Genomic DNA, 288,358 nt, shown 5'->3' with positions numbered 1-288,358 from the left:
GAGTCTGCCATGAAAACATTAGAGGGCATCACCCTTAAGGGTCAGACATGACCTGGTGCTTGCACAGGGGATACCTTTACCTTTACCTAGTAGACCACCGAGGAAGTCGAGAGGGTCAGAGGCAGGCAAAGGCGATCCACCTCTGTTCATCTTTGGCCATGAAAACTCTACAGTTTGGCGGAGATTTGGTGGACTTCTTGCCCCAACTGCAATCCTGGGCTACTTGGGGCCCAGCTGCCATTTCCAACAGTGACAGCGATCAAGATGGACAGGGCATGCTCCAAAGCTTTAATCATTTTTAATCAAGGCAGAGCGTCTGCTTTAAATAGGTGTCCTCCCCCTCCCCTCTTCAGAGTCTGCATCTGTTCTTTCCTGCAGCACATGGCTGTGATATTTTAATGTCTCAGTTATTGCTAGCGCTTACTGGATAGACGTTTCAGGGATGTACACACGAAATGACAAGCACCGGATGATAAGTTGACAGAAAAGCTGTGCAGCGGCCTTTTGTGCTTCAAAGCTCGTTCTCTTTGAAGGTTAGGATATCAAACAGATGTCAGGGGTGCATTTAGCCATTTGCTAATAACTGGAGCTCTACTACTTTTCGGAGCAGTTATTTCCATCTGATGTTCAAAAAAACAAACAACAGTGTGTGTGTGTGTGTGTTTATGTGCTTCTCTTAAAAACAACTGGTGCTCACCAGTTCTGAATATGAATTATGAAGCTTTGGGGTTGCTACACTGTACAGCAAGGGGGAGGCAAATTTGGCTATCTAGATGCCCATAGACTACAATTGCCATTATTCCCTGCCAGGCTGGCATAGGCTCATGGTAATTGTAGTCCATGGTCTCCTGGAGGGCCGCAGTTTGACTACCCTTGGGCTATAGAGAGCAACCCCCGATGAGTTGACACTAAGGGCAAAACTACACATTCAGGCTTTTAATGAGTTAGATTGGGGTTCAATGGACCTAGCTCGGGTACCCTGTAGCCACGGGGAATAGCTTTCCCAATAAATAAATAAAAAACAAAGGACAGACCAAACAGGCTCAGAATAACATTGCGGGGAAGGACAAACTCCTGTCTTCCCCATCCCAGGTTGTTTTCCTACACTGAAAGAGTGCTGAGAAGGAGGGAGATTTTTCTATATTTTTGCTGTTCCCATTGGGGTATTCTGTGGATGGGTAGCTGCAAAAATGGTGGTTTGGGGGGAGGAAGAAGCAGCTCTTTCTCCCCCAGTGGGGCTGTTTTAAGCTTGTTAGGAATCTCCGCTGTGTCTCAAAAGCAGTTGCTGTGAGGCTGTGGGGAACCTGAGTAGAGCCCAGATAATCCATAACCAACTTGTTAAGACGCAAATGTGTTGTTTTCTGCTGTATCTTTCTGCATTCTATTAAATGGGAGAAACTGACTCTATGAAATTGTTCTTAGGGCAACAATGATGGTCTTCAAGACAATTTCCAGAATTATACCAATGTGAAGCCACACATTACCAGAAATAGCCTGTCACGAATCATGATGGGGAACTAATAATATTTAAAGTGACAGGAGCAAGAGGCCGATAACAGAGAGATCTTATCCCGTGTGTATATCAGGGTCTAAATGCAAGAACTGAGGCAGATTAATATTGAATGCAAATAAAAAAGAAATCCTTAACTATTTAACATGCACACACGCACTAGCATTCGGAGAGAAATAAAGATTATAGAATCCAAGATAGAGGAATTATTTTGGGGGCAATAAAAGCATACCACCTGTCCAGCAGAGAAGGGGCAGCAAGGGGCAGACACTTACCCCAGCCTAAGGTCTGGGTGGTCAATCAGTTTTGAAGGCAGGAGACAGGATGACACAACTGGCCAGTGGTGTGATGGGAAGCCTGGATGGATCCAAGGGTCCAGAGAGGCAATTTGGCTTGCCAAGGCAGGGATTCTTAATACCCTGTTTGAGAGGAGATTGTGCTTGAAACTGCCTGTACACAAGGTGGGCTGTCTCTGAGTTGAAACAATAGTGAAGGGCATGTTGGTAGACTGCAAACTTAAATGGACTCCGGGGAATGGTAGAGGACAGGAATGCCTGGAGGATCATTGTCCATGGGGTCGCGATGGGTCGGACACGACTTCGCACCCAACAACAACAACAACATGTCGGTAGACTCAGGTGATGGCTGTGGATGGCCATTAATGGCTATGAATATTATAAGACATTGAGGTACAATGGGAAGGTTCCAGGGGCTTCTTGAGACTAGTTGTTGGGGTGGGGGGAAGAATTTCCGCTGGCAGACCGGCCAAAGTAATTTACATGTGTGAAGACAGAGCTCGGGCAGGAAGCCCTAAAGAGATTCAGATTCTGCCAGCCATTTGATCAGCTATACAATGGGATGGGGGAGAAGGGAATGCAGGATGTGTTGTAAGGTGTCATGTCGGATCAGTGGCTTTGGGTCATGCTAAAAAGGAAGTGGGGTCTGGCCAAGCTTGCATTCTGGCTGACCAGGGAGCATGGTGTCTGGCTTAGTGTAAGCCTACATTGATGAGAGATGCCACTGGTTGTTGGGCACTGTATGCCAGTTCAGCAAAGAGGGGTTCCATCATATGTAACACACAATTCTGCTTTACAACAGCGAAGACAGCAGGCAGCATATTTATTTATTCAGTACAATTTCATCCATGGTGTGCTGGTAAATGTTTAACAACTGGCTCTTTGAATAACATTGTATGCACATATATATGTTCATAAATTTGTTACAGATTGATATAAAGGATGTATAGCACACAATTTTCAAATAATAATACAACATACAATATTCTTTATTAGAAATTCCATAAAGCCAATTGATTTTCACACTATGAGCCCTCTTGTTTTATGCCAGCTTTTCTAATACTAAATAAGGAACCACTCCCTGAAATAAGGAACAACACTGTAAGGAAGAGCAAAATTGTTGCGGACCAGCTTTTGTGGACTACAGACACAGGAAAAATATGCAAGGAGGGAGTGGCTAAAAAGTGCAAGAGGAAGCAGCAGATCAACCAAGTGGAAATGTATCCAATTTATAGTCTGGGAGTTATTGTTCGACATGCAGTTGTTACACTAAAGGGAGCGATAGGCAGACTCCCTATCCAACAATTATTTCCCACTTCTGTTTTTTTAGAAACAAATGCGTTACAATTTATCAAATTTGATAGATGACATATTCATTTATTTTAATTTTGCAAGGGGGTGATCACATTACAACACTGTCTCTAACCATTAAAAAATAGTGGCAATCAATCTTGTTACGCAGCGGCATTGTAACATGAGAAGCTAAGTTTTTTTAAAAAAAAATAAATCACATCCAATATACTTTGGAAAGAAGTGGGGAGGCAATCAGTATGTCTGAGGGAGGGCACCGAATGCTGGAATTAAGGGGCACAAAAAAAAAAAGACAGAAAGGTGCAAGCAGGCACAATTTTGTAAAAAAAACAACAACCTTTTTGGCAAAGGGGAAGAGAGCAAAGCATGATGGGAGGTTGCCTCCTGAATCAGATGCAGAAAACATATGGGGAATGTCAGCCTTGGAAATGAGAGGATGAAAGTGCAAATGCAGAAAGCCAAGAGTCGACTTACAGCATCCAATGGAAATCCAAAATGAGGCTATGTCTCAAATGCTGAAATGGTCTCCGCCTCCTCCCACATTTATGAGGCCAATCAAAACTGTTGTTGCTGCTACTGGTTGAATGAAGAACTATTAGTCTGGAGCACTGAGAGCACCCTGGTTTCAAGGGCTGCCTTTTATCTGCCTCTGCAGAAATGAATTACCTCTGCAGTGGCTCTGAGTTTTAATCTTGGATCAATCACAACAACGTCTACTGAAAAACTAGCAAAGTGCCCACCATTATGACTGTTCATTTCGCTCCCTGATTAATCTTGTTCTTGTAATGTAAGAGCTTTGGTGTTTGGTTTTGTTTTCGTTAGGGGTCCTTGCAGCAGATCAGTGAAGCAGCAAGCTTTTAAAGTACAAGGTTATGGGATGGCATGTGCCTGCTCCTGGGTGTTTCTGTCTTTGTGGGAGCTCCAGGTTTCTCCCCTTTAAGTCTCTCTCCGGCATTATTTGTGTGGGGAGGGAAGTAGAATGAAACAGGCATCAGATTTGGAGTGTGTATGTGTTTTGCTTTCCTTTTCTAAATGAATCTGCAGAACAATCAGATGCAAAGACAGAAAGGGGGTGAAGGAAGGTGCAGGTGGCTCTGATGGGCCCCTCAGAAACCACAGTACTTGAAGGGAGAAAGGTGCAACAGTGATGGTGGGGAGGGGGAGCCCAGAAAGGTAGCAGGGTCCAGAAATCCCTGGAGAACAGAAGCCATTCCCAGGCTTGGCAGGATGAGCACTCTTAGGAATGAGGGGAAGTATGGGCATGTGGTTCCAGGGAAGCCCTGTTTGGAAGAGGGCCTGGAGGGGAATGAGACAGGATGTGGGCCTTGAGAGGAGATTAAAGACCAGGGGGATGTGATGTAAAAGGGAAGCCGTCTCCAGAGGCCAGGAAGGATATAGTCCTAACAACTGGCTTGCAAAATTCCTGGAAATGTAACAGTCATTTCTCATGAGCTGCCATGGCAAAATGAAGATTTGAACCTGGATCTCCCAGATACTGTATCCAATAACACCTTTAAGATAAGGTGACCAGATTTTAACATTGGTAAAGCAGGACACCATTGACTGGGGGATGGGGGGGGGGGTTCTTGATTAAAAATTTGGTCTATATGGAGCAACAAAAAGTTTCATAGAATGCATAGAACGCAAAAATAGTATTGTAATACATATATTTTAATTTCAAGTACAATAAGTACAATTTGCCAGGTACCCCCAGATGTCCCTCCAAAAGTGGGACAATCTAGTCACCTTACTTTAAGACCAACAAAGACTGAATTAAGGTGTGAGCTTTTGTGTGCAGGCACCCTTCCTCAGACAAAATGGAACAAGAATCACGAGAGTACAGATATATAGAAAAGGTAATAATTAGTGGCAAATTAGTAGTTTGCTACTCCAAAAAAATACACCACACTTATTTTTGAACTTGTCTTGGGTTCTGCATCATTCCCAATGGATCCCGTAGCATAGCTGACCCAGGATGTGTTCTTGGGTTTCTAACTCAATTGGGAGGAAGTGTTCAAAGAGCTACATCAAGTGGAAGGTGGTCTGGTACAGCTGTGCCCTCAAAGATGTATGCTTGGAATATGAAGCTTTATCTGTGGGATGAGGATTGGTCCAACTAGTCAGCTATGAGGGGTGGGGGGGACACAAACAGACCTGTCTAAATTGTGGGAAGACTGACTCTGTCCAAATTTCATTATGTGCAAACAGAAAGAACCCCCAAGAATACTCGTACTCCAAGAACGTGATATTAGTTCTCTCAATCATGAAGGAGCTATTTGCCTATAATGAAGCTCAAATTTAGCCACCGAGGAAATAATTTAAAATATCCTTCTGTGTTCAGTGCATTTAATTAGTGTTTACAATTTGGGCCCAGCTCTGCTCCTGTAACTTATGTTGTGTACCGAAAAAGGCCAACAAAGGAGTACCCCAATAAAGACGTCCTGGAATCTCTAAACAGGAAACTTATGAAAGTTGTGCAATGACAGAATCGGGAAGATTTATGTGCTTAATTTACTGCATTGCCTATACAGAGCCAGTAAGCCCCTCCGTTCATGCTGCTGAAGAGCTGTTGGTTACATTTGAAATGTCATGCGCGTTTAGGGGCAGGCAGGTTCATCCTATGCCAGATGGCCCCGCAATGGGGGAGAGGAGGGTGGAAACGTCTCAAGGTTTGAATCCCGAGGCTAATTCTGTTGTCTCACACTGTTCAACAAGACAAGCATTTTGACATTTTAGGCCTCCTTAAAGCTTTTGGAATCTAGGCTTTGCTATACACGTTAGCATAAATTCATTTCCAAAAGGGAAATGGCAGGAAGCATACCAGAAGCTAGCCTGTGTCAGAAGCAGCTGGCACTTGAAATATGAATTAACTTTTTTCCCTCCTTAGCCCTTAGGATTAAGAAAGAGTGTGTGCGTAAATCTCTCAAAAGGTTTCAGCAACTTTTTCAGGGTTTCTTGAAAACATTTTGAGAGAAGAGAAGAAGAGCTGGGTTTTTTTTTTGTACCACACTTTTCACTACCCAAAGGAGTCTCAAAGCAGCTTACAAATACTTTTCCCCCTTCCTCTCCCTGACCATTTACGCACTGGAGGTTTCATGCCAGGCTGCAGGCAGGAGTTTTAGTCGTGGCAGGTTGCCCCACCTCTTCCTGCACCCACATGGGGGAGCATCTGGCCTGGTGCATCCCCAATTTGTGCTCCTGCACGGGCGTGAGAGCAGTGAAGATCCCAGTGCATAACAGTCCCTGAGAGGTAGATGGGATAGCTCTAACAGGACTGCTCTGTGAGAGCAGTGCTAAGAGAACTGTGACTAGCCCAAGGCTGCCCAGCTGGCTGCTTGTGGAGGAGCTGGGGAATCAAACCCAGTTCTCCAGATAAGAAGCCTCCACTCTTAACCACTACCCAATGCTGACCTTTGAATTATCCAGTATGCATCTTGAGCCTTATCTGAGATACAGAACTGAGGTGATTCCATGTTTGAGGGTGGAGAGCATTCTTCTTACACAAGAGACTGATTTTTTCCCCCTGGGTAAGATTATCTCTTAGTGCCAGTGCTTGTCCTCCTGGCACAACAATAATTTATCTTGGACAATTCCAAGTATATGTCCAGTCACAGAGGTCAGGTTATTTCTATCTCCTTCTCACCATTTCTTTTTGGAAAGAAAATAATAATTCATCCACACCATCATCGGCTGGATATGGTTTGAAAGGGCTGGAGAGAGTGAGACTAGTTTTAATAGAGTTTCCAGCTCTGAGTTGGGAAATACCTGAAGGCTTTGGGCATGGAGCTGAGTGTGGGCAGGATATGGGGGAGGGAGGAACCAGTCTGCCTTCTAAATCAGTCATTTTATCTAAGGCAGCTTTTCCCAACTTTTTCTCAACATTGAGAACCCCCTGAAACATTCTTCAGGCTTCAAGTGATGCAATTGTGCAGAATATGGTTGGGAAGCATAGCTGTGTATATGTCTCCTCCCCTTCCCAGGCCCATCACTGGCGATTTAAGGAGGGGTGAATGGGTCACCATGGCCTCATAAATGCTTAACAAATGATAGACAGACAGATGAATTAACTCCCACCCATTTAGGAAACCCTTCCAGGGCCCTCAAGAAACCCCTTGAGAAAGCCTGCTCAAAGGGAGTGGATTTGTTGTTAGTCTAGGGATGAGCTATAATTTCAGGAGATCCCCAGGTTCTACCTGGGGGCGGGCCTTCCTCAGATGTAATGACAATCTGATCTATGCAACAAAAGCTCACAAATAATGAATGGGGGGATCTTTAGGTGTGGGTTCATACATCTATTAGGATAACTAGGTTATTTGTATAGTGAAGTGTGTGTGTCTTCTCTCTCTCTCACTACCAGTGGGCTCATATTATCCATCCATCCATCCATCCTTGTATACCACCCTCCCCAGAGGCTCCTTGGGATGGACTACGGCTCTGCAGTAGAGCTTCTGTTTTGCAGGTAGAAGGCTTGATGTTCACTTCCTAGCAGCTTCAGGTTCAAGTGATATGAAAAACCTCTGCTTGAGACCCTGGAGAGCCACTTCCAGTCAGATCAGTGGTCTATCTCATCTTGCTAGAGCAATCCAGGGTAATGGAGCTTCATGTATTCACGTGCTACAGGTGGACCAGACCCTTAGGCACCTGATTTGAATGATTCCTTTCTCAAAATGTGGAAGAGTCTAAATATACAATAGAATATGCTGATGGCTTTTTTTTCCCTCCAAAGATTTCTTTCTTAAGAATTTCTATAGCTGCTTGGGTTCTAAGAATTACACGAGGAAACACCATTTACAGGGAAAAGCCTTCCGCTTTGGCTTCTTCTGTCCCTCTCAACCCCAGATGCTAATGTTTAAAGGCCTGGAGATCCCAGGAGCAGGCAGGGATATATATATATATATATATATATATTGAGCACCATCTCTTGTCCTAGCCAAAGCATTCCAACCGTTTCTCCTCCAAGTTGTTAATTTGAAATTTGGCTGATCTCCCTGCCCTTTAATTAGTGACTTTAAGCCTGCTCAATAGAGAATTAACCTTAAGCCACTCTCTTCTGAATTCACTCGGAGATAGTTGGATTGCGATGACATGGTGAAATTTTATTCTGGGAAAAGAGGGGATTGAAAAAGTGCTTGTGGGGGATACGGTATCAGAGAAAGGCGGCTGCTGTACAATGGGGGGGAATTATGCTGAACGCACCATGCACAACTGTCAGGACAGAAAATGTTTGCTAGGGAAAGGGATGACTGAGGAAGGAATGTGTGAAGGGTCCCTGCACTTTCTGCAACAGAGGCAGCTTGCATTAATGGATTATCAGAGTTTCCTGTAGAGGATTATAGTTTAAAATTTAGCTATATTAGAAGAATCATAGAAACATAGAGTTGGAAGGGATCTCCAGGGTCATCTAGTCCACCCTCTGTATAACGCAGGAACTCACAACTACCTGTCCACCCACAGTGACCCTAATTTCATGCCCCCCACCAAAAATCTACAGAATCCAGCCAGGAAATCCACCTACCTTCCCACAGTGGCAATTAGCTGGGTATACCTGGTTATGCAAGGAAGGGCCACAAGAGACAAACCCTGGCACATCCTTCCCACCCACCCACTCACAATCGGCCTAAGTTCATCAAATCAGCATTTCTAGTTTCATTTGTGAGCTCGGTGGCCAGCAAATCTCTATCACTCATATCTTAAAAAATAATTAATCCCTTTCCTTTCTTCCGAATGGGGACTCAGCACGACTTACATTGTTCTTCTCTTCTCCATTTTATCCTTACAGTACACATGTGAAGTATATTAGGCTAGGAGATTGAGAATGACTCGCACATGGTTACCATTGAGATTCCAAAGTCCATGGGGATTCGAACCCTGGTGTTCTGGACACTAGTCTGAAAACACCACAAGGGTTCTGTTGCAGCCCAGAAAACACAGTTTTGTTGCGTTCGTAGTACGAAAGTTAAAAACTAGCATGGGAAGGGGCAGGCTCGAAAGCAAATCTCATCACACTGCAATGGAAAAATAGAAAGATTCAGGGAGACTCATCCTTGGGTTGTAAGACTCTATTAAAACACAAAAGCCATCAACAAGTATTCATACATGAATATCTTCCAAAATGGGTTTCTCCTCGCATGTCTCAAGGCTGGACAGTTGGGAGACATGACACCTCTCAGTTAAGCAACCAACTTGCTTTATTTGCAAAAGTTCCTGAGGTTTAGGAACTTCCTTCTCCACACCCTCTGCCCCTGTTCAGTAAGAATGTGCTGCCTTTTCCCAATTATTTGGAAATTATTTTCTATTCTATTCAATCTTATATCCTCTAAATGCAGCCAGAACTGTCCCCCAAATCATAACCATCTGAAAGAGGGTGCCCCCATCTGTCCATTCCAACTGATGGAGAGTTAGAACCTCTAGACGTGGATCCCATGGTCCAATTATTGTGACATTTTGAGGGGGGGTTAGGGAAAAGCCTTCTGGAGCTACCCTGAAAGTTTGGAGGCTGTAACTGGAACCCCCACCCCTCAGGCCCTAGGAAAGTCAAGAATGCCAGAATTCCCATTAAAGCCAATGGCGCCATTGACTTTAATGGGTGCCGAAGCCGAATTGGGCTGGATCAGGCCCCTGGTACACAAGCCTACTTGCGAGTCAGTGATTAGCTGCTCAGTTACCACTCTTATTTTCACAGAACAGAGATGGGTGAGTTCAGAAGGATCTCCATTTATTAGCAAGGAGATACAATGCTGGGAGCCACTTGTTTCAAGATGAAGAGCTCATTCAGTTTACACTTCTAACCGAACTGAGCAGGGGCTCCACACCATAAGAGGAAAGCAAAACATCCAGCTCTCTGAGAAGGGAAGCAGATGGTCCCATTTTAATGCATGCAATAAATTCACCCAGTGCAGTGCTCCCTGTCTCTAGGTGAGGCTTGCATTTCTCCCCAAAATTACAAGTGCACTCCAGGCTACATAGATCAATTCTCCTGGAGGAAACAGCAGCTTCAGTAGGCATATTCCATTGCATATCCCTGCTTATCCCTATGGCTTCCCAAAACACCTTAGGCCAGGGGTAGTCAACCTGTGGCCCTCCAGATGTTCATGGACTACAATTCCCCCTGCCAGCATTTGCTACCCCTGCCTTAGGCAACCTCTATCCCACAACGTCCCAGAATTTCCCACACCAGAGTGGACTGGTTTTCACTACTCAAAGGAGTTTCGAAGCCACTTACAATCACCTTCTCTTTTCCCCACAATAGACATCCTAAGAGGTAGGTGAGGCTGAGAGTCCTGACAACTCCTCTGTGAGAACAGCTCTAACAGGACTGTGACTAACCCAAGGTCACCCAGCTGGCGGTTGGAACCCCTTTCCCCATATATCACCACACACCAACTTATGGTCTCCATGCTGCCCCCTCCTGGCTATTCCTCCAATTTTGGTAGCTTGGCTGGCATCAGCCACAGTCTGTCTTCTCTCTCCTTTCCAACCACATAGTGCCAGAATTCAGAGTCCCAGGAGGCGTTATGAATCCCCATGATCTGCTACAAACTGATCTGAATGCACTGGGTTCCCACTCTTTTCATCGTCATCCATGGGGAAGTCCTATTTGTTTCCACGAATGCTCATTCCGTGAGCCAAGCATAATTGTGCAAGCCAACCCTTCTCCCCCTCGCCTTTTTGAGTGTGCACCGAGCCAGGAACCTGTTCTGTCCAGCACGCTAAATAAATGTTAACTGGTACTTGCAGTACCAATAAATCACAGCGCTGTTTTGACCTGTGACTTGAGAGCTTAATGGGCAATTCGGAGCTTTAAGCCCCGCGCAGCTAATTGTATGCCAATTTTTGTGCTGAGAAACAGGGTGTTTAACTGTTTTCGATACTGTCCGAGTGGTACTGGCCTTCTTTCCCAAAGAGTATTACTTCTGCATTACGCCCATTACTTCTTAAGTGAATCAATGCACGGAATAACGGAGACAACTAACGATTCGTAGGTAGCAATGCAGAATGCAGCACCAAAAGGCATCTGCATTACGAACCATAAAGATTTTATTTTATTTTATTTGTCCAAAGCCATCCCTCCTTATATACTGCGAGATCATTTGTGCCGCATGGGTTTTTAATACACGCATCTACAGCACTCATATTTTAAATGGGATCAGCATTGATGCACTAGTAAAAGTCAAATTACGGCCTGAATTATTTAAAACGGTGACAGGAGGTGAAAACTGCTTAGTAGTTTCCACAGTGTACATAATGCATCATGATCAATAAATACAAGATCTCTTTAATGCGAAGCCTAAATTTATAAGTGCATTAGTAAAAAAAAAAAAGGGATGAAATAGCCCAACACCATGATGCAAGATGCTTAAGAGGAAGAAAATAAAGGATTTTTTTTTCTAAATTAAATGAGAGAATTCAGAATGAAACCTCCCAAAAGGATCCTGGAACTAATTACAAACAAGAGATTCTGACTTGTAAACTCTGTACATTGTTATAAAACAGGCATCAATTTCTTATCCATTAAGTTTGGTTCTCATTTTGGTAGACTTGTTATAGTTTCTCTGGAGATGACCAGTAGTCCTCATTTCATTTCTTTTTATACTTAGCACTATTGGTTCTCTGCTGTTTCAGTGTTGTTTTTGTAGATCCCTTCAAATAGTGATGGAATGCTTTACAGTTTTCACAAACAGATTATAATGTAAGAAGCTAAAAGGAGCCTGCTGGATCAGACCACTGGCCAATCTTTGCTCAGCAGCCCTGGAGGACCAAACAAGCAGAGGCAGAGTTTATCTGCTGCTGCTTCCCCGAACTGGTGTTGAGAGGTTTACTGCCTTTTTATTTTGGTTTACATTTATATACCACCTTCCCTTGCAGCTCAGGGCCATTTACAATGGAAGATTTGTAGTACAATACAAAGAAAGCATCATGAACTTATAACGTTTCTAACAGTAGAACTTATAACATTTTAAGCTGTAGAACCTTTAAAACATTATGACTTTGCAACGGAGTGATTTTTTTAAACTGTACAACTGTAGTTCAGTTCTTCTAGGAGTGTTTTCAGGACTTTGGAAGTTGCTCTGAATCTTTGTTGGATGCAGTTGGTGGTGGGAGGGGCCTCTGGACTCTAGTTGTTGGCCCCAGCTGAAGTCTTGGTGGAAAAGCTCCATTTTACAGGCCCTGGGGAAGTGTTTTAGTTCTGGCAGGGCCCTGATCTCTTCTGGGAGCTCATTCCACCAAATGGGGGCCAGGACTGAAAAAGCCCTGGCTGTGGCTGAGGTGCCCTTCAGTCACCAAAACTCTGCCTCAGCCCCCTGTTATCTCAACTCAGCACATCATTTATAATCTATGCACACTGCTATTTTTTAATGCAGAATTATATTAAAAGTTTGCATTGACTGGCAGGTGGCGACTTCTCCAGCAACGACACAACTCCGTTTTTCTTGGCAAATAACTTGGCCGCAGCCTTTTATTAACAAACAACCCCCCCAACGTAGGGTTGGCCTTATGCAGGTGAAGGGAGACTGACACCCCGGCAGGCATCCGGCTGCACGACTTAATCCACAGCGCTCCATCTCCACGCCTCACTCCCAGCTGGGAGGATGGGATGCCTTCTGCCGCGGAATCCAAGGAAGTGGCCACAAGAGACCCAAAGGGTGTCCACCTCCATTGGTGTCCCCCTGCCGCTTGGCCCCGGGCCCCTGGCCTCCCAGCCGGGTAGGCCGCTCCCAGGTACTGCCGGTCTCTTTAATGAGACCCCCACCTCAGGGAGTCCCGCACGCAGGCGGGCTCCCTGCCAACAGGCTCCCTACCTAGCATAACCGCGGCTGCGACATAACTATTCCAGAAAACAGGGAGAGGAGGGAGGGTATGTGTTCCTGCAGGCGGCCAGGCGCAAAGAGGACGGGTGCACTTGCGTCCGGCCTATTTAAGGCCACACGCCCCGCCCTTCTCCAGCCGCGGGAGCCGCGACGCCACCGGGAGCCGCGACGCCACTGGGAGCCGCGTTGCAAGCCGGGCGCCCCTGCAGCGTCAATGGCAGCCGCGCCAAGCCGCTCTTTATAATGGAAAAATTCTGTTCAGGGAAGCAAACAATAAGTGCACACACAGAAATGAGCATTTTGGAACAGCAGACAAGAGACATCCTAAAATCACTTCTAGTTGCCTTGAGAATGCCCTGGAATACACAGAAAGGTGTTATTTCGGGATTTGTGGAACCCCATTGAGAAACACCATTCATCTTTGAGTTTGCTTGAGCTAAATACTCCCTTTTTTAGGGTAAGTTTAGTGACACCCTTTTGATATGTACTACATCTTTGCCCAATGATCTTTTACTTATTTTAGCAAAGCCCTTTGGGCTTCCTTCACAATTTTTTAGGTGTTTCTGCAGTGGAGGAAACTCCACAGTTGCTACCATGATTGCTGGCTGTCTTTAAGTATTGGAAAGGTTGTCACTTGGAGGATGGCAGGGAGGAGCTCCTGCTGGGAGCAGAGGAATAGAACCTGCAGCCATGGTTTTAAACCATGTGCAGAACAGTATCAGCTAGATATCGGGGGGGGGGGGATTCACAGTCAAAGTAGGTCAGTAGTAGAATCAACTGCCTAAGGAGGTGGTGAGTTCCCCCTCACTGGAGATCCCTAAGCTGCAGCTGGACAGATGTTTATTCTGATATTTAGGGTGATCCCGGATTGAGCAGGGAGATGGACGAGATGGCCTGTATTGCCCCTTCCAACTCTCTGATTCTATTCCCCATTTGTGTTGCTTATGGTAAAACATTAGTGGCAACCCTAGTTTGCTAGTCTGTAGCACAGAGAGATGTATTCAAACATGCTCCACTCTTTTGCCAGGGTGCTGAAGGAAAAACAAAGAGTCCATTGTAGGAGACAAACTTGAGAAGTAGACAGATGAAACTCTCTGTGCTGTTTTCTGGTATCTCAAACACAAACGCAGCACCATAAATTATATGGATACAGCTGCACCGTAAACACTTTGTATCCCCAATACTGAAGTACTAGACATCTAAATAATGAACGTAACCTTTTCACTGTGTGCACTGAGCATGCAAATGCACCGCCTAGCATTATTAAGTACATATTCATTAAAGTCTATAATAAAGATTAGGGATTACGGGCTGCTTCTGGAGCCTGTACAGAGAACTCAGAAATTCAATGAGCTGCTAGATGGAATCATAAACTGGAGAAGAAGAATTGGCTTTTATATCCCGCTTTTGTCTACTTTAAGGAATCTCAAATTGGTCTCCAGATTGGAGATTGGATTAGGTTCAAGGTTCTGGTTATCAGCTTTAAAACTCAATGTATCTATGGGACCATCTCTCCCACTAAGGCTCCCCTCCACCCTATGAGCATTAAGGTCTAGTGACCAAAATCTGCTTATGGTCCCTGGCTCTAAATAAATAAAACTGGCTTCATCCAGGGGCCAGGGCCTTTTTTTATCCTGGCCCCGACCTGGGAAATGCTCACTACCCAGTGAGAGCAGAGCCGTGAAAGACCTTAAGTCATTCCAGAGGGCTTGCAAAACAGCTGTTTTGCTAGCTCAGGCCTACCTGCTAATATCTGCACAAGCAAATTACACTGATCAGTGCATTTACATCCTCCTTTTCCCTTTCCTCAGAATAGAAGGCAGACCAAGCAGGTTGAATTATTCATTCTTTTAAATAATGATAAACTAAATTTTAAACTGGATCGATTTTGCCATTTTAAACTTTGTGCTGTTTTTAACTGTGTGAGCCACAGTTAAAAGCAGCTTAACTATTTCTCTTCTTCTCCCCACAACAAGCACCTTGTGTTGCAGATGGGACTGAGAGAGTTCTGAGAGAACCCTTCCAAGGTCACCCAAAAAGTTCCATGCAGAGGAGTGAGGAAAATCAAACCCAGTTTTCCAGATCAGAGTCTGCTGCTCTTAACCATGCAGCTCTCTAGGTGTGATTCGTCAAGGAAGCAGTAAATGCAACATGAGACAGTCATAGAATTTGATTGGTTTGTTTGTTTTTGGTCTTTGTGGGAAGGCAAAATAAGCTAATACAGACAAAAGGGATGGTTTGTAGTATCTACAATCAAAAAGAGAGAGAAATCTATCCCAAAGCTACGTTTTCAACATTTATATAGAATAAAGACAAGTAAAGTTAAAAAAACCCTCTTATTTCTATGTTCTTTTATTGTAGGATCTAACCAGAAATGTTTCTAGATGTCTCCCGTTTTCAATGGGTAATTTTCCTCAGTGGTTGTTCCTAAACATAAATGCTCCAAATTAGTACCTTTTAACATTGAAAGAAATTATAATGTATAAATAAAGCTATACTCTACCTCTCACTTGTAAGTAAATTGGTACTTCAATACCTCTATTACATCTATTCAATTGTTTAAAGTTATTCAGTTGTTTGAGGAAAATTACCCATTGAAAATGGGAGACATCTAGAAACTGTTCTGGTTGGATCCTACAATAAAACAACATAGAACGAAGATACCTTTTTACTTTATTTTTCTTTATTCTGTATACATTTTGAAAATATTGGCCTTGGGATAGGTTTTTCTCTCTTTTCGATGGAAGGCAAAATAAGGCAGAAACTTTCTACGTAATACTTGCCCACACTATGGAAACCCAAGATAACAATTCACACTGCAAAGTGCTTCTTTGAAAGCACAGAATGCCTCCCCCCCACCCTTTATTTTGATTTCCTCACCGTACGCTCCTTCATATGCCAAGATAGTTGCTTTGAATTAACTTGGTTGAAGAAAATGATTGTCAGCTGATGAGACAGACAGCTTCAGTCATCTAATAGGTCCATAAATAGTCAGCTGACAACCTAAGGACTCATTCCAAGGATGTCAATACCCAAAGCTTGCTGCTGGGTCTTTGATGAACATTTTGAAAGGCTTCATTATTTTTTTATCAACTCTCTTAACATCTGACACAGCTTGTTGTTGTTATTATTATTATTATTATTATTGCAAGCTTGATCTTAGAACATTGGGTTGAAGCCATACAACTTTCTAACCCTATCTGAAATAGCCGTTAGGAGTGGCCTAATGTAATGTGGAGAACTAGGTTAGACTCCCCACTCTAGCACCTGAAGCCTTCTGAGGTAACCCTGGGACAACCACAGTTCTCTCAACAAGGTATCTGTTGTGGGGAGAGAAAGGGAAGATGATTGACAGCTGCTTTGAGACTCCTTCAGGTAAGGATTTACCAATACTTGCTAGGGAATTTTTTTTTATATTTGGTAACAGCAGCCAGACTCTTAGTAGCTTCAAGAAATAGCAAGAGTTACCACTGGATATGTGGTTGGAGAAATGAAGAGAATAAGGCACAATGGCAAAGCTTACTAACTTGATAACCAGAAGACTATCAGAAGAATTTCATGAACGCTGGGACTTCTTAAAAATATGCTGATTTATTGTTTATTAGATTATATTGGATCATTGCTTAAACTTACCTCTCTTTTCTTTTCTTTACTTGTTTATTGGCTTAAAGTAAATAAAATTGGACAAGAGACTCCTTCAGGTAGACAAAATTGGAGTATAAAAACCAATTCTTCTTTAATTCTTCTCGTTATTAAAGCTCCATTCCCACATAGTTTTTTATCATTGCAAATCCTGTATTACCTAGATTTAACTTGTTTTGGTAGTCAAAGGAGATGCTGTCATTCTTTTCTTCCAGAAGGGAAAAAATCTGGTTGGATCCAAGCCACTGTTCAGAATATATGGGGGAGGGGGACCACAATAGTAAAGTTCCGATTCTATGAGGAATTTCCAACCCGAGTAACCCAGGCTAGCCCTATCTTGTCAGATTTCAGAAGTTCAGCAGGGTTGGCCCTGATTAGCATTTGGATGGGAGACCACAAAGGACTCTTGGGATTATGGTGCAGGGGCAGGCAATGGCAAGACACCTCTTAACATCTTCTGCCTTAAAAATCCCATGGGAGCATTATAAACCAGGGGTAGTCAACCTGTGGTCCTCCAGATGTTCATGGACTACCATTCCCATGAGCCCCTGTCAGCGTTTGGAGGACCACAGGTTGATTAACCCTGCTATAAACCACCTGTGACTAGATGGCAAACAAATTCTGTGGGGATTTGTCAGAGAAAAGGCTCATCTAGTTACAGAGCAGAATAGAACAATGGTGAGAGACTACGACTTTAAGGCAGATGTTGTTTACGTAAAGTCCAGAAGAACAGCTGTTAGAATAGGGAACAGAGAAATGTGATATGCATCATGAAGACAAACAAGTTTATTATGGGAATAAATTTTCATGGGCAACATAATATTTGGGAGATGGGGGTGGGGAGGGGACTAAGATGCCAATGTTGACAAGAGATATCAGGAAAACCGCAAAAAAAAATCTTAACGACTGTGACATGGAAACCTGAGCCAGTTTCAGGAAGATGGTATAGATATTTGATTAATAATAATAATAACATGAATGCAATCACTCTTAAAATGCATTTTCTCATGCATCAGAACATGAATGCTGAGCAATGGCCTGGATATCTGTAACACTAGCAGAGCAACAAGCCAGAGCAAGTGTTCTCTGCATGTGACTTTCCTAGGTTTGCTTAAAAGACAACGTGGTGACCAAAGCCACTGGGATTCTGATTCTTAAAATAGACTTTAAGCAGGGGTGACCAAAGTGTTACTCTCCAGATAACCATGGATTACAAATACTGTGAACCCCTGCTGGCATGGTGCTCATAGAGGCTCATGGTAGTTGTAGTCCATAGACATCTGGAGAGCCACACTTTAGCCACCTTGGCTTTAGAAGTTAACAGTTTGCACTCTGAGATGGTAATGCCTCCCTGCTTTCTCCAAAAACCGAAAGAGGAATATTATTACATTGGCTAGTTCTGTTAAGGGAAAGGGCTATTAAGAAAACTAACAATTAGGAAGTTGTTCTTGCTCTACCCTAGGTCTGTTGACGCCAGAGATCAGAGCATGGATTCTCAACGTGACACCTATGGGTGCCAAGGTGCATGTCAAGACCTGTCATGGAGCCTGCCAAAAGTTTTTAGAAAGTGGGAGGGCCAGATGGAGCTTTCCCCAGCAGGTCTTCTGATTGGCAACTGAAAATCTGATTGGCTTATGCCAATTTTTTTTAAAGACTAAAAGAACACTTTACATGGGCAGTAGCTGCCACCCCAGCACAAGGGATCTTGACTGTGTGACAGAAGCTAAACTGTTTTTATATTAGAAAATATTTTTAACAATATACTCATTTAAAAATGGCATCTGGATAAACTGAGCTTCTTCCAGGGATGTTGAATATCTATGAGGGCTATGCACAATGCCTGGTGGTTGGCTCTGTCTCATGTGGCAGCCTCTTTGCAGTTGTGCCCTCCTCCCAACATCCTTGGGTCAGAATTCCAATGGTGCCCTCAGACTCAAAAAGGTTGGGGGCCTGTGGGTTAGAGCATGGAACTCTCTGCCACTCTTGAGGTGAATCTGTCTTTCTTTGTTTATTCCATTGTGGATCCTGCTGAATCCAGATTGATTTGAACTCGGGTCTTCCTCTCCCCCCACCTCCCCATTGAAACAGAAAAGTGTTCTGCACGTGGTTAGGGAAGTTTGGAAGGGGAGGGGGGAGCCAAGCACAGCCGGAGCCTCTTTCTTTTCTTGAGGGGGGGAGAGAGGATTGGAGACAGCAGAGGAGGGAGAAAAAAACCAAAAGGCAAATCTCTACTGACAGAAGTTAGGGCTTTTGGGAACTTCTGCTGAGAGAAATTAGGGGCTTCCCCTTTAAGGCAAGCTTGTCATCTGGGCAGCCTTAGCCAATCAGGGCTTCTCTACCATGGAGTCAGCAACAAATTCAAAGCAGCCATTGCTCTGCATGCTCATGCTTTCTCAATCTGATTCTTCAAATATTGAGGGTTAAAACCACTTCAGGTTATTGCAGGATAAAGGTAGGGTCACTCCGGATCAATCATGCTTGTTGCAGAGGGAAAATTTAAATTGGACAAAATCAAAATGGAAATCGCATTCAGTGTAGATGGCAAGGACTGAATCGACCTGGGATTGGAATAAAAGCAGACTCTACTCTGGTGTTTGTCTTTAGCTCCTTTTAACACAACTCCCATCTCAATTGTTTCCTGCCACACCTCCCGCTTTGTGACCCTTTTCTTTCCCTATGCTCCAATTTCTTCCGATGCATCCTGGTGGTAACCAACAGTGAAAACCTAAGCAGAGGCTCAACCTTCAATGCCCTCAGAATTTCATGGGCTTAGAAGGTATCACTGTGATTCAAACTGCCTGGCAAATCCTCTGAAGGCTGTATCTGAGGAAAACACACACACACTTAACTGTGTTGGACTTAGTCAATACTTTTCTTACGAAGAGTTAGAAGATGCCCTTATGATGCTTTGGTTTCCATAAATGTATTCTCCCCAGACTCATATAACTTTTTAAATGCATGAGTCACACTCCCCTGTGAAGCTAGATTTGTTTCATCTTCTCCTACAAAGGGATCTTCTGTTCTTGTTGGATAATTCATGAATGCAGGAAGGTGAAATTCATAGTGTGTACAATTTAATCAGCCACCTTCCCTCTACCACCGGGAGGTGGTGCATCATGAAACTGTACAGTCTGGCATCCATCATGATGTGTTTTGCTTTCGTTCCTGCTACTCTTCTTGTTCTCGTCGTTGCCATCTTCATTGGTAACATCAAAACAGCATTATGAATCTTGGGATACAAATCTTTGGTAGATATGACACAGTAGGCTTAGTAGCCCTGGCATGTCCAGTGTCAATAGTCAACATGGTCAGGCAACTGTCATGTCCTGGCAGAGAACTCATGGCCAAGCAAAGCCTCTGAAGCCAATGGCCTGTGTTGTCCATAGTGCACCCTTCCTCTTTGCTGCTATCATCCATTGGCTCATATGTATGTAATTTCTCTTCCCACAGCTCCTCTTCCTTCATACTGCCAAGCTCCGCTGTGCTGCTGGACATCTGAGTAGAAAAGTGGAGTGGAGAGTGGAAAGACAGGCATCAGCTCTGCAGAAGGTGGCCGTATTTGGGAAGGGAAGGGCACTGGATCAGAAGGAGGGAAGTGAATCAATCAGAAGTTCCTGGTCACTCTTGGTAAGACTTCAGGCAGGACCAAATCTGTATTATATTGATTTGGATCTAGGCCCCCTTGCTGATATCTGTTGCATCACTTCAGGGCCCTGTTGGAGTGTGAGATCACTCCATATTTCATGGTTGTGAGCCAAATAATACTGGAGTTGGCCCTATTTGTGTGACAATTCCAAACTGTTTACAGTACCTATGATAATTTGGAAAACTCTTAAACTTTGTACATCCATGGTCTTTTTTTCAGGAGAAAGAAGACTTCTTACTTGTCAATTGTGCAGGGCTTCGTAGCAATACTTTTTCAAGCAGTCAACTGGCTGGCCATCACGATGACCCAACTCATAGCTGGCCAGGGAAATCTTCTATTCTTATTCCTATCACAAGCCATGTCAACTGTGAACACTGCAGTATTTCATTTCTAGGGTTATGTGTTATATTTACAATATGTTTCAACATAATGTGACCAGAGGTCAATATGGGACCAAAACCACAAAGATGCAGGTCTAGTAAATCAGTTGGTGAGATGCCTCCAAAATTCTTGGCTCATGGGGAAGTTTTTTTTCACCTTACCACCTGGAGCATTAACTACATAAGGTAAAGGTATCCCCTGTGCAAGCACTGAGTCATGTCTGACCCTTGGGGTGACGCCCTCCAGCGTTTTCATGGCAGACTCAATACGGGGTGGTTTACCAGTGCCTTCCCCAGTCATTACCATTTACCCCCCAGCAGCAAGCTGGGTACTCATTTTACCGACCTCGGAAGGATGGAAGGCTGAGTCAACCTTGAGCCGGCTGCTGGGATTGAACTCCCAGCCTCATGGTCAAACCTTCAGACGGCTGCCTTACCACTCTGTGCCACAAGAGGCTCTTATTAACTACATAGCCACAAGCTAAATGAAGTATAGCACTGCAATGAAGTTAATATTTCTTGAACAAAGCACTACTTTTACCCATGACCAAATACTGGAAATAGCAATCCTATACAGGGATACCTCCTGAGAGAAGACATGGACTGTGCTAGCTGTTTGAGTTGCATTGTAAGGTACTACTAGTATTCCTACTTGAGTCTGAAAAAGGGATTGCTGATTCTCAGAAGTTTATACCTTGAAAATTGTGTTGTTCTTCAAGGGGCTACTGGAATCAAGTCTAGCTATAGCAATGGAAATGTCATGTAAATGAAGTGGCTATGGTATGCCAATAGAAATTCTAGGCTTTTTGCCAGCTTAATTTAGCTAAACTTCATTGCTTTGGCCATATGGTCACAGAGGAGAACTCTAATGTCTTATCTAACCAACATTATTGTGTCCTCCATGTTCAGAAAAGCGATTGTTGCTACAGACTTTTTAAAGTATTTAAGGGACCTACAAACTCAGGACAAGTGGTAATGAATGCCAACTTTATTCTTTTGCTAGACTGAAGAACACAGGTTTCCTCCATAATGAGGTATACTGAAGATTCTACTTGTCTAGCTGTGGGTACCACAGATGAGCCTTTTACAATGTGGCTGGTAAGAAAAAGATGTCCATACATGAAAGTTCTTTTCTTTTCTTTATTTTTGTTTGTGTGCTTCTGATGGCATTGCATGTGACTTAAAAGCACTTTGGCTGTCACTAATTGTGGTTTTTGCCATTGCCAATTTTATGCCCCCTCTGTACCGATTTGGTTTGTGAACAGCCTGATCTTGTCACATTAAATACGAGACTTGGACCCATTGGACATTTGGCTTCCGTCGCTGGAAGACCTGCCAATCAGCAGATAATACACTCACCCACCTGCCGCACCAACTGCGGCCTCCGATGACTCGTGGCCACTTTTGATGCCCCATGAGCTGGGCTGCTCCCCCAGATTGTCATAATGGGAATCCACACACGGTCAGCTATGATACACCAACAAAGGATGACTCATTCATTTGAAAGCAGCTTCTGATTCCAGATTTTTCAGACTCAACAGGCCATCGCTCCTGTTTGCCCATTCCAGTCTTTGGCATCTCATATCACTGTTTGCTATTAGTAGGCTTAGCTGAAATCTCAACAGAAGTGGCAGCTCATGAGAGTCTAATAGACCTCCTCTGTCCTCTGCCCATTTGGGGGACAGTAAACATGGGGAGGCTGTCAAGCACCTGCCCGCCTGTGGGCAGCCCATCAGCCGAATCAGAGCTTGTGGCTTTTCAAGCAACAGCAAAGTCCTGGTTTGGCAAAAATTCATTCTGTGAATCTAGAACAACCCACTTCCTTTAAATCAGGGGTAGTCAACCTGTGGTCCTCCAGATGTCCATGGACTACAATTCCCATGAGCCCCTGCCAGCGTTTGCTGGCAGGGGCTCATGGGAATTGTAGTCCATGGACATCTGGAGGACCACAGGTTGACTACCTCTGCTTTAAATGAATGTATTTCACCGTGACTCACTCCAAATATCCTCCCATATGCAGAGATCTTGCTTGCAAAAAAAAAATTTCTTGGCTTATTCACCAAAATCGCCTTCCTTTATCCTTAGTGGCCTGAATGTCTTGCCAAGTCAGATTGGCTGCATAAAACCATAACGTCATCTGTTGCCATGAAACCTCCATTTTGTAGGGCTTTCTCAGGTGGCTCTGGAACTAGTATCCTTCTGCCGTGCTTCTGGACCATTTGCAGCACAACTGGGGTAGAGCTGAGCCTGAAGTAGGGGTGGGGGGATAATTCTTGTAATAGCAATGCCATTTGTGGTTCTCTGCAGCAGCAGGGAATGGGGAAAACAGGGGAGTGGCAGTGTTATACTGGGGTACAAAGTCACTTCTGGTGAAAACTGGAAGGGGTGTTGACACTGAGGCTGATGTGATACTCAGTTTAAGATTTGACCAAAACTTTATGGTTTAACTACAGAGTTTGGGTAAATCCTAGAATGCCCCTCCAAGGTCATGACACCACTTCCAGTTTTCACCAGACATGTCTCAGCCCTCCAGATCCTCCTGGTGGGTTGCTAACTGATGCTGACAGTCCAAGGCACGATTGGAGACACCCACCTTGACTGTATCCTCATGGTCTACAAGCTATAGCAAGCCTAGAGAGATATGGACCTACTAAAGCCTGGAGGATTTTGGACCCTAGCTTTAAGCAAGCAGTCCAAACATTATCTTTGTGTGTGTGTATGTGTGTATGTGTGTGTGTAGAGCCTCTTGTGGCACAGAGTGGTAAGTGGCAGAAATGCTGTCTGTCCCTGATGCTGGGAGTTCAATCCTAGCAGCCGGCTCAAGGTTGACTCAGCCTTCCATCCTTCCGAGGTCGGTAAAATGAGTACCCAGCTTGCTGGGGGGTAAACAGTAATGACTGGGGAAGGCACTGGCAAACCACCCCGTATTGAGTCTGCCATGAAAACGCTAGAGGGCGTCACCTCAAGGGTCAGACATGACCTGGTGCTTGCACAGGGGATACCTTTACCTTTATGTATGTACGTATAGTTTGTGGGGTTGCAGCTTGACATCTTGCCTATGGCAAGGAATTTGGAGGTAAATCTGGATGCCTCCCTATCAATGGAGGCACAGGAGAAAATGGCTACTTAGGGGAGTAGTTTCTATGGCCTTATAACTTGCCAAAGTCCTTCTCTAGTTGTCACCTTCAAATCTCTAGGATGGCAGTCATAGGTGGGATGCTGTACTTTCCCTTATGTAACCAAGACTGCAAGTAAACCTCTCCTGTTTCCCGAGACTTCCTTTTCTTTCCTTGTTTGCACGTTTTCTGGCAGCAGATTTAATTCCCTTTGCCATGCTTCTCTCTGCTCTCACTGATACAGGGTGCGTGCCCCTCCCCTCTCTCTTTTCAGTACATACCTCATCAATGCTGCAGTAGCTCTCTGCTCCCCTGGCAAGACTATATTCCATTAGGAAAACAGACCCTGTCCACTTTCATATGCAATCTGACAGAGAACAGTGCCGAAGAAACCTTGCGGCTGCATTGCGGAAGACTGTTCATCTGAAGGCAACTTAAATACATTAGAAAAGAGCCACTAATTTCAATATTTATCTGCCTGCTGTAGTATTTAGGAGTGACTCTGGATGACCCCAGCACGGAAATAGCTGAAATATGTTTACTTTTAATTATCCCAGTCATGTGAGCTCTGCTTCTTAAACCATGGCACAAAAGGGCCATCTGATGAAGTAGGAATAAAGACAGTGTATTTGGGTATATCCATAGGAAGGCAATGGCAAACCTTCATACCTTGAAAACCCCGGGGTCTTAGGAGGTCACCATTGTTGGCAAGAGTTAAAATAGGCAAAGAGGTATCAAAACACCAAGCTGCTTAGAAGAATAAAATAGTTTTATTAAGAAGAGAAACAACCCTTGCATAGAAAAGGAGACATCTGGATCCATTCTGTTCTGGAGGCAAGCAGGGCGGAAGTGTGCTCAAAGGAGCAGGAAGACTCCGAAGTAGCCAATCAGAATATAGGGGAGAGTATTTGAAAAAGATCAGGAAATCCCAATTCTAACTATGCTAAATACACATCTTCTCTGAAGCCCCCTGTAGGATATTCTTCATTTGAATCACCCACTAACACATCTTGCATATTCCAACACTCATAAGTCATCTGCGACACAATGGCACACAATTGGATGGATGGATATGATTTGTTTCCCACCACTCCCAGAATGGCTGTCTAATGTCAGGTTACAGTTTTAAAAAACTGCCCTTAAAGTCCCCTGACAATGAAACTACTGAAACTCCAAGCCCCTTCCCCCTCCCATCAGCTCAACAGAACCTGATGCACTTTGAGGGATGTTAATAGGGGCTAGCCTGATGATCTGGCTCTGCTGAGGAGGAGCCCACAGATTTTCTCTGTACCGGCCTCAACCAAATGTCTGTTGTAAGAGCTATGATTTGCAGGCCCTGCAAACTGTACAAGCTTTGACATGGCCTTCAGTTCTTCTGGGAGCTCAATCACCAGGTTGGGTCCAGAACCAAAAACACCCTGGCCCTGGCCAGCCACACTTCTCGCGGGCCAGGAAACACAAACAGATTTGCATCCGCAAAGAGCCCTGTGGGGAGCATAAGGTGACAAGTGGACTCTCAGGTATGTAGAACCCTGACCATGGATGGCCTTGAAGGTCAATACCAGAATCTTGAACTTGATCCAGAACACAACTGACAGCCAACGCAGCTGCCTCAGCACAGGCTGGCTATGGGCCCTCCAAGATGTTCCTGTGAGGATCCTAGTAGCTGTATTCTGAACCAGCTGAATTTGTGGGTCAAGGACAAGGGAAGGCACATGTACAGTGAATAACTGAAATCAAGCCTGGAGGTGACCATTGCTTGGATCAGCATGGCTAGGTGCTCGAAGGACAGATAGGGCCCTAGTAGCCTCGCCTGGCATAGGTGGAAAAATGGCGTACAGGCTACTCTGGTGACTTGCACCTCCATCAATAAGGAAGAATCAAGAATCATCCCCAGATTCCTGGATGCAGGTGAGATCTTAAGTTGCCCCTTGGACAGGCTGGGAAGGCACACTTCCTGATCCAGCCCCTTCCTCCCCAGCTACAGGACCTCCATCTTGGAGGGGGTGAGTTTCAGGTGACTGTACTCAAGGCATCTAGCTATGGCTTCCAAACATCTAGCAAATGTTTCCAAGGGGGGAAGTCCAGGCAGCTGTCCATCAGGAGATAGAGCTCGGTGTCATCTGCATATTGGTGACAGCTCAGCCCAAAGCTTTCAACCAGCTGGGCCAGAGGGTGTGTACAGATATTAAATAGTGGCGGAGAGAAACCTGCCCCCTGTGGAACTCAACAAAGGAGTTAATAATTATTAAATATTATATTATTATTCAAGCACAGTATCTGATCATGGCTTCAAAGACTTCAAAGAGGGCTGACACTTCTTATTCATTATATTTTTGACTTCTAAACATGAGTTCTTCTCTTCCACCTCCGTGACTGAGCAGAGTAGTAGCTCCATAGGCAGCAAGCACCTAGCGCTACTGTAAATCTTGCAGTATCTTCTGTATACCAGATGTGAACTGGCATGATGGCATTTTACTAGGTGAGGAAAGATTCAATTTGTTGCACTGAGCAGGATTTTAATAAGTCTACAGAATGTCATATATTACGATTTACTGTGCCAGTTCAGATTTAATGGGGGATTTCACAGCTCTCTGAGCTGGTGTCAGCAGTGTTCTCAGGATCTATGTGATTCTCCCCCCCCCCCCTTGTTGTTTCAATATTCCTTGACTCTGGCAGGATGGAATATAAGCAGCTACCTTAAAGTGATGGATTTGGGGTAATGTCTAGAAGGCCACTCCTCTGTTCTTTTTTATTTTCTGCTCTTCTTCTGATGCACCAGATAAAACAATGTTTCGGAGGCAAAAATCACACTGGAAAAGGGGAAAGAATTAGATGTTCAGTTTCCCCACAGAGTCTGTATTACACTGATATAACTTTAGATAACACAACTTGCTTGTCTGAATGTTCTCTGATTATCAGCCTCTTCCTGCCCATGCAAAGACTATAGGTTTGGAAAAATATTAGGATACCACCATCCCTTTGTGGTAGACCATTTGCTTTGCATGCAGAAGTTCCCACTCTAACCCCTGGTATCTCTAGTCAAAAGGAGCATTTCTGCTTGAGCTCTCGGAGACCTGCTGCCGATAATAATGCTGGATGTTTGCGACGTCATGCAAAACGCCAAAAATATGGCGTTTGCAAAAGGTAAGACTCCCACTTCTTTAATCAGGTGCGGAATGGCCCTCAATGTTTTCATTTCAAACACTGACGAGAATATAAATCAATGCTGTTGTAATGACCGAAACATCCAAACAGCTGTGATTGCTTTGTGTCAAATAATGTCTTTTTTGCTTTGCTTATATGTTTTTAATGCTTTTGATATTGTGCAAGACCACACAGGTACTTACAAACAAAAGAGATGGAGAGCAAGGATCAAACTCCTAATCAAGACATGGTGGGGTGAAAATAGAGACGCCAGCCTCCATGTGGGACCTGGGGATTCCCCAAAATTCCAGACTACAGGGATCAGATCTCTAGAGGAAATGGATATTTTGGAGGGGAGATTCAATGGCATTGTACTTGACCGAGATCCCTGTTCTCCCCAGACTCCAATCCCAAATCTCCAGGAATTTCCCAATCAGGATCTGGCTCCCCCTCCCCCAGATTACCCTGCCTATGGCCAGAGGAAATCTTGCAACCATAGGTGAAAATAAAATTGCCTATGTAGGAATAGAAAAGGTTCTAATAGATCCAGTCAGATGTTTCAGGAAGCAAAGAAAGATGGAGGCAAAGTTGTATAGCTTCAGAAGGAAGGTTCCCTAATGTAGGTGCCAGGGTTAATAGCCATGGGTAGTCCTGCAATTCATGACTTTCTCTGATACTTCAATTAAAAACTATAATTGGCAATAAATCCCATATTTTAAGTACATGCTGCATGAATTATTTTCTTTTTTTTTTTGTCAATTCTGAGTCTACCACGATGTAATTATGGCACTGTATCATCGAAAGAGGAAGGGGGAAAGAAAAGATTTCATTTTTTTCTTCCTTTTCCACGCCATTCATATTATAGATTTCTATCCTGTTTCTCCCTTGGACACCATTATAAACTTTTAAAAGGCCTAGTCTCTTAATCTTTCCTCATAGAGGAAATGCTCTAACCTTCTGATCACTTTGCTGCCTTTTTCTGCTCCTTTTCCCACTCAACGATATCGCTGCCCGCTGCTTATGCTGCCTCAGAATCTAGAACAGGGGTAGTCAAACTGCGGCCCTCCAGATGTCCATGGACTACAATTCCCAGAAGCCCCTGCCAGCAAATGCTGGCAGGGGCTTCTGGGAATTGTAGTCCATGGACATCTGGCGGGCCGCAGTTTGACTACCCCTGATCTAGAAAGTCAAAAAGACACATTGCAACCTCCTTGAAGCGGTACGCCAGAATGGGAGAGAAATCCCCACTTCCCATCCCATGCTCATTTAGTAAAAATTCTGAGGATTTCTGCACTGGTGGCCTTAGGGGAAAACATTAATATTAAACCAAAATCTCTATCTGCTAAGGATCACGTGGGATGGCAGTCTTCCTGAAAACATCATTGGACAGAGGAATTTACCTAGCTTGTGAAAATTTTGCAAGAATAGTAACTACTACTTACTCAGGGCCCCAGTTACTATTTGTATGGATTGACTGAGACCTTTTTAACGGAGAGTTGAAATAAATAGGTTATTTACCCGGAGAAGGATACCCCTACTAGACTGTGGCCCAAAGATATGCCCCACCTATCTAAAATTTTTTAGAGTGACATGGATCTCTTCTCATTCATGGGGGCGGGGGGGTGGGAGAGAGAGAGAGCAGGTACTTTCCCAGGCTAAGGATTCACTGGTTCCAGAAAACCCTGGATCATTTCAGTGACATTCTGTTTTCTGGCATAATGTCACTTCTTCGCCATTCATACAAGATAATGGGAGTTCGAATAGTTCAGCTGCCAATAACATAATGTTGTAGGGCACTGAGTACAGGAAATGCTAACATTTGGAGCATACGATGCAAATCTGTTTCTAATATCAATATTACAGATAGGAGAGGAAGTCAGCCATGCAATCTATCTATCTTATTGTGACTGCAATGGCTTACAGTGCAATATATGCATGCATTGGAAAGTGCCTTTGTGTAATAGTATGGGCATATTAAGCAACAGAACAGGAAAGAACAGGGAAGGAGAGACAAGCTAGATAGAGATATTTCGCTCCGAAGGTACAGAACAAAGTGGTACCCTCTCTGTTCAGAGGAAAGACAAATGTTTATGAAAAAAATTACAATCTAATTACTTTTTGAATTATTTAGAAATAGCACAGAGATGGAAACTGCTACAGCTTCCTGTGTATGGATAATGCATTATGATCAATAAGGGAATGTGATCCTTATAGTAGAACCAAAAAGATTAGCAATATAGTAATACATTATTTAAGAGGCCCAAGAAGGGTTGATTTGATTTGCTATCCAAATGTTTCAGCATGCCTGCGCCTATGAAGTCAGAGTCTATAAATATCAGAAAGGTAGTTACCTTGATGCAGTGTATTTTTAGCAACCGTGACCCAAAGATTCAAGCACCATCAGAGCAAGTCTTTGGTTTTTAGGACCACCACCACCATCAGTCCTGAATCCCATGAAGTTCAAAATCAATCGGTCCGTTATGAGACTTTCCATTGCTTATGATGCTCCTGTTTGGTGTAGTGGTTAGGAGTGTGGACTTCTAATCTGGCATGCTGGGTTCGATTCTGCGCTCCCCCACATGCAGCCAGCTGGGTGACCTTGGGCTCGCCATGGCACTGATAAAACTGTTCTGACCGAGCAGTGATATCAGGGCTCTCTCAGCCTCACCCACCCCACAGGGTGTCTGTTGTGGGGAGAGGAATGGGAAGGTGACTGTAAGCCGCTTTGAGCCTCCTTTGGGTAGGGAAAAGCGGCATATAAGAACCAACTCTTCTTCTTCTTTTATTATGTTGATTCCCCATTTCCCTACAGTTACTTCCTGACACAAGTAAAAGCAATGAGATGTATGTTGAGCCATACCTGGCCTTCATGTTGGCACAGGTAGCATTCATCAGACAAAGCAGCAAAGGCCTGTAGCCCCTAAGGGTCTATGTTCAAAAATTAAGTTCTTACTTCTGCTCAGTGAAACTGGCTGGAAATTGGCTCTAGCTTTTCATAAAAGTAATTGCACTTTTAGATTTTATATGTGTACTTTCCCTTTGTATGAATCAAGCCTTGATTATTGTTGGGACAGTTTACTCACGCACCACATTTTACCCACAAAAATCACACTTTTTTGACATTTATCAATAAATCAACAATATGTTCTTAGTCATATTGATAACGTAAGTGTGCAACTCATGTGGATGGGGAAGTGGAGCGGGTTGTTGGATGAGTGCACAAATGAACATGTGTGTGCCAAGCATGACACATCCAGTGGAGCCCATGCTTAACAGAGGAGGATGTATAAAGCTCATCTGTTATTTTTGCCCCTGTATGCTATTTCACCTGTGTGGGAGTAGTTGGAAAGGGAAAGGAGCATAGTATATATAGCCTGATCTTGTCAGATCTCTGAAGCTAAGCAGAGTCAATACTTGGGAGGCCACCAAGGAAGACTCTGCAGAGGAAGGCAATGAGAAAACACCTCTGCTTCTCACATGTGTCATAAATCACTTGCAACAGGTTGGTACTTGCGTACTTACATACAATACTAGTGAAGTGTGACCCTTTATTGAACACTATTTTCTCTTGTGGAAGGAAGCCAACGGCTATAATCATGTCTCACTAAAAATCAATGAGAGTTTTCAATTCAATTACTATAAGCATTTGATGGTTCCATTTTTTCCTGCGTATTGCAAAGCCCCGCCCCCCCCAAAAAAGCTTAAGCACAAGTATATTGCCCTTCCTTTTGAGTAGACCAGGCTATCTAGAGTTTTCCCTTGTTACCAGGTTTTGAAACCAGTCAGAAAATATTGTATTAACTTCTATCCTCCTCAGTGCTGTGAAGAGAGGTTAACAAAATGACCTAAACTTTCTTTAAAAGGGTCTCCTTTTTCAAGCACTGCCTGTTAGAAGCTAACCCAGTTCCACGTTGTGATCCGCCCTTACCAAATGGAGATTCTTTCCCGAAAGATGTAACTTTGAAAACGTCAAAGAACAATTCTCTTCATGAGAAATTGCCAGACGTTCAAATCCTGAAGAAAAATGGTGCCCTCCCCCCTTGAAAATGGGTCAAATAGAAACAAATAGACTTGTCAGAGTTTTTTTTTCCCTTTAAATATTAACTTTCTTATTCAAAGTCCAGCAGAATGTGTAGATTACCTTTGCCGCGTAAATGGCTAGAATTTATTCCCTCGAAGTGCTGCTTAGCAATAGGTAATGGAACAATGGCCATAGAGGGGGCAGTTACTTAAATAAAGATGGCAGCTGAGAGGGTGGGACAGTGCTCAACAGACTATAGCAGTGGTCCCCAATCCCCGGTCAGGGGACCGGTACCAGTCCGTGGATTAGTACCGGGCCGCAGCTCCTCTTCGTCCTCCTCCCTGGCTGCTGCCTTGGGGACTGCCCTGCCACTCTGCCACCAGCTCACCTTTGGTGCTCTCCAGCGGCCGCCATGGTTGGGGCTCCCCCTTGGCCTGGCACTGCGCAGCTGCTGCTGGCAGCGCCCCCCAGCGGGCGGCGGGAAGTCAGGGGCGCCGGCGGGAAAGCAAGTGGAGCAGGGGCTCAGGCGGCAGTGGTGTCCCTCCGCAAAAGACTATCCCCCCCATGGGCCTCAATAAAATTGTCAAGCGTTGACTGGTCCCCGATGATAAAAAGGTTGGGGACCACTAGACTATAGCACATTTCCCTCTCCATATGTTCTTATCCCTGGCTGCTGGCTGCTTGCTCACCCCTGGGACACGCGATAGAGGGTGGCAAATCTACTTTCCTGGATTTACAACATCAAGCTTTAAAAATGGCTGCTTCGCAAAACAGCCTCCGAATGTTGTCGACATCATTTGGAGGGGGCTCAATACGTCGACAACATTAGGGGGTTGTGACGTGAAAAATTCCTTGTGCGGAAATTGTACAAGAAATACGCAGGTATCATGGGGTCGGATCTACTGATAAGGGGTTTCTATGAATGGAACAGGATTTTAGTGGCTTATATGAATTGCCGCCAGTGGGGGATGGAGGGTGTACTTGATAATAATGATAATAATAATAGCTGGGAATGGAGAGACATGCCATAAATGAATTTGACATGACTATGTGACCCACAAGTGATGTAGACACACAAGACTTTCGGTGTTTTGACTTTCTGACTCTTGGGGGAAAACACTATGGTAGAATTAGCTTTAACCATAGAGTTTTGCCCCCAAACCAGACTGTCATCTCTGTCATTCCCAAAATTCCCATGTCACTTCCAGGTCATGTAGGGACATCACACTATTTTTGCTCTTAACTGGAGGGGGGAGAGATGCAGCCTGAAAGCAGGAACCCCCACCTTGACTAGGGAGCCTGGCAGTGCTAGCTGCACCCGAAATTACTCCCTGTAGTGCTGTTCCTGGGGGACAGGGGATCCAAGAGAACACCATGAGGGGCAAATTGTGGGGGCTGCAGTGTAAGGAGAAATTTGTGAAAAATACTCCATCTTTCTGTTAATGGATGGTCTGATGGATCCACACTCACACACCCTTTTATGTTTCCCTCAATGATTTTGACTATGAGGCAAATAATATGAGGTAAATACAATGAGATGTATTGTATCGGTGAGGTGACACTTTTGAAAATCGTATCATCAGTTATAAGAAGTGTGCCAAGGGTCAGGAGTGTGGGGACATGAGGAGCCCCTGGAAAATGGGAGAAAATGCAACAGTCCCTTATATTGTATATCTGATTTTGCACTGTTTCACATTTCCAAACATTCTTCAAAGACAGTCCCTCTCCAAGTGGCAATGTCAAAACATGACTTTGAGTCATTCAACCAGTTTCTATGGCAGCTGTCATGTCATTAGAATACCATCATCCTACACAAACTCCCATTCCCACTGATGAGTACCACTTTCCTATAACCAGAACCTGTTAGGCATGTCACTAGGCCTACAATGCTTCCGGGGATTTCTCCATGGTAAAACAGCTGAGAAAAGCTGAAGTAACCCAATCTTGTTGGATCTCAGAAGCTTAAGCAGAGTTAATAATTCCTCACCCACAAAAGAAGACTCCGAAGAGGAAGGCAATGGGATGCCACATTTGTTTTACACTTACCTAAAAAGCCCCTACATAGTGCTGCCATAAGCTGTGACTTGACAGTGCTTTGCATATGCACATTGACTTGAAGGAGGGCATTTTAGGCTCAAGGAAGACACGCACACATTTCCATTGGCTTAAACAAGGCCACGGCTTTGTTAATACTCCACAGGAGCGGTGACACAGCAAGGGAGAGGGAGCCTGACTTGCAGAAGACCACAAGAACCCGGACCTCAGTAGTGTCCTGGAGCCCATCCGGATTCCCGCTGGGAACACAGGTCTCCTTGCTGCTGGGATCCTGCCCACAGGAAGAGCCAGGGGCACCCTGAGGCCCACCGGGGTCCCCCACCAGGAACATGGTTCCCCTTGTCACTGGATTCCCACCATAGGGAAGTGTCCACTTCCCTTGACACTGCCCCAGGCCACCAGGCACTGTAAGCCCTGGAGTGCCAAGGAGAGGCACCCACCTCCTTCTTGGTCCCACCCCAGGCAACCTGGTACTGCGAGCCCCAAGCTTCCCCAGCTGGGTCGGCTCTGCTCGCAGATCTGCCACCATGTAGGGAGGTCCCCAACCTGGGGAGTCCGATGCACAGACTAACCTCCCCCCAAACAGGCTCGATCCCATGCCAAAACCTCCAGCTGTGACGAAATGCAATATAAAGACATCATCCAGTGGCCATACAGACATAAGCTTAACAGCCAACAAAACTGGGTGGATGGAAGGGAAGCTGCTTGGGCGGCAAACCTGGCGCAAGAGTCAGGGCTACGCCACGTGGTGCTATTTAAGGCGCCCTGAGCCCATACCCAGGTGCCAATGGGGTGAGCGTGATGCTCTCACCCAGTGCCCGCCCTTCCTGCCGCCATGGAACCTCCCCCCCCCCCCTGCGTCTTTCTGCCACCCGCTCCTCTGCCGCGTCACTGGTGGCTGCAGCTAAATCTTCACTGCTTTCTGTGCTTTCATCAGTGATAGACTGACATTCCAATATTTATAAATGTGCAAATGAGCCGTTTTCAACATGCTATCACTTACTATGCTGTTTTTTTCTCCGCAGTATCTTTGGAAACTCCTGTTAATTAGGGCGAATGTCAATTTAAGAACCCAACTCAAATGGAGGGCATCACTTTCTTAACCTTAGCGCTTAATTTATGTGTTTCACCCACCCCATCTCCTCCCCCCCCCCCTCCCATTTTTGGACACTTCGGAGTTTTCTGTTTTACATTTATTATTCACACCGAGAAGTCATCGCTAAATCTATGGCTGAGACCAAATTTCAAGTGTGATGGATAAAATCAATTAAGTATTCTCACCAGAGATAATAGATTCCCAGGTCCCTGGCTGCCTCAAGGCTGCAACCTCTGCTGAAAATAGAAAGTGGTGAGAAATGGAAGGCAGCCTACAGTTTACCTTTAAGGCACTCGGAAATACTGCATAACAACAAAAAAAAAGCCTGCTTTTCTTGCACGTAGGTCAACCTTGGAAGATAGCTTATGAAAGGGAAGGTTAAACGAGCAAAGAATGGATGGATCTAGTCTGATCAATATGGAAATTAGAAGTGCATAATTCTTATGCCTTGTGGAAGGAGCTCCCTAGTTTTTTTTTCTCTCTCCCTTCTTTACTAGAAAAAGAAGAGTAGATTATAGAAGAGCACCTTTTGATACCATAAGAGTCTCAAAATGGCTGACAATTGCCTTGCCTTCTTCAACCCAAGCACCTTCTTAAGGTCAGCGGGGCGGAGAGAGTTCTGAGAGAACTGTGACTAGCCCTAAGTCACCCAACAGGCCTCAGAGGAGAAGCAGGGAATAAAATCTGGTTCTCCAGATTATAGTCCTCTATTGTTAACCACCACACTACACTGACTCTCCGTGGCTATCACTCTGTCCAAATCACCTTGTGATGCTGTGAATATCCTGAACCAGGACCTTACTGTTGTGGTTAAGGGGCTGAGACTGAATGCTGATAAGACAGAGGGTATGCTGGTCAGGAGTTCTGAAGTCATAAAGAACACCGCAATCCCCACTTTCAGTAAGGTACAGTTGACCTTTCTGTTAAACAGCATGGAGTTATACTGGACCCAACATTACTACTGGAGAAGGAAGCCAATATAGCCTGGGGGGTATTTTAACCATTTCACCTAGCTCAGCAGCTAGCTGTTTGCATTGATTCAGCCAATCTGTCCACTTGAGTCCATCCCATGCTTAACTCAAAGCTAGACTACAGTCATGTACTCTGTGTGAGTCTTCCCTTGAAGTATCTTGAAACTGGTGCAAAAAGTGAGAACATGATTTCTAAAGGGCACCAAGCAGAGCATGCATGCCACATCATGCAGACCATTGGCTATTCAGCTGAATTAAGGCTTGCCAGCTCTGGGTTGGGAAATATCTAAAGATATTGTGGGTGGAGCCAGGCGTTGATGGGATTTGGGGCAGGGAGAAAGTATAATGCTATGGTATCCACCCTCCAAAGCAACCTTTTTCTTCGGGGGGACTGATCTCTTTAGTCTGGAAATGAGCTGTAAGACTGGAGACTGATATCCCTAGCCTAATTCGTAGTACTGCCTATTACCCACAAGGTCCTTCATGGCCTGGGATTCCCCTCGTCCCATTATGTTCCACACAGTAAAAGAACCTTTTAAAGCTTTCTCCGTGCAAGTTGGTAAGAGTCCTTTTCTATGATGGTGCGCACCTTGTGTAACGGCATGTTCCCCACAGTACTAGACATAATGTGCAAAACAGAAATGTTCATTCTTGTAATGGAATTTATCTGTAGTCAGACTATGCCAGCCTATACAGTTACTGTTTGGTGGTTATTCAGTTATACGTTTCTAATCACATTGCATTGTTTCTTATATATTGTATAGTGCATGTTCACGCTGTTGCTCACTTTTATTTTTCTTGTACTTCCATTGCATTATCCCCCCAATGCCCTATGCTTTATGACTGCCCCACACCTCCCTCTCTCTCTCTCTCTCTCTCTCCCCCCCCCTCTCTGAAACTCAAGGCAGATTACAAAATACACAGAGAGGCAGGCTATAAATAAACATGACCATCATTTGTGGTTTTCTGATTTTACTTTCCATCCTTTTAAAACAGTATTTCCATAGTTAGGCCAGATTACATAGTCTCAAGCCATCTGATATACCCACAGCTGGCTACGAAGGAAGATATGGGTGTACCACTTTGGGTGATCAAAGGATGGTGGGAGACAGAAAGAAGGTATGACTTAGGCTTTTCCTCCCCAATGTCTCTCTGAAGTGGTACCAGTGAGATGGTTACAAAACAGACCTGGCAAAGCAGACCGGACTGATTGACTTAGCATACATGTTGCTGCTTTTGTCTCTGAAGGGACCCAGATACAACAAAAATATATAATCAAGTACAATAAAAGGAAAATGTGCAACAAAGTCCCACTCCCAGAAATTTGGAGGATGGGCTGTATATGATCGTATCCCCACCTTTTCTACCTTCCCAATCTCTGCTGTCCCACAGTTCTGCTCCCTAAACTCTCAGAATTTCCCAAGGCAGGGTTGGCAATCCTAGAAAGTCTTGCTGATCAACTCATTCTGGCCTCTGGCCATGCTTCCTGGACCCAGAAACTGGAAACAAAAGCACAGCTTAGATCTAACAGTGGGGGCAGCTGTCCTCTGAAAGTGACCTCCGTGTTCCCTATTCACTTACCAGGAACATTCTAGTGGACTACTGCCTTAAGCTGCATAGAGGCCAAAGCGATCCCTTGATCCCACCTCCTAGCTCTGGTATTCAGAAATCTCTGTTGCTTCTGAAATATGGAAGGGGCCTTTTGTGGCTCATAGCTCCTGACGGGGCCTATCCAAACTTTTAAATCCCTTTGGGAAGTCTTCATTGGTGTTAGGCATCAGTACCTCCACTGACAGTGAATTCCACCATTTAATTACGGTTTTGAGTTCTTCCGCCCAGGGGGCTGCCAGTTTTGTGGAAAAGAATTCTTACAATCTTGCAACTAAGCTCAAGAGGTCATACACCTTTAAAGAGCATGAAGTTGGGGTGAGGGGGGAGGTTTCCTCACAATCCCTGTTTCATGGAGACCCTTTAAAGCAGGGGTAGTCAAACTGCGGCCCTCCAGATGTCCGAGGACTACAATTCCCAGGAACCCCTGCCAGCGAATGCTGGCAGGGGCTCCTGGGAATTGTAGCCCACGGACATCTGGAGGGCCGCAGTTTGACTACCCCTGCTTTAAAGTCATAGTGATTGAATGAATAGGCCAGTGGTTCTCAACCTTCCTAATGCCACAAGCCTTTAATACAGTTCCTCATGTTGTGGTGACCCCCCAACCATAAAATTATGCAAGAGTTCATTCACAGAAATTAAACCGAAACTGACCAATGGCGTGAAGATCCAGTGTCCATGATTGTGTATACATTGTATATAAATTGGCGGGAGCCTTCAGGAGAAGCGGCAGCAGTGGTGGTGCCCCCCCCCCAGTCAAGCTGCTCGCTCTGCCATGACCCCAGTGAAAGGGTCATTTGACCCCCAAAGGGGTCCCGACCCCCAGGTTGAGAACCACTGGAGTAGGCAAATGGACAGTCCAGAGATACTAATATTCAAAAGAGACATAGGCTTCCTTTTGCTAGAGGAGTCAGGCATCAGTAGAACTATTTCAGACTCTGCATTAAGAGTTTTCCTGACTCCCCCCCCCTCTCTCTCTCTCTCTCCCTCTCTGTTCTGATGCCAGTTGGGAACTGCGGGCTTGCAGGTTTGTTCTTTTATTGCCTCACTAGCTTTTTGGCAGCTCCTTAAAATGATTAATGCCGCTTTGTTTAAAACGTTGCCTTTGGGCTTGTCACATTTTAATCAACGTTAGGTTAAAGACATTTCATTTGCGCTGGGCACTAACACCTACAGTTTTAATCCTTGGACCAATGTTGCACAGAGTTTAAATTAGTTACCACAAAGACCTCATGGGCACTGGGATCGCAGAGAGAGAGAGATCCTTCAAATATTCCATTGTCCTTAAGCTTGTTCAGCTGTCCCAACCATCTAATCCCTCCTCCCAAATCCTGAGTGATTTTGATTACTCGCTTATGCACCTGTTTGATCTCGGCAAGGTCTTTATGTGCTAATCAAAGCACCACATAATTTGCTAGATGAGGCTTCCATAGATTGCCAGAATAACCTCCATGATTTATGTTTTGTGCTCTCTGGCTCTCCTAGTGTTCTACAGCTTTCTCCTGCACAGATGGTTGCATTATGTGTAGCTGCCATAAGATCTCCCTCCTAGTCTGCATCTCCAACATTAATCCTGATGTTTGCTTTTGGTTTCTAGCCTCATTGCTTCAATTTGGCCAGCCTGGAGCTGCTGGGTGTCTTTTCCCTGCCCATAATCTGGTTTAAATGTCCTCTCCTAGTTTATTTACAGGACGTTTGTATGCCTGAGAACGATCATATCACCAACTAGCGCCAATAGACAATCATTATCACTTTAGGCCTTCTACCAAAAGAAGAATGATAAGAGGGCATCGAACTTTCCAGCTTTATGCTTATCATGCTTCCCAGTAATATTTTGTGGATGGCAATCTCAGCAGGGGATAAGGTTGCCAAATGCCAGGAGGGCCCTGGACATCTCTCAGAATTACAATTGATCTCCAGATTACAGATAATCAGTTTTTCTGGAGGAAAAAACAGGTTTGGAAGGAAGACTCTGTGTCATCATACCCTGCAAAGGTACCAACTCTCCTAAAACATTGCCTTTCCCAAACTCAGCCCCCAAATATCCTGTTATTTCCAAACCCAGTTTTGACCACTCTAGCTAGAGGGTATATTCATTCTGTTCCATGTACATGGATTTGTCTCCGACAGGTCCTGTCAGACCAACCTGGTTTCCTTTTTTGACCAAGTGACAGGTTTGCTGGATCGTGGAAATTCGGTTGATGTCATTTACTTGGATTTTAGTAAAGCTTTTGACAAGGTTCCCCATGATGTTCTGATGGATAAGTTGAAGGACTGCAATCTGGATTTTCAGATCGTTAGGTGGATAGGGAATTGGTTAGAGAACCGCACTCAAAGAGTTGTTGTCAATGGTGTTTCATCAGACTGGAGGGAGGTGAGTAGCGGGGTACCTCAGGGCTCATGGCTCGGTCCGGTACTTTTAAACATATTTATTAATGATCTAGATGAGGGGGTGGAGGGACCCAAGTTTGCAGATGACACCAAATTGGGAGGACTGACAAATACTCCAGAAGATAGAGACAGAGTTCAACGAGATCTGAACACAATGGAAAAATGGGCAAATGAGAACAAGATGCAATTTAATAAAGATAAATGCAAAGTTCTGCATCTGGGTCAGAAAAATGAAAAGCATGCCTACTGGATGGGGGATATGCTTCTAGGTAACACTTTGTGTGAACGGGACCTTGGGGTACTTGTGGGTTGTAAACTAAACATGAGCAGGCAGTGTGAAGCAGCAGTAAAAAAGGTGAATGCCATTTTGGGCTGTATCAACAGGGGCATCACATCAAAATCACAAGATGTCATAGTCCCATTGTATACGGCACTGGTCAGACCACACCTGGAGTACTGTGTGCAGTTCTGGAGGCCTCACTTCAAGAAGGATGTAGATAAAATTGAAAGGGTACAGAGGAGAGCGACGAGCCCTCTTTAAGCCCTCTTTGGAGGAGGGCAGGATGCTGTTCCCATTGGCTGCAGAGGAAAGGACACGCAGTAATGGGTTTAAACTATGAATACAATGATATAGGCTAGATATCAGGGAAAACATTTTCACAGTCAGAGTAGTTCAGCAGTGGAATAGGCTGCCTAAGGAGGTGGTGTGCTCCCCCTCACTGGCAGTCTTCCAGCAAAGGTTGGATATACACTTTTCTTGGATGCTTTAGGATGCTTTGGGCTGATCCTGTGTTGAGCAGGAGGTTGGACTAGATGGCTTGTATGGCCCCTTCCAACTCTATGATTCTATGATTCTACATCCTGAAAATATCAGTTTTCCTAATCAAAAACAGGATAGGTTTCTGGGACTTGGATCATCAAAAGAGTGGTTTGGGATGTATGAGCCATGTCTAATGCAAGCTCAAAGAATTGAAGAGGGCTTGGTAGACTTGCAGCAGTGTTCAGATTTGATGGAACGCTCCCTGTAGAAGAAGAGGAGGAAGAGGTGTTTTTTATATCCTGCTTTTCACTGCTCGAACAAGTCTCTGAGTGGCTTATAATCACATTGGGTTCTCCTCTTGACCTGCTGCCATCATCTCGTCCCAGCGTTATTGTCTTTTCCGGGTACTCTTGTCTTCTCATAATGTGACCAAAGTATGAGCCTAAATTTAGTCATTTTCAGTGTCTATGAAGAGTTCAGTCTTGATTTGATGTCAAACCCACTTATTTGTCTTTTCAGTGGCTCGCAGTATCTATAAAACTCTCCTCCAATACCACATTTCAAAGGAATCAATTTTCTGCCTCTCACCTTCTCATAGTCAAACTTTCGTACCCATACATAGTAATGGAGAACATTATGCACATACAGGGTCAGAAGTGGTTTACCATTGCCTTCTTCTGTATAGTACTAGCCAGGGTTAGGTGAAATGGCACCGCTGATGTGACACTCCTGTAGCAACAGTTCCTTCAATGTCACCTTCCACTGTTGCTGTTACCCAATAGTTTTCCTTTGAGGATTCCTCCACCTCATCACCATTAAAACTGTCTGCTCTCTTCTGCTGATGTAGTCATTCATCTTTGAAAGGGGTAAATGCATCTTAGCCTGGTGTCTCAGCTGTGACCATTCTGCCTTGAGTGTTTCTGCTAGGAGTTTAGCTTCTTGACAGAGTCTAGTGATGGGCATGAACCAAATCATGACCTTAAATCCATCTTCTAAATCAGGCTTTCTTGACAGTCCTGGAAGGGTTTCCAAAATGGGTAGGAATTAATTATTTTAAACATATGCTTTAAAACTTGTTAACATTTATCAAGTGATATGATCATATAGGGTAGTGTCAACCCACCCACTCCTTTCAAAATGGCTAATAATGGGCCTGCAGGTGGGTGGGAAGGGGAGGGGCTTAAGGTGGGCTGTACACAGCTATGCTTCCCAACCATATTATGCATGCTTGTGCCACTTTTGTGGTTTCTCAAACCCTGAAAATGTTTCAGGGGTTTCTCAATAGTAACAAAGTTGACAAAGTCTGTTCTAAATGGAGAGAAGCAAAACAGACCAGCCGGAGTCTGTTTGACCAGCATGAGTCTTTGTTTCAAGGCTTCTGGGTCATTTGTGTTTTAGGAATCCCCTGAACTCTCAAACCAACCTGGAATTTTCCAGTTTGTACCCATCCCTAGTTTAGGCCTCTAACAGTATTGCTCTCAGTTTTGTTGACACTGTTACCATGTTAAGATGTAAGTCTACATCTATATTTTCCAGAATTAGAGATAATAACTTGCTGCCAGGAACTTTAAACATCATAGGAAAAGAAGTAGTCCTGTCTTTTTTATAAACTACTTCCTCTGATCTTCTTGAATTATTTATTTATTTTTAGCCTTTCGAAGTCAGTTGGATGGTCTGGAAAATACAATGTTTTAGGATTAAGTAAACTTAAGTAGCCCTTGGTCCCTGACTCTATATTCCTGAAGAGGGTGGCTAGTGTTCACAAGTTAATGGAAAGATATTGAAAGAAGTAAGATGAGCCTTATCCCCTCCTCTCGTTCTTAAATTGAATGATTTCAGTTAATTCAAGTAGAAACTGCAATGGTGTCATGTTTGCCCAGAAAACATAGTCTTTGACTTGGTGCAAAATATGTGTTTATCCTAAATTAAGAAAGTTAACCCAACAAGTTTCTTGTTGGAACTGAGGTACAACAGAACAAATACACCGTATAACTGTTTTCACCGTACCCCCTTCTCATGATAACCCAAGAGTTGTGGTAGATCTTCAAAGGGAACAGACCAAGGAGATAGCAAGGTGCTCAAGGTTGGCACTGTGTTACAGAAACAGGGAAGATAGATTGGGGGGGAGGGGTAAAAGGGAAATGGAAGGGAAGGAAGTGGGCTGCAATAAACTGGATCTACACATCAAACTAGATCAACAAATCAAGCAGAGTCAAAACAAGTGGCAGAAGCACAGCATTCTCACAAACAGCTAATGAATTAGCTGGAGTTTTATTTATTTACTAGGAATAAAGCCCATTGTAGTAAAAATACAATGGGTGCTAGCAGTGAGTAGAAAGAGAGAGGGGTGGTAGATTTGCCACAGCGGCAGCGGTGCGTTGTATGGGAGAGATCTCAGAGACAGAGGGAGGAAGAGGCAAGGGCAGGGAGAGTCAAGGCAGCTTACTGGTGAGAGTGGCCATTGTGGATTGCGGGCAGCGGCTGAGTGGAGTCATTGTAGTGGCGGTGGGCAACAAGAGGAGGTGAGATGGGAGGCCGAGGGTCTCCTGTGGTGGCTCGTTGGCGGACTCCTAATGTCACAGGCGAAGGTCGAGGGCGGGCGGAGGCTCTTGGGCAGGCAGTTTGGGTTGGCAGCCATTTTGGAGGGAGGGTCGCTCCGTTGGTGGGGAATGTTTGCAGCGATGTTCGGGCACGCTCCGCAGCTCGTTGGCAGATTCTTCGGCTCTGGCTCCCCATGTCACCGGTGAAGTGCCAGGATTGGCGGTGGCTCATTGTCGGCTTGTCCGTGTTGGTTGCCATTTTGGAGGGTGCAGCGGTCATTTGGCGGCTCGGGGACAGCCTCCCCGTGTTTGCGGCGACGTGGGAGGGTGGTGGGTGGCTCATCGGCGTGCTCTTCAGGTCCGCGCTGATGTTGGAAGTGTGTCCGGAGCGGCGGCGAGCGCGGATTGAGGCGGCGAGGCAGGAGTGAGGAAGGTAGTCAGGGAAGGGCACTTGCTGGGCGGCGGGGAAGCGATTTTCCCCAAGCCCAGGGAAGTGGGGCAAGCCTCCTTCCTGGCAGCCATCCGGGCAGGATGGCGGCTTGGGAGGACTGGAGTGTGTGGCGTGGCGTTTGGGAGACGGGCCAAGTGTCCAATAGGACACTTGGCCCTGGAGTGCCACTCGGAGGAGCGAATCAGGAGCCGCTTTGCGGCTCCTGATTCGCTCCTCCAATTTTTTATCCCGGACAGAGCCCGCCCTAGCTCCTCCCCACCAGCCCTTACTCTTTTATTTAATCCGCTCCGCAAAGCGGATTAAAGATTATCAGACTTTATTATGCTATGTGAATAATGGCGATTTGGTTACTGTTAGAACTGTCACCGTAAGTAAGCTCTGATGTGATTGCACTCTCCAGCGCCATGCATTAATTGATTTCAACTTTGGTTTGATATGACTGGTTGGTCCTTAGATACCTCATCTGATTCATACAAAACTATGCTATAATGTGCAGTCAAACGTTTGGTAAATCATTTTTACAGTTTCTGATTCTTAATGAAGCAATATCTGCAGAAAAGCAAAGGTTCAATTGTATAAAGATTAAGTTTCCCAGCTACTATGGAAGTACAAAGTCAGTTTTCCTCAGGGTACAGAAAGCCTGAAGTATTGTCAAGAATCCCTGAAAAATTGCTGTTGCATTTGAATTGATTTCATAAACACAGTGTTCTAATTAGTGCAAATGATCTGTCATAAAAGTTTTATAGGACTCTAAGTGAAAAATAGAAGAAGGTAATGTTCTTGCCTGAGAAATCGGAGACTCCATTCTGGAATGCTAAAAGTATACTGATTATAAACTTGATTAAGCATTATGCCTTGTACCAACGTTCAGCACTTCGTGGGGGGAAAAAATCAGTAGCAACAAGAAACCGTGTAATCTAATTTAGGCTTTCTGTGTATTATATTAGAACATGAACTTCTCTCTGAAATACAGTGCTGCTAAGAAAGCCAAAGTAATGTTGATCTAGCAGTCTTTTCACTTTTGGAGGAGAACTCAGGGTCAGAGGGAGCAACTGCGTGGGAAATCTGTTTTAGAATCTCCCATAGCTTTTTTAAAAGGGGAAATTTGCAGTCCCCTATGGTTGGTTTAAAAACGGTGAATAGCTACAGCATGCACCATCATCAGCAGAAAGAACAAATTGCACACGGCCAGCACTCTTGAACAAAATTCAGAAATAAATCCAAACCATTGAGGTGTCCTATTCCAAGCTGGTAACAAGAACTTAAGTTGGGTTTCGTCTATGCAGGTCCCTTGACCCAAACACAGCCTTCTTGGGTGGTCCATCCTTCCTGTTTCACCAGAACAGTTGGTTGGATCCAACTCTTGATGCCCCACACATTTAAAATTGAAAGAGAAATTCACATGAGAATTTCTGAACTATCCCTAATAAAGGTTTGTACTGTGAATTCATTTAAGATGTAATGCTATAGCATACAGCAATTTTTTGTATTATATTTTATTCTGAATTTTCTACCACCTTATATGTTTACAATTTTTATCTGTCCAAAATGCCTTACAGAATAAACTAACAAACCAACTACTCTGCATTCAGAAACTACCATCTCCACACCAGACCTATAAAATTTTGCAGGGGCATCAGGGACAATCTCAAATGGAGATGCAATATCAAGCTAATGCTATATACTTCTGAAAATGTTCACTTGAGAAGGGTCAGTGAACAGATGTTTCTTCTTATTGCAAAGAATCTTCTGCTATTGAGTCTTAAAGGGCCTCAGTGACTTAACAAAGAGAAAGTTCTATTGAACTTTTAAACGGATGTACATTATTACACATTGGCTTTTTAGAACAATTTAAAAAACTCTACAAATCAAATATATTATTCATATATCCATTAAAGAAGAACAAATAATGCTTGCTATACATTTGCAAGATGGGTACAGCTGATATAGCAAGTCTCTTATTCTGAATTCTTTAAGGGTGGTATGCTTGAAGCCAAAATCATGAAGTAGCCACTGTAAATTAGAAGTTATTCTTGTCAGACGTACAAGCAATCCAAACCACTACAAATAGCCTCAATTTCTTAATTGTGCCCTTTCCCCACAATAAAGGTAAAGGTAAAGGTTTCCCCTGTGCAAGCACCAGGTCATGTCTGACCCTTGGGGTGACGCCCTCTAGTGTTTTCATGGCAGACTCAATACGGGGTGGTTTGCCAGTGCCTTCCCCAGTCATTACCATTTACCCCCCAGCAAGCTGGGTACTCATTTTACCGACCTCGGAAGGATGGAAGGCTGAGTCAACCTTGAGCCGACTGCTGGGATTGAACTCTCAACCTCATGGGCAGACAGCTTCAGACAGCATTTCTGCTGCCTTACCACTCTGCGCCACAAGAGACCCTTATTATCTACATTTGTAAGATTATCTACATTTGTAAGAGATTCTGAAATGTTTTCAAAGTGTAAGTCTATGCATTAAGCAGAAAGGTGGATCCAAAATTCCTCCAGTCAGAGGAGACTCCCTCCGAAAGAAGAACTGCTAAAGATGTAGGACTTTTTCTTAGGTTGGAGGACGGCATTCACCATAGGGTGAATCCACACCATCCACACCAACCTACTGGATTGAATCTAACCAGCTTTTTCACCCAGACCTTCTCAGTTACCCAAGTTTATTTTGGGCTATGTGCATCCCATGATCCTCAAGACAATCTTTTTTTTAAATTGTCCTCCAGCTGTACAATTCATTGGATCCAAAGCAATTTGTCTGAGACAGCAGCTCTCTAACCTTCAGCAGAAGCTTTTCCAAGCAATACTACATGAGATCCTTTTTTAAGAAGATGGCAGGGAACGAACCTGTCCTTGTGTAGGGATTCCAGGAAATTAGGACTGATCGGATGCATTTTTCTCCAGTTGCTATGCTACAGGGATAGCCATACAGGATTTGCAATTCTCCTCAAATACTATTTTCTTAAAATATCTGGGAGATAAGTCATTGTGCTCAGGGTCTGAGAAAACTCTTATTAGAATGGTTTTAGTAATTACCCAGAAGGATCCTAATTTAGTAATTACCAAGAAGAAACCTGTTTTATTGCTGTCAACTACAGTTCTCTGCATGTTTCTTTGATGTCCTTGTGTTCTGGCAGTGGAGCCTAGTGATGGATAACCATGTCCTGTTCAGAGAACTGAACTACGTGGCACGAGTTCACTTCCTTTCATTGCCATGATCCTTTGAGATTGTTATTTTCCATTGTACTTCCCCACTCCTTTTCTTTTTTTTTACTGTAGTATCCAGACAACCAATATTCTCTCCCAGGTTTGTGTGGCCTCCAGCACCAGAGCTAGTGTAAGGATTTGAGGGGTTTTAATAGAGCACAACTGGTGCTCTTACTTGTGCTCCACAAGTAACTGCAGGGGCCACATCCCAGGGATAGCACACACATTGGAAGTAACTGACAGCTTCACTTTGCTGAAAGCATTTCTTGATTTTTGGTGTGATGTACAAGGACAAAACCCCAATATCTACCGCAGGCTTTCTCAACCAGGGTCTTGTGAAACCTGGGGTTCCTTCACAGCCCTGGAAGGGTTTCCTGAATGGGTGGGAGTTAATGAAATTTTTATACATTTTTAAACTATGTTAAATATTTATTGGGTGATATGACCATAAAAGATCATGTAAGGGGGAGGGGGTAATATTCTACATATCTGATAAAATATTCCAGAAGGCTCAAAAAGAAGGACTGGAGCATCTCTGTTTTCTCTAATTAATTTATTCAAGAGCAGAAACTCATTTGTGATTTCTGCCAGGAGTGTGCGTTCAGATACAGGTACATTAACAACAACAACAACAACAAAATTAGATATATTTCAAGATCCCAAAAGTGATTTGGGTGTTTAAAAAACAGCTATGTCACAAATGCAGTGCCATTGCCTCAAAAAATAGCCCCCAGACTATCTGATGCCTCCAGATAGATTCTCCATTTAATAAAATGGTCCCCATAGGGTATAATGGAGCCAGAAAAAAAATGGTAATCCCCCCAAAAAATCTCAAATCCTAATACTATACCAGCATTGGGATGTTCTCACATTAGGAAATATTAGGAAATGTCAAATATTTTTCAATATACCCACATCCCCAAAACTTTGTTTTCATACCCCTAATTTCCACATGACCTGTTCTGGTACTATGTTTTTCTGAATGGTAAGATTAGATTATGTTGCTCTTTGAATGAACTCCAAGTCCTTCTGAGCTGAGCTTTTTAATTTACAACAAGTGTAGCCTTTTGATTTATTTTGATTAGGGCAATAATATTTGGCAGTGGCACACCATCATCATTGTAGCGGTAAACAGTTACTTCAAAATACACTGTGGGTGGCATAAGGCCCACATAAAGGAAGGCTGTTCTGCATTCTTATTCCGATAATTATAAACTGGCTAATTTTAAATGTTTTTAACAGCTGGATGAGGAGAAAGTGAGGAATGGCCTTGCTTCTTGTATGAGCATATCTTTTGATCCAACCCTAGAACATTCATGATGTTTTAAACTGAGATACGTTAAGCTACATCTGTGGTTCTCAACCTTCCTAATGCCGTGACCCTTTAATACAGTTCTTCATGTTGTGGTGACCCCCAACCATAAAATTATGCAAGTGTTCTTTCACAGAAATTAAACTGAAACTGACCAATGGTGTAAAGATCCGTTGTTCATGATTTTATATAAATTGTTTTTTTTCCCGTGGTTGCTCAGTTCAGTTTTGCATCTTGTCCCACCATGCTGATCTTGCTTTTTTCCACTGCTCCAGGAAGACAAACTCTATCTCGATCTACCCTGCAAGGCTATTCTGTGGATGGTGCCCCCCCCCCCGGCCAAGCTGCTTGCCCTGCTGCGACCCCTGTGAAAGGATCATTCGACCCACAAAGGGGTCTTGACCCCCACGTTGAGAACCACTGAGCTAGATATTATGGAGTAACAAGCAGATGCCTTGTGTTCAGTGTTACCTAGAAGTTTTAGAATAATATCTGGTTAGGCAATGGGATGAAATTAATTCAAAAGAATTTTTGGCTAAACATCTTCCTGATTGAAAGAGGCTTCCTTGGAAGGTGGAAGGTCCTCCTTCTTTGGAAGTTTTTAAGCAGAGGGCAGATAGCCACCTCACAGAAATGCTAATTCTGGGAATGTAGACAGATTGTAAGTGGGTGGACAGAAGGGATTGTATAGGTGCTTGACTCTTGTGGCCATTTCCTGTGTTGAGCAGGGAGTTGGACTAGATGACTCTGGAGATTCCTTCCAACTCTGTGATTCTATGATTCTGTCTCTACATGATGCCATTCATGCTGGATGTTAAATGGCCCTCTGGAAGTTTGAAATGGCCTAAGGCAGAAACAAAGGTTTTGGAGAACTTGAATGATTATCTCAAACTTTGCTGTTAGGATGCAGAAGAGTTGCCAGCACGACAATATATAACCCTGGAAATGGTATGTATTTTTCCCCCTGCCCGTTCTGTACTAGGAGTTCCTTCCCATTCTTAACTAAGTAAATTAAATAAATATAATGAAACTGATATCATCAGATTCTGAAGCTGATCTTGCCAGCTGCTACCATCTTATTGAGTCATACATCATCTGGAGGATAGTGTAGCTGTGGTGATGAATTACACTGATACATCATTAAAGCAATTGCATTCATTTGATGTATTAGTCAATAACAAGGGGAAGGCAAACACTTTGAAAACTCACAGTCTAAGTCCTTATCTAGGATTAAGAACGTCCACCAATGGGCCGCATAGTGGGAGGAACATTGCTAGGAAACATCTAAATCACAGGACATTGTAGTCTGCTGCTCTGCTCTTGTGTCCCTATCAACTATGCAGAGTCGAGCAGTACAACCCAAATATTCAAGAAACCTCCCCCCCCCAACTATCACATAAACCTCCATTTTTGCTTCTCCCCCTCTGTGTTTCAGGAACCTCAACAATCTCAGTCATAGTTTTTAAAGACTTCTGCCCATTTTAACTCATTTTTAATGGGTGATTTCTAATTTTAATGGTAGTTTCAGATCTGGAAGTTTTACTGAGTGGGTGGGTGCTATGACGTTGCTTTTTATGCTGATGAGTTTTATTGTTCCCTTTGCAATTGCTTATGTTAACTTTTTTCTAGAATTGCCCTTGTTGTAATTGTAACAAACCATAATCTGCATAATGCCTTTTATTTTGCCACCAACCAGAACAGGTAGGAAGGAGAAAAGGAGGACGGAAAAGGGAAATGGATATGCAAGCTTTCCAGGAAGGGAAGTAAACAACAGTCGGGGAGGAAGGAAATGAGGTGTTCCCACCAGTCTTTGTTGGACACCCCCCCCCATTTTATACAAAGGCCTGTATAGTGAAATGAACTTATTTAGTCTTGAGGTAGCTCTAGCATATCAGTTATCAGCTATCTTTTCTATAAATCAAAAGCTCAAGAGTCATTGGCAGTCTTCACAAATAGTTATCCCTTCTACTATTTGGTTGCTCTTTCCAGGCTTCAAAGAACCCTTTAAGATACAGCACCCAGAACTGTAAGCAATATTCCAGATGTGGCTATACTATACATCTGTACAAAGACATCACAGTGTCTGAAAATATGAATTCTATGCCTCTTGGAAAAACCCTTACATGCTGCATGAGGAGGTCTTGACATCATGCCCAAAAAGTCTGCTTAGCATCTGCTTTCCTCACTCTGGTCTGATGAAGTGTTCTAGGGAATAGTGTAGTGGTTAGGAGTGCAGACTTCTACTCCTGTGAGCTGGGTTTAATTCCGCACTTCCCCACATGCAGTCATCTGGGTGACCTTGGGCTCGCCATGGCACTGATAAAGCTGTTCTGACTGAGCATTGATATCTGAGCTCTCTCAGCCTCACCCACCTCACAGGGTGTCTGTTGTGGGGAGAGGAAAGGGAAGGCAACTGTAAGCCGCTTTGAGCCTCTTTCGGTTAGAGAAAAACGGCATATAAGAACCAACTCCTCCTCTTCTTTTTACAACAGTCACCATTTTGTTGTCAATTCCATTAGCATAGAATTTGCCCTTTTTACTTCTGCCACATTTAGAGTTGACATTTGGACTATGCTATCCATCATGATACCAAGATTAATCCTGGCCAGTCACCATCATCCCCCCCCCTCAATTGTCCACCGCCTTCCCCTTACTCAAATTGAAGTTGATTTGATGTGTTTTCATCCACTCTCTCACCCAGTTTAGAGAGATCCTTCCAGAGTTCTTCACAATCTACTTAGCCACACCATCTCCCACAGTGTGGTGTCATCTGCAAATTTACCCCCTGTTCCATATAATTGATGAACACATTAAAATTTACTGGTCCCCAAACCAACCCCTGTGGAATCCCACAGCTTACTTGTATCCATGGCAATTATTGTCCGTTTTCTCCTATTCACTGCTTCCAGTCACGGAAATGGTTTCCAGGCCACCAAAATTTTCTTATCACACAACTACTGAGTTACCTCAGAGGACTTTAGTGAGGGACGTGACTGAAATGGTGAAGCAAAAAAAAGATCAAGAGAAGAATACACATTTACTCAAAGGATGGACATTTGGGTGATTACCTCAGATAATGACAAGATGCGATCTTTTTTAGAGACTGTATTTATCTTTTAAATATTTTTGTTTTATATTCCAAGCTGTAAAATCCAATCCAAACATTAATGGGGGAAACCCCAAGGATTAATCCAGCTGCTTTCCCACCGATATTGTGTGACAAATTTCTTCTCTAGTTTTCACCCATCTCTGATTTCTACCAAGTTGCCAAGTTTCTGAACGTTTGGCAGAAAATAAGGATACAAATCAATTCTGTGGTGATTCCAGGCAGACTATTTTCCATCATGTTCACGTCTCTGAGTCTCACACTAGAAGTTATGAATAAAATTAAATTTAAACTGTTCATTTGGCTTCTGTTGAGTAAATTGAAAAATGAGTTACAGGTGGACTATTATAAATGTCAAAAATAAAAAAAACCCTAAATTACAGGATTTTCCACCCTTCTGTTTACCAGCTACAATGGCTCTCCGTGTTATATTTTTCCCCTTCACAATTCTAAAGACCACAGAAATAACTATTACTGTCTAGAGCTGAGAGTTTTAACTGTTGGTATGTAAATGGATTGATTGAGCACTGTGACCTTATTAAAGCAAACTGTTTCCTCTCAATACTTGACTCTCAGGGCGCGTTTCAAATGGGGAGTGACAAGCAGCGACACTAAAATTATTATTCTTGTAAAGGTCTGGAAAACAGCGACATACCTATTTGTTCAGATGAAGAGACACTCCTCTCAAGATTTCTTTAGAAAGTTTATGTAACCCATTAGAGCAGGGAAGGGAGACCATAACACTCATAAAGCACAAATAAAGGTGCCTAAGGTGGGGGTCCCATAGACCGATTATGCACTGGGAACTTTACTGCCCCAGCTCCTGTGCAGGAGCACAAATCGGGGCTGGATGAGGTGCACCAGGCCAAATGCTCCCCCATGTGGCTGCAGGAAGAGGTAGAGCAACCTGCCACGACTAAAACTCCAGCCTGCAGCCCAGCATGAAACCGTCAGTGCATAAACAGTCATAATGAAAATAACTGGTGGCAAAAAATTGAGAAGGGGTCAACCCTAGCTATCACTACAGCATCTAAAAAGAGCAAGAGTCCAGTAGTACCTTATGAGCTTTCGTCCTGAGACACTGTTCACATTTAGCAGTGATTCGCAAAAACTCATGCCCTGCCACAAATTATGTTAGTCTTTAAGGATCTACTACAGTCTTCTTCTTTTCTGCTGCTATAGACAGACTGACAGGACTACCCACCTTGATCTATCAGTGCTGCAGTCAGAAGTAGACATGACAGGACACACAGGTCTGCTGCCAACATTGGTAGCCAGATGTCATGTATTTCTCTACCCTTGCTCCATATTATTGGCTGCAGTACAAGGGGGTGGGGGAATTCACAATGATGCCAAGACAGGAAAAAGAACTTGGTACTTGCCATCTGGGGCAGTAGTCCCACACCATGTTCTTTATTACACCTAGTTAGAGTTGTCAACATTCCTGGAGATTTGGGGCAGAATCTGGGGAGGGTGGAATTTGGGAGGTCAACATAGATGTGATCCCATAGCCTACCCCCTGAAACTAGCATTTCTTCCAAGGGAACTGATCTCTGTAGATTAGTTGGAATTCCCAGAGAACCCCAGCATGAATCTTCTGGTTATTAGCCCTATTGCTAACTGGTCAATATTTCACTGGCATGGATGGTTGTCTTCCCTCTTCTGGCCAGTTGTCATGTGTAAGTTTTCAATTTCCCCCCACATAATAGAGGGAATAGGAGGGAAGTTGAAGGTTTTTTTAAAAAAATCTATCTAGAGCCTTCCAAGATGATGCAATTTACTTCCTTGTTTCCTTCAGACTTTGGCAATACCAATTTAATTTGCATTTTCAGCACAAGTTTCTCTCTGCCTCAAAAGTGATCTTGGACCAAACAGAGAGGAAGAAGTGGTGCAATGTGGGTGCAAGAATTCCTGAGGCTGAGGTAAACTTTGGTGAGCTATTTCATGAATGTCATTTGGGTCTACCCAAGGATACCATTGTAGTTTGTGGGTGTAGAGATAAGTTTGGGAGTAGGGAATAAACACAACAGTGTTCAAGTGGTTTTTTGGGGGATGTTTGCATATTCTAGATTTAACTGTGTCATTTTATGCTTATCCATATTTAAAGAAGGGGATCTGTAACTTTGGAATGAATATAGCAACTGATTAAAAAAAAACAGAGTGACCTTTAACATCTGCTTGATCTGACAGACACAAGCCAAGAATTTTTTTTTTCATGGCATAGAAAAAGCACAGTCACAAGCTAATATTACACTGCAATTAAATGCACAAAAGCAGAAAGTGAGAAAGGTTCCCTGCCTTATAAATATTGATGCTATTTAATTGTATATAAGATTAGCAACTTCATATGCATATCAAGGCCAAGTCAATGCATTGGCTAGAGATTTCATTTCTCCTGAAAAGATATACTGCCCTCCTTTAAATGGTGCTACGCCAACATGCCAAAAAATGTTTTGTAAAAGCATTTGTGTCTATTTAATGGTAATTTTCTATTTCTACATTTGGTTTTGATATGAGAAAAGGACAGAAATGGAAAAAAATGTCCAATAGAAAATAATTTTCCTGCAGTCTCACACAACTATGGTCATTCATATATATTTGCAGCTGTCTCCTGGATTTTGTACAAGAGTCCACCTCAGAACAAGCCTTCCTAAGTTAGCTTCAGACATCACTTTGTACTATGCATTGACAGCATACAGCTCACACAGTGGCATGATTAGCCTGATCTAGAATTGCCAGGCCTGGAAGTGATATCACACCTCTCCAAGGATTGCCGTGAAAATCTCTTGCAAAGCCATAGACTTGTCCAGGGACCCCTAGAGAAGCCTGATGTCACCTCTGGGTTTTCTTAAACGGAGTATGGGCTTGGCATCCCTAGGCTGAGTCACTAGAAGTTAGCAGAACTTAGAAGTTATTAAAGACTAGGTGTTAAACTATGTACCAGTCAGCTCTACTCGAGCCAAGATCTACAGACAATTCATTTTCCAAATAATTAACATGTAGTCTTAAACAGAGTAGCCCTCTTCTAACACTGTTACGTCAACGGATTGTTAAAGTTGTCGTTTCTTGGAAATTATTTCCTCCCTGAAGATTCTTTCATTGAAAGGGATGCATGGAATGATCACAGTGCACGGAGCTCTTCCTTATCACAACACACCAGCTCAGTTTGTAGAGCTCAGCTAGCTGCTGGGGTGTCCACTGCACTAAGGAAAGAACTTCAGTCAAGTCTCAATACACAGTCCACAGAACAGGAATGACGAAAGGCCATTGAGATAAAGATAACCCAGTCCCAACATGTCAAAGCTATTACTGTAAGCTGTTACTCTATAACATACATTCATTCTTTGAAAAAACCTAGCCGAGACTTACCTTGGCCAAACATTGACATGGCAGAGGGCTTGTTGGGAGGGAGAGGCGACCATCCAGAGGCCCTCTAGTGTGCGCTCTGCCTCAATACAGTGCACCCAGTGTCAAGGGCAGGAATGGACCCGTAGTCTCACCCTCTTCATCAGGGAGCTGCTGCTTACCTCCCACCTACCCTATGTTATTCTATGCAGTATTGTTCAGGGTTTTGAGGTGGATGTTTTGTTCAATAATTGTCACAGCTGGGGGTTTGCATGGGATGGAGCCTGTTAGCAGGGAGTCCGGTGTGCAATCACACTCCCTGGGCTTTGGAGCCTCCCTATGAAGCCGTGTGCAGATGAGCATGGGGGGTTAGCTGGGCTGGCCAATTGCAGTCTTTCTCAACTTTTCCACCATTGAGAAACCCCTGAAATATTTTTTTCAGGGTTAGAGACCTCCCAGATGTGGCACAATTGTGCAGAATACGGTTGGAAATCATAGCTATGTCCGTCCAACCCAGGGCCCCTCCCCTTCCCCGGGGCCCCTCCCCTTCCCATCCCCTTCTGGCCCATCATTGGCCTTTTTAGGAGGGGGTTCACATGACAAAATATGGTCATATCATTTGATACATTTTGAATAAATGTTTAAAAAAAATAATTAACTCCCACCCATTCAGGAAACTCTTCCATGTATCTGCAGGATCACCTGTTGCACTATGCCCCCCACAGGGCCTTGCGCTCTGTGGGTTCCAACTATTGGTCATCCCCGGCCCCAAGGAGGCTTGCCTGGCCTTTTCAGTCCCGGCCCCTACCTGGTGGATTGAGCCCCCGGAGAAGCTATGAGCCTTACGGGAGCTTCTGGCTTTCTGCAGGGTCTGCAAAATGGAGGAGTATTCCACCATGTTCTATCTGTGGTGGTCAGGTGTTCCCTGGTCCCCAATGGGGGGTAGATGGGGGGTTGGTTGCCGCCATGTTTGGTGGGTTGTATTTTTTAATTATTGGTTTTTAGGTAATTTTAGGGTATTGTATTTGTCTTTTTACATTGTAACCCGCCACGAGCTGGCTTTGCCAAGAATGGCGGGCAATAAATCAATAATAATAATAATAATAATAATAATAATAATAATAATAATAATAATAATAATAATAATAATAATAATAATAATAATAATAATAATAATAATAATAATAATAAACAACTATCAAGAATCCCCAGGGTTTCCTTAAACCCTGGTTGAGAAAGCCTGGTCTATCATATCAACAACAAACATAAATCCAGTGGCACCTTAAAGACCTGCCCCCCCCCCAGTATTGTGAATAAGTGCTCATTTCCTCAGATACTATGGGGGGAAAGTAAATTATTTACTTCATACCTATCACAGTAAAAGTTCGCCAGAGGTGGGCACAGAGCCTGGAGATAAGAGATTTAGATGTAGATCAGTTACTAATAGCTGTTCACTTTACAAAAATTGGCATACTATGCTTTCATTTATTGCACATAACTTTTTGATAGTTGCAGGCAGAGGAGAGGGCACACTGAGACATCGAAGGAAATTGCGGTGTTTTCTATAGAAGGAACTGTTCTTCAGTTTAATGAGAACTTCATATGCCTCCCTCAGTAGGCTTCTTTCTGTTTAACTCTAAACATTACCTAGCTAGCAGGTGTGAGCCTAACAGCAGATGGGTACTGGACACATTTTGAATCAACTGTAAAGTAGCTGTCACTTTTAATATGTGGCATTATAAAGGAAGGCACTGTGTGCAACAACTTGGTTTATTTCACAGGACATGATGCTATTGCAGGGTCCCTTTCTCTAGCAACACTGGGGTAAACAGCCATTATCTCCTGGTCACTTTGGACACTTCTCATCCTTACAGCCCATCATGGCTTGATTGCTGTGTGTATCTAACTGTGGACTGCAAAAACCGCCGTTTGGTAGGTAGCAGAACAATGTAGAGTAGCTAGGCTATGGAGTTTGGTTTGAAAGATAAGAAGAAAACTCAGTCAGGCCCAAAACCAAATGGATGGAGTGTACTTCTCTTTCCAGAATGAACTTGTCAACCTGTTCAGAGTGATTTACCATGGGCCTCATAAATCAATGACATCACAAAGGAGCTTGCAGTCAACCTTTGCTTGATAAACCTTCAGTAGAATTTTGTCTTGTTTACAATATGCTAGGATCAGATTGTGGGAGATAAGGCAGCGTGGAATTAGCCTAGTCTTGTCAGATCTTGGACGCTTGGTTCTCAGAAAGGAGACCTCTTTGGAGGAAGGCAATGGCAAACCAACGCTGCTTCTCACTTGCCTTGAAAGCCTCTTGCTGGGCCACCATCTTGTCTGCAACTTGACCTCTCTTTAGATTTGCATAGGATCAAACTATGCAAGGAAATCATGTTCAAACATTTAACCCTTAAGTAACCTTTCCCACATCAATCTAGGGTTGCCAGGTCTCCCCTGGAAACCAGTGGGAACAATAGGAATGGGAGGGATGCCCAGGCAACATCACTGGCAATGTGGCAACATCATTTCTCATATGGATTGGAAGTGATGTCATAATGTTGTGATGTTATGGTGACAGTCTGGTATTTGAGCAAAACCCTATGATTAAAATGACTTCTGCCATAGAGTTTTTGCCCAAATACCAGAGCATCATTGAGACATTGTCTGAGCCTCACTGTTGCTCTGGGTAACTCCTCCCCCCAATCACAGGCCAGCTGAACAGTGCTGGAAGGGGGCCTGGGATGGAATATTCCTCACATCCTATGTATGTGTGTGGGGGGGGGGGGCTAGCAACCCTATATCAACCTGTCCTCTGCACATTTGTAACAACAAAGCATTACAAAAGATTCTGAGACTTGCTCTGAAGAGCACACTCAGTCTGTGTAGGGACCTGGCCATTTCTGCTCACTACCGACTTGTTTGAACTGTAACTTTTACAACTGGCACTTTCCCCTTATCTACATCACCCCCCACAAACACACTTTTTTTGAGCAGTTATCAGCAGCTCTGGGGGCAGTTTAGATGAGGGGAAAATGACATAACAGGAGAGTTAACCCTCCCTAGAAGTGAAACTGACTAAGCTGAAGCTTTTGTACTTTGGTCACATTATGAGACAGGAGTCACTGGAGAAGACTATAATGCCAGGGAAAGTTAAAAGGCAGCAAGAAAAGAGGAGGACCCACGCGAGATGGACTGACTCCATCAAGGAAGGCACAGCCCTCCTTTTGCAAGACTGTCAACAAGAGGACATTTGGGAAGTCATCAATTCATGGGGCTACCATAAATCTGAAGTGACTTGAGGACACTCAACACGCATACAAAACTCCTTCCCGCAGTGCTGCTGCTTCAATCAGATCCAGAGCCTACAATGGCTTTATGCCAAAAATGAAAAGCTCTGGGAATTTATTTTGACATTAAATGTTGTTTGGCCCTTATTTACTGGGGGACACATCAGAGAAAGATGAAGCAGGAGAAATATCTGAGAGCCTGAGATAGCAAGGGACCTTAATACGAGCAAATGCTGGTACTCCTGCGTAAGCTTTGGGATTTGGATGGCATTTCTTTTTAACAGGTAGCAAATATGATTTGTATTGCCTAGCAACAAGGCAGGACCCTGAGTTCACTTTCTCCTTCTTTCTTTAACTACAATGCTGGTTTCTGCTTCTTTGTGCATCGAACACATCCGCAGCAAGAAAGTCTCAGATATATCCAAAGGATTCATTTCCCCCTTGTCAGTTTTGCCGGCATTCCTGAAAGCAAAAGGACCACTTGACTCACCTTTGAATGTCACTTCTGCTATCATTCACTGCTCGAAAAATGAGGGTCTGTTGACTAGCAAGAGCGTATTTGGGGCTGGAAGAAAATGGGACACACCAATGGTTGGCTTGAACATGATCACAGGTTTATTACCTCCCCACTGGAGGGTTGGAACAGCATGAGAGAGGGAGCCTGACCCAGCAGTCAGTTGACTGCAAGAACCCAGGACTCCAGAGGTGCCCTGGTGGCATGCCCTAGTTCCCAATGGTGGCATCCTACCACTAAGGGAAACTACCTATGTGGAGGCACGGAGGTCCTAAATCCCCGGAACTCCAATATGCAGACTGGACTCCCTGCCAACAAGCTCCATCTCATGCCAAAAATTGTATCTGTGATTAATGTTTTAACTCTAAACTTCAAACTCAAGCAACACAAAGACTGTTTCTACATAGGAGGCTTTGCACCAGGTTGCAGGCTGGAGTTGGAGCCAGGGCAGTTGCCCTGCCTCTTCCTACTCCCACACAGGGGAGCATTTGGCCTGGTGCACCTCCTGAATTTGTGCTCCCTCACAGGAGCTGAGGCAGCAAAGTCCCCAGTGCAGAAACAGTCAATCAGATCTTGTTTTATCTAACTGAACATCGTGGCTGGGAGGGAAGCTGTTCACCCATCCATGTGGCATAGGTACTGTGGGACCTGCCTCACCATCTAATAGTATGCACATCCCAACATGCAACACTCACAGTGCAAGGGCTGATTGGATTGTTGCGTCCGCCTCCCACACACTCTACTTCAACAACCAGCGGCCCTGGAAAGTCTTGGCCGCTCAATATCATTATCTAAGAAAATAAATTCATATTGAGAAATATGCCCATTTCTTCTTCCACCCCTGAATATATTTATATTGCTTTATAGGGACCTTTATCCTGACCTGGATAGTTCAGGGTAGCCTGATCTTGTCAGATCTCAGAAGTTAAGCAGAGTTGGCCCTAGATAGTAATTGTTTTATGGGAGACCACCCAGGAAATTCAAGGCTGTGACACAGAAGCAGGGAAGGTATACCACCTCTGAACTTCTCTGGCATTAAAAACCCCACAGGGTCACCAAGCAGTGACTTGACGGCAAAAAGAGTACCATTACATCAACTTTTCAAATATTTTTCAAGATCACCTACCACTTGAAAGGTTCTGAAATTAAACAGCAATTAAGCAGGTCGCTTTTTATTGCTCCGGCTGGCCGTATTGATGTCCTTTTAAGTGGCCGGTTGTTGGCTTTGATACTTATTAATGTACTGAGAGAACCTTGGGCTCTGGGATGACTTGCAAATGAAAATTTCTCTGACCTCCTAAGCCAGCTTTAAAAAAAAAATCAATACTCAAATCTATTGCAAACCCTGTAAAAAGATTTGCTCTCATAGAACGCCATGGTGTACTTTTGACCCTAGATGATCTCGAGAAGAAAGGCCAGGTTTCCCATACATCGGAAAGAAGAGAAAAGGAATAAACTTTGAACCAAGGGACCAAGCCCTATGACGATAGGTTGAGGGACTTGGAAATGTTCAGCCTGGAGAAAAGGAGGTTGAGAGGGGACATGATAACCCTCTTTAAGTATTTGAAAGGTTGTCATTTGGAGGAGGGCAGGATGCTGTTTCTGTTGGCTGCAGAGGAAAGGACGTGCAGTAATGGGTTTAAACTACAACGATATAGGCTACATATCAGGAAAAAAAATTCACAGAGTAGTTCAGCAGTGGAATAGGCTGCCTAAGGAGGTGGTGAGCTCCCCCTCACTGGCAGTCTTCAAGCAAAGGTTGGATACACACTTTTCTTGGATGCTTTAGGATGCTTAGGGCTGATCCTGCATTGAGCAGGGGGTTGGACGAGATGGCCTGTATGGCCCCTTCCAACTCTATGATTCTAACTGGTTGAGGATGGCAAGCCTGATACTCAGGGACAACTTGCTACAAGACAAGTCCAAAGAAAATGACAACAGAACTCCACTGGTTGTCATGGGCCACTCACAACTCAAGCCAGGTCAACATATTATTAGTGACCTACAACATACCTTGAATAGTGACAATTCTTTCACACAGGCATTGGGGTGGGAGAAGACCTTTTATTGCTTACAGACAGCCTGATAACCTAAAACCACTTTTCACTCACTATTATAAACCACTTAACAGTAACTGACTGTTGTGGGCATTTGACTGTGTGGCAAAGTTCAAAGCTGTCCAAGCGGAACTCACTTTGGCACAGAGCGAACTCATCCTGTCATGACCTCTGAAGGTTCCAAAGACTGGCAAGACATCAGGGACTAACATGACCAGGCCATGGCCACGCAGTCCAGAATACCCACAAGCCCAGTTGGCTCCAGCCACAAAAGCCTTTGACAACTTACTTAACAGTAACACGGACTGTTGTACTAAGGCCTGCAACAAACCAAGATGCCTATTTTGCTCTCATATAGATCCTAGCGATACCATCAGTGGCCCTAGTAGCATTAGTCACACCATCTCAGGTTCACATTCTTGCTTATCTTCTAATGTGACATGTGCCGTTGTGTGTCAGCAATGCCCTTCCACCCTCAACACTGGACAAACTGGCCAGGCCCTTTAACAAAGAATGAATGGACATAAGTCTGACATTAGAAACCAGAACTACTTTTGGAACATTCTAACTTTCGAGGACTTTCAGTTACTGACCTAAATATCAGTTCTCTTACAAAGAAATTTCAAAGTGAGGTTAGAGAGATTGCTGAATCGCAAGCAGTAATGAAGCTCAAGGCAATACACCCAACTGGACTTAACCGAGATCTAGGCTTCCTGTCTCATTATCAATACTGATTTCAGAAGGTAAGCAGGGTCAGCCCTAGTTAGTAATCAAATGGAAGTCTGGGGACTCGGGAAGTCCGGTTCACAATGCAGAGGCAGGCAGTGGCAAATCACCTCTGGATAGCTCGTGCCTTGAAAACCCAACAGAAGGCTTTCTCAACCAGGGTTTCATAAAACCCTGGGGTTTCTTGATGGCCCTGGAAGGGTTTCCTGAATGGGTGGGAATTAATTAATTTTGTATATACTTTTAAAATTTATCAGAGATTGGACCTTCTTGGGGCCACAGGAGAACAATTGGATGATAAGACTATTTATGGTCATGTTGACCCATGCTCCCTTCTCAATATGGGCCTGGATGGGGTGGGAAGGGGAGCTATGCTTCTCAACCATATTCTGCATGAGTGCATCCGTCCTGGAGTTTTTCAAAGCCTGAAGAATATTTCGAGTTCTCAATGGGAAAAAAGTTGATAAAGGTTGTCCTACAGGGTTACTACCAGTCAGGTGTGACTTGATTAAGGTGACCAGATTGTCCCACTTTTGGAGGGACATCTGTGGGCACCTGGCAAATTGTACTTACGTTGAAATTTATATATATATAACAATACTATTTTATGCATTCTATGTGTTCTATGAAACTTTTTGTTGCTCCATATAGACCAAATTATTAATCAAGAACTCCCCCCCCCGGTCAATGGTGTCCCGCTTTACCAACGTTAAAATCTGGTCACCTACTTTCCTCCACCACCAGACTGCCAAGTAAAAATGATGTGTAAAAGCCGCCTCATACTTTTCTCCCCCCCCTCATCAAAATTTAATACAAAAATTGAATTCTGTCAAAGATCTCAGAGTCATTATTGCCTTTTATAGCTCCTGGATTGGCTATGGATCAACTCGTATCCAATTTTGTTTTGCATTGCCCTTTCTCCTTTTCCAACTAAATCTTCCCCCCAAAAAATCTCTATGCACAGGTCATGATAGAATACATCTGAGTGAAAGATTAGGTCGCTTCTCGCAACACTTGATGTTTATCATGTGAAGTGCATATATACGGCACACAAAATCCTTTCCCAATCGCTTCTGCACCCACAGGCAAAATGAAAGAGACCTGTTATTAAGGAACCTTGTATTTTATAAGCAAACTGCCTATCAACCAACGAGCATGACAAAAAAATGAATAATTAAAGTGTGTTAAGACGATAAAAACTGCAATTCCACCAACAGGCAAAAAGAAATCTTCAATTATTAACAGGGATTATTATTCATTCTTCCCCAAATCCCTTAAAGGGAAAGGAACACTTCCAGTCATCCTTTGTGAAAGGAGTGCAGAGCAGTGATACCTAATGTACACGTAGACAATGACACTGAGAGATCATATAGTATACACGAATTATGGAACATTATCTCACCAGGTAACTGTTATGTATAAGTGTCTAATGATTTCTCATTTGGAGACACTACAGAGTTTTGATGAGGACAATGCAATTTAGAAGTGGGAGCAGATGGGTGGGTGGGGAAAAGAGGAAGAAGTCAAATACACCAAAGATTAACTATTTAGGTTGGCAGCCTAATAGCTGAGCCAGGGTTGCTCTCATCAGAGCTTGGAAGCTAAGTGGAGTTGGTCACAGTCAGTACTTTGTTGGGAGATCACCAAGAAGAATGGAGGTTTCCCATGGAAACTTTGCATGCAGAGGAAGGTCATAATAACTCCCTTCTATTAATCTCTTGCATCCATAGAATCCTAACAGACTTGGAAGGGGCCACACAGACCATCTAGTCCAACCCCCTGCTCAATGCGGGATCAGCCTAAAGCCGGGATTCCCAACCAGGGGTCCACAAAAGCTCTGAAGGGGGACCGTGGGAATTTCATGAGATGGAGTTGTCAAGCCTACCAGAATTCAACCAGAGGACTGAAGCAGTCTATTTTCCATTTCTATCTGTTCTTAAACTGTATCGCAGATAACTTTAATATTTCATGCCTCCATGGGCCTGCATGGGAGGAAATCTTTTCTTTTGGGCTTAATAATGTTTTCCTGCATACTCAGGTATCCCCCTGAGTATGCAAGAATCCCTACTTTGTCTGGAGATCACCAGGGCCTGCTGCTTTTATGATTGGTGCCAGTCTCAAAGGATGCTTTGTTAGTTCAAGGACTACACAGGAAAGGGCCCTCCCAATGTAATATTTTGGGTCGTTTCAACTTCTCATTTTTTTGCTCTCTGCTATGATTGAAGATCTTCAGCCTCTTTCTCCCTCTCTAGCTCTGCTTGCAGCTATATTTGATTCCTTCATTGTTAACTGGGGGGCACTTTTAAGAAAATCAATATGGGTTCCTGTGGGACAACATCCAGAGATTCTAATATCTTCAAGTCTTCTTAGCTTAACAGACTGCTTATCTCAGCAATTAAAAATTCTGGACAGTTCTTAAGATTAAAAAAAAAACACCATAGAGGAGCTCATTAAAATTAATGGGCACAGAGTGTTTATTTATCTGTCAAGAAGGGAGCATAAAATGGGGATATTTTCTGGGCTCTGGACTAATATGAGAAAGCTGAAGATACTGACATGTCATATCTCTTGAGTCTACTAAAGGATTAGGCCACTGGAATATGTAAAAGATATTACTACTCTGACCCTCGACCGTCTTTTAGCAGTTTTGGAATATAGTGGAGGTCCCAGGATCCCCCCCTCCAATTACATCAGCTGTGTTGGTTCTGCCCCTGGTAGCAGAATAAGAAGAAGAAGAGTTGGTTCTTATATGCCGCTTTTCCCTACCCGAAGGAGGGTCAAAGCGGCTTACAGTCGCCTTCCCATTCCTCTCCCCACAACAGACACCCTGTGGGGTGGGTGAGGCTGAGAGAGCACTGATATCACTGCCCGGTCAGAACAGCTTTATCAAGGCTGTGGTGAGCCCAAGGTCACCCAGCTGGCTGCATATGGGGGAGCGCAGAATCGAACCTGGCATGCCAGATTAGAAGTCCGCACTCCTAACCACTACACCAAACTGGCTCTCTACTTGTCTAAGCATATCTTTCACAGATGGGCATGAAATTACTGCCAACAAGTTTCTATATCAAATTCGACCTCTCTGCTCACTGGCACAGGACATCAAATTGAATCTGATTCTGAATGTTTCACTACCCACATATTGATGATTGAATGCATATTGAAGAGATGGAAGAAGAGAAGAGCTGGGGGGTTGGGGGCTGTACTCTGCTTTTTACTACCTGAAGTAGTCTCAAAGCATCTTACTCTTCCTCTCCCCACAACAGATACCCCGTGAGGTAAGTAAGGCTGAGAAAGTTCTGAGAAAACTGTGACTGGCCCAAGGCCACCCAGCTGGCTGCACGTTGAGGCAGAGTGGGGAATCAAGCCCAGTTTTCCAGATTGGAGGCTGTTGCTCTTAACCATGCTGCCAATGGAGGTATACACCACTTTTCTCCCCAAGTGAAGTCAGCTTTCAGTGTAGTTCTTCTCTCATTCTTACTGTCCTCACAACAGGGTAGGTCAGGCTAAGAATGTGTGACTGGCTCAAGATCACTGCGTGAACTTGCCTGATAGAGTGGGCATTTGTACCTAGGTCTCCCAGATCCTAGTCCAACATTCTACCCATGATATTACTCTCCAGATGTTCGTGGACTACAGGGCTCGTGGAAATTGTTGTCCATGAACATCTGGAATGCCACAATTTGGCCACCCCTGCATACTGTATTTATGTCAATATTCTTTCCTTGACTCTGTTTCAAAATGCTCCAATCATTTTCCATTGTTTTTCAATTTATGCCTTTAGCACAGGATTGCCTGTATATTTTAAATTTAGACAAAGAAATAAATAACATATTCTCATTGTTTATAATGTACCGGACTGTGGGAGTTCAAGGGTAGTTATTTGAAGAAGCCGTGTAATTATTCCCAGCCCTGAAGATGCTGGCTGCACGACTGATTCCTGAATGATAGCGAAAGATAAAGGACGTTTGACTGTCATTTGAATAATTGGATTGGGACAGTGCAAACCAGAAAACCAACTATTTAGAAAGGAAAGGATAATTCCAGATTACAAGTTTCAACTTGGGGATTTCATTAGTTGAAATTCAGAAGAAAGAATAAAAGGTTTAAAAGGTTAACATGATCAAAACTCATTAAATAGCCTGAAACCGAAGGAAAAAAGAATAAGAAAATTACCAGATAATTTGCTAACTTCAAAAAAGTGCCTGGCAGTGTACAGACTGTTTCAATGTCATACTTGAATGCAAGTGGAACTGTTCCTCAAGAACCTCGCAATAAGAGCTTTTTTAAATGATCGTATTATGGCATGCTCTCGTACCAATCAAATGGTGAGTGTTGATGACATTTCTGTAATATTATATAATATATGAAAAGTATCTACCCATGTAGTGAGAGAAAAATAACTCAAGCAAAGCCTGTTCCAGACTCAAATCAGTTAAAGATGTTTTAATAACTGGGTACACTTTGGGTCAATCATCTCACATTCTGCATAAGTAAGGAAGCCCCTACAGCAGGGGTAGTCAACCTGTGGTCCTCCAGATGTCCATGGACTATAATTCCCATGAGCCCATGAGCAAATGCTGGCAGGGGCTCATGGGAATTGTGGTCCATGGACATCTGGAGGACCACAGGTTGACTACCCCTGCCCTACAGGGCAACAAAGGAAACTCCAGTGAGCAGAGTTATGGTGCACCTGCCAATTAGCCCAACAACAGTTTGAGGTAGATGGCAGACAGGCCAATGGATCAGAGGCTTGAACAAGGGTGATCACAGCTGCCGCTCACGGTATACTTAGCTAATTTGTTTACAGTGAAGTCTGCAAGCATTCCTAACTGGAGAGGCATAACTAGACTTCCCCTAGTTGGAACTCCATTTCCATTCTAATCAACTGGAGGGAAATATTGGATCAACTCCCCAGTTCAGGAAGAAGGAGAAGGAGAAGGAGAAGGAGAAGGAGAGTTGGCTTTTATACCCCACTTTTCACTGGCCAAAGAAGTCTCAAAGCAGCTAACAATTGCCTTCCCTTCTTCTCCCCACAACAGACACCTTGTGAGGTCGGTGAGGCTGAGAGAGCTCTGACATTACTGCTCAGTCAGAACAGCTTTACTAGTGCTGTGGTGAGCCCAAGGTCACCAGCTGGCCACCTGTGGAAGAGTGGGGAATCAAAACTGGCTCACCAGATTAGAAGTTGCCACTCTTAACCACTACACCACACTGAAGAGGAGCTCTTCTTTCCTGTTCTGTCATTTCCTGAGATGTGGTGCTGCTCCCTCCCTCCTCTTGAATATACTTGGCTAGAGAAAACTTATAGATGTCCACTAGTTCGCTCAAGACAGGCCAATAACTGGTTCAGGGAAAGGGCCAGAGGAAGAGAATCTAGCAGAAGAATGTTTCTGCCACCTGAATGAAACCTGGGCTGAGCTTCACTTTCCCCTGATTCAGGACCAGCCTGGGACTTTTGGCTGTGCATGGCAGATTTTTCTCTTATTTATGTTCACCTACTTGGAATCTCTGGGATGACGTGGAATTGATGTATGCAGATAAGTGGATAAAAGAAAACCTCAATAAGATAACATGAGAAAAAGCACCAACCTCCCATCCCCCACACAAGACATGCCTGTTCCTCTGCTCCAAGGCTCACTAAGGATGTACATGTCAAAAAATTACTGGAGTGCCAGGAAGGGCATAATTGTCCGTTTTGCTAAAGTCAGGAGTATTCTTATCATATCGGAAAGTCAAGTTAGAGAAGAAATCCGCTTTAATCAATGTCAGATGTCTGCCCATTATTGCCTGTAATTAATAATTATGTCCCTTCTTAAATTGGAAAATTGGATTAAAATAATCTTTGAAGGTACTGCACTGCCTCTCTCCCCACTTCCTTGTAATAGAAGCAGGGAGGGTTATAGAAGAGGGGAAGGGACCACCCAGCTGCTCCAGGGCACATCAGCCCTTTAAAGGCCCTTTAAGAAGTAAAGGATCCATACATTCAATGGTCTACTACCCATTAAAAATAATGGCCAGGGGCTAGTGCTTGCAACTTACCAGTATGAATACACTGGATAAGGCATTTTCAGTGTGCTTTAAAGGTAGAGTTTTCTGTTCTGCAAAGAAGAACCCAGCAGCAAAAGCACACTGAAAGTGCATTGTCCAACATGTGTGGAATGAGGGTCGCACTCACTCGTTTTGGCAGGCAGACTCCAGCACAGACAGACTATGTAGCAACTCCATTCATTCATTCATTCATTCATTCATTCATTCATTCATTCATTCATTCATTCATTCATTCATTCATTCATTCAATATACCACTCTTCCCTGTGAAGGGGGCTTGGAGTGGTTTACAAATAAAATAAATATAGAAAAAAATGAATACCCTTCCCCCCATCTTCTAGATACCCTCTGCTGGGCGAATCAGGCTGGAGGAGCTAAAAACGGGTGGGGAAAGGGGACTGGCCTATATGGCCCAGTCCAACACTATGGTTCTATGACAATTCCAGATCTCTCATATATTTTGGGAACACTTTCACACCATCATTTATTCTGCAAATGGCAACTTAGTCTGCAGCAGCAGTGGGGTGGGGAGCATTGGGGTACACAGAATTATTGGGAATTGTGTAGAAGCCCTAGTTTCCATGGGTGGTTGGCTTTGCAGCTCTACCAAGATTAGACTAGGTTGGGCATTATTAGGATTGGATACACACAATAAAGGAGGAAAAATGCAATGCAAAATGCAATGCATAACGTACATGCAGACAGCTGGGTGATCTTGGTCAATCACAGTTCTCTCAGGGTTCTCTTGGATTCATTGACTTCACAGGGTGTCTATTGTGGGGAGAGGAAGAGTAAATTCACTACCCACTTCTTTGGGTAGTAAAAATTACAGTATAGAAACCAACTCTTCTTCTTCATTGTTAGGATAAAATAGAAGTAGTGAAGACCCTAAAGCCCATTGAAGAAGAGGGGGGGGGGGGGGTAACAAAATAGGATCAATCTTAGCAAAAATACATTACTTTAAAAATGAAAGCAGATATTTTTAGAGAGCTGAATTCTGTGCCTAGTGTGACTTTCTGCTGTCTCCCCTATACTGCTATGGAATTATTGCATTAAAACAGCCTTGCCTGTGGCCAATGGATTCATATTATCTTATTTCCAGTATCTTCTGTGGAGCAGTACTGATTTCTATTAAGTAGTATTAGCAGCTAGTTGCAAAAATTCAGTTTATTTACTACGGAAGTCTCAAGGCAGTGGCTTCTTGTCAAGAGGGGACCTTTTGATTCATGGGAACCAGGAAAGACTGTTCATACTGCTATTGAAAGCTTGCTTTCCTGTTGTTACAAACTGTAAATCCAGCTGTGATCTCATTGAAAGGGCTTGCAGCCATCAAAGCAATCACTAAAACATTTCTTAAATTGAATATATTCTGTGTTTGAAATGTCATCTAAGTTCCCTGTAGGTTGCCGCTTTGTATTGCTAACAGCCAGGGGGACACAGGGTGGATGTGAATGGCATGTTAAATGGAAAAGTTAAAAACTGATTAAGTAATGCTGGGGTTCCTGACATGCCAAAGCTTGGTGCTGAGTTTTATAACTGAATGTCCCTTAATAATGCAATAAAGAGCGAGAGAGAGAAACAGAGAGAGAGAGAGAGAGAGAGAGAGAGAGAGAGAGAGAGAGAGAGAGAGAAGGAGTCGGGGGTTCCAGTGTATATAGCAGAATTTAATATAGATTTTTATTGAATATGCCTTAGGGGCAATAATGGATAGTGAAGGACATGATTTTGTAGAATCATAGATTTGTAAGGAATCTCCAGGGTCATCTAGTCCAACCCCCTGCACAATGCAGTAACTCACAACCATCTCCAAATGACACATCTTTGGAAATTTTTAAACAGAGGCTAGATAGCCATGTGACAGAGAGGCTGATTCTGTGAAGACTCAAGGGGGTGGCAAGTTACAGTAGATGAGCGATTGGGATGTGAGTGCCCTGCATAGTGCAGGGGGTTGGACTAGATGACCCATGAGGTCCCTTCCACCTCTATGATTCTACCTGCATGCCCACACTGACCCCAATTTCATGCCCAAGTGATTCCCCCACCAAAAATCTCCAGAATTTAGCCTGGACTGAATGTATACAACCAGCTAATATGTTCTTCAAAAAAATACAAACAGAACAAAAAGAAAAAACAAAACTGAACATTACTTAGTTATGCAATTTTAAAATATCAGGAATATATACCACATCAAGAAATGTCATGTGAAGAGCTTTCCTACATTATTGATAGATTACAGCTTTACGTCATTGATGGTCCAAGATATGCTCTGTTGATATGGCCCACCAGATGTACACCGGCCCATTCCCCCTCAGTGTAAAAACACAGGCCCATTCCGCACAAGGTTAATGTAGCAGGAGTGTGGCAAATTGCAATCAGTACTAATATGCAGTTATGCACGACGTCGTACACAATCTGCCACACTCCTGAAACAGTCCCGCTAAAAGCGCTTAATTGTAGCACTTCCAGGGAAATCCCAACAAGTGGATTCACCCTCTGGAAAGTGCTACACTCTTGCAAACAATCTGCAACAGTTTTGAAAAAGTTCTGTGCGTTACCATTGTTGTGGTTTCAGCAAAGTCCCTCCCCCTGGCTCTCTCCTCTGAACTTCCGGCGAAGTGATTGCCATTTTCTTTCCTCGGAGCGAGCGGAGAGCAACGAACCGGTGAGCCTTCATTCACCCAATGAGGCTTCTCTGGCTGCAGTCCCTCCACAGAGATGCTTTAAAGCTCCCCTCAAGTCACCAAGCACAACACAGCCCCGTTTGCAAGTTCCCTTTATTTTCGCCGAAAATCGCACCCGTGCACGGGGGGGGGGGGGGGTTCACTTGGGGGAGCATGGCAATGATGAATCGGCAGCTCACACACCAGCTGCCAGCTAGATGGGTCTCTACATTAGGAGGAAGCAAGGAATCAAGGAATCAAGGCATATTTGTTGCAACGTGTGTTTTTCTTTTTTTAAAAAAGACCTGTCCTTAAAGGCAAAGGGGCTTTTTGGGAGCATGGTAACAACCGCCCATTGGCTGCTCGTTCGATTGATGGCCAGGGGCGGGACAAAGCATGGGAAAAATCACTTCCTTTCTAGCAATGTTTGCCGAGACCGGAAACCTGTGGGAAACGATTGAAACGCAACTGGATTCCACTACAAAGGCAGGAATGCGTTACGCCGAATTCCACTATTTAAAATTCCATTTTTTTCTTTCCGAAAGCAATTTACCACATTGAACTTCGTGCAGAATGAGCCACACAATTCCCTCATGTCATTTTCTTATTCTAGGACAGGGGTAGTCAAACTGCGGCCCTCCAGATGTCCATGGACTACAGTTCCCATTTGCTGGCAGGGGCTCCTGGGAATTGTAGTCCATGGACATCTGGAGGGCCGCAGTTTGACTACCCCTGTTCTAGGACAACCACCCAGCAGTGGAGGATACCCAACAGAGACATGAGTGAACCTTGTGATTTCCCGCCCTTTTTCCTGCCTCAGTGCCTGAAAGCAGGTTATAGAGATATGCTTTTCATTTTCAACAGTACCCAGATAGATGAGTTCATCGTTCTCCTAACTATAGTAATGAGCAAGAGGCCTACGATATGGAAACTCTTTAATATTCTTCTTCTTGCCTCATGTCCCTGGTAATTCATTTATCTTCTGACTATATTATTATTCCTCACCACTGCACATGTCAGCCATTTACCTTATAACAATTAAAATACGAGGGTTGACACCCACTATTAAGTTTTAACATATTATCTCTCTCAAGCATAAATTCCATGTTATTACTCAGATATTTTTATTAGCAATGTCTTACTTCCAACTTTTCTGCCTCAATCATTCCTCTTTCCTTTCTTGTTGTAATCCCTGCACAGCTTCCAAATAGATATTATTTTGCATTTCTCTTCCCTGCTGCTCTTAACCTGAAAAATAACTGCTTCGATTTTGCCTGTGCGCATTGGAGCCCTAATTCTTCTGGGTTCTCTTCAGTTTCCTCACTCTGAATTTTGCTTCAGAATGTGATTCTCAATGTTTATCCCTCTATCCAAAAAAATTAGGGTTATGCATTATATGCTATTGTGTATATAAATGACATGTATATATACAAGTGACACATCAAATCATACCTGATGTGCAGACAGTGCTACAAAACCAATGGCAAACATCATAGAACTGAAATGCCTCACAGAAATATAAATGAATGCAGAAAATATATATATTCTTAAAATTTCCTTTCTGCTTCCGAACACACAATATACTGCTGGAACCCAGCTGTGATTCTTGCTTTATTTATTCACTTGTATTTGTTATGATACCCCAGTGCAGAAAACTCACAGGTGCGGACAGCCGTTTAACAGAGATATCTTCCCTGGCAGAGAACTAGAATAGAGTCAGGAGTCGGCCTGTGGGGACTTCTTTTTCTGTCTTAAAATTTCCAACTATTTATCTTACAGCATGTGTGTTATGCAGCCAGGAGATCCTAAGACTGTCTGGTAGTCAGGCAGGAGATGTTCAGAGGTGCCGCTGCCTGTCCCCACGTCAGAGCCCTGGTATTCCTTGGAGATCACCTATCCAGGGCTGACCCTGCTTAGCTTCTGAGATCTCATGGGATCAAACTTGCCTGAGCTACCCAGGGCCTAGTCTGCACACATAGGATAATGCACTTTCAATGTGCTTTGGCAGCTGGATTCTCCTGTGCAGAACAGGAAAATCTACTTCTAAAGTACATTGAAAGTGTGTGCAGACTAGGCCCTGGTCAGGAGGCTGGTCTGCAGCAGAACAGCTAGATTAGAGTCCAGGAGCATCATAGGGACCAACAACGGCTTCAAGGGGACTACATCTGATGAAGGAAACCCTGATCTTCAAGAGCTTATTATGCCTGGAAAATCTTATTGATCTGGAAGGTACTACTGGACTTCAATCTAAAAATTTTAAGCTAGCAGCAGTGTATAGACAGGCAGACAGTTTATGATGATCCTAAGCCAATCTAGACAAATGGCTTAAGCAACGTGATCAAACTATAAGAATATGGTTTGTCTCCTCTTGTGGCGCAGAGTGGTAAGGCAGCCGTCTGAAAGCTTTGCCCATGAGGCTAGGAGTTCAATCCCAGCAGCCGGCTCAAGGTTGACTCAGCCTTCCATCCTTCCGAGGTCGGTAAAATGAGTACTCAGCTTGCTGGGGGGTAAATGGTAATGACTGGGGAAGGCACTGGCAAACCACCCCGTATTGAGTCTGCCATGAAAACGCAAGAGGGTGTCACCCCAAGGGTGAGACATGACCCGGTGCTTGCACAGGGGATACCTTTACCTTTTTATACATTTATACATGAGCCTCTTGTGGCACAGGGTGGTAAGGCAGCCAACATGATGTCTGAAGCTCTGACCACAAGGCTGGGAGTTTGATCCCAGTAGCCGACTCAAGGTTCACTCAGCCTTCCATCCTTCTGAGGTTGGTAAAATGAGTACCCAGCTTGCTGGGGGGTAAAATGGTAATGACTGGGGAAGGGAATGGCAAACTACCCTGTATTGAGTCTGTCAAGAAAATGCTAGAGGGTGTCACCCCAAGGCTCAGACATGACTCGGTGCTTGCACAGGGGATACCTTTACTTTTACACATTTATACATTGCTGCTCAAGTGCAGCAGTGTATAAGTGCATAGACAAACCACATTCTTATAGATCACGTTCCTTAAGCCATTTGTCTAGATTGGCTTAGGATCATCACTAAATAACAAAGGCCTTCCCATCAATCACTTCCTGCTGTCGAGAGGTACAGCTCTGGTGTCCTCTGTAGCATATCCCCTTCATGAGCAGCAAGCTCAGTTGAGTGTACAGGGGGTCTTGGCTATCTTTCACTTCAAGCTAGTTATTTTCTTTCGACAGATTCTTCCCTTGGAACAATCCATCTCCAAATGCCACAGCATTAGCAATCCAAACTCTTTATCCTCCCTGCAGAGGCAAAAAAATTAATGATGATACACCGTTGTGTATAGACATAGCATGGAGCCCAGCAATCATACAATCTTTTGCAGGGTTACTCCAGCCAAAGTCCACAGAAGCCAATGGACCAATTGAAGTCACTCTGAATAGGACTGCACTGTTAATAACCCACTTTGAGTCACTGTGAACATATTTGCTTAGCTCTTCAGATCTGCAGAGCCTGTAGGGTTAATGTTAACCCAGCTACTTTCAAATTTAAGTAGCTTTTGGTTGTGCAGTCCACTAGCATCTGCAGTTCTGCACTCATCCAGGTAACCATTTCAGTCACTGAACAACAAAGCAAGCCACGGGCCGAAATCCTGTTTTGTGATTTATAATTAGATATTTTTAAGAGTGCTCTTATAATTCTACCTCTGGCTGTTTCCATGTGCTTTGCTAAATCACATTTTTTCCTCCATGCTCTTTTGGAAATATAAACTATGTGATGCTGTTCTACCTGTTTTATATGGTAACCTCCCTCTCCACCCCCCTGATGGGCACTGTAATTATGCATATTTAAAGCGATCTGTAGATGGCCTGCTCAAGGGGAAGAATATAGATTTTTCCTGCCACCAGAGGACCATTTTCATGCAACACAATGAACTTGACAGGCAGCTGTACAATTCTGAGGCTTGTATTATCCCCGAACAGTTTGATTTAGTTAGCAGCTGAACCACAGGGATATAATTAAAGCTGAGAATAAAAGGCAGAGGGAACCATCCCAACCCAGATAGGCTGTTCAGTGGTTCTGAGTTCTACATTCTTGAATTCAACACCTGGCTCACAAAGCATTGGTCAAGCTCATTTTGAAACCTAGGGAACCTGGAGAAATCTTCATTATGTAACTATTCTTTAACAAATTGGCTAGAGAATTGTGAGTATTGAAATGTTCTTCCACTGAACTGCTCTCTCGTTTTTAGAGTTTTGAATGATTTAGGTGTCTTTCCAAAGTTGAGTATCTATATTAGGACAGGGCCTTCTTTCTTATTATTATTTCTAAATTTTGTATAGATTATAACACACCCCACAGCTTTTACTGCAAGGCATTTGGCTGTATCTTTTCACTTGTGCTACATTACAATGGCCATACATGCACACACACACATACACAGATGGAACTATGCAAACCCTCAGAGCTAAAACATGTGATGCTAAAGATTCTGCCCATGAATTCTACTTCTAATAGGAAGGCACACTGTGGCCCAATTCCAATCACAGCTACAGTGCAAGGGAAAGGGGGTCCCCAATGGGAAGAGGAGAAAAAATGGAGCTCTGTTCATAAGCCTTCAGTTCTCCCATCTGGTTTGCAACAACATCAATAGTCATATCAAATGCTATTTTCTATATGGTTTTACTGACCCACACAACTACATGTTCAAAAATAACCTTGGGACAATGCAACTGGACATACCGTTGTGTCAATACTTGTGCTTTCTTTTAACATAAAAAGGTAAAGGTATCCCCTGTGCAAGCACCGGGTCATGTCTGACCCTTGGGGTGATGCCCTCTAGCGTTTTCATGGCAGACTCAATACAGGGTGGTTTGCCAATGCCTTCCCCAGTCATTACCGTTTACACCCCAGCAAGCTGGGTACTCATTTTACCGACCTCGGAAGGATGAAAGGCTGAGTCAACTTTGAGCCGGCTGCTGGGATTGAACTCCCAGCCTCATGGGCAGAGCTTTCAGACTGCTGCCTTACCACTCTGCACCACAAGAGGCTCTTTCTTTTAACATATTCACATTCAAATCTATGAGTCAAAAGAACAAGTGAGTTGTATCCCCTGAAGGCAATGGTGAAATGCCTATGCTCCATTTCTGGAATTGATTTTAGACATTTCACCCCTGCTTTCAGGGGGTACAATGGACTCATAATTTTTTGCCCTTTCTGTGTCATTGATTTGAATGCGAACATTGTTAATTTTGAATAGGGTTGGTAGAACAGTATACGAAATAGCATTTGTGCTGGGAAAATTAGCAGAGTGAAATAACAGCAGAAATAATGCAGCACAGATGTGTGTTTAGCTTCTAATATAAAAATCACTACATAGTCAAGCAAAAAGGGTTATATGGAAGGAAAATAATACTCTCACTAGCTCATCTTTCTAAGGTTATTCCATCTTGGCTTCTTCTACACTGACTTAAAGGAAACAAAGGGACAGGAAGTTCCTCCCAAATCTCTACCCCTCTGTGTCCATGCAGAAAAACATGGCCCGATCTTCAATATATTGATTAGCCAATAGTCTAATACTACTTTATATGGAATAGCACCTCCCCTTCCTGGTGGGAAACATCCACCCCACAGTGGTCCAGAAACATCAGCTTAACACTTTCATGGCTGAAGGGGTGACACTTGCAAACCTCAACAATTTCATATGACCATTCTTACCAGTGCAAACTGATATAACTGGCTCCTTGCACACAATTTGTGGAAGTGTTCCAACGTGGAAACCAAAACGGGGGGCGGGGGGGAATTTCTGTGTGGAAGCCACCTCAGATACAAACTCACTTGACAGTCTTAGGCATCCTCAGGTCTCAATATGGGTATTATAACATGGCCCTACCTTCCAGATTGAAGAGCCTCTTGTGGCGCAGAGTGGTAAGGCAGCCGTCTGAAAGCTTTGCCCATGAGGCTGGGAGTTTAATCCCAGCAGCCGGCTCAAGGTTGACTCAGCCTTCCATCCTTCCAAGGTCGGTAAAATTACCCAGCTTGCTGGGGGGTAAACGGTCATGACTGGGGAAGGAACTGGCAAACCACCCCGTATTGAGTCTGCCATGAAAACGCTGGAGGGCGTCACCCCAAGGGTCAGACATGACTCGGTGCTTGCACAGGGGATACCTTTACCTTCCAGATTACATTCCTGGATTCCTGAGAAAGGATACATGAAGGTCTACACACCATGAAAATGCTAACTACTACTACTAATAAATTTTGATTGTACCATTTTAGTGTGTAATTTTCATGCAGCTCCTCCATACAAGAGAGTGTACAACCCTAGGTTTCACAGCTATGTCTCCTACACCACCATGTCCAATAGTCATGTCACAAGTGGGAAGCTGTAGTCTGAGGCAATAGAATTAAGCCTGAGTCCAACGGCACCTTTAAAACCAACCAAGTTTAATTCTGGGTATAAACATTTCAGTTGAGGCCAGGCAAAGGAAGACTTGGGTCCCTCTACTAGAGGCTCCTAGAGGCCCTCCATATGCCAGACCATCTAGCAGAGGAGGCCTCTCCTGAGTTTGGCAGATGGTTATTTACTGGGACTGGACTAGTGAGGTAGGAGGGAATAGATGGAATTACGTCACCTATCATTGTAATATGTTCTGTTTTATGGGTTTTTATGTCAACCAACATGAGCCGGCTGAGTCTGGGAGTGGCGGTTAATACATCTAAATCTAAATAAATAAACGTTCATGCACATGCAGCCAGCTGGGTGACCTTGGGCTCGCCACGGCACTGATAAAACTGTTCTGACCGAGCAGTGATACCAGGGCTCTCTCAGCCTCACCCACCTCACAGGGTGTCTGTTGTGGGGAGAGGAAAGGGAAGGCGACTGTAAGCCGCTTTGAGCCTCCTTCGGGTAGGGAAAAGCGGCGTATAAGAACCAACTCTTCTTCTTCTTCTTCTACATGTCCTTGGAAACTCTGAAACAGACTCTCTTAATCCTTACATAGGACAGGGTTAGCTGCCAGGATAAACATTTATGCATAACATTTATAATCCCCATTTAATAAATAAGCACCTTGTCTTCAGAAAAGCATCAAAAGTTCACTTTCAGCTTCAATTACACCTGTCTTTGAATGAGCACCAGACAATGAGCTAGAACTCTGGCATGGTTGAAGCATGCTGACAAGTTTAATTGATGGCAAGACAATGCACAACAATGTAAACTCTTGGAGTGCATTATATCGCTTTGGGGGCCTTTCATTCAGAAGGACCATGTGTTCTTCCCTTGAATTTGGAGCCTGGTTCTACTATTATTCTCAGTATAAAAAGAGAGCCATTTTTTGAGTGCCTTGAACCTAAAGGCTTCTTGTGACATGTCATCCTGTTATGTTGCTGTAAACTCGTGTTGTTTCATTCCATACCTTGAACATCTCGGCCCAGCATTAAACAACTGTTCTGGGCTGCTTTCAAGTGATTAATCAATAGAATAAAACCTCAGCACCCTGGAACAGAGAGAGATAAGCTCACATCCACTTGGAATGGGCTCACAGGCACTTTTTGGGAGTTATCTGAATATTTGGAATGCCTACAGCAGGGTCGCTATCCTGGCAATCAACTGGAAACGGTGGTTTGTAAAATATGAATTATTGTTAGTCCAATGGTGCAACATTATTTCCAGTGCAAACCTGGAAGGGACATCAGAATGTTTAAGCAACAATATAGGATTTTGCTGAAACTATACCATACAGTGGAATCCTAGAGCATAGCTCTACAATGGTATTTCTAGTGTCACACTAGATGTGACATCACAGCATCAGAGTAATGGGGATTTCTCCACCATTTCTCCTGTTCACCTTCCCAAGTGATGATTGACCTGGATTGAAGGCCAGGAAGTCTCCACTAGAGAAAGATCCCTGGCAGTCCTACCCCAAAGCTAGACTGTTTCCCCAAAATGTAGTAGTACTTTAATTGCAGGGAGCATTAAAATATGTAGTTTTACTAGAGGAGCATTAAAATATGTAGTTCTTCACTTAGTGAAATGGCACACTTTACTCTGTCAGCCCAGATTACCCTACCTTTAGCAATAAGGAGCTTGGATGACTTTTCAAACTATGTTAACCAAGGCATGTTTAAGATGCACTGAGACCTCAAACCATTCCATGTTTTAGAGCCCCCGCCCAGGCATTACCAACACAAACAAAATTAGAATTTGTGAGGCAGGTTTTTGGTTCAGAGGGCCCTGGACTGAAAGGAGAGACAAAAGGAAAAGCCTAGAACATACAGTAATTTAAACAAATACTGTATCATACTTAGCTTGTGCATAAATCCAGCTTTGAAGATAATTAAATCAAAGTAAATAAAGTCTAGCTCTAGGAATTGTGAGTAATTCTGTGTCTGAACTTATAAGAAGCTAAGGTCTTCTTTTTGTTATGGGCATGAACTAAAGTTTGTGAAGAACTTTGGCTGGTGTCCAAAAGGACACATGCATTTCCAGAGGGGGGCAACAGAGATGGTGAGGGGTTTGGAGACCAAAATGTTTGAGGAAAGGTTGGAGGAACTTGGCCTATTTAGCCTGGAGAGGAGATGACTGAGAGGGGATCTGATAAACATCTTCAAGTATTTAAAAGGCTGCCATATAGAGGATGGAGCAGAGTTGTTCTCTCTGGCCCTGGAGGGACAGACCAGAACCAATGGGATAAAATTAATTCAAAAGAAATTCCTTCTCAACATCTGGAAGAAGTTCCTGACAATTTGAGCGGTTCCTCAGTGAAACAGGCTTCCTCGGGAGGTGGTGAATTTCTCCATCTTTGGAAAATTTTAAACAAAGGCTGGATAGCCAGGCAATGGAGAGGCTGATTCTGTGAAGGTTCAAGGGGATAGCGGATTACAGTGGATGAGCAATAGGGTTGTGAGTGTCCTGCATAGTGAAAGGGTTGGACTAGATGACCCATGATGTCCCTTCCAACTCTATTATTCTATGAGTCTATCATTTATGAACTGAAGTTTGTGGCGGGTGAACTGGAATGAACTTTCAAGCAGTTCATGGTGGTTCATGGCAGTTCATGAATTAATACATTTCTAGACAGATTGTCTTTGCTCAATCAAAACGTTTACCAAACATCAAAGGATGGGTGGAATTCTTCAGCCATAGGAATGCCAATAGGAGCCCTCCAAAGCTTAACAGGAACTGATGTCTACCAATAACAGAGTTCCCATTCTGCTCTAGGGGCATATAGAGGAACATTATGGGGTGGTCTCCTCTAAGTCTGATGTTTCTTGCTTGCACAGAGTCCACTCCTGAACCTCAGCCCATCATATCTCTTGAAAGTACTTTCTTGGGGGCAACTTCTTTGAGGACCCATAACTATGACTCCTTAATCCATTCCTCACCAAACTCTGGGGCCAGGTGGAGGAAAATCAGAAGGAAATCCCCTGTGAATGCAGCATTCTTAACATGCCAGGATAACTTTTTAACCACATCACGAACCTCGTGAACCAAACCGGTTTGTTTGATGCCTAAAATTTCATGATGGTTCATGACTCACAAACTAGGCACACTTCAAACCATGAACTGAAATGAACTACATTTTTCTGGTTCTAGCCCATCTTTAGTCTTCTTTATTTTTTTTTAAATATCACATTCATAATATTCAGAAATAATTGTGCCTGCTTATCATTGTGCAATGTTGCTGCCTGGTCAGAGGGTGGAGAAGAGTCGGCGGAAGCAAAGAAAAGCATGATTAGAGAGAAAGGTAACTTTTGTTTCTTTATGTTTTCAATTGATCAGAGATGTCTTTTAAAAATCAATTGCTGTTTTAAGGCTCTTCATATCATTCTCTAAATTGCTCATTGGACAAAGTGTACATTGAAATGGCTCTCATTCCATTTATCATCCAAGAACAATTAGAAAAACCCTATAGAGACTTCAAAGTGGCCAGATGCAACAATTATCAACTGATCTAATCATTTAAGTGCTCTTTCAGAGGATGTATGGATTTACTGCACAATACTATTGCTGTTTCCCCTTAATTCTACATAAAACCTAACAAGGTTATAAGATGAGAATTTACATACAGTCTTTCAGTTAGGTGTACTGTTAGTTAAGCCTACTTTAATTCCATTATCCTGCAAATTCATATTCTGTATGGGCAGAAATTGAATTTCTGTTGTTTGCTTTTTATTTTTGCACAAAAGCATGAGCTTTCCTATATCTTCAATATACGGAGGGCAATGCACAATATTTTAATAATGCAGTCATTCCTGTAATTAAAAAAATAATGTGAGCTGCACAAGATGGAGAAGGAAAACTATGTTTGGGAAGGAATTGTGTGAAGAAGGGACCACCAAAAAAGGGAGAAATTCTTCCTTTGTTGTAATGGCTGGTGGGGCTGCTTCCATGAGAAGGCTGTGGCTTAGTGGTAGAAAATTTCCTTGGAATGCAGACGGTCCCAGGTTCAATCCTGGGATGTGAAAGACTTCAGCCAGAAACCTGGAGTGCCACAGCCACTCTGAGTAGACATACAGACTTTGATGAACCAGGGGTCTGTTTTAGTATAATGTGCTCTTGTGATCTGAGATGTCTATTGTACAGAGTGAAATAGCAATCATGGTGCTAGATCCAGTCCTCTTTCTAGTATGATCCTTACTGCAGCTCTCTTCTCACACAGATTTCGTGTGAGTTTCATGTTAGCATTGTCAAGTGGCCAAGAAAAGAAACAAACAAACAAAAAGTCCTGGCCCTTGAATCAAGACAATGCATAGAAATGGACTATTTAAACTTGTAATGGCATGGAGTTAAAATAACATCTGCTGTTATTTGTTGCATACCAAACTAATACTAAAAGCACAGCTAAAGGGCTCAGGTTTAAAGGTGGTTACCCTAGACTCCATAATTGGCAGCTTAGCCTTTTATGGTTGCCAAAGGACTTCTTTGAGAGCCAGCTTGGTGTAGTGGTTACAGAGCAGAGGTAACCTCTAATCTGGAGAACCAGGTTTGATTCCCCACTTTTCCATATGTAACCAGCTGGGTGATCCTGGGCCAGTCACATTTCTCTTTGAGCTGTTCTCACAAAACAATTCTCTAAGAACTCTCTTAGCCTCACCTACCTCACAGCGTGTCTGTTGTGGGGAGAGTAAAGGAAGGCAATTATTAGCTGCACTGAAGACTCCTTCGAGTAGTAAAAAGCAAGGTACAAAAACATGTCTCTTCCTCTCCATCTTCTTCCTTCTGGCTTTTTCACCAATGGACAAGCATATCAAATCCAATTCATGTTTTATTTCATTGAAAAGTGTGGAATGGAATACATACATTGGATAAGACATACGGTATTTGCTGGCGTATAAGACTACTTTTCCCCCCTGAAAAACATGCCTCCAAGTGGGGGGGTCATCCTATACGCCGGGTGCACTTCAGTTGGGATAGACATAGCTGCCCATAGTGGCCCATAGTACTGCAATGTAATGTAACAAACTCTATATTTTGAGTGGAAATGTTGGGGGGTCGTCTTATACGCCCAGTCGTCTTATATGCCGGCAAATACGGTAAATCCACCGTAATGACATAATCACTCCGCATAATCCACATTTTCACCATCTCCCTATCAAATAGATTTGGATTTGTGCTGACCTGTGAGAAAGCTTTCTAAAACCATGCATCTCAGAACAATGATGCTACAATATTGATGAAGCATTCCATTTCTCAGCAGTCCTGCTGGGTCTGTTACTGCGCTATAGTAATTATTTAGGTTGATCATTCTTACACTAGGTTGTATGCCACATCCTTGATCTTTTAAAATCACCTTGTTTTGCCAGCTTGTGGCAAAACATCTGCAGGGAACAGCTGAAGCCAGCTTCTATAACTGTTTATTTTTGCGTATCCATTTACTTCATTTGTCACAAGGTGGCTAATATCGATCTCGTCCTCCTCTCCATTTTGTCTTCACAACAACCTTGTGAGGGAAGTCAGGCAGAGAGTATGTGACTGGCCCAAGGCCACCCAGCAAACTTCCATGGCGGAATCTGAACCAACAACCAAAGAGGTGACGGTGGTAGAACCCAACCCAAAGTGAATTGAATTAAGTACCAAATGTTTAAGAAAATCGGAATACAAGGGCCCAATATTTCTGTGAATAAACCTGGAGCATAAATGTTACCAAATTTACAAAAAAAATAAGCATGCATTTATCATTATGCATTTAATAAAAATAAACATTGGCCCAACTACGAGCCTGGATTCAGAATAAAATTTAATGCCAAAGATAGACCATTATTGCCCCTGACCAAATGGACCTGGGCTCCCTGGGCTTGCTAGTGGTTGTGCTTCCTGGTGTGGTCAGGTGTGCTGAGTTGGGAGGAATGCCTTCAGCAAGAACAGCTGTTAGATGCAGGCCTTTCTGAAGCTGGAACTTCTTGCAGCTGATGGGGCTGCTCTGAAAGGAATGTCCAAGGCTGTCATTGTAAACAAGCCAGGGGTCAATAGCCAGAGAGTTACCAGAGCATAGAGAGTCTAAAATCAAATTGAAGAATCTAAGCTGAGAAGCCAAGATGACCAATAGGGGGTGCCCAGTGTCCAGTTCTTTGTTACCGGTCTGGAGTCATCAAGGAGTTGAGAAACAAGAGTGTGGAGGCAGGTTGCCAGGAACTAAGCAGGTTGTATCCACAAAGGATTCTCAATAAGGTTGAGTAGCCATTTTCTCCAGGCGAACTGCTCTCTGTCTTCTGGAGACAGAGTGTTACTTCTAAGAGATCTCCAGCCACCATCTGGAAGCTAACAACCCTAGTTATCATCCATAAAGATAAATTCAAGCAGGACAACAAATTTGATCCCAATAGCACCTTTAAGACCAACAAAGATTTATTCAAAGGATGAGCTTTCAACATGCATGCACTCTTTTCCTTATATCTGTACTCTGTCATCTGTAAATTGCCTTTTCTTTATATCTGAACCCTTATGATCCTCGTTCCATTTTGTCTGTGGAAGAGTGCATGCACAAAGGACACTGGAAGGCACCTAGGTGCAGGAAACCAGCCCAATAGCCCCAGCTTCTGACAGCCTGGAAATAAAGAATATCAACCTGGTATTTATCGCAGATCAGACCAATATTAAAAGGACATCATGAGGTCAAAGGTACTTATTACACATACACTTGCCCATATTCAGGTGGGTACCCATGTTGCTGAAGCAGCAGAAGAAAGTTTGAGTCCGGTGGAACTTTTAATACCAGGAAGTTTAATTCCAGGTCTAAGTTCTCATGTGCAGACGTTTCAATGACCTCTATGGCATTACAGCCCATGGAAGCCTTTATTCTCCCCAAACTCCACCCTCCTCAGGCTCTACCTCCCAAATTTCCAAATATTTCTCAACCAGATTGACAACCCTACAACAAGCCCTCCACCAAGAAGCAAGAGACTGACACCTTCCCCAAACCAAGTCCCTTCCACTCCCCAAGGCAGGAAACTCTCTGCCATATACTTCCACACACACAAAGAAACAAAGTATACCTGTCACCTTGCTACAATGTCCCACATTCAAATGGCATGCCAGCAGCCACTTCCCTTAGCAAAACTCCAGTTCCTGCTCTAAAGGCTCTTCTTTTATGCAGGCCCTCACACCTGCATTGGATCACCCTGGCTGTTATAATAGGGTTGCCATGGGTTGCCATCCTCCATGTGTTGTAACCTGCAATGTTTGGCCATATGCTTTTTGTTCATCCTCCAGGTGGTGCCTGCAGATCTCCCACTTTTCCAACTAGAGCAGACCTCTGGAGGATTCTTCTCTTCTGCAACACACAAAGGACCTTCGGGGGCAATTAGCCAGTCTTCCGGTTATCTTTTGCTGACACAATAAGATAAATTTCCTGTCTAAGAGACAAACTATGTTTCTAGGAAAGATAGAAAGGCCTAGAGGATTCTAACATGGCTGTGCTCCGGACAACATAAAAGGCCCAGAAAACAGCTCAGAAACAGCAGGAAAACAGCTCAACATGGCAGGGTTGCTTTTCTCATCCATCACTTGGATCCTAGCTACAGTTTACGGCTATTCTCAGAATGTAGTTCATTGCTCAATATCCTATACTTGGCTATAGTTTCCTGCTCCATGAGAGTACTGCAATAAGCTAGATCTCACAGAGCTATTTTTCGAAGTAAAGATGATTATCAATTTTCTGTTCTCATCTCAAGCCTAAAAAAAAAGGAACTACAAATGATTTTGGCCTCAGTCTGCAGCTGTCTTCTCAACCTGTGTTTTGTTCAGAATGGCCATTTGTTATGTCAACCATTTGCTAGACATCCACTTAGGCAGGAAGGTTTTCCTTTAATGAGAAGGGTTATGCAGCAAAAGAGCACGTAATTGATTCCTAACCGTATTGCTTGCCTACAGGAGCACAAGGAGGTATAATTGATCAAATTTCAAATGGACACTTTGTACATGCCACAATCAAATTATAGTCAGAAAACCAAAACAATATACAGCACAAAGCTATGATCACCAAAGCTACAACTATTTAGGATTCTTATTTTATTGGGGAGAAAATAAAGTGGAAAATCTCACATCCAAGTGGATGTCCAGCTAGATGTCCAGCTCATGTCCAGCTAGAAAGCCTACTGGTTCACACGTGTCCACCTCATGATTTGAGAGGAGGGGGTGAGGTCACACACATAAAAAGGTAAAGGAATCCCCTGTGCAAGCACCGAGTCATGTCTGACCCTTGGGGTGACGCCCTCCAGTGTTTTCAACACACACATACAGTACTGTTATATAAACGCACACACAAATACCTAAATTTGGAGGCTTATGAGGATTTTGTGAATACTCTAATTCCCGTGTCATGGTCAACTATGAGAAATCGCTGAGGGAACTGGTAGATATGGTTGAGTGTGTATGTTTATGTGTGGAGAAGGGAGTTAAATGGGTACTTAACTGAATTTGGAGTTAACTTAATTTTAGCTTTGTAAACTGGTGGTTGAAAGAAGGTTGTTAACGCCTAATTTGTTTCCTGCGGTTGCCAAGGAGGCCTATTTAAGTCATTCGTCTGACAAAATGACTGGCCCAGCAACAGTCTCTGAGAGAAAGCATGATTTTTGCCAGTCGCTTTTATCTAGCAAATCGAAATAAAAATAAGCCATCTATTCCTTTTCCTGTCTCGGTGTCATTTTGGTTCAGCTTTCTCTGGGCGTGTGACAGCTCTTAGAATGATTTCAGCCCTAAACGACTTATCATTTTGTGTTTTCTCAGTGTTTACTGTAAGCATTAGCCAAAATTCCCTTGGCAAAGTGAAACAGCATAAGCAAGAGGAAAGTGAAGTCCCTGCCTTTCGAATGAGAGCCATTATTTGCCCATAAGCTCAGTTTTACAAAAAGAAGGCAGCAGCAACACAGAAGTAATTGGGCCACAGAAAGGCCAGTGTGTGTAGCTTGGCCAATAAATGGATGGCAGAAAGCAGTCATCCATTCTGTATGCTCTTTCTCCCAGAATGACTTGGTTTACCAGGATTCCAGGTCAATTTCATAGGGAGGCCGGTCTCCAGGTGGGACCTGGGGATCCCCTGGAATTATATCACATCTCCAGGCGACAGGGATCAGTTCCCCAGGAGAAAATAGATGCTTCGGAGAGTGAACTCTGTGACATTGTACCCCTCCTTTTCCCACTCATTCTCACCCAATCTGTCATGTGTCATGGTCAAGGGGGCAAAAGGCCCAATCCCAGTACATCACTGAGAGGCCCCTGGAGTCTGGGATTGATGGACAGTCCCAAATGTAGCCAAGGGGCCAACAAAAGGTCACAGCACCCATGTCAGGAGTCAAGGCATGGCAGGACCCAAGAAGCATGGCCAAGGCTCATTAAGAGGTTGAAACACAAGAGTCTGGATACAAGATAGGTCTAAGAAGTGTAGTCAGGTGACCAGGTCCATAACAATGGTCATAGCACAAGGAGCAGGAATACAGAGAATAAGTCCAAGAGGTGTAGTAAGGTCTGCTATAAGGGCCTCAAGGCACAAAGAGTCAAGAAAAGCAGGGAGCTGCAATTAAAGCCACTACCAGTGAAGAAGTGGCTGTAACCAGGACAAAGAAAGAAGTGGAAGGGGGAGAGGGGAAATAAGTTTCAGGGTTTTTTTATTTTATTTTAAAGAAATATCACAAGCTCCATTTTGGCAGGGAGCTGTCACTACTGTAAAGATGTCAACATTGTTCCCTAGAGACCAGCGCTCTCTTTATCACTCTAAACCCTGAAGTTGAAAAGTATATTTTGCTGACAGCATAAACAGATGATATATTACCCAGATAATGGGACAAGTGTTAGCAATAATGCAAGCAGTTAACAAAGTTTATTTCAGTTTTCAATACCGTTTGCTATCTTGTCAAAACAAGGAAACTGTCTGCTTGATTTGTCAACCAAATGACCAAAAATTTTTAAAGTAGATCCCCCTCCCCATTCTTGTATTCCTATGCCAACAGAGGAATTTTCATAACTCAAAATGCCTGAACTGTGCTGTGTAGGTTTCAGATGGTACTCGTAGGATGCAGAAATGAATAACATAAAATCATAGAATCATAGAATGATAGAGTTGGAAGGTACCTCCAGGTACCAATTTTAGTCAAATTCCCTGAAAATGCAGGATATTCAGAACTACCTGCCTACCCACAGTGACCCCAATTCCATGCCCAGATATTGCCCAGAATAAAAGTGGAATGTCTCTACTCATGACTCACCCTTTCCACACTGCCGAGAGGGAGTATCCCCCATCAAGACTCTAGATCAGGGGTAGTCAACCTGTGGTCCTCCAGATATTCATGGACTACAATTCCCAGGAGCCCCTGCCAGCAAATTATGGTAGGGGCTCATGGGAATTGTAGTCCATGGACATCTGGAGGACCACAGGTTGACTACCTTTGCTCTAGATAGCCTCTAGGAGCCCCTGGAAGATTCCTATTATTCTGGAATGGCCCCCTTTTGACTTGAGCAATTTTTGCCCTTCCCAAGCCATCATTTCACCCATCTGGAACCATCATCCTTTTGTCTTGGTTCTGGGCCAGCCCATCTTGTGTATGTGCTTCTCCAAGTATAGCCACCCTTTAATAAGGCATAAACATCCCCTTGTTAGTAAAACAACTTGCCACTCTGGACACTCGGATCCATCCAGTTGCTCATCACATCACTGGTTGGTTGTGTTGTCTTGTCCCTGTCTCCACCTCTTCAAGAGTGGTAAATATATTTTCCATTGACCCATTTCCCTGACTGTCGCTCTCCATTCCCATCATTTATTTCCTCTTGCTAGTGTCCTAGTGTGCTTGTTCCATGTTAGTCTTAAGTCCATTTCATTTACTTTGTGTCTATAATAAAACTTGCTCATTTTATTTGATATATGTTGTCTGCCTTGAGTTCTTAAGGGAACCATAATTTTGTATTACATAGGCAAACAGATTCTCCACTTGTTTACCCGCTTCTCACTAGCTGTTCCCCACAAATGCATGTCTCCTGACACACAATTCAGGTAACATATAGCTAAAAATCACTTGCCCTTCAGCAGTCACTGGCTCTAAAAGAAAGGAGGTGCAGATTTTGGGATTTCTTTATATCTACCTTTCTTCTATCATGAAACACAAGGGTTCTCTTCTACATATTGACCAGCCCAAGATCTTCTTAGTTCAGAAAGGTTACAATATATCATGTTATCAATATGATACAAAGGCTGGTTGCAGAATTGTGGTGACAGCGTAACTGCAAAGATAAATAATTGTGCCCAAATTCCTCTTACAATGTCTCTCTCTGTGTGTCTTTCTTTCATTGTTCCTACCTACCTACTTCGCCTCTTATACTATCTATCCATCTGTCCATAATAAGAATCAATTTCCTATTTGAGGGCTTTGTTTTGATTACCTCCTACAAATTCTCGGACTTTGAAGCACAGTTCACAGTAATCTTAGAGCCATTCCGCACTATTTATGCGGTGCCATTCCGCACCATTGATGTTGCTGAAGTCTTACCATTGTGTAACACTAATTTTTTTTAACATTTGTACACAATCTGCAACACTCCTGCAACACTCCCACAAAAATAGTTTCTTTGTAGCACTTTTCGGGGAATCCACAAAAGAAAGAAAGAAACCCTGGAATGGAAAACAGAAGCAGGGTGGGCAATCTGCTGGTGGCAACCATTATTACAATTGATATTCGGGTGACGGAAATTAGGTCACCTGGAGAAAATGGCTGCTTCAGAGAATGGTCTCTATGGTATTCTGCTCTGCCTGAGGCCCCTCCCTTTCCCAATCCCTGCCCACCTCAGGCTCCAATCTACTTCCCCCAGTCTCTAGTTATTTCTCAACTCAGAGCTGGTAACCCCAAGCAGAAATGAGGAGCCTGTAGATTTTTCTTATGGGTCAGTTTTGGAGAGTTTGGATGTTTGTATACCTGCATGTCTGCATGATTTAGAGCCAGGAACACCACTACAGGACAGGATTGAGCACTCACTCTCTCTAAATGGGGGCAATCCTGAGCGCTTCCCCTTTTTATCCTTACAGCAAGGCTGAGAGAGATCAACTAGCCCAAAGTTATCCAGACTTCAGTTATTCTGGGAAAAAGTGGCTAGTTTGGAGGCTACACTCTGGCAGGGGTAGCCAAACTGTGGCAATCCAGATGTCCATGGACTTCAGTTACCATGAGACCCTGCCAGCATGATGCTAGCAGGGACTCATGGTAATTGTAGTCTATGGACATCTGGAGAGCCACAGTTTGACCACTCCTGTTCTATGGAATTATACCCTGCTGAGGTCCACCACTTTATCAAACCTTGCCTTCTCCAGGCTCCTGCCACCCCAAAAAAATCTTGAGGAATTTCTCATTCTTATAGTCATGTCAACCCTCCCCACAATGGCCAGTGATGGGCCTGGAGGGGGTGGGAAGGGGAAGGGCCCTGGGTAGGTGTGTACACAGCTATGCTTCCCAAACATATTCTGCATTATTGTACCACTTCAGTCTCCAAACCCCCAATCTCCAGGTTTTTCCCAGCCCAGAGCTGGTAATCCTAATTTTGGTCTAAATTCATGATTTTGTACACAATTTATTTCTAAGAAGAGGATTCTGCTCTTGTTAAATGCTACCAACACCAGCAATTCACTAAGACCGTGAAGAACATAATCATATGCTTGATATAATCATATTTTTGAGAGCCTTAAAATGAGGTACCTGGTGGCTATCAGCAGCGAATTGGATCATAAAGGGAAGATGGAAATGAAAATACCAAGCCACTTTATCTTCTATTGTTTTCTGATGACAAAACGTAAGTATCATTAATCTTATACCATGAGCAAAAGTCAAGTGTTGTTTTTCAGGGAAGATCTAATTATATTTTTAGGTCAGTTTCTGGTTTGACATTAAAAAATCTTATTAGCCTCTTTTGGAAGAGGCTGTAATGAATAGAAAACTTGGTTTGGCCATTTTCCCGTATTCATAAAAACCCAAACTATGCATTAAAGGAGACATTACAAAGATCAGGCACATGCCCTCCTGGGTCATTTGGCAGAATCCTGTCCACTCTTCAAACAGTAACAAGGTAAAGCAATAGCTACTGGCCTGAAAAATTGAATCCAGTTGCCAGATGCAGCTCACTGCAAGGGCAATGGGGTTAGTGCAACCTAGACAGGAAAGGTTCTACAAGGAGCAGTGATAAAAGTCTCCCAGCTGACCTTCATTATCCTGAGATGGATTTTTTTCATTACTCTGTCCAACTGCTTTTGTACAATTGGTGGAGACTTGGTGAAGAATCTATGCATCAGAAAGCAGAGCTGGGATCATCCTAATAGAGCAGTCAACCATCTCATCATGGGCCTCTGTGTTGACGTCTGAGAGCCTTCAAAAATCCCCTCCCATTAAGGCTCAAAGATCTCCAGCCTAACATTGCTTGGCTCATTCTTCTTCATCGGCAGCCCCAGCTCTGTGTCATTAGAATAACCAACTCAGCCTTGTTGGTACTGAAGGACATTGCAATGTTTCTTAGCCTCAGACTTCAGAGGGGGCTATGAGAGAGTTTTAGAGATAGATAGGTCAGTAACGGAGCAACCTCTCTATCTCTACTTATGGTTATCTCTTTGATGTGTAGACTGATACTCTTAGGGACCAGACTTCTTTCCTCCTCTCCCTCTCCCATACTGGCTCTTCTCCATCTTGGCAACATTACAGCAAGGTACATGCTTTCATCTCTCTCTCCATCCTAGCTAGCTAGATTAGATGAGAACTCTCTCTCTCTCTCTCTCTCTCTCTCTCTCTCTCTCTCTCTCTCTCTCTCTCTCTCTCTCTCTCTCTGGGAATTATTCCTCCTGGGAAGGCAGATCCCTGCATCTGGAGACCTCGCTGTGAGGAGGCCACGGGACATGAGGTCTGATGGGTGCCCACCTCATTCAGCCTCAACCCATGCCTTGCTCAGAGCCCCTGGTCAGCCACATTCACCTATTTGCTGGTCTTTTAATAGACTCCTCAGCCTCAGGGATCCAGTGCACAAACTGGATAACCCAAACCAGCTCATTTCTGTGCCACTAAAACACAGCTGTGACAAGTAAAGAACAAATACGAACATAAACACAAGGTAAAGGTATCCCCTGTGCAAGCACCGAGTCATGTCTGACCCTTGGGGTGACGCCCTCTAGCGTTTTCATGGCAGACTCAATACGGGGTGGTTTGCCAGTGTCTTCCCCAGTCATAACCGTTGGGTACCCATTTTACCAACCTCGGAAGGATGGAAGGCTGAGTCAACCTTGAGCCGACTGCTGGGATTGAATTCCCAGCCTCATGGGCAAAGCTTTCAGACGGCTGCCTTACCACTCTGTGCCACAAGAGGCTCTAAACACAAGATAACCCACCAAAATTGGGGTGGGAGGGAGGGGAACTGTTCTGGCAGCAGGCACATGGCGAAGAGGCTGAAGCGTTTCACATGTCGCCTTATAGGCCCATTATACATGGGGGGAATAGCACACATTCAGGGTGGAATGGCGGTGACTAAAATCATCCATAACGCACGGTGCCGGATGCAACCAGCCGCAGATTCAGTGCATGCCACCAAAAAAGTCACGTTAGCGAAACGCGGAAGAAAGCGCAGCTTCTGGGTGACCGGGGCGCAACCAGAAGCAGCGCCGGGTCACCGCGTGCATAATTGGTTACTCTGGGTTTTACCACCGTTGCATCCCGTCCCATGCATAAGCGGTTTGCTTCGCTTCTTCCCCCTCCTCGTTTTCCATGTGACCCGAAATTGCCGTTTCGGCGGCCGTGCATAATGGGCCATATAGGTGCTAACACCTCACCCACCTCAAATTGCTGTGCACACTCAGCTGAGCACACAAACTACCTGATTCCCGCTCATTGCTATCTTTGTTGAAAGGCTGTTAGTTATTATTTTTAAAAGACTGCGTGCATCCCCCACCTCTCTTTTTCAGGTTGTTTATTTTTTTTCCCCATGAGTTTTAAAAAATTGAGAGAACACTAATTTTAATAAATAAAATTATTGGCCAATAATTAAATTTTAAAAGTTAGCAATCTCCTGTGATATGTCTAATTAATTTTTTAGAGAGATCTACATCTGCTTTGAGCACTTAGGAAAAAGACTATATAAACATGTATAATTTATTATGACAATTATCCTTTTAAATTGGTATTTATTTAGTTAAGATTTGCCAGCTGTTTCTCCAACAATGCAGAAGCGAAGTCCAGCTGAACAAGAAATGAAATATATCAAATACATTTAAACCAATACAATGGTAAATATCATCTTAATTTAATAAATGAGATATGCACATTAAAAAAAATGTTATGGAAAATATAATCTACCAGCATTTCATCAAAATAAGAATAAAAGCCTCTCCCCCTTTTTTTTCTGTATGTATGTGAGACAGAGTAAAATTATATGTGAGAGCCAGTGTGGACTACTATTAAGAGTGTTGGACTACTATTGGACCGTTTACGCACTGGGAACTTCACTGCCCCAGCTCCCATACAGTAGCACAAATTGGGGGCGGATGAGGTACACCAGGCCAAATGCTCCCCCGTGTGGGTGCAAGAAGAGGTGGGGCAACCTCCCATGACTAAAACTCCAGCCTGCAGCCTTGCATGAAACCTCCAGTGCATAAATGGTCTTGGGGATACTATTGGGGATACAGCACTCATAACATAGCATCTTACTAGGTGACCTTGGGTTAGTTACACTCCTTTAGCTTAATTTACTTCACAGATGTTCTATAATATATACAGTTATTGTTGTCAGTTCTAGGCACAATATCACTCTAAAATCATGCAGCAAAGCAAACAAGAAAATCTAGCTTAACTATCTAACACATTTAAACCTGCATTAGATGGTACAATCTTACAGTACTAAAGTCAAAAGCTGAAACTCAAGCAGAAGTCTGAGAGGAGGTTGAGAGGGGACATGATTACAGTTTTAAAGAATTTGAAAAGTTGTCACTTGGAGGAGGGCAAGGAGCAATTCCAGTAGGCAGCAGAGGATAGGACCTGCAGTAATGGGTTTAAACTATGGTCCATTCCCATGACTTCAATGTTGCAAAAGGCTTCCAAATTGTAAATGCTACTAATTTGCAGTTATGCACGACGTCGCACACAATCTGCCACACTGAAACTGATCTGCAAAAAGTGATTCGTTGTAGCGCTTAAAGGGGAATCCAGAAAAGTGGATTCACCGAAAAGCGCTACACTCTTGCAAACAATCTGCAACACTAGCAAAAAAGGCCTGTGCATTCCCATTGTTGTAGTTCCAGCAAAGTCCCTCCCCCTGGCTCTCTCCTCCGAACTTCCGGCGAAGCGATTGCCATTTTTTTTTCTTGGAGCGAGCAGAAAGCAACGAACTGGCAAGCCTTCATTCACCCAGTGAGGCTTCTCCGGCTGCAGTCCCTCCACAGAGCTGCTTTAAAGCTCCCCTCAAGTCACCAAGCACTACACAGCCCCGTTTGCAAGTTCCCTTTATTTTCGACCAAAAATCGCGCCCGTGCATGGGGGGGGGGATTTTTTTCACTCGGGGGAGTGTGGTAATGATGAATCAGCAGCTCACACGCCAGCTGCCAGCTAGATGGGTCTCTACGTTAGAAGGAATCAAGGAATCGAGGCATATTCATTGCAATGTGTGTTTTTCTTTTTTTTCCTTTTTAACTGTGCTTAAAGGGAAAGGGGCTTTTCGGGAGCATGATAATGGCCACCCATTGGCTGTTCGTTTGATTGACGGCCAGGGGCGGGACAAAGCACGGAAAAAATCGTTTCCTTTCTAGCGATTTTTGCTGAGACCATAAACCTGTGGGAAACGATTGAAACGCTACTGGATTCCACTACAAAGGCAGGTATGCACAACGCCGAATAGCACTTTTAAAAATAGCGTTTCCACTTTCAGGAACCAATTGGCAACATTGGTCCTTGTGCGAAATAGGCCTATGTGTAGAACTGTACCTGCTAGATATCAGGGAGTGGGAGAGGAAATCACAGCCAGAATACTTCAGCAGTGGAACTGTCTACCTAAGGAGGTGGTGAGCTCTCCTTCATTGGCAGTGTTTAAGTAGCAGCTGGACAGATAATTATCATGGATATTTTAGAAGGATCCTGCACTGAGCAGGGACTAGATGCCCCATATGGCCCCTTCCAACTCTATGACTCTATCTGTGTACAAGTGCCTGGACTGAGTCCACAAGGAGCCAGATACTTAGAAGACCATCTGTAAGAGTCAAGCCTTTTCCAAGAGCCTAGAAGTAGGCTCTAGAGACATAGAAACATCTCTAAGTACCAGGCTGGTTATCCGAAATGGCAAGGCTCAAGTTGATTGGAAAACAGTATTAAAGACTTTTTTTTTAAAAGGTATGGGAATTCATCCTTAATTGATATCTGAAATTTATCTCTTCAATGGTGTTAATATCATCACTGCAATCCCAGGCAGGTGGTGAAGTTATGCTCTGATCTCTGTGAGGATGTCATTTGGAAACAACTAAGATGTCTACAAAATGAGAACGGTTCTTTGAGATGTAGGAATTGTTACCAATAGTTATCTACCAGCAGCAATTTGAAATTCTGGGAATATTTTAAGTGACAACAATCCACATTAATTGGCTACATTAAAAAGGAGGGGAACTATAGCTGTGTACATTCTCTGACTTCATTTGTTTTTAATTTGTGAACTAGGTTTCTTGTTTGCTCTGCAAAACAGTTCTGATTATTTATCGTTGCACTTTAATAATAATAATAAAAAACAAACAAAGCAGAAATCCCATGGAATTGAGTTTGATCCAGTGAGCAGTCAGAGGAAATGGGGACTCTTTCCAAGTGAGAAACTGAACATCCTGTTTTGTAATCTCCTCTAGGTCTTGACTGTACAGAGATGCAAAAATTCACTATTTTACTTCTTTTTATATTTATCAATATGTGCTATTCTGATCAACCATTCCAGCTCTCTGCTTTCCCCTGATGAACTTGAAGGTGCATTTTATTGTGCAGTATGAATGTTCTATAACAGGGGTAGTCAACCTGTGGTCCTCCAGATGTCCATGGACTACAATTCCCATGAGCCCCTGGCAGCAAATGCTGGCAGGGGCTCATGGGAATTGTAGTCCATGGACATCTGGAGGACCACAGGTTGACTACCCCTGTTCTATAAGACTTACAATTAGAGTTGTGAGCTCTGGGTTGGGAACTATTAAGATACCTTTGGGGTGGACCTGGGAGTGGGCAGGATTTGGGACGGAGAGTATAATGCTGTGGAATCCAGCCTCCAGAATAGCCATTTTCTCCAGGGAAATTGATTTAGTCTGGAGATGAGCTATAATCCCAGAGGATCCCCATGTCCTATCTTGGGACTGGCATCCCTTCATACAGTATTCAACATTTATACCCAAAGGGTTGGATCAGTAAACTACTCTAAGCATTTTCCTCCCAGGTTATGTACCTCCAAGAACCAAGGCAGACTTCCAAGGAGAATGCACCCATTTCTTCTTGGATCTCTTCAGTAACCACACTGTGTAGGCTGCCTTAGATTCTGTCAAGGCAGCAACAAAATGGTGATAGACAATTCCTCTCATTCTGGCACTGGTGATGCTTAAGAACCTTTCCCTTCAGTCTACCTAGCATGAGGCGAGGCATGCACTTCTTTGCTGCTCTCCCTGCAGGCTCTAAACTGGACTTCCTGAATATGCTGGCCTGGATTGATCTGAGATCCTATTGCGTCTTCTCACATTGCCTCTTTTGGCTGGTTTGGTGTCCAAAGCAGCAGCTTGAATCATGGGAGTGCGGAACTAACCAAAGGAGCAGCTCTAGCTGCATCCTGTAACCTCTCTCCACCAACTAAATATAACATGCTCTGGAGGAAGGAGGGTTAATCAAGTAAGAGAAAGGCTTCTTCTGTATCAGCATGCCTTCTCGTTTAGTAGAAGATGTTGGATATAATATTTGTTTCCCTGTTGTATGAACACACATGAAGCTGTTTTATGCTGATTCAAACTTTTGGCCCATCAAGGTCGTTATTGTCGAAGACCAGCGGCAGCTCTCCAGGGTCTCAGGCAGAGGTCTTTCCTCTAACCCAGGGGTAGTCAACCTGTGGTCCTCCAGATGTCCATGGACTACTATTCCCATGAGCCTCCGCCAGCAAATGCTGGCAGGAGCTCATGGGAATTGTAATCCATGGACATCTGGAGGACCACAGGTTGACTACCCCTGCTCTAACCTACTGCCTGGTCTTTTTCACTGGAGGTGCTGGGGATTGAACCTGGGATCATCTGAATGCAAAGTGTAGTGTCTTTGACGGAGCCACAGCTCTATATAGCAGCATGATAGATACATGAGTGGTTAGATAAAGCACGGAAATAGAGTGGGAAAATGAAGAATCCAAGGTTCAATTTGCACCAGATAGAGGTGAAATGCAGATTTCCATTTGGAAACAGCAGGGATTGGGGGAAAAAACTGCATTAATCCCTAAAATAACCTTATCTGCCATCACTGACAGCAGGACAGTAGAGTATGAAATATTTCCATTAATAATTTGCAGTTGGAAACACACAGGTAGATCAGTGGGGGGTGGAGAGAACACCCACCAGTATTGGGTATTATCTTTTCAAGTAATATTTCTTGTAGATGTTTATGAGTTTCTTATTGTTTTCAAAGGATGGTTAAAAAAATATGTCAGAAGAGTTTTACTTTGTGGACAGTTTGGGTGAAAACATGGTAGTGTGTGATTTGAGCCACCGTAATGCCCCAGCTTGCAAGATCCTGCAACCACTTTGCAGTCAAAACAATGTTGCTCCAAAGAGGATTCCCATAAAGCTAGACAAATCCGTCTGTTTTCGCAGTTGAGTCACAAAGGTTCTATTTTTAAAAGCTTATCTCCAGGTGCTGCTTTTGCGAAAGACCGCTGCATCAGCAATCTCCTTGCAGACTCTATGGAATTCCGAGCAACAATTTAGATCCCGGAATAAAATGGCCACCTATTTTTAAATCTATCAGAACAGGAACAAAGATATGTGTTTTGAAAAGGCGAGCACGTTGGAGAGTTTTGCTGGGGTCTCCAGGGTTTTAATTAGAGCTCTTGATCGCTTTTGTATAACACCTCCAAGGCCTCCTTTACTTCAAAATAAACTCCAACTTTTGTTCTCTTTGGATCAGTTGTAAAGCCAAAAATAAAGGTAGGTATAGAGACCATCCTTCCAAGATAATTAATATTACCTTGAAATCAACGAGGATCGCTACATTACAAAGAAAAAAGGATAAGGTTTCTTCCTACCTCCCTTTTTGGTTCATTCCCTTTCATGATTTTGGAAATTTAATAAAGCAATTTTAGACATTTTCTTCATTATATACAGTGGCCCATGAGGTAGTGACATATTGACATGATATAAACAAGGCTATGGTCTTCCCAGTTGCAATGTATAGCTGCGAAAGCTGGACCATAAGGAAGGCTGAACGTCAAAGAATTGAGGCTTTTGAACTCTGGTGCTGGAGAAGACTCTTGCGAGTCCCTTGGACTGCAAGGCGAACAAACCGGTCAGTCCTAGAGGAGATCAGCCCTGACTGCACCTTAGAAGGCCAGATCCTGAAGATGAAACTCAAATACTTTGGCCACCTCATGAGAAGGAAGGACTCCCTGGAGAAGAGCCTAATGCTGGGAGCAATCGAGGGCAAAAGAAGAAGGGGACGACAGAGAATGAGGTGGCTGGATGGAGTCACTGAAGCAGTAGGTGCAAACTTAAATGGACTCCGGGGAATGGTAGAGGACAGGAAGGCCTGGAGGATCATTGTCCATGGGGTCGTGATGGGTCGGACACGACTTCGCACCTAACAACAACAAAAAACATATTGACCTGCCCTAGGTCATGAGATGCTCATGAGAAAGATGGATGTATAGATATGGATGTATAGATATGGTAAATAAAATGAAATATTCCAAATAAACATGTACCCAAATAGCAAAAGAAGGGTTATGGGGTATATATTCCCAGAGCTTGGTTAAAATGTGTAGGGCAGTGACTTAGGTGACATGTCAGATCTCAGAAGCCCTGGCTAGTACTTGGATGGGAATCCAGTAAAAAAGAATGGGGTTGCTAGATAGAGGAATCAGAAACAGCTAGAAGAGACCACAAAGGGCCATCCAGGCCAGCCTCTATCTTATCAAGGACGTTAAAAAAACAAAATCCTGACAGGCGCTCATCCAGTCTCCTCCTAGAATGTTCCAATGAACAGTACTCCACCTCCCTCTTAGGTACCATATTCCATCTATGAATAGCTCTCAGCCTCAGAAAATGCCTTCTAATATTTAAGTGGAACCTCCTTTTCCATAGTTTGGACCCATTGCTCGTACTCCTAATCTCAAAAGTTGCACTAAACAAGTTGACCCCCTTTTAAACATGTCTATTTTTACATAGTAAAACACAACTATCATATCACCCCTTGCTCTCCTGTCTTACAAGCTACACATATCCAACTCTCTCAACTTCTCCTTGTAAGGCATGGATTCTGATCCTTCAACCATCCCAGTTGTCCTTCTCTGAACATGTTCCATCTTGTCAATATTCTTCTTGAACTGCAGCACCCATAACTGGACACAGTATTCCTAATGAGATCTAACTAATGCAAAATAGAGTGGTAGTATAACTTCCCTTGCTCTAGGCTCCTTTTCTCCAAGCTACGTATACCCAACTCTCTCAACCTCTCCTTGTAAGGCATGGATTCCAATCCATCAACCTTCCCTGAACATATTCCAAAATGAGGTCTAACCGATATGGAAGAGAGCAGTATTATAATGTCTGTTGTTCTAGGAGGGCAATGGCAAACCATCTCTGCTCATCTCTTGCCTTGAAAACTCCGTGATTTTGAAGTTGCCATAAGTTAGTTGTGACTTGATGGAACACAGTTATTATTGTTGGCGTTATTGTTGTTATTTGTATATCTACTATTTATACAGGGTTGAGTACTTGGATGTTCATCCTGTAAAAGACAATAAGAAAAGGGTGCTACTGAATCTAGTGTTAGGCTTGAGATCCAAGGTTCAAACAAGTCCCAGTTGGATTTCTTGCTCTACCATTAAGCATTGGGCACTATTGTATGGTGGCTGCCACCAACTATTGGAGATGGTAGCTGGAAGCTATCAAAAGTTAGGGATCCACGAAAACTAGATTCACTGATATTTCTGCTCAGCGTGATAGAGATCTAGTGCTGAGCATTCTGCCATCACACATATAAAGCTTGGGGGGTTTTTTTAGTGCTGGTGCTCAGATGGCATTTTTGCAAAGTATAAAGTGCACCTAAGAGAAGCCTTGGCATTTAAGATATTAAAGGATAAATGAAGATACAGCTAACCCCCACCCAAATGGTTGCAACAGCCTGCTGAGTACCATCAATCAAGCACTAGCCCACGCTGAGAATGAAAAGTGAAGACGCTGGAAGATATCATGTAAATATACAAATATTGTCTTGTATGTGTCTGCAGTGAGGTTCCCCCATCTCTCACATTCCTGACCTTAATCCATTCATTAAAATTGTTCATTTGCTCCCTCTCTCCTCTTCTCTTCCTCCCCTTTTTAACATTTCAAGCTAATTATCCTATAACCAATGGGAGCCTGACTCTGTCCCCCAAGTTCATTTTTAATATGTTGAAAGCAACCTATGCTTTTGCAATGGCTTGGGTCTTCGAAGAATCAAGGAAGAGGGGTTTAACTTCCAACCAAAATGTCAGTTAGTGGGCAAGTTCACATGGAAGAAGGGATTCCATCAGATATTCTGGTCTCGTACGCAGTCGGTGATTCTGAATTATGCAATGGAGTCAGTTTAGATACTGTTGTATCAAGATATTTTTAACATATTTATTAATGATCTAGATGAGGAGGTGGAGGGACTACTCATCAAGTTTGCAGATGACACCAAATTGGGAGGACTGGCAAATACTCCGGAAGATAGAGACAGAGTTCAACGAGATCTGAACACAATGGAAAAATGGGCAAATGAGAACAAGATGCAATTTAATAAAGATAAGTGTAAAGTTCTGCATCTGGGTCAGAAAAATGAAAAGCATGCCTACTGGATGGGGGATACGCTTCTAGGTAGCACTGTGTGTGAACGAGACCTTGGGGTACTTGTGGATTGTAAACTAAACATGAGCAGGCAGTGTGATGCAGCGGTAAAAAAGGCAAATGCCATTTTGGGCTGTATCAACAGAGGCATCACATCAAAATCACAAGATGTCATAGTCCCATTGTATACGGCACTGGTCAGACCACACCTGGAGTACTGTGTGCAGTTCTGGAGGCCTCACTTCAAGAAGGACGTAGATAAAATTGAAAGGGTACAGAGGAGAGCGACGAAGATGATCTGGGGCCAAGGGACCAAGCCCTATGAAGATAGGTTGAGGGACTTGAGAATGTTCAGCCTGGAGAAAAGGAGGTTGAGAGGGGACATGATAGCCCTCTTTAAGTATTTGAAAGGTTGTCACTTGGAGGAGGGCAGGATGCTGTTTCTGCTGGCTGCAGAGGAGAGGACACACAGTAATGGGTTTAAACTACAAGTACAACGATATAGGCTAGATATCAGGAAAAAGTTTTTCACAGTCAGAGTAGTTCAGCAGTGGAATAGGCTGCCTAAGGAGGTGGTGAGCTCCCCCTCAATGGAAGTCTTCAAGCAAAGGTTGGATACACACTTTTCTTGGATGCTTTAGGATGCTTAGGGCTAATCCTGCGTTGAGCAGGGGGTTGGACTAGATGGCCTCTATGGCCCCTTCCAACTCTATGATTCTATGATTTTTGGTGTATTGCATGGGTGCATACACATTTACTGACAATAGCAACCATATAGGCAATCACCAATGTTTTGGGAAATATTCCCTTCGCTAAGGTTGAGAAGGGGTAAAGACATGAAAGTACTAGAGGAACTTTTGTGATCCTCTCCTCCTTCTGATCCTCCTCCCCAGCTTTTTCTACCTGCTGTTGCCTTTGGTCACATTCACAGCTCTGGTACCTATGCACCCCCCTACAGGGATCATGCTTCCACTGAATGAGCTGAGCATTATAGAAGGTGACCCTTGATGCAGGGGTAGCACATGGATCAGCTTGTCCTCGCAGAGAAGATGCAACCTCTCATTGATGCCCACAACCTGTCTGCCAAGGCTCTAATCTGTGGGATAGGTAGTGTTCCCTTAGGACCTCCCTGTACCATGAACTCCAGCACCTGCCCCAGCACACAAATGAGGGGGATAACTGCCCCAAGCTCACTGGGGCAGAGCACGTTGTTTTATGACATGCTCCATTTGTTTCACGGAGCAGATTTAGGACATGGAATTGCTTTAGGACAAGATCTATTTGGGAGAGAGCCAGTCAGTCACTGGAGATGACGCTCAGCTCCTATTTCCCTTGCTGGATGGTCATGACCAAGATGACATCCTGCACTATGTTCCTCTGCTTTACCAAATGCACCATCACGGCATAGGTGGAGTTTCACTGGGTGGACATGTCCTGGATGGACTGGTGTTCATGTCCCACCTCCTCCCCCAGCCTCTCTAGCAGCAGATGTGAAGTGTTGATGCTGTGCAAGAAGTGGCCAGGCAGGCACTAGCAGTTCTTCAGCAGGGCTCTGATCTCAAGGGTGGTGGCAGTGTTCCTCAGCCCCAGGGCATCCCTCACCACCCCCTTCATAAACAGAAACTGGCCCCGGCACAGTATGCTATGATAAGGGTGATATTTATTAAATGCACAGCGAGAAATGGTTATGCGATTGCCATCATTATTATTCAATGTGGTCTGAATAAACTGACTCATATATTGCAAGTCATTTACAAGGGGAGTGGAGCAGGTGTTCCACAATGTTCAAATTTGATTTGAGGCACATTCTGCATGCTGTTCCAGCCTTTGCTCACATTCTCATTGGCCAGCCTGCCGAACAAAATTTCCCCCTCCTGTTATAATTAAATTGCACCTGACTATCGCACAAAGAAGCAATTTATCTAAAGTGATGTTAAGAATTTGGGGAAATTAGCGGGTTTCATTTTGCTCGGAAAATAAGGTCGCCGGTCAGATATTTTCCATTTCAATTAAAACATAACAAATCCCCTATAAATTACTGGGGTTGGATGGTCTTTGTGGAAGTTAGGTTTGCCAGCCTCCAGGTGAGCTCTGGAAATCTCCTTGGAATGACAGCAGACCTCTGGACTATAGAAACCAGTCTTTTGAGAGAAAATGCGAAGACACCTCATCTTACCCCTACATGAAGGTGACCAGATTTTAACATTGGTAAAACGGGACACCACTGACTGGGGGGTTCTTGATTAAAAATTTGGACTTTATGGAGCAACAAAAAGTTTCATAGAACGCATAGAACACAAAAATAGTATTGTAATATATATATATATTTTAATTTCAACATAAGTACAATTTGCCAGCTACCCCCAGGTGTCCCTCCAAAAGTGGGACAATCTGGTCACCTTATCCTACATGGCACTCTGGACTCTTTGATAAATCAGTGTGTCTTTAGCCACATAAAAAAAATCTGATTATAATTTGTGAGAGGTTTTCTCACCTTGAACTGTCAGTCCATTATGTACTGTAATCCTAAACCAATTGATATCATTGAATTTAGAAGAGTCAAATGATGTCAGATTGCAGAGTTAGACTATTCCTGTACTGCCCACCAGTGCAGGGGTAGTCAAACTGCGGCCCTCCAGATGTCCATGGACTACAATTCCCAGAAGCCCCTGCCAGGATTTGCTGGCAGGGGCTCCTGGGAATTGTAGTCCATGGACATCTGGAGGGCCGCAGTTTGACTACCCCTGGAATTTATTAATAACGAACAGCCAATTTTAATTGTGTTTTAAACTAATGGATCTAAACTGCCCTGAGTTGACTGCTTCAGTAGGGGTGATCTATAAATGTTAATGATAAATAAATAACCCCCCTCCTTGCCTGGATCCCTCTCACATTTTGCTCCTCTTGAGAGTTCAGTTCATCCCTAATCGTCAGTTTTGTTGCCTCCCCTATTTCCAAACATTTCCCAAATCTTGCTTTTAAAACTAGCTATTTGTCCTATAACTGGGGCCAGAATCCGACCGGTGGAATCAGAATTGGAGGCATTTCCCAGTTCCCAAATAGGATTAATCACCGCATCAACCACCTTCGGAAACAATGTTTAACGGTAGAACACCCGGGCCACAACCTGTATCATGTGATGCCAGCAACCCTCTTTTATTCATAAAAGTAACAAACCCATAAAACGACTGCTAATCGAGTGCTAATTGAAAAGGTGAGCACTTACCTACAACTTGACCTTTCTACGGCTTCCTGACTCTCCCCACCCCATTCCTCGGATTTTGCTTTCAAATAGTTTATTAAGTAGTGTGCTTTGAATATTGAAGGTATTAGGTACAGGTTTGGAACTATTAGAATCGGTCGAGGCCAGTTCTATTTAAATTCCAAAACCTGACAAGATCTCAGCTGCATGTCAGGTTTTTTTCAGACCTTCCGTGTAGAAGCTTTAAAAAAAGTTGAGAACACTGAGATCTGCAGAAGCGTTTTACTGCAAATGAACCGGTGCCTATTAATGTCCAGAAGAGCTAAAGCTTAAATACTTTTTAGTATAATAAAATATTTTTTTGTGGTTGAGTGAAGAAGATCCTTTATTTTGGAAAGGTTATGAGTGATTATGAAGAACATGAGAAGGGCCCTGCTGCAGGGATAGTCAAACTGCGGCCCTCCAGATGTCCATGGACTACAATTCCCATGAGCCCCTGCCAGCGAATGCTGGAGGGCTACAGTTTGACTACCCCTGACTCAAAGGCTGATTTTGTCCAGCATTCTCTTGTCCCTATTAGCTAGACAGCTGCTTCTTCTGTGTCTGAAATCAGGGTTAGGGGTCAACAGTCCTTTCCTATTTCAAGTACTTTGCAGGTGGGCATGAATCTGAAAAAATGGAGGCTTGTGGGTTTTGTGGGCATCACAATCCTCAAACCCCGAACTTACAAAAACCCCATTGTGTCTGTGGACTAGTTCAGTTTGTTGGATTTGTTATGTGGTAGGCTAGAGAAGAGCCTGTTGATGCGGGTGAAGGAGGAGAGTGCAAAAGTTGGCTTGAAACTCAACATCAAGAAAACAAAGATCATGGCATCCAGCCCTCTCAATTCCTGGCAAATAGAAGGGGAAGAAATGGAGATAGTGACAGATTTTATTTTCCTGGGCTCCAAGAACACTGCAGATGGGGACTGCAGCAAAGAAATTAAAAGACGCTTGCTCCTGGGGAGGAAAGCTATGGCAAATCTAGACAGCATCCTAAAAAGCAGAGACATCACCCTGCCAACAAAAGTGCATTTAGTCAAGGCTATGGTCTTCTCAGTTGCAATGTATGGCTGCGAAAGTTGGACCATAAGGAAGGCTGCGCATCAAAGAATTGAGGCTTTTGAACTCTGGTGCTGGAGAAGACTCTTGCGAGTCCCTTGGACTGCAAGGCAAACAAACCGGTCAGTCCTAGAGGAGATCAGCCCTGACTGCTCTTTAGAAGTCCAGATCCTGAAGATGAAACTCAAATACTTTGGCCACCTCATGAGAAGGAAGGACTCCCTGGAGAAGAGCCTAATGCTGGGAGAGATCGAGGGCAAAAGAAGAAGGGGACGACAGAGAATGAGGTGGCTGGATGGAGTCACTGAAGCAGTAGGTGCAAACTTAAATGGACTCCGGGGAATGGTAGAGGACAGGAAGGCCGGGAGGATCATTGTCCAGGGGGTCGCGATGGGTCGGACACGACTTCGCACATAACAACAATAACAACAAGGCTAGAGATGCAAAGTTCACTCTGGATTCCCCTGAGTGCATCAGCTCATTACGGACACGGTTTCTGGGTATGAGCCACCCCTCCCCCCTTTGCCCCTGGGAGATGGTCAGCCAGCCACTTCCCCACATCGTGACATGGGCTGATGATATATCCCATCTCGGCTGAGGCTCCTCTTCCTCCTAACCTGCCTCCTCACCAGCCTCTTCTGGCTACCTCCTGACAAGACCACAATTCCAATGTATTTGAAGATAATTGCAACCACATATCTGCACTCAGACACTGGTCCTAATGTTATTCTTTTGATGAATATGAATGGCCATCTTGTCAATGCAGGATCAGCTTAAAGCATCCGTGGAATAGAAATCTCTCCCCTAACATACCAGAGATACTTCTTTGCTGTAACAAGGAACAGTCCTCCATGGGGATAGAACTGGGTCAAAGGTCATGTGTGATCCAGCCAATCATGGAAGCGAGGAGAGGCTCTTTCTAGCTTCCAGTGGTGTCTGTTACAGTAGACAGCATTGACCTTGAAAGACCAATGATCTGGATCACGTAAAAGAGCTTCAGGTATACCTGTGTGTGTGTTTGTGTGTATGCGTATGTGGGGGGCAGTGTCCATCATGAAAAATGCTGAGAATATTTGACTTGATTTTTTCAGAAATTCTACAAGGTACATTGTGAGTTGCTGCCTCTTGTGTCATAAAGAGTTAAAGGTAAAGGTAAAGGTATCCCCTGTGCAAGCACCGAGTCATGTCTGACCCTTGGGGTGACGCCCTCTAGCGTTTTCATGGCAGACTCAATACGGGGTGGTTTGCCAGTGCCTTCCCCAGTCATTACCGTTTACCCCCCCCAGCAAGCTGGGTACTCATTTTACCGACCTCGGAAGGATGGAAGGCAGAGTCAACCTTGAGCCAGCTGCTGGGATCGAACTCCCAGCCTCATGGGCAAAGCTTTCAGACGGCTGCCTTACCACTCTGCGCCACAAGAGGCTCTGTGTCATAAAGAACCATATTGCTAATCCGTCTGTAATATTGTCTTGTTGTTGATTAACCGAGTCGACTGAGGCTGACTATCTTGATAGGCTAGAAATTATGAACATTATGCCTCAGCATCAAAAGGCAGTCTAGTTTTGTCACCGAGCTTCAGAGAGACAGCTCATGTAGACAATGGTGAGCCCAAACATGCTGTTTGAGAGATGAAAAGTTTTGCAGTGTAGAAGTGGGACATGGCTCCTTCAAAGTTCCTTTTACAAATGGTAATGTTGAAGAACCTTCAGGCTACTTGAGCGTCAGCAGAAGGAGTGTGGGTTTGAGTGTATTGATCATCTAAATTGCATTCTACTTTAGGGGGAAAAATATATTTATCTAATGCTTCTGTGAAAATCTAAGATTCAAGTGTCATACCTGCTTGTGTAATATATATATTGCTTCCCTTTCAAATGTGTACTAAAGGTGAACTTGGAAATCGTAAACCATGAGTTTTTCTTCAGGGTATTGTAAATTAGAAGAAGTCTAACCAAAGTGCTATAGAGAAAGGAGAACACTGTCGGGGATAAACCAGTTGAGAGCCTCAAAGTAACATAGTATCTCTTTTCAATTATAATTCCTTCAGGGAGGCCGCAGTACAATGGTTAAAAAAGGAGAAACAATATCATTTTGCCACAGTTCTAGAAAGCAGAAAACTCAGAAACTCTTGGAAAAAACTAAACACGGAAGTCATGGGGTGATTAAATCATGTTCTTGAAACAAGATGGCTTTCAGAAATTTAAAAACAAGTATAAAATGTCAGCTTAATTTCCTTTAAGGTATAATAGAAGTAGAAAAGGACAGACAAAACAGTGGTATTCAGTGGTCTTCAACAGGGAAAAGAAAGTGTTATAATTAACTGATCACTGTAAGACCCCCACACACACACACACATACAATGCAAGCTTTAATCATGTCTCAAGCTGTACTTTCATCAGCTTTCAGTGCCCTCCTACCAAGTAGGGAGCCAAATAGATAGAAAGTATGCTGAGGTGAGATACAGGAGGCACTGTCCTCAACCCCAATAGCCTTCTCTCCATATGCCTATCATCTATACCACATGACAGATTAAATGGTCCTTCAGTGTCCCTCACCTTCTTGGGGAGCCCATTACACAAGGTGGGAGCTACAATGGAAAAGGGACACTTTCCAGACATTGCCAGGTTGGCCTGAAGTAGCAAGCTGGCAACCTGAGGACTGTAACTGGAGCACAACTATAGGGATGGTGAAAGACTAGATCGGGCTCTCCAGACAATAGAGATTAGCTCCTCGGGAGGGAAAAATGCATTGGAGGGTGGAATCTATGGCATTCCACCATGCTGAGGTCCTTCCCCTACCCAATTTACCCTCCCTAAGGGCCACCCCGAAATCTCTAGGAATTTCCCATCCAGGAGTGGGTTGTTGGCTGTAAAAGGGCTTTAAAGAAAATAACCAATGCCTTGAATTGGGCTCAGAAACAATTTGGCAGCCAATATGGCCATCGGAAGATGAGTGAAATATATTTCCATCACCTGTTCCTTGACAATAATCAGGTCCCTTTCTGTAGCAGCTGCAGTTTCCAGTTTGTCTCAGAAGAGCAGCCCAATGGACAGCTATCTACACTAATCCAGCCTCAAGCCTACAGAAACATGGATCAGTGTGGCCAGATTGGCGGAGCCTAAGACAGGAGTGGGTTGGCAAGACAAATACAGTGGATATAAGACTCTTTTGGCCATGGCATCAACTTGGTGTTGTTTTCCCCAAGCTCTTGAGGAGCAACTCCAAGCAAGCTGCTCTGCCAATGATAACTTCATCCACTACCAGTTTGAGAGATGAAAACAGAGCCATTCGCTGGATAGTCCCTCTGAGAAATGGTGTCAAAGCAACAACCATTGGGGGGGGGGGACAGACATTAAAAATGAGAAGACACTTGGCGTTTTAGTGAAAATATGTTACAACCATAGAAGCCTTACTTTACCCCCCCCCAACCCAACTTGTGTAAACATTCCATGTAGAAGTACTTACTGCTTATTAAAGAGTTTACATTTTGAACCATGTTATTAATGATATAACTCCATCTCCTGCTGGGTAAGGTCAAGTCCTGTGAAGTCTTTGCTGTAAAACACCAGGCATTCTAACGGAGTACAAAACGAGTAAAATGATAATAATATATATCTTTTCCATATTATTCATGCTGTTAAAAATAGCTGCATAGTCTCTGGCTGATAGCCAACAGCAGTGTATTGAGAAGATTTGTTCAGTGGTGGTGTGTTGATTGACTTAGTAATTGAGTAGAGCTATGGAGTAAGGCCTTTTAACACTATCCAAAATGATGAGACAGATGGTTCAATGGCCTGGAGTGCATTGTAAGGATGCCACAACGAATTGTACGCCAAATCAGAAACCTGATTGGTCCATCTCATACCCAGTTCAATCTTCCACAGCCAATCAGGTATGTAGAAAAGTCACTTTTCTTTGTTACGTAGCATAACTTTCAGCGCGGATGGCAGAGGATACTATTTCCATGCTTCAGGCTACATGTTGGTATAATGCAGCCTTTCTCAATTTTTTTTTTTACCATTGAGAAACCCCTGTAAGATTCTTCAGGCTTCAAGAAACCCCAGAAGTAATGCGATCATGCAGAATATGATTGGGAAGCATGGCTGAGTCCATCCCCCTTCCAACTCTATGATTCTAACTTAGATTGTGAAACTGGAACAATGTGACTGCATGACTTTGAAATTAAACATTTGTTCATGTGTCCCAATTGGTGGAAGAAAGTGGAGAAGATGGGGTACTTACCTGGTTCTCTTTAAAGATTACAGGCACAGTAGGAGACGATGCATGAGCCAAAGGCTATGTGTGAACTGGCCCCTGTGATCTAAGTATGTGTGTGCGCACATAAAAACCTGTCAAGTTGTGGCTGTTTTATGGCAACCCAACAGGGTTTTGAAGGGAAGAAATGAACAGAGATGGATTACTATTGCCTGTCACTGCATACAGTCCTCTATGGCCACTGACAAGGGGGGGTATAGGTGGTAGGGTTTTTAAAATCCAGGTTAGGACATTTCTGGAGACTGGGAGAGGGAGTCTGGGGAGGTCAGGGATCTCAGTGGAATTCAGTACTAGAGAGAAGGGGTGGCTAGACCATGGCTCTCCAGATGTCCATAGACTACAATTCCCACGAGCCCTTGCAAGCATCATGGAGTCCACCCTCTAAAGCAGGGGTAGTCAAACTGCAGCCCTCTAGATGTCCATGGACTACAATTCCCAGAAGCCCCTGCCAGCATTTGCTGGCAGGGGCTTCTGGGAATTGTAGTCCATGGACATATGGAGGGCCGCAGTTTGACTACCCCTGCTCTAAAGCATCCATTTTCTCCAGGGGAACTGATTTATGTAGTCTGGAGAGGAGCTGTAATACTGAGGGATAACAGAATCCTCCGTGGCGGCTAGCATCCCAAACCACAATACATGATTCAGAGGCTGGTATCTCATGCTCAGTTCCTCAATTTTCATTCTTTATTTTCCCAGGAATATTATTCTCTGGTCCTTACCAGTATTCATGGATCTATCTAATCATGGTACCAGATATGAATGCCTGTTAGATTACTTCCAAGTCCTTCTGGAGAAGAACCCTAACAACTGCAAAAATGCCAAAACATCAAGCCAGGCACCTGAATTTTTCCCCTCTCTCACCTCCATTCAAAGTACACTCTAGATAATAATGTCAAGACAGGATATGACCCTATTTTTTTGCTGAGCTCAACCTCCAGCCCTCTGGTGCACAAGCGGCAGAACTGTGCAATAAACAACAATGGATTCTAACAAAGGGCCTCAAGCAGCCTGAGGCATACAAGACCTGGTGTATAGCTGCCTAAGGCATATCCAGGACTTGGGCCAAATATTATGACTTCAGCAGCTCTGCAGTCCTCCTTTGTACAAAAACAATAACAAAAAGGTCATGCTGAGAAGGGGAGAATCTGGAAAGTTTTGCCAAGAGTTTTCAGAAGTTGTTTTTCCTTGTCTTTTCAACAGATTAAGGGCGGCCAACTTTCCAGATATGACGAATTCAAAATAGTTGAACTATGGAAATGCAAGATAGCTTTATATACCCTGCTTTATTAGAAAACTAGTAAAAAAGCCCATTGTATCCTGAATACAATGGGCGCTAGGAGGCTGGGGAAGAGTAAAAGATCACTTACTTGTTGCGGCGTATTCTTGCTGGCGTCCATCTTCTGCAGAGAGGCTTGAGCGGTGGCGGAGGCGAAGGGCCACCCCGCGAGGGCCACCCGCCCCCGAAGCTCCCCAAAGCCTTCTCTCGGCCGCCGGAGTGGCCTCGCAGTGTCGGAGACGCCGCGAAGCCGCTCCAGCGGCCGGGAGAAGGCGGCGCGGCGGACCGCTCACCTGTGCCTGTGCGGGTGAAGCAGGGAATGGGAAGCCGCACTTTGCGCGGCTCCCCATTGCCTTCTTCGGGCGGGATGGACACTTGGAGGGGCCAATCAGGAGCCACTTCGCGGCTCCTGATTGGCCCCTCCGAGTTTTTATCCCGGACCGGTCCCGCCCTAACTCCTCCCCACTACCCCTTACTCTTTTATTCAGTCCATGGCGCCCGTGGCGCCACGGGCTGTGTACAGATGCTATTGTTGTTATTTAATAGATTTATTGGCCACCCCTCCCAAAGAGTGGCTAATATCAGTAAAACAGTTATACAAAGTAAATATAAAACACTGACTATAATTTTTTTTAAGCGGTTTGCTAGCGCTAATGTGGTCAAGGCTTACATCCTTCTCTTCAAGTACTACCAGCAAAACAGCTCCCGCACCAACCACTGTGTGGTGAAGATGCTGCACCACATTGTTTACGACCTCAATATGGAGGCGCTGCTCTTCCAGTTCTCCGTCTTCTGCCTTTTCAACCAGCTCCTCAGTGATGCCACCTCTGGGGCTTACAAGGAGCTGGTGACCTTTGCTAAGTACATTGTGGGGAAATTCTTTGCACTGGCATCCACCAACAAGAAGGCCTACGTGGAACTGTTGTTCTGGAAAAGTTCGGCTGTAGTACGGGAGATGACTGAGGGCTACAGAACATCGCAGGAAGGAGAAGGCTTGAACTCTCGAAAGTCATACCAGTGGACAGAGGCTGAGGAGGAGGAGCTGCAGGAACTCTACTATTAAAAAAAAATTAACCTAAAAAGCCCACTTGAATTCCCCAGATCTGACCACTCAGTCAGAAAAATTCTGGCACAGATCTTATAACCGCATTTCAAGATGGATAGGCTTTCTGATGTCATACTGTGTATGTGTTGGCCTCAACCTTTAGGAGCCTCCAAGTGGTTTACAGTTGCCTGCCCTTTCCCTCCCCACAACAGGAACCTCGTGAGGAAGATGAGGCTGAGAGAGTTCTCAGAGAACTGGTCCAAGGTCATCCAGCAGTCTTCATGTAGAGGAGTGGCAAATCTAACCCAGCTTTCCAGATGAATCCACTACTCTAACTACTACACCACGCTGGCTCTCCCGTGAAGAGGTTTGTCTGCTTTTGTTGAAATTCCATTTTTGGTTCAGAATTTTAAAATTATTATATTTTGCAGTGTTTGCAGAGTCTTTGGGGATGGATGGCATAGAAATGTGACAAATAAATAATGAATTCCTCATAATGATTTGACCTGGGCATGACCACCACATTTTCCTCAAATTACTCTGTCTTGCACTACATTCCTCAGTGCTTCTTTATGTAGGAAAATGTGTGTGTTGCAGAATCAGGGGATTCTTGTTTTGCTCAGGTTATCCAGATACTTCCACTTCCAATGTTGCAAAAAAAGCCCTCCAGCTGTGATGCAATTATACATATAAAAGGTAAAGGTATCCCCTGTGCAAGCACCGAGTCATGTCTGACCCTTGGGGTGACGCCCTCCAGCGTTTTCATGGCAGACTCAATACGGGGTGGTTTGCCAGTGCCTTCCCCAGTCATTACCGTTTACCCCCCCCCCCAGCAAGCTGGGTACTCATTTTACCGACCTCGGAAGGATGGAAGGCTGAGTCAGCCTTGAGCCGGCTGCTGGGACTGAACTCCCAGCCTCATGGGCAAAGCTTTCAGACAGCTGCCTTACCACTCTTCGCCACAAGAGGCTCTTAATTATACATATACATATACATATACATATACATATACATATACATATACATATACATATACATATACATATACATATACATATACATATATACACACATACATGCAGATATATATATATACATACACATACACATACACATAAATATATACACACATACATGCAGATGTGTGTGTGTGTATGTGTGTACAATTATATATATAATTGTATTGAGATTATCATGTGCATTAAACAAATCCTAAACAATAGGTCCATATGCACTGGAACTTCTGTGAAGGGCAATTATACAAATGAACCAAAGAAACTGCAAGCTGTGGCAAACTCCATGAGCACAGGGTTCTGTACAAAATTTAGAAGCAAACTCTGGAACAGCTGCGAACCCATAGTGTGCTGTTGCCACTCTGGAAGCCCCATTAATTCAGAACTTCAAAATCCAGGGGAAAAACTGGATGAAGATTATTTTGGAAGCTCAATTTTGCAACTGTGAGCAATGCTGATAATTGCCTCAGAATGTTAGAATCATAGAACTGGAAGAACCCCTGGAAGCATAGGAGCCACAGCATGTGCTGCATGGATAAACCATCCCTGTAGCCATTGCTTGAAGACTGCCAGAGAGCAGGACTCTCCTTAGTGAACCTTTCTACTGCTGAACTATGGTTGCTGTATATTCAGCTGGTACAGCTGGTTCTTGATCCGGAAACTTCAGCTAGTGCAAAACGCAGCTGCTAGGGTCCTCACTGGCACATCTTGGAGGGCCCACATCCAGCCAGTGCTGAGGCAGCTGCACTGGTTGCCAATTGCTGCCCGGATCCGGTTCAAGGTTCTGGTTCTAACCTTCAAGGCTTTACGCGAGTTGGGACCCACATACCTGAGGGACTGCCTATCGCCCTATGCCCCTAGCAGGGCCTTGCGCTCTGCGGGTGAAAACCTGTTGGTCGTTCCCGGCCCTAGGGAAGCACGCCTGGCCTCGACCAGGGCCAGGGCCTTTTCGGTCCTGGCCCCGACCTGGTGGAATGAGCTCCCGGGAGAGCTGCGGGACCTGCGGGATCTTTCAACGTTCCACAGGGCCTGCAAGACGGAGCTCTTCCGCCAGGTTTATGGTTGAGGCCGGGGCTGATAATAGATCTATGCCTCCCCCGGAGACTCGGGTTCTGGACCCGAAGCAAAACATCATCAGGACCTCCTCTCCACCCGCTAGTAGTGGGAGGGAGGGGGGGGGAGTTGAGCTGCCATTCTTGCCATGCCGGCAATATTGGCAATGTTATTATTGTTTTATGGGGTTTTAATGGGGAATTGCGATATTGTTACCCGCCACGAGCCGCAAGGGAGTGGCGGGCTATAAATCTAATAATAATAATAATAATAATACATTCCCACCTGTAATTTAAACCTATGATTATGAGTCCCCTGCTGCCAACAGAAAACGATCCCTGGACTTCTTTAAGTGACAGCCATTCAAATACTTCAAATATTTGAACATTCAAATACTGAAATGTTCTTACATTTAATTTTCACAGCAGAAGGTTATTATAACTTTATTGTCAAGCCATCTTGAAGTCCTTGAAGGCTGAGTAGGTTACAAACATGAAGCAATAAGAAGGCAGGGATTAACATTCTCATATTGAAAGGCAGTGTGGTATAATTGCTAGAGAATTAGGGGGAACTAGCTTCCAATCTCTACTGTGTCATGAAGCTCAGCCCAACATGGAGTTTTGTCCTCACTGAGAAAGAACAGAATGAAATTGTGGGAAATCAATATTATTTACTGAAACCATATTGTCATGGAGTTGGCCACCCAGGCTCCTTGAGTTCCACAGGGCCCAGTGTGCAAATAGCCAAATGCTTGGGAAAGTTAAAGGAAAGCTTATTGTATAGGTTTAGAAAAGGAAATAGCAAGAACTTGAATAGATGCAATACAGAACTGAAAGCTACATAGTGGAAAATGATGAAGCTGGCTTACTATCTGAACGTAGGAAACCAAACGATGTAGTGTTACATCAACAACAGCAAAGAAGCAACCAACCTAACCAAGAGGATGTGTGCTTTGGCTCAGTTTGGCTGCCTCGGTGATCACCGAAGCCCAAGGCGGCGTGTAGGAGGCCAGCACCACGGTGCAGAGAGGAGGGGTGGCACGTCCACAAAATATAAATGACAAATTATATTAACATTTAGTGTGCACAACTTATAAAGTTAAAGGCATAGACCATGCCCATCAACTAATCATTGAAATCACAACATATGCACCATACAATGCTAGATCTAATGCATTTCAACTCCAAAATGGGTCTTCCTCAAAGGTCTCATCCTGAACACACAGGTGATACAATAAAGAATGGAGCTACAGCCAGTGAGATTTTTAAAAAATCAATTTGTTCTCTATGGAAAAACAAGCTCAATTTAAATGGAGCTGAGAGAAGATGTCCATTTATGAAGCGTAAGTCTTCTTCTCCAAAGCTGCTGAAAAGTTCTGGTGTGTGTCAGTAGCTTTTGTGCAACTGAATATTAATATGAATAAACAAATGACAGCTCACCGCAAACATTTAAAAAGTGGCAAAACTTCTCAAACGCCTCCAAATTAACAGTTGTCGAAATTGGGTATCTCCTTTGAACTAATGGTCAGCCCAAATACTACCACCGCCAATATCCCTGATTGACCCTGTTCATTTCCAAAGGTGAAGGAGCATGAACAAGGACCTCCAATGCAGAATCAACAGTTTGACTTTTGACAAGGCTATCAACATTACTGAAGATCACTTACTTGCGGCCCTAATACAGAAAGACATAAAATCATTCAAAATTGTTTCTCTTGGAACCATGCTGATATTTTCCTCCTCTGGTTGTTTTGACTTATTCTTGCTCTGTTTAGAGGTATCTACCCTAAAGGTCTTTTGTTTAAAAAATCCAGACATATCTGCTTTTTGGTATGTACCAGCATATTGACCCACTTTACCTACCCTTACATAAAAGAGAGAATAAATTGTTTTCATACTGGAGTATTTTAGCTATGTCAAGTCAAACTTTATTGCACTAGGCCATAGGCCATTGCAAGATCAGATACAATAAAATTACTAAAAACAAACATAGAGTAAAAATTACATACATTGACCCATAACTTCTGCTCATAAGCTTGCAGTATATGCCGCAAGGCCAGCTCGAATCTTTCTTGCGGCCAAAGCGAAGGTGGCAACCCTTTGACCGTTTATGCACTGGAGGTTTCATGCTGGGCTGCAGGCTAGAGTTTTAGTTGTGGCAGGTTGCCTCACCTATTCCTGCACCGACATGGAGGAGCATTTTGTCTGGTGTGCCTCATCCAGACACGATTTGTGCTCCTGCACAGGATCTGGGGCAGTGAAGTTCCCAGTGCATAAACGGTCTTTGTGACACAAATGGGTCCGTATCGGAGAGCAAATACCCTAATCTATCATGAGCTGAGGAAAATGCCCTTGGAATTATTTTATTAAAAAATTTCGGCCTTGGATCTGTATTCAGTGGGCATTCCGGTAGATAGTGTAGCAAATCTTCAACTACTGGGTTCCCACAAATACAGAGATGCTGTAACAGAGGAATTTGAGCATATCTCCCTGTCAGAACAGAAGAGGGCATTGTCTGAAATCTCAGGGCTATTTTAGCTATGTAGGGACTTGATTTGTTAAAAGAAAATCCAAATGGGAATACTTCTTCTGAGTACAAGAGAGCTATTTGAGTCCTAGCTCATTGCCCTTCATGTTTCCATTGTGTTTAGTGATCTGGCATCATTACAAGCTGCTTAGGTTTCTGGAAATGGAGTCTGCTGTGGAATCTCCCGTAAAATGACTTAAGGCAGAAATAGCTCAGCAGCATTTAGGAATTATTTTCTTCATTAAACTCCCTTACTAAATTGGTCTGTAATTTCAGTTTTCAAACTGGAATGTGGGGGGAGAAAAAGCTTGGGGTAGCTACCAGCTATGAAATTATGCAATCTTTACTTTAAATTCATTAAATAGTTATGTGGAAAGGGGAACGAGCCATCTGTAATAAGCCTAAATTGCTGACACAGTCCTCATCATAGGTTCTTTCCCAGAGGTTTTTACTGCCGTTACATAAGAAACAGTTGACAGGAAATTCAAAGAAACTTTCAAAATAGATCTATATTTTGTTAAATTGTTTTGAGTGGTGAAACAGAAGACTAAGAAAAACGTTGCTTTTTAAACCAGAGTCCTGAGGTATAGCTGACGAGCACTATCACGAGAGTTAATTTAAGCATCTGTTCTTTCTATTGAAGAAACTACAGTAAGGGCGTCATCTGTTTGTTTTGCAGCCTTGATGGCCCAATCCCTGGAAAATAAATGGGACAACCAACCAGGGCTGCTGACAACCACCATGGGCTCCTGACAGAGATGACTTCTTGGGGCCCCCAACACTACCCAGAACAAACCCGAATATCATATGAAATCAACTCACTTAAAAGAGCGTATGTTAGCTTGTTTGAGTATATTTCCATGTAATTCAACCCGGGGCAGATTCCAACAAATTCCTTCCCTCAAGAGACTGTGCCTTCATGGGTGCAAAGTCTCAGACACACTAACACATGTAGAACCATAGAGTTGGAAGGGATCTCATGGGTCATCTAGTCCAACCTCCTGCACTTTGCAGGACACTCACATTCCAATCGCTCATCTACTGTAACCTGCAACCCCTTTGCTTTCACAGAATCAGCCTCTCTGTCAAATAGCTATCTAGCCTCTGTTTAAAAATTTCCAAAGATGGAGAACCCAAGACGTATTATTAAGGTAAAGTAAAGGTAAAGGTATCCCCTGTGCAAGCACCGAGTCATGTCTGACCCTTGGGGTGACGCCCTCTAGCGTTTTCTTGGCAGACTCAATACGGGGAGGTTTTTCAGTGCCTTCCCCAGTCATTACCGTTTACCCCCCAGCAAGCTGAGTACTCATTTTACCGACCTCGGAAGGATGGAAGGCTGAGTCAACCTTGAGCCGGCTGCTGGGATTGAACTCCCAGCCTTATGGGCAAAGCTGTCAGACGGCTGCCTTACCACTCTGCGCCACAAGAGGCTCAAGACATATTATTAGAATGCCCCAAATTTGTCCTTTACTGGCCCTTGCTGGACGACCATTTGAAGAAGTTAAGTACTCCCTGCGTAGAAAAGAAACCATGGATAAAGATTATGTTAAGCAAGACTGATCCTATATCTATCATGACAGCTGCCTTCAACTTGGCTGTATGTGGGGGAATAGGGAATCAAACCCAGTTTGCCAGATTAGAAGTCTGTGCTCCTAATCATTACATCAAACTGGCTCTCTAGTGGGTAGCTTTGTTTTTGGGCATCATGAGAAGAAAATGAGAGGGACATCATCTGGGTTTTTCACACCTGAATTTAGAATTGAAGGGAGTTTGGAGATATAGGGGTGCTTGAGTAGGCATGCTTTAGTCTTAGCAAGGAATTGGAGAAATCCCGTTTCACTTGTCCCTGAATAAAGATATTTCTTCTACTAAAAGTCTGCCTATTGGGAATAAACTTTCTTTGAGACTTTGATTTCTATGGTATTACTTTTTGCAAAGGAGTCTTTGCAAATGTTTTACCCTTTGGCTCACATTATTGATTGGCCCAAAACATTTCTAACCTCAAATCCTAGTCAATCAAAACCTTTAACATCTTAATCATACATCAGTATCTCTTGGTCCTGGGCCAATTTGACAATTATGTTGCTTGAATTAATGTGTTTGAAAATGGATTCCCCCTTCAGTCCATACAGTAGATTGCGGTCGACACTATGACCACTATGTTTGCAAATTAGTAAGTCCTGGCAGAAAGCTATAGATTCCTTTTAAACATATTGATTTCTCAGGGGAGGGGGAAACCCTGAAATGCTGATTATTAATACCTTTTTAAACAATCACAACCCATATACAGCAAAGACATTTCCAGAAATATATTAATTCTGAAAAATAAAATATGAGACAGGCTGGAAGCAAGATTTGGACAGGGGGAAATTCCCGGATATATAAAGGATTTAATGGTAGATCTGAAAACAGAAGAGAGGCAGGAGCAGATTGATCCCACCTCTCAGCTGCTTGTAGGACTTCTACTTCAGCCCCTTTAAAGGGACTGCAGGGAGAAGAGTGGGGGATAATAGCAGATAACATTTCGCCTGAACTTAAAGTGCTCATGAGTTTCAGCCAAATAATCAATGTCTGCTCCTTTAGTCTCTCCACTTCCTTATCCATGCTATACATTTAACAAGGAAAGGGGGCGGCAGATTTCTTTCCTCCAGAAAACTCTCAATTTGCCAAAATAATATTTCATTGACTTGTATGCATGCCACAATTCATGCATGAACTAAGTTATTTGTTGATGTGGAACACATATTTTGGTGCGCCCCCTCAAATGGATGTGACTAAGGACATGATATCTGTAGTCCCACCCCAGGCACTGCCAGAAGAGACAAAGGCAGAGGATTTTGAGGCCACTGAGGCATCCAAAGCAGTGCCATATTGCATTGCCACTGGAGGACCAGCCAGTGGATGCCACAGCTGGAGGCCAAGGCAATGCTGTGCTGCTGCTGCTGGAGGTCCAGCGAGGGACCGCGCCACAGCCAGAGACTGAGGCAGTGCTGGACCTCTGCCAGAGGCCCAGCCAGTAGCTGTGCCATCACTGAGGGCCAAGGCAGTGGCCACCAAGGGCCGAGACAGTGGCTGCACTGCCACCAAGGGCCGAGGCAGTGGCTGCACTGCCACCAAGGGCTGAGACAGTGGCTGCACTGCCGGGGGCCGAAGCAATGGCAACATCACCAGTGGGGGCCCAACCACCACCAGAGCCACCAGCAGGGGCCAAGACAGTGGCAGAGGCCACATTGGCACTGGTGGAGGCCTGACAGTAAGGAGAGAAACTGGAAGGGGGAGGGGGGAATGGAGTATCTGTGTTTGTGTGTCTGTGTGTTTGCAAGAGAAGGTGGGGGGAGGAACCAAGGAGGAGCTCAAAAAAGTTAGAGCTAAGGAAGAAAACAGGAAGGGGGAAAGGTATGTGTGTTTATATGTGTTTGTGTGGCAGGGAGAGGGCCCTGACCAAGGAGCCCTGCAGCAGGTATGTGTTCTGCATACCCTCTGACAATTAGACTGCCAGTAATTTTTTTCTCTCCATGCTGCAGCCCTTTGAATTCTACGAAATGATTCTCTGAAGGGTTTTCAGCTATTTATGAGCAACGTTTCAGCAAACAGGGAATTGTCTAGTAAAGGAGGCTTGATGAGAACCAGTCTGCACCAGAAATGGACCTCTGGGTCCTGGCTCATATGTACCTTTTACTTTATTCTAAAAAAAGAAAGAAAAAGCATCCATCCCTCTATAGCAAACATTTGTTCCAAGCATCCACAGAAGAGTTTAATGGTATGTGATACCTTTCTTTTGATGATCAAGTGGTCTAACAAAGAACCTTGTTTTTCTCATGATTGTTCTCTGGGACCGACACAACAAGGATAAATTGAAGCTTGGAAGCTTCAACAATTGCTCTGGTCACTCAAGTTGGTTGAAAAATAGCGTAATATATAAAAGCAGGCATACTGCCGGCTTTTCCTTTGCTTGGTTTTTACCTTCAAGCACCTGAACACCTAGCTGCACTTTATTCTTCCCACGCAAATCATATCTCCAGTGCAATAAGAGCTCTCCCATCTTTTACTTCCTTCTCGCAGTTCGGTCTCATGATCTGTTGAAATGTTCTCCACGGGGCCTGCTGAGTGCCTATCAGCAGCAGTCCACCGCTCCCATCTCCTTCCTCTGATTTCACTGCCAAGAGTTTTTCTTCGGAAGAGAATATGAACTTGCAATATGCAACGTCTTAGCATTTATTTTTTGCAACTGCAGGCCCAGCTGTTGTAGTTTCACTTAATTATGCAGTGGCTAGAATATATGAGAACTAATCTTTCCTTGATGGCTGAAAGAAAACACCTGGACTTATTTCTTCAGTGCATTTAGAAGTGTTAGGAAGCAAAGGTTTATAGGACGGTATTCACACATGATTGGATATTGAAGAAAAAGAAGAAGAAGAGCTGGTTCTTATATGCCGCTTCTCTAACAGAAGAAGTCTCAAAGTGGCTTACAATTGCTTTCCCTTTCCTCTCCCCACAACAGACACCCTGTGAGGTGGGTGAGGCTGAGAGAGCCCTGATATTACTGCTCAGTCAGAACAGCTTTATCAGTGCTGTAGGGAACCCAAAGTCACTCAGCTGGATGGATGTGGGGGAGCGGGGAATCAAACGCGGCTTGCCAGATTAGAAGTCCACACTTCTAGCCACTACACCAAACTGGCTCTTGGTGTCCGACTGTCATTATATCTTAGCTATTCAGTGGTGGGTGGATGGAATCATGGATACAGGGAGACTTCCAGGCAGGTTTGCCAATTTCTAGGTGGTGTCTGGAAATCTCCCAGAATTGCAACTGTTCTCCAAACTACAGATATCAGTCCCCCTGGAGAAAACAGCTGGTCTGGAAGGTAGAATCTATGACATTATGCCCTACTGAAGTCTTTACTCTACCCAAGCTCTTCCCTCCCCAGGACCCACCACCAAATCTCCAGGAATTGCCAAATCTAGAGCTCACAACTCTACTTCCAGGAGATATGAGGAAGGTTCCAACCTTACAGAAGCTTTTGGAGGCTCTAGAAAGCAAAGATTTTATGACTTAAAGATTTAAAATACCCTGTTGTGACAGCAATTTGTCCTGTGTAGGGGGAAAGATAGGTGCATACGTCTCGATTTTTCTCCCCCCTCCCATGCCAAGCTAATGCCACCTTGAGATAGTCATTTTTAATTGTGGAAGAGAAGCCAGAAATGGCATAACAAAAAAAACTTGTCTTACTTGCTAGCAGTCCCTGACTCTGCTCTATTAGCTTTTAAAATTCTGTAAATCAGTGGTCCCCAACCTTTTTATCACCGAGGACTGGTCAACGTTTGATAGTTTTACTGAGGCCTGAGGGGAGGGTAGTCTTTTGCTGAGAGACGTCACCGCCACTGCCACCTGAGCCCCTGCTCCACTTGCTTTCCTGCTGGTGCCCCTGACTTCTCACCACCCACTGGGGGGCGCTGCCAGCAGCAGCTGCACACTGCCACGCCAAGGGGGAGCCCCAACCATGGCGGCCGCTGGAGAGCACCAAAGGTGAGCTGGCAGCAGAGTGGCAGGGCAGCCTCTGAGGCAGCAGCCAGGGAGGAGGACGAGGAGGAGCCGTGGCCCGGTACCGACTGATCCATGGACAGGTACCAGTCGCCAGACCAGGTGTTGGGGACCACTACTGTAGATAATCCTGATCCCACATCCTTCCCACCTCATCTGATTAGGCACAAACAATTAGGTCTAACTTTCATGCTATTTGAGTTGGGATTTATGGCTGGAGGAGCAAATGTATTTCTCTTAACTGTTATACAAATATTGTGTTGAATAAAATAGGCAAATGTTTTAAACACACACACACACACACATATATATATATATAGGTACCAGCCTATGGACAAAGAAGCAGTTGCCTGGAGAAATAAGCGCTCTTATTCTCAAACATAATTACAGTTGAGGCTGAGGAACACATCGGGAAGTATTTCTTAATATTTGTTTACCATAATTATAATGTGGGTTACTTGAACTCTCACTACACCTGTTAAAACAGTCTAATGTATTCACTGGGAACAAATTAGTGTGGGCCTTTATACCTTAATAATATACTCCATAAAAATAGCTATTTGGTATTGATTGCACAAAAATAGTTTGTGTTGACCTAATTCAAAGATTCTAAAATGTTTATAGTATATACTTTCGAAACTTGTCCCCTCCTCCACTATTTTCCACAGTGAAGTACTTCCATGGGTCAAGATTTCCAACCTTTTCCGTTTAACAGTTTTCTCCAGAGTAAAAATTTGATAATTGCTAAGTAACAGCTTGTATTCATGGCCAGGTCACCTCCACGGATGTCCCCATAGAGGCTCTTGCTGGAGAATGGATGTTGTATTCATATGGGAGATCCATATCAGGGTTGAAAATGAGGTCCCAGGCCCTGAGTGACAGCCTTACACGATGCCTCTCATTCCACCAAAGTAAATCCCATTGAGTTAGGATCAGGTTGACATATCCAACCTGATCCTAACCATGTTGAAATGAAAGTTATTTCCGCTTATTTCATTGGCTTCTATGCAACATTTGGAGGACGCAAACCAGGAATTATTTCAGTCAACTGCAAATTTGACCTGAATTTGAGTTTGAAATTGAACTCTGGTGAAACAACCATCTTGATTAAAAATGTGTTTTTAATGAATCAGAATACTTTTATTGGCATATACATGTTAATGTAATTGGCTGTCTTCAAGTAGCTGATGGACAGATACTTATCCTGGATAGTTTTAAACTGAACCTGCATTGATCAGGGAGTTGGACTAGAGGGCCTGTATGGTCCCTTCCAAGTCTGTGAGTCTATGAATCCTCCAAAGAGTTATATACACTGAAGAACAGATGTCATTCCCACTTAGTAACTATAGCACTATATGTTGTTTACAATAACAACAACAACAACAACAACAACAACAACAACAACAACAATAATAATAATAATAATAATAATAATAATAATAATAATAATAATACTTTTATTTTTATATCCTCCCCTTCCCTAGTCGCCTCAGTGACCTCTGACACCTATGTTGAATTCTGGCATTGTCACCATAGCATTAGAAGGAGAAGCCAGTTTGGTTCTAATCTGGCATGCCAGGTTGACTATATTCTCAGGGCAGAGTGGGCTGGGTGACCTTGGGCTCACCACGGCACTGATAAAATATCAGGGGTCTCACAGCCTCACTTACCTCACAGAGTGTCTGTTGTGGGGAGAGGAATGGGAAGGAGACTGTAAGCCGCTTTGAGCCTCCTTCGGGTAGAGAAAAGCGGCATATAAGAACCAACTCTTCTTCTTCTTATACCCCACTGAAGACCTTCCAGTGTCCAAACCTTGCCCCTCTTCATGCTCTACCCCTAAAATCTCCAGGTATTTCCCAAACCATAGCTGGTAAGTCTAGTGGAGCCATGGCAGACTGGAGCACAGAAAGGCAGATTGAAGCAAATAAATGAAAGAATTGGGAGGGGGGGAGAGCACCACCATACATCTTGGAAAACCCCTGTGCATAAGCAGCTTGTGTTCTGCCACTGAGCTAGAACCCTTCCCATGAAGCTATTTCCACCTGGTTCCACTTGGTTTCTATCTGACACAAAGTTTTCCTGGACTGTGATGAAACTAAAAGCAGGAAAAAAAGTATGGCCACCTACAGAAAACTGCAGGGATCTCAAACTAGAAAGGAAAAGAGCACCCCTTTGAAATACACTGGCTGAAGGGACTGTTTTGCATAGTTGTGTTTCAAAAATCATTAATGAGAACAATGCCCAAAATTTCACTTCTGATCAGTTTTATACCCACTATTGTCTATTTTCTGTTCTTAAAATAGTCTGGGCAAGACCCCACATGCCTAATTAGTAGCAGTTTCCTGTTTAGGGTAATCACAACTTTTTTCTGTTGTCCAGAAAATGGCAAACGATGGGCAACAATCTGAAGTTTCCACTGTTGGTCTGCTTCGTTATGCTGAACATGTACATTAGTGCAATTGACCATTTTCATTAAGTTTCCTAATGAGATTTAAAATGTTTATGGACCCTTGGCCCCTGTTAGAACTCTTTTCAGTACTAAAATCCTGTAGAGTAGACTTTATTTGGTTAGGGAATTCTGAAGAGGGAAATCTCATTTGCATAAGCCATCTTTTCCAAAAGGGGGAAAAGAAACCTTCTGCCAATTTTCTTTGTCACAAGCATTTCCCTACATTAGCACCATAGGACTTTTTTTAAAAAAATGAGAATTATATGTCTAGCCTTTGTCTCAGTCAATTGTCTGATTATGAAGAAATGCTAGTGCAATAACAAATATTTGAAAAATTCATTTAAAACATTATTCATTTATAGGGTTGCATTAATTTCTGATTAATGCAGCAGAGTGGATAGATGACTCAAAGTCTATTGTACTCATTTGGAGGCTCATTAAATGACTCCATCTCTCATCGAATCCACCCACAAGCCAAGAAGACAAGATCATTACCATGCAGATAAAAGGATGAGCCTCACTATACCAACACAACAACAGTTTTAATTAGGGTAGCATTTAAAAAAAATATTCCCAGGAGGTCTGAAAATGCACTCCAAGTCATTTGAGCATCACTGGGTGAAGTACAAAATAAGTTCTTCTCTAGTCTACAGCACTTGTAAAATAAAACACATTGCTTTTCATCGTGTGTGTTATTTGGCCCAGACAATGGACATTCTTAACTTCCAATGTGGATGGATGGATGGATGGATGGATGGATGGATGGATGGATGGATGGATGGATGGATGGATGGATGGATGGATGGATGGATGGATGGATGACAGACAGACGGGTGGATGGATGGATGGATGGATGGATGGACAGACAATGGATAACATACAGTCAAACATTGATAGATGATGGATGAATGATACACACACATTTGTGGGAGATTATAAGGTATATATAAGGTCTTGGATCCTACTCTTGCCTAATATGGTTCTTTTCTCACCCTCCACCTTTCCCACTTTGTATGTATGTGACATGAAGTCACAGTCAATTTAAGATGATTTCAGCAAGGGGCTTTCAAGGCAAGTGAGAAGAAGTGGCTTGCCATGGCCCTACTCCAAAAAGTTATGTAGGGACTGGAAAGCAGTAATTCCTCCAGCTTGTTCCCAGCTTGCCACAATGCTCTATAGACAACAAAAAGAGGAATGGTCATGGGTAGTTGACCCATGGGCAAGAGCCAACACAAGGAGCAACCACTCCAAGTCTTAATGCTTCTCCTATGTGGGGTATAACAAGGATTTCTGTTTATGGCAGGGAGCTGAATCGATGTTCTTCTACTAGTATTAACATTAGCTCCTCTTGATTCTTAACTTTCAGGTTCCTACAGGGCATATCTGGAATATGCAAGAAATACAGCACTGTTCATGGCATGCTTATGAAAAGGTAATTTTGTCACTAACTTCCTATGCAGGACTTTGGTCCATGGGACCAACCTTGGACTGCCCAGACTGCATAAAGGACTTCCTGTTAAGTCAGAGTTAAGGTGCAAAGTCAAAAATCTCCTTGTGCATACACAAGCTTTTAGAAGCACTTAAAGTAGTTTTTTGGATCACAGCCTCTGTTTTTTATTGACTATATATTTCTTTGAGCATATTTTCCCCATTCAGCAGGTGCTAAACAAATTGGGTTAGATCCAGCACTTCCATTCAGCTAATAGCAGGCCCTTCCTTCAGTGCAAGGAGAGTTCCACTTCTGGACAGGTTGTGTTAAGCCCACACCAAAGCATCTTGCCCTGGTGGAAAGCCCCTTGAATCAGACAAGGTTCCACCATTACTGGAAATGAAAAAGGTGCCAGAAATAGAAACAAGTCCTGCTACATCTGATAAATTCCTTACACTTAACATTTTGTTTGAGTTGAATACGCTCCCAGTAAACCTCTATGTCAGATTCCAAAATCGGTTTTGATTCATATGGTAGAGCGGCCAGAAGAACCTTCATTCTTCAGGAGAATGCATTTATTTATACTCGGCTTTCTCCCCAGTGGGGAGGAAGAGCAGTTTACAACATCGATCTTCCCTCCTCCATTCTATTATATCACCTACACCCTTTTGAAAATGGAGATGCCAGGGATTGAACTTGGGACCTTTTGCATGCCAAGCAAATGCTCTACCACTGAGACTCCTTAGAATCATAGAATCATAGAGTTGGAAGGGATCTCCTGGGCCATCTAGTCCAACCCCCTGCCCTATGCAGGCCACTCACTCATCCACTGTCACCTGCCACCCCCTTGAGCCTTCACAGAATCAGCCTCTCCTTCAGATGGCAATCCAGCCTCTGTTTAAAAATTTCCAAAGATGGAGAACTCACCACCTAGGTGCAGTGAAAAATGGGGTATAAAAATTCAGGGTATATATATTTTAAAAAAACTCTTCATCATCATCTTCTGTGCCCCCTCCCCTTTCAGTGATAATAGGATCTGCTATCCAGGTGTGTGAAGAGCTATCAGGGAGTACATAATAGCTTCTTTGTTCACCTACACAAGTCCCTTTATTACTAATACTCAGGAAGCCCAGTATTGTTATATAAAGCCTAATTATTTCCTATCTTCTTCTTGTGCCTACCTGTTTTATGCCATCATGTAATTTTAAAACCCAAATCAATGTGAAATATAGAACAAGGGGATAAGGGGGAAGAGGGGAGGGGAACTCAAATTGTTCCTGTAGTTAAGGCTGCTTCAACTGTATCCCTCTCCTGACTTGCACAGAGTTATGGCAGCTTTATGGGAAGCAGAATTTGAATCTTAAAGATGTGAACTCTTGGCTGTTCCATTGCTGTAAGGGTCTGAGGTAGAAATTGCTAAAAGGATAGACAAAACGACTCGGCTCCTAATATCCGTCAGCAGGCATAACCATGATTGAAAATGTGCCTGAACCGTAGGATCACAGGAGAAATAGTAACTGATTTCTCCCAGGAATGCAAACCACTTAGTCAATGTTCTGAACTCAGTTCTGTTCAGACTCTGCATCTGTGCTGAAGAGATGAAAGCCCAGATTGGACAAGAAGTATGAGAGGCAATGTCTAGCAAGACAAGGGGTTGGAAAGCCATTCTTCTCTGGGTTTAAAATCACATGTTGCCAGGGCTGCTAAGAATCACTGCAAATTCCTGCATCAAGATTGTTTCTTCTCTCACCCTGCTCTCCAAAGGAAAGGGGGGACACGGACAAACAAGGGGCTCCCATTTCCTCCAACAGGGAAAGCCACCCTCCAAAGTAGTTATTTGATCCAGGGGAACTCATCACACCCGGAGATGAACTGTAAAACCAGGTGATCCCTGTTCCCACCTGAGGACTGGAGGGGGGCAAACTCTATGGCGTCAAGCCCAATGGAGATCCCTCCCCTCTCCAAAGTTCATTTTCCTCGGGCACCACCCTGGGATCGATATGAATTCCCCAAACTGAATTCGGCAGACCTCCTAGATCTTTTGGGGTTAAACTTAAAGTGACGGTGAATTCCTGGCTGCCCCAAGGATGCCGTTGCCTTATTTACTTACTTACCTACTTACTTATTTACTTTACTAGGCTTCGAAACCCGCTCGTAAGAGTGGGCATTGAAAGAGGGAAACCGTGGCGGCGGCCCCTGCAGCCCCTGGGGACCCCCCGCACGGGGACCCCCCCACTGCAGATGAAGCTGTGAAACGTCCTGCACTGAACAACTTCAGACTGCAGGGAGTAAATGACTGAATATTCTCAAACAGGCAATCCACTCGGCCTGCAGACAGAAACCTAGTTCTCACAGAGCAGTCCTGGCTGAGCTCTCTCAGCCCCGCCTACCTCACAGGGTGCCTGTTATAGGGAGATTGTAAGCCACTTTGAGACTCCTTTGGGTGTGATATATATATATATATATATATAAACTCTTCTTCTACTTCTAAGTACAGATTTTTGTTTTCCTCCTAGCAATGCAGTTGTAAAACCTGTGAGTTTGAAGGCAGCCAGGAGCACTGGGAGTTCAGTAAGCTCCCAGGTTCTCAGCATGATATTACAAGAGGCAAAACTGAACCAAGAAACTCCAGCTTATATACAACAGCAAACGATGGACCTTCTCATCCGTGTGTGCCATAGGTCGGTTTTGATTTAAACTGACTGGATCCTGCCTGCTTCAATCCTGCCTCGGACCTCAAGTTTGGTCCTTGGCAGAACTACAGGCACAACAGCAGTCATCTGCCACCCCATTCATCTCTTCCTACCGACACACAACATTCAGGGACAAACTGTACGCTTCAGGTTTTGACAACTCTACTTGACTTATCCACAGTCATGGAGCCCCATTGGGCTGAGGAGGACAATATGGGTCTCTTTCATTGCATCCTGCACTACGTTCCTCCCCCCAAATGGCTGTGGAGCAAGGGAGGAAGAGAGTAATTTGCCCATTATTGGAGCTGGAGCCTGAACAAGCCTCACCCCCAAACATAATGGGCTGTTTGGCTCCCATCCTGAAAGCTCGCCATCCTCCCGCAGTTTGATAGCCTCATCAATGTTTGTGTGAGCTCCGTCTTGCCATGTCCTCCTGAGCATTTTGACTTAATATAATTCCCCAGATGAAACTGGAAAGAAGGGATATGTTTAAGTATGAGTTATCCCAGATACAATCATAATAGACCGCTAATGGAAACGATAACAGTCCAGAAGCGTCGACGGCAAAACTTCAGAGAAGCGGAGGATTAATTTTCCGAGGCAGCATTCAGCGGAGGTTGATTTCCTCAAAGTTACAATCTGAGCTCCAAGCATTTATAGAAAATTTCACTGCTGGAAAGCACCGAGGTCAGCTTTACCAAATGTCCAGTTGATAGAGTCCTTTAAAAAAAACAACAGCTCAAATATCCACAAAGATGAGGAGGAAGCAAATCTCAGATCTGTTAAAAGAAGAAGAGCTGGGCTTGAACAGAATCATTCATTAAAAGAGAAGGTCTGGGGAATACCTTCAAAGTTGAGTTGGAAGAAGTACATTTCAATTAGCAAATTGAAACAGCCCCCTTGCCTCGTTACAGAAATACCAAACTTTCCACCAGCAAACCAGCTGTTTTACTAGGCTGTAACATGATCTATAATACATCTGTTCAAATTGCCCCAGTTTGTCAAGAAGAGTTCCCGTTTCTCTGGTCTCGGCACCTCCTGAATGTACTTTGTTAAATTCTTTAGTCTGTGTTACTAGAATAGGTATTCAGGGTTTATATCCTTGCCTGGGATCGCAAAGTGAAGTGGATGCAGCTACCCTTTAATGTAAAGGTATCCCCTGTGCAAGCACTGAGTCATCTGATCCTTGGGGTGATGCCCTCTAGCGTTTTCTTTTTATTTATTTAGATTTATATACCGCGCTCCCCAAAGGCTCAAGGTTTTCTTGGCAGAGTCAATACAGGGTGGTTTGCCATTCCCTTCCCCAGTCATTACCGTTTTACCTCCCAGCAAGCTGGGTACTCATTTTACAAACCTCAGAAGGATGGAAGGCTGAGTCAACCTTGAGCCGGCTGCTGGGATCGAACTCCCAGCCTCATGGTCAGAGCTTCAGACAGCATGTCGCTTGTCTTGCCACCCTGTGCCACAAGAGGCTCATACCCTTTAATGTGCATGTTGGTAAAGACCTGTGTATGAACATGAATGTATTGTTCAATGCACACAGGCTAGATGCTGAGGGGGAGAGGAATGGGAAGGTGACTGTAAGCCGCTTTGAGCCTCCTTCGGGTAGGGAAAAGCGGCATATAAGAACCAACTCTTCTTCTTCTTCTTCTAATTTCACCTCATGATAATCTGTTGGAGGACAATTATGTTTCTCTGGCATCTGCTGTGCTAGAAAGATTCATATAGTCTTAAAAAAAAACCCTGGAAGAAACAAAATGCTTGCAAAGTAAAGGAATAGAACATATGCAACAAGTAGGATGTAGTGGTTAAAGCAATATATCTTTTTCAGGACAGGATCATAAAGCTCCCCAATCTGCAGCTTAGGGCAGAGACACTGTGAGTTAAATGGAGGCATTTGGGAATGAAGACCTTTTGGCTGCCTAATCTCCCCACTTGGAATGGCTACCAAAAACCAGTGGGGGAGGGTTTCATTTCTATTGCCACTCTGCCCTGAGAATACAGTCAAAGACCATAGAATCAAACCTAACTTTAAGGAGTTGACCGATGGCCATAAAACACGAGGACCTCTGAGAACTTGTATGATATGCATGCATTATCCTGAAAATATAACTGTACAAATAAAATTGCCTTGCAGAAATGTTCATGTCCCCTTTTTTTACTTGCAAATTTGGGAGGGGGGGATTTGTTGATAATGTTGCATACTTGGTGGGTGGTAGTAAAGGTTAAGAACCTACGAACTAGGGCAGAAGACCACTATATGGAAAGCCAAGATTCAACTCTCCTCTCTGCCATGAAGTTCACCAAGACTAATTATGCATGGTGGGAAAAAGCCAGGCCAGAGCTGGCTTGACGCACAATCCCACCTTTGTGCAAACCCCCCCTCAAACTCGCCACCCCCCTCTATGGCAGAACCATTCCATCCTGGCTGTTTCTGTGGGGACGCAGTAATCCATGGGGGACAGGGGCTGATGCAGAAGAAGTTCCTCTATGAGGACATAGAAAGCAGTACAGCATGCTGCTACACTGGAAGAAACTGGAGAGATGATAGCCATTCCACTGGGTGATTAATTTGCATGAGGGCAAATTAAGGTGGGCAGGGCTGCTTGGGCTCCCCAACCATCCTAGGCCAGGAAATTCTGTACCTATACCCTCTACTCTTAGTGGCCTTGGGGTCTTCTGGCAATCCCCCGTTTTTGCTGTAGTTCTTCACCCTGGATTTTGCCTTGTTAAATTATCCCTGAACTTCATAATAACTTTTTGGGAAGATAAAGAGGCTGCAGAAGAAATTTGGTGAAGGAAGTCCTTACATTCACCATTCATAGGATTCACTGCCATGTTATTCTTCATGTCATGCCTCCTCATAAAGTAAGCTGCTAGAATGTGCACAAGCAGTCTGAAGAGCTGGTGAGCTGGAAACTCCTACAAAGGGGCCAATTCGAGGCTGGCATATCTACCTGTAATGCAGTAACCAGTGCTGGCCTGGGGAATCCCTGGAGATTTGGGCGGTGGAGCCACAAACATAGAATCCATCCTTCAAAACAGTCATTTTCTCCCAGAGAATTGACCGTTATTGCCTGGAGATCGAAAGAAGAAGAAGAAGAAGAAGAAGAAGAAGAAGAAGAAGAAGAAGAAGAAGAAGAAGAAGAAGAAGAAGAAGACGTTTCTTATATGCCACTTTTTCTCTACCCAAAGAAATCTCAAAGTGGCTTACTGTGATCAGAATCGCCTTCCCTTTCCTTTCCCCACAACAGACACCCTGTGAGGGAGGTGGGGCTGAGAGAGCCCTGATATCACTGCTTGGTCAGAACAGCTTTATCAGTGCTGTAGCCAGCCCAAGGTTACCCAGCTGGCTGCATGTGGGGGAACGCAGAATTGAACCCGGCTCACCAGATTAGAAGTCCGCACTCCTAACCACTACACCAAGCTGGCTCTCAACCATGCTGGGAGATCTCTAGTTCTTGCCTGGAGGATAGCAACCCTAGCTTTTATGCAGGTTGACTTGGACAGTGTACGCAAGCCTTACAACCAATTGTTTTGTTTATCTAGCCAAAAAAGAAAGTAGGTAATATCCTTTAGTTCCGTGTTCCTCTTTAAACTTTCCAATGGTCCACTTGACAATAGTGCAGGTGGTATCGAGAATAATAAACTCAGCCTGTTCATCATTCCCCTGACCCCCTGTGACTGCTGTAATATGAAATAATTATTTCTGGGCCTTTCTTGTGCATATACTTTGTGCCAGCAATTGCCTAAGTGGAGTCTATTATTGCACTTCCAAAAATAACAAACGATCTTCCGCAATGAAGCAATGCATAAATATTTAAATGCCGCAGAAGACCACTATGATCATGCGTGGGCTGCAAACCATGTTGGCTCAGGACTACCGATAGCTAAAGACACAGCAGTAGGGGAGGAAAGGGTCCCTAAAGAAGATCTGGTAATAGAGAAGATACATTTTACTATGGCACACCGGAGTCGAAATAGCTGCTTCCCCATTGGCCTGGCTGTTGGAGGGATAATAAGGAACAAAGGAAACCACTGATATGAACACACTCAGACATATACCCATACTGATTGGGTACCGTTCTTGGGCGGTTTATGCAACAAGCAACAGAATGTTTCCCCTGAAATAGCTGCAGAGGGCTCAACAGCTGTACTGCAAATTAAATACCTAATCATCAAAATCCCCACCCATTATTTTTCCCAGCATGGTTAGAATGGGTTCAGAAGTCTCTATATTAGTGTTCTGATTACTTTTCTGTGATGAGACATTAAGACCCAGAATCTACATGAATGGTTTCTTCCAATTCCCTGATCATGTAGATTGGTTTCAACTCATGACCATGGATGATCTGTGTGGGGTGTGTGTAGGAATACCCCAAAATAGATACTACACAAACTAGAAAAAACTCTTGCTCTGGGTTTATGATCTAAAAATCTCCTGACCACTCCTCCATGTCTGCTCTAATGAGATGGAGGAAAACCCAGTCTGGCAGCATGGTTATTTATTTCAGAGGAAGAAAGAAGTGGGCACCAGGTATCCACAGGCTTCTCACTGGGGTTCACTGCATTGGACAAATCAAGGGTATCAAATTTAAGGAAGTTCCCTGAGCATGCTTTGCATGTTTTGTCTTCAGTCCCTAGATTTACATAGAACTTTACAAATACTGTGAATCAAATAATGAAGGGCAACAATGAATGGAAACGGAGGATGCTCGGAAAATTGGATTGATCTCCAAGTACATTTATTTTTTACAAAGCCAAAGAGTGAAGCCTTGTAAAATGTAACCATGTTCATATAAACACTTTTGTTGTTTCATCTATGCCGCGGTGCAGTTAAACTGTTGGCCCAGCTACAAACGACACCTTGTGAGACCCTGCCTTTGTTTTCCTTCTTTATTTTACTTCATTGTTTTTGAGCAATTTGCAGTTCAGCTGGATGCATCCCCGGCTTCTTGTTTCTTTATGGGCCTAATTTCATTCAGTTGCCCATTGTTTTTAGAGGTTCATGTTTTTACATTTTTCTTCACAATTTTATAAGATTACATTTCAACCGGCCTGCCTTAGAAATTATTTCCGTCACTAAATCCATTTCCTTTGGAACCAGTAATCTTTTTCTCCTCTTGCCACCTGTATCCATTGCCAAGACTGGCTCCTATTTAAATGACTGAGAAAAGTGATCATAAGAGATTCATTTCGGCTGTCCCTTTTTTCGTTATTCATTCCTAACATTCAGCCCACTTACCGCAGGCTTCCTCACGTTTCAGCAAACAGCAAGTCTTCCTTGAGAACAAATCGTGCTATTTGCTTCTGTCCTCCAAAGAAACGAATGGTTTTGTGGGTGAAATGTCCAGAACAATGAAAGGAACTTCCTAACAGAAGAAATATATCATTTGTAAGCAGTTCCTGACATCTCGGGGAACTAGGTGTACACGTTCTAGTTTGTCTACCCTCAGGAGCTTCAAAACCAACTTGTATCAACCTGTCTTGATAAAGGTAGAAAACCATTTAGTCACCCAAATTACCTTCGAGTGAGCCTCCTTATGCAAGAGTAGCTCTGTTGTGTCATCCTACCAACATTCAGGAGGATTTTATGTCATATTAATTTTGGTTAGATATAGGGGGGGCATTTTCAGCTAGCACTGAGGCTGCCAGTTGCAGCCCGGATCAGGTTCAAGGTTTTGTTTTTGACCTTTAAGGCTCTTTGCGGTCTGGGACCCACATATCTGAGGGACCGCCTGTCACCCTATGCCCTCCTCAGGGCCTTACGCTCTGCAGGTACTCTTCCGCCAGGTCTATGGTTGAGGCCAGGACATGGAAGATCGTAGGGGCTCCCTGGAAAATACGGCCACCTTATTGTACACCATCGCACTGGTGGCTATCGGCTACTGTAAGCCACCTGGCATGCTGTGAAGCAGTCATTTCATTTGGGGAAATGGATGAGAAGTTTAGCATCAAGTTCTGGAGTAATATAAGGGGGTTTAATGGGATATTATTCTTATGTTTTTATGTGGGGTTCTTTTTATGATGTGACTCGCCATGAGACGGCTTGACGTAGGTGGCAGGATATACATTTAACAAATAAATGAATAATAACATAAATAAATAAATGTATACATTAAAGATAGATTAGGGTGATTATCCAGAATAAAGAGTCTGGTGTCACTTTTAAGACCAACAACCTTGAATTTTGAATATAAGCTTTTGTGTGCATGCGTGCAAAATCTACCGACTACCTGACCCTTTTAACTGGGGATTCATGAAAAAGAAGAACATTTTGTTTAGTAAAGGCCAAAGTCCCTGGAATCTCCTTTGTTAGATAGGAAGGTGCCAAAGATAGGGAGGCATTGTGCCCAGAATGAGCCAGAATGCTCTGAACCTTTGTCTAAAAGCATTTCGGTGCTTGAATGGATCAATATCTCTCTTGAACTACATTGTGCCAGTTAATATCTCTCTGACCTTACCATGTTGCCTGTCGATATTTATTCGGATTTGTCATTGTGCCATCAGCCAGTAAGACTAGCACCTGTAAGACTCTGCCATGTCTCCTACCATCTTACCTCCTTTTTCCTGTAAATGATCCCAAACTATACTGCTGAAACCATTGCAAGTGGCAGACTTGAGCTGATCACTGACCCAAAATGGAGAGAAGTAGAGACAGAGGCCAACAAAATAGAGACTTGATGGCAACATGTGGATAAGGAAGAAAATCCTCCTTTCACTCATAAAAGCTGTTTGCTTAAATTTTAATAATAAGAAGAGTTGGTTGGAAGGCGACTATAAGCCGCTTTGAGCGTCCTTCGGGTGGGGAAAAGCAGCATATAAGAACCAACTCTTCTTCTTCTTCTTCTTCTTCTTCTTCTTCTTCTTCTTCTTCTTCTTCTTCTTCTTCTTCTTCTTCTTCTTCTTCTTCTTCTTCTTCTTCTTCTTCTTCTTCTTCTTCTTCTTCTTCTTCTTCTTCTTCTTCTTCTTCTTCTTCTTCTTGGTTCTTATATGCTGCTTATCTCTACCAGAAGGAGTCTCAAAGTGTTTTACACTAGCCTTCCCTTTCCTCTCCCCACAACAGACATCCTGTGAGGTGGGTGAGGCAGAGAGAGCCCTAATATTATTGAAGAAGAAGAAGCTTTGGTTCTTATATGCCACTTTTCTCTACCCAAAGGAGTCTCAGAAAGGCTTACATTCACCTTCCCTTTCCTCTCCCCACAACAGACACCCTGTGAGGTAGGTGAGGCTGAGAGAGCCCTGATATTACTGCTCAGTCAGAACAGCTTTATCAGTGCTGTGGTGAACCCAAGGTCACCCAGCTGGCTGCATGTGGGGGAGTGCAGAATCAAACCGGCTCACCGGATTAGAAGTCTGTACCACTACACCAAAGCTATCTCTCTACACCAAGCTGGCTCTCTACCTAAGGGTTAACAGCAGCATCCAATCTGTGCAATGATTCCACAAAACAATATTAAGTGCTATCAAAGTACGGAATCAATTCCAGGAGCCTAGAAGTAATTTGAAGAATCCAGACCATGATAATGGCTATAAGCAGGAACACTGACCGGGCCATGGGCTGGCTGGTTCCAGGAGTGGCAGCATGTAAGTCCAATAAATAAACAAGCCAACGAACCAACAAATATCTTGGCTGCAGAATTAGCAGCCTCAAGAATTCCAAATGGAATTACTTGACACCAGTCACTCCAAACAGCCAAACTATATGCAAGGTACTCAAGAGAAAAGGGAGAGACTATATGAGACTCTAACTACCTACCCCTGGAGTCAGAACCACATAGCAGAGATCCACAGAACAAGAGGCAAAACCTCTCATCATACCAGATAGTGTTTCAACAGCTCAAAAGACGTGGATCATCATTGGGAGGTATTGCCAGGTCTGAGACTAATTGAGGGTCAGATTCTGGCTTCAGTTATATTTCAGGTCATCAAATAAAATTTTAAACATTTTCAGGCTTGGAAAGGAGAAGGGGCAAGGTGGGGTAGTAAAGTGTGCCACCTGGTAAGACAAAGGAGAGGAAAATGAAAGATCGGAGTAATTGGGAAATTTCCAATAAATATTAAAAGGGAAAGGTAACCAGGCAGATGGATATGTGGATATCCTTTCTACATGAATCAGAAACTGGCACGAGAAGAGATAAAATACAGAAATAGGCTCCAGCCCCAAGAAGGAGGAGGTATGTGTGTGTGTGTGTGTGGGGGGGGGGGTGATATGAGCCAAAATTAGGCCTGTTGGCAACAGCACTATCATTCTACTGATTCATTGCAATAGGATTGTTTCCAATCCCAGTAGTTAATAGCTAATCTAGATGTTTGACTTTACATGGCCATGCTATGATGGTAAAATTATCCCTTTTTGATGCTTACCGTCAAAGAGCGTGGGCAGGAATCTAATCCAAAGCCTTGCTCCGTGCAGAAATTATTCATTCATAATTTATTTACATAACTTGCCTCCCAGCTTTCCACCCTTACAAGGGTCACTAAGGCAGCTGACCATTTAAAACATACATGATAAAATTACATTGTAGAACCATTAGCACCGACCCTCTTCCCAAACACATATTGCTAAAATGCATAGAAAACGTAAAACGTTTTGGACAGGGAGGAGGGAACATTGAGGGGAGGCCATGCGAAACAAACAACAAAAACCTTCATCCATTGGCAGAAAATGGCAACTGAAGAGGACAGATGAATCTCTCTTTGGAGAGAGTTCCAGAGCTTTGCTGCCATGACCAATAAGGCCCTTTCCTGGGTTGCCCTCTGATAACCCAGGTGGGGCACCCGAAGCAGGACCTTTCAAAATGACTGTAGTTGTAGTAGAAGATTCATAAGGGAGCAGGCAGTCCTGAACTATGTAGGGCTTTGAAGGTCAAAACCAGCCCGATTAATTGTGCCTGGAAACAAATGGGAAGACAGTGTAGATCAGGGGTAGTCAACCTGTGGTCCTCCAGATGTTCATGGCATTTGCTGGCAGGAGCTCATGGGAAATGTAGTCCATGAACATCTGGAGGACCACAGGTTGACTACCCCTGGTGTAGATGACCAAAGGTTATAATTACATAGTCCAGACCACCCACTCCAGTCAACATCCTGGCTGTTACATTTTTGCCTCAAAGGGAGCTGCACACAGAGTGCATTCCAGTGATCTCATATAGATGTAACCAGGGCATGTATTTCAGTGGCCAAATATTTTCTGTCCAGGAAAGGCTGCTGTTGGCTAAGCAACTGAAGCTGGGGAAAGGCTGTCCTTTTTGGCAGGGTTTAAATATGCAAAAAAGAGAGAGAGAGACAGAGAGAGAGAAAGAGAGAGTGGGGGGGTTATTTAGAAGAAAAAATAGATTTGAATTGAAAGACGAGAGAAAGACTTATCTGTCCAACTCTTCTCTTCATTTAGTCTGTTAATTGGCAAGCAGGGAGGAAGTATATGAAAAGGAGTAAAAAAGTTTCCAATTCAGCCAATCAGGACATAGGAGGAGACTATTTGAAAAATATCATGAAGTTCCTGTTCTATCATCTGATGCCCCCTGCAGGATATTTGTCTTGTGCTGTTGGAATCATGCACACTAAGATCTTGCATATTCCAACAATCCTGGTCATAGAATCATAAAGTTTGGTGGGTCTTCCAGGGTCATCTAATCCAACCCCCTGCACAATGCGGGAACTCACAACTACCTGTCCACCCCAATTTCATGCCCAAGTGTTCCCTCCACCAAAAATCACCAGGATCAAGCCTGGTCTGGAGGACATTCACCTACCATCCCACAATGATGACCCGCAATTCCCTGGGTATGCAAGGAAGGGCCACAAGAGACAAACCCTGGCACACACCTTCCTGTCCACCCACTCACAATCTGTCTAACCTCATAAAATTAGCATTTATGTCAGTTGACTATCTAGCCTCTGCTTTAAAACTTCCAAAGAAGGAGAACCCACCATCTCTCAAGGAAGCCTGTTCCACTGAGGAACCACTCTAACTGTCAGAAACTTCTTCTGGATGTTTTGCCCAAAATTCCTTTGAATTAATTTCAACCCACTGGTTCTGGTCCAACCCTCTGGGGCAACAGAAAACAACTCTGCTCCATATATGACAGCTCCTCCTCTAGAAGATGGTTATCATACCACCTCTTCGTCAGTTTCTCTCCAGGCTAAACAGACCAAGCTCCCTCAACCTTTCCTCATATACTTGGTCTCCAGACCCCTTGCCATCTCCAGAGGTAGAACAGCAAACTGTAGGATTGACTCAAAATCTACCACATTTATCCCACAACTTGTTTGCCAGCTGCCAAGCTAGACTTTGCAATTTGCTGAATTTTAAGAGGAGCATAAAAGTGGAGCAAAATTGCCCATTCGGCAAGGGCAAGGGGGAGAGGGAGAAGGAGAAGGAGAGGAAGAAAGAATTTGCCCAAGTTCCATGAGCATCATGAAGACAAGAGTTCTCTCACCATGTAATGCACAGCACCCAAGCGGGACTGATCACAAAATTTCCTTAAAATATTTTAACACGCTTCTATGCCCTAATTTTCTCCTCAATGAGGGGTGACCCAACAGGGCAAGCAACGTCCCCTGCTACAGTAGGAGATGTCTCAACAACAGTTGCTGCTCTGTGCCCACTGCCAGACAAGTGGACAGTGGAAAAAACCAAGCAACAATCATTCTTGTGTCAACAGCATAGCATCATTTCGAGGGCATTTCCAGAAGTGACATCATGCCTCTCTAGAAGGCAGTGGAAATGTTATGCTAAAACATAGAATTGCCCCTGAATACTAGAGGGACATGGTGTGTCACTCCCAAGTTCAGCCCAGAAATATCATGCTATTGAAATGACAGGGCCTGCCCATATCACCTTATCACCATATCACCCCCTACTCATAGCCTGCATGGAGAAGAGAAGGACACAAGCCTCTTTGAGTCTCTATTGGGGAAAGAGGTGGGGTTTAAAGGAATGAAATAAAAATCAACAAATCCAACATACGGTATGGTGAGATGGAGAGCTGTTTGGCACTGACATTATCTATTCGACAATGTTTTCCCAAACTCCCTGCAACTGGGCTTCTTTGACAGAAATTCAGCTGAGGATGGGCGGCAGGGAGCGATGTGGCTTTGGTTCCCTCAAAGCAGAAAAGCCCCCATGGCAAACTTCCTCTCCCTTCATGGTCTTTCACCAGGGATGCTCATAGCACGCAATGTGGTCAGACAATGGGAGATGGCATTGGAAACGGCCTCTGGACTTCATGCTCCTGGAGCTTGAATGTGGGCTGGATCCAGTGGTGGCTACAGGGCCCAAAACAGATTCAGAACAACATTGGTGACACGGAAAATATAGCCTCATGCTTGCTCAGAGTTTTGATTTCCTTTGGGATGAAATACTTCAGGGCAGTTTGGGATGCATTCCTTGCTATCAACCATAGGTCATTTGACTTCTGCCTGAAACCTATACGAAATATTGCACCAGTTAAGACCCCGGGGTGGAATTTGTTCTGCTTCTGTCAGAAGAATCTTATGAGTGTCAGTTTTCCATTTATTATATCGTTTCTCTGTTCCCTCTCTTTCTCTGTATTGCTCTCTTTTTGCCACGTGCAGCGTTAACTTTTCGTTTGTGCCAGGCATTGTTCAAACGTAGATATTTTAGTATCTGTTGCCTCTCCTGGACCCTATAAAAGTCACTGGCTTGGCCATACAACTGAATATTGCTTGCTGACACCCTGAAACATCAGTCAAAACTCTGGAGAGTCCTCCCAAATCTTTAAATCCACAGGGGCCGGCCACCTACGGAGAGAATGTCTGATTCATTTATGGAATTCTCTCTCACAAGATGAGACCATAGGCAGAAGTTTAGAAGGTTTCGAAAAATGAGGTAAATTCGTGCTTCATCAATAACTAGTAACTGTAATGGCTTAATGGAACCTCCATGTTCAAAAGCAGTATAGCTCTGGATACTTGGTGCTAGTGACATAACTCATGGGAAGCCTATTATTGTCTCAGCATCCTAGCTATGAGCTTCTTACAGGCACCTGACTAGGCACTGTTTATAGCTGCATTTAGGATAAGATAGACTTTTTCTCTGCCTGCATTTTTATCCTACCTTTTTTCCAAACAGATGTGGACAGCATACATGGTCCTCTCCATTACATTTTCACAACCACCCTGTGAAGATTAGTTGAGAGAGAGACTAGGCCAAGGTTAGTGAGCTTCCTGTCTTTAACCCACTACTGGACTCCAATCTTGCTATTCTCCTACAGACCAACACAAAATTACACACCAAATATGATCTTACTGTCTACTAGGGTTGCCAGCTTCACTGGCTGTGCAGATGAGTGACTGTTCTTCTCCTTCTCCTTCTCCTTCTCCTTCTCCTTCTCCTTCTCCTTCTCCTTCTCCTTCTCCTTCTCCTTCTCCTTCTCCTTCTCCTTCTCCTTCTCCTTCTCCTTCAGATGATTTTTTGCTTTGTTTTACTATTTTATGTTTTACTATTTTTCATTAAGACTTGTCACTGAACACATCTATGTCTGAAAGCTTTTTTAGAACCGGGGAACGCTCTGGCAAGTCTTCTACCTCTTCACCAGCGTTAAAAGAAACTGGAAAAAAAATCTATTGGTCCAGCTGTATGGTCATGTTAACAAGATCACAGCAGGATGTGAACTGCTACGCTCAGTCAGGTGAAGAAACTGTGCCCGACTAGAAATCCCTGGAGATTTTGAGATGGAGTCTGAGGAAGACAGGAGCCCCAGTGGAGAAGAGTGAGTTCAGCCTCCAAAGCCTCCATTTTATCCAGGGGAACGGATCTCTCTAGTTTGGAGATGAAGTTTCATTGCAATAGATCCCCAGGCACCACCTGGAGGCTGGCATCCTTACATCTAGACCCCCCCCCTCCTTTAAAGGGATATGTACGTTTTCTGGGTGCATCTTATGATTGTCTGAACAGCTGGGCAATCGTCCTCTTTTTTTTCACCTCAGGAAGATTTCTTCTTAACCAGCAATTGTGAGCAAGCAGTTTCACAGCAAATAGGTCACACAATCTTAAAAGGAGGAAAGCGCATCCCGTAAAAGTGCTGTTTGCTGTGCTTAGCTATGTGTTATCAGCAACCGTTTCAGTGACCCAGACAGAGCAGAGGGTAACAGCTTGAAAAGGATTATAAATCAAGCTGACCACAAAGTCTCAAAGTCTTTAACTGTGCAAGCCAAAAGGGCTTTCTGCCTGGGGGGGGGGTAGGTAAAGGTATATGTTTTCAGTAGGAATCCTACTGTGGATAAACTGGAAACAAGTGTACAGTATTATGCTGAGAGCTTGCGAATGACATGCGTTCCTTTCGCCAGAAGATGCTTATTTGATGTTCTACTCGCCCATCCAATTGTGAGGCTCTGGTTTTGGTTCCCCCCCCTTTGTGCAGGTTTTTATGTGGGGTGGGTGTGATAAGCTGGCCATGTGAACTGGCCTCTGTCAGAACAAATTGTGTTCTTCCACGGACTGTCACATGCGCAAGACGCTTAGAAACCTAAGAAGAGCCGTGCTGGCTAAGACCACGAGTTCAGCATCCTGTCTCACACAGTGGCCAATCAGTTCTTCTGGATGGCTAACAGCAGGGTACAGAAGCCAAGGTCTTCCCCTGATGTTAACTCCTGGCTATAGGATTCAGAAAATGAGTGCCTCTGAATGTGGAAGTTCCCCTCAGTCCCCATAGATAATTACCACTGTTAGAAATAAACATGAGCAGGCAGTGTGATGCAGCGGTAAAAAAGGCAAATGCCATTTTGGGCTGTATCAACAGAGGCATCGCATCAAAATCACAAGGTGTCATAGTCCCATTGTATACGGCACTGGTCAGACCACACTTGGAGTACTGTGTGCAGTTCTGGAGGCCTCACTTCAAGAAGGACATAGATAAAATTGAAAGGGTACAGAGGAGAGCGACGAGGATGATCTGGGGCCAAGGGAGCAAGCCCTATGAAGATAGGTTGAGGGACTTGGGAATGTTCAGCCTGGAGAAAAGGAGGTTGAGAGGGGACATGATAGCCCTCTTTAAGTATTTGAAAGGTTGTCACTTGGAGGAGGGCAGGATGCTGTTTCTGTTGGCTGCAGAGGAGAGGACACGCAGTAATGGGTTTAAACTTCAAGTACAACGATATAGGCTAGATATCAGGAAAAAAATTTTCACAGTCAGAGTAGTTCAGCAGTGGAATAAGCTGCCTAAGGAGGTGGTGAGCTCCCCCTCACTGGCAGTCTTCAAGCAAAGGTTGGATACACACTATTCTTGGATGCTTTAGGATGCTTAGGGCTAATCCTGCGTTGAGCAGGGGGTTGGACTAGATGGCCTGTATGGCCCCTTCCAACTCTATGATTCTATGATTCTAACTCTTCCATGGCTCTATAAAACTTAGTTCCCGTGGCCATCTTTACATTCTCTGGCAGCAAATCCCACATTTTAATCACTTTCTGTATAAAATAGTATTTATGGTCAATTCAGACCACTGAATAAAAAGAGATTCGATGTCAGGTAATAATCCCTTCCCTTTTCCACCACAGGCACCTTGTGAGGAAGGGCAATAAGAGAGCGTTCTGTGAGAACTGTGCTTGTCCCAAGGTGATCTAGCAGGCTTCATGTGGAGAAGAGAAGAAGAAGAGTTGGTTCTTATATGCCGCTTTTCCCTACCCGAAGGAGGCTCAAAGCGGCTTACAGTCGCCTTCCCATTCCTCTCCCCACAACAGACACCCTGTGAGGTGGGTGAGGCTGAGAGAGCCCTGATATTACTGCTCGGTCAGAACAGCTTTATCAATGCTGTGGCGAGCCCAAGGTCACCCAGCTGGTTGCATTTGGGGGAGCGCAGAATCGAACCTGGCATGCCAGATTAGTCCGCACTCCTAACCACTACACCAAACTGGAGCAGGAAATCAAACCCTGTTCTCCAGATTCAACCACTACCCCACACTGGTGAGGGGCAAGAGAAGCCTATCTTCCTCTTTGTGCTCCATATCAGTTTCCAGATGTCTTTGCTGTTTCTGGTCCCTTCCAACTCTCTGTGATTCTGATTCAGTTACGGCTGTAAATTAGACAATCTACCTCATTTCCACAGTATCTTAAAAAAAAAATCTAGCCACGTTCAGTATGAATTCAGTTAACCAAAAAAAAAGTTGCTAAAATGGTAATTAGGTGTTTGTTCCTCCCCACCCCACTCCAGGAAATCATGTCGAGATATAATTATATTTTCTAATTATCTGATTTCCCTGCGCAGCAGCATTCTGTACCCACAGGATCACTTCTGCTGTTCCATCTCAGGCCACATAATTGTGAGTCTATTGTTTCAGTGTTGCAAATCGCATTGAAAATTATTCACAGTTCTCAGTGGTAATAGTATTGTTCCCTCCTATCCATGAAAATATCTTGTTCACTGTGATTTTATTGTGTGGCTTTTTCTTTCTTCTTACAATATCAACCACAAAGCAGAGGCAGGATGGCACAGGATAGCCTGTCTTCATCTGATCTCAGAGGCTGAGCTGGGTTGGTGCAGGGATGGGAGACAACAAGGAAGACTCTACAGAGGAAGGTCATGGCAGAGGCATTGGTTTGGAACAGAACCAATGGATGAAATTAATTCAAAACAATTTTTGGCTTTACATCCAGAAGAAGTTCCTGACAGGGTGGTTCTTCAGTCGAACAGGCTTCCTTGGGAGGTGGTGGGTTCTCCTTCCTTAGAAGTTTTGAAACAGAGGCTAGATAGTCATCTGACAGAGATGCTGATTCTGTGAACTTAGGCAGATTGGAAGTGGGTGGACAGAAGGCCTTGTGTCCATGCTTGGATCTTGTGATCCTTCCTTGTATGCCCAGGGATATGCTGACTGCCACTTTGGGGTTAGGAGGCGAATTTCCTCCAGGCCAGACTGGCCAGGGATTCTGGGGTTTTTTTTGGGGGGGGGGGGGACATTATCTGTGCATGGAATTAGGGTCACTGTGGGTGGGCATGTAGTTGTGAATTTCCTGCCTTCTGAAGGGGATTGGATTAGATAACCCTGGAGTTCCCTTCCAACTCTATGATTCTGTGAAAGCACCTCTCTTTGTCAGTTGCCTTGAAAGCCTCTTCCTGGGGTTGCCATAACTCACTTGCCGCTATGACACCAATTAGGTACATGATTATGTCAGTGGAATATCCTAATCATTAAGGATATCTGAGTGTTTCATTGCACTTCATTCCTTCACGGGAAGCTGTTGTCATCCTGTACGCTTAAGAACATAAGAAGACACATGCTGGATCAAACTGGTGGTCCGTCTAGTCCAGCACAATAAATGTGTAAGAAATAACATGCCTTATAGTAGGCTTTAAATTATGACCATGTCGGCTTGCAAATTTGAGAAAAGTTCTGTTCCTGCCTGCCTCCCCCGCCCCATTGGTTTGTTCTTTTGACTTCTGTTCCCTTAGCAACATCCTCAGTCAAGGATTAGCATCCTGTTATCTCTCCCGGAAGGGTTGCATGGTTTGTTTGAATGCACTCTGAGCAGAGGGTAGAGAGAGAATTGTGCCTGGGAACAGAAGTGATGAACTCTCCTTGAAATTCTAGACACTGACCTTTCGCCTACCTTATCCTATAAAGGAAGGACTCTGGGTCTTGTTCAGGAAGCTTGCGTGATCTCTTCTTGCAGGCATTAGGATGATCATCCTTAATAAAGACTGTATGCTCTGATAGTCAAAAGCCTTGGGTGATTTCTCTCTCTCCTAGACAGATCTCAGAGAAGGAGTGGGGGGTGGATGCCTGTTCTGGGCTCTCCCATAACAGTACCTTCAAATATCAGGTGGATTATCTTTCAGAGTACAGGTCCAAAAATCCTTTCTGTCTCCTTGGGCAAAACTGTCAAATCCATTTAATCTTCCGTAATCATTTATGGAAAAATGCAGTCATGGTGAGATGTCATCTTTTCAGATAACAGCCTATATTTCCTGAGATTTATAATATCAATGAAATAGATACTGCGGTATGGTATTTGGCCTCAAAGCTTTCTACAGAATTATAGGGATTATTTTCTGTTCTTTTTCCTTTTCTGTTGATTAAGAGGAGAATGGATGTCAGGTAAGAATCCAGTTCAATGAAATGGCATGGTAAGTCAATATCACCATAATTGTTGAACGTAGAGCCAGTTTGGTGTAGTGGTTAGGAGTACGGACTTCTAATCTGGTGAGCCAGGTTCGATTCTGCACTTCCCCACATGCAACCAGCTGGATGACCTTGGGCTTGCCACGCCGCTGATAAAACTGTGAGCAGTGATACCAGGGCTCTCTCAGCCTCCTATGCTGTCTTGCATAGGAGTGGCAGGTCATAAACAAACAAACAAACAAATGTCGTAGGTTAGTCCATCGACTTTGCTCCTCGGTCTGCAAACTAGCCACCCTCCCCAGCACCCAATGTCCTGCCACCCCCATGGCTCTTCTCAGAAGTGAGAAATCCAAAGAAGTACTTGCAAAATGTTTCACTAGGCTTATGGCCTATTCCAGGCTTCGTAGAGGTTGGCAGAGTCTAAAGATGCATAGAAGCTGAGCACATGATAATCAAGAACAGAACAGGTTTATTGCGTAAGAGAACAAACTATAGGAAAGAGGAGAGAGAAGAGCCTTCCTGTCTGCTGACTTCTGAAAAGGACCACGGTTCCATTTCCGAAGCCAACAAGGAGCATAAAGAGCATATCTGTGAGTAAATATTTTCCCAAGCTCTAATCTGAAAAAAAAAAAGAAATACAAAGAAAACATATACAGCAGAGATCACAGGCTACACATTTCAGTGAGTATTGTTGTAAAATGGGATGCCTGTGATTGAGTTCTAATTTGCTCCCCTGTTTGAACTTGTTTCTGAAACACTCCTCTTCATAGTGGATTTGCCACTTTCTCTTTTGTGTCCCAGTTCTGTCACAGAAAACATCTTTACTCACATAAGGACACAGGGTTTTCCTTTTTCTTTTTTTGTATGTCATTATTATTAGTGCTAACTTCTAAGGCTCCCTTTTCCCTTTGTGAAAATACAGTTGCTGTGAATGGGAGCACTCGGTAATATCCAGAAGTATCTTCAAGTTCGTGACATTCAGTTTTGCTGATTCTCCTCTCCCTCCCCCCTCCCCAATGATTTGAATCCTACTAAAATGGATTTAGCTACAATTGAGAATGTGATTATAGGCCAAACTTTCCATTATCCACGTTCCCCAACAGGTAACCAAGTGGTCGATGTGAGGATGAATAAGAATTGCAAACCTGAAAGGAACTGAATGGCACGTAATTAACTCATTGGATTCACTGTCATCATATATGGCTACTAGTAGAAAAGCCCTCTGCAGTGTGTTATGCAGTGGGCGCTAACAGGGTTGGGCCAGGGGGATGGGCGAGGCGGTGGGTGGGTGGAGCATCGTCCATGCCAGGCTTGTGAGCTCACGCCAGGCAACGGAGTGGAGCAGGCAGGGAGGGTTGGGGGGCATGCAGGGGTTGAGGGGTGGATCTCTGTGTTGCAGGGGTGGTGACAGCTGCGGCAGGCATGCGGCAGGCATGCGGCATACCTTCAGTCCCATCTTTGGTGCTGCAGGGTGGCTTGGGATGCAGAGTGGTGTGTAAGGGAGGGCAGCCAGGCTCGTCTTCAGGCTGGCTGTCGGGCAGTCAAACAGGCGGCCAGAGAGGGCATGAGCATTAGGGACCCTGTGAGATCAGACCAGAGGTCCATCCAACATACTGTCACACAGAGTGGCCAACCAGCCAATAGAGATCAGTGCCCTGAAAAAAAATGACTGCTTTTGAGGATGTATTCTATGACTTTGGAGGATGTATTTGATGACCCTGCTGAGATCCCCCTCCCAAACCCTCTCTCTGCAGGTTCCATCTCACAAATCTCCAGGTGTTTCCCAAACCCAAACTGGCAACCCTTGTTGGACCTTATACTTGATCCACCAGTGCCTCAAATTCCTAGCAATTACTGTAGAGACGACAACAATATCCTAGGAATGTTCAACAGGCAGTGATGAAAGTCAACCAACACTGATTCTGTTCCATAGGAGCCTTTTTCAATGCAGCATTTGCTCCTGGTTTCTTCTCTGCCCCTCACTCCCAAAGGCACACGCTTTGCAAAAGGCATTTTCTGCATTCCACATCTGAACCACCCACCGGAACGGCCATTATTTTCAAACGCTTCCAATGTGAGCCTGACTTGGCCTCCCATGGTGTGAGTTCAGAGGGAGGCCTGCCACCGTTTTGAAAAGAAATGGCCTCGAGTTAGACTCAGTAACCTCATTCTGTGGGGGAACAGCCGACGCATTGTCCTCTCTTGATGGGGCTCCATGCTGTTCAGTAACTGCTGGCTAATTTCCATGAGCTTTATTTCCCATCTTTTAACTTGAATTATCTTTTTAAACTTGAATGGGAAGGCAGTAATTGCACAATCAGTAGCCTGGTGAGGGAACGTTGTCTCTCTCTCTTTCTCATTTTTTCCTTAACATCTCTGAGATGGAATATATGTTTCTAAAGGGGCAGCCAGTGCTGAAGTGTTGGCCTTGCATATTTTCTTTAGGAATGAAATACATTATGTCACCAACAAGGTGCTTGATTATAGATCATTGTGACTGTATGGGGTACTCTCAGCAGAAACAAGTGGGCTGAATTATTTCCACAAGTCCTTCCCCCCCCCCTTCCTGCTGAAGTAGTGCCTTTTTTTCTATAGTAGTAGTAGTAGTAGAGGAAGAGGAAGAGGAAGAGGAAGAGGAAGAGGAAGAAGAGTTGGTTCTTATATGCCGCTTTTCTCTACCCGAAGGAGGCTCAAAGCGGCTTACAGTCACCTTCCCTTTCCTCTCCCCACAACAGACACCCTGTGAGGGAGATGAGGCTGAGAGAGCCCTGATATTACTGAAGAAGAAGAAGAGTTGGTTCTTATTTGCCACTTTTCTCTACCTGAAGGAGTCTCCAGCGGCTTACAATCGCCTTCCCTTTCCTCTCCCCACAACAGGCACCCTGGGATTTGGGTGAGGCTGAGAGAGCCCTGAAATTACTGCTCAGTCAGAACAGCTTTATCAGTGCCGTGGCAAGCCCAAGGTCATCCAACTGGCACTCCTAACCATTGCACCAAACTGGCTCTCTGGATGATTTCATGTATCTCATGCAGCAAACCCTGATGGTTGCCAGTTCTGGGTTGGGAAATACCTGGAGGTATTGAAGGTGGAGTATGTGGAGGGAAGGCTTTGGGGAGGGAAGAGACCTCATAAAGGTACCTTGCCATGGAGTCCATTTTCCAAAGCCGGTTTGTTCTCCAGGGGAAGTGATTCTTATTGCCGAGTTGGCAACATTGTGAGAAAACATCCTTGTCTGAATGGACCATCCCTCAGGGCTCTTCTTATGTTTTCCCAGTTGAAGTGATCTCTGTAGGCTGACCATGAGCTGTAATTCCAGGGGATTCCCGGGTCCCACCTGGAGGCTGGCAACACTGCAAAGCATAATCAAATGTTTGCGTGATTTTTATGTTGTTTGGTACCCTTTAGTTTTGATTTGTTTACATAGAGATTGTGTAGTGTGGTGGTTCAGAGGAGTGGACTAATACATGGAAGATCATAGAATCATAGAATCATAGAATTATAGAGTTGGAAGGGGCCATACAGGCCATCTAGTCCAACCCCCTGCTCAACGCAGGATTAGCCCTAAGCATCCTAAAGCAAGATGCAGCTACTAATCCCCACATTGTGCGATAGAAGCTTGCTGGGTAACCTGACCTACCTCAAATAGTTATGAGGATCAAAACAGAGGAGAAGGGCATGACACGTCACTTTGGGTCCCTATTGGCGGAGAGGGTGGGTATAACTCAGTTAAACAAATCGTCACTAAACATGTTAAAGTTGAACTTGTGTGCAGCCAACTCCCTCCCTCCCTGATTGACCCTCCCTTGAGGTATGTCACCAATAGGGGGTAACCTGAGAAAGTGGGAATGGTCTCCCAGTGAAACCAATGGGAAATATTTAAAAAAAAAATCAGATTATGAAAATGAAACAACAACAAAACAGCCCCATAATGAAACAGCCAGTGGTTAGAGTGCGGACTTCTAATCTGGCGAGCCAGGTTTGATTCCCTGCTCCTCCTTCATATGCAGCCAGCTGGGTGACCTTGGGCTCGCCACAGCACTGAGAAAATTGTTCTGACAGGGAGATATGCTCAAATTCCTCTGTTACAACGTCTCTGTATTTGTGGGAACCCAGTAGTTGAAGATTTGCCACACTATCTACTGGAATGCCCACCGAATACAGATCCAAAGAGGAAAATTTTTAAATAAAATCATTCCAGGGGCATTTTCCTCAGCCCATGATAGATTAGGGTATTTGCTCTCCGATACGGACCCATTTGTGTCACAAAGGGTGGCCGCCTTTGCTTTGGCCGCAAGAAAGATTCGAGCTGGCCTTGCGGCAAATACTGCAAGTTAATGAGCAGAAGGTATGGAGAGCCAGCGTGGTGTAGTGGTGAGGAGTGCGGACTTCTAATCTGGCATGCCGGGTTCGATTCTGCACTCCCCCACATGCAACCAGCTGGGTGACCTTGGGCTCGCCACGGCACTGATAAAACTGTTCTGACCGGGCAGTGATATCAGGGCTCTCTCAGCCTCACCCACCCCACAGGGTGTCTGTTGTGGGGAGAGGAATGGGAAGGCGATTGTAAGCCGCTTTGAGCCTCCTTTGGGTAGAGAAAAGCGGCATATAAGAACCAACTCTTCTTCTCCTTTTGGAATGAATTGCAACAACAACAGAAGCAAAGCAAACTCATCACTGCACTAGTCAGTTGTAGCCCTGAAGTTAGTGGAAGTTACTTTACCCCATATGAGGGCGACTCTGGAATGCAACCAAGTAGCAGAGATCCCCATTTCCAAACAACCATGCACACTGCAATGTTTTGCTCGGTTAGTACATCACTATTAATTTGTGTAAGCATGCATGACAGATGGGGGGGAGGTAGGCTTTCCCTCTTCTTTTTAAGATATGTCAGATGCTTCAGTGGCATTCTAAAAGCAAATTGAAATTCAAATGAAGGTGTTCACCAGTCCATAAATGAAACAGATGTTTCTGGGCTTCACTCCTTCCTTTTTTTTTTCTTTCTTTCTTTTCTGGGAACAGTGTAATGCACATAAACCATTGCTTAGGAGATTCATGTTGTCATAAAAAGCAAAAAGAGAGAGAGAATAGTTCACTGCCGATTTCTGTCATCCCATGAACAAAAACAAACAAGGTGACATGGGCAAGCCTGAGTCTGCTTGTAAGCTCTGAGTATCATGGAGTTGTTCAGCAGATGGAAATGAAGCTGATGGTGTGAATTTGGTGTCGCATGTAAATTATTCACACTGATGACAAGTCAGCTGAATGCCATAGCTACTGTGTACAAATGGAGAGCCAGCTGTTCTGACTGAGCAATGATATCAGGGCTCTCTCAGCCTCACCTCCCTCACAGGATGTCTGTTGTGGGGAGAGGAAAGGGAAGGCGACTGTAAGCCACTTTGAGACTCCTTCGGGTAGAGAAAAGTGGCATATAAAAGCCAACTCTTTTTTCCCCCCAGTAATATCAGGGCTCTCTCAGCCTCACCTCCCTCACAGGGTGCTTGTTGTGGGGAGAGGAAAGGGAAGGAGAATGTAAGATTCTTTCAGACTCCTTTGCGTAGAGAAAAGTGACATTTAAAAACCAACTCTTCTTCATAAACCGTTTTTGAAACATTTGTGTCTCTTCTCCTTGAGAAGGAGGGGTTAGCATTGTGATGAAAATTTCTGGAGAACTGCACTCTATTTCTGTTGTTGTTGTTGTTTGCCTTAATAAAATGTATTATGTGGGGTTTTGTGCCATGGCAGGCCTCTATCCCTTAACCCAGGGGTAGTCAACCTGTGGTCCTCCAGACGTTCATGGACTACAATTCCCATGAGCCCCTGCCAGCATTTGCTGGCAGGGGCTCATGGGAATTCTAGTCCATGGACATCTGGAGGACCACAGGTTTACTACCCCTGCCTTAACCTACTTCCACAATTACTTTGAATGTAAAAATGGAAAATACGTACTGATAACACTTCTCCCTGGTTGGTTTTATACCCTACTTTTCTATAACCAAAGTGGCTTACAATGGCCTTTTCTGAGAGAACTGTAATTGGCCCATTGTCAACCAGCTGACTGTATGTGGAGAAGGAGTAGGGAATCAAACCTGGTTCTCCTGATTAGAGGCTGAGTCTCTTAACCGCTACACCAAGCTGGCTCTGCAACAACTTCTACAGCAGCCAAAGTGAATAGCAGGGTGAATGTCACGGGATCCATTCTGCACTATTTAAACATGTTTTGTATATACACAATACAGTTTTGGAAAATATGGGGAACATGAGGGGCCAATGTGCTGAGAGACTGCTGAAAGGGTAGAATGGAAGTGGGAGGGGGGTCATACAAAGTTCTCCACATTTCATTAATCTCTGCAAGTGGCAAGCTAGCATAGCATAGGCAAACATAGGACAGAGCCTAAAAGGAACATTTTGTCTGCAGAGAGCACTTAGATCAAGAAGAAGAAGAAGATTTGGTTCTTATATGCCACTTTTCCAAGGAGTATTAAAATCAAGGAGTATTAAAAATGTGACCACCGCGCCCATCCCCCATGCAGTCACAAGGGGTGCATCCTATTCTCTGCCATCAGAATGTTATCACCAAACCTTGGAGTCCATCCAACCTGAGAGATCATTTGATTGAAAACAAAGAATGCATGGAACCAGTGTGGTATAGGAATTAGGAGCAGCAGGCTCTGATCTGGAGAACTGGGTTTGATTCCTCCACATGCAGTCAAGTGGGAGACCTTGGGCCAGTCACAGTTTCTCAGAGCTCTCTCGGCTCCGCCTACCTCACAGGGTGTCTGTTGTGGGGAGAGGAAGGGAAGGCGATTGTAAGCTGCTTGGAGACTCCTCAAGGTAGAGAAATGATGGGGCCCCCAACCCTAGTACTTTTTCTTTTCATAGTAAAGAATGGGTTTACTATTCAATGGGTTTTCAATGGGTTTACCCATTAAATCTTCTCAGATTCCCATTTCTATTTCAAAGTAGTTTCTTCAGCAACAAACGAAAGAAACAGATAATAGGGGGAAACCATATCAAACTTTTTGATGAGCAAGATAGTAATCTATACATGCGTATCTATGTTCCTCTGTGTTTTGAAGATTACAGATTTCTTCAGAACTTGTAAAGGTAAAGGTAAAGGTATCCCCTGTGCAAGCACCGAGTCATGTCTGACCCTTGGGGTGACGCCCTCCAGCGTTTTCGTGGCAGACTCAATACGGGGTGGTTTGCCAGTGCCTTCCCCAGTCATTACCGTTTACCCCCCAGCAAGCTGGGTACTCATTTTACCGACCTCGGAAGGATGGAAGGCTGAGTCAACCTTTAGAACTTGATCCCCCTCAAATTGGTGATACTCTGACGCCTAAGATTTTTTTTTAAATACAAGCTTTATTCATAACTAGCACAGAGGCTACATTTTTTGACAAGATGCTATCTATGGCGTAGCATAATATCCTCTTTGTGCTGTTTTCCCAAGATGTCATTAGCCGAGGAAAGTGTCACATTTCTTCCTCAGCATCTATATTTCCAAGGCCATATCTTTTGTCTTGCATCTCTTGTCAAAATGTCAGCCGCGGAGGGTGCAAATCTTTTCCCCTCACGTCGGGGAAATATTTTGAAAATGTGTTGTTAACTTGAGTGCCTTTTGTTGCTTTAAAGTAGGAGCTTTGAAGAGCAGCCGTTGTGCTCCGGAGTTGACTGGGGGGTAGATGATATCCTTTCCTGTTATCACTGAATTCTCTCTCTCTCTTAAAAAATAAAATAAAATAAAGGCGAGGGAAGAAATGAGAGGTTTGGGGCATAATAAACATCTGTGCCGTTTGGGTCCAGCTCATCTTTCTGATCTGCTTATTAGACGTTTTGATAGCTTAACTCAAACCAGACCAGGACTGGGGGAAAAAAATGTTTGTTTACGTCTCTGTTAGGACTGGAGAGCTGAAATTGTGAGGGAGAATCCAGAGACACTCTCTGTTCTGCGTTCTCAGTGAAATCTCGCCGGATGTTATTTTTGTGCTGCTGATTTTGAAACGGTAAAAGGTTGCTCCAGAATTGAAAGGGGCAAATACAAATCCGAGTAAAAGAAAACCAGCTCAGCCCTAAGGGGGAGGGGGAGACTGCCAGCCCAGGGACCAAACAGTGTGCTTTTTAAATAGCTTTCTGTCCCCATTATTGTGCAACACATTTTCTTTTAGCTCTGCAAAGGGATTCCTGCAAATTGCATCAGAGACATCTCCCCTGCAGTAAGTCACAACTGTTTAATTTTGTAAGCCATTCTCAAAAACAAATGGTGGCACTGATTTATATATACTGACTATATTTTACTTCAGAGTAGCCCTATTTTGGTAAACAGTCCTCTATAAGCAGTTTTGTGTTGTTTGACTTTGACATCTTCTTATGCAATTTTATTTTGGGATTCATATACTGTTCTCCCCTGTGTACCTTCCTTTATAAGGGCTCTTTGCAACAGCCCTCCCACCCTCAGAATGAGACCCAAGGAGACAGGAGTCTCCATTTCGACTTGTGTATGATGAAGGGGGTTTAATAGTCTTGAAGGTGCTACTGAACTGGACTCTGACTGTTCTACTGCAGGCCAGCATGGAATCCTGATTCTGCTAGAGCAGGGGTAGTCAACCTGTGGCCCTCCAGATGTTCATGGACTACAATTCCCAAGAGCCCCTGCCAGTGCTGGCAGAGGTTCATGGGAATTGTAGTCCATGAACATCTGGAGGGCCACAGGTTGACTACCCCTGTGCTAGAGCACCCTTTCTCAAATATGGTTTTGTGAAACCCTGGGGTTTCTTGATGGCCTTGGAAGGGTTTCCCAAATGGCTGCGTGTGTAGATGTATGTGTGTGTGTATAAACTGTTATATATTGGTTGATAGGATGTTGATAAGATAGTCATGTTAATTCCTCCCCCCCCAAAAAAAATGGCCAATGATGGATCCGGAGGGGGTTGGAAAGGGCCGAACCCCAGGTGGGTATGCAAACAGATGTGTTTCCCAGACATATTCTTCCCGATCATGCTACTTCTGAAGTTTCTCAAAGCCTGGAGAATGTTTCAATGGTAAAAAGAAGGTGAGAAAGGCAGTGTTAGAGGAAGATTCCTTAGACTGGAGGAACAGATCAGATGTATTGATGTGGAAACACATCCCATGTCACACTTAGGGGCTGAAAGGAAAAATGACAACGGACGTGATGTGCATCCATCCTGCCCCTGCCCCTCATCATAGAGTGAACAGGGCCTGGAGGGCAGACGTTGAGAGGAGGTAGGCGGCAGCAACAGTTGAAGAGCAGAGTGAGAACAGCCGGGTGCTTGTGGTGAATATGTCACATTACAATGTCCCTCTCACCTGCCATGCTGGGATGAAGGAGGAAGCCTGTGGGAGGCAGGGTGCAGTGTGGAAGATGGGTGGTTGCCCAGGGCCCGCACTGAACTCCACTGGCTCCACCATGCTTATTCCTCTTGCATCTGTGACCTGCTCTGCCCAAGGCTGGAGCCCTTGATCTCCTTCTCCAGGCTTCATGTCAGGATTAAGGAGGCAGCCATAGGGTAAGGCCAGGGCCAAGCATGGAAGATGGGTGGTGGTGGATTGAGTGTAGCTCAATGCCGGTCCTAGCCAGCTGCCACTGTGCTCATTCCTCCTGCATCCATGCCAGGCTCTGCCTGAGGCTCTCCCTGGTCTCCTTTTCCTGGCTTCATGCCAGAATGAAGGAGGCAGCTGTGGGGCAGGGATGGGGCTGGGCACGGAAGATGGGCAGTGGCAGAGGAGCAAGCGGAGCTCAGCGCTAAGCTTCGCCAACAGCCACTGCAACCGTTCCTCCTGCACCCATGCCCAGCTCTGCCTGAAGCTGGGGGCCCCAGTCTCCTACTCTTGGATTCATGCCGGGATGAATGGCAGCTGTGGGGCAAGGGCAGGGCCTTGTGTGGAAGATGGGTGGTGGCAGTGGTGGGGCGAATGGGGCTTGGTGCCAGGCCTGGCCAGCCATCATGCCTCTTCCTCCTGCAACCATTCCTGGCTCTTCCTGAAGCCAACAACCCTGGTCTACTCCTGGGTCCTGATTCTCTGGCCCAGGCAAAAGGATCCCAGACATCCACTCTGCACCAGCCCCACCACACACTCTGCCCTCCTGGCAACCCCAATGGCCCCAGGATTACGGCGCAGGTTTAGGCAGGGTCAGGACATCAGGAGAACGGGATGTGTTTCCACATAATCTGCGACATAATCTGACTCTCACTCATTTTTTATTATGGTCATAGAGCAGTCATAGATACAATTTACATTTTTAAAACTATCCACCACCGTCATCGAAGCCAGAAACAGACAATTTATGAGGTCTGACACATTCATCCCAACATAATTGAACCGAATAAATCAGATTGAATGATTTGAAATACAGTTAAAATGTAAAAATAGCTATAGTAAGCTAAGTATAATTCTAAGACTCGGTCTCTGTCTCATTTGGAGGAATTAGTACAGAAAAGATACGCATGGATGTCTCTTTGTGCAGGGAACTTCATGTGAAAGTAATTTAGCTATGCAGATCTGGTCTGAACAACCTGATAGTTTCGATAAGGTGGCAGGGCAAGACTCTTAGCTCTTTGCATGTTCTAGAAGGGACCACCAAAAAAAAAGAAAAAAGCCAAGTAGACTGGAAGAGAATTTCAAACCCAAGTCTTAGGAGGAGAAGAGTTTTTTAAATATATTTATACCCGATTTCTCACTGCCCAAAGGAATCTCAAAGTGCCTTATGATAATCTTCCCTTCTTCTCCCCACAACAGCCACCCTGTGAAATAGGTGTGGCTACAAGACCTCAGAAAACTGTGACTATCCCAAAGTCACCCAGCAGGCTGCATGTGAAGAAGTGGGGAATCAAACCCAGTTCTCCAGATTAGAGACCACTTCTCTTAAATGCTACACCAAGCTGAATGAATAAAAGAATAAAATTTGTTCTGTAGAGTGGCAGGATTGCAATAAGAATAAATTCTACTGAATACTCTTCCCCCCCCCCCCAAATAACATTGTAAAAGCAGCTTCCGACTATGCCATCTCCAAAATCCCCACCACATGAGTACTTGCAAGAGTTTCTGTGCTGGTTTCTTGAGAAAGCTCGATTGAGTAAGCTTGCGGTAGATCAATGGTTCTCAACCTGGGGGTCGGGAACCCCCAGGGGTTGCGGCAGGGCAAGCAGCTTGGCCGGTGTGTGTGTGGGGCGCCATGCATACAACAGCCTTGTGGGGTAGATCGAGATAGAATGTTCGTCTGTCTGGAGCAGCGGAAAAGAGCGAGATCAGCATGGTAGGACAAGAGGCAGAACTGAACTGAGAAACCCCGGAAACAAAACCAATTGATATACAATCATGAGCAATGGATCTTCACGCCATTTGTCAGTTTCGGTTTAATTGATGTGAAAGAACCCTTGCATAATTGCATGGTTGGGGGTCACCACAACATGAGGAACTGTATTAAAGGGTCGTGGCATTAGGAAAGTTGAGAACCACTGCTGTAAATAGAATCATAGAATCCTAGAGTTGGAAGGGGCCATACAGGCCATAGAATCATAGAATCATAGAGTTGGAAGGGGCCACACAGGCCATAGAATCATAGAATCATAGAGTTGGAAGGGGCCACACAGGCCATAGAATCATAGAATCATAGAGTTCGAAGGGGCCACACAGGCCATAGAATCATAGAATCATAGAGTTGGAAGGGGCCATACAGGCCATCTAGTCCAACCCCCTGCTCAATGCAGGATCAGCCTAGAGCATCCTAAAGCATCCAAGTGTGCATCCAACCTTTGCTTGAAGACTGCCAGTGAGGGGGAGCTCACCACCTCCTTAGGCAGCCTATTCCACTGCTGAACTACTCTTGACGGTGAAAATTTTTTTCCTGATATCTAGCCTATATCATTATACTTGTAGTTTAAACCCATTACAGCGTGTAAAGGAAATGTCTGCACATACGCTCCCTCCAGGTGATTGAGGACAATGCTTTCTAAATGTTGCCTATCCCAGGGAGGAAGCTTACACACGGAGACTCCCTCTGCACGTAGAGGGCTCTTGAGCCAGTGATCACATGGGCAGTTGAGTGTGCTTTTGCCGTCCTTCCTTTTCCATAAATTCAGTCCATGCATGTAGGACTTGTATGTATCTTCTGTGAAGACAAAAATGGGAACAGGATACCCAGCTCATTACCCTGAGTCCCTCAGAGGAAAGGGGGAATAGCAGCTATTGGTCAGTTTTCAAACTTTAAATATCCTTCTTGAAAGCCACCCTGTAAGCACTGCACCTAAATAAATTATCTTTATATATGACTAGTAAAAAAGCCCATTGTATGAAGAAGACAATGGGCGCTAGCAGGTGGGGACCAGAGCGAGCGGCAGGCGAGGGACAGAGCGAGGGACAGGCTACCTGAAAGAGGAGGCGGGCGGCGGCTCCTCGGCGTCTCGTAGTTTTTGCCGAGGAGCACCAGGTGTGGTGCGCTGGGCTGCGGCGGCTCCTCTGCATTTTTTTGTTCTTCTGCGGCTTTCCCGGCGGCTCCATTGTGTTCTGGGGCCATGAGGGCAGGGAGCCGCCAGCAGCAGCGCTGTGGGCGGCTGCCGGGGCTCCCAGGGCGCCGGCTTGAAGCGGCGACAGGCTCCTCCAGGGGTTTTTTTTTTCTGCTGCTTGGAGTTGCGAAAGGCTCCTACAGGGTTTTTTTTTTTTCTGCTAGCTCTCGTGGGAGCGCCGGCTTGGAGCTGCGAAAGGCTCCTACAGGGTTAATTTTTTTCTGCTGCTTGGAGCTGGGAAAGGCTCCTAAAGGTTTTTTTTTTTCTGCTGCTTGGAGCTGTGAAAGGCTCCTACAGGGTTTGTTTGTTTTTCTGCTAGCTCTCGTGGGCGTGCCGGCTTGGAGCTGCGAATGGCTCCTACAGGGTTTTTTTCCCCTGCTGCTTGGAGCTGCGAAAGGCTCCTACAGGGTTAATTTTTTTCTTCTGCTTGGAGCTGCGAAAGGCTCCTACAGGGTTAATTTTTTTCTGCTAGCTCTCGTGGGCGTGCCGGCTTGGAGCTCCTACAGGGTTTTTTTTTTTTTTTCTGCTGGGAGCTGCGAAAGGCTCCTACAGGGTTTTTTTTCCTGCTGCTTGGAGCTGCGAAAGGCTCCTACAGGGTTAATTTTTTTCTGCTGCCTCTCGTGGGCGTGCTGGCTTGGAGCTCCTACAGGGTTTTTTTTTTCTGCTGCTTGGAGCTGGGAAAGGCTCCTTCAGGGTTTTGTTTTCTGCTGCTTGGATCTGCGAAAGGCTCCTACAGGGTTTTTTTTTCTGCTGCTTGGAGCTGGGAAAGGCTCCTTCAGGGTTTTGTTTTCTGCTGCTTGGATCTGCGAAAGGCTCCTACAGGGTTTTTTTTTCTGCTGCTTGGAGCTGGGAAAGGCTCCTTCTGGGTTTTGTTTTCTGCTGCTTGGATCTGCGAAAGGCTCCTACAGGGTTTTTTTTACTGCTGCTTGGAGCTGGGAAAGGCTCCTACAGGGTTTTGTTTTCTGCTGCTTGGATCTGCGAAAGGCTCCTACAGGGTTTTTTTTTCTGCTGCTTGGAGCTGGGAAAGGCTCCTACAGGGTTTTTTTTTCTGCTGCTTGGAGCTGGGAAAGGCTCCTACAGGGGTTTTTTTTTCTGCTGCTTGGAGCTGTGAAAAGCTCCTACAGGGTTTTTTTTTTCTGCTGCCTCTCGTGGGCGTGCTGGCTTGGAGCTCCTACAGGGTTTTTTTTTTCTGCTGCTTGGAGCTGGGAAAGGCTCCTTCAGGGTTTTGTTTTCTGCTGCTTGGAGCTGGGAAAGGCTCCTACAGGGTTTTGTTTTCTGCTGCTTGGAGCTGGGAAAGGCTCCTACAGGGTTTTTTTTTTCTGCTAGCTCTCGTGGGCGTGCCGGCTTGGAGCTCCTACAGGGTTTTTTTTTTCTGCTGCTTGGAGCTGGGAAAGGCTCCTTCAGGGTTTTGTTTTCTGCTGCTTGGATCTGCGAAAGGCTCCTACAGGGTTTTTTTTTCTGCTGCTTGGAGCTGGGAAAGGCTCCTACAGGGTTTTTTTTTCTGCTGCTTGGAGCTGGGAAAGGCTCCTTCAGGGTTTTGTTTTCTGCTGCTTGGAGCTGGGAAAGGCTCCTTCAGGGTTTTGTTTTCTGCTGCTTGGAGCTGGGAAAGGCTCCTTCAGGGTTTTGTTTTCTGCTGCTTGGAGCTGGGAAAGGCTCCTACAGGGTTTTGTTTTCTGCTGCTTGGAGCTGGGAAAGGCTCCTTCAGGGTTTTGTTTTCTGCTGCTTGGAGCTGTGAAAGGCTCCTTCAGGGTTTTGTTTTCTGCTGCTTGGAGCTGTGAAAGGCTCCTTCAGGGTTTTGTTTTCTGCTGCTTGGAGCTGGGAAAGGCTCCTTCAGGGTTTTGTTTTCTGCTGCTTGGAGCTGGGAAAGGCTCCTACAGGGTTTTGTTTTCTGCTGCTTGGAGCTGGGAAAGGCTCCTTCAGGGTTTTGTTTTCTGCTGCTTGGAGCTGGGAAAGGCTCCTTCAGGGTTTTGTTTTCTGCTGCTTGGAGCTGGGAAAGGCTCCTTCAGGGTTTTGTTTTCTGCTGCTTGGAGCTGGGAAAGGCTCCTTCAGGGTTTTGTTTTCTGCTGCTTGGAGCTGGGAAAGGCTCCTTCAGGGTTTTGTTTTCTGCTGCTTGGAGCTGGGAAAGGCTCCTACAGGGTTTTGTTTTCTGCTGTTTGGAGCTGGGAAAGGCTCCTTCAGGGTTTTGTTTTCTGCTGCTTGGAGCTGTGAAAGGCTCCTTCAGGGTTTTGTTTTCTGCTGCTTGGAGCTGGGAAAGGCTCCTACAGGGTTTTTTTTTTCTGCTGCTTGGAGCTGTGAAAGGCTCCTACAGGGTTTTTTTTTTCTGCTAGCTCTCGTGGGCGTGCCGGCTTGGAGCTCCTACAGGGTTTTTTTTTTCTGCTGCTTGGAGCTGGGAAAGGCTCCTTCAGGGTTTTGTTTTCTGCTGCTTGGAGCTGGGAAAGGCTCCTACAGGGTTTTGTTTTCTGCTGCTTGGAGCTGGGAAAGGCTCCTTCAGGGTTTTGTTTTCTGCTGCTTGGAGCTGTGAAAGGCTCCTTCAGGGTTTTGTTTTCTGCTGCTTGGAGCTGGGAAAGGCTCCTACAGGGTTTTTTTTTTCTGCTGCTTGGAGCTGTGAAAGGCTCCTACAGGGTTTTTTTTTTCTGCTAGCTCTCGTGGGCGTGCCGGCTTGGAGCTCCTACAGGGTTTTTTTTTTCTGCTGCTTGGAGCTGGGAAAGGCTCCTTCAGGGTTTTGTTTTCTGCTGCTTGGAGCTGGGAAAGGCTCCTTCAGGGTTTTGTTTTCTGCTGCTTGGAGCTGGGAAAGGCTCCTTCAGGGTTTTGTTTTCTGCTGCTTGGAGCTGGGAAAGGCTCCTACAGGGTTTTGTTTTCTGCTGCTTGGAGCTGGGAAAGGCTCCTTCAGGGTTTTGTTTTCTGCTGCTTGGAGCTGTGAAAGGCTCCTTCAGGGTTTTGTTTTCTGCTGCTTGGAGCTGGGAAAGGCTCCTACAGGGTTTTTTTTTTCTGCTGCTTGGAGCTGTGAAAGGCTCCTACAGGGTTTTTTTTTTCTGCTAGCTCTCGTGGGCGTGCCGGCTTGGAGCTCCTACAGGGTTTTTTTTTTCTGCTGCTTGGAGCTGGGAAAGGCTCCTTCAGGGTTTTGTTTTCTGCTGCTTGGAGCTGGGAAAGGCTCCTACAGGGTTTTTTTTTTTCTGCTGCCTCTCGTGGGCGTGCCGGCTTGGAGCTCCTACAGGGTTTTTTTTTTCTGCTGCTTGGAGCTGGGAAAGGCTCCTTCAGGGTTTTGTTTTCTGCTGCTTGGAGCTGTGAAAGGCTCCTACAGGTTTTTTTTTCTGCTGCTTGGAGCTGTGAAAGGCTCCTACAGGGTTTTTTTTTTCTGCTAGCTCTCGTGGGCTTGGAGCTCCTACAGGGGTTTTTTTTTCTGCTGCTTGGAGCTGGGAAAGGCTCCTTCAGGGTTTTGTTTTCTGCTGCTTGGATCTGCGAAAGGCTCCTACAGGGTTTTTTTTTCTGTCTACGACGCTGTGAGCCCGCTGCGGCCGGCGGCAGAAGGCTTCCCTTCCCCCCCCACCCATCCACCCCCCCGAGGCTCTCTGGAGCCTTCTCTCGGCCGGCGGAGCGGGCTCGCAGCGTCCACAATGCTGCGAGGCCGCTCCGCCGGCCGAGAGAAGGCTTCCCGGCCCACCCCCCAGCCGAGGCTCTCACCAGGCGGGCCGCCATTTTCCGAGCGAGTGAAGCAGGCAATGGGGAGCCGCGCTTCGCGCGGCTCCCCATTGTCTGCTTGGGGCGGGATTGACACTCGGAGGGGCCAATCAGGAGCCGCTTCGCGGCTCCTGATTGGCCCCCCCGAGTTTTTATCCTGGACCGGTCCCGCCCTAACTCCTCCCCACTACCCCTTACTCCTTTATACAGTCCGTGGCGCCCGTGGCGCCACGGGCTGTTTACAGATGATATGATATATGATAGCCATCTTCAAGCACTTGAAGGGCTGTCAGAACAGAGGTAGTAAACCTGTGGTCCTCCAGATGTCCATGGACTACAATTCCCATGACCCCCTGCTAGCAAACGCTGGCAGGGGCTCATGGGAATTGTAGTCCATTGACATCTGGAGGACCACAGGTTGACTACCCCGAGCAGAGTTTGTTTGTTTGTTTTTTTGCCCCAGCGGGTCAGACCAGAACCAATGGCTTGAAATTAATTTAATTTTTTTCCAGTTAAATACCCAGAAGAAGTTCCTGGCAGTTAGAATGGTTCCTTAGTGGAACAGGCTTCCTTGGGAGGTGATGGGTTAAACAGTGATTAGATAGTCATCTGACAGAAATGCTGATTCTGTGAACTTAGGTAGATTGCAAGTGGGTGGTCAGAAGCAATTGCATCTGAGCTTGGCTCTTGTGGCCCTTCCTTGCATGCCCAAGGAAAAGATGATCTCTACTTTGGGGTAAGAATGCAAATTTCCTACAGGCCAAACTGACCAGGGTTTCGGGGGGGGGGGGGTTGGTGGCTGCATCATCTCGGCATGCAATTGGGGTCATTGTGGGTGGACAGGTCATTGTGAATTTCTTGCCTTCTGCATGAGGTTGGACTAGATAACCCTGGAAGTCCCTTCCAACTCTACAATTCTATGAATTTCCCCCCTGATCAAATATAATACTGGAGTGCAATGATAATGATATATTGGTTTATCCATTTCAAGACTCCATGTGATTCATAGGTGACACGCCAGGGAAAAGAAATGGAAGAAAAACAGGCCTAATGTGTTCAGTCGGTGGTCAAAGGATACATGAGAGAACATACAACTGCTTGTTATTTTACCTTACTTCTTGTCAGGTGAAGAATTACTGCCTTTCAGAAGTGTTTGTACAAAGCAAGAGTGAAAGTGGGTTGAAAAGAAATTGCATCATACCGAAAAGGGGAAGTATATCCAGTCCCCCCGGAGATTACTCCAGATAATTTTGATGAATGGTCCTCTCATCAGATTGCTTTCAAACTGTTTAGAAGTGATTTCTTTCTGAAATGCGATTGTGCCGCTAGAGGTAAAAATGAGCACATTGTTGTCTGGCTTCGTGGTTTTTCAGTTTGGGAATGCTACCGAGGCGCAGAAATGAGGACAGCAAACGTGACACTTTGATAGCACGCGCACACACATCCGCAAACAAGCAACAGTTACTTCCATTGGCAGTCCAGGCCAATTGGTTCCAGGAGAACCGAGTCTGTATTTTAAGTGGAAGAGTTGGAAATTGTGGACAAAACGGCAGCCATCTTTGGTACAAAGAAAGACTATGGTCATTGGGCTGGGTAGGGAAAAGGGAAGATGGCTATAGATGGCCCAGAGCAGCATTCCCCAACAGAATGTCCTTGGATACAACTTCCTCCGGCAACTACTGAGCTTTTCATAAAGTGGGTGGGGCTGTTGTCAAGCAGGGGTTGTCATTGGCTGCCCTTATCCAATGAAATGGTTTCCCATAACTGAAATAATAGCCCAGCCACAGCCAATAGCGGATCGGGATTACGAGAATGCACCCAGGCTTTCCTTAGTCAGGTCTGGTTTACTGCTTCCCTGAGCTTCTTTTGCAAGGCAGGGAGTGGAGCTTTATTCTCATCTTTAGGTCTGGGGTGGTGGGGTTGGGGTTTGGGGGGCAGACTATTCCATGAGGGGAAGCTTACCTATTCCTTCTCCAGGCCTGTGGCCTTCATGTGGATTATGCTTCCAACCAAAGTACAGACAATGGTAACCTTGATTGACTATAGTCAGCTTCTGAATAAGGCTGCATTCTGAGTTCAGCAGGATTGCTATGCCATTAGGTCACAAATGGAGGGCTACTTCCAGCCTCAGTTTGACTCCATTTTCTGTGGCAGCCATTTTAAGGTGGAGCTCACCACCTCTTCTCAAAGTTCCAAAGAGACCTGCATGCCCAAATAAAGATCAGGGCCCCTTGGTGTTGTAGAACTCAGTGATTCCCAAGGAAATTGATAGACAGTAGATCCAAAACACACAAAAGGAAGTTCTCACTCAAGGGCTGCCAACAAGAGTTGGGGTGTGTGTGACAGGAACACAGTTGGCTGCAAGGAAATCTAACCCAAATCACTTTAAAAGTAGATCGGCTTGGCAGACTTTTGAGAAACCTAGCTTGAGAAGGTACCTCGTGAATCTCTTCCCCTTTCAAAGTATGGCGGTTCCAGCTGAAGGCAGTTGGATGACCTTGCAGCAGAAGTTTGGATCTGCTGCAAGGAAGGCAACAGGCAGAAGGAAAGGTTGAGCAGACCTGTGCTGGGGAACTAGCGTGCATAAGGAGAAGCAGACAGGAGAGACAGATGGCCCATATCCCAAGAACACCCCACCAGCAACACCACCACCAAAGAGCAAACCACCAAAGGCTCCAGGATTGCTTCCGTACAGTTGGAAAGACAGATCTCCCCTTGTGAAAGTCAGTGTGTTCCCTGAGAACCATCTGCAAGGCTGTAATAAGAGCTCATCCATGCAGGCAGCGTCCACTGTGTTACAATTACCGGCTGAGCTGTCTGTGGCGAGCTACAGCTGCAGCCCAGCACTTGCCAGGTTTCGGTGTCACGTGATTCAGACAAAAAGCCGCCATACGGGAGGAGGCTGTCAATTTGCTTATCAACATGCTCATCCTGTTGTGTTTGAAAGCCAAAGGGAGGAGGGAGAGGGAGAAACACGTCCAGAGTCCTCTCTGCATTTGGAGAAGGGGCAAAGTGTCGGCCACATAGGGCAATGCTTTCAGGGGAAGGGGGTGGCATATCGTAGTTTGGGAGGGAGGCTTCCAAACCAGTTGTGCTGAAGTGAATGGCCTTTGTCAGAGCACATGCCCTCATGCCAAGCGAAGGACCAATCCTGAGATAGAATTCTTTTAATTGCCCAGTTGTCAACACTAGAATATAAGAGAGCCGAAGAAGAGAGAAGAGCTGGGTTTTTGAAACCCACTTTTTACTACCCAGAGAAATCTCTAAGTGGCTTACAATTGCCTGTCCCTCCTCTCCCCTCCAATGGACACCCTGTGAGTGAGGTGAGGCTGAGCGAGTCCCGAGAGAACTGTGGCTGGCCCAAAGTCACCCAGCAAGCTGCACATGGAAGAACCGGGAATCAAATACACTTTTCCAGATTATAGCCCCCTGCTCTTAACCACTATATCAAGCTGGCTCTCAGTAGGGAGTAAATAGGGTAGTAGCTATCTTTGCATTGGGAAGGCCCATGGATGGGATTTTATTCATCCAGAATTAGGATGCCTACTTAGAGGTCTGCAGCCCACAATGACAATTCTCTTGCAGTTATGTGGTGCTTTCTTCATATACTGTTGCATAATTTAAATATAGGGATGCCAGCTTCCCGGGAAGCTTCCTGCCATGAGCGTTTGGTATTGTCATTGCCTATTGTCATCTGTCAGTGGGGAGCTGGCCTGGGAATGTTCACTAGCTCTAACTTTTTTTACTGCTTTGCATTGTGCACTGGTTCGTGCCACAAGTAAGGGTACGCCAGGGGTAGTCAAACTGCGGCCCTCCAGATGTCCATGGACTACAATTCCCAGGAGCCCCTGCCAGCGAATGCTGGCAGGGGCTCCTGGGAATTGTAGTCCATGGACATCTGGAGGGCCGCAGTTTGACTACCCCTGGGGTACGCTGATGGTCTCTGGTCCCTCAAATAGCTTTATTGGTGTGGATTTTATCATGGAGCGGGTACATTCAAGAGTAACGACAAGCCCACTTATTTTGGATTTTTTAAACATCGGCCAGATGATTCAAGTTTGTTCAAAACGTCATTAAATTGACAAAGGGACAAATTATGATTGTGGCTTGTCTTTTTAACTTGTGCTTTCTTTTATGACCAGCAATCTGTTTTTGCCCGTGCTTTAATCTCTTTTAGTGCTGCAGTCATCTTTATCTCAGCTATTACTAACAGTCTTGGAGAGATCTCTTGATTAATCCCTTTCAGTACGGTCATCTGGCTAGCCTGCTCACTTGCCCATATTTTGTAAGTGATATCGTTTTGTGGAAGAAAAAAGAAAGATATTCTCTACTCTGAAGTCTGCCAGTGCAATTGTTTGGACATTAATAATAAGCTCTGAGAAATGCCTTTAATGATAACATAATATCTCTGTAATAGCCCATTGCCTTTTGATATTTATATCTCTGGTGAAATCTTGCAGAGGTATCTTCCATACAGAGTTTACTGTCTGAATTAATCACTCTCTTTTGAGAATCATGGTGGAGTCTGAATTTCTCCCACTTTGCATGACCTGCATAATATAGATACATACCGTATCTAGGGATGTACTTGCTGCAGTGCTGGGGGTGGAGGGGATACATAAATAAAGGAATATTTCACCTTTTGGCTCAATCAGCAACAATAATCTCTCTCTCTTTATAAACAGAAACACCCTTAGCCTCAATGCCATCCAGATTATTGATGGGCCCTCAACAGGTGCGATGTTGGGGGCTCTGTTGTTACACCCTACAAGGGGATCTATAGGTTACCAACAACTGGTTGGCAAATTCCTAGTGGAAGGCAGAGTCTGGGGAGATTTGGGAACTCAGCAGGCATGTCATGTTTCTTCAGGAAACCTGGTCTCTGCCATCTGAATATCAGTTGTAATTCTAGGAGATCTTCAAGCCCCATGTGGGGGAGCGGGGAATCAAACCAGGCTTGCCAGATTGGAAGCTGCTGCTCTTAACCACTACACCACTGTCTAGCTCAGTGAGATCTATATGAGAGCCTGTTTAAAACAGTCTAGACCAGGGGTAGTCAACCTGTGGTCCTCCAGATGTTCATGGACTACAATTCTCATGAGCTCCTGCCAGCACACACTGGTGCATGGGAATTGTAGTCCATGGACATCTGGAGGACCACAGGTTGACTACCCCTGATCTAGACAAGGGCTGACTTTAATGGTGAAATTTAGCTAATTTGACAATGTGGAATGGTACATCATCAGATCTTGGTAACTACACATGGTTGATACTTGAATGAGATACTATCAAGGAAGACTTTGCAGAGGAACAAACTATTTCTTCTTGATCACATGCCTTGAATACTCTAGGGGGGCACCAAAAGTTGGCTGCGACTTGAGAGTGTTTCACACACACACAGGTAAAGTGACAGGGAAACCCATAGTTGGTTTTGAAAGCTGTGTGTCTTTTGTCTTTCTGAGGATGATTTGCCTGAATACTAATAGATTTGTTAGCATATGATTATATTATAAAGATAGCAGAGCACAGCACTGCAGAAGAATTGGGGGTGCAAAGCTTTTGAACCCGCCCAGATTGATTTGGGGGAAATTCTATTGTGTTCTAGGAAGGTAAAGTTATGCAAAAGAGTCGGCAGAATTGGGACGACACTATCATGGAAACTGGTAGTCGTTGTAAAGTTTAAAGGTAGGAAGATGATCAAAGGTTAAACACAAGAAAAGGAATGGTTCTATTCAAGTTGAAAATAGGACATTGTAACCCAAATAAATGTTTAGATTTAATTAAAACTCTTGGAATGAAACTTTTGTGTGCCAGAAAGAGTTTCCAACTTTTTTTTAAATTGCTTTCTTCCTGCAAATATGAGATATAGAAAGGGAAGGATACACTATTTGTGTAATATGGGATCTCTTGATTTCGTTTGCAAAAAAAATGTCTCTTGTTATAAAAAGAAATGGACAAGGTGAGAGAAGATACCTTCCTTATTACTGAACTAGCTTCAAAGCCCATTCCTAAGAACAGGTCTTGAAAGGGTCCCCTCCCCTGGCCCCTGGCCAGACAGCTTAAGCTGACTTTGGGCCACAGCTTGCAGCAGGATCAAGTGGGGCGGGTGGTTGTTGGCCAGCTCATTCGCAGGGCCTAAACAGAACTCCTTAGCAGGCAGCAGGCCAAGAGGCCCTTGTTAGCAAGCCCTCCACCACGACCCTTTGTCCAGGGCCCTCTCCCCTTACCTGCTGCTGGCTCCAGGCACTGAGGCATCTGAGAGCAAAGAGGCTAGAGTCCAGGGTTGGAGGGCAGGAGCTGCAGGGGCAGGGCCAATCAAGGCAAAGCTGGCTGCACACTGATTGGCCCTATTCCAACTTGGACAGCCGGACACGTCCAACCCGCCAGGCTGTTTCACAAATATATAGAGGAACCATGGATAAGGATGGAGATGTGGCATGAACATATTTTCACTTTCTGAAGATCCATTCTACTGAGGGAGTCGGTAGTAGGGAAAGGAAACAAAAGCTTCAGCCTGGTAGGAAGAGATCCCCAACAACTGTTTCCAGTAAAGGTCTACTACACTGAGGAGCAATTAGTTCATTCAAGGAGGTGCACTACATGGAAGCAAAGAAACCCCCTCAAAAGATACATAATTATAACAGGGCACAGATACCCACGCAGCATTTCCATTAATTTCTCTGCAGGGGGTCTGATAATAAGGATTATCCTAAAATGAAGTTCTTATTTGGCCAGATAAATTGGATTTACAGAGCCATTCCTAGAAGCACAGCCAGATCTATTAGGCTGTTTTAAGCAGCTCCTTGGGGAGTGGATGAGAGTGGTAGTTTTCCATCGCCATCCTAAGAACACTTCCCTGGGAATAATCCTCAGTGAGCAGTCTTCAGTAGCATTCTGAGTACATTGGCTTAGCAGTCGTGGAAATGTTGAAGAATACAACATGATGACAACCATAGAGTTTGGAAAGGAAAGAGAAGTGGGAGGGATGACAGGCAAACACACACATACACACACACATAAGAGGTTGCCTTATGCCAAATCAAGAATTTGCTCCATCAAAGTCAGCATTGTCTTCTCAGACTGGTGGCAGATCTCCAGTGTCTTAGACAAAGGTATATCACATCACCTATTGCCTGGTCCTTTTTTTTTAAATTGGAGATGGTGGGGATTGAACCTGAGACCTTCTTCATGCCAAGCCACTTCTCTATCACTGAGCCACAGCCCTCTTCAGACGTAATAATATTTGTCACACATTATCAGCATTCCATAGCATTCCATTGTATAAAGAGCCACATAGTCTCTAACCATGAGCCGGATGCATTGCAGTGAAAGCACAATGGTGCAGGTTGCCTTTAATATTAGTAACACTTCTAACCAGAGATTCAAGTGGGTAGCCGTGTTGGTCTGAAGTAGCACAACAAAAATAGAATGCATGCATTCAAAAGATAACACCGTGAATAAATCTGTGTTGAACTTAAAGGTGCTATTGGAGTCTATTTTCGTTGTAATTCTAACCAGGTAAGTTTTGAAATTCTGCACTCAAAGACTTGCATATTATTATTAGTATCATCATTATTATTATTCTGCAAATGTGAGAATTGCAAATTATGTATGGTGACCGGGCATGTCACCAGATAACAGGAAAGAAGGCGGTTGTATTACTTTGATGCCAGAAATGTAAATAATGTAAAAGAAAATGTTTTACCACTAATTATTCTCTGATGCATACCTGGGTATCTGGATTGTAATCAGAGGTACCATATCTGGTGACCCCATCGTAAGTAATAGTAACATCTGTGATCGATGTGGCTGCGAGTCCCCAGATATGAAGGTAGCCAAACTGCAGAGGGACTGAGTCATCTAAGTCAGGGGTAGTCAACCTGTGGTCCTCCAGATGTCCATGGACTACAATTCCCATGAGCCCCTGCCAGCAAACACTGGCAGGGGCTCATGGGAATTGTAGTCCATGGGCATCTGGAGGACCACAGGTTGACTACCCCTGATCTAAGTAATTGCTGTGATCCACAAAGACATTCAGTGCATTCTGGGGGGAAGGACAAAAAGAATGATGCATTCAATAGGAACTGAGATTGCCCAAAGTAGCTGACCACCTTTGGCCAGTTCATTAGCAGTTGGGAGTGGTGTGTACACTAGGGATGATTTCAGATGTTCCATTCCCACCCATTCACCCCCCAGGGCTGGTATTTTGATTTTACTTGTCCTTGTACAAATCAACCCTGCGGTTCTTCATTGTTGTAGCATTTCTTTGTTACTTCTGCCGAATCTTTTTCACATTAGATGGATGCATTTTTAACATGATTTGTGCATAAAGAAATCAGCGCTATAAATTTGTTACAAATGGCTCATGTCTACCGTGTGTCTACTGTGTGAGTAAATCTGCAAAATCAACAGCAAAAAGTATAGAACCAAACATGGTTACAATAATGTAATAAATGTGTGCACAGATATAATACAGTATAGTATAATCATATGTTACCATGTCCAACATGGAGTGGTCAAGGGATCCATCACAAGAGGTAAAGAGGGGCTGGTACCTCCACGATCCCTTTAATTCAAGAACTGAGATTAACCCAACCTACAGACATTCATGGAAAAGCATTGTATGAGACATTCTATACATATATAGAGAAGCACGTGGAAAACGAGGTTCTGGATTAAATGGACATGGCCATATGGACATGCATATGTATTTGTGTGGCTTTATGTATGGATTTCAATGAATGCACTTACGTTCAAGGGTGGGGAGGAGTCAGAGCTTGCCACTGCTCCTCTTCCCAATGTGCATTCAGTGTATGAGCCTTGAATATCTGAAAAGAACTTATATTTGAGATGATTTTGCAGAGAAGTGTATGCATTGTTGCTTCCAAAACATTCACCAAAGCGATATCCATAGCTATAAAGTAATGGTCAAGTTAATTTACATTTATTTAATGGGGGGGGGGAAGAAAATGAAAATGATAAATACATACTAGGGTTACTTGGGGAAGAAGATAGATGGGGAAGAAATTGAGGTAGTGACAGATTTTATTTTCCTGGGCTCCAAGATCACTGCAGATGGGGACTGCAGCAAAGAAATTAAAAGACGCTTGCTACTAGGGAGGAAAGCTATGGCAAATTTAGACAGCATCCTAAAAAACAGAGACATCACCCTGCCAACAAAAGTGCATCTAGTCAAGGCTATGGTATTCCCAGTTGCAATGTATGGCTGCGAAAGTTGGACCATAAGGGAGGCCGAGCGTCAAAGAATTGAGGCTTTTGAACTCTGGTGCTGGAGAAGACTCTTGCGAGTTTCTTGGACTGCAAGACGAACAAACCGGTCAGTCCTAGAGGAGATCAGCCCTGACTGCTCCTTAGAAGGCCAAATCTTGAAGATGAAACTCAAATACTTTGGCCACCTCATGAGAAGGAAGGACTCCCTGGAGAAGAGCCTAATGCTGGGAGCAATCGAGGGCAAAAGAAGAAGGGGACAACAGAGAATGTGGTGCCTGGATGGAGTCACTGAAGCAGTAGGTGCAAATTTAAATGGACTCTGGGGAATGGTAGAGGACAGGAAGGCCTGGAGGATCATTGTCTATGGGGTTGCGATGGGTCAGACACGACTTCGCACCTAACAACAACAACAGGGTTACTTGAAATGTTGCATAGTAGTACTTTCCCTCTTCATAGGTATCTGGAAAAATGAAGAAGAGACAGAGATAATATATCTTGTTTTAAAAAATGACAGAACAGAAGCTAAGATTAGTTCAATAGTACAAGACTTGTGATTGCGTAGCAACATTTCATGGAAAGGGAGAAGAGAAGGCCAAGGAGGAGATGCTTGTTATGTCCTCATGGCAGGCTCAAACACAATCTGAGGACAGCCTAATATTCCCTTAGGACCACAGTGCTGAGTTTCTGGGAAAGGGGATGCATAAACTTTACAGTATCCATTACAATGTGCTCGAGGTGTTTATCATGTTCCATTAAGAAAACAATACATGCAAAATAATAAGCACACAAAAAAGCAACATTAAAAGAATTTGGAAAATGAACTGATATGTTAGCATACTGTTCATATCAATTCCTTCTCAATGAGGAACTGAAGGAAGGAAACCAAGGGTCAGTTCATCTTCCCTCTGGAAACAGAAGACTCTTCATGACTTAAACCTTTTTATATGGTGGGCGGAAATAGAGTTTGGAAACTAACCAGTCTCTTATTCTCAATCCTCTCCTTCTAGGCCCCAGGATCCTTGCTTGCCTCCTGTGATTCTTACCTAGCAGCTGAGAACCTGCCTCTGCTCATTGTCCTTTGCTACCTATGGTTTTGTGGCAGCTTGGGAGCAGAGCACTGTGAAACACTGTAAAGCTGTACACTTGTAACAGGAAGGGCATTGCTCAACTTCTGGAGAAGGCATTAACAGAACAGAGTGATGCATGAGAGCAATATTCTAACAAATCCATAGCAGCCATAATGATCCAGCAGAATGGTCTTGATCCTTTAGTCATAGAGAGGAGACAAGGAACACAGCATCTGCAATGCCAGAACATAATGTAGCCTTTTTCATTCTGTATTGCTTCTTGGTCTTTCTAGCCTCTCCTACTGCAACCACAGGAGCGTGAACTTCCCTTACAAAATTGGTTTGGCATGGAGGATCACCATAGCAGCTAGCAAAGTAACTTGACAAATGGGCATAGAAAACTCAGTATGGATTGGGGATGCTTGGATCCTAAAAACCCTGTTTGGTCATGAAGCTCGCTTCATGATTTGGAGGCAGTGTTCTCTTGATCCACAGTGCTACCCTAAGCCGTATTATACTCCTCAATCCCCATTCATTTTGAGCCAGTTTGGTGTAGTGGTTAGGAGTGCGGACTTCTAATCTGGTATGCTGGGTTCGATTCTGCACTCCCCCACATGCAGCCAGCTGGGTGACCTTGGGCTTGCCATGGCTCTGATAAAACTGTTCTGACCGGGCAGTGATATCAGCGCTCTCTCAGCCTCACCCACCCCACAGGGTGTCTGTTGTGGGGAGAGGAAAGGCAAGGTGACTGTAAGCCACTTTGAGCCTCCTTCGGGTAGGGAAAAGCGGCACATAAGAACCAACTCTTCTTCTTCTTCTTCTTCTTCTTCTTCTTCTTCTTCTTCTTCTTCTTCTTCTTCTTCTGACTTAGATGGGTGTAACTCTGCTTAGGAAAGCAACTCTTCTCTTGTAGGGATAAAGGATCATATCATTATAAAATCTTTTGACAGAGGATTGCAGGTATATATGATAAGTAAATGGGAAAGACTTTGGTCTCATTTTTGTCTAGGAAGACACTTACCAACTCCATCGTCCCAAAAGAGTTGACCTTGAACATTCTTCTGGTCATCCAAAGCAACAGTGATCCCCATGAGATGCAGTCGGCTGGAAGAAAAAGTAAAACTTCAGAAAGTCCCAACTTTGTTGTTGTTTTCCATTACCAAAGAGGGGGAAAGAACATCAACATGTCGAAGAGTTTCCCTGCAAGGCACAAGAAATATGATTTTAATCTTGGGGCTGAGCCCGATGGGCATAAATATTTGTTCAACATAGATGGCTGCAAGGATGATTCACGCATGGACTGGAACGACCATGGCCAGGTCTTTGAGACCTACAATCCTAATACTTGGATTTATGGAACAGAAACAGATATGATGATTTAAGGTGCTTAGAAAAGGGAACTGAAAGGGCCTTGCTCAAAGAATCATTTAAAACAGCACATTCTTATGTGGAGCTTGTCACATTGCATCCACTCAAAATTATGGTTGGCTCCCATTCCAATAGACATTCAAGATAATGGTGTAGCTTTCTAGCGACACAAATGGGGACCAAATTCTATGAATATTTTTGTGTACTTTGACTATACCCAATTGGCATTATTTGGGGGAGGGGGGAAGGCCCAATGTGAGTACAATAAGACTAACACTCCTTCTTGTGAAGCGCTGGCAGGCAATGAACATCCAGCAGGGCATTTTAAGAAATACGCCCCTATTGCATCTTGAAGATCATTATGCCCACAGGCAAGCTTCCATATGTCTGTCAGTGGGTCAGGATAGTGCTCATTCTATCCTACCTCACTGATCAGTACTTAAGAACCAATGCGTAGCCTGGTAGCCTGAGAACTGATGAGTGCTTATTGGATGAAGGGGTCTTGGTCAGAAAGTAGAAATCCAGACACAGCCTAGTTAAACAGAGACAGCTGAAGAAACAGGAATGAAAAACTTCTGTATTTTGCAAGCTGACCTTCAAAAACTTAGAATGTCTGAGTGACATTCTTTTTGTGTCCTCCATAGTTGTTTTGGTTCAAATTGGACTGAGATTGCTATAAGATATTGGTGATGATGGGAGCTTGGAGAAGAGGCTTTCCAACCAGTGGGCCAGACACCTGTAGCCCAGAGATGGAATTCTCTTGACACAGCCTCAGAGGAGTCTGCCAGGGAGAAAGCCCCTGCCAATCAGCTGAATCATGACCGAATCACTTCAGGCTTCTCTGACTCAGCTGGTTTAATGTGTCGGGATGGGCAGTTCAGCTAATATAAGTTCAAAAATTACTTGAATCAACATTGATGTGGATATTTGGGGGCTTAACTAAGCCTAATTGCCCATCCCTATTTTTAAAAGTGTTTTTTTTAAATAGGTAAAGGTAAAGGTATCCCCTGTGCAAGCACATGGCAGACTCAATATGGGGTGGTTTGCCAGTGCCTTCCCCAGTCATTACCGTTTACCCCCCCAGCAAGCGGGGTACTCATTTCACCGACCTCGAAAGGATGGAAGGCTGAGTCAACCTTGAGCCGGCTGCTGGGATTGAACTCCCAGCCTCATGGGCAAAGCTTTCATAAGGCTGCCTTACCACTCTGCGCCACAAGAGGCTCTTAAAGTATAAATACACCAGAGGAAAAAGATTGGTACATAAGGAGGGCACAGAATCTGAAGTCAAGCTTAACGGCTTACTGCTCAGAGACTCTGCAGTAAAATCTGTGTTCGTATTGGGCCTTAGTTTCATTTCTCAAAGCTATGTCTGGCCAGACACTGAGAGGGAGATTACTTGGGAGTCCTTCATAAGCTCGTTTGATCTTCTTGGAGAAACTGAAGTTTACAATGTCACAACTAAATAAAATTGTAACAGGTGAATAGATCCACAAAAGGATGTGCTGATTCTCCTCAGTATGTATGGTTCATGTGTGTCACAAAGCATATCAGGCTTTAGTTCAGGGAAGTAGGTTATTCTATGAGAGGTTCTACGTACCTCTCTGCAGTGGTGGTATTAGGCTCTTGCCAAGGGATGATGTAACCACCCTGAATATGGAGACTGATATATTTCAAAGGTGCTGGAAATACCTTGAACAGCTTTCAGACTCCAATGTACTCTCCCTGGAAAAAAATATTAGCAAAGTTTTAAGAGTAGCCTTGCTTTGCATGTGGACACTCCGGCCCTTCTCATACTATTGCAGTAGTAGGAGAAAGACCAGAATTCAGCCTCTTACACTAATTTTACAGGCTGGGAATCCCTGCACTTGACTTAATTTGGAAACCGTACACTATCTCTATGAAAGCCGCATGTCGATAAATTATACAAGCAAAGTCTTGAATTTGCGAGACTTTTGAATCTGGATAGGTGGCTGTTTGTAGCATTATTGGTGAGAACAATTATACGTATGGCTCATTTGTGCAAACTACAGGCCTATCCCAGCAAATTGAAACAATTTAAAACCCTATTGATTTCAATAGAAGAGTTAAGTACATAGTTAACTGCCTTTCTTGGAAAGCAGGGAGACTTGTCTGGCAACCCTACACAGAAATACTCCTGTCTAAGCCAGTTGAAATCACTGGAATAAGTCTGGAATAAGTCAGCACAGGGCTGCCCTGTTGGGTATATTCTGCCTCCTAAGTCTGTTGTCAAACTGTGGCAGCTAATTCCCCTTTTCAACGTGGGACAGGACAGCTCAATTTCCAGCAGAAAAAGATGGACCTCTCCCCCATTTACCCTTTTTTAATTGTATTGACCTAGACTGTGTGTGCAATAGAGTCCTGGGCCTGCAATTATGTTTATTTACCCAATCCAATTATACCTCACCTTTCTCCTCAGTGAGGACCCAAAGTGACTTACATCATTGTCTTCTCCTCCATATTATTCTCTCAACAACCCTGTGAGGTAGGTTAGACCAGCGTTTCTCAACTTTTTTACCATTGAGAACCCCCTGAAACATTCTTCAGGCTTCAAGAAACGCTAGAAGTGGTGCCATTATGAGGCATATGGATAGGAAGAATAGCTGTGTACATACCCATCCAAGCCCCCTTCCCTTCCCTTCCCAGCCTCCTCAGGACTATTGTTGGCCAAGGAAGGGAGGTGTCAACATGATCATAAATGGTCATATCACCTGATACATGTTTAACACATTTTACAAATAACACATTTTACAAAAACCACATTTTTGTAACACAAATTACAAAAAATAATTAATTCCCACTCATTCGGGCAACCCTTCCAGGGTCATCAAGAAACACAGGGTTTCATGAAACCCTGGTTGAGAAAGCCTGGGTTAGATGGAGAGAGGGTGACTGGCCCATGGAGGTCAGCTTGATAAATAGCCTTCGGTTCTGATCTGAATTTTGATTAAGCCTTTTGTTTATTTTCCCTCCCTATTATTGTTTCAAAAGAAGATAATGCACCCTTATTCATGAGACAATTTGCCTCTTTATTGAACCCTTGGCTAACCCCATTACATTCTTCCCATTCTGAAGTTTTTTCTAGGTGTCAGATTTCAAGAATTTGGATATTTGAAGCTGCTATGCGCTTCACTGTAAGTGGCCTACAGTGGACTTTAGAGTAAAAGATGGTATATTTGGGGGGATAAAAATAGTCATTCACATCCATTTGTCAGGTGAACAGTAAATCACTGCTCACTTTTCTCACAGACAGGAAGCATCCCATGCTGTGGTGCCAGCTGTTTATATCCAGCTGTTTATAGCCTTTTATTAATTATCGGAGTGACGTTCTTTTTGTGTTCTCCATAGCTGTCTTGGTGAAAATTGGACTGAGACTGCTACAAGATATTGGTGGTGATAGGAGCTTGGAGAACGGGGTTTCCAACCAAAGGGCCAGACCCTGTAGCCCAGAGATGGAATTCTCTAGAAGAAATTGGGTCTCCACAGACAGTGTGAGGGCCCCACTATCAGTCTGCCCTAAGCCAAAATAGTAATATGTGCCACAAGAACAAAATAAGAACTGAAATTATGGTTTATGTGCCATCAAATTGTCCAGGTGTGGTATTGCTTCTATTCTCTGCTAACCTGCATCACAGAGGATATCTCCCCCACCCCCCTCCAATACTTACTCATGCAGCAAAGAACATGCTACGGTGCTGCCTTTTGCATGGAAAAGATGCATTAACGTGTCGAGATAGGGCAGTGGTCTGTATCATATGCTGAGCACCTCCCTAGGCATATTTATGCATTGTTCACCAAAGGATACAGGATCCTGTCTCTGCAAAGAGAAGAAGAGTTGATTTCTATTAGAGAACAATTTCCCCCCTCCTTCATAAGAAAAGGCATGTGGGCATTCAAGAGAAGGAAACATTGCATGATGGAACTGAAGAGAACTCCAAATAAACTAATAGATGCTGATCCAGCAGAAAGAAGCAAACACCACAACTGTGTTTTGTAGATCTCATATAAAGCTGACTGCACTCTCAGAAGAAAGCCTAAATAAATCTGGGAAGCTGATCTAGCTGAAGCCTCTAGAAACCCTCCAGTCAATATGATCAACCTTTGGAATACAACTCAAGGCAAACAAGTGAACTTGACCCCCTTTGGCAATACATTAATACTGCCTTTTTTCCTGTTGCAAGCAAGAAAGAATCAGCTACGTTTCTGTAAATTGTTTGTGTGATGTGCACAAAGAAGATTTGTTTTAATGTTTTTACTGTGCTGTGTGTCAAGCCTCATGTGTCAAGGCTCATCCCCTTCCTCCAATGTGAGACTTTGATGCTCCTCAAGGGTCAAGGGTATCCCCTGCTACAAGCCTACCCTTTGGCTCTAGAAAATTAGGGGCTATCTTAACAACAATTTTCAGATGCCCTAGGACAGGGGTAGTCAACCTGTGGTCCTCCAGATGTTCATGGACAACAATTCCCATGAGCCCCTGCCAGCAAATGCATCTGGAGGACCACAGGTTGACTACCCCTGCCCTAGGACACTTGCCAATTATCTCTGCCTATATTGTAAGAACCCAACCAACTCCTGTCATTCTTAGTTATTGGGTCTACTAAAAGCAAAGGCCCAAGAAGGTAACCATCCTCCAGAGAATCTTATAAATGACCCCTTATGTCTTAAAATATAAGGGCCAATGGGAGGTGGTTGGTTCAGGTCAACTTCAACCAAATGCTCCCTAAGAAGCTCCCTTTTGAAGGCCCTGGGGAAGTTTGATCAGTGCCCTGATCTCCTTTGGGAGCTTGTTCCACCATGCGGGGGCCAGGATGGAAAACGCTCTGGCCATGGCTGACATCAAGCAAATTTCCTTAGGGCCAAGGATCACTAGAAAATTGGAGGTAGTGGAGTGTAAGGCCCTTTGAGGGATATAGGCAGAGAGGTGATCCCTCTGGTACACTGGGCCCAGACCATGTATGGCTTTAAAGGTGATTACCTTAAGCCGGATCCAGAATTTGACTGGAAGTCAGTACAGCTGTTTAGGATGGGCCAAATGAGGGACCTCCATGTTGTTGCTGAGAGGACCCCAGTCACTGCATTCTGGACCAGCTGTAGTTTCCAGATCAAGGTTAAGGGCAGGCCTGCAAAGAGTGAATTACAGAAGTCCAGTCTAGAGGTGTCCATTGCATGGATCACTGTGGCTAGGTGTTCTGGGGCCAAGTAGGGTCCTAGTAATTTCCCTTGGTGAAGCTGATAAAATATCAGTCGCACTACTGTCATGACCTGAGCCTCGATTGAGAAGGAGGCATCAAGAATCACACCCAAGTTCCTGGCAGAGTGCGCCACTGATAGCTACACTCCTTCCAGGTTGGGTATGCACACTTTTTCGCTTGAATCCTTCCTGCCCAGCCACAGGATCTCAGTCTTTGAAGGGCTGAGCTTTAGACTCTGCTTGAGCCACCTCATCACTGCTTCCAGCCAGCTGGCTAATGCTTCTGGGGGAGAATCAGGGTGGTCATCAATCAGGAGGAAGAGCTGGGTGTCATCAGAATATTGGTGACAGCCCAGCCCAAACTTCCACACCAGCTGAGCAAGAGGCTGCATAAAGATATTGAATAGGACTGGAGAGAGAACTGCTTGAGGGACTCCATAAGAATGTTAGAGGTGGATTGATGAACTCTATCCTATTGCTACCCTCTGTGCTTGATCTTGCAGGAAGGAGATCAGCCACTGAAGGGCAGTCCCTCTAATCCCAGCATTGGTGAGGCGGTGAGCTAGAAGCTCATGGTTGACTGTGTCAAGTGCTGCTGAGAGGACTAATAACAGGAGCAGTGCCACCCCTCCCCAGTCCAACTGGAGATGGAGGTCCTCTGTCAGGGTAAGGAAAGCAACACAAGAATGATGAAATTACAAACCAGAATGATGCTATCAATGTATATCGTATCAACTAAATTTGGAAGGTTTTTTAAGGGCTGAGTGTGAAGTTGAGTTGCTGTTCCATATAGAAGAAGAAGAAGAAGAAGAAGAAGAAGAAGAAGAAGAAGAAGAAGAAGAAGAAGAAGAAGAAGAAGAAGAAGAAGAAGAAGAAGAAGAAGAAGAAGAGTTGGTTCTTATATGCCGCTTTTCCCTACCCGAAGGAGGCTCAAAGCGGCTTACAGTCGCCTTCCCTTTCCTCTCCCCACAACAGACACCCTGTGAGGTGGGTGAGGCTGAGAGAGCCCTGATATCACTGCTCAGTCAGAACAGTTTTATCAGTGCCATGGCGAGCCCAAGGTCACCCAGCTGGTTGCATGTGGGGGAGCGCAGAATCGAACCTGGCATGCCAGATTAGAAGTCCGCACTCCTAACCACTACACCAAACTGGCTCTCAATGTCTGTGTATTATACATCCTGTGTTAAAACCAAAGCAAGGAAGATATGCAACGTTAATTTTTTGGGTTCAGCAGTGAAAATTATTGATAGATTATACTGTCAATAAATGCTAACACAATTTTTTCAGACTTGGGCAGCCATCTTTATGCTTGCTATAAATCTGATCAAGTTTTCAATTCCCCATGGCACAAGCTGGGACAATGAAAATCTGAATTCCCATCAGATTATTAATTACAGTTTTAGCATGCAACAATGAAACTTATAAGGTTAAACATTAGGCAATTAAGTTTATGGTGCATAACACACTAAAAATATTACACTGTACTGTCCTTCAATTTCTTTCTTCATTATCAATGTGGGCTGTTTTTACAATGACACTTTTGAACATCGGGCTAATGGAGATTAGGATATTTGTTGTTCTCTTTAGAGTATCCAAAGCCAATACTATAATAACCCATCATATACACACCCAATATCCTTGTTATCCAAGTTCTCCTTAATATCTATTTCTACATGAAGTTCTGTAGTATAATCCTACATACTGATTTTCCACGTTATGTAGAAACCTTAGGCACATGATATATTCTGTATGAGACTCTTTGCAAAAGAATACCAGGGATATTTCTTTTTCCTTCACTGCAATGCGTTTCTCATATGTTGGCCCCAAAATATCCCAAGACGGTCCCAAGGCAGCTATGAGTTGCTTTTGGAAAGGAAATTGATCTGAACTCCACTCCCCTCCATAAGTGAGATGATTATTAAACAATATAAACAATATAAACACCAATAACTTTGCTTTATCATGAGTGAGGTTGATCCTGAGTGAACATTCCCCAGCTTTGCCAGTTCACATCCCTCTGGTATTGCATGTGTTCAGTTTCTCCAAATCCATACACATACTGCGATGGAAAGTGAGTAGAAATCTGAATGAGGAATGAAGATGAAGTAGGGCACCTGAGAATCCCAGCTGCAAGAAGGATACTTATCCCATATTGCCTTGTGTAGGTCATGAGAAAAATGAAAGGAGGCTGCTTCTTAACGAGCAGGAGTAGGTTACAGTAGGTGAATGGTACACCACCCACATGGCCACATTCTTGACTTACTCCCAGCCCAGGCCAACACATTCCACCTCCATGATTGATGGCGCTGGGAGAGCCCTGAAGGAGTAAGCCTCCTGGAGTTGTAATACACATTACAGTTTTCATTAAGAGCTATAACTCCATGCTAACTAGTTGTTTGTTTTTTAAAAAAGCCCTCTAACACACATTCAGTGTATAGCACCCAAATAGGCCTTTGCCTCTTGTTTCTCTTTCCTTCTCAACACATGGTAGAAATGTCTGTCTCTTTCCCCAAAGGACTCTAGTACTGCCGGGTCATCAAGGAGTTCCAAAGGGCTCATAGAGCAGTTGGTCTACTTTATCTGCACTCACAAGGGAATACTGCTTGTGACAAAGGTAGCTCTGTATATATTTGTCTCAGTCTACTCTAGGGCCTTGACAATATCTGGCTATGATTTTGGCCATCGGCAAGCTAATAATTTACTCCCTTGTAATATTTATCAATTTTGCTTTTGAATTTAATCCCCTTATCTTTTATCCACTGGGAATAGACAGTTGTTTTGATTGTGGGATGAAATTTTCTTTAGCTATGATGTATACACCATCATATCACAGCTAAAGAAATTTTTCCTTCTCAACTTTAAAAACATAACGTTCCTTTATTCAAATATACAAATTAATCTTGTAACTGGATCTGTAATGGATTTAGATCATTCAGTCTCTGGCGAAACGTTTTCCATGATGTCCTGTGTGCTGAAAAACCCTTGCATGTTGACATCATAACTTTAGTACATTGCATAGTTTTTAAGAAAATGTTCTAGGGCAGGGGTAGTCAACGTTTGCTGGCAGGGGCTCATGGGAATTGTAGTCCATTAACATCTGGAGGACCACAGGTTGACTACCCCTGTTCTAGGGTACACAATTAATTGCTGATCATGATTTGTGACCCTCTGCCCATGTGAAATGACAACACATACTAGATACCCTATATTTATCAGCAGCTGCATGTTGGAAGGGAAGATGAATAATGGTGGTTAGCAGTTTATTTCTTCCAGAAAAACTTGCTTGCCATTACACATCACTAAGATTGCTTTCCGTACTGTGTTTTGGACAATATCAGGTTACCTTTGAATGTACCCAGTGTATACACGCTCTCACACACCTTCTCTTACTCAAGATATTGCTTGTTCAGTATCTGAAGTATGCATGCGCATGAAAGCTTATACCTTGAATAAAACTTCGTTGGTCTTCAAGATGCCACCGGACTCAAACTTCGTTCTAAAAAATAGTTACCTAGAACTGCAACACATTGCCAGTATGAAATATCACATCTAAGCTTAAAAGGTTAACAGGTGCTGAATTATCATATGGGTTTAAGGTAAGGATGAGGTACTGTTCAGAGGTTCCACAAGATTGCTGACAGAATGACCATGGTTCATGGGATAATATTTTATTTTTATTTATTTATTTAGATTTTTATACCGACCCTTCCATATGGCTCTAGGTGGTTTACATAGAACGTTATAGGGTAGTACATAGAACATCATAACATATCAACAAGAGCAATATTTCAAGAGGAATGGTAACTTGACAGAACCCTTAGGTAAGTCAGATTATTCAGTCATAGGAGGAACCAGCCGATGTTGTTGGGTCAGTTGGCCTTAAGCAAATGCCTGGTGGAGGAGCACAATTTTGCAGGCCCTGAGAAATTATGGGAGTTCAGGCAGGGCCCTGATCTATTCAGGGAGCTTGTTCCACCATGTGGGGGCCACCATGTGGGGGCCAGAGAAGGCTCTGACATGCTTCTTTGAGGCTAGAGATCAGCAGCCAGTTGAAGGTGATGGAGCATAAGGCTCTTTTGGGGGTATAGACAGGGAGGTGGTTTCTCTGGTACACTGGGCCCAGACCGCATATGGCATTGGACGTCAGTACCAAAACCTTAAGCTTAATCTGAAATTCAATTGGGAGTCACCTGAGTTGTTGGAATACAGACAGGATGTGGGATTAGTGTATTATGTGAATCTTGGCCATGACATTCTGCACCAGTTGGACTGGAATTGGATAATATGTATGGGAAGTTGTGGCAGCTGTGTTGTTTGAGGGGTTCATTATTAGTTAGAACAATTAATTGATTGGGGGTTAATTATTTGATTAAAGCAGTTGATTAAATGTAGTCAATTAATTAGATACAATTTGGGTATCAGTTAATTAACTGATTAGTAATTGATATTTGTAGATGGTTTGGGTGTTCTGTATTGTATTTATTTAACTTGCTGGTTGTTAGTTAACTTTGGAGAGATCTGGATAGGATCCAGATGGCTAGGGGAGTTTTGACGGTTGGGAAGATTCCCGCATGTGATTTGTTTCCTGCGCATGGGAGTTCTTCCTACTGTGTTTGCGGCCCTGTCAAGGGGCCTGGCCTGGTCTGTCGCCTAGCCAATGTCAGCCTGCCCCAGACTGCAGTCCCATGAGTGGAAGTTTCCCTCCACTTTCTCAAGGGCCCCTCTGTTGTTGATGTGGCCCTCGGAGCCTGCAGGTCTGCTCCTCCCTCCTCATTTTGTGCTACCCCAGTGGACAATCCCCTTCTCTCCTCCCTCTTTCCACCATCCATGAATACCTGGCTCCCTGTGCCAGCATTGTCTACCAAACAGCCAGACTGTTTCTCCTGTAGGCCAGGTTGGCCAATCCCCTCATTCTGTCCCCTCTGGAGGGCCAACAAAGACAGCAAAGCAGGTGGTGGGTACATCTGGGGTCCCTAGGCTGCTGGTCTAGTTCTGGCGGATGGTGAGCAGTCTCCGCTTGGCCAATAATTGATAGACGGTCCCTAGATGCAGTTGGGCATTGGTGGGCAGTCTCCACTTGAGGTCAACAATTGATGGGCAGGTGCCTAGCCACAGCTGGGCAGTTGGTGGTGGGTGGAGAACTTGACCATTCTTGGGTGGAAGAAAGACGGGTCTCTGATCACGGATGGCAAGTTAGTGGTAAGGCATTGGATGCAGTAGTTAGGGAACAGGCTCTTGTTGCGGCCAGGCAGACAGGCTGGTTTTCTTCTTGTTGAGTCATCTGGGGCTCTGGGCATGGCTGGGTGGACGGTTGGTTTTCCTCCCTGGCTGAGTTAACTGTCTGGGAATCATCCACCAGGATGGGAGCCAGTTTTTTTACCTTTTGCAGGTTCTAGGTTTCTGAGTTTGTTTGTTTTATTCTGTTTTCAACATTTCATTCATGCTTCTTAGATTTTTTTTTTTTGGTCTGCTTATCTTGGAAGGCTTTCCCCTTTCAGTTTCTTCAGGTTGAACTTGTGCCTGGATCCTATTCTGCCCTGTCCGAAGCTTTCTTTGATGGGGTTTCTTGGTGGTTAGGAGGTTTTTCGAATTTGGGATTTTAGTTGGTCGGAGCTGGCTGAATTGGTGTGTTTCTTGGTGGCTTTTCATTTTTTTTTTGAAGAATTGGGGAGTTTAGACCTATTTAGTTGGGAGCAGTTTTGTGTGACTGCTCCGTCCGCCATCTCGATAATAGCAGAGTGGAACGCCAGAAACTGAGGAAATCTGAAAGAAAAATGCAAACTGTAAGTCATCAGTATTCTATGATGGTTTGCTTTAAATTTTTTGGAGGGGAGGATTAATATTTGCCCATAATCCATCTCAGTATGGATTGTAACGGGGCTGGACAGATCCCTTACAAGCCTTGGGCAATAAGTATAAATGCATAAATAGGGCAGAATGGCTATTGCAGAACTAAGAGAATCATGTACATCTCTACCCAGGTTTTCTTCTTGGTCCAGTAACAAGGAAATGTCAATGTAAATATGACAAGTGTGTATCATTTTCCTGCTGCCTGGATGTACAATGCCCATAACTCCCTTAGTCCTTCTATCAGCCTGGTGCTCTACAAGCATATTCCTATATAAGCACTGGATTGTGGAGGGAGAAACAGGACTCCAGTGAGCCACTGGCAATGCATCAATGGACAGATGCTGGACTCATGCTAGGATGACTGATAAGAGATTTTACTTGCTACTCTGATGTAATCATTTATAAGATTACATTTTGAACTGTATAAACTTCCTCTTTCTTTGTAGACAGACAGAAAACTGTATGCACAATTCATTCCCGGGCATAGATTACAAATCCATGTTCAAGATAGCAAAGAGCTGGCCTTGAGCCATTATGAACGGCCAATTGAAGAAACACTGTTGGTTTCTTGTAGAAATACACCTAAAGCAAATAAAACCAAGAGGCAAAAGGCTGTGTCTTCTTGAGATTTATTAAATCCTAAATAATTTTGCAACCAGAACGAGGTCCCAGGTATTCAATCCCGCTTTCTATGACCTCTTCAGGGGTTGCAATTGTAGTCTTGATATAACATCATATAACATCACCAGTATTGCAAGTACAGGATATCATATAGGCAATAGCCAGTGCAGGCGATCCCGCCCATGCATAACAGGTCCTTGAGGGTCCCTTGCTGAAGTCACCATAGGTCAGCTGTGACTTGACAGGACCATCATGTCCCAGAGTCGACCTCCAAAGTGGCCATTTTATCCAGGGGGACCAATCTCTGCATTTATAGATCAGCTGTAGTTCTAGGAAATATCCAGGCCCCACCTGGAAGTTGGCAGTCCTAAGATGATCTACATAGCCATGTGACAGAAGTAGAGGGAGCCAGAGTCTACACCTGGTTGTGAAAAAAGGACTGCTGAGTGACCTCACCTCACCATCCTGCTGTCCCTTTCAGTGCTCATTGAAAGAGAGACAAGAGATGTAATACCTTTGCCATCTCTGTATGCACAGTAGCAGCAGGCACTCTACAAAAGAAGCAAGGACCACTCTACAGGGATTTGCATCGTAGCAGATGGAACTCTGCAAACAACCCATGGGTTAAAGCCCATCACTCTATATGAGAAGAACGACAGTCATGATCAGTTAATGTGCTTGGTATGCAAAGTACACCCTCTGCTCAACCTTCCCCTCCAGAATTTACTATTACTGTTAGGACTGGGAGGAGTTTTTGCCATAGCATCTTTATCCTCACGGGGTTTTGACTGCATTTGTTCTGATTTTATGCCTGTTTTAAGGGGGGGTATTGGGGGTTTTATTCAGACGTCGTAACCCACCTTGAGCCTTCGGGGAGAGGCCAGCAATAAATAAACAAATACACAAACAAAAAACAATAGAAATGGTTCTCTTGATACTGTTCCAAGCGTATCACTTCCACATACCTCTCAGATACAACCGGGCTCTTCGCAACTGGCTTGAGATGGTTCTGGATCGCAGCTGAATCTTTCGTTTTCAAGAGACTGTCCCCATGTTAATGAATATGTTTTCCCTAGGTCAAGCTGAAGGTCTCTAATGTGCAGGACCTTCAGAAATAATAATGAAAAAGCAACAACAAAATAAGGAATTCTGTTTCATGTTATTCATGTCATTCATGTGATCGGGATTAGGACTATAGCTACCTATAAAACGTAGCATGATAGTAGATGGGGGGGGGGGAGAAAGATGCATTCTTTCTGCATTCTTCTGCCAGAAGCAAGTATGAAGCATTGCCCTCATGATACAGAAGCTAATAGGGACTGGAGAGTTCCATGTCCATTCCATATTAGACAAATTATGTAGGTTGAATGACCAGAATTTGGCAGGGAGATCTGAATGAGTGGGAGCGAAGGGAAAGCCTGATTCTGTGATGAGGAAGGCAAGTTATCTTAACCCCACCCGCAGCGCAGTGGGTGCCGGAGATTAATAAAGCCATAAGGGCTTGGGGGGGAGGAGTTAGGGCGGGCTCTGTCCAGGATGAGGAAGGGTGCCGATTGGCCCCTTCCTCCGGATAGACCATCGGCCTCTCCGATTGCCACCCCGCCACCAAGGGAGCAATTGCGAGCCGCACATAGCGCAGCTCGCAGTTGCTCCCTTGCTGGCGGCCTGATGCGTTGAGAGGCGCGAAGCGCCTCCAACGCTTCAGGCCACCATGTCCCGCGTGCCGGCGGCCTGCCGACTCGCCGGCCGCGAGTTCCTGATCTAGTGCCCGCTGTATTGTAAGTACAGCGGGCTTGATTACTAATCTCTTATGTTGTGGTAAAGCCTTGGCTCACTGGCAAAATTAATGAGAACTCTCGTCCAGCTAGAAGACCAGGGCCCAGTCTGCACACATAGGATAATGCACTTTCAATGTGCTTTGGCAGCTGGATTTTCCTGTGCAGAACAGGAAAATCTACTTCTAAAGTGCATTGAAAGTGCATTATCTATTGTGTGCAGAATAGGCCCAGGTTTGGAGTTTACTGCTCTCAGACCCACCATGGGCTGGGAAAAGAGGGCTGGTGTCTGCATGCCAGCGGGTCTAATCCCCACTTACGCATGATGCTAATGCTGTCCAGGCCCACTCCCACCTGTGGCCTGTGTTAGGGCCTCTGAGGCCTGTGTACAAGGGAATGCAGATTCTTCCATGTACCCTTCCTTGCTGCAGCAGCCATCAGAGGCCTGGCCAGGCTAGGCCTGTGCATAAGGGAAGAGCCAGGTGTCTACCTATGGTGTCCCTATGGTGCCCTGTTCAGCTTCACAGTGCTGTGGAACTGAACGGAGTGTTCTCACCCCCCCCATGTTGGTGGGAGAACAACATGTCATTCTCATCATGCAGTGGGACCGCCATGCCCTCCATTCCCCCTGCCACTGCCACCTCCGGGAGGCACAGTAGAATCCACCTGCCCCAGAATTGTGCATGGGGCTGACAGTGTGCACCGAGCGATTTCATCCCCTGTGTATACATGGGACACAGTAGGGCATGCTGTCCCACTGCTAGGAGTCAGCAGTGGCCCGGCATGGCCACCATCATGCATAATTGGTCCACCATAACCAACTAAGTACATTCAAGTACATTCAAGGAAATGTAATGCATGCCATATTTTTTTTTAGCTAATTGTCTCCCTGCCTGAATCTTCCTGCTTCTAAAGGCTGGTACTCCATGGTCTCTTTTTCTAACAAATGATTACAAAGAAGATATGATTTTCTTCACAGCTGATCACCCCCAGGAACAAATAAAAATAAATTAGAGCACACTCAATCATTTTGAGAAGTATGAATAGGTAGAACACAGACAATTTTCCAAGTAAATATTTCTGATATTTTACATTAAAATGGTAGCAAAACTGAAATGGTACTTAATCCAAAGACTAAAGAAAAAGAGAAAAAAACCTCTCTAATTCAGTTTCAAAAGTATTCTCTTACCTGAGTTATATCGTTATAAGCTGATGTATGATTAGACTGGATCACTTGACCATACTGATATACTATAACACTTGGAGTGGATGATTTTATGCCGAGGATTTTAATTTCAGTAAATTTTAAGTTGTTGGGGTCGGAATATCCTGAGTGGGCCATGTTGATGTCTAACGCACTCTGAAAAACAGAATTTTCCTCTTGTTTCATTTATGACTTCACAATTGCTCACCTTCACCACCATCTCTCTCCGCCTCCTTTTTAACATGCCTATTACTTAATCTATTACAATCTCTATACAAATATATACAAAAACATTGACAACCCAAGGGATCTGATTTTAACATCTGCCTTGGTTTCAGGCAACTATAGGGTTGCCAACTCCAAAATGGGAAATTCCTGGAGATTTGGGAGAGGACCCAAAGGGTTAGACGTCCACACAATATAAATTATCAAATTATATTAACATTTATTGTGCACTGTTTATAAAGTTTAAAAAGTTAAAAACATAACCAAAGCCCATAGTCTAATCATTGCAATGCTAGACCTAAAATGTGTTGACCCCCAAATGGGTGTTCCTCAGAGATCTAATCCTGAACATACATGTAATGCGGTAGAGCCAGCCTTTCTCAAACAGGGCTTTGTGAAACCCTGGGGTGTCTTGGCAGCTCTGGAAAGGTTCCCTAAATGGGTGGGAGTTAATTAATTTGCAACATATTTTTTCAAATTTGTTAAACCCAACCTCCCCTCCCAAAATAGCCAATGATGAGTCTGGAGGGGGTGGGAAGGAGAGAGACTGCCGTTGGGCAAGTACACAGTGATACTTCCCAACCATATTTTGCATAATTGCATCAATTTTGGTTTCTTGAAGCCTGAAGAATGTTTCAGAGGTTTCTCAATGGTAAAAAAAAATGAGAAAGTCTGCAGGAGAGAATGCAGATAGCAGGCAGAGAGATTTAAAAAAATGTGTCAATAGAAGTTAATTCTAGCATTGTATGGCACATATTATGTCATTTCAATGATTGGCCTACGGCTTTGTCTATGTTTTGAAACTTTTTAACTTTACAAGCTGTACACAATAAATATTTTGCAGATGCCTAATCTTTTGGGTCCTAACAGTTGGTTAGGTTTGTTGCTTTTTGCTTTGTAACATTATCCCCTTTGGGGTTTCCTTTTGATTTGAGGGAGGGACCTGGAGAGAGCAGAGTAGGGAAGGAGCCCGGGGGGGGGGGCAAAATACCATAGCTGAGGTTTTCCCCAAGGGAAGTGATCTCTGTTGCCTGGAGTTCTATTGTGATTCTGGGGGAACTTCAGCAGTTGGCAACCCTCAGTGGACCTAATATATTGAAATCTCCTGCTAGAACCTATGAACATTAACTTTTTGTTGTCAATTTCCTTAACGTTTCTTTTAAAAAGAACTTACCACCTGAACTTATTGCCTGCCCCTCCCCCCCTCTCTCTCTCAGCCCAAATGCCATTTTCCAGTTAACTTTTCCAGCCACAAAATTAGAATCTTATTGATTCATTCAGCTCTATATAAATTATTTTAACAGTCCTGACACAAGGGAATTCCACAGTCTTGAAGCTATCAAGAAATAGTCTCCGTTCCATGGAACTGCTTGCCGGATCCAAGGAACCGTGAAGCTGAGAAGCCACTGCAAGCACCATCACAGCTTTCAAATTGTTACAGTCAGAAATACTGAGGAAAGGGATTCTTAAGAGTGGACACTTTAAAATGGTTGCTGTGCCATGGGCTCAGCGCCATTCCTCAGCATTTCCTTTCAGCTTCTACCATCTATATTTCCAGAAGCTTGGGACATCACTCTCCTCAAAATTCTCCTGAACTCCTGTGGAGGGTTTCCACCTCTGGGACAGTTGTGTCCCCGACTACCAGCACTTCCAGGTGTGCAAGATGAAGCTGCCTCATGCTGCATCAGACTGTGGGTACATCAAGTTCAGTACTGTCTACCCAGATTGGCAGAAGTCCCGCAAGGAATCAGGCAGGGATCTTTCACATCATCTGTTATCTAATTCTTTTTAACTTTAGTTGCCAGAGATGAAAATTGGGGCCTTGTGCATGACCACTGAGATTGAACCCTTGCAGAAATTATAGTGAGAGAGGCTGTCAGTGCCACAACTGAGAAAAACTTCCACAGCATCCAGAGAGAGGGAGAGGGAGGGAGAGAGAGAGAGAAAGAATAAGTAGAATAACATAGGATCCAAGTTCCAGTGATCACCTGGCTGCTTGTAATTCACAGTTTTGACTTCACCAGTAACACCAAGACAACACTGTAAATTTACAGCTGAAATATTTCATAGAATTCTACACATGTATTTTCTGGTTAAGTCCTTAGCTTTTGTGAACAGAAGATCATATTGCCATATTTAGGGGGGGGGAATTAAATTTGCATTGAATAACAAGATGTTTGATGGGGAAAGTCCTACTGACTTCATATTACGTATGTGCAGAATTATAATGTTCTATTTTATCAGATGAGGACACAGCCAGCCACAGTTACTGGCAACACATCAGGAACTACAGTTACCAGACCAGCCTATTCTGCACACAATAGATAATGCACTTTCAATGCACTTTAGAAGTAGATTTTCTTGTTCTGCACAGGAAAATCCAGTTGCCAAAGCACATTGAAAGTGCATTATCCTATTTGTGCGGAATGGGCCCTGGCCAGAAAACCCACAATAACCAGACTGGGTTTTAAACTGAAAAGATTTCTCCTTACTGGGACAGAAGAGAGAAAGAAAAAAAACATTTATCCTGAACTTTATATGGCAATACCCTTGCAGTGATAGTACTAAACGATACAGAAATAAATTTATTCTTCCCAATTAATGTCTAATGACTTGCCAGGGACACCAAATTAAATCTAAAGCAGTAGTGCCAGGGAAACTTTTATGAAGGGTTGCTATTTTAACATTCTCAAAAAAAAATGGATAGAACCATCAAGTTTATGATTTTAACCCTGTGAATAGAACTGCTTTTCACTCAAAACCATGCATAATAGCAGGGCAATCAGACCATAGCTAGAACAAATATGATAAAGTATGACACCTTAACAATGTAGATACCTATTGTATGTATTTCAACTCACTGGCTCCCTTATTCCTTATTTTATTATAGAGGACATTTAATACAAGGAAAAGAAAGTTCTAATTTGAACTGGATTAATTTGACTCTTGTTTTGTTCTATTATTCTACTTCCAATACTTCAAAAGGACAAACATGCCTTCTGAGGGAATTAAAATCCCTTAATCCAGATAATTAGACTCTAATTGTGGATTGGTTTTAAAGGTTTTAACTATGGGTTTTATTGCAGTTTTTTATCTTGTAAACCGCCGTGAGCCTATGGGAACAGCGGTATAAAAGTTTGATAGATGGAAGAGAGATGGAAGATAGAGGCAGGCAGGCAGGCAGGCAGGCAGGCAGGCAGGCCGGCAGGCCGGCAGGCCGGCAGACAGACAGACAGACAGACAGACAGACAGACAGACAGACAGACAGACAGACAGACAGACAGACAGACAGACAGATAGATAGATAGATAGATAGATAGATAGATAGATAGATAGATAATTCAGGAGTTTCCAATTTTTTGAGTCTGTGGGCACCTTTGGAATCCTGACAGAGGGTGATGGCACAACCACAAAATGGCACCACCACAAAATGGTTGCCACAAGAAGTGGGGCCAACTGCAAAATGTCAAGGTTTGAGCTCATGCATAACTCTAATGGTGCCTCTTCAACATTTTAGGGCAAAGTTCTGTTTAACACAATACCTTTTTAAATGCATAGTTCAAAATATTTTCTTGCTTACTCACAGCTAAAATATGCAAGAGAACGTTTATCTAGCCATACTCTTGTGTTCTTATTATTGTATAAGATCCCAAACACATGCTTCTGGTTGAGCTACTTGAGATGATGTTAAATTGAGATGTGAAGTACAGAACCAAGGACCTCCTGTGGGTAAATATGCACAGACTTGACTGCTGTAATGAACTTCATTTGGGCTTGTCCTTATGACTACTTCAGCATTAGTATAGATTTGTTATCCCCAAGCATTCAAAGACATAAAATGTAGCATGAGATAATATAATTGAAGCCAATTCAAACTTTCTCTTTCATTGGCTATAGCAGGGGTAGTCAACCTGTGGTCCTCCAGATGTTCATGGACTACAATTCCCATGAGCCCCTGCCAGCAAATGCTGGCAGGGGCTCATGGGAATTGTAGTCCATGAACATCTGGAGGACCACAGGTTGACTACCACTGGGCTATAGTATTTAAGCAGTGCCAAAATAACTGAAGTTTATAGCTGGACATTATCTGGTTCCTAAGCTTTAGAAGTATACATACCTGGCTTGCATTAAACGTATGTAAGAGGTAAATGCCATTCTCATATGCATCTATAATAAGAAAATAGAACAAAATATAAACTAAATATGTGTGTGTATGTACATATATGAATGATAGACAGTTAATATATGATAGACCACAACCAAGATTATTAGGGAGTTGGAGAATTTTCCCGATGAGGAAAGGCTCAAAGTCTGGGGAAAGGCTGAAAAGTTTAGCAAAGAGATGTCTCAGGGGATGTGATAAAGGTTTATAAAATTAAGCATGGGCATAAAGAGTAGACAAACAGATTTCTTTTTCTCCCGAAACACTAGAACTTAAGGGCATTGAATGCTGCTATAACCAAGCTTTATCCCATGAAGACTTCTATCCATGTTAATAAGTAGAATAGTTTTAATTTTGCTCAAGAAGGAGGATTGTATCCCATCTTGCTTGAGCTGCTATTTATGTAAGAGCCATCCAGTCACAACAGACTTATGTCACCCCAGTAAGAAGCTTCCAAGGCAAATGAGAAGAGGTATGCCATTGCCTCTCACTACAGTCTTTCTTGTTGGTTTATCATAGAATAATAGAATTGGAAGGGACCATTCAGGCCATCTAGTCCAACCCTCTGCTCAAGGCCAGAACACCCTAAGGAATCCGGGATAAGTATCTGTCCAGGCAGTGTTTAAAGACCATAATTGAGGGGGAGCTCACCACCTTCTTAGGCAGCTGATTCCACTACTGAATTACTCTGGCTGTGATTTCCTCCCCCCCCCCCCTGATATCTAGCCAGTACCGTTCTATATGTAGTTTAGACCCATTACTGCTACTCCTATGCTCTGCTGCCAACAGAAACTGCTTCCTGCCCTCCTCCAAGTGACAACCTTCCAAATACTTAAAGAGAGCAATCATGGTCCCTCTCAACCTCTTCTCCAGGCTGAACATTTTTATTATTATTATTGTTGTTGTTGTTGCTGTTGTTGTTGTTGTTGTATTTATACCCTGCCTCCTCCCGAAGGATCGAGGCGGCTTACATAACCCCGTCCCCTAAAAACCATAAAATAACAATAAGATCCAATAAATTTACAATAGTGGCAACAACGATGGCTTAATCTTACTCATTTAGTCTCCGCATTTTCAACTACAGGAGGGGGGGGGGTGACACTCTCTACCGCCAGTTCTCTCCGTCTTTTGTCATATGGCTTGGTCCCCAGGCCCTGGATCATCCTTGTTGGTCTCCTCTTCACCCTCTCAATTTTGTCCACATTCTGTATCCCATACAAGTTTCCAGCCTTCATTAACTTCCAGGTTCTGACAAGCTAGGGCTATCCCATGCTATTCTATGTCTTGAGTACATCCTGATGCTGTCTTTTCAAGTCTAATGATAGTATATTTATTTGTTTGCTATAAAAATAAACATTTTTAAAAGATTACTTCGCATGCCAGAGTTGCTACAGCTTTGGTATGATGACCCTAGCTAAGGAAGGAGACATACTATGGGCTCCCTTTTTATTATATGGGTCTTACTTAACTCTTAATACAGCACATTAAAATATACACATGCACTTTAGGAAACTGCCTGATTCCCTTCCACTCCATGCAACACAGAAGCCTTTCTCCAGTTGAAGTAATTGTTATAGAAGAACCATTCAAGTCAGAAGAAGACTCCTTAAGCTGGAGAAGGCCTATTAGGCCCATTATGCACGGCCGCCGAAACGGTGATTTCGGGTCACATGGAAAACTCAGAGGGGGAAGAAGTGAAGCAAACTGCTTGTGCACGTGATGGGATGCAACGGCGGCAAAACCCAGAGTAACCGATTATGCACGCGGCGACCCCCGTGCCACTTCTGGTTGCGCCCCGGTCACCCGGAAGCTGCGCTTTCTTCCGCGTTTCGCTAACGTGGCTTTTTCGGTGGCATTCACCGAATCTGCGGCCAGTTGCAGCCGGTGCCATGCGTTATTGGTGATTTTAGTTGCCGCCATTCCCCCCCGAATGCGCACTATCCCCCCCGTGCATAATGGGCCTTACTGCTGATCCTATGCTGAGTCAAGAGGTAGGACACATGCCATTATCTTAGTGACCAAACATTGCCACTGTAAAATATTTCATACGTACCAATTTTTACTCCATCATCCCAGTAAAGAAGCCCTTCGGCACTTCCATTATCATCCAAAGCGACTGTAAGACCCATTGGATTTTTTCGGCTAAAAACATTTAAAAACCACAACAATGATGTATATTTCACAACTCTTACAAATTAAGCTAAAAAATATTGGAATATTGTTTCAGCCTCTCTCTAATATCTGGAAAATCTGATACATTTTATCTTATTTTTATTCCATTTTTGTTGTGGATTTTTCTCAACATTTTGACTGTTGTTTGGCTCACTCTGTATTGGGGTGCGGGGAGACAAGGCCAAAAACCAACAATATATCTGACTATACCTGGCTTTGGTGTTTGCAGCTGGCAGTTGCCATGGGATAATGTATCCTCCTCTGAGGTGAAGGTTGATATGATCCATAGGTGCTTGTAATTGTTTTATCTGCTTCCTCACTCCAATGTCTATATCCTGCAAAAATCAGGTATGCTCATAAACACATGTATTCTACATGGTTAAGTACATATGATTATTAAATGATCACCCCTTTTAAAGTTCAATGATAAATTCATTTTTCTCTCAGTTATTTAATCTCAGTCTTTTATTGACTCTTGGACCTCAGAGAAAGTCAGTCATAATTAAACCATCTGCAATGAATGGGTCTTAAATTAGCCATCCTCTACTTAAGTGCTGCTAATTTCTTCTGGATCCTTTCAAAGGAATCTTCCAGAGCTATGGCAATCCATCCATGGTGGCATCCATAATGTAGAAGAGTTAAAATACATATAGATGAATAGAAAGTAATGAAACTGCACACATACTGAATTGTCTTGAATTACATGGGAAAACTGTAACCGACTTTGAAACAGCCCTTCCTCTTGAGAGGTTCACATTAATATATAATACTGACTGCTGATTGAGGTGGGCTGTCAATAGGGGGGTCAAGATGGATATTACCAACCCTAGAAATGCAACTTGCCCAGTGTTGGATCTCATAGGTTGTATCTGAGGCATTCAATCACTTCTCATAGACTGTATCTGAGGCAGTCAATGACATCTCAGAACAACACCTTAATCTCTTAACATCATGAATGCTGGCCCTGCCACTCAGTACTTAACACCCACTCAGGACAGCTGTCCTCCCCCAAGTGCCTCCTCCACCAACTGGCTTGCCTGTCTGTCCAGCAGCCAGCCAATCACCTTCCGTTCCCCACTCCTGACCATCCCCTCATCCTTCCACTTCCCTCTGAGGCTCAGAGGCTGCAGATCCCTGCTAAGTGAGAATTGTCCCTGCAGATGAGTTCCCTTTCCAGTGGTCTCCAGCCTGCAGCCTTTCCAGGTCCTTTGGTGAGGGAGAGGCTATCCACAGAGTACTTTCACTACCCCCACCCCCTAATCTAGCACCCGTTGTCTTCCTGAATGCAATGGGCTTGGCCCCTAGTATTATATATATACCACAGAACATTCACACATGTACACATGCATGCAGAGATTTCACTTACTGTGTAATAATCATACCAACGGGCATCAGGAAAATATGCATCCAACTGATTCTGATTCTGCAGTTTCAATACAAACATATATGTTACAGGAAAAGGCGATTCTATGTTTTTTTGTTTTTTTTTAACTGCACATTGATTAATATATTGATATTTTTACCTCTTCTAGCACAGGACTAATGAGCAAAGCAGGCCCCCAGAGAAACTGTTTATCTATAGTCCATGTTTCCGGATCATTTGTAAACCTGGTAGCAAAATAATGCATTACTATTGCGTAATAATATTATTCCATGAACATTCTCTGAGAATATTGTACTTCATTAAACAGCAAATAAAATTGAATAAAAAATAAAATTTGCCTGCCACCAAACCCCCTATTTGTACAGTTCTTTCCAGTTACTGATCCATAAGAACTATCTATTTTTTGCCAAAAGGTTTATTTCACCAAATAAAATCATAAACGGGCCCAGTCCCTTCCAGATGACACACAAAAGTCATTTTATTGGAAAATCAATACAATAAAATGAAATGAATTTTATCATTAACAGATCTTAGTGTATATATATATATGTGTGTGTAATTTCTATACCGCCCCTTCCGAAATGGGGTCAAGGCAATTCACAATAAGAACATTCAATAAAACCAGTGACAATAAGATCACAATAACATACAATGAAATACCATTTAAAACCTCACCCCTACCCCTCCCACTCCCTTATATGTTTAATTATGTTTAAGAGTTGCTTAAGATCAGCATGTTTAAGACTTACTCATTCAGTAAAGGGCGGGAGACAGTGCTACCATGAGCATGGGCTTCATACATCAAGGTGTAGAGGTAGGGGAGCAAAGTGTATCTGATATTGAGCACATTCCTAGACATTTCTTCAAATGTCGTATTAAAAGCTACAGGATCTTGTCTCTATAGATTAAAAAAAAAGAAGTGACAAATTGAAATTATTTTTAATCCTATATAAATTATCTAGGCTACTAACACGTATTGCAATTAGACTCCCTTACTCATTGGGATAGTTAGCTGAATTGACTTGCAGGGAGTGAGTTCCGGGCTAAAGGAATACCACGTGATTGGAATAAATAAGGCCACAGCATTATTATAACATGTATGGGATGTTGGCAGGGGGTAGGGAGCTCCCCTCAACATCAGTCAGCCAACTGCTCCTAGTTGTTTTCCCCTATCCCACAGCAGCTTAGCTGGCCAGCCCCTGTTCCCAGCGGGGAATGTGGGTCCCCTGAGCTGCTGCAGTTCCTATTAGGAGGTTCCATCTGGGACATCCCAGGAGGAGCCTGATGATGCTGGGCAATGAGCATAGCGGGGAGCAAAAGGCAGACTGTTTCCAAGCAAGTGGGTAGAGGAAGGGCAGTTAGGTGGGCAGCAGCCAAGGAACATGGGTAGGTGGATCAGTGTCAGTGGGACCTGTCATGGCCCTGAGGCCACATTAGGCTATGCTGACACCATCCCCACTCAAAAGAGATACAAGCACTTTCCGGAGAGACTCTGTGTTTACCCCAGTAGGGAAAAGAGCAGATCCATGGAGCCATTTTAGGCTAGGAAACACTCAGGAGTTTCAAAGACAGAAATACCATCATCTGTTCTGGTTTGACCTACAGAATGGAGGGAAGTGGGAGAGATCTGGAGCAGGGTTAGTCAAACTGCAGCCCTCCAGATGTCCATGGACTACAATTCCCAGAAGCCCCTGCCAGCATTCGCTGGCAGGGGCTTCTGGGAATTGTAGTCCATGGACATCTGGAGGGCCGCAGTTTGACTACCCCTGATCTGGAGGGTGGATTACAGCTGCCATTCTTTTTTTTTTCTTTTTCCTTTTTGAGCCATAGCCCTTTTTGGAGCCCTCCTTGGATTGCAAGGCCTCCTGCAGTAGACTCACCATTTGTGCAATGAGCAGGACTAACAAAGGTGTGAACTAATTAAACACGGCGTACTTTGTCTTATATATACACAAGACAGATTTCTAGAATGTTTGACTTAGAGAAGCATGTGAGTTCCTTTTTTAAAAAAAATCTTGAATGCATTAATTCGAGCACACACAAAGGAATGGATTACATTATTTCTTTTTCTTTCCCTTGACGAAGGTTGAATTTTCTAGCAATGAATGACATCATTATGTGTCAAAAGGAGTATTTCTTCGATTCAGCTACCAGGGGCCCCCAGAAGCCCCTTGGGCTCCCCTTTCTCCCATTTTTTCAGTCTGTGGCCCCCTTCAAATGTGCCATTTGCCCCCCTATTGGAATGGTTGGACTGCAGTATCTGTGCCACATACTGTTGCATTTCTTTTCCTGCAGGGCAGCACCCAGGACTTTAAAGGAGAAAAGGCACACTAATGAGTGATGTCAGGCAGCCCTTTCAATCTTTATTAAAGGGTCTGAACAATACGGTGGCAAATTGGGTAAGACTGGAAGCACGGCGATAACCCTGAATCTGCATTTTTAAAGACGTTAAAAGGCCTATTGAAAGGTGTGCTGCTGCAAGATAAAGCACGGAGTGTGTATGTGTGTTTTAAAAGGAAACTGTAATCCTTTAGAAATGCGCCATATAAATACATCTCGTTTTGCTGCTCCTTAAGCTTCAGTAAGAATATAAGTGCTATTTTCTATTTATTTCCATTTGCTGGATTAACCCATTTCCTACAATACATCCCTAGTCTTTATTTCTCCGTGAACTGCTTTTCCTTTAACTGTTTAAGGGACATAGTAGCTGATCAAAGCTGATCCCTAATTTTTGCATACATTGAGGAATTGTATTCCGTAATTGTGTGTAAGGAAGGGTTAATGTGCCCAATGTAATTCTTTGTATCTACCAGTGAAAGTTAGTGCTGAAGCCCAGATATAGTTTCTCTTGCTCTGAGCCAGAAATACGGAAGAATTCTTTGACAGTGTTAAAGGATTACAAAGTCATTTAAAGCTTCCTCCTCTCTTCCAAATTTCAACAATGACAGCAATAAGCCTGGAATATCTACCACAAACAAGATGAGAGAGAGAGAGAGAGCTGTGTGATAGAGTATGTGCTTGGTATACAGAAGGTCCTAGATTCAAATCCCAGCAACTCCGGTAGCTGACAGTAGGTGATGTGAATGACCTCTGCTGGAGACCCTAAAGCAGGGGTAGTCAAACTGCGGCCCTCCAGATGTCCATGGACTACAATTCCCAGGAGCTCCTGCCAGCATTCGCTGTCAGGGGCTCCTGGGAATTGTAGTCCATGGACATCTGGAGGGCCGCAGTTTGACTACCCCTGCTTTAGGGTCTCCAGCAGAGGCTTATTCGCTGTCAGGGGCTCCTGGGAATTGTAGTCCATGGACATCTGGAGGGCCGCAGTTTGACTACCCCTGCCCTAAAGAGTCACTGCCAGCCTGAGCAGACAATAGTTAGAGGATTGTTCTTCTGTCCGTGAGAATTTTAGGCAGGAAATTGAGGCAGGAAAATAGGCTATAGAGTTGCTTTTGTTTCTTGGTTGTGCTGAGTGGAGTGAATAGAGATGTTGCTCGAGATCAGCTATCTGTGTAATCTATTACGGTTGCGATCCAAAGAATAGTTCCCAGGGAGGAAACCTGATTGAATAAAATGGATTTCCAAATAGACCTTCTGATTATTGTTTCCCAAAACACCTTAAAGTGTGGTACAATCGGAAGAGCAACATTTCATGCTTTTGAAGAGATACATCAAAAAGCTGAGGCAAGACCAATAAAGAACTTTAAAGAGACAGAACAGGGCTTGTATCCTCTCTCTCTCTTCTGATTGTGCAGCGTGACCTCCATGATGAAAGCCCTCCTGTGTCATAGATCACATGCCTCTGGTGCTAGGTGCTTTCCACTCATGCGGGTTCAGTGTCCTGCAAGGACAGAAAGTGCTCGGTGCCAGAGAAACTTGCTCCACAACACAAGATTACCTCTGCAAGGAGAACAATGCTGTGCACCTGACAGTATAAGATCTGAGCCAATGAGTTTGGGAGGGTTATAAAAGGACAGTTAAAATGCACTAATTTAAGGAGGTAAAAAGGTTGAAATGTGTCAATGGAATGTGTAACATAAGATTCCAACAGTCGAGAAAGGTCATGATCAAACCATGTATAAGGAGTACATTTAAAGTAAAAAGTCATGATCAAACCATGGTCGAGAAAGGTCATGATCAAACCATGTATAAGGAGTACATTTAAAGTCAAAAGAAGCAATTAAATAGTCTGTGGCCAGCCTACCTGGTGCCCCATACCATTATGATTCCTGGAATACGGATAAAAGGCTCCCAGTTGCATCCAGCGGCTACACATTTCATAGGTTGTGTTATCACTGAAGCCACAAATATCTGCTCCAACCTAAATACATTGCAAATATCAATGTTCCGTTGTTATACTTTCCAGATATCAAATAACAGTTCAAACTTTGGAGTGGTAATTGAGACTTACGTAGGACATTCCAAAGAGGCTGAACTCCAGTAGACCTGTAAGAAAATGTACAGGTAAAAACTATGATGAAATGTTCTTCCCTTATAATCCCTTGTAGGGTATTTTTTTGCACCTTTCTCCATCCCTATCAGATAAGGAGTGAAACATTCAGTGATCAATCCCATTCTTCTGGAGCTCTGAGATTTAAAGTCATTCCAAGTAACTAACAGACAAGGCATTCCCTGAGAGTCTAACACAAAATCTCTGCAGTACCAGAATGGCATTTTTTTTTGTCACTAGAATATTTGGGGAGGACCATTGCTAAGCAAAAGGTCAAAATTATTTACCTGCAGAAGGCCCCAGATTAAATTCCAAGGATCTGCTTCTAAAAGGATCTTGGACAAGCTGTCCCAAAAAAGACTAGAAAGCTTTTGGAATACTTGGCAGGATATGCTGAAATCACACCAACAACCTTATGGCATTTCCCACTTTATCTACATACTTAGAATAAAGCAAGGAAGTCAGATGCAGAGATTATGAGATGCAAAAGAAGAATCTCCACAACAAATGAAATCAGTTCTTGCCCGCATCATCGTCAAAGAGGCGGGAAGGAGCCAAGCACTGTCCTAACAAGAAGGTCTTGCCCCACCTCCCACTCCACACACGCTGCCGCTGCCACACTCTTCCCAGGGACTGTGGCGTGATTGCACAAGTCGCCACTCCCTTCCCCCCGCCCCCCCACCTAACGGCGGCACCAGATTAGAAGTTAGCGCGCCTAACCACCAAGCAGGTTCTCAAAATGCTACGCATTTAAGTATAATAACAGCAATGAAAATGACTCCGTAATTTACTAAACCTGGCCCATTTTTAAATATCCTTGATTAGTATGCTATTAAACTTTCTAACAATCTCATATTTAATTGTTTGTATTCTTAATTATGTAGCTCGGTAACTTTTCAATGATATCAACTTTTGTTTATGTGGAAACGGGTCAACAAAGTAACAAATCACTTGAATAATGACTTTGGATTCTCAACATTAAAGCAAGCTTGTTCCTTAAAGAAATGCAAAACAACAAGTTCATTTACCTAAAATATTCCAACTAAGTATAACTTTATCTTTGACTTACCAATTATAGAAGCACCAAGATCGGACCACTTTGAGTGGTTATCCCCTAGCCAATGCCCTGCCCATTTGCCACTAGATGGATATGTTGAACGAGAAATGACAATTCCACGTTCTCCGGTGACACTTTGAAGAACACTAAAATCGGAGGGATAAAAACTAAATGTAAACAACACTGCTGGAATGTTTTTATCCTTTATAATATTTAAGTTATCAATGATTCTTTTATCTTGTTAATGCCAGATGTTTTTATGCACCTTGTAATTTGACTACTGGTCTAATACCGTAATAATAAAGACTTGACTTGACTTAAACAACACTGGGGAAAAGCATTTTAAATATACAGGAACATAAAATTATTTTTAGGCATAAAAATTCTCTGCTGTATCAAATGGTTTGAGAATCAGGGTTGAAATTTGAGATTAGTTGAACAGAGTATGAATTTGCCCTGCTAGGAATGCTCAATTGTCTTTTGTGTCATACACTGAAAATACTTTTTCTGGCTCAATGTATGGAACAAGCACTTGGACTGACCAGAATGGTTTGTATTTATTTAGTCCAGGCCTTGCAAATTTTCTTTGGCTTTAGGAATTAAGAATCATTTTTAGGCCTTCAGGGCTTTGTATTTTGATTACCAAATTTTCTAATTATTACAGCTATCTCTAGATAACAGAGATCAGTTCTGGAGAAGAAAACTGCTTTGGAAGGTGAATGCTATGGAACAGAAGTCCCTATTTTCCCAAACTGTGACCTCTCTAGGCCTCCAAAAATCAAGGAATTTCCTGACCTGGAGTTGTCAAACCTATACCTGATATAACAGATGTGATACCCAATTGGTTAAAAATCATTATAGAAATCATTTTCCACTCTCTCTCTCCCTCTTTTTAATAGTAATATCTCAATGACCAGGAGTTTTAAGATCATTTCAGCTCACAGGCAAAATGAAATGCTATTCTTTGCTTGCTCACTAAATAGGAGAGGTGTCAACCTAAATGGATTATCAATAGATACGGCCTTACCTAAAGATATCATTCAATGAGGAATCCACATAATAAAGTTATGTTGAGATTAAAGAAGATTGTAAAAACAGAAATTGTGTCCATTTCTTTACATAATATCCATCCTGTTGCCCTTTTTCAATATTTACTTTTTTGAAGGGATATTGCAAAGATTATTAATTTAAGAATGAGTGTACGTTTAACTTAAAAGAGTGATTCTGCACATTCTGCATGGAATCCTTGCCCAGCTATATATGTTTTTTTTTTTTTTAATTAAAGTAGTCCATCAAAACCAAACTAAGAGCAAAGGGTTATTCTCCGCTTTAATTTCCCAGACTGGTGTCTTACCCGTAGCCTAGCCAAATGCAGAAAACCGTTTTTGCATCATCAATGAATGGATCAGAACTTAGTACTACAATTTTCAAATTTTATTTATTTATTTTAAGGACATTGACTCAAAAATCCTTTTGGAAGGATCTCGACAAAGGAATCCCTCTTGTTGACTCAAGACACTGTGTCTGAATGTGCTATTGAAGAAGAAAGCATTGAATCAGCTGCAATTAAACACCAACATTAAATGTGGTTTTAAGAACTATATCCTGCCACTGTGTTTCAGAATACAGGCCAGCAGTTCAACTTACACAACATGCGTATATGGTTGTTAGACTGTGTGTACAAATAATTGTCCCAGATAGGTGAGAAAATCTCTTATACCTTTTCCGAGTGGGGAATTAGGACCTGGCTGGTGCTGGTCTGGTTGAGGGGATAATCATCACTTCCAGATGATTTCAGCACTGGCCTGAGCCTGGCCCAGGCCTGGCCTGATTCAGGCCCTGTGTGGCCCTGAAGCAAGGGGACACAGAAATGTCTGTGTTTTTTTTTCTTGCCCCGGGCTCCAACATGGCCTAGGCAGGGAAAGGCCCATGTGTAAGGGGAAAAGTTGGGTCATCTAGGCTCCTCCCCCAACTATGGTGTCCCAGAAAGGACAAAAAATACCCCGGTTGGCTCCGCAGTGCTGCACAGGGGGATGTTTTTTTTCCCCAGTTTTAAGAAAGTGGGTTGCGTTGTAACACAATTCCACCTTCTTAAAACTGAACAGACATGCCCCACACCATCATGGAGCATGGTGGAACCTCTCCTTGGGTGCCTCGTCCAGAGACAGAAACCCGGGGCAGATGGTATGCCAGCAAAAACAGTGAAATCCTAAGCACCCTTTGAAGCTCATTAATTTTAATGGATTTACAAAGGTGTACCTCCGTTGCAGACTGTTTTATACATGTGGAACTTCATGCGGGTGTACTTGCACCCTTTGAATCAAAGCTTCTCAGCTTCTACAGATGTACTTGTGTAGGCACAACATTCCCTGCTTTACCACCCTAATTCATGGTCAGTGGGATTTACTCCCTAATAAAATTATTTAGGACTAGCCATTGCTACACGGTAGCAGTAAATGTTTCAGAGGTTTATTTATCTTAAAACAAGGCTCCCATTTTTAAGCCAGGAATGCGAGATCACTCATACCCAACTCCTGTTTCTGCTGCTGGTGAAAGAAAACTATTGTAAAAAATCTGAAGTGGGGATCATATAACATCACTTCTGGGGAAAACCTAAAAGTTATGCATGACCACTCTAGGAATCACAAGAAACTATGGTTTTACCATAGAGTTTCCAGTGATTTCTGGATAAGAAAGATGTTACTTCCAGAGAAAACCTGGATATCACACCTTCACTGACAGTGCCCAACCCCCCGGGCTGCTGCTGGTTACCAGACATGGAAACCCTTTCTGAACCCTAGCTGAAAAAATCAATTAGTACAGGTGCACATAAGCCCTGACACATACACTGAAGATCAGCACAACTGACCATTTTGTTTAGCATGAAAGTCTGGTTCATCCAGCTGCCAGTGTTGTTGTTAGGTGCGAAGTTGTGTCTGACCCATCGCAACCCCATGCACAATGATCCTCCAGGCCTTCCTGTCCTCTACCATTCCCCGGAGTCCATTTAAGTTTGCACCTACTGCTTCAGTGACTCCATCCAGCCACCCCATTCTCTGTCGTTCCCTTCTTCTTTTGCCCTCGATCGCTCCCAGCATTAAACTCTTCTCCAAGGAGTCCTTCCTTCTCATGAGGTGGCCAAAGTATTTGAGTTTCATCTTCAGGATCTGGCCTTCTAAGGAGCAGGCAGGGCTGATCTCCTCTAGAACTGACCAGTTTGTTCACCTTGCAGACCAAGGGACTCGCAAGAGTCTTCTCCAGCACCAGAGTTCAAAAGCCTCAATTCTTTGACACTCAGCCTTCCTTATGTATGGCTGGCATCATGTTATAATGTATGTCTTAAAGCTGGGGCAAGAGTCATGCCGTCCTTAAGCTAGGGATATCCATTGTCCAAGTTTGTCCTTTAACTATTAATGACTATCTTTTGCGTGTCTGTGTTTTTTTTCCAAATCTCTATAACAGCAAACTCATTAAAATGGGCTAAGCATCTAAGTGTCACTGAAGACGGAAGATCACAATGAAATATAAGTCTATGAGTATAAATGACTGTTTTTGAGTTAATTTTAGAAAATAATCATCTTAATTATTAAGCAGACGAGTAAAGCATAGAAAAAAACTGAATCCATAATAACAAATAACCAACATAACTTACTCATATGTTGGCTTTGTTTGTGACCAACCGTAGAGATTGTGGACATCATAGTGTAACACTGGTTTACCATTGGGCAGGATTTGTTCACTTCCCATGCACAAGGTTTTGTAATTCAGTCCAAAGTTTTTATACGACAATTCTAATAAAGACAAAATTTGGTCTTCTGTATTTGGGTAGAACCCAACAAAATGTTCAAAGCAAGATTCCTAACTTGAATAACTTGAATAATTATGTCAAGTGATACTCCCTTTCTCTGTCTCCCTGTATGCCCTCTGAAGCTACGTTAGAAGGAGGAGGTAGTATTGTGCTTCAAGATGCAATGGACATAGCACTTCATTGCATTTGAAATTTTGTTTGAAATCAGAACTGAGGGTCCAATGTCGGTGAGTAGGAAAGAAGGCTTGATTGCCATTTAAGTGGTACTGCATTCTGCAGCAGAGAAAAGCTAACTGAATAAAGATCATGGAGCATGAAGATGCCTTAGCATTCTCTTGAATTTGATAAAATAGCAATCTTCTTTGCTTCAAACAACAGCAGTAACAATGAATATGGATCACAGGCTTGAAAGCTCTATTTTCTCTGATGAAAACTGAGAAGCATTAAGAAAGAAGATGCATGGTGGACAGGTCCAACAGTGGCTCCTAGCCATGGTGACTAAAGAAGCATTAAACTCTGAATATCAGTGAATACCAGTGATAAGAGGAAATACCAAGAGAAGGCCTTGATTGTTGACCTGCCGGAGCAGCTGGTTAGCCATTGTGTTAAAGGGGGATAATGAAATAGATAGATCACTGGTATAATCTAGCAGGTATAGAATCATAGAATCATAGAGTTGGAAGGGGCCATACAGGCCATCTAGTCCAACCCCCTGCTCAACTCAGGATCAGCCCAAAGCATCCTAAAGCATCCAAGAAAAGTGTGTATCCAACCTTTGCTTGAAGACTGCCAGTGAGGGGGAGCTCACCACCTCCTTAGGCAGCCTATTCCACTGCTGAAATACTCTGACTGTGAAATTTTGTTCCTGATATCTAGCCTATATCGTAGTTTAAACCCATTACTGCGTGTCCTTTCCTCTGCAGCCAATGGAAACAGCATCCTGCCCTCCTCCAAGTGACAACCTTTCAAATACTTAAAGAGGGCTATCATGTCCCCTGTCAACCTCCTTTTCTCCAGGCTGAACAGTCCCATGTCCCTCAACCTATCTTCATAGGGCTTGGTCCCTTGGCCCCAGATCATCCTCGTCGCTCTCCTCTGTATTGTACAGGCAATTGGATCTGTTTCCATTGGCATCATAGATTAGGAAAGGGATTACACACACCTTAACAGGGTTTAAATAAACGGTATGCCCTTGTAAATCCTCCCCCAAGTCAAGATATATTATATAATATTTCAGATATCTTTCTGGTATCATAAAATAATGAATGATTAAAACTCACCTGGCATATATGGGGGGTAATTTAGATCAGGTATACGACAGCCATTAATTGCTCCATTGACAAAGCTGGCTGGCTCATTCATGTCCTTAAATTATAAAGAAAATGAAAATGTATGATTAAATGTTTATTTACGTTTATGCAAATATATTTCATGAATGCACTGTACAGTTGACTCATTTGTTGGTCATTCTGGTTGAAAACTCTATGCAGACCTTATCACTCTTAAAGTGATAAGGGTGGTGGGAGAAAACAAAGAAAGGGTGGTGGGAGAAAATCAGAGAATGGGCCAAAATATAACTATGATTCCCTCTCTACGAATTTATAGTTTAATAAATACATGGCTGGGGAAGGCACTGGCAAACCACCCCGTATTGAATCTGCCATAAAAATGCTGGAGGGTGTCACCCCAAGGGTCAGACATGACTCAGTGCTTGCACAGGGGATACCTTTACCTTTACCTTTAGATACATGGCATGACATCATTATGTTATTGCCCCATTAATTTGAGATGTTTTACCTTACTGTCAGGGCCTGCAAAAGGAAGCTTCTCTGTCAGGCATTTGGTTGAGGTCCACCTGAACCACTGCTTCCCATTGGCCCCCAAGCCTCCTGACAACAACAATCACTTCAGATCCACCCAACCCACTGGGCCTTCATTACGAGCTGATTAAAGTTCTCTCCAATATTCTACTGTTCTACAGTGTTGTCATTAGAAGGCAAGATATGCGATCAGACTCGTTAGAAAAATCATTAATGCTCAGCATGGTCAGTGGCAAAAGGAAACGTGGTCGCCAAAGGATCTGCTGGCTCAACACGATCAAAGCCGATACAAGGATGACCATGAACCATCTAAGAGAAGCGGTATGGCGAAAACTTTCCTACAGAATCGCCATGGGTTGGACACGACTGAACAGATAACAGATATTGTTGTAATTGTTATCACCATTTTATGATTACAAACTGAGTTACCTCTATCATTCCTGTTCCATGTAAACTGCTTTGAGTCTTCTAGGAGGGCGGTATATAAATCCATTAAATAAATAAATATTTTTTTTTAATTTTTAAGTCTAGCTTTTATGCTGAATTAGGTATGATTGCTGCACTTAGAACTGTCAAATTTTGCTGGCTGTTTTTCTGTGGATGATTTTTATGTTTCAGATCCTATTGTTTATTGTAATATTTGTCTTCAGTTCTTTATATAGGCTGCCTTAAGCCACAACATAAAGTCAGAGTATAAATACTTTATTAAATAAATAGTGAACTCCTGCATGAATGTGTTCAAGGAAAGTTCAAACAATTTAGGTAGTTATGTTAACAAGATCTGTAAAATAGAAGGGACATACCAGATTATTCATCAAAAAGAGGAAGGAGTTTAGAATGCAATTTATAGTTGGTGCTGTTTATATCAATTTTTATATCAATTGCTCCTCTAATGGCTTGGATATTATTCAAATAGGGGAAGACTTACAATCCACAGGCCATCAAACTTTAAACTTGTATTTGGCTGTCGAGGGTTGGTATAGGTCTCCTGGATTTCTCTTTGCCACCATTGAGCTGTAGAATTGCGGAAGAAATCTGGGAAAGCAACATGAGCAGCGTATAACTGTAGGAACAGATAACATGAAGGCATATATGAATCCACTGAAATTAGTACATGTACAACAAATACAACATACAGGAAGTATGACAGTATGACGTTGGAACGCAATCAGCAAGTTATCTGAAGCAGGCCCAGGTTGTAGCGCTGGTTGGTGCAATCTACAAGCTCCTGGTCATGTGCTCAGCAGAGACACCCAGTGGCAGCAGAACAGGAACTGCAGTTGTTGCCAAAAGGCATTCCTAGACTTGTTCCTTCTGAGCCACTTAAGTCTTTTGTTTCAAATGGAAACACCCAAATCCTCTTGCACAGGAAAAGAAGGGGAAAGGACTTTGTTTCCAGTCAGTCTATTTGTCTTGATCTGAGGCAGGCAGTTTCCGAGTGTGTGATGAGTGTCCAGTGCCAGCAGAATTCTGCTAATGGCAGGGTACATCTGGAGAACTGGCTCAAAGTCCCAAGATGGAGGAGTATGGTCACTGAAGGGGAGGAGTCTGCTTTCTGGACACTGATGGTTAACTAAGCATTCTAAGCATAATCAGATGCCATTCAAGGATTTTATTTATAATTTAATTTGTAATTTAATTTCTATCCCATCAGTCCTGTTGACCGGCTCATGGCAGCAAACAAATTTATCTATTTACATTTACATATACTGTAACGCACCACGAGTCAGTTCCCGAGAGAGGCTGGTAAGAAATGCAATAAGAAATTTAAAAAAAATATATAAGATAATAGTGCACTTACCTCCACTTTTTGTTCAAAAGTCAGTGAATTATCCACAGTAACATTAGGAAGATATGGCCACACCTAAAATGGGAAAATAGGTTGCAAATAATAATTTGCTTGATCAGACAATTACATTTCGACCACACATGAAGCATCACCTTTTATAGATAGAAAAAGAAGAGTTGATTTTTGATGTTGAGCACATCTTCTAGTGTGCCCCCTGAAATGGATATAACTACAGATGTGATGTCCATAGTCCCACCCCAGGGAGCCCTCCAGAAAAGGCCTGGGTCATGGCAGGTCAACGCAGAGCCCACCTGGGCCAGCACTGGCCCTGCCCAAGGCCTAAATGGTTGCAGGGCAGTGTGGAGGCCTGGTGTCCCAACATTGGCCCCGCCCAAGGTCTGGGTAGTTGCAAGTCAGCACAGAAGCCTGGAAGCCTAGCGCTGGCCCTGTCTAAGGCCTGGGCATGCACGGGCCAGCACAGAGGCTGCCTAGGCCAGCGTTGCTGTGAAGGTGAGTCTGGGGAGGAGGTGGGATGGAGGAGGAAGTATGAGTAGGGGTAGGTGGGAGGGAGGGATAAGGATGTCTGGGTGGGGTGAGGTGGAAGGGAGGAGGGAGCATGAGTGGGGGTAGGTGGGAGAGATGAGGGGATCTGGGTGGGGTAAGGTGGGAGGGAGGAGGGAGTCTGAGTGGGAGTAAGTGGGAGGGAGGCGGGGATCTGTGTGGGGTGAGGTGGGAAAGAGGAGAGAGTCTGAGCATGTGTCTGAAGAAGGAGTGAGGGACCAGGAAGGAGGTCAGGAAGCCAGAGTTAAGGGTGGGGGATGAATGGGGGAGAAGTAGTTTGTGTGTGTCTGCAAGAAAGAGAGGGAGAGGGACCATGGAGGAGGTCAGGCAACCAAGAGGTAAGGGGAGGGCAAAGGCAGGGGGAATGGGGGGAAGGAGTTTATGTATGTGTGTGTCTGAGAGAGGGGGAGAACAAGGAGCCCCTGAGCAGGAATGTGTTCCTCATACCATTTGAGAGTCAGGCTGGCAATGATTTGTTATGCTCCACTTTTCTCTGCCCTAAGGAGTCTCAAAGTGGCTTACAGTCACTTTCCCTTCTTGTCCACCTAACAGCCACCTTGTATAGTCCTGACGGAACTGTGATGGGCCCAAGGTCCCCCAGAAAACGTCATGTGGAATCTGGAACCAACTTGGCTCACTAGATTAGCGGCCACTCCTCTATAGCATGGCCAAGACGCCTTGTTAAAATACCAGGTTCACAATGTACTAAAAGCAAAGCATCTTAAAGGTTAGAATCCTATGTTTGTATATAGATCACAATGATCCATACGGAGAGCTTCACACATGGACTGGAATTTTGTCATTTCCTTTCTCCCACAGTAGTCCACTGACAAAACAATGCCCCTAGGATTGAGAATACCTACCCCAAAGTAATTGTTCGGGGTCCTCTATGGCAGGGGTAGTCAACCTGTGGTCCTCCAGATGTTCATGGACTACAATTCCCATGAGCCTCTGCCAGCATTTGTTGGACATCTGGAGGACCACAGGTTGACTACGCCTGCTCTGTGGAAGAAACTTAAGTAGGAGGAAAGAAACAGCAAAAAGAAAAAAAATGCTCCCCATCCCTAGCCATCAGAATTGCAATGAGAACATACCACAGGATCCAAACTCCTACTATGTTAAGTGATTTACAAATGATGCTGATGTAATTACCTTTCCCCATACGATACCACCATTGTTAGGCCATGTGATGAAGACGTTCTCTGCAAGGCCTCTTTCATATGCCATATAATTGGTTTCATTTCCTGAGATAGCTGGATCCTGAAATGGAGATTCATTTTTATACTTCTGTCCGAAAATAAAGTGTCTATTATGTTACCAAGCTATCTATACCAGTCTTTCTCAATTTTTTTTTATGTTGAAAAACCCCTGAAACATTCTTCTTTCTTTTGAAAAACCCTAGAAATATCACAATCATTCAGAATATGATTGGGAAGCATAGCTGTGGACAAATTCGCCCAGGTCCTTTTCTCTCCCCATCCCCTCCAAGCTCATCACTGGCCATTTTGGGAGGAGACGGGTGAGTTGACATGACCATATATGATCATATCACCTGATAAATGCTTAACACATTTCCAAAATACATTAAAAATGAATTAACTCCCACCCATTTAGGAAACCCTTCCAGGGCTGTCAAGAAACCCCAGGGTTTCAAGAAACCCTGGTTGAGAAAGCCCCCTCACACACATACTGAGACAAATAGACAGACAGCCATTACAAGCAAAGATACAGGAAGGGGGGGGGTGTACTCACCAAAATGATGATAAATCTCATCCCATCTTTTTTAATCCTGTCAATCAAATTTGGAAGGCCTGCAAAGCTGGGACTGAGAGTGAAGTCTAACTGCCGCACCATGTAATCGATGTCTGCATATTGAACATCCTACAAAAAAGTGTCATCTGGTATGAGTCTTATGCCCACCTATCACTTCATGGTTTTCTTTCTGTCTCTGTGGATCATCTGTTTAACTAATATGGCTTATCCCAAAAGGGAGCGTTGTGCCGCTAGGGGGCAGAGAGACCGGGCCTTTAAAAGGCGCCTCATTAAAAGGCGCTAAAAAGCAGCCCCTTTCGCCTGCTGCTGCTTCCAGATAGTTTCCTTCCCACACACCCTGTGTTTTGAAGTGTATTCTGTTAATGTTTGCTTCCTTGTTTGTCACAGTTGGCGGGTTGGCGTACGGAGGACCCTAATTTTGGGGGGAGCCCAGCTTGAAGCCTGGACTTCCCAGATCAGGGGCCTCTGTAAGAGACATCAGGGTTTGAGTGGGGCTGAGCATAAGGGGCTTGCACTGCCAAGGTGGCCTGGGGGGGCCAAACGAGGTATGTGCCCCCTGTGGTACTTTAGGTCGCACTTCCCTTTGTGCAGGATCCTGGCAGCAAAGTGAAATCCTGGAATTTCCAGGGAGGGGAAATTGGGGGACCCTTGGAGGGCTGTAAGGATAAATGGGGGATGTAGTTGGCTGATCATGGCTGCAAGGTGATCCTATGCCATGCCAACACTCAAGGTTTGGTTATTAATAAAACTGTGGCCATGTTAAGCCAAGCCAAGTGTCATGTCCTTCTTGGGGCCAAGGATGCCCGCCTGCCTGTCAAATGACACAATCAAAATCCGTTGTTTCCTCCTCATTCTTGATGGCTTTGCAACCACAATTATCTTTAGTTTATGGTATTTTAATTGTTGTTGCTAAATCCATTTAGGTATGGTTTATTTTCCAAATTTTCACGTAGAAATAATTTTTTTCCCTTGACCTTCCCACTACACTTGTCACTGGGTTTATTTGACCAGATTTTAAGCCCTCTCACAAGCTTTTCACAAATGCATACGCACAGCTAGGGTCATGCAATTCTGGTTGTGGCCAGTTTTGGTATCAAAGCCAAGCTTCCAATGTATGTGGCTAACCTGCATTTCCCATGGCTAATTAATTCAGTCAGATTGTCCAAATTTACAATGGAAGGCAATTAAATGGTTTAGGAGACTTGTGGTGAGATCAATCTTTGAGACTCACTTTTAGCTTGAACAAGTCAAAACAAGGGACTACAGCACATGTGTGTGTGTGTGTTTTAGTCCTTACTTCAAAACTAAGGTAGACCATTTTAATTCAGGTTTCATTGCAGACAATCAGGGAATTGCTTAGCACAGCACAGAAACTCTTAAGTTGTTAACAAAAATAGTATAATCAGAACATAACTTTTACAATGCCATGCCGTTGTCATTAATTCATGTACAGGCAGTGCTTACTTTTCCCTCACTGTGAGCCTCATCTTTTTCTCAACACTTTTTGACTAGGACCCTGTACTTTACCACTTGATCAAGTACTTTACCACTTGATTTGCATGCTAATCATGTATATTCTATTGACTAGATTAAAAAAAAACATGTCAAGAGCCATGGATGAATGCAACTTACATAAGGGATATTAGCTTCCTTCATTTTGTCATATAGATCAGAGATTTCTGTATCATTCTCGTATCCATAACGGCACAGCTGAAATCCCAGTGCCCAGTATGGAGGCATAACAGGGCGTCCAATGAGCTAGCAATGGTAAAAATTCAAATTTTTAAAAGGCATTGTATCACATTATTCATACAAAACAAGAGGCAAAATGACAACGGTTTTGGTAAAGATTATATTTGTTTCTTACTGCAGTATATTCCTGAACGACTTGTTCTGGAGTTGGGCCCAAAACCATATAGAAGTCCAAAATTCCTCCAACAGTACGGTAAGTCAAAGCAGGAGTTGGCTGGAATTTGACCTCTACATATTTTTAAAAGAGGGAAATCAGAAAGTCATTATCATACATATTAATAATGGTCAAAATCTCTACCTTACTCCATCCTTCCAGCAGTTTCCCCACCACCCAGAAATAATGGGAAGGCAACTGTAAGCCACTTTGAGCCTCCTTCGGGTAGAGAAAAACAGCATATAAGAACCAGCTCTTCTTCTTCTTCTTCTTCTTCTTCTTCTTCTTCTTCTTCTTCTTCTTCTTCTTCTTCTTCTTCTTCTTCTTCTTCTTCTAATTCAGCTCAAATTCTGAAGAATTTGGCAAAAAGACACTCCCACTGGAAAATTTCCCCAAAGGTTTCAGGAAATGAATCTTTTTTTTTTTCATTTCCTAATGACAGGAATATCTGCCAGTTTGTGCAAGTGCTGAACTGCATTTGGTATTTGTCTAGCAATGCTTCCAGAACAAAGGTTCATGGGACAAATACAAGTAGAAATATGCCCCTCAAGTGAGAGAATATGATTATGTGGAGCCTTCTGGGGTGACCTCAGATTTGTCAATAGAAAAGCACCCACCGTCTGGTGCTACATTCTTCTCTTAGTCTGTCAACTGATTGTAGTTCATGGATATAGTTTCTTAGTCACTCAGACTACTATCATTCAGAAATAAATGTCACTGGGGAAAAAAAAAAGAGGTGACTCACCCATTCCATTACTATTCAGCAAGAAAACTCCATGAGCATTTCCATCTTTTTCTAGGCCCATGTAGAAGGGGTGAACGCCATAAACATTTTGTTGGTACTGAAAACATAAAGGAAAAACACAATGCATGGGATACTCTCTTTAAACATGAAGATTGAAGAAAATATATGTCTGTTTAACTCCAGGTGCCATTCTCTTCACCACTGGACTCCTTCCTTTGGCTCATCTCCAGAAGAATGGAAACCACAACCCCCTGCATCAGCTAGTTCTCTGTCCACTCCTTCCCACCTCCCATTTTTTGACTCCATTACCGAAAGACCCAAAGATCCAGTTTGGTGCAGTGGTTAGGAGTGCAGACTTATAATCTGGTGAGCCAGGTTTGAATCTGCGCTCCCCCACATGGAGCCAGCTGGGTGACCTTGGGCTCACCACACCACTGATAGAGCTGCTCTGACCAAGCAGGAATATCAGGGCTCTCTCAGCCTCACCTACCCCACAAGGTGTCTGTTGAGGGGAGAGGAAAGGGAAGGTGATTGTAAGCTGCTTTGAGCCTCCTTCGGGCAAAGAAAAGCGGCATATAAGAACCAACTCTTCTTCTTTTTCAAATGTAAAACATTTCAGATTGGGGAGGTCCTTGAACTGAACCCCAAACTGAATGGAGCCAAAAATGCCCTGAACCAAACTGTCCAGTTTGGATCCCCTTTCAACCAGCCACAGCTTGCTACACCTGGAAGAAGATGGGGGGGGGGATGTTAAATTGCTTTGTACCCATTTCACTGGTTGGTTACACCTCTTTCTGCTTCAAAGTGGGAAGGAGCAGAAATGACAGGTTTAATGGCTCATGGATATTTAAACTTAACAGCTGATGGGCAGACCTTCCCTGTTATTAGGTTGAAATGGCTTGTAGCCATTTCAGCCTAACAGTGGGATGGTGCACCCATCAGTGGGATGGGTGCACCCATGTTAGACTGCAAAGCTGTAAGCTATTTCACTGGCCTGTTTTGCCTGGAAGTGTATGTTTTGTTTCGGGGGGGGGGGGAGTGAAACCAACCAGTGAAATGACTTATTTTAATTTCAAAATAAGAGCAAGGTGGGTAATTGGCTGGCAAGGGGGAAAGATAATTGACAGGTGGGGAAGGAGGGAAGAATAATTGACCTAAAACATCACCTGTGGATAAATGTTGCCCAGTTGTTATTTTTCAGTGGCACAAAGAACTGGGCACCAAACTGGGCCAAATTGCGCCAAATTTGGGCTTGTGGACTGGTTCATGTCCATCCCTAATCTCCGCCCCTTCCTTCAACCTCTCACTTTGTAGTTTTTCCCTGCTCCATTATCTTTCCTGCATTTCTCTCCTGACAGCTTCTCTGAGCTCAATCTCCTTCCCTTGTTGGCAGGTGTCACTGGGAGTGGATCTAGAACCCAAAGTGTTAGCCAAAGTCCACCCCCAGTGTCATCTGAGCATGTGCCTATGCCTAATCTCCACCCCACACACTCAATTTGAGGATCAAATCGATGATAGTGCATTTAAAGAGAAAACAGCTCTAATAACAAATAGAGCAAGCTTACTGAAGGAAGTCAAGGTGTGGTTTATTTATTAATGTAGCAATAGCGCTGGGAATGTTTGTGTTTTATTGGATAACTGAAAAATGTAGAGAAGAGAATTATCATATTGGGCAGTCCTAAAGAGAGTTATGCCCTTTTAAAACCATTAAATTTAACAGAACTCTGCTTAGTGAACTCTGATTAGGATTGCACTGGTAATTTTAACTTTGTGGGAATGCTCCGTGGGCTTCTGCAGTGTGATATTTTTTTCCCTCATTTATAGTTTGTCATTCTTCCTGAGATTCAAGGAGGATTACTAAATCAGAAAACAATCTGAGCAGGGAAGGTTCAGTAAAAGATATATATACACAATTATTAATAGGAACCAAGGAAAGGGATAAAGAAATATTTAAAATTACCTAAACTTTTCAAAGAAACTGAGAATTCAACCATATCCCCTTTTATAAAATGCCCAACTCAAATATACCGTAACAAGCAAAACGTCTCACCACGAATATTGTTAGGGCTTAAACCAGGCCTCTCATTACAGGCAATTGGGATCGCAAGGAACAAGCAACCATAAACTAGGTGAGCTTGGACTTCTGAGTGACCTTCAAGTGTGAAAGGTAATAGCAGTATGCGGGATCATTCCTAACGATGACTGAAGGAAGCCCCTCTTCAGGCTTCTAGGGGTCATTCCTGGTCACTCCTGGTAGATCTGGTAGCCTGGTAGAAGCTCAAGATTCAGCTACAGCTACAGCGCCCAAGGTCTTGTTCTGGCCATGGCATAACAGATTGCCATCACTAGTACCACTAAATCTATACCAGAACTAATTATATGGAGAGTTATTCTGATTTATTAAAAGAGTAATTTGATAACACAGATATATGTCTTTGCCCATGAATCCACGTGTAGAAACATCTGACCCATGTTTATCTTCCTGTCTTTCTTCTAGCTGCCTACTTATCTAATTTTTATTTAGAACAGGAAGAAGAAGAGTTGGTTCCTATATGCCACTTTTCCCTACCCGAAGGAAGCTCAAAGCGGCTTACAGTCGCCTTCCCATTCCTCCCATTAGCTACCTTAGTTCCATAAGGAGCTCAAAATGCCTTATCTTTAACTGCTCCTCCCGGAGCGGATTAAATAATTCATTAAGGGCACCTAAGGTGGGCCCTGTCCGTGCTGAGGAAGGGTGCTCATAGGCCCCTTCCCTCAGAGTGACAATCGGAGGGCCCAATTGGCAGGTGCAAAGCGCCTGCCGATTGGGCCCTCTGATTGTCACTCTGGCGGCAAGGGACCAATTGGGCCCTTGCCGCCAGCCTGGCTAATCGGGAGGCGCTTCGCGCCTACCAATCCGCCCCCCTTCCTCCTTGCCCACAGCTGCACGCCCGCCTCCATAACTCCCATCACCTCCCCAACACCAGGTTACCGCCTGCTCGCCGAGCCGCCTCCCGAGAACACACTGTGTGGCCCCAGGAAGCCAGTGCTGCGGGGGGGGGGGCTGCCGAGCCGCGCCACGCTCACATAGACTCGCCGCTCCCTGACTCGCCTGCTCGCCGATTCCCCCGGCCCGCCCGAGCTGCGCCGCACCGTGGCCCCATGGACCTCGCCGACTCCCAGGGCCGGGAGAGATGCGCCGCCCCACGCCCGCACTGGCCCTGACAACTCCCGGGCCCTGCTCGCGCCACGACTCACGGCCGCGCCGGCCCCACCACCTATGAAGCCCCGCTAGCGCCTGCTGCATTAACACTGCAGCGGGCTTATTTACTAGTAATATTAATAAAATACATAAGAGATTATATTAAAAAAGAAAAAGAGTTGGTTTTTATATGCTGCTTTTCTCTACCAGAAAAACCAATCTTTAAAATCACAATGTAGGATTGTTTTAATCAAATCAAATCTACATCAAATGGGAGCATAATCTTTGAGATGCAACTGGTGTCATTTTTATTCTTTACATTTTAAGATAGAGTTCTTGTCCCTGACCTGGATGGCCCAGGCTAGCCCAATCTCATCAGATTTGGGGAGTTAAGTGAGTTCAGCCTGGGTGGGGCATGACACAGAGGCAGGCCATGGCAAGCCACTTCTGAACATCTCTTGGCTTGGAAATCATTTAGAGTCACCATAATTCAACTGTGCCTTGACACCATCAACAAAAGATAACAGTTGATATTGTTTATAGACCACTAGGCATCTAAGGTCAAATCCCTTCTAAAGCGAACTTGTGTGTACAGTTGGAAATTTTGACTAAATTATTTTAAGAAATCCATCCATAAAGCAATACTCACTCCAGGAGCCTGATCCCTTGCAAACATTCCCCACGTTTTCCAGTTCAACTCTTGACGAAAGTAGGCATGCTCTGTTTCACCAAATCCATACACGTATTCTGAAGGGAGGCGTGTTGTAATCTGAATGAACGTGTCACTGAAGATGAAGGTGGGTAAATGGGAATCCCACCTGCAATAAGGACAAACAGAACAAACATAAGTGTAAGAAGGACAGAAGAGCAGGAATGACATGGAGGGTGAGAAGTTTTCAGGCTGCTCGGTAGATGAGAAAGAACAGCAAAGGATGACTGTTGTTGTTGGCCGTCATATAATGGTGCTCAATGCCTAAATTAGTCACAACAATTGCATATTGATCACCTCAATCTTCCAAAAGTGCACATAATAGCTTATCCTAATAATATTTCACCATTATGATATGAATGGTAAATCCTGTTATCCCAGATTAAGGTGACCAGATTTTAACATTGTTAAAGCAGGACACCATTGACCGGGGCGGGGGGGGTGTTCTTGATTAAAATTTGGTCTATATGGAGCAACGCAAATTTTCATAGGACGCATAGAACGCAAAAATAGTATTGTAATATATATTAATTTCAACATAAGTACAATTTGCCAGGTGCCCCCAAATGTCCCTCCAAAAGTGGGACAATCTGGTCACCTTATCCCAGATATAAACTTCCAACCCTTGAAAAAGGCTAAGTAACATGTAGTAGATACAAAAAGCATTGTCCCATTGGGATAACAGCAGGTAAGGTAGCAGAAGGCCATTTCCATTAGTGGAGCAGAAGGGCAAAGTTGCAGATCCCGACTTCAACCCATGCTATTTATCTATTTATTTACATATTTTTTATTTAAAATATATGTATAAACCACCTTTCATTGGGGTGGGTGTGATTATGCAGTTCCCTTGATCTTCCATGAGTAGAATTTGGAGGGCTCAGTGAACTGCCAAATGAGGGAGATGATAGAAGCCCATCCTGTGAGCTTTGCTATGTACTCCGTGCTTTGGATCCCAATACAGGGACTAGGATTTCCTGGAAACACCTTTTTTTTTATACCACCGCAGTGCCTTTCCAATGGCTCACATCTTGTCTCCAGTCTTTCTTCCATCCAATCCCTCCCCACCCAAAAAATCAGTTTTGCATAGATAAATTATGTCATGGTCATGTAAGCTGAGGAGATTTGCTACATCCATATGGCAACTTGAGCAAAATTCCTTAGAAATGCTATGGATCATGATGCCCTTGTGTAGCTGGAGGCCTCGTTCAAAAATATTTGTTTTCTGTTTCAGTTTCCCAAAGAAAAAGAGAACATTTTGGGGAGCAAATCTGGGATGGTCCAGTGCTTAAACGTATTATTACACCAATCCAGGACAGCTAGTCCTTAGAAAAACACTTTCTCGGATCTTCCCTGGAGACCCAGGCATCCCTGACTAAAGGATAATTAAGGACAGGAGATCTAGGTGCTTCAAAGAGGTTATACAATTCCTAGGAATAAAATAATGAAAACATTAAAATATAGGATTTTTTAAAAACTCATATAGCTGTAGTATCACTCCTATCTTACATTCCTTGAGAAGAAGCATTGAAAGCTGATCAAAGTTTTGGGAGAGCTTATAACAAAGACTAAGACCAACCTGTTAATTGGGTAAGAATCCAATCTAGCATCCTACCAGTATCTGGTCTTATTGAAATTCTCAAAACAGTGAAGAAGTAGGGAAAACATATGCCAATATCTTCTCTCCCCCCCCCTCCCCCTGGTGAATTCTCAAGCAAGGGGGAAAAAATCAGTGATCATTCAGAATTTTTGAAGCTAATATTTAAAGCAATGACAGTGTTGACAGGGTTTTAATGATCTATAATACATCTGTGGTTCTCTTCTTAATGGCATGCTTATCTCTATGCTCTTTGATCATTTGAGATGACAGGGACATAAAGGAAAAGCTAAATTTGTTGCCTGTTGATCCTAAAAGAAGCAGAGCCCATTCACAAAATCCTTGCAGCAGAAAAGGAACTATTTCTAGAGATCTTAAACTATGAAAATGATATTTCCCTAAATCCATATGTAAACTATTGTGCAATTAATGCAGAATGTTCTAGTTGTATGTGATCTCCTGCTCCCGTACGCCACTAAACCTGTAGATTTTCTCCCTCATCTCCTTCCCCAGTCTTAAATTCCAAATGCTAACATATTGTGTCAACCGGCTCAGCTTTTCTGCCACAGTTCTTTCAACGTGGCCTGAAAAAGATATATGGAACAGCCTTCTTCCAACCTGGAGTCCCCCAAGCCGTGTAAAACAAGGTGACAACTGTGTCCTATGACTCAATTGCTGCCTTCAAATCTAAATGGAGAAACCAAGGTCATTGCAATGCTTTATCATCCCCACATCAGTGTTAAGAACCTAGTCACTGAGGTGCATGCTGGGGGGTGGCTGTCAATTATGAGATGTGCCCATCCTGCCCATAACCTCTGGCCTACTTCTGAGTGATTGAGAGGGTCAGTACTGAGCTATTACCAGAGCTGGTAAAAGAAGATCGAACCATGTCACCCCACCGTTATTTTTTAATTTGGGCATCTCTGAAGCATCGCTGTGTTTTGGAACTTTGGGTATTCAGACAAGACCAGATCAAATGTCAACTTTTAGTCCCGTTTATCCACCCAAGGCCTCCACTTCATGTTAATGCCTGTGACAAAGATAAAATGGGAGAAGGGGAACTTGCCCACTTACTTCCCCTTATAAAGGGGGTGAGCTTTCATTCTGAATATGGAATTAGATAAAGGTAAAGGTAAAGGTATCCCCTGTGCAAGCACCGAGTCATGTCTGACCCTTGGGGTGACGCCCTCTAGCGTTTTCATGGCAGACTCAATACGGGGTGGTTTGCCAGTGCCTTCCCCAGTCATTACCGTTTACCCCCCAGCAGCAAGCTGGGTACTCATTTTACCGACCTCGGAAGGATGGAAGGCTGAGTCAACCTTGAGCCGGCTGCTGGGATTGAACTCCCAGCCTCATGGGCAAAGCTTTCAGACGGCTGCCTTACCACTCTGCGCCACAAGAGGCTCTTATGGAATTAGATAGGCCATGTCTATTGTCTTTTTTGACAGAAATTGCTTAGGGTCCCAAGAACCACATTGATTGCTATACACCCTGCCCACAAAAAGAAGCATTGGGAGTCATGTTTCTTGCACCCCTGTTGCCAGCATGGCATCCAGAATTGATGGGAATTTCCAATAAAGGCTGTGATTTGGCAAGGGAGTAATTTATTCCAAAGGGGAGAAAAATCCCAATTTCAACACAACCAAACAAAAAAACCCATCAGTGCATAGATCTTTGCCATAAGCTTCAGTCCTGTATGCAGGAAGGGGGCTGAGAATCCCCTGACTGAGAACGGCATTTAAGGAGCCTAACTTTGTTCAAAACTGTTGCTATCCAGAGTAGTTTCAAAATCTTACAGCAAATGATATGTTAGAAGAAGTATGGCATTTTCAAACCCTAACTTTTTAAATAAAGTAAATATGTGGATAGAGAGCACTAGTTGAGAGCCAGTTTGGTGTAGTGGTTAGGAGTGCGGACTTCTAATCTGGCATGCCGGGTTCGATTCTGCACTCCCCCACATGCAGCCGGCTGGGTGACCTTGGGCTCGCTACAGCACTGATAAAACTGTTCTGACCAAGCAGTGATATCAGGGCTCTCTCAGTCTCACCCACCCCACAGGGTGTCTGTTGTGGGGAGAGGAATGGGAAGGCGACTGTAAGCTGCTTTGAGCCTCCATCAGGTAGGGAAAAGCGGCATATAAGAACCAACTCTTTCTCTTCTTCTTCTTCTTGACATGCATGGAGAGGCTGATCCTTGCCCTGCAATTTTGTTGTTCAAAGGCCCCCTCCTCTCTAACCAGCGTGCTTAGGGAGCAAAGTGTAGTGGTTAGGAGTGGCAGCCTCTAATCTGGAGAACTGAGCTTGATTCCCAAGTCCTTCCCATACAACCAGCTGGGTGGCCTTGGGCCAGTCACAGTTCTCTCAGAGCTCTCTCAGCACAGCCTATTTCACCTAGTGTCCGTTGTGGGGAGAGTAAGGGAAGGCGATTGTAAACTGCTTTGAGACTTCTTTGGCCAGTGAAAAGGGGTCCTTCTAAGCATTTCTTACCCCCCCCCCCGACTCCATAACAAGAAGCTTAGCTGAGGAGGGGGGGAAGGTCTGAGGATATAATTAGTTGGGAGGGATGATGAAGTTTGAAGGAGTGAAATATAACTTCATCCCACCCATGACTCTCCCCTAAAAACGTCCACTCAAAATCTGCATTTGGTTGACTTCTCCCCTCAAATTGTTCCTGAAGTTCCCTTTATGTACAAGCACTCAGTGGGTTGTAAAGTGTGTGTGGGGAGGGGAGGGGAGAGCTGCAAAGTCCCATTCTGCTGGCAGAACTGCCTTTTGAAAAGGGAGATGGTCTGTAGAAGGTGCAAGAAGAGGTTTATACACAGCTATGCTAACATTTAAGGCATACCCATTTTGCAATACAAAGCAAGAAGAACGACATTGCAGGTATATTTGTGACTCGTTGGGGGCAGGAGATGAGAAGCAGCCATGTGACAAGTTAGTGAAAGTGATGTCATCCATTCTCTCCAACAAGATGTGAACAGCCTTCGGAAGGGCCAATAGGATAAAGGAGAAGTGGATGTTTTAGGCCTGCTCTGTGTGGGGCCTTAGAGCAACAGGGGAAGTGGGCTCCTTTGACATCTAGTGATGTCAGTGGCCATTGAACTTCGGGGAAAGACTGTGAAACACCTGGAGAAACTCTCTGCTTTAGAATAACACTGGAAGAAACACGGTTTATTTGGCCATTACCAAATCCTCCATTATATAAAATGTTCACCTACAGGACTGTCCCAGTGCTTCTGCGCCGGACCTGGATTCCAAATGGGTTGTTCAGAATTGACACATCATAGAGACGATTCACAGAATCACTTGCAGGTGTGCTGCGGAGATTCAGAGGCACTGGAACCTCATATCTTTCTTTAGTGTAGTCATAAATCTGCAATGGGAAATAGGTATATAAAGTGATCCCATAATATGTACCACCAGCTTGCAGTATGGGTTAATTTCCTTCATATCTATTGTGGAAAATCTATCTTAAACTATGATATCTTTACATGGTCGTCGAGAAAGCACAAAGCTGTACCCATTGGATCACTAGATCTCCTAGATCTCCATTCTATTCTGGCAGAGCTGCTGTGATTTAAAGGAGATACAACATACTCCACCAAGCTGAACGAAGCAATATACTTGCAGGTACTTTACAGCTTCCCAGTTCCCAATAGCCCTCACGTTCACAAACATTGCTCAATGCAATAATGAGAACCATCAGCAGATGTATTATACCTGATCTGACCTAGGCCTATTATGCACAGCCACTGAAACGGCGGCATGGAGAACGCGGAGGAGGAAGAAGCGAAGCAAACTGCAAATGCATGGGACGGAACGCAATGGCAGCAAAACCCACAGCAGCCGATTATGCACGCAGCCAATCCGGAGCCACTTCTGGTCGTGCCCTGGTAGCCTGGGAAGCTCCACTTTGTTCCGCATTTCGCTAACACAGCTTTTTTGGCGGCATATGTTGAATCTGCACCAGGTTGCCACCTGCGGTGTGCATAATAGGTGATTTTAGCCACCGCCATTCCACCCTGAATGCGGACCTTCCACTCCGTGCATAATAGGCCCTACTAGCTACCAACGTTGTGCAACATCATTCCCCTCACATCTCTGAAAACGAAATGCTCTACTTTGTGACTACAGAAAGATCACTGAAAACAGAAAGTTGCCTGTCCATAAACACATGGTTGATATGGGCCTATCCAGACTCACTGAAACTCAACAATAAGATCTGTACAAATCCCGAAATCATACAATTTCAGTCTAAGGAATGAATGGGTGATAACTTGATAAACACCAGCAAGGGCCTGCAGGATTTGACTCACCAGGTAATGTATGAAAGATGGCTAACAGAACAAAAACAGGCTTGGGCAACTGGCTAGACCTGTTCTTTGAACTCTCCCCAGGTGCAGTTGAGTGGATTGGAATTTAAGATATTAGTATTTAGGGGGATTGTCCAATACCCACTGTATCAACTTGGTTATGTATTTTATATTATTATATGTGCTTCTTGTGTGTAACTCTGCCATACAATGGATAGATAAATAAATATCAAACTATTGGGTCACTGATGAGCTACCATATGTATCTGGTGGAATTCATTCATCTTGAAAGGCCACAAGCTGTACAAATCTCTTATCCAGGTATGGGTTCAATGTGCATAGTTTCCCTTCCTGTAATACTGGCAGTAAACAAAAGCATGGGTGGTAAGGTCAAGAACTGAGACCACATCTGATTGTAGTGATCATCTGTAGTGATCATCTGGAAGTCAAGGTCTTATAATCTCCAATCCTGAAAAGTATGCCATATCCAGCCTAGCTAAAATATAACCAGTTTTGAGGTGGTGTAGCAAAAGGCTGGCTGATGCCCCTTTCTCTTCCTCCCACCCCAAATTGTCCACCACTTTCCCTTAAGGTTTTTGTCTGTGCAGGTCTCAAAATCCCCAGTATAGCCTTTTATTAGGTGGTCAGTTCCATTCACCAGCTGAAAACCTGGTAGGATCCAGCTTGATTAGTTTACTGTCCTTTCAGTGCATTTACCTTGAACTGAAGCATGTTGTTCTCATGGTAGATCACCTCCAAACGAAGTGTGTTAATAGGTGTTATTGTTGCTTTAGCAAGTCTAGTAGACCTGACATGTTTCCCAAGGTTTGCCACAAAACCAGTAGCTGAGTATAGAACTTGGTCGACTGTGTAGCCATAGTTAGAAGGATAGAAGCAGTGTGGAATTCCTGAAGTGTTATCTGGCTGGAAATGAACACATTTTGTGACAATGTAGCATAGTGAAAAGAATTCCAAAACATAGATTTCCAAAACCCTTTTTCAACATCCAATACTTATCTGTGATGGTTTACGCCAACCACATATATTTATTTATTATTTATTTATTTGGGTTTCTATACCTCCCTTGGGTTTCTATACCTTCTTTGGGTGGTTTACATTGAACATTATATAACTTAAATGGAACGTTATACAGGCTGTAACATCAAAACAACTTGCAGCAAAACATTAAAACGTTACAATACATCATTAATAATATAATAACAAATAACAGAAATATTGGGAGGTCAGTTATTTCAGTCAGGGAGGGGGCGTCTGGGGGGACCAGCATATGTTCCGAGTTGGCCGGCCTCAAGCGAATGCCTGGTGGAGGAGCTCCCTTTTGCAGGCCCAGCGGAACTGTGGGAGTTCGGCCAGGGCTCTGATATCTTCAGGGAGCTTGTTCCACCAGGTGGGGGCCAGGACTGAGAAGGCTCTGGCCCTTGCTGAGGTCCGACGTGCTTCTCTGGGGCCAAGGATCTGCAGCCAGTTGGAGGTGGCAGAACGTAAGGCTCTTTTGGGGGTACAGGCAGGGAGGCGGTCTCTCAAATACACTGATACCTCAACTGATATTTATTTTATTTACCCTGAGTTGCTTCTCAGAGGTTTTTGATGACAGTCCCTTAAGAAGCTTGGAAAAGATCTAAACAAAAGGGAATTTATCCAGAATTCCCAAGGAAACGTATGGGAGATCAGCAGTCAAGAGGGCAGGCTGTATTTTCTCATTCTTTAAGTTATGGAGATCTCTATACATGCTTAGGAGCATCCTTCAGTGCCAGGGCATCCACATTATTTTGCAAACCACTATGGCTTATTCAGAAGCTATGATACGTACTTAGCCAGTGATTCCCAGATCTTAGTCCAGCACTCTAAGCACCACACCACGCAAATTCCAAAAGTACCAAGGGCTGTCACAACCATCAAAAAGCTTGCATGGTCATTCTAGTATCATTTACAGTCAGGTCTATGGGTAAATCAATCAGAACAGCTAAGGCCAGAAAGAAAAATCTAGGAAAATAATCTCTGTGATGTATTTTTTGCTTACCTGCCATAAGCAGCCAAGAGCCTCACAACTGCTGCTTGTGGGATCTGGGTAAGGATGGCAATCAAATCTGTCAATTTCTCTTTCTGTCTGGTTCCATTTGATGGTGTGTTGATCCCCTACTCTAAGCTGAAGGCCTGTTATGCGGGCGACCTTTGGAAATCAAAACAAAAGCCCCCCTCAGTTACTAATAGTCTGACAATTATTCATCCCGCCTATCAGCAGTTCATTTCAGATTCAAAAATATCACAGTATTCATTAAACATAAAGCATATCTTCTTGTAAAAACAGCCACACTGGATTGAGAGCCTTGATCCTTCAATCTGATTCCATATATTTTAGCATACCAATACATAGTTGAAGGGTGGATGTGTATTTTGTATTTAGACTATCAAATCTCAGTATAAAAGATACCTTATGTTCAATGATTTGGGCTTTTGCACATGTATTATTAGTGTAATAATACATGCACATGTATTATTGCACATGTATTATTATGTATTATTGCACATGTATTATTATTGCACCTGGATAATTTTGCACCTGATTATTAGCACCTTAGCCTATATGGTATCCGTTCATAGATAACTTCTTTCTTTTTGGTGTTTCAGCATTTATTAGAATGTAGAATAAATGGAATTGTAGATTTTCAGTAGGCTTGTAATCACCCATATCCTTGAATTTTCAGAATATTTTCACAGCTCACTGGAGTTTAGAATCAGAATATTAAAATATGGTCCGCGTGACTCCATCTTTCCTATAGACTGCTGCTTAGTTGCCCAGAGGCTTTTGAGAGGATGGTGTTTAGCTGCTCTCAAGGGAACTTTCTCTCATTCCTGTTAGCAGGGCTTATCTTCAAAGCTTGGGTTGTTTATGCCCCCCACCGGACAACACGTACAAGATGGCCTGGCTCATCCAAGTGCTTGGGAGAGCTTAATGAATTATTATTTGACGAGTAGCCAGCATCTGTAAACAGCCCGTGGCGCCACGGGCGCCACGGACTGTATAAAGGAGTAAGGGGTAGTGGGGAGGAGTTAGGGCGGGACCGGTCCGGGATAAAAACTCGGGGGGGGCCAATCAGGAGCCGCGAAGCGGCTCCTGATTGGCCCCTCCGAGTGTCAATCCCGCCCCAAGCAGACAATGGGGAGCCGCGCGAAGCGCGGCTCCCCATTGCCTGCTTCACTCGCTCGGAAAATGGCGGCCCACCTGGTGAGAGCCTCGGCTGGGGGGTGGGCCGGGAAGCCTTCTCTCGGCCGGCGGAGCGGCCTCGCAGCGTTGTGGACTTCCCCGCCCACCGCCGCCTTTCTCCGGAGTCTGCCGGACCCGGCAACCTCCAAAGGCTCCTGTCTGGGGCGGGGGGGGGGCTCGCCGGGAGCGCTGACATGGCCCCGCCCACCACCTGAGCTGACCGGCAACCTCCAAAGGCTCCTGGCTGAGGCGGGGGGGGGGCTCGCCGGGAGCGCTGACATGGCCCCGCCCACCACCTGAGCTGACCGGCAACCTCCAAAGGCTCCTGGCTGGGGCGGGGGGGGCTCGCCGGGAGCGCTGACATGGCCCCGCCCACCACCTGAGCTGACCGGCAACCTCCAAAGGCTCCTGGCTGGGGCGGGGGGGGGGCTCGCCGGGAGCGCTGACATGGCCCCGCCCACCACCTGAGCTGACCGGCAACCTCCAAAGGCTCCTGGCTGGGGCGGGGGGGGGGCTCGCCGGGAGCGCTGACATGGCCCCGCCCACCACCTGAGCTGACCGGCAACCTCCAAAGGCTCCTGTCTGGGGCGGGGGGGGGGGCTCGCCGGGAGCGCTGACATGGCCCCGCCCACCACCTGAGCTGACCGGCAACCTCCAAAGGCTCCTGGCTGGGGCGGGGGGGGGGGCTCGCCGGGAGCGCTGACATGGCCCCGCCCACCACCTGAGCTGACCGGCAACCTCCAAAGGCTCCTGGCTGGGGCGGGGGGGGGCTCGCCGGGAGCGCTGACATGGCCCCGCCCACCACCTGAGCTGACCGGCAACCTCCAAAGGCTCCTGGCTGGGGCGGGGGGGGGGCTCGCCGGGAGCGCTGACATGGCCCCGCCCACCACCTGAGCTGACCGGCAACCTCCAAAGGCTCCTGGCAACCTCCAAAGGCTCCTGGCTGGGGTGGGGGGGGGGCTCGCCGGGAGCGCTGACATGGCCCCGCCCACCACCTGAGCTGACCGGCAACCTCCAAAGGCTCCTGGCTGGGGCGGGGGGGGGGCTCGCCGGGAGCGCTGACATGGCCCCGCCCACCACCTGAGCTGTCTCCACACCATTTCTCAACTCACATTGCTCATGGCAAGGGCTCTTAGCTAACAGCATTCCTGCCTCATGAAAAGAGAGACAATTCTCTGCATCTCTGTTACTGTCTCTGAGAATGTGTGCAGGAGAGAGAGACAGACAGAGTCACAGACAGGTAGTGAGAGAGAGAGACCGCGAGAGAGAACAAGAGAGGGAGACAGACTGACAGAGAGAAAGACCCCTTTCTGAGCTGCCTACTGAGCTGCCCGCAAACTCCACAGCATGTCTCAATTTACATTGCTAACAGCCAGGGCTCTTGGTCAGAGTCAGACCAAGAGACACAGAGAGGGACTAGCAGACACAGAGAGAGGAAAACCCCTTTCTGAGCTGCCAGCTGACCTTCCCAGCAAACTCCTTCAGTCCCTGGCTGGGCAGGAGGTGGGGGCAGCCCTGCACTGGCCCCGCCCCCCAACTGAGCTACCCGGCAAACTCCACAGCGTTTCTGAATTCCCATTGCAAACGCCAACGGCTCTTAGCTAACAGCAGTCCTCCGTCATGAAAAGGAAGATCGTTCTGTCCATCTCTGTGAGTATGTCCCTCAATGCCTGCAAGAGAGAGAGACAGAGACAGACAGACTCACAGACAGGCAGAGAGAGAACGAGAGAGAGCAAGAGAGAGAGACACACTGACAGACACACAGAGAGAAAGACCCCTTTCTGAGCTGCCAACTGTGCTAGCCCACAAACTCCACAGCATGTCTCAATTTACATTGCTAACGCCCAGGCCTCTTAGCTCACATAATTCCTGCCTAATGCAAAGGGACATAGTTCTGTAAAACAATACCTCTGTGCATCTCTGTTACTGTGTCTGTGCATGGGTGCAATAGAGAGACAGAGAGAGACTCACAGACAGCCTGAGAGAAAGAGAGAGAGAGAGAGAGAGAGAGAGAGAGAGAGAGAGAGAGAGAGAGAGAGAGAGACTCACAGACAGCCTGAGAGAGAGAGAGAGAGAGAGAGAGAGAGAGAGAGACTCACAGACAGCCTGAGAGAGAGAGAGAGAGAGAGACTGACAGCCTGAGAGAGAGAGAGAGAGAGAGAGAGAGAGAGAGAGAGAGAGAGAGAGACTCACAGACAGCCTGAGAGAGAGAGAGAGAGAGAGACTGACAGCCTGAGAGAGAGAGAGAGAGAGAGAGAGACTCACAGACAGCCTGAGAGAGAGAGAGAGAGAGAGACTCACAGACAGCCTGAGAGAGAGAGAGAGAGAGAGAGAGAGAGAGACTCACAGACAGCCTGAGAGAGAGAGAGAGAGAGAAAGACTCACAGACAGCCTGAGAGAGAGAGAGAGACTCACAGACAGCCTGAGAGAGAGAGAGAGAGAGAGAGAGAGAGAGACTCACAGACAGCCTGAGAGAGAGAGAGAGAGAGAAAGACTCACAGACAGCCTGAGAGAGAGAGAGAGACTCACAGACAGCCTGAGAGAGAGAGAGAGAGAGAGAGAGAGAGAGAGAGAGACTCACAGACAGCCTGAGAGAGAGAGAGAGAGAGAGAGAGAGAGAGAGAGAGAAAGACTCACAGACAGCCTGAGAGAGAGAGAGAGAGAGAGAGAGAGAGAGAGAGAGAGAGAGAGAGAATATAATCAGCATCCTGTGCCACCTTTAAGACCAACAGATCTTTATTCAGGCCGTAAGCTTTCGAGTGCAATCACTCTTTGTCAGAGACAGACAAAGAGAGAGATACACACGCACACACAAACAGAGAGAGAGAGACACTGAGTGGGTGGCTGGGTGGATTTCACATCCCACCACAACTGTGCCTGACACTTGCACAAATCTTAACCTTTTTTTCTTACTACCACAAACTACGTTGCCTTTTCTCCTCCTTCCTTCATCCTTCTGCAGTACTGTCTCAGTGCCATTCTTGCTCAGTCCCATTCCGTACTCACTCCTTGATAGCCTCCTGCCCAACAAACTTTTCATACTCTACACCTATTCTCTTATGCCCCCCTTAACTCCCCACATCAAGACAACCCCACCACCCTCCAACTCAGCCTCTTCACAAGATAGCCATACACTACCTTTTTACACTACCACTTTAATCCCTCCTTAACAAAACACTACTGCACATTCCCACCAACTATATCTTCACTTTCCTGAACCTCTCCCATCCACTCTGCCCAAACACCTACAATACCACTTGCACCAACACCCAGCCACCAACAGCACTCTCAAATCTACACTTTCTAGCGCCCGTTGTATTTAAACATACAACGGGCTTTAAATCTAGTTTGGGGTATAAGATGCCAAGTTTTACTTATACATGGTGTCTCAGATTCTGGCAAGCTTTACTGTATGAGCACATGCTCAAGGACCAATGTATAGAAGCTTAGCCTGCATTTTCTGTAAGCTTGAAGCTCTATTTAAAATCTCCTCCTAAGCAAACCTGGATCTCGTGTTTCATTGCCTTGAGATTCTTTTGAACCTGGAACAACCTCAGCATATAGTTCAGAACCTTAACGCCAAAAAAAACCTCAATGTCCAGAACTAAGGGTTATATCATGAAAACAACTGTCATGTTTTCAACCACAGTTAGATACCTTAGCTCTGACTTACCTCCAAGTCTTGATGCACCTAAAGTTCCCACGAGCTATTTTCTGCAGATCTACCCATACCCTAGGAGGAAGTTGTACTAGCATTTTCAGCTGCAACAGTTTCTTTTGTTTAAAATCTTGTTTGGGCACCATGGTTCATGTAACTGGTGTAATTATTTCCATCCAAATGAGTGCATTTTGATTGCTTTTTTAAAAAAAATACCTCTTTAATCTGGAAAAGCTTCAGTTTGGCCCATTATGCACAGGGGAGGGAGATAGCGCACATTCGGGGTGGAATGGTGGCGACTAAAATCACCAATAACGCATGGAGCCGGCTGCAACCAGCCGCAGATTCGGTGCATGCCGCCGAAAAAGCCGCGTTAGCGAAACGCGGAAGAAAGCGCAGCTTCCGGATGACCGGGGCGCAACCAGAAGCGGCGCCGGGTTCGCCACGTGCATAATCGGTTACTCTGGGTTTTGCCGCCATTGTGTCCCGTCCTGTACATAAGCGGTTTGCTTCACTTCTTCCCCCTCCGCGTTTTCCATGTGACCCGAAATCGCCGTTTCGGCGGCTGTGCATAATGGGCCTTCCTGGCATTGTATTTACCTTGTCTCCTGGACTGTAACTGATACTGTCATTATTCACGGGAACTGAGTTCACCATCACGTCTGTAGGCTCAAGGGGTAAACCAAGAATTCTGATTTCTTCAAATTTTATGTTATTTGGAACTTGGTAGGTGTGTACTGGATTCATGACTAAGGTGCCCTAAAAACAAGGCAGATAGATGATATAGAGACATTAGGGTTAAACAATGAAAACTTCCATTTAGGCATTTTTACACTTGCTGAAGCTCATCCTTTCAATCAATTTTGCAACTGGGTTTTACTGTGTGTGGAATGGCAAAACTCACATGCAAATGATAACTGAGGTACATTGAAAGGGGACTGAAAGTGTCTCTGTGAAAGCACTAAGGGTTTCTTTTTGTAAATTAGATGGCATACTAATATGGTTATTTGGTAACTGCTACTATAACATAGTTAATGAAGGGCCTCTATACACATTACCAACCCCTTCTATCATAGGGGCATGATGTAATACGACGACTTTGAGTCAGAGGGTCCGTGAGATTTTTGTACCACCTGGACCAGCCTTTTTCAACCTTTTGACTGTGGAGGAGGAGCAATCAGGTAGGAGGTGTCCTGCCCCCAACTGCCTCCTCCTCCTCCTCTTTCCACCCTCCGGAAGAGATGGCAGCTGTAAGGTAAGCCAGCCAAGCAGGGTTGCCGGGAGGGAGGGAGGGAGTGGCTGGGTTGCAGGCCAGCCCCAGGGAGGCCAATGCAGCCTCTAAGAAAAGGCCTTTCACAGTGGGAAGGCAGGTACAGTGTTCTAGAAGCCTCTAGGGCTTTTGGGGGCAGGAAAGCAAATATTTCTGCAAACTTGATTCCAACCCTACAGCATGTCAGCCATCAAACAATTATACACCAACTGTCCAAATTCGCATAGAATACTGAATGTCTTTATCATAGGATATGAAATACAGATATGAAACATTTGGAAAAAAATATTTCTGTATTCAGTAAATATCCAGGGACTATTTGACATCAACATTCCGCCCCTCCTCCCAAAATCTTAAGACCTTTGAGAATTGCATTCATTTAAAGTTGTAGTGTTATCAAAAATGTACTTACATTGCTGACAGTAAATTGATAAAGGAGATAGTTTCCAGATGAAAATGCATCTAAATATTGAGAAAGGAATGCACAGTTGATTTAAAAAAATGTCACATGGCAAAAATTTATCAAATCATATTAATAGTAATACACGTTAAATTTGCTATGAGGAAAGAAATACCGTGGAAGTATTGCTTAAATACAAGCTCAACCTGATGTTGCTGCTTTCATAGTTACAGAGTGCAATATTTTTTTATCATAATAGGGTCATATACATATAGGAGGATGTTTTTACAAATGTGGAAAGCATCTAAAATGCTACGTTTAAAAACTCCAAAAGCCCAAGTCAGAAGTGTCTTCTGTCCTTGTATGAGCTCGTAATGCACAAGGGGAACAAACCGGTCAGTCCTAGAGGAGATCAGCCCTGTCTGCTCCTTAGAAGGCCAGATCCTGAAGATGAAACTCAAATACTTTGGCCATCTCATGAGAAGGAAGGACCCCCTGGAGAAGAGCCTAATGCTGGGAGCGACTGAGGGCCAATTATTAATAGAGGCGGGGGGGGAAATCTTGAAAATAAGAAAACTTTACTAGCAAGCCTGAAGTTGCAAAAATGGTCAGTCCTGGTCTTGTTTGAGAAAATGATAACATTTTCTATTGTTTTGTTTGTTGAAAATTAGTACAATAAAACTTGGCTACTTTAAGCCTGGGAAAGAATCAGAGCCCGTTCCTATTGTGGTATGATCAGCAACAGCCCAAGGCACTCAATATTTATCGCAGCAATTATCAGCCAAATCATAGGGTTTTCTTTTCTTTTTTAAGGCAGCCCAAGCTTTTATGAGATTTAAATGACTGCAGATGGCCTGAAAGGTTATACATGATGCTTCACTTTTTTGCAAGGGGAAAAAATGAATTGTATTTTAGAGGCAAGATATCTAACTATTATTTTTAAAAACTATTATGGAAGAAATACAATCACCAAAACATCATTTGTCCTCTTATGAACAGGCTTATCTTCCACAAAGAATGTTCATAGCCATATGAAAAATTTTCACCACTTCACAAAGAGTAGCATGACAGTAATGCCAACCCATCTTCCCTTATGCTTCTGAAAATGTGAGCACAGAGAGGTGGAGCTTAGTTGAGTACTGAAGCACCATTGTCATTGGCCATTAAATCAAGGGATAAATCCCTCTAGAGAAGCAGCAGAGGAAGACAGTGAATTGGAACCATAAAGAGGACTAAGTCAGTCATGCACTGAGTGGAAAATTCCATTAAGGGGAAATGCATTCCCCTCTGTGATGGATTGTACTTCTTAAAAGCTTAGGTGCTGTACAAATAGTTGAAGGACTGTGAAGGGTCAATTCTTCACAGAAACAGAGAACCTTGATTGGCAGGCTGCTTCAAGCTATCTGTTTGGTTAGCATCAGCAGAGCAGAAAGAAAATTAGAGGTGAATGCTGAGGAGAATAATTCAGCCAGATTTCAGCATGGGCAGAAAACAGTTCAACATAGACAAGAGAACTGGGGGAAATTGACAAGGATGATTGGGTAGTTAGATGGAGATTCTCATTTGGGCCAAGGAAAGGGAATAGATCCTATAGAGAGAAAAGGAATTTCCCTATCCAGTTAAAACAGGGTGAGAACGTGGAATAATGGAGAGACTCCTGGTCTGGTGTGGTTAGAAATTGCCTTTAGAGACCTTGAGAGTTTATTAAAAATTATGAAGAGTACTGGTGTTTCAAAATAAGGGGGTTGGGTACTGGAAAGAGGGTATCAGCCTTCTAGAAACCAAAAGATTTAGATAATACTCAAAGAATGTGTACTGGAGTGTTTTGGGAAAACACTGGAACAAAAGTTTCTTGGTATAAATGTTTAAGTCACTGTGAAAAGCTTTTAAAATTCTCATTAGCCTGAAACATAAGAACAAATTGCATTTTTGTATTTGCTGTTTTCTTGACTCCCCCCTCCTCAATTGCAAGCAGTTCAGCTATTGCTTTGTCTCAGACACTGTGCTTCTAAAAATGAAAAGGCCCTTCCATAAATCAACTGCAGTTGGCAGTAGAGGAAAGTAGTGATGATAAAGATGATACAGGAGCCTACTATGGCATGGCCCATTGTCCTTATTCATATGAAATTAATATGAAAATGTGTGGGGTCTTGAATTTGGGTCAAAATATTCCAGTGAATTTCTGATAAATCTATTCCTGTTCTGTGTTTTGGAACTGAATCAGATGAAGTGCATTCTGGAGGACAAAGTGTATGTCACCGTTACCCTACTCTTTAAAGTACCACATAAACATTTGTTATTTTGGCTGTAGGTGATTTACGTGGCTACCTATAGAGAATTTGTTAGAAGAGCCTTGGGATATATAAATGAAGTCTTAAAAATGTGTCACTTTGGAGATACTATTCCTTAAAATAGTCCTGTCCCCCTCCCCGTTTTTCTTTTTACTTTTCCAGTAATGATAGATTTTGGTCGGAGTCATTCCCATCTCTCTGGTGATATCATATGAACATGAGGTCAGACCAACCTGAAGACCAGTTCATCTTAGAATAGATTAGCTTTAAGGTAAAAAGGTGATAAATAATAGCTCTTAAATGTCCTTTTTACAGTGATCTAACACTTTCTTACTCACCAGAGACCTATTCTCCTTCCTCAATATTTTTTTTTTTAGAAAAAACTTATAGTGTTTCATAGGGGGAGCACAATCTGATGCAAATACTAAAGAGTATAGAAATTGGGAGGGGGGGAGATGAAACATACCTGCTTATTTCCCCCACTATTTTATATTTTACCTACATCTGCCATATATGTAAAACAATCCAGCATCAAAATATTTCAAGTACGTTTATGGCGGTAATATGATTTAGGTTTCAGATTTTTAAAGTATTTAAATAACTGACAGCTAAAAAGTTATGTCTATTATTATTATTTATCTATTTTATTTTTTTTTAAATGTACATTTATATTTAATACTAATTTTAAGGTATTGATAGGCATGCCAGCCTTCAGGTGAGATCTGAAGATTCCTGGAATTACAGCTCATCTCCAGGCAACAGCAGTATTGTTTGGTATTATACCCCAATGACATCCCTTCCCAAACCCTGACCTCTGCAGGTTCCACTCCCAAAGTTACCAGGTTTTCCCCAACCTGGAACTGACAACCGTAGGTACAGATAAGAAGATCATCCAGTTAAACTGTTGAGCATACCTCAACAATCCAGTGCTAAGAGGAGCTACAGCTGGGGATGTACATTTTTGATTGGTTTCATTTCAAAACTTATTTTTTCTCAGTCACATTCATGATTTTCACTGTTATACACATTTTTTGCTCTTATTTTCAAGGTATTGTTCCTCTCTTCTTCATATCACATTTATTCTTTGATGGAAGGGACTGGTGTTTCTGTCATTTGAGTGGTGACTTGCACAAAGACAGATGAACAGACAGGCAGCAAATCAGTTGATGGGTGGATTTTCCTTCATACGATATCCCTTATTTTTACTTTGTACATTGTTTTGATGGCAACTGTCTTGGTGGACTGGGAAACACAGTTTTCCTAATGTAAGAGACCCTGCGAAATACGTTTCGAAGGGTGCCCAAGCACAATAAGTTGAAATGAAGAAGAGAGGAATTTTCACTTTCCACCCATTTGTCTACCTGTTGGCTACCTGTCTTCTTGGACATCCATCCTCCAAGCCACAGCTACCCTAATTGTGACTGGCAACTGCCATCACTTAAAATTAAAGTACACTCTGGGTAGGAAGATAAAGGGTGATGAAAACAGATAAGAAAAGGAAGAGAATCTCATCCATTTCTTCAGACTTCTGACATTCATTTGCTTGTTGTTTTTCCCATTCATTTTTATTTTTCACAAGAATGATACCACCATTGTGGTTTTCTCAGTAGATGTTCATCCATTTGCAAGCCAATTCAAATCCTTTGTTGTGATCAGATTGGGTTACTGGGGCAACTACAGTGCACAAGAAAAAAATGTGGCCAAATATATAAAGCAGTTAATATGCCAGCCGATAATGACCACGTAGAATAATGTTTTGAAACCTGGCCTGGCCTCAAATCAGGACACACATTCTTAGTTATAATTTGCATAATCTAATAGGTCTGAGCTCGGCAAAATGATTGGTCAATGTTTACACACAAATGGCTTCCGGTATTAGTGTCCTTACCTCTGCTTTCACCATCATCCCAGTAAAGTTCTCCTTGTGCTTGTTGGTTGTCATCTAAAGCAATTATAAGTCCCATAGGATTTAAACGACTGTTTAAAAAAGCAATGACATTTTTAAATTAGTATACTTGACCTGAAGTTTTACATTTACAAGCCCAGCTAGTGGGGTCAATCAATGATTGTAGATTCAATCCAAGTTTCTGTCTCTGCTTGTCCTTCTTAGAATATCAATATCACAAATTTATCATTGTGAGCTGGTTTGTTGGGAAAAGTGCATTCAGTTTTGCAGGCGCTGACAACAATCCATGGCAAATATTGAGCCTAAGAATGAAACCACTTTCAAAAATTAATATATCACACCTCAGTGTTTCCCACTGCATCTGGCACTTATTGTCAATTGTTAACTGATTATAGCAGAGAACCTACTTTGCATGGCAAAGTTGTATTTATTGTGTGGGGCCAAAGACCATTATTAGACAGCTGCTTATTCTGTTGCAATAAAATAGAATATAAAGAATCATAGAATCAGAGTTGGAAGGGGTCAAATAGGCCATCTCATCCAACTCCCTGCAAGAAGGTCTTGTGGCCACTTACAAGCTATCATAATTTAGGATGACTATCACAGTCTTGTTTAACTGTCTATCTATCTATCTATCTATCTATCTATCTATCTATCTATCTATCTATCTATCTATCTATCTATCTATCTATCTATCTATCTATCTATCTATCTATCTGAGAGACAGTGAGAGTGATTTGTTAGTTTATAAAGTCTTCATACATCACTACATCATCACATAGCTGTGGTATTGCAAAGGAACTTCAAGAACAGGCTAGAAAGGGAGATTGCAGAAATGCAAGTTATTACAAAACTCAATACTATGACATACCCAGGACTCAACAGGGACCAAGGCTTTTTATCTCACTATTCATGCTAACCTTGTTCAACTTGTGTATCCATATTACTCACTATGTATTTTATTTGTGATAATGTGACTGTAAGATATGGCATTGTAAGGGAATCTTGAGTTTGACTCCCTGGCCTTGGAATAGTTACCAGCAATTTCCCTGGGAGGAATGTCTCACAGTTGTATGGAACAAGCAACATTTATTTTATTTATTTATTTATTTATTTAGATTTATATACCGCCCTCCCCAAAGGCTCAGGGCGGTTTACATTAAAACTAGTCAACGATACATGAAACAGTCTTCGTTAAAACATACAGTAATTAATAACAGTGGTTGTAACCATATAACAGAATAATGTAACAGTATAACAATATAATAAAATAATATAACGATGGAACGGTGCAATACCACAACAGGTCCAGAGCGCTCTGGTGGAGTTCTGGGAGGAAGGGGGGGAGGGGGAGGAGTGGGGGGGAGCGGGGGCCCTTCTTTCGCTGTTGGTTGTGCCTGGTCTCAACCAAATGCCTGGTGGAGGAGCTCCTTTTTGCAGGCCCTGCGGAATTGTTTAAGCTCCGTCAGGGCCCTGATCTCCTCTGGGAGCTCGTTCCACCAGGTGGGGGCCAGGACAGAGAATGCTCTGACCCTGGTCGAGACCAGGCGGACTTCTTTAGGGCCAGGGACCATTAGCCGGTTGGTGGCGGTGGAGCGCAGAGCTCTTTTAGGGGCATACGCAGGGAGGCGGTCCCTCAGGTACACTGGGCCCTGACCGCGTATGGTGATAGCCTTTGATCTCGGGTAACAGCATTTTGGTTTCTCTTTGTAAAGTCCACTGAATTCTTGGGGATTGATTGGCTGCTTTGACAAAGGATTATCATTGGCTGTATTTGGTTGTGACACAGTCTACTGATGTAACAGCATTTTTGCTATATATTCCCTGTCATATAAGAAGATCATAGTCTGACGAAGAGTGCTTGCACTTGAAAGCTCATGCCCTGAATAAATCTTTGTTGGTCTTAAAGGTGCTACCGGACTCTGATTTTATTGTACATCATCACAGTGTCATTTTAGATGTGGATGTAGAGACATGATACTTGTTGACTTTTGGTTTGTTTCTTTTTTGGCTTCCGTGTGATGCTATATGGAAGAGTGAAAAAATGTCCTCTCTGCTGCCTCCAGAGGACAAGATTAGATCTTAAATTACTGGAGAGTGGGTTTCTGCTGATATTTCTTTATTTAAAATATTTATAAGAGGCCCTAAGGCAGCAAACAATGAAAAGAGTGTTTTAAATACAGATTAAATATATTTTAAATAATTTAACAGAAATATATAAGCAGACTGGAGGGCCAATGAGAGCTAAGGATGAATATGAATGCTAGAAAGAGGCAAATGAATCTCCCTGGAGTTTCATCATCACCACCACTACCCATGCAACCTTAGGTGGTGAGGGCACTTGAAGAGGTTCTCCAAAGATTACTGGATTGGTCATGTACAGTAGACAGTCCTTAAACTATGCTAGCCTCAAGCCATGCAAGTCCTTAAAGGTCAATAAGAGAACCTTGAATCGAGCCCAGAAACAAATTGGTAGCCAAAACTGGACATCATATTCTGTATAAACTAGACCTTTTGGACAGTCTGCAGTAGTCTGATCTACATGTTACCAGGGCAGGCACCATAATTACAAGATCTTATCTGCCAAGGAAGAGCAGTTGTTGGATCACTAGCCGAAGCTGAAGATAGGCATCCCCAAACATAATAGGAGACACGTAGTAACAGGTTAGAATAGTCTGACAATGGAACCAACTACTGGGGGTAAGAAGATCTTGAAACAAAGCCTGAGCAGTCATCTGTAGGGAATATTCTAGCTTTCGATTTCAGGTGCTGAACAGGAGCTTAGGCAAGATAACCTAAAGCAGGGGTAGTCAACCTGTGGTCCTCCAGATGTCCATGGACTACAATTCCATCCATGGGATTGTAGTCCATGGACATCTGGAGGACCACAGGTTGACTACCCCTGACCTAAAGGACCTCTTCAACTCCAAATGGAAATCAACATATTCAGAATGCTTTTAAAGAAAACTCTCACAACAGTATTTAGGGTAAAAGAATAGATCCTAGACATCTGGTTATTCATCTTGGATGCACTTTGTAATCCTTAGCTCACTCACAAAGACATAGGATTAACAAGACATGGCTAAATGCCTGAAATAAGAATTATAAAAATACTAAAATTAAATGAGGCTCCAAGCCTGACCCACAAAAAGTACCTGTAGACTGTGGTGTTGGCTGGTTGCTGAGTCGGAAAGATGTAGCCTCCTCGAAGATGAAGGCCTATTTTGTCCTCTGGAAGGTACATCTCACAGTGTTGTTTTCTCCAGGGTGATCGTATGCCCTAACAATACAGTGAGTGGGTTAGGAATCACTATGAACTATGCATGTGGTGTCTGCAGATTCCAGGTCCATATTGACTTCCTCATGATCACACATGCTATGGCCAGGGGGAAAAAAATGTCATCTTAATTTTGGTGTGCTTAAAATACATATTTGATTAAATTTCCATTGGAAGGATTGATGCACACAACTGGAAAGATGCTATCCCAAAAAGGATCAAATTTATAATAACAATATTACAAGTGGTAACCCACAAGGATTGGTGGGAGGCATCTCATTTTCCCCTCCCCCACTATTTCCTCTTTCCCTTTCCCAAAAGCCCCCACAGTGTCTCCCCTTTTTCTGCTTCCTTCTCTCCTTCTAGGGTTGCCAGATCAAGGTTTAGAAATGCCTGAACATTTGGGGTACAGCCTTGGGGTACAGCATTTGGGGTACAGCAAGCATTGGGTAGGGAAGTGACTTCATTGGAGTATAATGTTTGTCAGGCCTGGCCCCAATAAGTCCTCCCTCGAATGGCAAAATAGACCTGCCTCTTCACCCTATCTTTTTACTCATAGAAACACATCCTGGAATATTATGGTTGCCTAGCAGCAGTCCCTGAGGGAACCTGGTTTTTTTGTTTGTTTGTTTGTTTGTTTGTGTGTGTGTTTTTTTAAGCTCCAGGCACTGCATTTATGAATTTTAGGGGGGGGGGGGGTTACTCCCTGGTATGTATGTATGTATGTATGTATGTGTGTGTGTGTGTGTGTGTGTGTGTTTGTGTATGTATATATATCCTTATCCTTAACCATTATATATTTTTCAAGAGCCAATTTGAGTGGAGAGGTATCCGAGACCCATCTGGGTATCCAAACATTACTTCCAGCTCCATGGGCCAAGCCAGGCATGCCCAGCAAAGCTGGGCACACCTGGATTGGGCCAGCCCCTGGGGCGCTCACTGCCAGAAGCTGGTTGTGAGGCACACACACAACTTTGCAGCCACACGCTCACACACAACTTTGCAGCCCCACGCTCCCTGGATGCCAAGGAGGGTGCTTCCGCAGTGCCCTGGCCAGCCCGCTGCTCGACCCAGCTGCCAGCTTGTGCAGCAGGCCGGCTGGCTGCAGGGATGTTGACCGAGCCACCAGTGGCTCCCACAGGTGGCGCCCTTGGGGGGGGGGGGGCACTGCTAGTACTCATTGCATTCCTGTGCTACTGTGTGTGTGTATATATGCACACACACACACCACCCAGGCTCTTGAAAATCATTCCTTCCTACATAAGTATATAAGAAAAGCCACTCCATTATTTTTGTAAAGATGTATTCAATAACTCATTAAACAATAGTTGTGTACTTACGGTCTCGTATTCGTACCACACAGCATCTGGCATGTATGCAGTCACTGTGACCTTACCCTAGAATTTAAGAAATTAAACATTCATTGATTCAAATGAAGAGGAAGAGATATGTTAAATATAGAGGTGCTAACATGGAATCCATTTTAATTGTAGCTTGAAGGAAAGCAGAAGCCAGAAGGTGTGGGGACTGTGAAAAAGGACATTACTCTTTCAAGACTATTCAATGTGCCTTGCATTTCGATGGCTTTCTGAATGGATTTCTCTCCAGGGATGCTGACCCTGGAATGATTCTACTGGTAGAAATATCAATTCTACATTTACCCCCCCCCCCTTCCTCCAAAGATCTTAGGGTTCATGGTTCTCCCCTTTTTCATTTTATCTTCACAACCTTGTGAGATAAATCAGGCTTAAATGAAAGACTAACTGTCCTAAACATCATGAACGTCAGTCCATGAACATCATGGCTGAGTGGAGTTGAACGCAGGTCTCTTGAGTTACAGGGCCAAACTAGAAGAGATTTAAATTTTGTAGGGAAGAATTGTTAAGAATACCTGGGGGGGAATTCTTGTTAGAATCACCACAGTGTGAGAGGAAGAGGGCCTTCTGCCTCTCTTCCACATTGTTTTTCTAACCTGAAATAGCATTGGGGGTGGGGGTGGGGGTGGAGCAGCGTTTTATCAGTTTTAACTCATGGTCCAGCCAATAAGTAAGGGATTCTATTCCTGGTTTTAGCTCATTAAAAATCATGCTCTCAGATTCACAAAAGAATGGATATTTCTGAACCTCTTCTGCTCAGAATAAAGTATTATATTTATCTTTAAAAATATTTATATCTTGTCTTTCCTCGCGGCTTAATGTGACTAATAAAACACTACAAAGACAATAAAATATACTCCCAGATAAACTCTCACCCCCCCCAAAAAAAAGTCTGCAGTTCATATCCCATTAAAAATTCCTGCAAATATAGTGAATATAATGACTTCAGTGTCATACTTTCCTCATAGCTTTATGGTATAAGCTTGGCGATTCTATGGCTCAGCTGTCACCGTGTCTTGCACTGCTTCTTTTAGTTGTATAATGCTCTGGCCAGTGTCCATTTCTATTGTATGTTACCACCGTTTTCTTTGTCAGCCTGGGCTGAATCTACATGGAGCTTTTATTCCAACCCTAGGTCAATCCAGTCCCTGCCATCTCTACTGAATGTAATCTCTATTTTGATTTTGGACGATTTAAATCTTTCATCTGCAACAAGCATGATTGATCCAAAGTGACCCTACCTTTCCCCCGTAATATCCTGGAATGGATAAAACTCTCGATATTTGAAAAAAATGGCAGGAGCAAAGGTGCAGCTCTCTGCTTTCCCCCAAACTAACTGCTGCCTCTAGCCTCCAATGCTGTAAAAAAGCCCTGATTGGCCAGGGTATCAGTTCAAAGGCTTCCTCGTTCCCAGGATTCTCAGCAGAATCTCCAGAAACCCTAACTTCTCTCAGTAGAGATTTTCCTCTTAGATTTATTCCCCCTCCTCTGCTGTCTCCAATCCTTGCCCTGCCCCTTTAAGAAAAGAAAGAGGCTCCTGCTGTGTTTGGCTCCTACCCACATTCTGAGCTTCCCTAATCACATGCAGAACACTTTTCTGTTTCAATGGGGAAGGTGGGGAGATAGAGGAAGACCCAAGTTCAAATAGTTCTTAATTCAGCAGGATCCACAATGGAATAAAAAAAGGAAGTACAGATTCAGCCCAGGTTAAGTCGTGCCTGGCTAGCCAACCAAAGTGTATATATGATTTGAGATTAATAAATTCAAGTATACATACCTGATCCAGCACTGGAGTAATAAGAAGTCCAGATCCCCACAAAAACTGCCTGTCAATGTCCCATGTGGTGCTATCTGAGTAGAACCTAAATAAAAAAGGGAAAGCTAATGTTCCTTTTATTTCCCGCCTTTGGTTATGGGTGATGTTTTAACTCTGTGGAATTTAGGTTATAAATTGCGACATTAAAACTTGGGAATTGGTAGTGAAGCAGTATTTTACTTAATCCCAGACAGCCAAACAGTGTCAATTTCCATTCTTGCTTTATTTTACTTCTGTAATTGTTGTAGAGAAAGACAGATAGTTTGACTCACCCAAATCAAGAGAACTCATACATTTACATTGGCCAAAATATACATACACAATATGTGTTATTTATCATTTCAGCCGTATCCTACTGTTTTCCCTCACAAAGCTCAGAGGGATATGGATCTAGCTAATCATCTCTTCCTGCTGAGAGGTGTGCAGTTTTTACAATGTAGCTCCCCACCATCCTATAGGCCAACACATAAATACAAGCTTTTTATTCTCATCCTTGAACGGTGGCATTACTTACAATGGGTACACACAGTCTGAAAAGGCTTTGCTATTGATTTCCATGGAGTCAGCCTAGTTATGCAGCCACATGGACTCATAATGGTGGCTACCTTATGTTAAAACCAAACTCAATATGGGATCTCCCTATACACACCACTTTGGAAGAGCCTCTTGTGGCGCAGAGTGGTAAGGCAGCCATCTGAAAGCTTTGCCCGTGAGGCTGGGAGTTCAATCCCAGCAGCCGGCTCAAGGTCAACTCAGCCTTCCATCGTTCCGAGGTCGGTAAAATGAGTACCCAGCTTGCTGGGGGGTAAATGGTAATGACTGGGGAAGGCACTGGTAAACCACCCCGTATTGAGTCTGCCATGAAAACACTAGAAGGCATCACCCCAAGGGTCAGACATGACTCGGTGCTTGCACAGGGGATACTTTTACCTTTACCTTTACACACACCAGGGCATACGTAAAACCTTCAACCATGGCACGTTGAACAAGTCAACCCTGAAATGTCAAAGTTGATTATTCTGAAAAATTGACATGAAATATCCTGTAGAATTTTTTTTTAATTGGAATCGTAGATCTTAAGTAATTCTCTGTCCTCTGAATAGAGGATACTAAGGAATAGAAAGAGCCTCTTGTGGCTCAGAGTGGTAAGCAGTAGAAATGCTGTCTGAAAGCTCTGCCCATGAGGTTGGGAGTTCGATCCCAGCAGCCGGCTCAAGGCTGACTCAGCCTTCCATCCTTCTGAAGTTGGTAAAATGAGTACCCAGCTTGCTGGAGGGTAAAACGGTAATGACTTGGGAAGGCACTGGCAAACCACCCCGTATTGAGTCTGCCATGAAAACGCTAGAGGGCGTCACCCCAAGGGACAGACATGACTCGGTGCTTGCACAGGGGATACCTTTACCTTTACCTTAAGGAATAGAACACGATCGTCCAATACAGATGGCTCCTCTGCACACTGACTTATCAGGTGGGGATGGAGAATGGGCACACATGATGGCCCACTCCATGCCCCAGCATGATTGCCTGGCCATCTGCAAAGTGCGATCATGTAGAGGAGGTGCCATTCCAAGGAGTCACTTTTTCAATGTCGTTCCACTATACTGAATGACCTGGAAATCGTGCAGAAACAGAGGCCGAGAATAATGTATCTGGGCACATTGGTGAGTCAACCTGTAGGGAGGTTATCTGCTGCACATTTATGATCAATCTCTTTCTGGTTTCTGAGATTCAAATGTAGGAATAGTGACCTTGTGCATGTTCATATGTACATAGAAAATGCATTACAGGTTATTGTGAATCTGAAATATAAAATGCAGATTAGTGCAAAGGGTTTTGTTTTTTTGTTGGTCACTACACAAGATCTTTGCTTTGAAAAGAAACCAGAGAACTTACTCATGCAGGACTGGTCTTGCAACGGTTGTCCCCTTTGTATGCGCATTGTGAAAGAGGGTATAGAGGTACGGTAACAAAGTGTAGCGTATATTGAGGTAGTGTTTGGTCGAGTTCACCAGAAGGGAATTCTTTCCAAAATATGCAGGATCTTTAGGCTAGAAGTGAATGTGACAGTTGTTATCTTTGAGAATAGGAGGGTTTCTAGACATCATCATCATTATTATTATTTCTTAGATTTTTAGCCCACCACTCTCTAGAGACTTGTGGCGGGTTACAATATAAAATCCTCATAAAACATATAAAACCCAATCTAGTCCCCTAACAATGCTGACAGGACATTAAAAAGCAACCTGAACCAAGATTGGCAGCAAACCCCCCCCCCTTCCCCATTTCCCACAGCCATCTATCCTCAGGTGGGGTACAGTAGATGTCACCATGTAGTCTGAGGAGGGGCCTCCTCACCCTGGCCTCAGTCCGACCTGGAGGAAGAGCTCCATTCTACAGGCCCTGTGGACCACTGATAGCTCCATCAGGGCCCTCATTTCTCTAGGCAGCTCATTCCACCAGGTTGGGGCCAGGATTGAAAAGGTTATAACCCTTATCTGATTTGAAAGAGAAGACATACAAGATTCGCATCCGCATTGTGATTCCTGGAAAATGGATAAAAGGCTCCAAGTTGTAGCCACCGCCTGCAGAGTTCTTCTGAGACATTGTCAATGAAACCACAAATGTCTGATCCAATCTGAAGGGGAAAATGTACATAAGAATTCGAAATGTGATTATATTACCATCTCTCTCTCTCTCTCTCTCTTTCTCTCTCTCTGTATATATAAGATATATATGATAGGCACTTTTTTTAAAATCAAGAATCCCAATCTGGAAAGATGCTAAATATTCTGTTCCTTACATTTGCTTTCATTTTCTGAGCTAAAGGAGCTCCAGGGTTCAGGCTAGAGGACTGAACAATGGGATCAGTCTTGATCTGAGAACAGGAAAAGCTCACTCTCTGAGTTGTCTGATCAAAGGATCTAGTCTCACCTTAAATGGTGGTGTAGTAAAAACACTCTGAAATGCCTTTTGCTCATCATTCTGCAATTTGGTTTAGTGAAAGTCAAACTACATAAAATGTTTCTAGGTTGGAGCTCTTGGTGTGTTTCTGGACTTAAGAAACAACCTGGAGGAGCCTAATACTGATCAATGGAGAAGTTTGGGGAAGGGGTAGTAAGTCTTGCTACTGTGTCATTGCACGTATGTATGTATGTATGTATGTATGTATGTATGTATGTATGTATGTATGTATGTATGTATGTATGTATGTATGTTATTTATTTATTTATACTTATATAACGCTGCTCTCAAAAGTCTCGTGGAGGTTTACAAGATTTGTCATAAATTATCTATTGGGCTGCTTTTTTTCATACAGGAGTCTGAAGGAGAACATGGAACTAACTAGGAGAACATGTGATAAATGCAGAACTAGAGATATTTATGCATTGATAGCCTCAAGCATATTTACACTATTTTGAAGCAGTAAAATGCAGTCCACCAGTTATGTGTAGCTGACCATCACTAGAGCTTTATATAAAGAAAAAAATTACTTTGCTTCCTCTAAGTATTTTTATTGTTGGACATTTGTACACTACCAGGATTTGCTGGATTATGGTTTTGTAAATGGTGTGAGTTTTGTAGCTGGCTTGGAGCTGTATTTTAATCAATCTATAAGTCTACCGTGCTTCCTTCCTGGGACAGCAAAAACAGATAAATGGTTAAGCAACAGACATACTGTAATGTACTGCTGCTGAGCTGCATGTCCATGGACTACAATTCCCATGAGCCCCTGCCAGTGAACCCCTGATCTATAGGATGCAGTACATTCCCAATCTTGACACAAAAAGATACATTCAGAAGAAAGGATGAACAGGTAATAAAAGGCTTCTTATGTGACCATTATTACAATAGACAATGTAATAAAAATTGGTTTGGAATCTAAGAGGCTTTGCTTGCATAAAACACAGGGATGTAGCTATGTTTCCTCTATGACCACAACCTAATCATCTGTATAATAACAATTTAAGGAATCTTACATAAGGGTATCCAAAGAGACCAAATTCCAAAATTCCTTGTATGGACCACTTCATGTTGTCCCAAGTGGCAAAATTATCTCCTGTCCAATGTCCTGTGAATCTTCCCGATCCTGCAAAAGTGGATCGGGAGAGTAGGAAGCTTCTTTTGTTGACAAAAATAGCTTTGAGAGCCCTGAAAAACAAAATGAATTTGTGGAATTAGTGCAGAAACTGTCAGTGCAGAGTGAAGTATTTTTAAGGGGTGCACAACTGGTGCACAGGTGCCAGCTTTTAAATATTTCATCAGTGATCTTGATGAGGATGTGAAAAGATTGTTAAATTTGCAGATGATACCATATTGGGCGGGGAAGCAAAAACTTTCAAAGATGCATATAAAATACAATCAGAATTTGGGAATAGCTAAACAAATGAGCAGACATGGACTAGATGTGATTTAATAGAGATAACAGTAAGATTTTGCATCTGGATAGTAAAAATGTTATACACACACTCTGGATGGGGGCTACTATTCTGGAAAGAAATATGTGTGTTCAGGATCTTGGGATTTTGGTGAACTGCAAATTGAGTATGAGTAGCTTGTGTAAGAGCCTCTTGTGGCAGCAGACATGCAGACTGAAATCTCTGCCCACGAGGGTGGGAATTCGATCCGAGCAGCCAGCTCAAGGTTGACTCAGCCTTCCATCCTTCCGAGGTCGGTAAAATGAGTACCCAGCTTGCTGGGGGGTAAACGGTAATGACTGGGGAAGGCACTGGCAAACCACCCCGTATTGAGTCTGCCATGAAAACACTAGAGGGCATCACCCCAAGGGTCAGACATGACCCAGTGCTTGCACAGGGGATACCTTTACCTTTACCTAGCTAGTGTGATGTGGCAGCAAATAAGGCAACTGTGAGTTTACGGTGTCTCAACAGATGCATATTGACTAGGACACAAGATGTGATAGTCTAGTGCACTATAGATTGCATTGGTAGGATTTCATTTGGATTGGGCTGCTCCGATTGAGTCAGGTTAAAATCAGTAGTGATAAATACATTCAGCAGCCTGTGATGCAAAGGCTGAATGTCTCACAATCAATAGTACAATAACATGTTCTCAATCTCATTAATAGCCCCAATACAGTTGGTGCTAAAAAGAGTCCTTTTAAGATGTTCCACTGAGATGGCCCTGATCTAGACAGCTAGCCTGTTCTCATCAGATCTTGGTAGCTAAGCAGGATTGGCACTGGTTAGTACCTGGATGGGCAACTTCCAAGAAATACCAGGGTCAGAGGAAGAACTCTGAATGTCTTTTGACTTGAAAACTCCTTACGGTGGCCATAAAACAGCTGTGACTTGATGCCACTTTCCACCCTCACCTCCCAGATGGGGAGGAGACATGAGATTCCTTCAGACTTTGAGTTATTTTCAAGGCAATGCAAGGGGTTTTTGTTGTTGCTGTTGTTTCTTTGTTTTGTTTTGGAGGGTGGATTAAAATCTTTGCAGGGAGTTGGGAGAGAAAGGAGGTATGGTTTTGCACATGGCAGAAAGCAGTTTTAGTTGCTGTTTTCAAAACTGCAATCAGAGTATTGAAACAGGGAAGAACAAGCTAAAATAATTTCCCAGTGCCTGAAAACTTGGCCCACTGCAGCATTAAGCCATCCATCATTTGGTCCACGTCAGATGGCAGGGCAAAAGGCCAAATTTTAAAATTATGAATTGGGCTGAGTGGGATGGTAGGAGACAATTGTCATGGCATCCTTGTGTTTGATCTGTATTTTCTTCAGTAAACATTTAGGGACAAACAAAGTATCCTGTCATATAAAACTATTGTCACAGGATTGCTTGGCTCCAGTGATAGCTTAATGTCAACACAATATTGGTGCGTATTGCACAATTTGGCAGTGACACATCACTTCAACCAAGTCAATAAAATTTATTTTTAATTATTTCATAGATAGTGTGATGCAGTAATTTGCATGCCACAGCTGAAACATCAAGGTTCAAACTCCTACTCTGAGTTGAAGATAATTGTAAAACTTTGGACCACTCACTCTCTTGACTATTTGTCTCCTAGGTTATTGGGAGGGGGCAAATGAAGAAGAGACTTATGAATGTTTGAACAGTTAAGCCTGGTAACCGGGTTTGATTCTCCATTCCTCCACATGCAGCCAGCTCGGTGACCTTGGGCCAGTTATAGTCCTGTTAGTAATATTCCCAGAGAACAAATTTGTTAGAGCTCTTTCAGCTCCCCCTGCCCTACAGGGTGTTGTGGGGAGAGGAAAATCCTTTGAGACTTCTTTGGGTAGTCAAAGCAGGGTATAAATACTAACTCAGCAGCAGTATCTTCTGCAGACTGGTATTTTTGTTTGGCTTGGATCACCCAGGCTAGCCTAATCTCCTCAAATGTCATGAGTTAAAGAAGGCTGAGACTACCAAGCAAGTCCAAGATTGCTACACAGACGCAAGCAATGGCAAACTCCATTTCTTGCCTTAAAAATTGTTCAAGCTTGCCATAAGTCCACTGCAACCTGATGACACTTTCCACCCCCATTTTTGTTTAACTTGAGCTCAGAGCTTCTATACTCAATCATAAAAATGATAGTCACTTGAGATGATGCTCTACTAAAATTCTGCACTAAAAAACACAAGAATTATTCATTTTTCAGTATTTCAAAATGAACTTTGACTAGCAATTCCACAAAATGCAACGTAATCCATGGCCATATTGATACACTTAAATGAAGGAAAGGATCATGAAGAATTTCTTACTCCTCAGTAGCATTTGCCATGGAATATCCGTAGAGACTGTGGACATCATAGTGCTTCCCCCAGTGCTGCACAGCATCCATACAAAGAGTCTTCGAATACATGACTCCGTCAAGAATCTCTGTGGGAGAAGAAAGAGGAAATTCCTTTGAAGTAGATGGAATCCTTCAAGACACAGAGGTGATATTTAATGCTTCCAGATCTAAAACTCTCATGAGGTAGCTGTTGGCAGTTTCATATTCAGGGAGTGCTGAGAAAAGGTACAGAGAGTGCATTTGGAACTGCCACACTAGATTGAAGGCACTGGATTTATTTATTGTTCTCTTTGGTTTTCACTGGAATTCAGAGACTCTAATTAGCTTTGCCCTTCCTTCAACCCCGTAGCAATCAATCCACAACTGCATGATTGTTCATCCATTTACTTGTAACGCACCAATAAAAATTTGTTATTATAAGACAGTGCATGTTAGCCTGCTGAGAAACAATCAGATTCTATTCTGCCTGCGCCGTTCGTTAGATTATAAACCATTACCTACAAGAAAATAAGGTTTCACAGCACTGAAGGTTTTCTCTTTAACCACTTATTTTTCCCATGCTTATAAATCTGTTAAGAATTGCCTTCTTAGAATATCTGCTTTACAAATATGAGAGAAACCAACCCGGCAAATAGTCATCTTCAGCTAGCCCGTGGGAAAAAAAAATTGGAATTTTCACTTTAACAACTTACTTGGTGTAAAAGGTGGGTAATTTAAGCTGTTTGCTGCACAGCCAGTCTTTGAACCTTTGACGAAATTGGATACTTCATTCATATCCTAGGAGAAAAGATGGGCAGAAAAGCATGACTGCGCTAACTTCATTAAATTGCTGTTTTCGTTAATCTGGATTTTCTTTTTGAGCACAATGGAAATGTTGTCAAATGCACTCAAATGATACTTCCCATTTCACATACGGACATCATTGCAAACACAAAGGGCACATCATTGCAAATGTAAGAGCCAAATTCATTCAAATTGGGGTCATGAGAAACAGGAGAAGGGATTTAGCTGGTCAAACCCCTGTTTGATTTTACTAATTGAAACTGGGCTGCCCATTATTTGTATTGGGGGCGGGGGGGGGGGACAAGTGTTTAAAGGGTCTATCTTTTCCCTTTCAAAGATTAATAACAGTACAGGGACCCTGATTTTACAAAGCAAAACTAAAATGAGTCTTCTCTCCTCTCCTTACACAGCCTTGACCTGAATCAAGGCTGTGTATAACTCCAAGTAGTCTTCAGTTAGAGATACATGATCTTATCTTTTTCTGTTTACTTTAGGTAGGTTAATCTAGAAATCTGTACTAGTGCAGTAATTTCTGTACTAGTTCAGAAATTAATGGAAAAGTAAAGCAAAAAGTTGCTATTGTCATTTTCATTATTACAGCAAAGGGGAATAATAACAAAAAAACATTTCATATTATTTATTTAAATTTCTATATCACCCTCCCAGAGAGCCGGTTCAGGGCAGTGTACATCTATTTTCAATAACAGAAACTAAGTTAAATCAATTAACATTTACGTTTTATGATTAACTTGAAAATTAAAACAGATTAAGCAAAAATGCCTGCAACCAGCAATCCCAGATATAAAGTACATTCATAGAATCATAGAATCATAGAGTTGGAAGGGGCCATACAGGCCATCTAGTCCAACCCCCTGCTCAATGCAGAATCAGCCCAAAACATCCTAAAGCAATTCTTCCAGAGCTAGAGAACAGTCTGGGACATCTTACATGTAGGGAGGGCTCCCATAGATGGCAATCATTTCACTGACCCCAACCAAAAACCCAGAGGAAGAACTCCATCTTACAGGCATGCAGAACTGTGCTATTTCTGTATGACCTGTTCCAGGAGCCAATTCCACCAGGTGGGGGCCTGGGCAGAAAACACCCTGGCTCTGGTTGAGGCCAGATGTACTTTCCTGGGGCCAGGAACCACCAGTTGGTTGGTGTTAGCAGAGCAGAATGCCCTTTGGGGGTTGTAGACTTCACAAGATCTATTATGTATGTATACTACATACCACCCATATCCCATCAAACTGAAGGATGTTGTGAAACAGACGGCATTCCTCGATCCACCATTCGACAGTGGCAGGATTTGTGAAATCTGGAAAGACTGACTCTCCTGGCCACACCTGCGGTCAAAGAAAGAAACCAGTGAAACTTCAAAAACATAGGAAATAGAAATGGAAGATTCCTGAAGAACAAGGAGCTTCCATGGGCAGAATAGCCTTTTATGTCAGCAGAAGGTCCATGCACCAGAGAAAACCACTAATATGAAATTATGAAAATCAGAGGACATGCAAGATTCAAGTGGGGAGCCGTGTTGGAGTGCATGTAAGTTATCAATTAATGAAAAAGGTCAGAAATAGTCCTGTTTAAGAGTATTCAGGATTTGCAAAGGAAATTATAAACCTGGATGTTTCATTTGAGAAAGAATTTAAAAATGCACCTTCAGATGTTAATTTAGGCAAAATTTGTGGCAACTGTAATTTCATAAGAACTAAGTTAGTGGAAAGACCTCTCTCTCTCTCTCTCTCTCTCTCTCTCTCTCTCTCTCCCTCCCTCTCCCTCTCCCTCTCCCTCTCTCTCTCTGCTACAGCATCAGAACCACCAGAATTTATTTTGAAGAGTCAGGCTTTTGAAGAGTCAAGAGAGCCAGTTTGGTGTAGTGGTTAGGAGTGCAGACTTCTAATCTGGCATGCCAGGTTCGATTCTGCGCTCCCCCACATGCAGCCAGCTGGGTGACCTTGGGCTCGCCACGGCACTGATAAAACTGTTCTGACCGGGCAGTGATATCAGGGCTCTCTCAGCCTCACCCACCCCACAGGGTGTCTGTTGTGGGGAGAGAAATGGGAAGGCAACTGTAAGCCACTTTGAGCCTCCTTCGGGTAGGGAAAAGTGGCATATAAGAACCAACTCTTCTTCTTCTTCTTTCAAATAGAAAAAATGTATCAGATGAGATCATGTTCTGGGGATGGGGGAGACCATTTGATCGAAATGAAATTTGGAATCATGACTGGGAGGAAAGTATGGGGGAGTATGGATGCATAGACTGGAGGACGCATAGGTTCAAATCTCGCAACCTACGGAGCTTTCCAGTGTGATCTTGAACCAAGTTCAAGTGGCCAGGGACCTTAAACTATGGACCAACCTGACCAGACTCCCAGGACTGTTTTGCAGAAAACCAGAGGGGAAGAAACAAGAAGACAACTATGATTTCCTGGAACAAAGGGTGGAATAAAAATAGAATAAGTCAGCTCCCCAAAAACCTTATCCTTCAGGGAGATGCCTTAAATGAGCATGGAGCTGGATGGTGGACTTGCTACCTGTTTGTAGTGACTAGCCCTTACACAAATGCCAATTAAAAGGGGTCTTTTTTCCTCTCCTACAAGTTGCAGGTGTGTAGTTGCGTGCTGCAAGAAGATGGTGTGTTCTGAGTAAGCTTTTCATATCCTGGTATAATTAGTTTCCAGGCAATTCAACAGGGCTTTCAAAGTGCTCTTTTTATGTAAAATAGATGGTGCCCAAAATGTGTAAAGAAGTTTCTAAAATCCATCACTTACCTCTCCAATAAGAGGTTCCACTCCCTGTGCATCTTTTATCCAAACATCCTTTGCCTGTCCACGTTGGTAGGTTGCATACGGCATATTATTACGGCGAGGTCCAGTAGCTATGGCAGGATCCTAATCAAAACAGGAAAAGAAAACCTGATTTTTTCCCCAAAAAATTATCAAGTTTTTGAATTGTGCAAGAAACTGTCAAACAACATAGTCAATGGTCAACCACAGTGCATGGAGTATTTTTAAAAAATCACCTACAAGTAATCATTTCAACAATAGTTTCTATAACATGTAACAATCATTGAAATTACCAGTATTATGACGTATTTCTGCCCATGGTTGTGAAGGTCATCCACAAATTCCGGGAGGCCTGCAAAATCTATTGTATCGTAAGTAAAATCTTTTTTATCTTCCATGTAGTCAATATCTGTGTACTGCACATCCTAAAAGAAAACAAAAAGCAAGCCGGATATATTTTTTATTTTTATTTTATTGTTTATTTTGCTCTCCTAACTTCACTTACAAAAGTTATTGACCTGTGTTCTGAGAATGCTAATTTCTTCAAAAATCTGGAATTAGTGGAGAAATTTTTCATCCTTGCTTGGCTGGAAAAGTACACACATCCAAATGAGACTTGTCCTCCAGAAATGGGGAGAGACAGGGCCCTCAGGGTTCATCATCTCTTTAACTACCACTATTGTGATAAACCATGAAGGCAACTTGACATGGAAAGAAAATAGGGGAGCATGTTGACATCACAGAGGTGAGTCACTCTGCATAGAAACTGGTTCCCTCCACATAGGACAGATTCAACAGGGGGACTTTTTCACACATTTCTGTGACTGTTAGATGGTGGCAGCATCAACATGATCTCTGGAGTTATTGCGGTATCAATTCTACAGATAGTCAGTACAGACTCCATCCATTTTGGAGAGCCTAGGCAGGTCTGGGTCTAGTTAGAACTTGAACGGGAGACCTCTTGATATTCCTACATAAGCCACCTTAAATTTAATAAAGGAAACTTTATGAATGTATGGGATACCTTTGCAATAAATGAGCTCTAATCAGAGTTTGCTAGCTGCCTTTAAAAACTAGCCCTGGTTAATACAAACCTAGTATGTCTGAGAACATAAAATCACACCATATTTAGAAGAAGAAGAAGAGTTGGTTCTTATATGCCGCTTTTCCCTACCCGAAGGAGGCTCAAAGCGGCTTACAGTCGCCTTCCCATTCCTCTCCCCACAACAGACACCCTGTGAGGTGGGTGAGGCTGAGAGAGCCCTGATATCACTGCTCAGTCAGAACAGTTTTATCAGTGCCGTGGCGAGCCCAAGGTCACCCAGCTGGTTGCATGTGGGGGAGTGCAGAATCGAACCTGGCATGCCAGATTAGAAGTCTGCACTCCTAACCACGACACCAAACTGGCTCTCACACGAAACTGGCTCACACCAATAGGGGGAGGGGGCGGAAAATGACACTACAGAGAAGAAAAAGAAGCCGCTGAGTACAATGTATTAACCATAAGCCCTATTTACATGTTATGGTGAATACATGCACATCATGCACGTACATGCATACATCACTTTGGAAGAAACAGCCAATGTACATTCATTCTACAAATGAAACCAGGGACTAGAACCTGGAAAACTGTCCAGGTAACTTTACTGAAAGCAAAATCAAAGCAAAATCATTTGCATGCAGTACATGAATTGTATAAGCATTCAATGTAACTTATAGCAGTGTGATCCTTAACAGACTTATGCCCTTCTAAACCCAATGACTATAATGGACTTAGAAGGATGTAACTCTGTTTAGGAATGGCACTGTAAACCTAGCAAAGTCACCAGGAGTATCCAGGCTACTTCCACATAAATCGGCTTGCTCATATTTCATAGTTTATAGTTTTACTCATGCTATCCCTTCTATTAATGCTGGGAAATTCAGAAATGGAAAAGCTTTCCCACCTGCAGCTTCATGCATGCAGAGCCTGAATAAGAAACATTTATTATATGTTATATAATTCATTTTCCTCTTTCCATTACCATAGTTGTGTCACTGTATTTTTCTACTTTTATATATAAAGAAGGAAAGCAGGGAAGTGGATTGATGGCAAGGGAACTTGAAGAACCAACAATCCTCACAGGCGTTGCCTACTCTAACGTTACATATAAAATTGGTTTCCCTTAAATCCAACACCTTTAATCAAAGCGAGAAAACACCTTTTCACTTCCTGATGAAACGGAATCTCTTTTTTTTTGGCATTGACAGGCCATTCTTTGCAATAACTAAATTCTCCCAGGTGTGAGGAAATTTAGCACCTGTTCTCATTTTGGATTCTTCAGCCTCTGGAGAAGACTTCCTTCCCCACTTGGCTCCCCGTGTGCATAATTCATTCTAAAATGATATCCTAAAATTTGACAATCTTTTATTCTTTGGGGTTGTTTGTTTGACCTGGAAAACCTTGCCGAGATACTATTTGAACGCTGTTCGTTTGCTGGAAGAAAAATTCTCTGGTAGTGTAATTCTAACTGAAGACTTTTCTTTTTTCTCATCGTGAATCCAGGCATTGCTCTATTTCAACAGCACAGGTGTCCTGGTAGACCAGGGGTAGTCAAACTGTGGCCCTTTGCTGGCAGGGGCTCATGGGAATTGTAGTCCATGGACATCTGGAGGGCCACAGTTTGACTAACCCTGCTACAGACAATTGCATCTAACTTCCTTTTGAGGGGGATAATGTTTTATTGGTGCTCACATGTGCAGCGGAGTAGGGGAAGGGGTGCACAAAAACTAAAGCAGTGGAAATCTGCCGATAAAAAAAGAATTGGCTTCCATTTGCAAAGCATTTTAGAGGACACCAGCCTCTTCCCCTGCTACAAGTTACTCCATACTTACGTAAGGTATTCCAGCTTCCCGGTTCCTTTGCACCACTGCTTTGAGATCGTTAAGGTCCGTGTAGTTCCAGCGACAGATCTGGAATCCTAGATTCCAATAGGAAGGCATTTGGGGCAATCCTATCAGCTGCAAGTTTAAAACATGGAAGTGAGGGCTTGTTATTTTTAATATATATGTTACATGAATGAGTTTTAGAAAGAAAGAAGAAGGGTAGAGATGATATATCTTTTACAGAATTTTGAATAGGAGGTTTCTACACTCCAAAATGGTTGCTGCCTACAGGTCATTCTTATGTTATCATTCATTCATTTATTCATTCATTCATTCATTTAGATTTTTATACCACTGCTCTTCCATTGGGCTCGCTGCGGTTTACGCAAAATAAAAACAGTAAAAATACAATAAAACCCCATAAAACACCCCTGACAGCATGATAGCAGATAGAAAAATAGCAGAGCAAACAGCAAAATATTGATTTCCCACCCTATGATCCACCTCCCAACCCTGTTTCCTTCTTAGCAAATACGAATATATACACAATACCAGAGGTTTTAAGGAGAAAACCAAGCTTATGCAAATGGAAAGTTTATAAATAGGGTTACCACTGAAGGATCAGAGCTGTTAATTTGTTTTGTAAAGATGGGGGTGAGGGTTAAATTTGCCTTTAAAATTCACTGGGCAATTAGTCTTTCCAGAGTCTCCGTTCTCATTGTATATCACATATGAACAACAGTGACCCCTCTAAGTAACACAGAGGTGCTGGTAGGATGAATGCCATCACTGCACTGCAGAGGTTGAATACAAATTGATGATACCTGAAACTGTGATTTATATTAAAAGTGAGCCAGACATCCCAGCTAGGCTCTGAGGTAAGGCTTCATGCTGGTTGCTAGAATGTAGAAATGACTTTTTTTTTTTTTAAGGATCAAGGATGGGGTTATGCTTGTAGCAGCTCGAGGTGTTCTTTGGTTTCAGGTGTAGTTATATGCTTGAAGACAAGCATTTGATCTTGAATTTTTAAAAAGTCAAAGAAAAATCAAGGGAGAAAACAAGGAGTGGGTACAACTGGAGGAGTATGAGTCAAGTTAATGAGTAAAGCATTTACAATATTTCAGAGTCCTGGCTCCATTGCTTCCTTTTATCTCCAGGAACGAGTCAAAGGCTCTTTATTGCACATGGGAGCATTCTTCGGAAAACAGTGCCCGCCCACGGAATGACTTGGGCAAAAACAGAATGATTAACATGTCCCATGGCTCCAAGCAACATGGCAATTACAAGTGATAGTCACAAAAGTGTGACACCAGCCGTTCTTAATGGACTTTACAAAGTCAGTCAGTTTCCCAAAATATATCCAGAGGTACCTCACTGACTTAGCAGAAACGAAAACCTACCGATAAATATTCTTGGACAACTTGTTCAGGGGTGTCTCCCAAGAAAACATAGAAATCTAGAATCCCACCGATGGTTCTGTATGTTATGGCCGGGGCAGGTTGGAATACAACATCTAGCGAGAGGAAAAAATATATATATTTGGGTTAGTTGTAAGTACAAGATAGACACAGGAGATGGACATATTTTGCCATAGGCAGACAGAGAAGGTCAATTTTCACTAGGACTGAGGAAGGTGGTCTACAGCAGGGGTAGTCAACCTGTGGTCCTCCAGATGTCCATGGACTACAATTCCCATGAGTCCCTGCCAGAGTTTGCTGGCAGGGGCTCATGGGAATTGTAGTCCATGGACATCTGGAGGACCACAGGTTGACTACCCCTGGTCTACAGTGTTCACTGTATGGAGCATGGCTATGCGAAGGGTATGATAGAATGGCAAACCAAAAATTAATAGGTATTTGCATAGCAGCGTAGGAAAAGAACACACCTTAAACCATTTCAGAAGACAAGGTCTCCTGTACACTCCTGGCAAGATGACCATAAGCTGGCATGCAGTGAGGTGAATAGTCATGTATATCCAATGGTGAGCATGAGAAAATAGCACATATTTTCAATGTAAAACTTTGGTGGATCTGCTCCCACCTTTTTCTCATCAACTGATACATTAATAGTGCAAACCTTAGCAGAGTTACATATTTCTGAACGTATGGGTTTCATCAGAATGATTTAACTGTTTAGACTCATCTGTCATGTATTGAAAAGCCAGTGTGGTGCAGTGGTTAAGAGCGGCAGACTCCAATCTAAGAAAACCAGCTTTGATTCCCCGTTCCCCCATATGTAGTCCGCTGGGCGATCTTGAGCCACTCACAGTTCTTTCAGAGCCCTTTCAGTCCCACCTACCTCACAGGATGTTTGTTGTGGGGAGAGGAAGAGAAGGCAATTGTAACCCACTTTGAGATCCTTTGGGTAGTGAAAAGCGGGGAATAGAAACCAATTCTTATGATATTTTCTTCTAAGTACACAAAGTGGTGTAGAGAACACTTTCTGAAATTTGAAGGGATTCTTTTCCCTCTAGGGTTACAATTGTCCACTCTGGGTTGGAAAATTCCTGGGCATTTTGGAGTAGAACTACGGTTGCCAACTGTAATTTGGGAAAATCCTGGAAATTTAGGGGGAAGAGCAGAGCTGGGGAGGGCATGGTTTGAAGAGGGGAGGACCTTAATGGAGTATAATGACATACAATCCACTTTCCAAAACAGCCATTTTTTCTGGGGAACTGATCTCTATAACCTGAAGACCAGGTTTAATTCTGGTAGATCTTTACCCATCCCCTTGGGACTGGCTACCCTAGGTGGAACTGGAATAGGGTGGGATTTGGGAAATTCAATATATACAAGCACAACATTCATAAAAATTAGGAGAAAAATATAGTCTTGCAGCAGGGAAAAGCTACATTTTGCTAGCCGGGAGAATATTTCACAAATACCTAGAAAGTGGGAGAGCAACAACTTTTCAGCACTTGGACACCTGGGTAACTGGGTTTCTTAAAATTGTTTTAGAAAGGGCACAAGAAAGCCATCTGGAAACCTGCCCGTGCACAATAGTAACTTACCCATGGCATTGGTATTCATGAAGAAAACACCAAAAGACTTTCCACTCTCATCTTCCAGGCACAAGAAGAAAGGGTGAGCTCCATACAGGTTAATCATCTCCTTTGAAGGAAAGAAGAGAGAATTAAAATGTAGACATGCATACCAGGCACCTTCAAAACCTCTTCACGGATAACAAAGTACTATTCTACAATCAACGAATATTAAGGAAATGCTCCCATTTTCTTCTGTTTTCTCTTTCTTCACTACTAAAAAAAAAGAATAAGAAAACAGATGCAGAAAACAGCCTGGCTAAACTGCAATAGCATTAATATTAATTTAGTGGTTAGTCCCAGTGAACTTGGGGTGGATGTGGGGTTACTTTATTATCTGCTTGGGACAATGTATTCAGTGTAACAGTATAATAGTACAATTTACAATAGTACAGTGTAATTACGAATTTATTTCATGCAAGAGTTGTTTTGGCTATGAAGCAAAGTAGACATAATTCCTGGCATTTTTGCCATTGTAAACAAATAGCATATAATGATTTTTTAACAAAAAAACACCATGGTTTGTAAGATATGAGAGTCAGACATGGCTGAATCGCTGACAACAACAACAACAACAACAACATGTATATTCAGTCCTGATTCTCACATTCTACTCAGAAGTAGTGAAATGACATGTGATCAATGTCTCCTTTCATTTTCCTATGCTCAAAAAATGATTTTAAATATCTTCCACCTGACACCCTACCATGAGGTGCCCATGAAATTAATCACAACTTGAAAAGCCTTAGACCAGGGGTAGTCAAACTGTGGCCCTCCAGCTGTCCATGGACTACAATTCCCATGAGCCTTTTGCTTATAAGATTTTTGCTATAAGATGAACTTCAGATTTTTGCCACACGGAATGAAGAATAAAGCCAGGGTTTGGAAAAGCCTACTTTACAACAATAACTATGCTCACGGTTCTATTTGCCTCATCTTTGTCTGCTCAAGTGTATCTCTAGTTTATGAAAGTGTTTACATGCCTTAGCAAACAACTGCTTTTGTTCAAAGAGAAAATATGCATAAATATAGCAAGAAGATTTGATTACCAACCTCCCCAACAGTACAGAAAAGGGTCATGCATCAAAACAGAAGGTTAGCACTAGTGACAAACACAAAATGAATTTTTGCATTATTTTTAAATCAGCAGCTCATGTTCAGCATAACTGATTTAACGCCATAGACTCTATAGACTCTCCTAGCCTAATTCTTCTTGATGTGATAAATCTTTGGCTCGGCTCTGGGAACACTCTGGTATTTGAGCAAAAAATGCTACGGTAGAAATTATTTTCACAAAAGAGTGTTCCCCAAACACCAGGGTGTCTTCACACCAGTGGTGATGTAATGACATCACTTCTGGTGTGTGTTGGAAGTGATGCTGCCATATTGTTCCAAAATGAGCCAAGGCCTTCTTTTGTTGCTAGTTATTCCTTCCACAGTCCAACTGATCAGTGGTGAGAGGCATTTTGGAAGAGGTTCTTCCACCCTTGATAAGGAGCCTGCCTTCCCTCGTTCAGTAGCAGGAGAGTGGCCAGAGGCAGATCCAGTCTGGGGCGGGAGGACTGAAAATTATCAAAGCTACACTCGCCCTCGCTTGATCCTTGAGATTAGATGGAGGAGCTATGAGCCTCCAGGTAGGGTCAGGAGTTCTCCGGGAATTACAATAGATCTTCAGTCTACAGGAACCAGCTGGTTTCAGAGAACATACACATTGGCAAGATTTTCCAACCAATGTACATTGAGACCCCCTCAGATGTACTGTGGCATGGAGGATTCCAAGATGGCAGCTGCACGGAGCCAGCAGACAGTGCAACAGCAGCATTACTTCTTCCCCTATGACTGGGGTGAAATGGGTGACAGAGGCATATTTTTATTTTATTTTATAGGGCATCTCAAGCAAATTGTGGTGAGGTGAAGTGGTGGGAGGGGCTGGTTTTTATGTTTATCTGCATATTTTTAATTTTATTTGCATGGGGCATGGTGGGGACATGGCCAGCTGACATCGCCTCTATGATACCTCAAAGCCTGAAAAATACAGCCCCTGGAAAAGGAGAGGGGAAATCTTATAAAATCAATTGTTTCCATATTTTGCATACATTCTTTTTCACCTTTAAACAGCTTCTCCCTCAATCTCAAGAGTTCATGCCTTATTTTTGACAAAACATGTTTCTTCTTAAAGCAATCAGACACATTATCCATTGACACTGTCACATCTTCATACAGTCCATCAGTTCTGGCTCTGTGAAGGCATCCAGATGAATGAGGGATGAAAGGAAGCATCCTTCTCAGTTGCCTTCGGATTAGGCCATGTCACCAAAACAACATGGTTTCAGAAAGCTAAATTATAACAGGGACAGCGCTTCCCACTTCACATGGAAGGGGAGAATGGTTATGCCTTGTTTGCAGACTCCCAGAAGAATTGAAAGACAAGGTGATTTTGTGAACAGCAAAGTATTTTTTTCAGAACACACATCTTCCGTTCTGGCACATTACTCGTTCACAGTGACATGGATAGTTTCTTTGAGAATAAATGAAGCTGAAAGGCAAGAATCCTTTCTATCCAGCTGTTCAGATAGCTACAGCAGGTATGCCAAAGATGAACAGTTGAGTTATACATTTGTGTTGCAAGGCCAGTTTATGTTTCATTGAGTTATACATTCATGCTGCAAGGCATCATAGGGTTTCTGATGAGTCTTACAGAGGCATGATGTCATTTCAAAGCCACTTGTTTCCCCCAAGTGATGTCATGCTATAGGTAGTGGTTGCTATCATATGTCCCTTCCCCACCTGGATCGTTTATGCACTGAGAACTTCCCTGCCCCAGCTCCCATGCAGAAGCACAAGTTAGGGGTGGATGTGGTGCACCAGGCCAAATGCTCCATGGTGTGAGTGCAGGAAGAGGTAGGGCAACCTGCCACGACTAAAACTCCAGCCTACAGCCCGGCATGAAACCTCCAGTGCCTAAATGGTCTTGGTGACTATTAGTGTTTAAAGATGCCATCCTCCATGTGGGGCCTAAAGGATATGGACAAAATTGAGAGAATACAAAGGAGAGCAACAAGGATGATCCGAGGCCGAGGGACCAAGCCCTATGAGGAAAGGCTGAGGGACTGGGGAATGTTCAGACTGGAGAACAGGAGGCTGAGAAGGGACACTTTCAAATACTCATTATGGCCTATTATGCACGGCCGCTGAAACAGCGATTTTGGGTCACATGGAAAACATGGAGGGGGAAGAAGTGAAGCAACCCGCTTAAGTGTGGGACGGGATGCAATGCAATGGGCAGAAAAACACAGAGTAGCCGATTATGCACGTGGCGACTTCCGCGCCGCATCTGGTTGCGCCCCGGTCACCCGGAAGCTCCGCTTTCTTCCGAGTTTGGCTAACGTGGCTTTTTCGGCAGCCTGCACCAAATCTGAGGCTGGTTGCAGCTGGCGCCATGCATTATCGGTGATTTTAGGCGACGCCAGTCCACCCCGAATGCGGACCTTCCCCTCCATGCATAATGGGCCTAAGTGTTTGCAAGGTTGTCACTTCGAAGAGGGCAAGGAGTGGTTCCTGGTGGCAACATAGGACCTGTAGTAATGGCTTCAAATGGTACCAGCTAGATATTAGAAATCTATTTTTCACAGTCAGAGTTCTTCAGCAGTGGAATTGGCTACCTAAAGAGGTGCTGAGTTCCCCTTCACTGGCAGTCTTTAAGCACTGCCTGGATAGATATCATGGATGATTGAGGTTGATTGTGCATTGAGCAGGGGGTTGATGTCCTGCATGGCCCCTTCCATTTCTATGATTCTATATCTTCCAGAATTACAACTGACCTCCCAGATGCAGAGATCAGTTCCCATGGAGAATATGGCTGATGTGGGAGGTAGACTGTATGGAATTATATTATTACTAGTAAAAAAGCCCATTGTATCCAGAAGACAATGGGCGCTAGCAGGCAGGGACCAGAGCGAGGGGCAGGCGAGGGACAGAGCAAGGGACAGGCTACCTGAAAGAGGAGGCGGGTGGCGGCTCCTCGGCGTCTCGAGGTTTTTGGTGGGGAGTCCCAGGCGTGGTGCGCTGGGCTGCGGCGGCTCCTCTGTGTTTTTTTAATCTTCTGCGGCTGGGGGGGGTGGGTTCTTTCTGCTGCTTCTCGGAGGCCACGCCCGCGGATCAGGCCGCGCCCGCGGGGCCGCGCCCGCGGATCGGGCCGCACCCGCGGGCCGCGCCCGCGGATCGGGCCGCACGGGCGCGGCCTGGCCCTGATTCCCTCTCGGTGGCTGGAGTCTTGCCTCGGCTGGAGTCTTGCTGGAGTCTCGGCGGCTGGAGGTTCTCGGCGGCTGGAGTCTTGCCGGGGGCTCCCTCAGGGGCCGGCCTGACGCGTCAGGCCGGGAGCAACTGCGAGCCACGCTGCGCGCGGCTCGCAGTTACTGGGGCTGGGAATCAGAGGGACCAATCGGCAGGCGCTTTGCGCCTGCCGATTGGTCCCTCTGATTGTCTGTCATGAGGAAGGGTCCAATCCGGACCCTTCCTCATCCCGGACACATCCCGCCCCAGAACCCCTTACTATTTTATTTAGTCCGTGGCGCCCGCGGCGCCACGGGCGGTGTACAGATTATTGTTTTTAATAAAATACAGCACAATATTTATCACATACCCCAGTAGGCAAGGCATCCCGGGTAAAGATAGACCACATTTTCCAGTTGAAGTCATGCCGGTATTGTCTATGGATGTGTTCTCCTATCCCATAAACATTTTCACTGGGCACTCGAGTGGCAATCTGCAAGTATTGGTCAGAATAAACCAGTGGTCCCACAGTGCTGTCAAAGCTGTTGAAAGAATGGCAAAGATATCATATTGAATTAGCTAATAGAAATCTTTTCAATAGTACAGATGTGTACAGTAAATAAAAATCTTCTTTTTAAATATAACTTTGTTTCACTGGGTTCTTCTCAAATTCAAGATCATCTTTCTAATTTAGGTAAGAATTGTATGTTATGTGCTTCTGGGTATCTTTGATGCATGTACCACAAATACAAACTCATAATAAAAATGGAAGTAACGCCATCAGGAATTAACATAATCAACAGTTGAGAGAGTTTAGCTGTGGGAACTCCTTTCACACCTTCTCTGGAACTCCTGTTCCATGTACTTTCCGAGCAGTTTATGCCATCATTTCCTGGAGAGGCTATCACAGGCCTGTCACAGATTTCTTCCACCCTTCCTCTGAGGAACACAGTTTGATTATTCTTCTGTCCTCCATTTTATGCTCTCAAGACCCCCGTGATAATGGTTTGGTTGAGACAGGAAGTGACTAGTTGTCTACTATTTCCTGGAAAAGAGGTGATTTGAACTTTGACCTGCCTATTCTAAACCTCCACACCTCAATGATTCTTAAAGTATAAGGATTAGGGAATTGTATGGTGGCTTCTTGCAGCTTTAATTTTATCTCAGGCAGGGGTCCTTCTCATCACTGACTAACTGGCCCGTTTAAGTGGAGATGCTGGATGCTGAACGTTGGATTAGGATTACAACCTGGAAGGGATGGAGAGGCAGAAGAATTGTAGGGGTTGGAGATGGACAAACAGCATCACACAGCACTCTGGGAACTTCCTCGATATCTAAGGTTGTTGGGGAGGGGGGCCTTGCAATCCTAGGTAAAAACCACAGAAATGTGGGCAATACACAGAGCATCATGCAAGGCTATCTCCCCTCCTCCATTTTGTTCCTATTGTTCAACTGAGCAAGGGCAGGGACTGGAACAGAAGATACAGGGGCTATGAGCAAGTTGGCAATGCTACTTCCCACCGCCCCACAACTCCTTCATTCTGTCCTTTTCAAGCCAATTCTGAGACCTCATTTCAGTCCCTTCCCACCCAAACAAACCTTCCTAATCTCTTCCTTCCTAATCTCTTGTGCATTCTCCATTTCCCTTCCCCTGATCCATACCACCTCTTTCTCACTCCCCCCATACTACTGCTGGCTCAGCCCCTAAACAGATGGATAATGGAGAGGGCACAGGGTTGAAGCAGAAAGTGCAGATACCAAAGACCTATCTCATCTCAAAAAGCCAACTAAAAGAGTGGTTCCTGCTTTCAGATGGGAGCCATTTTTTTTTTTTTTTGCTCCAGCACTTTTGAAAAACAAGAAATTCCAGTGATTGGCTATGAATGTGTCACCTTGAAATGCCATGGCAGGAAGGTCTTCATATTTCATCCCTCATATTTTAATATGTATTGAAGAAGAAACCTTTACACTTAAAAAAAGAAAACTAGGATACTGTGTAAGCTGAAACTTCTGAACACAGTTTCTCACTGGAAGGCGTCTCTGAAGCACTATACCAGTACAATTCATTTCATATCTTGATAATACGAGGGTGGTATATTTGCAACCATAGCAGTTCTTCTCATGAATTCTTAATTAGACAGTGCTTGTTTCCTGCTTGTGTTAGCTGCACAAAGAAGGTGTCTGCATGCAGAGGTACCTCCAAAATACCAAGGCTGTTTCAGCATCATTACTGTAAAACCTGCAGCTCTCTGAACTACGGTTGTTTTCTCTGTAAATGGCCAAACCGAAGCCAGCTCTGAAGAGGTGAGCAATTAATCATCTTTTGTTTGTCACTTTAATGGTGACCTGAAAACGAAGCAGAGTGTATTTCTCCTGCTTTTCTCCCATTTCTACGTGAGAGGTTTATCAAGAATAGAATCTTTATCCAATTTTCTCCAAGGGCCATTCTAGACTAGAGCCTTATTGGACAAGGAATGCACAGTTATTACCCAGCTGTTATAGCAGTTCCAAACACCTCTCCTCTAGCTGGAACATCGGTTGTGAGGAAAATGATTTCCCCGGTTTTCAATTAGCAATATCATTATGACCGGGAAAATGTAGTTCCCTTACCCCCAAACAGCATACTGGGTAACCAAGGTTCCTATTGGCCAGTGCCAATCCCATCAATGACCACACAACATCATTTTTTTACCTATATAAAGGAACCTGTTCCATGGTTATCACCGGGAAAGAACCCTCTACTTGGTACAAAACATCAACTCGTGTTACATAATCAATATCCTTCATTGTGCAGAGATAGTAACCAGTACACTGGGATTTAGCAGGTATACTTTAGCTGACGTATTCCACTATTCCCATGATCTTCTTACCACCAGAGCTGGGAAAACAGGTGTTTTATAATAGGACATTGTATCGTTTACTAAGATAAGTTCCTCCCTCCTTCACTCCCCCTCCCCTACAAGAGCCATGATGTTGAAAGAACAGGTCTCCATCTGGATGGCCAGCTGTTACAAATACCACTATCCTTCATTTATTACTGCTGATTTCATATCTGTGAATGTCATACAGCATAGGTTACTGTAAGTATATAAAGAAGCAATTACCACTCTCCCATTTTCACTTAAGGGTTCCTATACAACACTAGAGCTCATGGGTTCTCCCTACAATACTTTTAGAATCCAGGTTGCTCTTCTGAGTGCATAGCGACTCAGAAAGGACATGGGTACCATTAATTTGCTGACTGAAAGGAATATAAGAGCTGCATTTCAGTGCTGTGAGGAGTCCTGTTTTCAAGGATTCTGTTCAGCTTGTTGAATGGCATGGGAATTGGGAAAGTTGACATTTATCATGGACACAGAAGAAAAGGTGCACCTGCTTAGAGTCTCTCTTTTATATAACTAGCAAGATGAGGAACCAAGTCCTCTTTTGCATCAAATCAGTCTGTACGTGAGTCCTGGATCTAAGTTTGCAATCTGAAACTTACATCTCTGGACATAACCCTTTATTTTTCTAGCCCGCCCCTCCAATACAGGTCAAGGCAGGTAAACTACATCATAAAACAACAATTAGATTAAAAATCTGATTTTCCCCAACTAATATCATGCCAGACAAGGGGGGGGGGAGTGTTAAGGAGCTGGTCTTTCATAGAATCATAGAATCATAGAGTTGGAAGGGGCCATACAGGCCATCTAGTCCAACCCCCTGCTCAACGCAGGACTAGCCCTAAGCATCCTAAAGCATTCCCATCTCCCAGCAGTGAGACCAGCATTTCTAGGTGGCTATTTGGGGCTTTTAATCACTACAACACACTGGCTGTGCAATAAACTACCTAATGTTTCCAAGAGGCATTTAATGTGTATTCTGCTGCTACGCAATAATACAAGTGATCTTTCTGAGGCCATTGCAACAAATACATGCATGGACAGTTTGTACCATGGATCATTTCCCAGAATCCTGTGCAGTCAGAGGTTCCATGGCAAGTCTTCGAGCATTCTGCAGGTTCCCGGAAACCAAGAGATTTTGAAAACCTCTGGAAGTATAGGAATTTTCACCACCTAGGAGGGTGGGTTTTTATAGGGATTAGGGGGGTTGTAATGCTGGGCTGTTTATTGTTACCTGTCATGAGCCACATTGTTGGGAGTGGAGAGATATAAATGGAAAAATAAGTAGATGGAAAAATAAGTAAATGGAAAGATAAGTAGAATAAAGGGAATGCTTGGACAGTGTTAAAACAAAAGCAAACATCTCGCTTACAGAACTTTGTTGTTGCTGTTCCTGATCACTTTGATGCCAAATGGATTTTCAATTAGTTCCACTCTGTAGTTGAAGGTGCTGTCCACCGTCCCTGCAAAGGGGTTCAGAATCTCAGGTCGGACTTCATATCTTGCATTGTTGGGATCAGTGATCTGTAAATATATATATATATATATATCAATTAAAGCATTGTAACAGGGACTCCCCCCCCCCCGCCCGTCAATTTAACATCTGCTTATCTAGTAGCACACTTTCCCTTACTATGGTGTGTTTCTGAATTGGTAGCACTCACGCTATATATTTAACGGATATAATTAATACTATTAGGCTTCAGAATTAAATAGTAGATTCATTGGTCAACCTCAGCAGCTGTAGTTAATGAATCCATGCACAGTTTCTGATTGGCTGGGTGTTCTTCAGCCTCCTACTTTAAAAGCCTATTTTTATCAATTAGATCTTATTATTGGAAGCAATTTTTTCCCCCTGACCAATGCATTTTCACTAAAAGGATGGTCTAGCATGCCTATAGTAAAACTGAACAATGCTTGAGACTTAACATAGAATCATAGAATCATAAAATCATAGAATCATAGAATCATAGAGTTGGAAGGGGCCATTCAGGCCATCTAATCCAACCCCCTGCTCTATGCAGGATCAGCCCTAAGCATCCTAAAGCATCCAAGAAAAGTGTGTATCCAACCTTTGCTTGAAGACTGCCAGTGAGGGGGAGCTCACCACCTCCTTAGGCAGCCTATTCCACTGCTGAACTACTCTGACTGTGAAATTTCTTTTCCTGATACCGTACTTGTGTGTCCTCGCCTCTGCAGCCAACAGAAACAGCATCCTGCCCTCCTCCAAGTGACAACCTTTCAAATACTTAAAGAGGGCTATCATGTCCCCTCTCAACCTCCTTTGCTCCAGGCTGAACATTCCCAAGTCCCTCAACCTATCTTCATAGGGCTTGGTCCCTTGGACATGTTCACTAGCACCCTCTCCACTCAGTCAAAGGCCTCAAAACAGTATAAGCATGTTGAATTTCCATTGTGGGGCATAATCTGCCTCAGTGATCTCAGTGATCTCTGCACTATAACCTTGCTATGTAGTATGGCCTTCACTGAGAGCTGGACATTATAGCAGACACTCAAAGTCTGCAGCCAAAGATTACTATTTTCAATCAATACATGAAGTCTAGCTTTCCTCAGACTTCCACTGCATTGACAGCATGACATCATTTCTGGGGTAAACCCCTTGATACCATAGTTTCTGCTGAATCCTACAGCCAGCTTGGTATAGTGGTTAAAAATGGTGGCTTCTAATCTGGAGGGCTGGGTTTGATTCTCCACTCCTCCACATGCAGCCAGCTGGGTGACCTTGAGCTCGCCACAATCCTGATAGTGCTGCTCTGATTGAGCAGTCCTGTCAGAGCTCTCTCAGTCTCACCTACCTCACAGGGGTCTGTTGTGAAGAGAGGAAGGGAAGGCAATTATAAACTGCTTTGAGACTCCTACGGGGAGTGAAAAGTGGGGCATAAAACCAACTCTTCTTCATTTCCAGTGTAATCATAGAATCATAGAGTTGGAAGGGGCCATACAGGCCATCTAGTCCAACCCCCTGCTCTATGCAGGATCAGCCCTAAGCATCCTAAAGCATCCAAGAAAAGTGTGTATCCAACCTTTGCTTGAAGACTGCCAGTGAAGGGGAGCTCACCACCTCCTTAGGCAGCCTATTCAACTGCTGAACTACTCTGACTGTGAAATTTTTTTTCCTGATATCTAGCCTATATCGTTGTACTTGAAGTTTAAACCCATTACTGCGTGTCCTCTCCTCTGCAGCCAACAGAAACAGCATCCTGCCCTCCTCCAAGTGACAACCTTTCAAATACTTAAAGAGGGCTATCATGTCCCCTCTCAACCTCCTTTTCTCCAGGCTGAACATTCCCAAGTCCCTCAACCTATCTTCATAGGCTTGGACCCTTGGCCCCAGATCATCTTCGTCGCTCTCCTCTGTACCCTTTCAATTTTATCTACGTCCTTCTTGAAGTGAGGCCTCCAGAACTGCACACAGTACTCCAGGTGTGGTCTGACCAGTGCCTTATACAATGGGACTATGACATCTTGTGATTTTGATGTGATGCCCCTGTCGATACAGCCCAAAATGGCATTTGCCTTTTTTACCGCTGCATCACACTGCCTGCTCATGTTTAGTTTACAATCCACAAGTACCCCAAGGTCTCGTTCACACACAGTGTTACCTAGAATGTCACTTCTGGGTTTACCTCTGAACTGATATCTTGCCATTAATGTAATGGCACCCCCCCCCCCACCACCACCCCATGTCCCTGCCCCCTCAGTCTTCCATTGGGTGCCTGTCGCTAGCTGGCCACCCTAAATCTTTTCAGTTTCCCCTTCTGAGTTCCCTCTCAATTTTTTTTTTCTCCCAAAATAATCTGCATGAAACACTCTGAATGCTGTACATATGTTAAGATGATAATATTAATTATAATAATATAGACTCTTATATAACAGTAAATTTATCAAAATTTCAAATACTTCCATTGACATAACGGTCCTATTTCAACTGAGGCATTTCCAATTTGGCAACAGTATTAAGTTCTGATTTTTGGTTGACAGGATTTGATGTGAAAACCTGAAATCTATTGGGAAATTTGATACTGGCATTGAATCAATATGTCAACTGTATTCTGATATAAATCTGGCAAATCCTATTGAAGAATCTCTTCGTATAAAATGCTTGTTATAATGACTGCATCCAGATTATTTACCTTTTGAAAACTTGAGGAAGCATCAAGAAGTCAAATCAACCTCATGTTTTTATGCTAACAAGGATTTGTGCAGATAATTCTACTTTGGGATTATCTTTGCTTGTGTTTAGACTGGCATTTATGCTCTCCTTTGCTTCAAATTAAATTCCTGTACCTAATTTTAGAGGATTCCCCCAAACAATACTCTTTTACACGTCTGTTCTCCGAATGCTGATTTTCAAACTTCTTCTGCTTTTGCATCCCTTTCCTAAAAGACTCTTTGTCATCTGTGCAATATTCCTGCACCTTTCATAAAATGTGAAGGTACATAAAATGTGAAGGTACAATTGAAGCACAGCTTCAATTCACATAATTTGGGTCACAGGTTTTTTGAAATTTGCTGCTACCCCCACATGGACATCTCTATGAAAATATTACACTGAAGGGGAAGACTGCTAAAATACAGCTACCAAGTTTGGATTAGGAAATTCCTGGAAATTTCAAGATGGAACCTGGGGAAGGTGGGATTTGGTGAAAGCGGACCATTGGTCAGAATTGAAGCATTATTCTTTGAGGTGGAAAACAGAGGAGGAAGCCAACTCAACTCTTTTGACCTACTTTAAGTAAATGTGAATTCCCTCCCAGAGGATGGGGAGGAATATGGCTTTACCAGCATTTGCAAACCGTGGGGGTAAACAGGGAGTATATTCAGAACTGTGCCTGAATCATGAGATTTTTGTCTGAAATGCTTGTAATTCCATGGAGGATTTAAACATTGTGCCAATTTAGTGGCTGTGAAAACAGTCTTAAGATTTAGCAACTAGTGTTCCCTTTAAACTGTACACATGAATGGCTGCTCATGAACACAGGAAGCCCTGCTAAAGTTGCCAATCCCCAGGTGGGGCCTGGGGATCTCCTGGAATTATAGCTCATCTCCAGACAAAACAAATCCATCCCCCTGGAGAAAATGGATACCTAGGAGGTTGGACTCCATAGCATTTTATTCCACTGAGGTGCCTCCTTGTCCCAAATCCTGCCCATTGCTGGCTCTACCCCCTAAGTCTCCAGGTATTTGGCAACCCTTTCTCAGTAGCAATCTGGAGCCATGCAGGGTTTTACACTTCTCATTGCCCATTTAAAAATTACAGCAGTTCTCTTCTGCACAAAATGTGGACTTCACTGCTCAGTGTTTGTGTGTGGGGGGGAGGGGGTAGAAGAACACTGTTAGCAACCCAAGCTTAGAAAATCTTCTTAGTAGGAAAGCCTCGATGAGCTTCGAAGGAACTCTACAGTTCTCCTGTACATCGTTTGAAAACCACTGTGATTCAACTCAGTCTCAGCCACGGCTGCGTGCAGAGCTGAGCGGCTACAAACCTGTCAAAGGCAGACAAAACTCACAACAAGGCTTCTATAGAAAGAAAGCTTTAATTGGAAGTAGATCTGACTACTCAAACATCTGAAACCAAGACTGTTCGATATCGGGGAAGCAAGCAGTTATCAATACAATTCTCCCGCTGAAACGAGACCCGTTCCCAAGGGGAGGGGTTTCCTCCTCCACCCAGGTGCCATCCCAGGCTTCCTGCCAAAGTGTCTCTGTTAGCGCGGCCTTGGTCAGCTTGGCGCCTCAACCTACAGATAAGATGTTTACAGGGGCACTGGTAATAAAGTATCACAGCAGGGAGAACATGCAGTGTGAAAAGCTAGGGAGGGGGATCAAAGGGAGAACAGAGGATCAAACGGAAAACTACAGAGTCATAAGCATAATGGTTACATGGGAAAGAAGAAGAAGAAGAAGAAGAAGAAGAAGAAGAAGAAGAAGAAGAAGAAGAAGAAGAAGAGTTGGTTCTTATATGTTGCTTTTCCCTACCCGAAGGAGGCTCAAAGCGGCTTACTGTCGCCTTCCCATTCCTCTCCTCACAACAGACACCCTGTGAGGTGGGTGAGGCTGAGACAGTGCTGATACCACTGCCTGGTCAGAACAGTTTTATCAGTGCCGTGGCGAGCCCAAGGTCACCCAGCTGGTTGCATGTGGGGGAGTGCAGAATTGAACCTGGCATGCCAGATTAGAAGTCCACACTACTAACTACTACACCAAACTGGCTCTCAGCAGCAGAGGTTACACACACACAAAGATGGAGTCTCTCTGGTTCAGTTGATGCAAACATGGCAGAGAGCAGGGGACTGATCCTGACAAAACCAACAGATGCCCATTTTAATGTAAGCATCTAACCGTGAGCATGACTACAGCCTTTAGCTCCAAACTGGAAATGTTCCTGCGAGCATCTGAGAGTCATTTACAACGAGAAGGGGGGTGGAAGGGGGAAGTGTCATACCAAGAGTAAGTGGCCCACAGAATAAATAGCTCTCTTGATATTGTTGCAATATGGGTTCCGTTAGTAGTAAAGGAACCAGCCACTTTCCTGCGCCCTCAACTCAAATCCTCTTTGTAAGTTTTAAAAGGCTATTCTTATCCAATCCATTGCAATAAAGCAGATCTCACGGCCATGTCAGGTATGCCATGGGGCAACCCCATCCTCCGTAGAGTTTGCTGTATCATGAGATTATTTCCTTAATCCATGGATTTCTCATGCGTTCATGGCAAATCCCATTTACCAGCAAGAAGAGTTTCAAATGCATCGTACTGCCTAGCAGCACTGGCCTCACACCCTCCTAACTCTCTTACCTGGATAGCCCAAGCTAGTGCAGCCTCATCAGATCTCGGAACTGGGATGGGAGACCTCCATGGAACGCCAGGGTTGTGACACGGAGGCAGGCAATGGCAAACCACCTGTGGACATCTCTTGTCTTGAAAACCCCGCAGGGTCAACTTAAGTCAACTGTGACTCGGTGGCCCTTTCTGCCGCCAGCAACTCCATTGAAGTCAATTGTCTTAGAAGAGTGTAACTCTCATTAGCGCACTGTAGGAGACAGTTGTGGGTTCCGGTCTTTTTTTAATGCTTCCCCTAGTCCACTCCATTAAAAAATCCCACCTCCAGACCTAAAAGGGGTCGAGGCTAGAAAGGCAGCCAGCCTAATAGGTCAAGAATCTCAGAAGGCTAAATAATAAAGTTTTCTTTTTTAAGAGACCTTTTTTCAATGGATTTGTTTGTTAAGTGGATTTATTTTTACTGTTCTGAAATATGCAGCAAAGGGTCAAGAACAAAGTGTGCTTCACTCCACTGACTGCGGTACATTTTCCGCATGGGCCACCAGAACCTCCTTTGGAATTACCGTATTTGCCGGCGTATAAGACGACTGGGCGTATAAGACGACCCCACAACATTTCCACTCAAAATACAGTACTATGGGCCACTATGGCCAGCTATGTCTATCCCAACTGAAGTGCACCCGGCGTATAAGACGACCCCCCCACTTGGAGGCATGTTTTTCAGGGGGGAAAAGTAGTCTTATACGCCAGCAAATACTGTAAGAACCGTAAGCACGTAATGCTAATTACTACAAGGAATGGTCTCACCTTGAACCGGAACCGATTTCTTGTCTGATATTCTGCAGTCAGAAGAAGGGAATCAATGTCACCCCCAAACAGGGATGGAGCAGGCAGCATTCTTAACTTGGCCTCAAATCCTTTAAAAAAAAACAACAACAGTGGGGGACACTGTTTAGAACAACTGAAATTAGAGTCAACAACCACCTTCTCGGGATAAACACAGCTCCCTGCTTCCACGCAGCAAGTGAAAGGCAAGATGAGAGGGAGAAGCACTTCTCTTAACGGGTAGTAAGTTTGGCAATACACAGTAACCTCCAAAAATGGCCTATCTGCAAAATTAGCTACTGATGACACTTATGGCACATTAGCAGCGCAATCCAACTTATGCTTAATCAAAAACACCTCTCATTTTATTCAAAGGCACTTGCTGCAAAGATTGCAGTGCTTACATGAATGGCAAATGGTACAATTCTGACTTTATTTTCAGCCCAGCAATCCTGTGAGTTAAGGAAAGAGGGAGGATTTTCTTGGGGGGGGGGAGAAGACAGCTCTTGAATTTTAAGTTGAATGGGACTTGTGAATGCCTGTAAATTCCGGGAGCTTATTGAAACCGGCGCAAGTTCGAATGGAGAGCAGCGGTATACAAATTTGAAAGTAAGTAAGTAGATGACAGGCAGACAGAAAGACAGACAGACGTAGGTCAGTAGGTCGGTAGATAGATGATGGATGGATGGATGGATGGATGGATGGATGGATGGATGGATGGATGGATGGATGGATAGATGGATAGATGGATAGATAGATAGATAGATAGATAGATAGATAGATAGATAGATAGATAGATAGATAGATAGATAGATAGATAGATAGATAGATAGATAGATAGATAGATAGATAGATAGATAGATAGATAGATAGATCAAGCCTACCTGGGATCAGTGTTTGTATCCTAACATTTGATCCACATAGCCAGAATGACTCCCTGTCCTATTTATCTGAAGAAGTTTTACACAAATCACCAATGTCAACGATAAACGTAGGCCTTATTTGCATACAATGTCCTTCTTACCTGCTTGGTTGTCTTTCCGTGATCCATCCATGCGGTAACCATGACTGTTGGAAAAGTAGCACCAGGGTATAGATGTTTCATTATAGGGATTCCAGCAGCAGCCCCGGAGTACGCAGAGCTCCTGTATCATTCATAAGAAAAGGAGGATCACTTCAGTAGCAGCAAAGCCCTTTAAATTCATTTCTAGACAATGTTGTATTTTGCAAGCTTCTCGGGGTAGATTTGTAAGACTGATTTGTTCATAGCATCACGGAGTTAGAAAGCCTTGTGCAGACTAGTCCAACCCCTTGCTCCGCTGACAGCTGTTTCACAAATATTTGCCTGAAGACCTCAAGGGAACAAGAGCCTGACACCCCAAGTATCTTCTACTTTTGAAATAAAGAGTTCTCAAGCATTAAGGAAGCCTAAACTAAAGAACACACAGAAATTAACTCATAATTTCTGCCTGGATTCAAACCAGGTATGTGTCGTATGTTAGGCAAACGTGATAATTATAACACTATGGAAATTCATGTGTTCAAGTCATCCTCTGATGCTTTTCCTCGGAACACGCTAGTCCACTTTTATAGATGCCCAGAATGTACACTTATTTGTTCTACCCAACACAACTTCCAAGACGATAAATGTTGTATGAAGCAGAAGAGGGGCATGCTCTCATTCAGAGCAGGAGGTCACTTGGAGGTCAAGGACACACCTGATCAGCCTAACTCACCTTGTAGAGGGCCTTGATTCTCCTCTCTACTGATAAGAGATCGAAACTTTCCAGTTTAAGGAGACATCCTCCAACAGCTGTATTTTAGCCATTGCATGATAACACAGAGTTTAAAAATACACTTCCAACTTAAAATGGCTCAACTTAGAAAGAGGAAGAGTTGGTTTTTATATTCCACCTTCATCTTCAAAGAGGAGTCTCAATGGGGCTTAAAATCACCTTCCTTTCCTCTCTCTGCAACAGACCCTCTGAGGTTGGTGGAGATGAGAGAGCTCTGGAAGAACTGCTCTGTGAGAACAACTCTAACAGAACTGTGACTAGCCCAAGGTCACCCAGCTAGGCACATGTGGAGGAATGCGGAACCAAGCCTGGCCTTTCTCTCTGTAAGGTCTGTAAAATGGTGGCTTCTAATTATAGCATTTGTTTTGGCCTTCCAGATATTTGCACACGTGCTTGCTGTTTAGCTTGAACAGGATACAGTGCTTTTGTCACCCGTCCATTAACTACAAGCTCTCTGCCATATAATAGTAATTTTAAAAAATAATGGAAGTTGCTACACACTGCAGATCACAGCAGTTGATAACCTTCTAATACGTCTACATAGGTTGTTTTTTTTTTAATGATTCTCTAAAGTTGGCTCTCTATCACCCTGTAGCAGGAAATCAATAGTTATGTGCATTTTATTTTATGTGAACTTCTTAGTTATTATTGACAAGAAGTGTGGTCATTTGAAGCTTTTATCATGCGATTACATCATTTTGGATGGCTTCCCCCCTCCCCATGAGTTTGGAAGCAGCTCTCAGTGGGGGAAAAGCCACTACAAGATGAGATTATCAATGAGTGTCACAGTGAAGCGGCACCAAACTTAACCTCCAAAAATAACTAAGATCTGAGGATGGTTTAGGATGCTTTGGGCTGATCCTGCGTTGAGCAGGGGGTTGGACTAGATGGCCTGTATGAGAATCAACTCTTTGATTCTATGATTCTATGGTTTTAGCATCCATCCATGTACGTTAACAGTGGCACGGTTTTGCAATAAGAAATTGTGTTAGGATACCTCCAACATTTTGGGGAGAGACATTATGGGCATCTCTTATCTTTCATTTATTTTGTACTTGTTTATGAATTGATTTCTTGACTGCTCCCTCCCCGCAAGCTGAATTGGGATGGTCTTCAACAATAAATTATCATATAAAATCAACTTTCTATAAAATATAATATAATACATTGATAGGTTAAAAATTCTTCATTCTAAAATGCTCCATCCTTCCGCCAATTCATTCAGTTCACCATCCTCTTGCTGGTGGTTATCAATAATTCTGATGGTAGTAGGTGGGAGGGGGGAGCCGGTAATGGGGGCAAGGTGAGTGGGGGGAAGGAGGACAGCCCAATGTAATTATAAACTGCCCTTGCTTAAAATTTAGGCCTGGTGGAAGAGTGCCATTTCACAGGCCCCGCAGAACCCTGAAAACTTAGTCAAGGCCCAGATACCCATTGGCACCAGGGTTAGACCAGCCAGATCTCTGTGGAACCTCTAGATCTATTTCAGATCAAACTCCATATCTTCCATAGCTTAGCTGGGTCCAAAATGGACTGATTGGAATAGATGGATTACTTCAGTTTATCCCATCTAGGCTTGCCAGCTGCCCCTGGCCACCAGCATGGAATGGGAGATAAGGTCCTCAGATCCAGATTGGGAAACTCCTGGAGATTTAGGAATAGAGCCCAGGCAGGACAGTGACTTTAGTGGGGTATAATGCCCTAGAGCAGGGGGAGTCAAACTGTGTCCCTCCAGATGTTCATGGACTACAATTCCCATGAGACCCTGCCAGCGAACGCTCATGGGAATTGTAGTCCATGGACATCTGGAGGGCTGCAGTTTGACTACCCCTGCCCTAGAGTCCACCCTCCAAAGTGTCATTTTCTCCAAAGCCTCAATTTTATCCAGTAAGTAGATGACCAGTAATGCTGAAGGATCCTCAGGTCCCACATGGAGGCTGGCATCCTTTTCCACCCACACCCCGTGACCCAATTACCTTGAAGAAGAAGACAAAGAAAAAGAAGAGTTGGTCCTTATATGCTGTTTTTCTCTACCCAAAGGCGTCTCAAAGTGACTTACATTCGCCCTCCCTTTCCTCTCCCCACAACAGACACCCTGTGAGGTGGGTGAGACTGAGAGAGCCCTGATATTACTGCTCAGTCAGAACAACTTTATCAGTGCTGTGGCGAGCCCAAGGTCACCCAGCTGGCTGCATGTGGGGGAGCGGGGAATCAAACCCGGCTCGCCAGATTAAAAGTCCACACTTCTAACCACTACACAAGCTGGTTGTCTGAAATCATTGCAGTACTCCACTAAAACCAGTTGTCAGAAAGATCAATGAAATAATAGAACAGATCCCTCCCCTCCAAATGATAAGAACAAGAAGAGGAAAGGGAAAACTCCAGGTATGCCACAGCTTGAGGCTATAGAAGCAGTGGTGTCTGGCAGCATGGTGTAGTGGTTAAGACTAATACCTTCTAATCTGGCAAACCAGGTTTGATTCCCTGCTCCTCCACATGCAGTCTTGGGCTCCTCATAGCCCTGATAGTACTGCTCTCACCGAACAGTAACAGCAGGGCTCTCTGAGCCCCACCTCTTCAGACATTAGTAAACCTCTAGGGCAGGGGTAGTCAAACTGCGGCCCTCCAGATGTCCATGGACTACAATTCCCATGAGCCCCTGCCAGCATTCGCTGGCAGGAGCTCATGGGAATTGTAGTCCATGGACATCTGGAGGGCCGCAGTTTGACTACCCCTGGGACTTGGGCAGATTTTATTCCCATTAACTGCGAATGACATTATGAACTAGTTCAAGGGCATTCTGATTTAGTCCCTCTCATGCAGATTCCATAGTTACATAAAGATTTGTGTTAGCCACCCATGGACACAAAGCAAACCTTACATCTCCAAAGTCTGTTGTTTCCATCACTCTTTTAACATATATCCTTTAACAAAAGCGCTCATAAGAGTGTATTTCAACTTGTGGCCTTATTTGTGCAGGACCGCAATGGCAACATTTTCAAGGATGAAATGTTCACTCTCTTCTAGCCTCTTGTTCCTATCAGGGGGGGGGGAGGAGAGAGAATCTGTCCTATTATTTCATTGATCCTTCTGACAACTGGTTTGAGTGGAGGGCTGCAATGCTTTCAGACGACTTGTCATAACAAAGAAGGAGAAAGTGCAAACCGACCTTTGAAGCATTATCCGTGATTCAGTTGATAGCTTGTTGGGAGCTAATGAATTTGTATTGAACTCATAATCACTGACACAGATTTCCCTTCAGTGGAAGACAGTTTTTAATAAATAAAAAATACAAGAAAATTGCCTGGTAGCAAGAGACATCTTTCGGAGCACACTCGGGAAGCGTTTGACTTCCTGTTGCATGACTAAGTTGATTTAATATGCTCTGTTTTGTGGGAAATATATTTTGAACATCCATATTAATTCTGACTTCTCGTGCAAGCGACGCATCATTCCTTCTAGATTGCCGTAGCTGTTTTTAATGCTACGCCAGCCGTCTGAAGTTTCAATCTAAGCTTTGCTGTTAAAAGGAATATGTGTGAAAGACATGGTGTAACACCTGATTTGTTCATTATTTCACATTTATCCTTCCTCGGGCTTGGGGACGTGTTTCTCCTGAATTGTTTTGTACTTGAAAGAGCATCTTTACTTCACATAGCAGTCAAATGAGGAATCATGTTGCAGATCTACCAATACTCTAGCCGTATCAGGGAGTCTAGTTAGGCTTAGAGATGATACTATTTAACAAGGGTACGCATCCCTACAGGGAAGTCATTTTGGTCCATATTCCATGAGGCTTGCCACCAAACATACATGGTAACAAGCTAAAGGGCTGAGAAACTTCTCCATCCCCAATTGAATTGCGATTTGAGATGTATAATTCAGAATAGGTATTGACAAAACTTGGAACTCTCTACTCATTACAGGTCAATTACCTTGGTGAGTTGTCTATGTGTTTTTCTTGATCAGAACTGAATTTTACACAATTATATTTCATTCTATACTTCCTATATTCTACCTACCTACCTACCCATCCATCCATCCATCCATCCATCCTCTGCCTTGATCAGAGTAATACGCAGATTTCGTTCCCTCCTTTAATTTGTCCATCTGAAATTATTTTCTATGCCAGGCTCCATTTCTACATTCCAGTTTGATTGCGTGACAGGAGGGCATGTTTTGAGGTCTTAAAGGAGAATACCCAAGCCAATCTATTGGCAATAATTTGGCAAACACAAGTCCCCTTGCAAGGAGCAACGTGTGCAGATCTTGCCATCTTGTGGCCAACTGACTGCGAGGAAACAGCCCAGCAGCCCCACATGGAGCAAACAAAATATTCCATCTTCAATTGTAGTCTAGCTCCATTCACCTGCTGCAACCTTGGGGGTAGCAGGCAATTTTGGGAACCACATAGGTACAGACCTCTACCTTTTCTCCCTGCCAGACTGGGAGCGCCACTGTGGGGGCTCTCGATATGAAGGAGTCCAATAGCCAGGCTCAGTCTCCCCCCCTCCAAAAAAGGGATGTGTCCCCGTGCAGAACAACCGCCTGCTGTGATAATAGCAATCAAAAATATTCTATAGACATTCAATATCCTCTTAACATTCACAGTATCCGTCTTTTGGAATATCAGTGTGATAACAAACTAACAACATGCCAACATTATGAAAGATCGATGAAAGGCCATCCATTACAGCCCAGAATTCAGGTGGATAGCTCTGAAGCAGGGAAAGAGATGGGGAACAGGCATATAATCCCATGGGCTCACCACCCTGCAGCCTGCTGGTTGTTCTCCTGTAGCTCGTGCTAAGTATTTGGGAAATTTGGGAAATTCACTTTGTGCAATTCCCCAACTAGGACTTCAAAATGGAGGACATATCCAGCTGGTTACTGCCTAGAGTAGGGGTAGTCAAACTGCAGGCCCTCCAGATGTCCATGGACTACAATTCCCAGGAGCCCCTGCCAGCATTTGCTGGCAGAGGCTCCTGGGAACTGTAGTCCATGGACATCTGGAGGGCCACAGTTTGACTACCCCTGGCCTAGAGTCTGGATGAAGGCAGAGAAGCAAAAGTTACCAACACTCCATGTTCAACATTAATAGCGATTGGAGATAATGTTATGATAACAATTATCTTTGTTTTAAAAGAAGGTAAAGATCAAAGCTCAACTACAGTTAATTCTCTCATAGCCACATCAATAGTTCATTGAAGGTCCATGTTATTGGAGAGACTTTTGACACTCAATACTATTATCCGAGCTTAAATAATAACCTCTCAGGAATTCACCTGCTTCAGTAAATGATAGCAAGACCTAATTGCTCTCTGGTCTCTCCATCTTAACAGAGGTCAATGGGTAATTTCAAGTCAGTCTAGATGAAAGGAAGGTTGAGCCACTAAAGTTGATCATATTGAAGACTTTGAAGACCATGAAGTTCATCTTCCACTATTTCCATCATGGTACATGCAGTTACAATGCACAGAATGGCAGTGCTGTATTTATGGATGACATTTGTAGCCCGCTTTGTTGTTGTTGTTAGTTGTGAAGTTGTGTCCGACCCATCGCGACCCCATGGACAATGATCCTCCAGGCCGTCCTGTCCTCTACCATTCCCCGGAGTCCATTTAAGTTCGCAGCAAAGGACACAAATAGAACTCTGAAGTGATAGAAATGCCTTTAGAAAATTAACAATTTCCTGTTGGCTAGATGGTTTATGTGACTGGGTATTATGCGTCTACACACTTAATGGATAAGTACTCTTGTCTTAAGACTACTCTTCATACGAGAGGATCATTATCTATCTCTATTTAGCCAGTGAGAACACTTCTTTGGTAAATTTCTCTGTTTGTCCACACTTAACCTGACGGCTGTCCTTATTTCCATGACAATTACGTAGCCACCAATGTATTAACTTCTTACTCCAATGACATTTTTTCATACCTTTGTTGCCACTTGATCTGGAATGCAGTCTATTCTCTCAGATACAGATACGTCTGGACAGGTGAGTGTGAAGACTGCAAGGAATGAAACAATTTATAGCATGAGCCATACATAAGAAATGCCCAAATAGGTTCTCTGCGATTCTTAGAGCAACCACAAAATTGTGTTTTAACTATGTTTTAATGGGTTTTAGGGGATTTTATTGTATTCACTGATTTTTGTAAACTGCCGTGGGACATTTGAAAGCGGTGATATATAAATATATAAATATAAATATAAATATAAATATAAATATAAATATAAATATAAATATAAATATAAATATAAATATAAATATAAATATAAATATAAATATAAATATAAATATAAATATAAATATAAATAGCCTGTCTCTTCCCCCCCCCCCAGAAGTGCACATGATACCAGCAGTTGTTTACGTTTTATTCAAGGTGTAAGCATTTGTGTGCATGTACACTTTTTCAGATGCAGTGAAACAGAATATCCTCAACCATTACATATAAGTGGAGATGGTGTGTGTGTGTGTGTGGAGGGGAGGTTAATTGCCAGGAAGGGGTAGCTAGAGTCAAGATGTATAAGAATCTGGGTGATAAGAGCTAATATTGGATAAAGGCAGTTATCTGTACACTAGGGGCCAAGCCCATTGCATTCAGGAATACAATTGGTACTAAATTGGAGGGGAGGGCAGAGTGGAAGAACTCTGTGGATGGCCTCTCCCTCCCCCCAGACTTAGAAAGGTTGCAGGATGCTGTTATGGAACTCACCGGCAGGCCAGCTCTGATGCAGCAGGGATCTGCAGCCTCCAAGCCTCAGAGGGAAGTGGAAGGAGGAGGAGGTGGTCTAGGGTGGGGGATGGAAGGCAATTGGCTGGCTGCTTCAGAGAGGCATTCCAGTTGGAGGAGGAGGCACTCAGGAGCAGGACAGCCACCCTGAGTGGGTGTTAAGCACTGAGTGGCACTTCAGCCATGAGACCAGCTCCTCCTCCAAGGCCTTACCAGAAGTATTAAGTGGAACAGATGGCCATAAATAAGCATGCAAATACAAAGGTTAACAATCACACAGGGGAAGAGGTTTGAGTCCAGTGGGACTGCATGCTTATTTGCATGCTTATTTATGGCCATTCACCACCTTTGTTGGTCTTCAGGATACCACTGGATGCCAACTTTGTTTTGCTGCTTCAGGCCAACATAGCTTCCTACTTGAACGCTCTATGATAATGTTAACTCTGCCCCTCATGAAGATAGACAGTCTGACAATGTTATAAAGCAGTGATTCCCAAAGTGGGCGCTACCGCCCCCTGGTGGGTGCTGCAGAGATCCAGGGGGGCGGCAATGGGCCACAGGTGCATTTGGGGGTGATGAATAACTATTAAAATAAAAAAAATTAATTTCCAGGGCGCTGAGTAATATTTTTTCTGGAAAGGGGATGGTAGACCAGATAAGTTTGGGAACCACTGTTATAAAGGAACAAGCAATACATGTGATATCAGTGTTATCCAAGAATTTCTTAATATATCTTTTGCTCGGTCTTGCTCAAAGAAATACAATATGGTGGTTCTTCTGTCTTTTCTTGTTCCTAAGCCAAATGTTGATAGCACCCACTTTGTACAGAGATTTGTACAATATGCCGTTTCACCCCCGCAGACTGTTTGGCCTGTGTTTACATCTAAGGAACATGTTCTCAGAAATGGCTTATTTCAAGATAATTGATACTTTATTTGCAGTCGGATTTGCAGCCCAATTCAAAGTTTCATTCAGGCAAAACGTTTATTTAGTACAAAAGTAGGTTTTTAAAAAAAAATAATTACTTGTTCTGGATCCCATTTCCCCTCACACACACAGAGAGAGTTACACAATTCTAAATGGAAGTACATCAAAATATAAATAGATGTTCATGCCAAAGGTGAGCATCTTGAACGTGCTTGATTTCACCAGAAGACTTAAAACATGCTTGAAACTTGCCCAATGAACTAAAAGGGTTTTATTAATGCTTAACATTGGTTGGATACCATTCTCTGTCTCTGTCTCTGTCTCTGTCTCTGACTCTGTCTCTGTCTCTGTCTCTGTCTCTCTCTCTCTCACTCACTCACTCACTCACTCTTTTTCCGGGAGAGATATGAGAATTTACAGGCCAGTTAGCCTAACACAGGGGTAGTCAAACTGCGGCCCTCCAGATGTCCATGGACTCCAATTCCCAGGAGCCCCTGCCAGCGAATGTTGGCAGGGGCTCCTGGGAATTGTAGTCCATGGACATCTGGAGGGCCGCAGTTTGACTACCCCAACATATGGGCTAGGTAAATAATCAGAAACTGTTGTTAAAAAGAAAATTATTAAGTGGCAAAAGAAACAAAGTCTGCCGAAGTTAAATTAGCATGGCTTCTACAAGGGACATCCTGTTTCACCAGCCTCTTGGAGTTCTTTGAGGAGGTTAACAAAGAAGTGTATATGGACAATTTGGTAAACATCAGATACTCAGACTTCCACAAAGCTTTTGACAGTGTACTCCACCAAAGACTCTTGGGCAAGCTTTGCCATCATGGGATAAGATGACAGGTCCTCTCATGGATTAAAAGTTAGTTAAATGGGAAGAAGCAAAGAACAGGATCAACTGGAAAGTTCTTGCAGTGGAGAGTCATGAACAGTGGGGTCTCACATTTATTAGTACTGTCATGAGTGCAATTTAATTTGTTCAGATATGATTTGGAACTGGGATTAAGCAGTGTAGTAGCTAAATCTGAAGATGTAGCTAAATCAGAATGTTGAATATGTGTATCCTACTAACACGCTTCAAAGCCCATTGACTTCAGTAGATTTACAAGGGTGTATCTCTGAACAGTGCAAACAAATAGAAGAAAACAATAGAATGGGGAAGACCACAGATGTTTTTAAGAAAATTGGAGATATGAAGAGAACGTTTCATGCAAAGATGGGTATGATAGAGGACCAAAATGGTAGGGACCTAACAGAAGTAGAAGAGATTTTTTAAAGGTGGCAAAATTATACAGAAGAACTATACAAGAGCGAGCTTAACATCCCTGATCACCACAATAGGGTAGTCACTGACCTGGAGCCAGACATCCGGGAATGTGAAGTCAAATGGGCCTTAGGAAGTTTGAGCAACAATAAAGCTAGTGGAGGTGACAGCATTTGAGTTGAACAATTCAAAATCTTAAAAGACGATGCAGTAAAAGTGCTAAACTCAATATGCCAGCAAACTCAACAGTGGCCACAGGATTGGAAAAGGTCAGTTTACATTCCAATCCCAAAGAAGGGAAATGCCAAAGAATGTTCAAACTACCGTACCATTGCACTCATTTCTCATGCTAGCAAAGTTATGCTCAAAATCCTGCAAGCTAGGCTCCAGCAATATGTGAACTGAGAACTTCCAGAAGTACAGGCAGGATTTCAAAGAGGCAAAGGAACTAGAGATCAAATTGCCAACTTACGCTGGATCATGGAGAAAGCTGGGGAGTTCCAGAGGAACATCTACTTCTGCTTCATTGACTATGCTAAAGCCTTTGATTGTGTGGAGAAAAAAAATTGTGGCAAGTTCTTAAAGAGATGGGAATACCAGAGCATCTTATCTGTCTCTTGAGAAACCTATATGCAGGTCAAGAAGCAACTTTGGCCACCGCATGAGAAGGAAGGACTCCCTGGAGAAGAGCCTAATGCTGGGAGCAATTGAGGGCAAAAGAAGAAGGGGACGACAGAGAATGAGGTGGCTGGATGGAGTCACTGAAGCAGTAGGTGCAAACTTAAATGGACTCCGGGGAATGGTAGAGGACAGGAAGGCCTGGAGGATCATTGTCCATGGGGTCGCGATGGGTTGGACACAATTTTGCACCTATCAACAACAATCTCTGTTTAGGATCGTACTGCAAGAGTAGTAACTAAAGTCGAAGAACCTGGCTTTAACACATTCTGAATGTTTTTTTTAAATTTATTTTCTTTATTTTCTGCCATATTAAACATTCTTCCGGGTTGGATTTTTGGAATTCAAAGAATTAGATTTTGTTACCTGGCTCACGTTTGTTGCGCTGCAGACCAGAATGTCCAGTTGCGAAAAGCCCAATGAACACACAAGTTATGACCACAAGCAAAAGGAAGAGGGTGATGAGGGAAATTTCTAATCCAGTAAATTTCTTCTTTTGCTTCCCCATCTAAAGAAAGAGAGAGGGGGGGAAATGTTGAAGACAGATGCAAGCTAAATATGTAGCAAACAGTTGCTTCTTAAAAAAGGGTATCATTTGGCCAGTTAAAATGCAACCACACCATTCTCAGTTCCACTGAAGTACAATACTTATCTACTTTGGCATCAAGAATGACAGAGCAATCCACAGATATTCTGAAATCTCAGATGAATATTGTGAATCCTTCAGAATTTTTTCCCCTAAACATAATTTTATGGGCCACGATAGATGACTCTTGGATGGAAATTTTGCACCCTTGTGAAAATTAAAATATTTCCACCCAGTGGTTTGCCTGGGTTTTTGAATAGCAAACAGTAAAATTTTATTTCATTCATTCATTCATTCATTCATTCATTCATTCATTCATTCACATAGAATGCAAACAGAACAATACATCAAACTCAGTGATTATAATGAATGAAAGGTAATAGTAATAATAACTATAAACAGAAAAAATAACATTATAATATAGTAAACAATCTAACAGACCCATGGTTGGTCAGATCTTTTGCTGGGTTCAAGGGAGGGAAGTTCAGGGGCCCAGTAGATGTTGCTTCGTTTTAGTTGACCCCAACCAAATACCTGGTGAAGGAGCTCTCTTTTGCAGTCCGTGTGGAACTGTTTTAGTTCAGTTAGGGCCCTGATCTCCTTTGGAAGCGTGTTCCACCAGATGGGGGCCAGGACAGAAAAGGCTCTGGCCTTGGTTGAGGTCAAACAGACTTACTAGCTGATTGGAGGTGGTGAAGATCATAGAGTTGGAAGGTAACTCCAGGGTCATCTAGTCCAACCCCTTGCAGAATGCAGGGCATTCAAAACTACCTGCCCCCCACCCTGTGACCCCAATTCTATACCCATATGATCCCCGCCAACCAAAATCCCTGGCCTGGAAAAAATTCTACTCCCACTACCAACATAGTTATTGGCATTTCCCTGGGCATGCCAGCGAGGGCCATATGGGCCAAGCACTGATACAATCCCTTCTGCCCACCCACTCACAACCTGCCTGTTCAGGTTTATTTGACAGTGCTTGTTGGGAAAAGGAAACCAGCAGGAATCTGGGTTAAAATGCAACGTAAACTCAATCCCTTCCGCTATGATTTGCAAGGAACAATTATAGTGGCTGCTCCTATTGCCTGACAGCCCCAGAGACAGCATCCTTAGTGCCCATCTCTGACAAACGCTCACTGCTGAAGCAGTACAGCACTGCAGCCAATTGCTCAACCAAGTGTGAAGAACAACACGGTACCGCTAATGTTTAACTGTAACTAGCAATAAAACATATTAAAATTAATCTGCAGCATTCTGATAGACAGACTGGTGACAGAGGCTGCATTTTGCCTATAAAGCATTTCACCTATAGGCTGAAACATGATGAAGGACCTTTCCCCACTATTTGTTTTAAAGGAGAGCCAGTGAGGGCAATGGCAGCTGGGCCAGGCTAGGGCTGGCAAGGAGGGCTGGCCAGGAGGAGCTGGGGGGCCAGGTGGCAAATGGCATAAAAAGCAACCCTATGATTGGGCCAGGGTTAAGGGCCATGGGGAGGTGAAAGGGGAAGGGGCTAGCAGGGGGAAAGTGTGCTGTGCCACCCTGTCAGGGCACAGCATTCACTTGTCCCCATGGAGGATAGACATCTGGCTTTGTGAGGTTTGGTATGGCGTTAGGGTTAGGGTTAGGGTTAGGGATAAGGTTAGGATTAGGGTTAGGGTTAGGGATAAGGTTAGGGTTAGGGATAAGGTTAGGGTTAGGGTTAGGGATAAGGTTAGGGTTAGGATTAGGGAGAGGGTTAGGGTTAGGGTTAAGGTTAGGGTTGTCTATAGCTGTAGGAGCATTGGAGGGAGTCAGGCTGAATGAGGTCAAGCTCTTATGGTGGTATCAAAAGGGGGTCAGATCAATTTTAAGGAAACCAGCCTGGGTGTCCATTTTCCCTAGGTGTCGGGATCCTCTTAAGAGATTTTAGGTTGAAAGTTTGAATAACCTGCAGAATATGGGATTCGGGGAGGGGAAGCAGTGTATATTGTCCTATAGTCCACCTTCTAATTGGCCATTTTCTCCAGGGGAACTGATCTCCATTGCCTGGAAATGAGCTGTAATTTTGCAGGATTCCCAAATCCCACCTGGAGGTTGGCATCTCTAAGGCTTTCAAGGGGCATGTGCAGCCTGGGAGCTGCCTATAAGTTGTCCTCATGCTCAGCTGGAAGGGGAGAATACTTGTTGGCAATCATCCTTGTGCAATCTGACATTCTGCCATCTCACAAGTCTCCCCCACCCCGGCTTGGATTGGGGTTCATTGACTGGCACGCAAATCAATTGATGCCAGGATCCAGTTATACCATGCTGTGCCAAGGCTTCTCTCGCACAAATCTGCCCTTTACTTATACTTCCTCAAGGGAATTCTTTCATTTGTTATTCAAATGAAATTTGGGGAGTCACAGAAACTGCACTCCCCATTTTGGCAATTCTATTCTAGTGTTGTGTTCTTTGTCCGGGGGTGGGGGTGGGGTGAGTAGCTGCCACATAGGCAGCGTCAGGGAAAATGACTGCCACATGGGCTGAAAAATCTGAATTCTGCCACCTGCCATCCAGACTTTGCCTCGCTCTGTCCGGGGAAACCCTGGGAGGTGCACAAGAAGACCATAATGCTTTAAGGCAGGGGTAGTCAACCTGTGGTCCTCCAGATGTCCATGGACTACAATTCCCATGAGCCCCTGCCAGCAACCGCTGGCAGGGGCTCATGGGAATTGTAGTCCATGGACATCTGGAGGACCACAGGTTGACAACCCCTGCTGTAAGGAGTTGGGGGGGACCACTTCCCAAAACTACTGAATTCTCCAAACTGCACATAGAATACGCCTTAATTTTCTGTGCCTGTACATGTAGAAGTAGATACTATTAGGATACAGTAGTAAATGATGCCATTGCACTAGCATTTTTCTATCTCAGTCCCACCAGTATGCTTTAGTTGTTAAATTGTTATAATTAAGGTAGATTAGTGAAGACTACGTGGGTGGTCATTCCCACTGAAACCTGTGCAAAGCAACAGAATCCTAGATGTTTGTCTGTGCGCTTGTGTGTGCGTGCATACACACAAATACTCCACAATATACAGAAACAAAATCTTCCTCTGAAGAGACCTGCCCAGGGCTTTGTCATACCTTTCCTCCCTCTCATTTTTTTTTCTTTCAGAAAGGCATTTTTATGCTTTTCTGTGACTCTCCCCCCATTTTTCAGTCGGCAACATTCCCACATGCAGATGGCTGTTCATAGAGGTGAACTTTGCATTGGCGAACATAGTACGTTTATTAGATAGCCACCGATTTCTCTCCAGCTAACAACTGAAGGCAAATGTGGAAGCCCATTCTTTATTCTTTACTCCAGTTTCACTGGGTAAAAAAATAAATAATCTATACTTTATAAATGCATGCAGCTGTTTGTTAGAGACTGCTGTTTTCCAAGGGAATATTCTGTTTCAAGCGTGAATCATTCACTGCCACTTAGAAAAAAAGACAGAGAACATAGTACATTATAATCCTTTTGCCCTCTCCGGGGAGTTTATATATACCTTCAAAGGCTGTGGTTAATGACAATGGGAAAGTAATGTTTGACATTCGGCAATCAGTAGAAGAAACCGAGCTGATTTTTTGATCGTCCATGAAAATCTGAACACACATTTCCCCTCTCCCTAATTCTCAGTCATTGTGGTCATACTACGGCAGTGTTATCAATACATACTTCCAAAGCTGCTCAAAAATAGCATGGATAAAAAGCATACCTTTATACTGTCTTGGTCTCCTCCATGCGTAACCGTTGGAATGGTCTTGTGGCAATGGTGATTAGTTCCCTAGTAAACTTTACCTATATACTGATCCCCTATCAGTTTATTGCATTATATTTTAACTAGGCTATCAGCAGATGATGCATACAATCAACAGGCTGGTCAGGAGTTCCCTTTGTACTGCTGGAATAGACTTTCCAGCTAGGAGGTAGCTAGTTAATTAATAATAATTTTCTTCAGCCTATCAGTCACACAGTAGTTAACAAACAGATCAGTAATAACACCGTGTTTGGTCAAGTTTCTCCTCACCTCCTCCTTGGGCTTCTGAATAATTAGAGCTTATTATTTTGGTTGGCTTTTGACTTTCTCTTATCAGTCTGTCTTTCCTCCCACCTCTGTAACCTCAGGACAAACCAATTATTGTTGTGTGTGTGCGCACGCACGCACATGCAAGCATGAGTGTATATGAGACAGAGAGAGAGACAGAGAGACAGAGACAAAGAGAGAGAGACAGGAAGAGTCTGCACTTTCTTTATTCCATTGTCAATCAGATCGCTTTGAACTCGGGTCTTCCTCTCCCCCCCCCCATTGAAACAGGAAAGTCTTCTGCACATGGTTAGGGTAGTTCAGAAGGTGTGGGGGGGAGCAAAGCCTCTTTCTTTCTTTTCTTGAAGGGGGGGGGGAGAGGAGCCAGGCAGGGAGCCTCTTTCTTTTCTTGGAGGGGTGGGGGAGAGGATCGAAAAAGGCAGAGGAGGGAAGAAAAATCCAGGACCGACAGAAGTTGAGAGAAATTAGGGACGTCTCCTTTAAGACAAGCATGTCACATGACCAGGTTCTCTACCACAGAGCTTTCTTTCCCAATATGGATATTGAGCATTAAAAGAACTCCAAGATCTTGCACAATAAAGGTAGGGTCACTCCGGATCAATCTTTCTTGCTGCAGAAGGAAAATTTAAATCACCCAAAATCCAAACGGAAATAGCATTCTGTGTAGAGGGCAGGGACTGAATCGATCTGGGATTGCAATAAAAGCTCCGTGCAGTTTACACCACAGAGAGAGTT

At 43.8% G+C, this 288,358-nt stretch overlaps 1 protein-coding gene and 1 long non-coding RNA gene across 3 annotated transcripts; both read right to left on the bottom strand.

The window, feature by feature from the left end:
- Positions 1-168,334: 168,334 nt before the first annotated feature.
- Positions 168,335-174,757, bottom strand: LOC143843021 (uncharacterized). 2 transcript variants are annotated; one of them, XR_013233432.1, is made up of 4 exons: positions 174,727-174,757; positions 172,638-172,762; positions 170,694-170,776; positions 168,335-169,065 (listed from the first exon to the last, which is right to left on the bottom strand). It is a non-coding gene; the product is annotated as an uncharacterized LOC143843021 (long non-coding RNA). The 2 variants fall into 2 exon arrangements; XR_013233431.1 differs by lacking the exon at positions 174,727-174,757 and having other exon boundaries at positions 172,638-172,890.
- A 5,153-nt stretch (positions 174,758-179,910) lies between these two features.
- SI (sucrase-isomaltase) lies at positions 179,911-287,484 on the bottom strand. Its single transcript, XM_077348509.1, has 49 exons — positions 287,294-287,484; positions 283,353-283,494; positions 279,318-279,391; positions 272,609-272,729; positions 271,567-271,676; positions 265,331-265,482; positions 261,447-261,618; positions 256,775-256,874; positions 255,165-255,277; positions 253,774-253,899; positions 251,193-251,324; positions 250,885-251,004; positions 249,340-249,453; positions 248,014-248,098; positions 247,290-247,407; positions 244,542-244,713; positions 243,083-243,199; positions 242,458-242,612; positions 240,526-240,610; positions 238,713-238,769; positions 237,251-237,375; positions 234,078-234,166; positions 229,911-229,960; positions 228,829-228,987; positions 223,386-223,535; positions 222,062-222,268; positions 220,250-220,404; positions 215,379-215,547; positions 211,549-211,645; positions 210,765-210,877; positions 210,530-210,655; positions 208,877-209,005; positions 208,277-208,384; positions 206,576-206,638; positions 205,703-205,837; positions 204,235-204,319; positions 202,799-202,937; positions 199,159-199,292; positions 198,051-198,085; positions 197,844-197,960; positions 194,392-194,540; positions 193,782-193,866; positions 193,625-193,681; positions 192,469-192,593; positions 192,140-192,228; positions 190,042-190,091; positions 185,685-185,855; positions 183,686-183,826; positions 179,911-182,012 (listed from the first exon to the last, which is right to left on the bottom strand). Exons 2-48 carry the CDS (start codon positions 283,492-283,494, stop codon positions 183,689-183,691), a joined length of 5,514 nt encoding a protein of 1,837 aa, XP_077204624.1. The 5' UTR covers positions 287,294-287,484; the 3' UTR covers positions 179,911-182,012; positions 183,686-183,688.
- Positions 287,485-288,358: the final 874 nt, after the last annotated feature.

Source organism: Paroedura picta, chromosome 8, assembly GCF_049243985.1.
Source record: "Paroedura picta isolate Pp20150507F chromosome 8, Ppicta_v3.0, whole genome shotgun sequence".
NCBI classification, from domain to species: Eukaryota; Metazoa; Chordata; class Lepidosauria; order Squamata; family Gekkonidae; genus Paroedura; species Paroedura picta.
The sequence above is the reverse complement of the archived record's forward strand: the minus strand, read 5'-3'. Positions and strand labels throughout refer to the sequence as shown.

Coding starts and splice junctions, on each gene's coding strand:
- SI (XM_077348509.1), bottom strand. CDS start 283,494: ATGGGGAAGCAAAAGAAGAAATTTACTGGATTAGAAATTTCCCTCATC. Junction 251,325..253,773: donor GGGAAGCTGGAATACCTTAC/GTAAGTATGGAG, acceptor GTTTTCTTTTAG/GATGTGCAGTACACAGATAT. Junction 248,099..249,339: donor AGTTTGATGGGATATGGGTG/GTATGTAGTATA, acceptor CTTTTCTCCTAG/GATATGAATGAAGTATCCAA.